The sequence below is a fragment of the Leuciscus leuciscus genome (genome assembly GCF_965113295.1).
Source record: "Leuciscus leuciscus genome assembly, chromosome: 11".
Classification (NCBI taxonomy): domain Eukaryota; kingdom Metazoa; phylum Chordata; class Actinopteri; order Cypriniformes; family Leuciscidae; genus Leuciscus; species Leuciscus leuciscus.
Genome location: NC_138735.1, coordinates 28,352,884 through 28,641,241, shown reverse-complemented (window position 1 = coordinate 28,641,241; position 288,358 = coordinate 28,352,884). Strand labels below are relative to the sequence as shown.

Here is a 288,358-nt window from a genome sequence, read left to right as displayed (position 1 = left end):
CAAAATATAATTTATTTAAAAATATATATACAAGAAAACTATACTATTAAAAGATAGTAAAATGCTCAAGGTCAGTATGATTTAAAGTAAAGTGCAGATAATAGAAATATAATTGTTTGATGGATGGTAGAATGTTAGCTGTTTACTTACAGTATAAGGCAATATTTCTGATTAATATATTAATGAATTATTATTATTTCAATATTAATTATATATTAATTTCAGATTCTAAATAAACAGTCCGGTGTAGCAATGTCTTCCAGTGGTCAGGCTGGGCCATGTCACATTGGAGAAAGTGTCAGATTTCTTTTAACAGCAATCAAACTTGGGTCATGGAATGCTTTTTTGTTTGTTGCTCACTACACCTCAAAATACTTGTGCATTAAATGTTGATTTTATTTTAACTGAAATTTCAGATGGAGCCAAACAGATTCAAATACATCTTTGGGGTCATTAACGAGAATCAGCACTGGACTCTGACGGTACTGTTTATATGTTTTATAAGCGGTCTTAATTATCTTTTAAGTGGTTGGATACAATATTTTTTTTAGCGTTTTGTAATCATTTGCAATTTCTTTATTAAGATTATGATTCCACAAGAGAAGAGGGCTCTGTTCTTTGATCCTCTTGGAGAGACCACAACAAACATCCAAAGGTGTCAGAATGTGACAAGGTAAATCAACATTTTAAACAAGATCTTCTGAAACTCTAAAGGTGTTTCGTAATATTCTATTTAATTCAATAAATTCCAAATTCAAGATTCTTATTATCATATGTACCTATGTACAATGAAATTCTTATTTTGTTTTTACCCCATAATCATAAATATTTCAGGTCCTTAATGATACAGAAGGGCTACAACGTGCCCAAATGGGCATGTGACACGTTGCCACATTCATGCCAACAGGATGGCAGTTCCTGTGGGCCTTTTTGTCTTGAAAGTAAGTTAAATGGATCATTATGCCATATATGACTTTCTTTCCTTAGTGTAACACCAGAGGTAAATATTAATGGAGATGGTCATCCTGGATGGTAAATGGATATCAATGATAAATATTGAAATTAATGGTGACTTCCATTGAAAAACAACACAAGGAGATTTTAGTGTTACTGTTGACAATAGAAGTTAAGGGGGACTTTATTGTAGTTATCATTCTAGTAGTGACATCATTCTTTAGAATTCCCTCACTTCTATTTTATTAAAGAAAGACAGTCTTGCAGCCCTAAACTATCATCAAGGAAAAAATAAAAAGATAACATCATTCGCAATTACATAATCACTTTTCTTTTTTAGTTTGCAGAATGTTTCTTAAACAATCAGTCGCTTCACTTTTCCACATCTGGGGAAAGTGTGGCTGCCCTGAGAATGAATATTGCTGCTTATGTCTTGCAGAACACTGGTAAGTTTCAAATTTCCAATATTCATTAATTCTTTGGTACCCTAACCATTTAACAGTGTTGGTAAAAATGTGATTATTCATTTGCTTGTAAAAACTTGTGATGTTTTAAGAACTTGTTTTATGATAACACTTTTTATTCTGCCTTGGCATGATCCTCAACTAGCTAACCTTAAGGACCTGTGCCATCTATGTGGGGACAAAAACAGTGGTAAAAAAAGTGACTAACTGGGTAAGCATTCCAAGAAAGAATTTTGTCCTTTATCAAACCTTTATTGAATTTGCCATATGAATTGAAGGTGATATAATAATGTTCATGTAAGTATTGTTTGATATGGATAACAAAAATACATATGCTTGACTTCAAATTTTGTTTGTCAACATGTTTAGATTGGCTGTGATGTGTGCCCACGTTGGTTTCACTGTAACTGTGTTCAACGTTCAAGGAAACACAAAAACTACATCTGCCCAGTTTGTCAACCTTGAGGATTATACTCACAAAGATTTATTGTGACCATTCATTTTATTTAATGTAAGGTTTGAGTTAATTTTCTTTTTTTTTCTGAAAACTACATTGTACATTTCTTTACCTATACAATTTGTTTGCCAGGTTTTTTAAAGATCTTTATTGCAAATCGACAAAATTTATGTAAATAGTAAATAAAAACCCAAATCAGAAATGGATGTTCCAATGTAAACTGTAAATAAAAACATTTAATGATTTTCCCATCACATGTTATTCACAATAGATCAGTGAAATTATAAAAATATGATATAAAAGTGGTACTAAAAGTAAACTGATTAGTAAAACTAGCAACTGATCAGTAACATGACATGATTTAGGGTTGTGCATGTCTGCGAAGGACAGTATCATTGTTAGTGGCAATGAAAATAGTGTTTGCCTGAAATCAGTTCTAAATAGTTACATAATTATATACATTTACCTAAAGGCACAGGGTAATCAGGACACTGCAGTCTATTTTGACTATTTTAATTTTGGCAGTACTGCTTAATTCATACTTTAGACCCATAAAACTCATTCTGGAGACACATCTCATCCTGTAGAGTACCTGCAAAGAAGCACAAGTGTTCATATTCAATAATAAGTATTTTACATAAGGGAGTATGATTTTGGCAGCGCTGCCGAATTCACATCCCCAGGCCCGGACTGGCCATCGGGAGCACCGGGAGAAATCCCGGTGGCCTGGCGACTAATTTATTTTTTTTTGGTTTGTTTTTTATTAAAGGTATAGCGGAGGATTTTTTACTTCCGGGTGGATCACCTATACTATTGGTCCTCCTAATTGTCAATCATTCTGGTGAATCAATCAAACTTATTCAAAAAGTGGAGAGGGCGGGTCTTATCTAAAATTCGGAAAGATCCTCCACTATACCTTTAAAACATTTTTTATACTACTACATTTACCAGTGATCATTTTCGAATTTGTCATTCAATAAAATTATTATTATAAAATAAAATCATGAATCTGTTAGTCTTGACTGGCAAGGCTACGATTCGACTTTAAGCCTCAGCTAAACGATTAAACAGAAAATGCGAGCAGCACCCGATGATGGAGAGAACGGCCAGGTGGAGCAGAGAGGGAAAGGACAACGAAAAAGAAAGCACCCGAACAAGCTGCAAAATGAATGACCTGTTCAGGGCTTCCAGTGCAGGTCAGTTTCATCTGTAAATACTGTAATACTTTTTTCTTCGTTAACTTAGTATTGAAATGCTAGCAAATGTAAGCGGTATAGCGCCCCATTACTATCGTCACTCAAAATACTGTAAGCTAAAGGAGATTAATATTATTTTAGTGTAAAGTTACATCAGTAATTTAGCAGACAAATATTAACATGTATTTGGTACTGGGAGCAGGGAGACAGGAGTGATAGTACAGACATCAACAAAAAATAATGCAGTAACATTTTATTAGACAATTTAGAAAATTATGTCTGCCCATTTGTGATCTACAATTTGCACGAGCTCACCAGAATTGGGCAGTTGAAGACTGGAAAAATGTTGCCTGGTCTGATGAGTCTCGATTTCTGTTGAAACATTCAGATGGTAGAGTCAGAATTTGGCGTAAACAGAATGAGAACATGGATCCATCATGCCTTGTTACCACTGTGCAGGCTGGTGGTGGTGGTGTAATGGTGTGGGGGATGTTTTCTTGGCACACTTTAGGCCCCTTAGTGCCAATTGGGCATCGTTTAAATGCCACGGCCTACCTGAGCATTGTTTCTGACCATGTCCATCCCTTTATGACCACCATGTACCCATCCTCTGATGGCTACTTCCAGCAGGATAATCCACCATGTCACAAAGCTCGAATCATTTCAAATTGGTTTCTTGAACATGACAATGAGTTCACTGTACTAAAATGGCCCCCACAGTCACCAGATCTCAACCCAATAGAGCATCTTTGGGATGTGGTGGAACGGGAGCTTCGTGCCCTGGATGTGCATCCCACAAATCTCCATCAACTGCAAGATGCTATCCTATCAATATGGGCCAACATTTCTAAAGAATGCTTTCAGCACCTTGTTGAATCAATGCCACGCAGAGTTAAGGCAGTTCTGAAGGCGAAAGGGGGTCAAACACAGTATTAGTATGGTGTTCCTAATAATCCTTAAGGTGAGAATATATATATATATATATATATATATAAAAATTTTTTTTAACATAATGTATGAAATATAGTGTTGCTAAATGTTGGATATTTAAGTAATTTTAAGATAAAAACAACATTTTGTCATAAATATAATACTTTGATTTTTTTTACTAAAATAAATGTAGATTCTGGGCAAACAAATTACAATAAGGTGGTTGTTTTACACCAAGGTGGAGACAGCAGCAGCACCAGCACCACTAGCAGCACCAGCACCAGCACCAGCACCAGCACGAAGGCGGCTAGACAGAGGATGAGTTTTTGGACTTGATCAGAGAAGACATGCAACTGAGAGGGAGGCAGAGGCGAGGAGAGCACAGGCAAGAAGGGAGAGGATGGACAGGCTGTTTTCTCTTCTTGAGAGAATGATTGAAAAATATATATTTTTTCTACTGTTTAACTTTTTTAAACTTTTATTTTTCAAAAGGAAAGAAATTCTGTACATTATTTTTATGCAACTTTAAATGTGTAAATAAGAGAATGAATTGTTCTGGACATTGTTTATTTTTGTAATGACAGTCATAATTTCTACATGAAACATTCTTCTATACCTTTAAAAAAAAAATTGGTAAATGAAAATCATTTGTTCTATAGGCTACATTAAAGTACTTTTTCCAACTATTTACAACATACATTAAACATTAAATCAACATAAACATTTAAATTTACAGTACATAAAATAAGAAAAAAAAAGTAGACTTTTATTGAGCTGAGCAGGGAGACCCTGGTGGAGCTGCTGGACCGGGATGGGCTGCCCCTGGTAATGCCTTCTGCTGGTGGGACATCATCTGGGATGGTCTCCAGAGTGTTTAAGTGCATATTTCCACTATCCACTAAGTTGTCCACCAACAGGTTTGCAGGGCTGATTCAATCGATGGCTTTCTGAAAAAAACAAAAAACAACAACAACTAAAAAGCACTGTAATTTGCTCTGGCCCCCTTCCTGTTCGCAGGAGTGATGAGATAGTTAGTAGATTGTATTCACTTAATGGCTGGCTGTCGAGATGGTGTCCGCTTAATAATATAGAATTCATAGACAATTGGAAAAGTTTTTGGGGCAGACCTGTGCCTGGTTGCATAAAACGCCTTAAGTGGAATTTTCCCTTAAGATCGCCCTTAGGTTTCCCTTAGTGTTTAAGTGCATATTTCCACTATCCACTAAGTTGTCCACCAACAGGTTTGCAGGGCTGATTCAATCGATGGCTTTCTGAAAAAAACAAAAAACAACAACAACTAAAAAGCACTGTAATTTGCTCTGGCCCCCTTCCTGTTCGCAGGAGTGATGAGATAGTTAGTAGATTGTATTCACTTAATGGCTGGCTGTCGAGATGGTGTCCGCTTAATAATATAGAATTCATAGACAATTGGAAAAGTTTTTGGGGCAGACCTGTGCCTGGTTGCATAAAACGCCTTAAGTGGAATTTTCCCTTAAGATCGCCCTTAGGTTTCCCTTAAACTTAAGGGTGTTTCAGAAAATAACCCTTAAGTGTTACTTAAGTTTTTTTTTTTACTGAAACGTCATACACCCTTAGAATTACCCTTAAGTAATCTTTCACTTAAGTAATCCCTTAAAAACCGTTAAGTGTTGCATAAAGCCCCTTAACTGTCATTTTCCTAAGTACAGTTTAAGGTTAGAAAAACTTTACCTTAAAAGAGTTTATGAACACAAATGAGAAAACATGGCTGAGGTTATGGATCCTGTTCAAGATATAGATGTGCCAAGGTGAATTTTTCGCGATAGGGAGAACCCTCTGGACCATCTTAGCGATGAAAAACTGCTTCGAGAATATCGATTTGATCGCGCGGAATTTATGAAATTGCTAACAAACTGGAAGGCGACCTTGACCATACCCAGCGCAACCACTCACTACCCTCTGTGTTACAGTTGCTTATAGCACTTCGGTTCTTTGCAACTGGGAGTTTCCGGTCTGTAGTGGGAGATGTTTTCCACGTTCATAAGTCGTCCGTCAGTAGAGTTATTCACCGAGTTGCAGGGGCCCTTTGCCGTCATTTAAGCCAAACTGTGACGTTTCCATCTCGCGCCTGCGTTGTTCCTTTTAACATGTCCAAAACGTATTCTGCCTTCGAAGAGGAAGATGATCTCGAAGAAGAGGGTCATGAAGCAGAAGAGGCTCATGAAGCAAATCTTCTGCAACAAGATTTCCAACAGGCTGGATTTGTTGTCAGAGATGCCATCGTAAATGCATTCTTTAATTAGTTGGCCTATAGAATGGCCAATAGTTGTAGTAGTAGGCTAATATTAAAAATAAAATGTATTAGCACCAGTAGTAATATTAATAGTACAATTTATTATTAGCCTATTAGTATTAATTAATATAAATGATAAAATGTATATGCCTAGGCTAGCAGTTGCAATTTAAAGTAATGTAATTCATAGTGCTATTTAGTAGCCTACTAATATTATATATGAATGTATTAGCTATATTGTATTTTCTATTATTATTATTATTTGTATTTTGTTAATATATTTGTTCTTGTAATTACATAAATAAATGCAAAACTTTTCAGATCTGTCATAAAATGTATTTATTCGTCAATTGATGTGATTGTTATTTTCCCTTCACTTTGTAGCTGCAGAAGTTTGTTATTAAGAATGATGTTGTAAAGGTCTTGATTTTCCTTCTTCTTTTTAAGTTTTTCGATCTCTAATTGCAGTTTTGTCTTTTGTAGCTGTAGGACGTCTCTCTGCAGTTCCAGCACTTCTTCTCTTGTAGCGGCTGGAGAGGGTATTTGCGTCTTTTCTGCAATTCACAAGTGTTTTGGAGGAATTATGAAATATAATAAATAATATTGGGGCTGTTCTAAGTCAAATGAACAAAACTAAAATAATTGTTAAAGCAGCAATAACTCACTCTGCTGCCTGGTTTGGCGTACTGCTGGCGCTATGTCTGTGTTGAAGCTGCTTTGATTGCTGGAAAGGTCTAACACGTGAAACAAAGAAATACCAATCAAAATTGGTATTTATATAAAAAAATTAATAAAAATTCATTACGCCTGGCGTGACCTTCATATCGTTTATCCTCAGCAGTGATACGTTTTATTTGATTTAAGACAATAATGTTCTCTCACTCCGTGTTATATTCCTCTGGTTGAATCTCAGCTTCACTCTGTAAACCGCCAGGGATGCCAGCCAGGACAGGTGAGTCCGCCCCAATGATGTCCTGGACCAGTTTATATTCATTTCCTTTTCTCTGGGCCTCGAGTTTTTTCACGTAGTGTAACTGCGTAGCACGTCACACACATGATGTTGAGGCTATCCTATAAGCCTCGGCATAGATGGCATGGTGTTCTCAACGCGTAGCAGAAATTCTGAGTCCAAACATTAACTCTCTTTGGGTGGTGTTCCCGTTTATTATGAAGGTAAAAAAGGGATAATTTACATAAAATGAGACTTCACCCAGTGGTGAATATTAAAGTGCTGTCGTGCTGTTGGTAACCTGAGTGCTCACGGCTACGGTAAGAACCGTGTGTTCCTCGCCATCCACACCCTTTCCTAACTGATTGCAACACCTGTAAATATATCTACCTCGCAGTGACGTGTCACACATAGTGCAACACTCCCACCCAGTGGCTAGAATAATAATAGCAATATTAACCTATCCAGAGAAGGTGAATATATAAATGGCTCCTACACCCCGGCCCCATAATTGTGAATGTTTACTTTAACCACAATTACCCAAATTACCAATTTTAACTAAAGGAGCCATTTGTGCAATGCTAATCTTAAGTATAATCTTCTTCTCTTGAGCTTAGGACATCTGTAGTCAGATCCTCTAGTCAGGACCTCATCTGTGACACTTCGACTTCCATCAATAGGCAGATCTTTGTTACTGGCCGTTCCAGCTGACCCGTTTTTGTTTTCAGCAGCACTGAGCGAACGAAACCTTTCTTGTCAGGGTATGTCTGCGTAATTTTTCCCATCAGCCAGGACCCTCGTGGAGCGACAGGATCCATTATGACCACAATGTCTCCAACAGAAAAGCTTCTTTTTGGTCTCATCCACTTCTGTCTCTCCTGGAGTAGTGGTAAGTATTCCCTCACCCAGCGTTTCCAAAATAGATCAGATAGGAACTGCACCTGCCTCCATCTTCTCTTCAGATACAGGTCATCCTTACAAAAGAGCCCAAGAGGGAGGTGCGGCTTTGACTTTAAGAGCAGGATGTGGTTGGGTGTAAGTGCTTCGAGGTCATTCGCATCATCAGAAGCCTTTGTAATGGGACGACTATTGAGAATGGCTTCGACTTCACAAAGAATGGTATGAAACCCTTCATCATCCAGTGTTTGGAGTCTGAGCGTGGAAGAAAGGACCTTTTTCACAAGAAGAATAAGACGCTCCCAAACCCCTCCATGGTGAGACCCAGCTGGAGGGTTAAAGGACCATGTCAGACCTTTCTGCAGTAAGACATGCTGAATCTTCTGTTGGTCTAACTCAGCAATGGCTTCCCTTAACTCCCGCTCAGCTCCTATGAAGTTGGTGCCATTGTCTGATGTCAGGTGTGTCACCTGACCTCTGCGACACATGAAACGGCGAATGGCATTTATGCATGAGTCAGTGTCTAAAGCATAAGCAACTTCGAGATGAACTGCCCTGCTCGCCATGCAGGTAAAGAGAACGCCGTAGCGCTTTGCTCTGCCCCGGCCCTTCTTCACCTCAATTGGCCCAAAGTAGTCGACTCCCACATTTGTGAAAGCAGGTAAGTCTGGCACAATCCTCTCTACTGGTAGGTCAGCCATTTTTTGTTCCCCCGTCTTTCCTTGGAGGCGGCGACAAACTACACACTCAGAGATGACCTTCCTGCAAGCAGAATTGGCATGAGTAATCCAGTATTGCTTCCTGAGAGAAGAGAGCATGTGATTTCTACCTGCGTGACCCAGCCTTTGATGGATATACTTTAAGATGAGTTTGGACACATGCTGCTCTTTAGAAAGAATGACAGGATGTTTTTCAATTTCTGGCATGGAAGCCCTACTAAGCCTTCCTCCCACACGCAGCAATCCATCCTCCAACACTGGGTCCAATTTGTAGAGGTCACTGTTTCTTTTGACAGATCCTCCGTTTTTCAAAACTGCAATCTCATCGGAATACCTTTCTTGCTGGGAAAAATAGATGATGGCACTTTCTGCCCTCTCAAGGTCACCTGTAGTCAGTGGCTGTCCACGAAGTGCCAATTTTTCCCTTTGCATTTCGGCATAAAGGTAGTCGCTTCTTCGGCCTCCATTATCGTGGCCAATGCCTTTGGAGGCTTCAAGAACCTTTCTCTTTTTGGACAGGGTTAGAAGCACATCTCTGAATCTGCACATCCATGCCACAGACATTCTCAGCTTCTTAAAATCTGAGAAGTAGCTTAAAAACACCTTTGTTGCATTCAGTGGACGATGGGATACAAAGGCATTCACCAGTAGATCTTTCTTCACCTCCGGGTCACCCAAAGGGATTAGAGGTTGTTCCATGATGGTCTTAGGCCATTCCACCTCCCCCCTCAAGAGAAAGTCTGGTCCCTTCAGCCACCGCCCACATGCAAGAAATTCTTCAGCACTTAGACCCCTGGAGGCCTCATCTGCTGGATTAAGTTTTGTGCCAATGTGTCTCCACTGTGCAACATCCGTTTCATTTCTAATCACAGCCACCCTATTAGCCACAAATGTATGAAACCTCCTGATCTCGTTTCCAATATACTTTAAAACAGTTGTACTGTCTGTCCAGAATACTGATGGATATAAATCCAGCTGCAACTCCCTCTTCAGCATGTTGTCCACCCGGACAGCCAGGACAGCAGCAGTCAGCTCAAGGCGAGGAATTGTTATTTGCTTTAAAGGAGCAACCCTGGCCTTGCCCAAGATAAAAGCAATACTGACATGATTTCTCTCATTCTCCATCCTGAGATATGACGCAGTTCCGTAGCCATACTCACTGGCATCGGAGAAGTGATGCAACTGCAGGTGAGTAGGTGTTCCAAAATCCTTCGGCTTGATACACCGGTCCACAGTGAGATCAGTGATGTAATGGAGATCAGCCAGCCATTTAGACCACTGCTCGGAGAAGACATGAGGTATGTTGGCATCCCAGCCGATGTTCAGCCTACACATCTCCTGCAGCATCCTTTTAACAGGTAAAGTAAATGGTGCAAGAAAACCCAAAGGGTCATAGATAGACGACACCACAGACAATATGCCACGTCTTGTATGTGGGCGCTCTTCGATGGCTATCCTAAAGGTCAGCATGTCTGTATCTATGCACCAATGAAGACCAAGAGCTGTTTCGACAGGACTTGCCTTTTGATCCAGGTTAAGCCCCCTGGTGGTCTTGGAGCGCTGTGGCTGAGGAATACTAGCCAAGACCTCACTGCTGTTGCTTGTCCACTTCAACAGGAGGAATCCTCTCTTCGCACAGGCTTCAGTCAATTCATGCGCCATTTTTATGGCTTTAGCCTCTGATGACACAGATTTTAAACAATCATCCATGTAGAAATTTTGGAGTATTGTGTTCAGAACACTAGGTTCAAAGTTTTCTTTGTGGTCTTGCACAATTCTCCGCAGTGCATAATTCGCACAACTGGGCGAAGACACGGCCCCAAAGAGATGAACTCTCATCCTGTATTGCATGGAAGCTTGTCTTGTATCGCCATCAGGATACCACAAGAAGCGTAAAAAGTCTGTGTGCTCCGGAGTCACCCTCACCTGATGGAACATGGCTTGGATGTCTGCCATCAGTGCTACTCGTTCTTGTCTAAACCTAGTAAGTACGCCAAGTAAGGTGCTTGTGAGGTGAGGCCCCTGCAACAGCTGAGAATTCAATGAAATTCCTTTAAAAACAGCAGCACAGTCAAAGACAACTCGAAGGGTTTTCTTTTTTGGATGGTATACCCCATGATGGGGAATATACCACACCTTGCCGTCATCTCGCTTCAACTGCTGATGTGGTACAAGCTCAGCATACCCCTTTTCAATGACTTCAGAAAGGAAAGCTGTGTACTCTTGATGATAATCTTTGTTCCTCTTGAACTTCCTGCCAAGACTTAAGAGACGCTGCTTTGCGATGCTATAATTATTTGGCAAGATGACATCTTTAACCTTAAATGGCAAGTCAAAGCAATAGTGTCCTTCGTCAAGCTGAATTGAAGACTCCATTATTTGCATAAATCTTTGATCCTCTCTAGAAAGGCAAACATCGTCTGATTTTTCATTGAAATCCTGATTGTATTGGGAAACCAATAAGTCTTGTAGCTTGGCGACTGAGATCCTATTGACAGTGACTTCAGGAAGGCCTATCTTGCCTTTACGCGGCTCACCACCTCTCAGCGGGCCATTCACGACCCACCCCAGTAGAGTCCTGACAGCATAAGGTCCTTTGCCTTGGCTATTTATTATTTCCCATGGTTCCATGAGCTTCGGTGCATTGGTGCCAATCAGCAATTCCACCTCTGCCTCAAGACTGGGAACTGTAATGCCTTTGAGGTATTTCCATCCCTCTAGATCCTGTTGAGTGAGAATGTTATTTCTGCTCACAGGCATGGTCTTCTGGGTATAAACTTCAGGTAAGTCAAGGAAGTTTTCTTCATTTAAGCCAGACACCTCAAGACCACTAAGCAAGAATGTGTCTACAGACCTCTCTTGGCCAAGAGTACGAAGAAGAATGCTAGTCTTGACTCCTGAAAGATTCAGTTTTCTCATGAGATGTTGAGTACAGAAAGAAGCTGAACTCCCAGGGTCTAGAAAGGCATAGGTGTTCATAATCGTGCTCCCGGACTTGGCCTTCACCTGTACAGGCACAATGGAGAGAACACATTCATCACTTCCGGCCCCAGTATGGCCACATGTCTCCAATGACACAGATGCATTATTGACTGACACTTCATGTGTTTTAAGTTTAATGTGTAGGACAGTTGGATGTTTGTGTTTACATATATCACAAGTCAAAGGCTTATCACAGTCCCTGCTCATATGACCTCTCCTCAGACAGCTGAAACACACTCTGCCCACCTTCAAAACCTCCAATTTCTCCCTGTGTGACATCTCATCAAGCTGTGAACACTTCTCCACTGGATGCTGACTCTTACAAACACAGCATAACTCTTCGTCATTCCTTTGTGAAGCTGGCCCTCTGTGCTGTTGGTACCAAGCTGCTGATGTGGTTGATCCTAAGGCAGTATTGATGGCAGCAACAGTAGCTTGACCTCTTCCGGTATGTCTACTCTTTTGTTTAGAAGAAGAGTCTGATGGCGTACCCTGTAGGTCACCGAAGAGAGGATCAGACAGAATCTTTACCTGACGCTCAATGAAGGCCACAAAGTCTGGGAACATAGCTCTGTAGCCACGGCGCTCCTGTAGCTCCCAAGCGACAGACCTCCATTTTTCCCTCAGTTTATATGGCAACTTCATCATTATCAGGCGAAGATTGGATGGCACGTTCAACTCCTCCATATGCTGTAAATCTTCCATAACATTACAACAGTCCCTTAAAAAGATTGAAAAGGACTGCAGAGCATTAATGTCATCAACCCTCATCGTAGGCCACGTCATAGCCTTCTCCATATAAGCTACAGCAATTTTTATTTCATTTCCGAAGAATTCTTTCAATAGATTCTTTGCTCTCTCATAGCCATGCCCAGGAGCCATGTTATAGCAACTCCGAACCAGTTCTCTGGGCTGCCCTCTGGTATGTTGTTCAAGATAATAAAGACATTCTTGTTTATCTGTAGTTTTCCTTTCAATTGCTTGCTCGAAAGCTCTAATGAAGGCAGCATACTTAAGTGGATCACCATCAAACTCTGGGATAGCTCGTGGCGGAAGAGAGGCTAAGGCTTGGTTCTGTACCAGCTGACCGATTATGTTAGTTTGCTGTTGCATAAGGTCATACAAAGTAGGGTGTTGAACATTGTCAACAGAGGAATGATGGTGCGACTGTGATTGCATACGTGTACTCCCTTGTGAGGTCAGTGGTTGAAATCCTGCTGTTGAAGCGTTGGTGAGTCTGGATCTGTCAGAAGACTGGGCTTGTGGAATATGCAGCCTTTCCTTAGGCCGTACAGCCAATGGCCGAGAATGGTCCCGTTGGAAAGAGACAGATTTAGGAAGTTGCAAGACAGGAACTGTGTTCGCATAACTTGATGTTTGTGATTTCAAATGAGCATGAAGATAGGCATTCATGGCATCCTCTCCATTATCCTCTTCATACTCATCCACATCTTCACCACCACGCACATTTTCAAACACAGACAATCTAGCCGTAGCAACAGCCAATTTGGCCTCAACCTCTAGCTGTTCCTTTTTCCTTTTCAGCTTTGCCTTTTCCATTTGAAGGGCTGCTTCTTCAGCGTCAATGTCATGCTTTTTTCTCAAAGCAGCTGCAGACTGTAAAAGTGCAGCCCTTTCAGCCTTTGCCTTTAAACGCACAGAACTAATACTGGAAGCCTTTGAATGGACAGAAGAGTGATCTTTATGTTTTGACCCTTTACTTGAAACATTGGAAATACTATCTTCAGGCCTTATATCAACATTTGTTATAGACAGCACATCAAGATTCTCGTCATAATTTTTTGCAGCAGCATCGGCCAACCACCTCTTCACGTCATCCTCAAATGTATTAAATTCCACTGTTTTATGTGCAAGCCAATGTTGTTGTTTGTCGTATTCAGAATCTGGCATAGGCATTTCCAGCAACGTAGTTTGGGTTTCTAAAGCCTCATTGCACAACGTGGTATATTTGTTTAGACATTTCTTCACATCAAACGCAGTTTGAGATGTTCTTTTTCCAGAAAGAACCTCATTAATCCTCTGCTTAATTTTATTAGCTTGCATAAGTTGGGATTTCCGATTTTTTTTGCAGATTTTCGAACAACATTGTAAATCCCTTAGCTGTTAATTTTCTTATGCGTTTCCCCGAGTCATCAACAGCAACACTAGACTTATCAGAAATATAATTTTCATCTGTAGCCACAGAAGCAATTTTGGCTCTATCGAGCTCAGTTTCTTCCTCTGCAATCATCTTTATACATTAAGCGCATCCAGTTCAAAGCACTCAATGATAACAGCACAATTAATCTTGCTCATGCAGAGGCAACCAACAGCACACACAACATAGCACTTTCAAGTTTACGAAGCAACAACACTGAAACAGTCTTTCATTTCAACTTCGAGAGTCCACCTTTTTCCAATTCCATACATCAGCAGAAATATATCAAAGTGTACCCACCAGCTTTCCGTGATTGCGGTCTGTGTGAAGACTTACAGATGTTTCAATTATAACTTCCAGGCTCCGTGACAGGTAAGCAATCCAATGAGATGGACAATCCTTTCAATATCCAAGCGATCAGGCCACTCCTGTCCAGTTCAGAAGCATCTCCCAACGAAAAGGAATAGGTTCTTACTGTGTTGAGGCTATCCTATAAGCCTCGGCATAGATGGCATGGTGTTCTCAACGCGTAGCAGAAATTCTGAGTCCAAACATTAACTCTCTTTGGGTGGTGTTCCCGTTTATTATGAAGGTAAAAAAGGGATAATTTACATAAAATGAGACTTCACCCAGTGGTGAATATTAAAGTGCTGTCGTGCTGTTGGTAACCTGAGTGCTCACGGCTACGGTAAGAACCGTGTGTTCCTCGCCATCCACACCCTTTCCTAACTGATTGCAACACCTGTAAATATATCTACCTCGCAGTGACGTGTCACACATAGTGCAACACTCCCACCCAGTGGCTAGAATAATAATAGCAATATTAACCTATCCAGAGAAGGTGAATATATAAATGGCTCCTACACATGACCAGCGTCGGCCAATAGTGAGCCTACGTGTGACGTACAACACAGACGCGCTGCGCTAAAACACTATGTGAACTAACTCGAGGCCCAGAGAGAAGGAAATGAATAGTGGAATAAAGTCGTTATTTTTGTTTGTTTTTTGCGCACAAAAAGTATTCTCGTCGCTTTATAAACTTAAGATTGAGCCACTGTAGTCACTTGGACTATATTAACGATCTCTTTAATGCATTTTCTGGGCCAGCAAGTTATAGTGTCTTAGAAGCCTATGGAGGAGTGAGACAGCTCTCAGATTTAATCAAAAAATATCTTAATTTGTGTTCCGAAGATGAGCGAAGGTCTTACGGGGTTGGAACAACATGAGGGTGAGTAATTGGGTGGCGTTCACATGCGCATTAAGAATTGGTTCTATAGTTATGTGCGTTTGAATATATGTGCGCAGGTTTGTAATTCCCTACAAACCAAGCCTAAACAAAGTACTGGTCTTTCCTTATATATTTTTATACAGAATTTTATTTTTATTTTGTCACTTCGGGGTAGGTACGCGAAACGAATTTCTCGAAAACGCTCTATCTGTAGAGTGGTAAAGGGATCCTCCATAGGGAGAGACTAGTTGGCACTTCAGCACTGCGTTGTCATCGGGTCCAGGCGAAGGTCCTTCGTCAGATCTGGATACGGCCTGGATCCGGCAGGCTGCGGGAAAACCTCAGGATAAACAAAGACACTAAAATTTGCGTAGATGCCATTCTACTTATGATGTAACGAGTACATCAGGATTTATGGGAAGTGTTCCCGGTTCCGGCTGACCTAATCTATGCAGCCTAAGATTGAAAAATAGAAGTCTATAATGTATTATGTGAATGCTAGGTCAAAGAGATGTGTCTTTAATCTAGCTTTGAACTAACAGAGTTTGTCTGCTTCCCGGACAATGTTAGGAAGACTGTTCCAAAGTTTTGGTGCTAAATAGGAAAAGGATCTACCGCCAGCAGTTGATTTTGATATTCTAGGTATTATTAACTGGCCGGAATTTTGAGATCGCAATAGACGTGAAGGACTATAATGCGTTAAGAGCTCGCTCAAGTACTGCGGAGCTAAACCATTTAGTGCTTTGTAAGTAATCAGCAATATTTTAACATTTATACGATGCTTAATAGGGAGCCAGTGCAGTGTTGACAGAACAGGGCTAATATGGTCATACTTCCTGGTTCTGGTAAGAACTCGAGCTGCTGCATTTTGGACCAGCTGTAATTTGTTTATTAAGCGTGCAGGGCAACCACCCAGTAGAGCATTACAATAATCTAGCCTTGAGGTCATGATCGCATGAACTAACTGTTCCGCATTTGTCAACGAGAGCATAGGGCGTAATTTTGATATATTTTTAAGATGGAAAAATGCGGTTTTATGGATACTAGACACGTGACTTTCAGATGAAAGATTGGTATCACGGTTCCTAATCGACGAAGAAGACTTGACAGAGCAGCCATCAAGTGTTAAGACAGTATTCTAGGTTATTACGTGTGGGAGTTTTTTTGTCCAATAATTAGAATCTCTGTGTTTTCAGAATTTAGAAGTAGGAAATTACTAGTCATCCAGTTTTTTATATCAGCTATGCATTCCGTTAATTTTGTGAATTGGTAAGTTTCGTTAGGTTTTGAAGAAATATACAGCTGAGTATCGTCAGCATAACAGTGAAAGCTAATTCCATGCTTCCTAATGATATCGCCCAAGGGTAGCATGTACAGAGTGAACAGCAACGGTCCTAGTACTGAGGCTTGTGGTACGCCATACTGAACTTGTGATCGACAAGACATTTCTTCATTTACTGCTACAAACTGATAACGGTCAGATAAGTATGATTTAAACCATGCTAGCGCAATTCCACAAACGCCAACATGGTTTTCTAGTCTATTTAAAAGAATGTTGTGGTCAATGGTGTCAAATGCAGCACTAAGTTCAAGTAACACCAACAGAGAGATACAGCCACGATCGGATGATAAGAGCAAATCATTTGTAACTCTGAGCGCTGTCTCAGTACTATGGTACGGTCTAAATCCTGACTGAAAATCCTTGCAGATATAATTTCTTTCAAGAAAGGAACACCGTTGTGAGGATACTGCTTTTACTAATATTTTTGACAAAAAAGGCAGATTCGAGATCGGCCTGTAATTGACTAGTTCTGTAGGATCAAGTTGCGTTTTTTTAACAAGCGTTTTAACCATAGCCAGCTTAAAGGTTTTTGGTACGTATCCTAGAGATAAAGACGAATAAATGATATTAAAAAGAGGATCTATGACCTCTGGGAGCATCTCTTTCAGTAGCTTAGTCGGTATAGGGTCTAACATACATGTTGTCGATTTAGACGAATTAACGAGTTTGCAAAATTCTTTCTCTCCTATAGCAATGAATGAATGAATCAAATTTTTCCTCAGGGAGACAACAATGCACTCCCTGATGCGATACTGTAGTAGACGGTTGCATAGTTATAATTTTGTCCCTGATATTATCTATAGCTTTGAACTGACAGAGTGTGTCTGCTTCCCGGACAATGTTAGGAAGACTGTTCCAAAGTTTTGGTGCTAAATAGGAAAAGGATCTACCGCCAGCAGTTGATTTTGATATTCTAGGTATTATTAACTGGCCGGAATTTTGAGATCGCAATAGACGTGAAGGACTATAATGCGTTAAGAGCTCGCTCAAGTACTGCGGAGCTAAACCATTTAGTGCTTTGTAAGTAATCAGCAATATTTTAACATTTATACGATGCTTAATAGGGAGCCAGTGCAGTGTTGACAGATCCAGGGCTAATATGGTCATACTTCCTGGTTCTGGTAAGAACTCGAGCTGCTGCATTTTGGACCAGCTGTAATTTGTTTATTAAGCGTGCAGGGCAACCACCCAGTAGAGCATTACAATAATCTAGCCTTGAGGTCATGAACGCATGTACTAATTGTTCCACATTTGTCAATGAGAGCATATGGCGTAATTTCGATTTTTTTTTAAGATGGAAAAATGCGGTTTTACGGATACTAGACACGTGACTTTCAAATGAAAGATTGGTATCAAAGAGCATAGTTATAATTTTGTCCCTTATATTATCAATAGACACATTAAAGGGTTAGTTCACCCAAAAATGAAAATGATGTCATTAATGACTCACCCTCATGTCGTTCCAAGCCCGTAAGACCTCCGTTCATCTTCGGAACACAGTTTAAGATATTTTAGATTTAGTCTGAGAGCTTTCTGTCCCTCCATTGAAAATGTATACGGTATACTGTCCATGTCCAGAAAGGTAATAAAGACATCATCAAAGTAGTCCATGTGACATCAGTGGGTTAGTTAGAATTTTTTGAAGCATCGAAAATACATTTTGGTCCAAAAATAACAAAAACTACGACTTTATTCAGCATTGTATTCTCTTCCGGGTCTGTTGTCAATCCGCGTTCACGACTCCGCAGTGACGCTGCTGACGTAAGACGCTGCTGACGTGTTATCTGGTGCACCCGAGCTTCGTTTACAGTCTGAGAGAGACGCATGCTGTATTCAAGCTATTCTACATTGTTTGTATTTTGGTATTGCTATATTTTTTAAAATGGTGCGTAAGTGATAACACCAGGTTAACACGTCAGCAGCGTCACTGCGGAGTCGTGAACGCGGATTGACAACAGACCCGGAAGAGAAAACAATGCTGAATAAAGTCGTAGTTTTAGTTATATTTGGACCAAAATTTATTTTCGATGCTTCAAAAAATTCTAACTAACCCACTGATGTCACATGGACTACTTTGATGATGTTTTTATTACCTTTCTGGACATGGACAGTACACCATACATACATTTTCAATGGAGGGACAGAAATCTCTCGGACTAAATCTAAAATATCTTAAACTGTGTTCCGAAGATGAACGGAGGTCTTACGGGCTTGGAACGACATGAGGGTGAGTCATTAATGACATCATTTAAATTTTGGGGTGAACTAACCCTTTAAAGACACATCTCTTTGACCTAGCATTCACATAATACATTATAGACTTCTATTTTTCAATCTTAGGCTGCATAGATTAGGTCAGCCGGAACCGGGAACACTTCCCATAAATCCTGATGTACTCGTTACATCATAAGTAGAATGGCATCTACGCAAATTTTAGTGTCTTTGTTTATCCTGAGGTTTTCCCGCAGCCTGCCGGATCCAGGCCGTATCCAGATCTGACGAAGGACCTTCGCCTGGACCCGATGACAACGCAGTGCTGAAGTGCCAACTAGTCTCTCCCTATGGAGGATCCCTTTACCACTCTACAGATAGAGCGTTTTCTAGAAATTCGTTTCGCGTACCTACCCCGAAGTGACAAAATAAAAATAAAATTCTGTATAAAAATTTATAAGGAAAGACCAGTACTTTGTTTAGGCTTGGTTTGTAGGGAATTACAAACCTGCGCACATATATTCAAGCGCACATAACTATAGAGCCAATTCTTAATGCGCATGTGAACGCCATCAGCGTTTCTCCCAGGTTCGCGTTTAAAGTCTATGTAGAGAGAATGGTGTCATCTTAGCGGCCCCTAATTTAATAACAAATGATCGTTGCGACGGAAGCGAATCAAATCAAAAGTAACTTTAGCTGGAAAATAACTTTTTAAAGAACCGCTATAAAGCCAAAACAATCTCTGTTACCTTAAATTATACGTTTATCTCTATAAAGTTGCTTTGAAACAATCTACATCGTGAGAAACGCTGATGGCGTTCACATGCGCATTAAGAATTGGTTCTATAGTTATGTGCGTTTGAATATATTTGCGCAGGTTTGTAATTCCCTACAAACCAAACCTAAACAAAGTACTGGTCTTTCCTTATAAATTTTGATACAGAATTTTATTTTATTTTGTCACTTCGGGGTAGGTACGCGAAACGAATTTCTCGAAAACGCTTTATCTGTAGAGTGGTAAAGGGATCCTCCATAGGGAGAAACTAGTTGGCACTTCAGCACTGCGTTGTCATCGGGTCCAGGCGAAGGTCCTTCGTCAGATCTGGATACGGCCTGGATCCGGCAGGCTGCGGGAAAACCTCGGGATAAACAAAGACACTAAAATTTGCGTAGATGCCATTCTACTTATGATGTAACGAGTACATCAGGATTTATGGGAAGTGTTCCCGGTTCCGGCTGACCTAATCTACGCAGCCTAACATTGAATTATAGAAGTCTATAATGTATTATGTGAATGCTAGGTCAAAGAGATGTGTCTTTAAAGGGTTAGTTCACCCAAAAATGAAAATGATGTCATTAATGACTCACCCTCATGTCGTTCCAAGCCCGTAAGATCTCCGTTCATCTTCGGAACACAGTTTAAGATATTTTAGATTTAGTCCGAGAGATTTCTGTCCCTCCATTGAAAATGTATGTATGGTATACTGTCCATGTCCAGAAAGGTAATAAAAACATCATCAAAGTAGTCCATGTGACATCAGTGGGTTAGTTAGAATTTTTTGAAGCATCGAAAATACATTTTGGTCCAAATATAACTAAAACTACGACTTTATTTAGCATTGTTTTCTCTTCCGGGTCTGTTGTCAATCCGCGTTCACGACTCCGCAGTGACGCTGCTGACGTAAGACGCTGCTGACGTGTTATCTGGTGTTACCACTTACGCACCATTTTTTTAAATATAGGAATACCAAAATACAAACAATGTAGAATAGCTTAAATACAGCATGCGTCTCTCTCAGACTGTAAACGAAGCTCGGGCGCACCAGATAACACGTCAGCAGCGTCTTACGTCAGCAACGTCACTGCGGAGTCGTGAACGCGGATTGACAACAGACCCGGAAGAGAATACAATGCTGAATAAAGTCGTAGTTTTTGTTATTTTTGGACCAAAATGTATTTACGATGCTTCAAAAAATTCTAACTAACCCACTGATGTCACATGGACTACTTTGATGATGTCTTTATTACCTTTCTGGACATGGACAGTATACCGTACATACATTTTCAATGGAGGGACAGAAAGCTCTCGGACTAAATCTAAAATATCTTAAACTGTGTTCCGAAGATGAACGGAGGTCTTACGGGCTTGGAACGACATGAGGTTGAGTCATTAATGACATCATTTTCATTTTTGGGTGAACTAACCCTTTAATGTGTCTATTGATAATATAAGGGACAAAATTATAACTATGCTCTTTGATACCAATCTTTCATTTGAAAGTCACGTATCCGTAAAACCGCATTTTTCCATCTTAAAAAAAAAATCTAAATTACGCCATATGCTCTCATTGACAAATGTGGAACAATTAGTACATGCGTTCATGACCTCAAGGCTAGATTATTGTAATGCTCTACTCGGTGGTTGCCCTGCACGCTTAATAAACAAATTACAGCTGGTCCAAAATGCAGCAGCTCGAGTTCTTACCAGAACCAGGAAGTATGACCATATTAGCCCTGTTCTGTCAACACTGCACTGGCTCCCTATTAAGCATCGTATAAATGTTAAAATATTGCTGATTACTTACAAAGCACTAAATGGTTTAGCTCCGCAGTACTTGAGCGAGCTCTTAACGCATTATAGTCCTTCACGTCTATTGCGATCTCAAAATTCCGGCCAGTTAATAATACCTAGAATATCAAAATCAACTGCTGGCGGTAGATCCTTTTCCTATTTAGCACCAAAACTTTGGAACAGTCTTCCTAACATTGTCCGGGAAGCAGACACACTCTGTCAGTTCAAAGCTATTGATAATATCAGGGACAAAATTATAACTATGCAACCGTCTACTACAGTATCGCATCAGGGAGTGCATTGTTTCATTCATTGCTATAGGAGAGAAAGAATTTTGCAAACTCGTTAATTCGTCTAAATCGACAACATGCATTTAGACCCTATATCGACTAAGCTACTGAAAGAGATGCTCCCAGAGGTCACAGATCCTCTTCTTAATATCATTTATTCGTCTTTATCTCTAGGATACGTACCAAAAACCTTTAAGCTGGCTATGGTTAAAACGCTTGTTAAAAAAACGCAACTTGATCCTACAGAACTAGTCAATTACAGGCCGATCTCGAATCTGCCTTTTTTGTCAAAGATATTAGCAAAAGCAGTATCCTCACAACTGTGTTCCTTTCTTGAAAGAAATTATATCTGCGAGGATTTTCAGTCAGGATTTAGACCGTACCATAGTACTGAGACAGCGCTCAGAGTTACAAATGATTTGCTCTTATCATCCGATCGTTGCTGTATCTCTCTGTTGGTGTTACTTGATCTTAGAGCTGCATTTGACACCATTGACCACAACATTCTTTTAAATAGACTAGAAAACCATGTTGGCATTTGTGGAATTGCGCTAGCATGGTTTAAATCATACTTATCTGACCGTTATCAGTTTGAAGCAGTAAATGAAGAAATGTCTTGTCGATCACAAGTTCAGTATGGCGTACCACAAGGCTCAGTACTAGGACCGTTGCTGTTCACTCTGTGCATGCTACCCTTGGGCGATATCATTAGGAAACATGGAATTAGCTTTCACTGTTATGCTGACGATACTCAGCTGTATATTTCTTCAAAACCTAACAAAACTTACCAATTCACAAAATTAACGGAATGCATAGCTGATATAAAAAAACTGGATGGCTAGTAATTTCCTACTTCTAAATTCTGAAAAAACATAGATTCTAATTATTGGACAAAAAAACTCCCACACGTAATAACCTAGAATACTGTCTAACACTTGATGGCTGCTCTGTCAAGTCTTCTTCGTCGGTTAGGAACCTGGGTGTGCTCTTTGATACCAATCTTTCATTTGAAAGTCACGTGTATCCGTAAAACCGCATTTTTCCATCTTAAAAATATATCTAAATTACGCCCTATGCTTTCATTGACAAATGCGGAACAATTAGTTCATGCGTTCATGACCTCAAGGCTAGATTATTGTAATGCTCTACTGGGTGGTTACCCTGCACGCTTAATAAACAAATTACAGCTGGTCCAAAACGCAGCAGCTCGAGTTCTTACCAGAACCAGGAAGTATGACCATATTAGCCCTGTTCTGTCAACACTGCACTGGCTTCCTATTAAACATCGTATAAATGTTAAAATATTGCTGATTACTTACAAAGCACTAAATGGTTTAGTTCCGCAGTACTTGAGCGAGCTCTTAACGCATTATAGTCCTTCACGTCTATTGCGATCTCAAAATCTGGCCAGTTAATAATACCTAGAATATCAAAATCAACTGCAGGCGGTAGATCCTTTTCCTATTTAGCACCAGAACTTTGGAACAGTCTTCCTAACATTGTCTGGGAAGCAGACACACTCTGTTAGTTCAAAGCTAGATTAAAGACACATCTCTTTGACCTAGCATTCACATAATACATTATAGACTTCTATTTTTCAATGTTAGGCTGCATAGATTAGGTCAGCCGGAACCGGGAACAATTCCCATAAATTCTGATGTACTCGTTACATCATAAGTAGAATGGCATCTACGCAAATTTTAGTGTCTTTGTTTATCCCAAGGTTTTCCCGCAGCCTGCCGGATCCAGGCCGTATCCAGATCTGACGAAGGACTTTCGCCTGGACCCGATGACAACACAGTGCTGAAGTGCCAACTAGTCTTTCCCTATGGAGGATCCCTTTACCACTCTACAGATAAAGCGTTGTCAGGAAAATTTGTTTCGCGTACTTGCCCCGAAGTGATAAAATAAAATAAAATTCTGTATAAAAATGTACAAGGAAAGACCAGTGCTTTGTTTAGGCTTGGTTTGTAGGGAATTACAAACCTGCGCACATACACTGCTCAAAAAAATGAAGGGAACACTTAAACAACACAATGTAACTCCAAGTCAATCACACTTCTGTGAAATCAAACTGTCCACTTAGGAAGCAACACTGATTGGCAATTAATTTCACATGCTGTTGTGCAAATGGAATAGACAACAGGTGGAAATTATAGGCAATTAGCAAGACACCCCCAATAAAGGAGTGGTTCTGCAGGTGGTAACCACAGACCACTTCTCAGTTCCTATGCGTCCTGGCTGATGTTTTGGTCTTTCTTAAATATCCAGTTCTGCTGTTGTTTCAGTGTACTATTTAAGTCAAGGTAAGGCTATTTTCGATTCTGTAATAATTTTGAATTTTTATCTTCACATAAATCTGTATTTTATGTATACGCGTTCGCACTTTAAATAACAGCCGTGTCTGGAAAGAATTACAGTTAGAATTTTATTACACTTAAGTCCAACGGTAGTTTCGATTCCTTCCATTTGCGAATTATTTGCTTTTGCTGTGCTAATTGCTGGACCGAGACAGCAACTGTGAATTAAGGGTTATAAACCAGGTTAGACCGAGGCCAGAGCCAGGACAAGCGGTCAGTCTGTGAGACTGTCAGAGCGTGCTGGTGGTCTTTCTTAAATATCCAGTTCTGCTGTTGTTTCAGTGTACCATTTAAGTCAAGGTAAGGCTATTTTCGATTCTGTAATAATTTTGAATTTTTATCTTCAAGTCAAGTCATCTTCATTTATAATAGCGCTTTTAACAATGTAGATTGTTTCAAAGCAGCTTTACAGAGATAAACGTATAATTTAAGGTAACAGAGATTGTTTTGGCTTTACAGCGGTTCTTTAAAAAGTAATTTTTCAGCTAAAGTTAGTTTTGATTTGATTCGCTTCCGTCGCAACGATCATTTGTTATTAAATTAGGGGCCGCTAAGACGACACCATTCTCTCTACACAGACTTTAAACGCGAACCTGTGAGAAACGCTGATGGTGTTCACATGCGCATTAAGAATTGGTTCTATAGTTATGTGCGTTTGAATATACACTGCTCAAAAAAATAAAGGGAACACTTAAACAACACAATGTAACTCCAAGTCAATCACACTTCTGTGAAATCAAACTGTCCACTTAGGAAGCAACACTGATTGGCAATCAATTTCACATGCTGTTGTGCAAATGGAATAGACAACAGGTGGAAATTATAGGCAATTAGCAAGACACCCCCAATAAAGGAGTGGTTCTGCAGGTGGCGACCACAGACCACTTCTCAGTTCCTATGCGTCCTGGCTGATGTTTTGGTCACTTTTGAATGCTGGCGGTGCTTTCACTCTAGTGGTAGCATGAGACGGAGTCTACAACCCACACAAGTGGCTCAGGTAGTGCAGCTCAGCCAGGATGGCACATCAATGCGAGCTGTGGCAAGAAGGTCTGCTGTGTCTGTCAGCGTAGTGTCCAGAGCATGGAGGCGCTACTAGGAGACAGGCCAGTACATCAGGAGACGTGGAGGAGGCCGTAGGAGGGCAACAACCCAGCAGCAGGACCGCTACCTCCGCCTTTGTGCAAGGAGGAGCAGGAGGAGCACTGCCAGAGCCCTGCAAAATGACCTCCAGCAGGCCACAAATGTGCATGTGTCTGCTCAAACGGTCAGAAACAGACTCCATGAGGGTGGTATGAGGGCCCGACGTCCACAGGTGGGGGTTGTGCTTACAGCCCAACACCGTGCAGGACATTTGGCATTTGCCGGAGAACACCAATATTGGCAAATTCGCCACTGGTGCCCTGTGCTCTTCACAGATGAAAGCAGGTTCACACTGAGCACATGTGATAGACGTGACAGAGTCTGGAGACGCTGTGGAGAACGTTCTGCTGCCTGCAACATCTGTGAAGAGCACAGGGCGCCAGTGGCGAATTTGCCAATCTTGGTGTTCTCTGGCAAATGTCAAATAGGGGTGTGACGGTTAGTATATAACCGTGAGACCAACGGTTATAGTTGAACACCGTCATTAGAACTCTATAACCGCCAAAACCGTGTTATTAAAATATTTTTTACAAACATTTTTTAGCGCAGAGAATGATTAAATACTAATTAAAAACAATTGTTAACAGTCTGTGTTATTAATGGTCTACGTCGTTTCCAACTGTATTTGATTCTTTGCCAAGTATCCCCTGACCGACCGCCAATCATTTGAGATAGAAATAAAAGCTATGACTATGATATAGTGATGTGCCATCATTATGAGGTTTATTAAACAAATGAAAACATTTGCAATAATAAACATTAGCAATAAACATTTGCAATAATAAACAACGTACCATTACCGATAACTGATCGTACAGTTTAATTACCCCTTATAATTGAATAAAGTTATCAAACAGTACTTACAATTCCCCATCGTAAGTACACATTGATGGCCTAAGACACGAAACGAGCGGTTTGTGTGAGAAAACGAACAGTATTTATATCGTTTTTACCTCTTGTACACAGCCACGTCCAAGTGATCTGAGAGCGCGGGCGGGTATAGATATATACACTAGATGTCGCCTTGGGTACGGTTTCGTTCCAATGAACTGCTGTAGCCAAGGCGACTTCTATTGTATATATCTATACCCGCCCGCGCTCTCAGATCACTTCGACATGGCTGTGTACAAGAGGTAAAAACGATATAAATACTGTTCGTTTTCTCACACAAACCGCTCGTTTCGTGTCTTAGGCCATCAATGTGTACTTACGATGGGGAATTGTTTAATTTGGACGACGGGGAATTGTTTTAATTTGGACTCTGTGCATGCTCTTTGAGGTGGTGACCATCAACCTGCATTATATGACTGACAGACAAGAACGGTTTGATCTAAAAATATCAAAATTGAAACTACTGCGGAAAAAAAGACACCTACATCTTGGATGCCCTTGAGGTAAGCTAAAACATACCAAAATTCAATTTCAAAGTGAACTATCCCTTTAATAAGGATTAGTATAATTTATAATTTATGCAGTGCAGACTGTTTGATAACTTTATTCAATTATAAGGGGTAATTAAACTGTACGATCAGTTATCGGTAATGGTACGTTGTTTATTATTGCAAATGTTTTTCATTTGTTTAATAAACCTCATAATGATGGCACATCACTATATCATAGTCATAGCTTTTATTTCTATCTCAAATGATTGGCGGTCGGTCAGGGGATACTTGGCAAAGAATCAAATACAGTTGGAAACGACGACGTAGACCATTAATAACACAGACTGTTAACAATTGTTTTTAATTAGTATTTAAACATTCTCTACGATAAATGTTTGTAAAAAATATTTTAATAACACGGTTTTGGCGGTTATAGAGTTCTAATGACGGTGTTCAACTATAACCGTCAGTCTCACGGTTATATACTAACCGTCACACCCCTATTTGGCATTTGCCAGAGAACACCAAGATTGGCAAATTCGCCACTGGCGCCCTGTGCTCTTCACAGATGTTGCAGGCAGCAGAACGTTCTCCACAGCGTCTCCAGACTCTGTCACGTCTATCACATGTGCTCAGTGTGAACCTGCTTTCATCTGTGAAGAGCACAGGGCACCAGTGGCGAATTTGCCAATATTGGTGTTCTCTGGCAAATGCCAAATGTCCTGCACGGTGTTGGGCTGTAAGCACAACCCCCACCTGTGGACGTCGGGCCCTCATACCACCCTCATGGAGTCTGTTTCTGACCGTTTGAGCAGACACATGCACATTTGTGGCCTGCTGGAGGTCATTTTGCAGGGCTCTGGCAGTGCTCCTCCTGCTCCTCCTTGCACAAAGGCGGAGGTAGCGGTCCTGCTGCTGGGTTGTTGCCCTCCTACGGCCTCCTCCACGTCTCCTGATGTACTGGCCTGTCTCCTAGTAGCGCCTCCATGCTCTGGACACTACGCTGACAGACACAGCAGACCTTCTTGCCACAACTCGCATTGATGTGCCATCCTGGATGAGCTGCACTACCTGAGCCACTTGTGTGGGTTGTAAACTCCGTCTCATGCTACCACTAGAGTGAAAGCACCGCCAGCATTCAAAAGTGACCAAAACATCAGCCAGGACGCATAGGAACTGAGAAGTGGTCTGTGGTCGCCACCTCCAGAACCACTCCTTTATTTGGGGGTGTCTTGCTAATTGCCTATAATTTCCACCTGTTGTCTATTCCATTTGCACAACAGCATGTGAAATTGATTGCCAATCAGTGTTGCTTCCTAAGTGGACAGTTTGATTTCACAGAAGTGTGATTGACTTGAGTTACATTGAGTTGTTTAAAGGGATAGTTCACCCAAAAATGAAAATTCTATCATCGTTTACTCACCCTCAAGTTGTTCCAAACCTGTATGAGTTTCTTTGTTCTGCTGAACACAAAGGAAGATATTTGGAAGAATGTTTGTAACCAAACCGATCTCGGTCCCCATTGACTACCATAGTATATCTTTTTTCCTACTATGGAAGTCAATGGGAACCGAGATCTGTTTGATTACAAACATTCTTCCAAATATCTTCCTTTGTGTTCAGCAGAACAAAGAAACTCATACAGGTTTGGAACAACTTGAGGATGAGTAAATGATGACAGAATTTTCATTTTTGGGTGAACTATCCCTTTAAGTGTTCCCTTTATTTTTTTGAGCAGTGTATATTCAAACGCACATAACTATAGAACCAATTCTTAATGCGCATGTGAACACCATCAGCGTTTCTCACAGGTTCGCGTTTAAAGTCTGTGTAGAGAGAATGGTGTCGTCTTAGCGGCCCCTAATTTAATAACAAATGATCGTTGCGACGGAAGCGAAACAAATCAAAACTAACTTTAGCTGGAAAATAACTTTTTAAAGAACCGCTATAAAGCCAAAACAATCTCTGTTACCTTAAATTATACGTTTATCTCTGTAAAGCTGCTTTGAAACAATCTACATTGTTAAAAGCGCTATTATAAATGAAGATGACTTGACGATAAAAATTCAAAATTATTACAGAATCGAAAATAGCCTTACCTTGACTTAAATGGTACACTGAAACAACAGCAGAACTGGATATTTAAGAAAGACCACCAGCACGCTCTGACAGTCTCACAGACTGACCGCTTGTCCTGGCTCTGGCCTCGGTCTAACCTGGTTTATAACCCTTAATTCACAGTTGCTGTCTCGGTCCAGCAATTAGCACAGCAAAAGCAAATAATTCGCAAATGGGAGGAATCGAAACTACCGTTGGACTTAAGTGTAATAAAATTCTAACTGTAATTCTTTCCAGACACGGCTGTTATTTTAAAGTGCGAACGCGTATACATAAAATACAGATTTATGTGAAGATAAAAATTCTAAATTATTACAGAGTCGAAAATAGCCTTACCTTGACTTAAATGGTACACTGAAACAACAGCAGAACTGGATATTTAAGAAAGACCACCAGCACGCTCTCACCGTCTCACAGACTGACCGCTTGTCCTGTTTTTGAGAATTTGTATCCAAAAAAAAAAAAAAAAAAAAAAACCGGTATGCCTTTTGCCTGCTTTGATCAAGACAGGATATAATACATTTGAACATTATGTTCCTTATGTGAAAACATACCAGTGGGTTGGGTTGGTTTTGCAACTGGAAATCTGGGGTTTCCTTCCTGGCAGGCACATATGTTTGTCCGTCCCCAGGCTCTGGTGAACTTGGTGAAACTACAAAAAACTGAAGTTTAGAATATGGTGAAGTAATGTTGATCAAAATGGTGTTTTGTATTAAAACATGGCACATTGAGGATATGTTTTGTTAGTGTTGCACGTGTATCATCAAGGCTGAGCTGGTCAATAATTCCAATAAATCAGCATGAGCTTTATTCTAATCAATAGATTAAGTTAAAGGGATACTCCACTTTAAAATGAATATACTCACCCTCATGTTGTTTCAATCCTTTATGAATTTCTTTCTTCTGCTGAACAGAAAGGAAGATATTTAGAAGAATGTCAGTAACCAGACAGTTTCTGGGTCCCATTGACTTCCATAGTATATTTTTTTCCTACTATGGAAGTCAATGGTACCAGAAACTGTGTGGTTACTGACATTCTTCTAAATATCTTCCTTTCTGTTCAGCAGAAGAAATAAATTCATACAGGTTTGAAACAACATGAGGGTGAGTATATTCATTTTAAAGTGGAGTATCCCTTTAACATGTAAACAAACGCTAATATTTAATGGTAATGGTAACGTGACGTAGTATTTGAAGTTAATGATAGCCCCTCACAAACTAGGACCACACGGTGCACAAGCTGCGTTTCTACAAATGATTAAATTAACCAATTCAACTCAAGTAGTCTCTAACATAAAAGTTAAAATCCAACTTACAGAGCAACAATTATTTATTAATCTGATAATTAATATACGAACTTACCGAGCCAAATACCGCCGCCATTACTTAAGATTCGCCCAATATTACTGAATATTTCTGTCCTTTGCAGAGTCATCCTCCTCATCCTCATCCTCCAGATCCTCTGTCTCTTCCAGGGCCTCCTTCTCCTCCAGGGCTGCTTGCAAAGCCTGCTCTTCCTCCACACTGGGGTCCTGGGTCTCGGTGATTTCGGGTCCGCTGGGGTGTTCGCTGTGGGACGGTGGAAGCACTATTGGGGTGTAGGCCTCTCCGATATAGTTCAACCCCCAACCAATGTATATGTTTCCAAACTTCTTGCCACTTTCAGAAGCATAAGCATAAGCTCCAGGCCAGAGGATGGAGCGCAGCACAGCGATGGAAAACTGAGGAATGAGGTTAGAGGAGATCATGGCGCTCCAAGGTGGGGTGTCATGAATCTTTGCATCCTCAGACAGAGGCGTCAGAAGAGGAGGCCCAATCTCAGGCTCCAGCTCATCAGGTTTTTCCTCCTCCTCGGCATCTTCGTCAAAGTCATCCGCTGACTTAGGAGTTATGTTTACCCACACACAGCGGCCCTGTGTAAGTATGTGCTGTACATGATGGACCCATAGATTCAGAGACTCATGAGCCATCTCGTGTATACGATTGCCCTCAAAGTTAGGATTCTCCTCAAAGGTGTCTCGCAGTTCTTCATCCTCTCCTTCATCCTCCCCAAACTGGTAGAATCCCGCAGGGCTGACGTGCGTGGCGGCTGAGATCCGTGCGATCTGGGCACGCAGGTAGTTTGCCTCATTGCCGGGAAAGGGAGGGAAACTTACAACAGGAGCATCAAGCCTGCCTGAGAAGAGCCTGCGGATCTGCCGCGCTGCTGTGATCTGAGCGGGGGTGACCGTCGGCAGTCTGACCCACGGCATGCCGGGCTGTTGACACACAAAATAAGAGAATTTATTAACGCCAGTTTGATTTTCTTCCTTTGGCACTGGCGCAGGTGGCATGTAAGTTGATTTAGGGAGTGGATCAGCAGCTTCATCCTTGTCCTCCTGTGACTCTTCCTCTCTCTCCTCATTTGATGGTTCTGTGCTCTCCTGCTCCTCCTCCCCGTCACCCTCTCTGAATTCCCCCTCAGCCACCAGGTAGTTGCTCTGTGTGCCGAGGATCTTGCCCCAGAATCGACAGCGCTGGAGACACTGTGTGTCCACCAGTTGTTTCAATGCCAGAAAGATTCTCTGCATCTCCTCTTTCCCCAGACCCACACCAGCTTGCTCAAAGAAGAACGCCAGTTCTGCAACATTCGGTAGAGGAGAATCCACCAGCTCTTCCTCGTGATCATCTTCCCTGCCTGCCGCACATTTGAAGAGTGTCTTCTGCTGCTCGGCCAGCAACTGAGCTGAGGATGAGGAGGATGGATTGTCACGCAAGGTGTCCTGTTTCTCCTGAAGGATACTTCCTTTCAGCTCGCGACTTATGCCCTCGATCACATCGACTGCATTCTCTGGACGCTCATCCATAACTTTTGTTAACATTTCTACAAGGTGATCAAAAAGATTGAGATTTGTTTTAGTGCTGGTCTTCATCATGTAAGCCTTGAAACAAGCTGCCGCCAGTAGTCGCTCATGGTTCAACGCTTCCTCGGTCATCGTAGTAAACTTAAAACTGCTGCCGACTGGGGATATTTTGGGGATATTTAATTTAATTTTATCAATCAATAAATTCCTCTTGAAACAAACTTTGTTGTATTATTTTAATTTAATACTGTGAAGCTGCTTTAATACAATCTGTATTGTGAAAAGCGCTATACAAATAAACTTGACTTGACTAATTAAAAACAAACAAATGTTGTTTTGAAGGTCGTATTTATACTGCCGATTGCGTCATCACCGCGTCATCACCGCGTCACCACAGCGCATCCTACGATGGGCGATTGCGTCATCGCGGCGCGACGGAGGCTAAAAGCGACACCAAATGCTCCATTCTTTCCCCGTGAAAGGAACATAGACAGTATTTAAACTATAAAGTATATAAAAATATAAAAGGAAGGATACAAAACAAAAACGGATCCTTAGTGGCCTATTCTACCCAATAAGTCATTGCGCGCCGGTGACGACAGCATTATTATTTTATTTTTTAAAGGCGGCTGAGACTAGAGTTCGGTGGTGGACAGCAAATTCACATTTAAATCTAAGTATTATGTTTTCATTTACTCAAATAGCTAGCGAAACCACAGTTAAAGTTTCTTATAAACTTCATCTTAACTCCTTCGTCACCATTGCGTGGCTTCATTTGTCAGGTAGTTTGAGGCAAAACTTGTGCTAATATTGTAATATTGCACTAGTCTATCTCACTTGTGTATTATAATAAATACCACTCACCCTATAAAGCCCACAAAAATAAGAAAAGCCTTAGAGAAGGCAATGGGGTTTCACTTTTATGTGTATTTGTAGTGCTGTCATGCAAGCTATGTGGTTTTAACCAAATTTGAGTATCCAGAAATATGATTTCTTAAGTATTTTGTATGCATGTCTTGATGTGTCATATTTTGCAGTGTTAACAATGCACTTAAGATTGCACCCCTGTGTTAAGTACCCCTTTCTGCTTTTTTAGAGCAATTCAGGAGAAAATGGGTCTGGGGAAGGTAACTGCCGTACCAAAAAAAAAAAAAAAGGGACATCTTAAAATATATATATATATATATATATATATATATATATATATAAGAAAATAAAAAGTAAAATATATAAGAAAATTAATACACACATCTTTGCTGAAATGTAGTGCTGTTGTTGTTGTTAACAAGGTTCATTTGCTCTGCCCTTAGGATTGCAAATGTCCTGGGACAGGTGAGGGTGTGTGAACTGAAACTTGGCCCTGGTTTATCCTCATGGATGAGGTGTTGGGACAGAGGCATTGCACCAACCCCCCTGTCATCATTGCCTTAATCCCTGAGGACACACCAGGGCAGAGTTCAGCAGTGGGTGCCCACGGTGAGGAGGAGCCAGGGGCAGCAGCAGCACCAGCACCAGCAGCACCAGCACCAGCACCACCAGCAGGAGCAGCACCAGCAGCACCAGCACCAGCATGAAGGCGGCGAGACAGAGGATGAGTTTTTGGACTTGATCAGAGAAGACATGCAACTAGAGAGGGAGGCAGAGGCGAGGAGAGCACAGGAAAGAAGGGAGAGGATGGACAGGCTGTTTTCTCTTCTTGAGAGAATGATTGAAAAATATATTGGTTAACTTTTTTTTCACTTTTATTTTTCAAAAGGAAAGAAATTCTGTACATTATTTTTATGCAACTTTAAATGTGTAAATAAAAGAGAATGAATTGTTCTGGACATTATTTATTTTTATAATTTCTACATGAAACAAATTCTTCTACACCTTTTAAAAAAAATAAAAATTGGTAAATGAAAATCATTTGTTCTATAGGCTACATTAAAGTACTTTTTCCAACTATTTCCAACATACGTTAAACATAAAATCAACATAAACATTTAACTTTACAGTACATAAAATAAGAAAAAAAAGTAGACTTTTATTGAGCTGAGCAGGGAGACCCTGGTGGAGCTGCTGGACCGGGATGGGCTGCCCCTGGTAATGCCTTCTGCTGGTGGGACATCATCTGGGATGGTCTCCAGTGTGTTTAAGTGCATATTTCCACTATCCACTAAGTTGTCTACCAACAGGCTTGCAGGACAAACACTTTTGTGGAATTTGCAAGGGAAAAGGAGAATTTATTTGATCGTTGGTGTACTTCCATGAAAGTTACCACTAAAGAGCAGAGAATTAGTGCTCTTAGAGGAGATTAAACATTGTGTTCCTCATGCTGTAGCTGAACATATTACTGAACACAAAGTGAATAAACTTTCTGAAGCTGCTATCATGGCTGATGAATTTGTGTTAACCCATCGGGGGTCATTCAGTTTGTTCAGCTTTAAGAATGACATGAGTAAGTCTGTGTTTTGCTCTCAAGCTAAGACAAAGTCTCCTGTGATGAGTAGGAACGTTAAATGACGTGGTCATTTATTAGTTTCAAAGCTGATTTTGGCAACACTTCATAATAACATTCATTTAAAAGTTACCAAACATGAATACATTTATATAATGCTTAAAATCATTAGTTCATGTACATTCAAGCAGCTAGAAACTATATAGTTTTATACATTTTCATATCCATATTTAAATGTTTGTTAAAGTTATTAAGTCTTGGTTAATTAAATCTTCAATTAAGACACATTTCAATTTCTAATCTGAAATGGTATTTTTTAAAACAATTTTTTTTTTTTTTTTACATCAAATGAATATGACTGATGTAGTGCAGTGTATGTTTGTAGAGTGTGTATCTGAAACTCTGCGAGTCGCTGCTCTGGTCGTGTGTTGCAGTGAATCCTGATTCTTCAGCGATCTCCTTTACTCTGTCAGCAAAACCTGACACTTGCTCTTTTGAAAGGTCCAACAGGAAGCTGAACAAGAAAAAACAGTGATAATGAGCATTCAGGGGTTTTGCTTGCAAGCTATGCATCAAAATGTTAGCATGAGCATGAATGTAAGTTTGATTTGTGTGTGTGATGATGGACTCACTTCGCTAACTCTATCACCAGAGCAGCATCAGGCGCTGCGATCTCTCTCAGAGAAGAATCGAGCTGATGAACCATACTGAGAAAACAGAGATTGTGTTATCATCAGACAGTTTATGCTGGTCACTCACACACAAACTCAAGCACTGTTTCTGTGAGCTGCGTATGAACAGGCTTCACCTGGCTGAACAGAAGATGCTGTTGAACAAGTTCCTGTATTTGTTTTTGAGGGGAAGTTTGTTGAGTGAGTCTGGAGACAGAAATGACACTTTCACTCCATTCAGGCTCAGCAAATCTGCAAAAACACAAGAACCCAAAATAAATGCTGAAAACTCTCAAAACTATTAAAGCAGCACTGTTTGATTTGTTTACAGCACTTCACTGGCAATAGATGTACATTGTTTTGACATAATAGGATGTTACCAAGCACTTGTGTCTGTTGCTCAGGTTCTGTGTGAGTTTGAGAGGAAGGGGGATCATTCTTTATCTTCTCTTCTGTTGTGAGACTGTCTGTGGATTGACAGCAGGAACTCGAAGGGTTTGGTACATCTTCATTCAGTAAAGAGCTCTCTCTAGTGGCAAGACATTCAAACAATGCCAGGACGTTCACTTCTGAAATATCCTGAGCCGTCTGAGAGAGAAAGATGGACAGAGAAAGGTCAATCATGATGGAAATGTTATTGCAATATAATATGCAGTTTATCATGCAGTGACAAGCTATAAAGATAAGTCATACATGTGGTCTTGGACAGAGAAAAGAAGTAATGCAATATGATTTTTTTTTTTTTTTCATGAGGTTTTTGTTTGTAACTTAATTTTGGGGGGTATTAGGGGTTATTAAATAGTTCCTGTCACCTTTACATGTTGATTGTTCTGTTTCTTCAGGAGGTCTTTGTTCTCGGTCTCTATGCCGAAGGACAGATATGGACCGGAGACGATGTCTCCCCAATATCCTCTAACAGCGACCCGATCTCCACGCTGGTACAAACACACACACCGTTGCATGACAGTGTATCATGGGCCACAACTATTATTGTAGACAGTCAATCTACTCACATGATTGAACACTCTGACTCTGATTGGCTGTTTGGTAAAGCCCCTCCCTCATTTCAAAGGCCACACCACTTTCCCTCCATTTCACATACTGATGTTTGCTGATGATGTCACACTAAGAGAAAAATCACAGGATTTTGTAGAACAGTAGTGAGGCAGGCTTTATATCTTTTACTAAAACCATAAAAAAAACTATTTTGTTACTTCAAATTAATTAAATTAAATCCTATCTTTATTTAAACTTATTTTATTCCAAGCTAGTTGCCAAGGCAACACTTGTCATTTTCGTTTAGTTTCACTCGCGGTACTTAAATAACTGAAATGGAAATATAAATTAATAAAAAGTATGAATACACACACACACACACACACAAAAACTACAAAATTAGTAAAACTAAATTTTTGTTTCTTTATACATGGGAACATGGAAAAAGTGTCTGCTGTGAATCGTAAATATGTAATTTAGGTGCTGTTATTCGGAAATTGCCTAAACAATCACATTTTAAATAAGATATGGGCTGAAATAAGTCTAATTGTTAAATAACTGTGTAACATCCAGTAATTTGAGTCTTATTGCACGGCTCTGATTGGCCTTCCGGAGTGCAGGTGTATAATAATGTCATGTTATTTGGTACATACGCCTCTCTGGTGCAGTTTCATGCTGAGATCCCAGTCGAAACACCCCTGTCGTGAGTCGTAGCGAGTCCCCAGGTGCTGCCGAACACGGGCGTCCCAGACCTTACGCACACTTGCTGGCACTGACGGTGGCCGTTCCCACAGTTTAAAGATCCGGACCAACTCATCTCTCTCCTTAAACTGATGATGAAACAGCAGAGGAGTGGATATCACTGAGACGAGTTTGATTATGACATGCAGTATATAAACACATATATGAATGTCTGCTGGACCTTCAGAAGGCTTGTATCAAGGCAAGGATGGGCGTGCGAGTCAGAGGACAGAGTGTTTGTGATGGAGAGAGAGAGTTGAGCCGCGGCGTGTTTTAAAGTCTCTTCCGTCTCTTTGCGAATCTCAGAATTCCCAAACACCTCCAGAAACACTTCAGTCTTTTCTAAAAAAAAATTACAACACAAATAAACTTCCTCGACTTGATCTGATCTGAGTATACAAACATGAATGCAATACGTGACATTTACAGTGTACAAAAACTAAAAACAATGTAGAAAAAAACAGAAGTACATTTGTATTTTTACACCTTTCCCTATCTTGAAACAACAGGAATTGTCCAAATGCAATATAAAATGTAAGTCTATTATGTCTCATTTGTATTATATATTTATTATAATCTTTAAAACATTTGTAATATTTTAAAATGTGTGTATACATATACTATACTGGGAATTACAGGTTATAAACTTATTACTATAACTGTCATAATATATGAAGGTACGTACTGTGTAGACTCATGTTCTCAGGGGTCTGAAGTGATATAGTTGTAATAATTGTCTGGCAACAACCTCCATATTGTTCTCAATCACCCAAACCTGCAACATGCCACATGTCTCATCATTAACACATTAACATGCACAGAACAGTTGATTTATGTTGTGGGAATAATATGCCATAAAGGCTATTATTATGCTGTATGTAACAGATTCTGAGGTCACACACACATGTAGTGTATCAGAGTCGGTCAGTCCAGTGATGGTCTTCAGGATGTGTCTGGGATCTCCACTGCCCACCAGCAGGACATTCAGCTCTCCATCTGACCTCACTGTGTTCTCTGTATAGAAAATACATCACACTAATGTATGTGAGCATTGATCCATATTTACAGTGTTTTGTCAGATCCTGTGATGGTTTATGCTTCACCTGAGTTCAGGAGGTCTCGTGCTGGTCTGAATCCCCACCAGGTCACACACCCCGCGCCCTCGACAGTCCGACCGGCGCTCATTCTTCACGAGCACTACGACTTTATAAAACAGGATAATGCCTGAATATCCTCCTTCTTAGCGGACTGTTGTGGATTTTGATTTTGGCTGAACTATTTTATTGCAGTTTAACTATTCAAAAACAAAAAAAATCCACGTAAAAGCAAAAGCAAAGGTTCAAGCAAATGACTTAACTTTTTCAGAGGAAAAAGTGAAATGGATTAAATCAGTCCCATCTTTTATCCTCTCCACAATCCTGCCACCAGCAGGCGAGAAAAGGAAGCGCAGGGTCGTAACTGTAGTTAACTCTGAGATATGAATCTGAAACTGTAATTTGTTTGAGTTTTTTAATCAAGACCAGTGCTTGTGTCCTACTCAATTTTTTTAAATGTATTATTATTATTATTATTATTATTTTTATTTTTACAGTCTATGGTCCTCCTACTCCAGACGGCGCGCGCTTCCTGTTGCTAAGCAACCGCGGTCCAAGCATTAGCTTGCGTTTACCCGGATAGAGAATCGAGAGGTGAGTTACAATTAGCTACATATTATATATGTGTTTACTACGTGGATTTTTGTTGTTTTTGTATAGTTAAACTGCATTAAAATAGTTCATATTTAGGCCAATAGGCCAATTTATACTTCTGCGTCGGGTGCGCGTAGAAGGTACGGCGTAGCATACGCATTGACGTGTACCATACGTCGTACCCTTCGCCGTACCCTGACGCGCACCTTCTCAAAAATGTAACTACGCGTCGCGGCGACGCGGACCGCAAGATCTGTGATTGGTCGGCTGGATAGCATCGCGTTTCCTCCTACGCATTTCCGGAATGATCTTCTGCACTCTGCACCGCCATTTTTAAATTCCGAAGATCAGTGAAGAGCCATGGAAATAGACCAAGTGACCGAGAGATTGCTTGAAGAAGTGCGGAAATACAGTCGCCTTCAGTCGCCATTGCTCGTAGAAACCTAAACTCAAAATAGCCGCGAGGAATGTAAACACAGTGGAACTGGAACATTAAAACCCACCCGCGCCAACTAGCGTTTCGGCGGTGTAACTGCAGAGCAACACAGACATTCGCAGAAGTATAAATGCTCACGACGGCGTCGCCTACATGCGTACACTACGGCGTACACTCGACGCAGAAGTATAAATTGGCCTTAAGAGCACTAATTCTCTGCTCTTTAGTGGTAACTTTCATGGAAGTACACCAACGATCAAATAAATTCTCCTTTTCCCTTGCAAATTCCACAAGTGTTTGTCCTGCAAGCCTGTTGGTAGACAACTTAGTGGATAGTGGAAATATGCACTTAAACACTCTGGAGACCATCCCAGACGATGTCCCACCAGCAGAAGGCATTACCAGGGGCAGCCCATCCCGGTCCAGCAGCTCCACCAGGGTCTCCCTGCTCAGCTCAATAAAAGTCTACTTTTTTTTCTTATTTTATTTACTGTAAATTTAAATGTTTATGTTGATTTTGTTATGTTTAACGTATGTTGGAAAAAGTACTTTAATGTAGCCTATAGAACAAGTTTTTTTTTTTTTTTTTATGTATAGAAGAATTTGTTTCATGTAGAAATTACAAATTACAAATTGTAACTGTCATTACAAAAATAAACAATGTCCAGAACAATTCATTCTCTTTTATTTACACATTTAAAGTTGCATAAAAATAATGTACAGAATTTCTTTCCTTCTAAAAAATAAAAGTGAAAAAAAGTTCATTCAATCATTCTGTCAAGGAGAAAACAGCCTGTCCATCCTCTCCCTTCTTTCCTGTGCTCTCCTCGCCTCTGCCTCCCTCTCAGTTGCATGTCTTCTCTGATCAAGTCCAAAAACTCATCCTCTGTCTCGCCGCCTCCATGCTGGTGCTGGTGCTGGTGCTGGTGCTGCTCCTGCTGGTGGTGCTGGTGCTGGTGCTGGTGCTGGTGCTGCTGCCCCTGGCTCCTCCTCACCGTGGGCACCCACTGCTGAACTCTGCCCTGGTGTGTCCTCAGGGTGTGACACTGTCATAAGAGACATGATTTACTGCTCTATTCAGTATAATTATTTCATGTATAATAGAGTTTTAATTGGTTTACATGTTTTCTTAGTCCATTTTATTCCTCTTAACATTTTAAGTGTGTATGTCTTTAAGAAATGTATGGTTGGCAAGTCATGTGAGGGATCACATGACAGGAAGCAGGAACTACACTTGTACAAAGAGAGCAGCATGGCAAACACAACGAATACCAATCACTTTTCTGGAGTGTGGAGTTACCACTTGCAGACTAACCTTTAAAGACACCACATCAAGCTTTTGGATTATCACTTATTTTGGATTGTATATACACTGGTGGACACTCACATTGGGACGCTTCAACACACAAGGATTCATAAGGACTGTTTTAGGGTATGGTGCAATGGACTCTATGCTTTTTAACAGCCTGAGTTTTCCTGGTTTTATTGTGTTGTTTTAAAGTCTCTTGTGAAGATTGTAAATACACAGTTCTTATACACTTTAACCTCAGTTTTGTCTCAATCTTTTAACACCCAATTCCTCAGACAGTAAAATCTGACCCCATTTTAACTTTTGTAATTTCAACATAATTAGATGAACGTTACAAGGGATTAAGGCAATGATGACAGGGGGGTTGGTGCAATGCCTCTGTCCCAACACCTCATCCATGAGGATAAACCAGGGCCAAGTTTCAGTTCACACACCCTCACCTGTCCCAGGACATTTGCAATCCTAAGGGCAGAGCAAATGAACCTTGTTAACAACAACAACAGCACTACATTTCAGCAAAGATGTGTGTATTAATTTTCTTTTTTCTTTTCTTATATTCTCATTCTCTCTCTCTCTCTCTCTCTCTATATATATATATATATATATTCATTAAGCTGTCCCATTTTTATTTATTTTTTTGCCTGTATGGCCGTTACCTTCCCCAGACCAATTTTCTCCTGAATTGCTCTAAAAAAGCAGAAAGGGGTACTTAACACAGGGTTGCAATCTTAAGTGCATTGTTAACACTGCAAAATATGACCCATCAAGACATGCATACAAAATACTTAAGAAATCATATTTCTGTATACTCAAATTTGGTTAAAACCACATAGCTTGCATGACAGCACTACAAATACACATAAAAGTGAAACCCCATTGCCTTCTCTAAGGCTTTTCTTATTTTTGTGGGCTTTATAGGGTGAGTGGTATTTATTATAATACACAAGTGAGATAGTGGTATTTCTGAGATAGACTAGTGCAATATTACAATATTAGCACAAGTTTTGCCTCAAACTACCTGACAAATGAAGCCACGCAATGGTGACGAAGGAGTTTATAAGAAACTTTAACTGTGGTTTCGCTAGCTATTTGAGTAAATGAAAACATAATACTTACATTTAAATGTGAATTTGCTGTCCACCACCGAACTCTAATCTCAGCCGCCTTTAAAAAAGAATAGTGGGTAGAATAGGCCACTAAGGATCCGTTTTTGTATCCTTCCTTTCACGGGGAAAGAACATAGACAGTATAAGAAATGGACACAGCGACCCCACAGATTTCAACGGAGAAAAGTGAAGCAAATTAGAAGCACTCACTTCCTGATGGCTGAGCGTACTGCGCAGACTCAAACTGAGCTTGACGACGTAGATGTGACTTGAGCAACCTGTCCAACAGTTGTAAGTCTTCTAGTAGCTGTGCCAAGAGAAATCTGAATCATTCCCTTCCGAAACTTGCAGAGACGGAGAGCGTGAGTAGGAGCTGTCCATGAGCTAGGAGCAGGAGCAACTTAATGACTCTCTATGGGCTTCTCCCTTGACTTTATCGGACTTTATCGTCCCCCCGATTGACTGCGAGCTTCTCCTCCTGTCTATACGGTAATTTCCAGAGAGTCGCGTGGTTATGACGCAATCGTTAGCCTATTTTTACAAAAACTGCTTCTACGGGGCCATAATGTAAGATACAAGGTAATGGAGCCTTTTATACATTGTCGTGTTTCTTTAGAAATAAACAATGGACAAATAGAGTCTTTAAACGCCTCAGATGTAATGTTATTCGCTGTCAAAGTGACACTAAAATGAAGCTGGTGGATTCTCCTCTACCGAATGTTGCAGAACTAGCGTTCTTCTTTGAGCAAGCTGGTGTGGGTCTGGGGAAAGAGGAGATGCAGAGAATCTTCCTGGCTTTGAAACAACTGGTGGACACACAGTGTCTCCAGCGCTGTCTATTCTGGGGCAAGATCCTCGGCACACAGAGCAACTACCTGGTGGCTGAGGGGGAATTCAGAGAGGGTGTTTCCCATCAATCAGGGAATTGATGCTCCTGTTGTAAGTTTCCCTCCCTTTCCTGGCAATGAGGCAAACTACCTGAACTATATCGGAGAGGCCTACACCCCAATAGTGCTTCCACCGTCCCACAGCGAATACCCCAGCGGACCCGAAATCACTGAGGCCCAGGACCCCAGTGTGGAGGAAGAGCAGGCTTTGCAAGCAGCCCTGGAGGAGACGGAGGCCCTGGAAGAGACAGAGGATCTGGAGGATGATTAAAATGGAGGTGTGACTCTGCAATGGCCAAAAATAAACCTGGACTTTGGTCAGATGTAAAAAAAAGAAAAAGAAAAAAAAAAGGATGCAGTCTTTGAATTGGGACATCCTTCGTCTCGCCGCTGTGACGTTTCGTCTAGGGATGGCGAAAACTAAAAAAATTCTTGACCGACCACCGAGCCTCATTAGCCGGTTGAAACCGGTTAAACGATTAGTTTAAAATATGCTACGCTATTTGAAATAAAAGCCATTTCGAGCCGCGCCTGCAATTTCGCAACTGTCGCATTTCTCTGCCGCTCTGCCTCCCGCTCACACACACACTTTCCACTCACGTCACTTTTTTTTAAGTCCCCTAGAGCGCGAAACATGAGTCCTGCAAACGCAGCGCCGAAGAGCTTGTATGTAATCGGAGAACAAATGGCTCCTTAGTTTCGAAATGGTTTGGGTACAAGGTGATCGCGTTGAAAATAAAGGCGTTTGTCTAGCGTTAGAAGCTCATTTGAAACATTGCCGCGGCTCATTTAAGAAAATGACAGCTCCGAAGAGACGCCGCTTTAGTTTGAGGTAGTGCTAACAATAATAAAGAAAGATGATGATCATCATCACCTCATCTGTTACCACTGAAATGTAGATGTATTTCCAAATCTAAGCCCATCTAATGCGGAATGTTGCCTAATAGACTGCAACACGATAAAACCAATGGATAAAACAGGCACCTTCAGAATGCGTAAAAGACGCACCGGCCAAGGCAGGTCTAACTCATGTTGTATAATATCAAGAAAATGCAATTACCTGCCTCCTTGTTTATTGTAGATGCCTTTATTGTTACACATATTTAGCCAATCTATTGGATATAATGCATTGCATTCAATGTTGTTGTTATTTTGTTTGTAAAAGATGGCTTATATTGTTTTGGCTTAGATGTACAGTAATTGGTTATGTATGTATATGTGACTGTGCCACCCCATGTTGAGAGGAGCAGAAAAGTGTGATTATGTGTGTGCGCTAGAGGACTCCTACAACTTTAAATGAACTCAGCCATTGTAGTTGAGTTTACTGGAGTTCAAGGACATAAAGAGGTGGACCGCTTGCATCTGCCTGGAGAAGGATCTGGGAAACTTTGGAGGAGTACCAACCTAATGCCTGTTGTAAACAACAGGAGTATAAAAGACTGATGAACTGACTGCCTTTTGGGGATACTGATAACGCCAGTGCCGCCGACGCCTAGAAGCCCAGAGCTGAGGACAAGAAACCCCAAGCAGAAGATAAGAAGCCCAGAGCTTACCTACACCTTTGATTCAAAACGTGATTATTATATTTTATACTTAAACGATGAAGTTCTATTTGCCTTTATATTTTTGTTTATTATAAAAAGAAAAGTAACCAATTAAAATAAATTTAATTGATTACAAAATTTGCCTTCTGAGATTTATGATGCTGGAAGACTTTTAATGAGAACATACCACAGAGGAGTCTTCTGACCAAATTGTAAGTACCTTTTAAATGCTAACGGTTTAGGTCAGATTTGACTTTCTTTACCTTACCTGAGAATAATAAATAAATAGGTAAAAGGTGTTAAGAGTAAAGTACACACCGTAAAACACTCACTGTGTGCCTTCTAATAACGGACAGAACAACTTTTTACTATAATTTTGTTCACTTCACACAAAAAGATCTTGGAATGAGATGGCTAACTGTAGTAGCATTTAGTCCACTGTCTATAATAGCTTAATTTAGAGATCGCTTTCTCTTTTTTTTTTACCGACTACCTACAACTTTGATCGGTTAACGTTGATACGGTCAACCATCGGTCAAACGGTCATCGGTTAACATCCCTAGTTTCGTCGCGCCGCTGTGACGCAATCGGCCTTCAAATGCGGCCGATCGGCCTTCAAATATGGCCTTCGGAGGATGCAGCCTTCACATTGGGACACAGCTAATGTAGCCACGAAGAGAAGAACGCACTATACACACACGAACGCAATTATTTACTTTTCCCTTATTTTGTAGAATGGGTTCACCTCTATAATCTGAGAAACTCCAGCTCCTATCTATGAAAAAAACACTAACTAATGCCTACCTAGTCTTCAAGGGTGTACCGGGCTCGGGGCGGCATTAAACGCTGAACTCCGTGACGATCAGTTAAACTGAAAGTCCGAAAGCGTACCCCCTACAGAGAGTTAAATCTCCACCCAGGATAACCCTTAAAAACAAAAAAGGCAAAATAATAAACAAAACAACAAACAGTGTTCCGTCGGAAGGATTGTATACACAACCCAGCTGGATACACTCTGAATAACCGGAGTTCTCATTCATAAAGGTAACCATTCACAAAAATACTCACATACTCACCAAAATTTTTGCAGATTTGCTAAATCTAAGTGGAGTGAAAGTCAAAGAGTATAGAAGTACCAAGAGGCGAAACTCAATAGAACGTTCCATTGCAACAAACGCACCCATGCGCAGAGCTGCAGCTCCGCCATCTTGGACTGAACGCAACACTGCTGTCATAGAATTGAACGATGCCGATGTTCTGTCGATTTGTGCTGCCTTGTCGAAAAATGCTACCGTAGCTCGAATCGATAGCAGAGTCTGACGATTTGTGCTGCCTTCTCAAAAAATGCTACCCGTAGCGCGAATCGATCACAGAGAATTTCGATTCATTCTACCCTATGTGTTTCCATATAATGGTGTAAATCTCACTATTTTGACAGCGTTGTTTTATTTAAAACAGGGTAAGTGTATGGGAAGCATATTTTGATATTTTAAATAAAGCAACTATCACATTTGATATAACAAGTAAAAATTATATACAAGTAAAAATTACATTATTAGGACCCAAGCCCTGAAAGGGCGAAGGCCCTATTGTTTCCGGAAGGATAATTTTTTTTCTGCCTTTTTTCCACTTTTGGGGCCCTTAAACGCCTCAGATGTAATGTTATTCGCTGTCAAAGTGACGCTAAAATGAATGGGAGTCAATGGAATGCTAACAGTAGGTGATGGCTTGTTAGCCAATGGAGGCCCCCGGGGGTGGTACGCTTTTTGGGTGATGGATTGGCCCCCTGGGAAAGAAGTGTGCATTTGGTGTCGCTTTTAGCCTTCGTCACGCCGCGATGACGCAACCGGCCTTCGAATACGGCCTTCGTAGGATGCAGTGATGCAATTGGCGGTGACGCAATCGGCCTTCAAATGCGACCTTCAAAGGATGCAGTCTTGGGAAATGCGCTGATGTTTGTGTGCATGGAGAATTGCCTTAAAATATAAGTGAATATCCGTGAAATACAGACTGTAAAAAAAAAAAAAAAAAAAAAAAAAAAAAAATATATATATATATATATACCGTTTGTTTTTAATTAGTCGGCGACAGTTTTAAGTTATACTAAAATGGAGATGACCGAGGAAGCGTTGAACAATGAGCGACTACAGGCGGCAGCTCGTTTTAAGGCTTTCACGATGAAGAACAGCACTAAAACAAACCTCAATCTCTATGATCACCTTGTACAAATGTTAACCACAGTTATGGATGAGCGTCCAGAGAATGCAGTCGATGTGATCGAGGACATACGTCGCGAGCTGAAAGGAAGTATCCTTCAGGAGAAACAGGACACCTTGCGTGACAATCCATCCTCCTCCTCAGCTCAGTTGCTGGCCGAGCAGCAGAAGACACTCTTCAAACGTGCGGCAGGCAGGGAAGGTGATCACGAGGAAGAGCTGGTGGATTCTCCTCTACCGAATGTTGCAGAACTAGCGTTCTTCTTTGAGCAAGCTGGTGTGGGTCTGGGGAAAGAGGAGATGCAGAGAATCTTTCTGGCTTTGAAACAACTGGTGGACACACAGTGTCTCCAGCGCTGTCTATTCTGGGGCAAGATCCTCGGCACACAGAGCAACTACCTGGTGGCTGAGGGGGAATTCAGAGAGGGTGTTTCCCATCAATCAGGGAATTGATGCTCCTGTTGTAAGTTTCCCTCCCTTTCCTGGCAATGAGGCAAACTACCTGAACTATATCGGAGAGGCCTACACCCCAATAGTGCTTCCACCGTCCCACAGCGGTATAATACCCCAGCGGACCCGAAATCACTGAGGCCCAGGACCCCAGTGTGGAGGAAGAGCAGGCTTTGCAAGCAGCCCTGGAGGAGACGGAGGCCCTGGAAGAGACAGAGGATCTGGAGGATGATTAAAATGGAGGTGTGACTCTGCAATGGCCAAAAATAAACCTGGACTTTGGTCAGATGTAAAAAAAAAAATAAAAAAAAGATGCAGTCTTTGAATTGGGAAATCCTTCGTCTCGCCGCTGTGACGTTTCGTCTAGGGATGGCGAAAACTAAAAAAATTCTTGACCGACCACCGAGCCTCATTAGCCGGTTGAAACCGGTTAAACGATTGGTTTAAAATATGCTACGCTATTTGAAATAAAAGCCATTTCGAGCCGCGCCTGCAATTTCGCAACTGTCGCATTTCTCTGCCGCTCTGCCTCCCGCTCACACACACACTTTCCACTCACGTCACTTTTTTTTAAGTCCCCTAGAGCGCGAAACATGAGTCCTGCAAACGCAGCACCGAAGAGCTTGTATGTAATCGGAGAACAAATGGCTCCTTAGTTTCTAAATGGTTTGGGTACAAGGTGATCGCGTTGAAAATAAAGGCGTTTGTCTAGCGTTAGAAGCTCATTTGAAACATTGCCGCGGCTCATTTAAGAAAATGACAGCTCCGAAGAGACGCCGCTTTAGTTTGAGGTAGTGCTAACAATAATAAAGAAAGATGATGATCATCATCACCTCATCTGTTACCACTGAAATGTAGATGTATTTCCAAATCTAAGCCCATCTAATGCGGAATGTTGCCTAATAGACTGCAACACGATAAAACCAATGGATAAAACAGGCACCTTCAGAATGCGTAAAAGACGCACCGGCCAAGGCAGGTCTAACTCATGTTGTATAATATCAAGAAAATGCAATTACCTGCCTCCTTGTTTATTGTAGATGCCTTTATTGTTACACATATTTAGCCAATCTATTGGATATAATGCATTGCATTCAATGTTGTTGTTATTTTGTTTGTAAAAGATGGCTTATATTGTTTTGGCATAGATGTACAGTAATTGGTTATGTATGTATATGTGACTGTGCCACCCCATGTTGAGAGGAGCAGAAAAGTGCGATTATGTGTGTGCGCTAGAGGACTCCTACAACTTTAAATGAACTCAGCCATTGTAGTTGAGTTTACTGGAGTTCAAGGACATAAAGAGGTGGACCGCTTGCATCTGCCTGGACAAGGATCTGGGAAACTTTGGAGGAGTACCAACCTAATGCCTGTTGTAAACAACAGGAGTATAAAAGACTGATGAACTGACTGCTTTTTGGGGATACTGATAACGCCAGTGCCGCCGACGCCTAGAAGCCCAGAGCTGAGGACAAGAAACCCCAAGCAGAAGATAAGAAGCCCAGAGCTTACCTACACCTTTGATTCAAAACGTGATTATTGTATTTTATACTTAAACGATGAAGTTCTATTTGCCTTTATATTTTTTTTTAATATAAAAAGTAAAGTAACCAATTAAAAGAAATTTAATTGATTACAAAATTTGCACATACCACAGAGGAGTCTTCTGACCAAATTGTAAGTACCTTTTAAATGCTTACGGTTTAGGTCAGATTTGACTTTCTTTACCATACCTGAGAATAATAAATAAATAGGTAAAAGGTGTTAAGAGTAAAGTACACACCGTAAAACATGGCGCCCAACATTTTATGGGCATTGATCCATCGACCCCTGGCCACGGTCGATTGAGCAATGCTTGCCCATTCGCTTCCGCACTCGTACGCTTGAGTATAGGAGTACGAACTTTGAAAGCTAGTAAATTACCAACTAAAAGGCAACCTGTAAGACCCCCAAAAATGTTAATAGTCTAGAAAAGATTGTTTTAAGGAACAACCCAGAAAGGGTTAAAATAAAAGACGTCTAAGAGAAACTTCTGGAAAAGATAGTATTTAAAGATACAGCCCAGAAAAGGATGTAGATAATATTTATAGATTAAACCCAGAAAGGGTAAAGATTAATATAAAAATAAAATTCCGTGAGAGTGGACAAATTAATGCTATAATGCATAGCATTTTGCCAGAAAGGGCAAATATTAATATAAAAATAAAATTCCGTGAGAGTGGACAAATTAATGCTATAATGCATAGAATTTGCCAGAAAGGGCAAAGATTAATATAAAAATAAAATTCCGTGAGAGTGGACAAATTAATGCTATAATGCATAGCATTTTGCCAGAAAGGGCAAAGATTAAAATTAAAATAAAATTCCGTGAGAGTGGAAAAATTAATGCTATAATGCATAGCATTTTGCCAGAAAGGGCAAAGATTAATGTAATAATAATAAAACCCAGAAGGGTTCAAACACAAGTCGACTAAGAGAAATTTAGCCAGAAAGTAATAATCTAGAAAAGATTATTTAAAGGAAAATCCCAGAAAGGGTTGAACAGAGATTATTTATAGACAGCCCAGAAAGGGTTGAACGCGCGTATGAGCGAGAGAGCCGTAAAGATTGAGAAAGCAGTGAAAAAGGAGAGACAGAAAGTCTCAAACGGCTAGCCTCAGACAGTAAGAGGCAGAGACTGGCTAAACGATAAGACCTGTTAGTGGAGGACGCTTCGCTTATGACAGGGCAAGCAGTAAAATCCAGCAATGTAGATATTTAACATGAGGAGATTCTCATGTATTAAAATGAAAACTAGCCTTTCAGGCAGACACAACGGTTCTAGAAAATGGAACGAGGCTTCTCAATGGCTTCTGTAATGAAAGTATAATTATTGGTCCTGGAACAGCCAGGATGATTTTGTTGTAAAATAGGTGTACCGGTTAAAGAGAGAGTCTGTGAGCATAGCTCAGACTCGAAAAGCCAACAGTGGTGCGTGTCAGATCGTCTCCCACACTGTATTACAGAGAAGAGCTCGTACTTCAGAACGCTAGAGGCTGAAAGACCTGTAAAACGATAGTTATGAAAACTTAAGGGAGGCACTGACAACAAAATAAGTCAGGAAAACTTTATTTTAATATAAAGTTAAATAATAGTTTATGATGGAGTAAAAATGGTAATTGAAGGAATATAATTACAAATAACAGACAATGAAGAAAATGGGAGATAAACTATTAACAATAAACTTGTTAAGTAACAATGCAAAGAGTAACAACTTTAGAAACGGGAAAAAATTTCCCCAAGGACTCTCTCGGCCGTCCACGCCTCCGTATGAGAGTTTTACAACAGAGTCAGGGTGAGTTAGAGGATTCAGAGAACTCCAATACCTCTGATACACAACACAGAAAGTGAAAGCAGGAAATCAAATAATATTAATGTTAAATGTAGTTAGTATATACTTTTAATATTGAATTAGTCAGAGGTTACTGTAGTAAATACAGAGGACTAAATACAAATAGTCTGATAGAGAGAAATGAAGTAAGATGCTATTAAGAGGAAAACAATAAAAATAATAATAAATTAAAGCTGCAAGCAGCATTTATCGGGGTTCAAGCATTTAAGGCCTTTAAGCACATAAGCATCAAAAGACATTAAGTTTTATTTAGCAAGCTTTTAACCACTGACATCATAGATGGAAAAGTCCATTTACAGCCAATACAGGCAATTTACCATAGGAAATAACTGGTTTTCATTGTTTTTTGACAGTAATGGTGCCACCTATGTTCCGATCTTGTTGCATGCTTTTTTACTGTTATATTACATATGCCCACTAATTTGTGAGTTTTTTGCTTAGGATTTATAGGCTTTTCTATACATTTCTGCACTGGTTTGGTTCCGATCGGGCGAAAAACCTAGGACTTCTTAGCAAAAGTAGGTTTTTGACAAAATTCAAAATGGTGGAAAATGTATCATGGCGTAAATTAATTTTTTCTCTAATTTTTAGCATTGATATTGAGAGAGCATAGATTGATGACAATAACATAGGAGCAATATTGTTAGATTTTAGCTGAGCTTTTGATGTACTGGATTATAAATTATTGCTCGATAAACTGAAATGTTACAAATTTACTTCTCATACTTTACATTGGTTTAAAAGTTAACTGTCTCATGGGACAATGTGCATTTAATGGAAGTTATTCAGATGTGAAAGAGTTGCAATGTGGTGTGCCTCAAGGAAGTTGTTTAAGACAGTCATGTATGCAGATGATAAAACATTATATTTACCTGCAACATCAATTAAGCAGTTGTCTACTGCTTTGGATGAGGAAATTTTACCTCATCCAAAGAAAACGTTTTACCACAACACTGTGTAGCATGTAGCGCGCAACGCGACATGACGTGCTACACCCAGTTATAGTATTCGGTAGGGCCTCATTAAATCAGAAGCAAAAATCATCTACTGGAGGGAGGAAATGGTGCAACAGGAGAGCAAATAGTTGACAAATGCGTTCTAATTCAAAGAGAAAATTGTACTGATAAATGATAAAGTTCTCTTCGTAGTTTGTTTCAGAAAGATGAGTGACAAATAAGAACAATAGATAGTTAGTAAATGAAAACAGATATCACTGACTCGTTTCTTTTGAATGATTCAACAGCCTAAAAGCTTCGATTAAATTAGGTGAAGTTCCGCAGTTTTCATACAATTTGTGAAAAAAATTAAATAATTGAAACCAATACTAAGTCTGTTTCTTTCACGTTGACCCAAAAAACGTACAATAATAAAACAAAATAATACATTCTATTAGGGCTGTTGCGATAACCGCAATATTGCAGTACCGCGCTTCTGACAAGCCAAGTGCAGAGGAATGCAAGTAACCGCAGCAACTGCGATATTCGCGTGTTTTCTTTTTTCATAAGGATATAACCTTCTAGTTTTGTACTTTTGTGTGTATTGAATGTTAAATAAGTTAAAGGGATAGTTCACTTTGAAATTAAATTTTGGTATGTTTTAGCTTACCTCAAGGGCATCCAAGATGTAGGTGTCTTTTTTTCCGCAGAAGTTTCAATTTTGATATTTTTAGGACAACCGTTCTTGTCTGTCAGTCATATAATGCAGGTCGATGGTCATTATCTCAAAGAGCATGCACAGAGTCCAAATTAAAACAATTCCCCATCGTCCAAATTAAACAATTCCCCATCGTAAGTACACATTGATGGCCTAAGACACGAAACGAGCGGTTTGTGTGAGAAAACGAACAGTATTTATATCGTTTTTACCTCTTGTACACAGCCACGTCCAAGTGATCTGAGAGCGCGGGCGGGTATAGATATATACAATAGAAGTCGCCTTGGCTACGGCAGTTCATTGGAACGAAAAAAATAAATCAGTGTGAGTCACGCATTGAATCAATGCCATTGGTCTCTATTACATGAAGCATCAGCTTCAGCGTTACCCATGCGACGCATTGCTGGTAGGGCTGGGTACCGAGTTCGACACTTTTTAGGTACCGACCGAATTGCCTCGATACTATCGAGTATTGAAAAATGACTTCTTGTTTGGTACCAGATTTTGATACCTAAGGGGTTAACTCGTCAACGTCAGTGCTCTGTATTGGATGAAAAACTACGATAAAACCTGTTGGAAAGCATTATTTGCCGCGATTTTCCAAGTTTCAATCTTAACCATTGTATTTCATCAGAAACGATCTGAAAACAGGGCTTTAAGTGTAAAATACCGAACTTGTCCTTTAATATGAGACGCGAGCACACACAAACTCTCCACGCACATACTCATATGAGACACGCGCGTGCACACGCAAACTCTCCACGCACATATTAATATGAGACGCGAGCACACACACACACAAACTCTCCGCGCACATACTCATGTGAGACTCGAGCACACACACAAACTCTCCGCGCACATACTCATATGAGACTCAAGCACACACACACACAATACACTAAATATGTGGAAAAGTCGATCAAAAGTCTACATTCCTCCAGGCTCGATGCCAACAGCGCGCGATGCAGTATTTGCTGTAATTGTAAAATAATTGCTGCAAAGACCGGTACCACGACAAATATGAAGAAGACCTTGATAGTGAGTTCCAGACTTTCTCAGTTGTGGGAATCAGTCTAGTACTTTTCCTAAACACAAAGCTGACTGAGTTCCAGACGAATGTTTTCTGTACAACCAACAATTCAGTGAGTTTCACTCTATTCAAAGAACCAATGCAGACCAGTAAAAATTTGTTTTCCTCTGCGCCGACAGAGAAGAAGTTAACAAACAGCTGCAGGGTTTTGTTAACTAAGTTATCCTCTAAAGTTGTCTTTTAGAGATGAAATTTATCCTCTGTTCTTGTCAGGCAGGGAAGATAAGCGTAAAGTGCTAGTTTTGTATTTGTGTTATCTTTTGCTCTGGGCAAGGAAGGTTAACAATAGTTGATCTGTGTTAACGTGTACCCTCTGTTGATCAGAGAAGTTTAGTGTTTGTTTGTGTGGTAACATAGAAATTCACAAAATGTTTAGGAAAAGTACTAGACTGATTCCCACAACTGAGAAAGCTGGACTAGCTACACCTTTAACATATAGTGAATTCAAGTCTTTGTTATCAGAGCACATGGACTCCATCGTGACTGAGCCAGTCAGATTGAATTTAACAAAGAAATTTGGCATTGATGCAGACAAAGTATGGTCAATTGAAGATTGTAAGAAGGTACTAGGAGAAAGTATTCGCAAGAACAATGTGAAAGCCATTATCTGTTGTCACAGATAATTTGGTTTAACACTAGCTACAGAACAGTCTAAGCGCAACTCAGAGCTAGAGAAACAGATCAAAGAGCTCCGTACAAGATTATCTTCTGTGACTAAGAAAGTAAACCGCAACAAAGATGCAGAAAAAACTGATGTGGAACTTCAGCCTGATAACAATTATCCTGAATTAAAAGCTTTCTTTGAAACAGATGTAGCCATCCGATCAGTAACTGATGAGCCTGTAGATTCAGTGCAGGTTTGTGGGGCTAGGAGAAGATCTCAGGGAACTTAAAGTGTTACTCCCAACTTTTCTGTTGTCCAAATACAAACTGTTGCCAAAACATTTTTAGCTCCTAAGGAAATAGACTTGTTGAAAGTTTGCCATCAGTGCAAAGACATTTTTCTGAGTTTAGGAGAGAGTTATCCAAAAAGATGCGGCTCTATGATATGACTCTAGCTGAAGTCACCCAGCTAATATCACAGATCTTGACTGAGTCAGAATTCAATGATTTTGAAAGTGCTGTAAACAATTCTGAACTGCAACAGGCCAGTAAAGATGAATTGAGAGAGGAAGTTTTGAAAGTGTTAAAGAACATTGTTGGACCAAAAGTTGACTGGTCAAAGATCACCATTTGTTTACAGAAGAAGGGTGAAACTGTTTGTGAGTACACTAGTGTTGTCACGATACCAAAATTATTGTTTCGATACCGATACCAAGTCAAGTATTGCGATTTCGATACTTTTTCGATACTTTTCCTGAAAAGGGAGAAACACTCTCAAATATCACTGCTGTGCTTTATTTTAAAACCGGGACAACATTCTAATCATATAACACACTAATAAATGAACATATGAACAGCAGATATATTAAACATTTGAACAAAATATGAAATATGAAATATAAAAAATAAATTAGAGCAATGACATTCAAGAAAAAAAAAATTAATAAATAAATTTAGCAGCATTATCTCATTTATCATAAGAAACATAAGAGCTTTATCTTGATTCTGAACTTTGAATAAAAATATGAACAGCGATTATATTAAACAATGTTTAATATTGGTAACATATGATAAGCCTCATTGGTGATATATTTGACATGTGGGGAGAGAGTTGTGGAAGGCCTATACTTCATGTTAAACATAAATATATAGCAGCAAAGACAACAATAGGCTACAGAATAATTCGTTCTGTATTGAGAGGTGCAATATTTGAAAATCGATAATATTTTTTTAAATTACATTTATATTGTATATGTCAAAACTTTCAAACATCAAAATGTCATTTATTAATATGTATTCGTGTCAAAATGACATAGAAACATCTTTTCCTATTCTATTTTGCCTGGAAACGCTTCCAACAGGCTTGCGTGTCGCGTGAAAAATAGGCGTCGGTTCTATTTATAGCATACACGCGTTTTCCGCGCGTCTCGAGCTGCGCCCAGACGCGTGTGTCACGCAGGCAGTTAACATGGGAGCCGAAATAAAAACGGACACGACACGCAGACAGTGTGTCGCCGGCCTTACAAATCTGGAACGTGGTCATTCTTAGAAGTATGATACTAATAAATTAAGGAATCGTGACGTTTTTCATTTCCTATTTACTTTTGAACTGAAGTATCGGTGCACCGTGCAACAGAGCAAGGTAGGCAACGTACTTCCATATGTCACTCCTCGCGTCATCTTTTTCTACGAGTCGTGGACCACTTGTCCTCGCACATGCAGCCATCTCGCTGTAGTGTTTTGTCACATGACACTGACAGCGGCAGGTTCTTTGCTGCGTGCGTCAGGAAAAAAACACAGACGTCCATAGGGAGGCGTTTTAAAAAAAAAAAAATGTAAGTATCGATACTGATAAATTTAGGTATCGTGACGTTTTTAATTTCCGAGTATCGCGATACTTTTGAAGTATCGGTACACCGTGCAACACTAGAGTACACAGAAAGATTTTGTCAGTCAGCTGCAGCATACAGTGGTATAGCGGACACTTCAGAGAAGGTGTTAGATGATAATGGCCCTTTAGTTCGCACATGGTCTGATGGGCTTTTGTCAGAACACAGAAAGGCGTTGCCTTTCTTAAACATCACATGGGCTACGAGAACTTTGCAAAACAACTTGGACAGTTTAGCTACTTGGGAAAGAGACTCTGATGTCAAGGCAAGAGTAAAAATTGCAGCAGCATCCTTTAAGGTCAATTCAGAGAAACAGAAACGCAAATGTCCTAGAGAAGCCAGTTGTTCTTACTGTCGCAAGCACGGACATTTTGGAAAAGAATGTAGAAAAAACAAAAATAACTTAAGACAAGTTAACAATGTTATGCAGCTTTTACTACATTTGTTTGCTACTTTGAAGCAACCCCTCCCCTCGTCATTGGACTCGTGGGTAAGCTTTTTGAGGTGTTAACCATTTGGGCTGTGATTGCTTAAAGGGATACTTCAGGATTTAGCATTAAAGCTTTGTATTAGTAGAAAACCTGTAGTATTTTCGAATTACCGTGCTTTCCACCCTCATATCCCCGTGAGAGGAGAGATTTATGTATTTTTTTGTCTGGAAAAAATCCTCCGATGACGCAAAAATTGTCATTTTGCGTCATCTGAGGATTTTCTGCCCAGAGGCTAAAGACTACAGCCAGTAGTAGGGGCTGTTCCGCATGTTTTCAACCTGCCCATAGAGGGATCTCACTCACAGAATGTACACACAGTCAGCCGTCTTTCTTTGGAAGCTAAGCTAGCAGGCTCTTGTTCCGTGGAGAAAGCTGAATAGTAGGAGAAAGCTGAGTAGTAGGGGTTACCATCCTCCTTTTCCCGGACTTGTCCGGCGGGCGAGATCGTTCAAAAATGTCCGGGATTCAGCTTTTGCTTTCTGCAGTCGCCATTCATTACACCTCTTGTTTCAATCTAACTGAATTCATTCCGATCGGTGAATCTGAATGTAGTGTTTACATGAACGCTAAACAAGTGATCGGATGATGTGCGCTTTAACATTGCTAAGAAAATTCCCGCACCTCTGTGAGAGATGCGAGACCGCGTCTCAGTAATGACGCCACCGGCCTCGCGCCGTTCTCCCGCGGCCGTCAGCCTCGTCCTGCTCGCCACAGTAAACATAATGAATGGCGACTGTAGAACGCAAAAGCCGAATCCCAGACATTTTGGGCGATCCCGAAATCCCAGGCAGACTCGTCACGGAGACTCACTGGTAGCCTAACCTTGTTGTTTTCAACTGCGCTCTCTTACCGGTAGGCGTGGCCTCCTAGGGCAGCGAAGCAATTGCATTCTGGGAGTTGTTGTCTTTCATCCACATAAGCCAAAAATACATTTTCTGGCTTTTCTCAGTCTAGAAAGCTCCAAATAAAAAAATGTCTTCACATTTCTTCTACATAAATGACCTATTTTAAATACACATTCATCTTTCCAGAGGTGAATTATCCCTTTAATCTCCCCAGTAACTTACAACAAAGATGAAAGACTTATTGACTGTCACAGCCTTTGTTTGGGGGACATTCAGTATACTCACAGCCTTAAATGTTATACTGCAGAACATTACAATCAGACACCAATCCTGTATTATATGATGTCAAGTCAAGTTTATTTGTATAGCGCTTTTCACAATACAGATTGTATCAAAGCAGCTTCACAGTATTAAATTAAAATAATACAACAAAGTTTGTTTCAAGAGGAATTTATTGATTGATAAAATTAGATTAATATCCCCAAAATATCCCCAACTGAGCAAGCCAAAGGCAACAGTGGCAAGGAACCGAAAAACTCCATCAAGTGACCTAATGGTGTCCTAAAACTCCATCAGGTGACCTAATGGAGAAAAAAAAAACCTTGGGAGAACCCAGGCTCAGTCGGGGGCCAGTTCTCCTCTGGCATTTATGAGCTAGAGGACGGATTGTAGTTTGATCTGTAGGATTATATGAATGCCTGGCTGAAGAGATGCGACTTTAATCTAGTTTTAAACTGGGAGAGCGAGTCTGAGCAACGAACAGTATCAGGAAGACTATTCCAGAGTTTTGGAGCCAAATGTGAAAATGCTCTCCCTCCTTTGGTGGTTCTGGATATCCTAGGTATGACCAAAAGCCTTGAATTTAGTGATCTTAAAGAGCGCGATGGATTATAGGGTGATAGAAGATCCGTTAAATAGACTGGAGCTAAGCCGTTTAGGGCTTTATAAGTCAGTAGCAATACCTTGTAATTAATACGGAACTTTATAGGTAACCAATGCAGTAATGATAAAATCGGTGTTATATGATCATATTTTCTTGATCTCGTAAGAACTCTAGCGGCGGCATTTTGGACTAACCGTAGCTTGTTTATTGAGGATGCAGGACAACCAGCTAATAAAGCATTACAGTAATCCAGTCTCGAGGTCATGAATGCATGAACTAACTTTTCTGCATCAGAAACTGATAGCATATTACGTAGCTTAGCAATGTTTCTAAGGTGGAAAAAGGCTGTTTTTGTAACATATGAAATATGATTTTCAAAAGACAGGTTGCAATCGAGTATAACACCCAGGTCTTTTACTGTAGAGGATAAAGTAACAGGACATCCTATGATGTTAAAGTTGTATTGTGCGAGGTTTTGTGGGCGGTTTTTTGAACCGATAAGTATTACCTCTGTCTTGTCTGGATTTAAAAAAAGAAAATTACGCGTCATCCAATCTTTTATATCTTTAACACACTCTGTCAATTTGGAAAATTTAGCGTTTTCATCCGGCCGTGATGAAATATATATTTGAGTGTCATCAGCATAACAATGGAAACTAATTCCATGTTTCCTTATAATATTTCCAAGTGGCATCATATATATGGAAAATAACAGAGGGACTAATACAGATCCCTGCGGCACTCCATAGTTTACTGGAGTTATGATCGATTTTTCTCCATTTAAATAGACAAAATGGTAGCGGTCAGATAGGTATGATTTGAACCAGCTTAGTGCTTGTCCTTGAACACCAGTATAATTTTGTAGTCGATCTAAGAGTAATGTATGATCTATAGTATCGAACGCAGCACTGAGATCAAGTAAAACTAGTATTGAGATACAGCCTTGGTCAGAAGCTAAAAGTAAATCATTTGTGATTTTAACGAGCGCAGTTTCAGTGCTATGATGCGGTCTGAATCCAGACCGCATCATAGAAATGATGTCTATTAAGACTGATGTTTCACTGGAGAATGGAAATGTGCCAATTTTCTCACACACTGTACAGTGTGCATAGCCTGGGAAAACCCAGACTACTTCCGGCGAATTTTAATTCTCTCTCCAGGATAGTCTGGAGAAGAGCCCATTCAAACTAATTTCTGTGCCGCCGAAATCGCGGCACCAATCAGAAACGTTTGGGGAGGGATTTACATGATGACAACAGCGCAGCGACGCTGAAGGAGATTTCATTACAAAGATGGATGCCGCCGTGGAACATCACTCGTTCGAATCATAGACAGTATATAAACGAATCAGTTATCGCGTCTGTTTTGAGCGATTTAAACTTACCCTTTTCGTTAAAACCAGAGCAAAGAACAACACTCGAAGCATACGTCATCTCCTTCATCGATCTGATTGGTTTTATGACTATCCAATTGCGCCCAGAGGAATTTGAGCTACGTCGGTTGGTGACGCCCCTTTGGAAATGATTTGTCTACATAGCTTCGCCAGACCCTACACTCAGTTTCAACTGAGAAGGGTCTGGTCTTAACCAGGCTACAGTGTGCACACAACAGGGACAGAATAGGACACACAGACCAGTGCGGAGCCCATGGAAGAACCGAAAGCAACAGGCTTCGGGGGTCAGCCATGTGGTGAAGATTTCCTCATAGGTTTCCCCCTCAGTAGCTTATCCCCACCTCACTGGTCCATAGGTGTCAAAACAATTAAGAAATAGGGAAAGAATGAAACAACAACAGCAGACTCTAAAAACCATACAACCCTACTGTTTGAAGAAATACTGCTCTGTTTTCTGTTTTCTTTCTTCCTCTGTACAGATACCACTTGATGGCTGTTCCGAGATCCATTTGCAACGACCGTCTCACCTGCATATGAAGCCACAACCTCAAGAAGACAACTAGACCCACTGCTGAACGAACTATCCCAAAAGAAAAAGAAAAAAATACACAACGCAGAGACTTCACGGACCCTAATTGCATGTTTTGTTTCTGTGTCAGCATGCAATTACAGATGAACAACACAGATCATGCTTGTGCCTGTAACTTTTTCAAGTTACAAGAATGAACTTTTAAGTGTCTAAATTTGTATTTTGTGAGAGTTTTTAAGAACTCTCAAAGAGGGGACTGAAGGGTTACAAATTTAAGAATCTATTTCAGATATGCTTCCTTATATAACATCACGGTGAAGAATTCTGATTTTAGCTTTTAAGGTTAAGATGTCAGCAAAGTTGCAATCTCTATTGTGTTTTAAATGAGTCAGATCACATAGATTCTCACCTTTCGGAGCCCAGACATTGAATCGTTAGGTTGATTGGATTAGCTGTAGGGGAGACTTTCACCTTTGTCTTTAATGGCTCTAGGATGGCCCTTGGAACCGGAGTTCCTGGCCAGTATCAGCATTTGAATAGGTATGCTGATTAAATTGAGACTGCCGCTCTGGGGCGGGTTCCTTAAAGGGTTAGTTCACCCAAAAATAAAAATTCTGTCAGTAATTACTCACCCTCATGTTGTTCCAACCGCGTAAGACCTTCGTTCATCTTCGGAACACAAATTAAGATATTTTTGATGAAATCTGAGAGCTGATAACTTCTCCGTAGGCTGCTAGGTGGCCCAAACTTGCTGGCCCAGAAAAGTTATTAAAGAGATTGTTAATATAGTCCAAGTGACTCCAGTGGCTCAATCTTAAGTATATCAAGCGACGAGAATACTTTTTGTGCGCAAAAACAAACAAAAATAACGACTTTATTCCACTATTCATTTCCTTCTCTCTGGGCCTCTAGTTGGTTCGCGTAGTGTTTTTGCGCTGCGCGTCACACACATGACCAGCGTCGGCCAATAGTGAGCCTACGTGGTGACGTGTAACACAGACGCGCTGCGCAAAAACACTTACGAGGCCCAGAGAGAAGGAAATGAATAGTGGAATAAAGTCGTTATTTTTGTTTGTTTTTGCGCACAAAAAGTATTCTCGTCGCTTGATATACTTAAGATTGAGCCACTGTAGTCACTTGGACTATATTAACGATCTCTTTAATAACTTTTCTGGGCCAGCAAGTTTGGGCCACCTAGCAGCCTACGGAGAAGTTATCAGCTCTCAGATTTCATCAAAAATATCTTAATTTGTGTTCCGAAGATGAACGAAGGTCTTACGCGGTTGGAACAACATGAGGGTGAGTAATTACTGACAGAATTTTCATTTTTGGGTGAACTAACCCTTTAACCTGTATACTCATTTACATGCTTTGTTTGAATTTGTCTCCACCTTCAAAAGTCCCTCCTCCTAAAATGCCTATAAGATACCATGTAAAGTTCCCTTAGTTAGATAATGTTGGAAGTACTGCAGCCACGTACAGCGGAGTACTCAATAAAGAATAACTTCTGTTGAACGCGATCCCAACTGTCTCCTGGTCTTGCGTCGAAGAAAGAAAACTTTCCAACAACTCAAAGACAATCCGTTGCTGTAACAATGTAACCGTGCAGTGAGTGACAACCTTTCAATGCACAGAGACGCTGTTTAGTTCTGGTTACATCGTTAGATAAAATGTCCTTGATTTTTGTGCATGCTGAACACATCGTAACACTTATTTATATTTATGTATTGCTATATAAATAAGTCTAAATATATAAATGGTGATAATACTGCATGTCGCGCTATTGAGCCATTCAAAATTACCACATGGGAAATTCCTTCACGCGACAGCCCTACATTGTATAACCCAAATGTACAAAAAGAAACGTAATCAGTAGTGTTGTTTTTGGCGGCCTGTTTTAATTTTAGTTTTAGTCTAGTCTTTGTGTCAAGCTGTCATTTTAGTTTTTATTAGTTTTAGTCACGTTCATACTGTTTTTAGTCTAGTCAAGTATCAGTCGACTAAAAGTCTGAGCATTTTAGTCTTAAGTCAGAATTATCCATGACTCTTTTCGTCTAGTTTTAGTTGACGAAATCTGATGACATTTAGTCTAGATTTAGTCAATGAAAATTGTATTTTAGTCTAATTTTAGTAATGCAATTCTATTTAACCCATTCAATATAGTGTACCACTATGGAAAAATAGCAAAAATAGCGAACAGAAAAGTAACACTCGTCTCATTAGTGGAGGTTGAAAAACAAGTTCTTTGTGACATCCAAGATTTATTGTATTAAAATTTAAATGCAAAAGAAAAGGCATGAGAGTTGGCTGTTTTTGTCAATTTTAAGTTTTAATTTAAAATATTTGTGATTTTAATATAACTATAAGGCTAAATATTTTACCACTTGCTAATAAATCTAGATAGAAGTAGTGCATTGAATAATACATTGTTTAAATTGTGCTTAAAAGTGAATTACGTCTATTAAAGAGTATATGTGTACAAAGAGAATCACAATGCTGACAAAACTTTTTTTTTAAATAAAAGTAGCTGATAACTTCTGGATTTGAAATAAAAATAGTGAGTATGTGTTTGTGGTACAGCCGTGCATCAGTTACGCACTGCAAACGCAGCCTATGTGAAAGCACTATAGCGCATGCTGCTCCTGCACAGCATACGCACTGCACACGGAGTGTGTGTGAAACGGCCGTTAGACTTAAGTTTGTTGTCATTTACGCTAACTCACCGCAGCTGCATCTTCTAAATAATGCCGCGAGTGGGGCTTGAGGAAGTGACATCGCCTGCGTCTGCGCAGTGACCTGATGCAGCCCCTGAAGTGAGACACGGGAAACACAAATACTGCAAAATAATAATAATAATAATAATGCGACTAAATGAGACGAAATAACGTCATAACATTTTGTCTTGTTTTGGTCAACGAAAATTTTGCTAACCACATTTAGTATCGTTTTTTTTCGTCAACAATATTAGCATTATACATTTAATTATAGTTATCACATGACCAGCATTTACGTTGCGTCTCGTTTTCGTCACGTGGTTCGTTGACGATGATATTTAGTCATCATTTTCGTTGACAAAAGAAACACTAGTAATCAGATATTGGATTTGACTCAAAACACAATGTGATTCATAATTCCTTCCAATAAACCACCTTATCTTTCTATAGTAAAATAGTATGTTCAACAATATTAATTGGAACAAGATGAATTGATTAAGTTGAACAAAGTTCATGAATCAAACGACTCAGCTGATCAGAGTTCGTGAATCAAATGATTCAGTTTAAAGAGTTGTTCAAACTTCTCTCGATCAGTTCATGTACAAAAAAACAAAGTCTCTCCATTTCAGAAGTAAAAACAATCAATCAATTTCATAAATCAAAGTCCTTTGAGTCCAAAAAAACTAAATAAAATTGTAATTATCCTACCAGTTGATGGTTTCAAATTACGGTTCACAGTGGAAACAGGTCCATGGGCACTGGTCAGCATTTGTGCATATTTAATTGCATTCAATAGGCAGGCGATTCACCTCCACAGGATTATTTATGGCACAAAACAGGATACACTTGCCGATCACGTTCACATAGGGAAAAAACAGAGAACAAGAAAACACAGCCTTGGAAAACACAAGGCAACAACCAATAATTAATTTCTGTCTCAACATTTCAGTAACAAATGATATACATGCGCAGCTCAAATGACACATTAATCCAACTTTTCGCAGTTATTTAACACATCGACACTCATAAAACACTCAGGCTGCGTCCGAAATCGCGTACTATGTGAGTAGGTACTACATTTAAATTAGAACGTACTTCGCGACCGTTAAAGGGTTAGTTCACCCAAAAATGAAAATTCTGTCAGTAATTACTCACCCTCATGTTGTTCCAACCCCGTAAGATTTTCGTTCATCTTCGGAACACAAATTAAGATATTTTTGATGAAATCTGAGAGCTGTCTCACTCCTCCACAGGCTTATGGACACTATAACTTGCTGGCCCAGAAAATGCGTTAAAGACATCGTTAATATAGTCCAAGTGACTCCAGTGGCTCAATCTTAAGTTTATAAAGCGACGAGAATACTTTTTGTGCGCAAAAACAAACAAAAATAACGACTTTATTCCACTTTTCATTTACTTCTCTCTGAGCCTCGAGTCTTTTCACGTCGTGTAATAGCCTAGCGCGTCTGTGTTAACCCGATTGCCGTTGAGAAATCAAAAATTTTATTGTAGGTTTTGCAAGTTCAACATGGGTTATAGGTCGAAAATTCAATGAAGGAGTACATATGTCCTTTCGATTTCTTACAGGCTGAGTTGTTGTTGCCCGTAACACGCTAGCATTCTGCTAATGAACGCTGATTGGTCAGTGAAGGACTGATTACGACCAGAGATACCGCTTGATGGCATCGTGGCATCCGAAGCGGGACCAGAAACAAACAAAACAAAAACTCTTCTAGCATGTGTATTTACCTGTGTCAGCTGTGTTGTCGATGCCTCAAGAGAAAAGAGTGCAGAGCACCAAAGCACCAAAGTGACTGAAGGATTGCCGTAAAGCAGTATCTCAGGTCGTACGATGTGTATGACGTCATTGACATTTTAAAAGACTTTTTAAAGCAAATAAGTGACTCTAAAAAATCTAACACCCAGCAATGTGTAATTTCTTTGCATCTCCTTTCGAATACAACATTCAAATTACTAGACAAAAAATTATATCCTGAGAAAAGTGGATTTTGATGGGTATAGCGCCATAGACCTCCATTCATTCTGCACTCGCCTGCGAGCGCCCCCGCATGGACAGAGACGTGTTAATGCAGCCAGTCCAGAAACCGGAAGCAAGCAGAGTGCCAATTCTCTTCCTATTAGACATTCTCTGATATAACGACAATAGACATGTATAGGAAGGCTAGATGGCTCAAGGCGGAGTCAGCTGTGTCGTCACTTGGCGGCCATCTTAGGTCAGGAGACTGCGCTGCTGCTCCCTGCTGCTGTGGACGGAAGGTGAGTGACATACGCCAACTAAAATGCTCGTAACTTGCTGAATTCTTGACGGATTTACAAACGGTTTGGTTTATTACAAACCTTATTAACGTGGCTATGATTTGTGCTGATGCCGTTTGTGGCTATAATTTTTCACAAGTATGCAGTTAAATAGCCGCATCCCTGACGTTTATGACACACCAAGCCGTTTGAAAATCGGTTGAAAATTGAGCAAAATATAGTTATTTCAGCACTACATGCACAATAGACTTTAACTGGACGAGCGGTCCTGTCCTAAGATGGCCGCCGTGTGACGTCGTCGGGTCCCATTGGCTCTCAGCGCCGGTAAGCTATCTAGCCTTTCTATACATGTCTATGATAACGACGACAACTCCTCCCCCGTGGCATCATGGGATAGTAAAGTGTCCACCGTATGCGCACTTCGGAATCTCGCCGGAAGTAGTAGGTCATCCGGGTACTTCTCGCCTACTGTTTTTCGAATTCTATGATTTCGGACCAGGGCTGCGTTGTAATTGTAATGCCCTTCACTTGCTAACTTTCCTCCGTCTCGTTCACTCGGATGTACGTCATTGCGAGTGCCCACTACTGGCGGAAACTGCAATGGGCTGAATTGGAACGTCCTAAGCCCTTGATCACTTGGAATCAGCTATGTAGTTGATTTATTATTTACATTTGTTTTCCCTTTAAGAATGTTTAATGCAGCATCCAAATGTATGGTTTTTGGGTTGTTTTCAATAAAAAAAATTTGAATTAATATATCATAGAGTTGTTTGTTGTGGTGGTGATTAGACGAGATCTGTGGTGACGTCACAATCGTACTGCATTGTGGGACATATAGGTGCATGAAGTGTACATATGAAGTAGACTCGCTCCCTCGGTCCAAATCGAGGGAACGAGGGTCTGTCCATCTAAACTTCCCTCGTCCACTTCACGAAGTGGAACGCACTTCAAAATGGCGGCGGGGATTCCCCCGAGGGAAAGTGCTTAGGGAAGTTCGCGAGTGCGTGTCTAAAAGTGGACTGGAACGCAGCACATGTTTCGGACATACTACTCTGCTCGCGTACTGTTTTTCGCATACTATATAGTAGGGAAGTATTCGATTTCGGACGCAGCCTCATTGTCTCAACTCATGATACAAAGATCATTATTACACGTGATAGCTTTAGCCCACGGCTAGTTCAGCTTGCGCTGTGAGTGCGGCCTACACTCAGCTCATATCAGCTCATTTCTGAAATGGACATATCTGTCATAAGATAACATATGATAAAAAAATGTCACTCACCAAAACGAGATTGCATCACATATTCAATTAAAGAAGATTATTCAATAAAGAGTATCAGTCTGGGATACACTAAATCTTTACTCCGATTTCCACTTCACCTTTCTCTCTCAACACTCACGACAACCCTCCAGGCTGATGCATCCAAAGTTTCCAAGTGCACACAATCACAGTTTCCGATAGATTATGATTATCATTTAATACAAAGAGTTTCTGGAAAAATGCTCCGTGCTGTTGTCTCATCTGATCTGCTCTCTCATCATGCTGACAGCGGCAGCGCCGGCGAGAACAGTGAACAGCCTTATGAATATGCCGCTACTGTTGGCTCTCAGGGGTGTCAGTCACTGCAGCACAATCAGTGATTGGATGAATCGCGTGTTATTGCCCAGTGTGGCAACCAGTGCATCAAGTAAAGAAAAAAAAGAAAAAAAGATGTAATGAAATATTAAATTTGTACAGAACAGAGCGACAAGACTGAATTTAAACTGTTATAGAAGAGCTAATATACTAAGAATGCACTGGTGAAGGATAATCTCTGCTTTATTTTATAAGAAATATTTTTGTGTCTAGAGTTCCTTGTCCTGTACTCTCAACTTTTGTATAGTAGTACTAGTCATAATTTTTAAACCAGGCATGCATAAAAGGGGTGTTTTTTTTTTTTTGCCTGTTTCGAAAACCACTGGAAAACAACGGACTGTAATGTAGGCCTATAGAGGAATGAAAATATGGAGTGATTTACCATTGATTACACATTTTTACAAGAAAAATTCGTTAAAAAAAATATTTAAAGGAACATTTAATGGCAAAATATATAGTAAATTGTTGATTTTGATATTTGGAATGAATGTTGGGTTAGTATGTTTCATTAACTTGACTTTTTATTGTTGTTGATTAAATGTAGTTTTGTATTTTTTACTTGTTGGGACCCCAGGAAGAGTAGCCACTGCCAAGGTAGTGGATAATGGGCATCCAAATAAACTAATAAACTTAGATCATTGATGGAAAATACCATTTATAGCCAATACAGGCAATTTACTGAGGACAATTTTTTTTGACAGTTATAGCACCACGTCTTGCCTGATCTCCACCACCTTTTATTAGGTGTCCTCAAAAGGTGCCCATACATGTCTGTCAAACTTACTAACAAATAAATGAAAATTGAGTGTGTATCATTTGATTCCTTTATTATTTTTTGCAATTATTTCTAACAGCTGAAGAAATCTTTCCTCTCTCTCTTTTGTCTCCCTTTCTCTCTCTCTCACTTCTCGGTCTCTTCGTTCATCTCTTTCTCTGGCCTCCTGTTCTAGTCTCTTCTCATGCTCTCGTCGCTCTATTTCTTTTCTTTCCTCCTTTTCCTCCATCTCTCTCCATCGCCTCTCCTGCCTTTAAATGGCATCTCTTTCTCTTTCAGCTTCCCTCTCCTCCATCTCTCGAATCAGCTCCTCAAAATCTTTTCTTTTCCTCCCTACTCTGTCACGTTCTGACCTCACTGAGGATGGAGAGGTAACAGCAACATCCGGGCCAGATGAGGCAATAAGGGTGGGTGGTGTGATGGAGGGTCTGCCCCCTATTGCCTCATCCATGGCAGAATACCATTTCCAGGATGCTGCTGTAACCCTCCCATCCTCAGTGCTCACCCCAGTTTGTGGACATTTCAGATCCTACACATATTTGAAAACAGAATATCAAGACAGTCAATTATATTGTAAAACATATGATTCGTTAAATGATCGCATTACAGGGCCAAACATGAGCATGATTCAATCATGACAGAATTATAATTTTAGAGTGAACTACAATAATAATAAAAAAAAATCTTACTTTATACTTCTGTTTAAGGTTCTCCCATTTTTTATTATTTTTTTTGTATCTGAAGAGCAGACATTTTGCCCTCCAGCCTCTGCTCTGTGATAAAAACGCTGCAATAAATGCACAGAAATCAAGCATAAAAGGAATGCAGTAAGAGCTTGAGTAGAAATGTTTACATCTACAACTAACTTACCATTGAATATACACTTGAATAAATTAACATATTACATTTGTCTTAAAATACTTATTTTTCCAGTGAAGAGGGCTTCATTAGCCACTCTCCACTCAATGAGAACACGTGTGTGTTCATCAGCCCCTGCAAAATCAACACAGATTTTAATGTGATTTACCATGGTCAATCTATTAATGTTACATGGACAAGCTGAGGTAACGTTAACGTACACTTGTTAACAGTAGCTTGCTATGTAACCAACAAATATTTCATAATATCAACACTGTTAAAGGAGAAATAAAATCGTTTTAGTTTACTGTAGTTTTGTAACCATCTCATTAAACTGCTAAACAACGAACGTCTTTGTTTAAAGAAAACAGTGTTAGCTAGCTGATTTACATTAGCTCGGACTATTCCGTAATAATAATGATAAAACTATATTTTTTTCTGAATTGGCTGGAAAAGGACACCCTCAATTTACATTATTTAAACTTTTAACAAGTCAATCGCTTACTTATATGATGTTAAACAAATACAATTTAACCACAAAGAAACAAAATTTGTTTTATAAAGTACTTACACTTGAATCCAGCCGCGTCTCCGCTTTCCGCCATTTTCAAATATAACGACGACAACTCCTCCCCCGTGGCATCATGGGATAGTAAAGTGTCCATCGTATGAGGTTGGGTGTGTTTATAGCCATTTTCATGACTTTTTTCCATGTTGTAGCGCCACCACTTGGCCAATCTTCGAGATTTTTTTCAAGTAACCTCAGATTGAGTTCATGAACATGTGTCCCAAGTTTTGTGAAAATATCTCTTTCCATTCACAAGTTATAATTGTTTTAGTAAAAGTGGCCCTGGTGCCATCAAACATTTTGGTTTCCCTTAGCGAACGTGAATTTAAATTAAGAATTTTTTTGATGATTATTGATAGTCACTGTCCAGAGAATATTTCTGCACTGGTTTGGTTCCGATTGGGCCAAAAACCCAGGAGTAGCCTAGTTCGCAAAAGTAGGTTTTTCAAAAACCTCAATTTACTCGAAATTGGCGCCTGAAGGGCATGCATCTTGTCCGCCTCGAGCCAAGGATTCCAGCGATATAAGACACTTGAGCCTACGGGTCCGTGTACTTGGCGGCCAACGGATTTTCGTTTTGAAAGGAAAAAAACAAAAACGAAAAACGGCCGCTTTCCCAATTACCATTAGTAAATAGGAAAACGAAAAACGGAAAACAACCCATTATTCGTTTTTTGTTTTGATATTAAAAAACGAAAAACAATCTTGTTATCCGATTGTCCTTGATGTGTTTATAGATGGAAATCGGAAATCAAAATAAGTCGTAATCCTTAATTCTGCATTGGTATTTTTTCGTGACCCGGAAGCGATCTTAAGTAGTAAGCAGTTGTCATAGATACACCTATGAGCGGTTGTATGCTAGATGTCGCCTTGGCTACGTCAGTTCATTGGAAGGAATGCATATTATATAATATATATATATATATATATATATATATATATATATATATATATATATATATATATATAAATGAGAAAAACTTGGCCACTAAATATTTAATATTCAATTATTTTAATGATCACAATTAAAGTTTTAATTTTATTAAATTGAACAAGTAAACGTTGCATTCATATTCTGGGCTCATCTGATTTTTTTTTTACATAGCATAGCCTACTTTGTTGATTAATATGATTAATAATGATTAATAAATGCACGCACAATTATCCGTGAACTTGATTTGAACAAATGCCTTTCAACTTGTGTGTGCAAAATTCAGAATTAAATGAATGTGCAGCAATTTGTACAAATAGATATTCTGTAGGCCTATTATACTGTTGTAGCCATTAAATAAGCGCATTTAGTTTCATATTTGTTCAAATATTATAATGTTATTTTTTTCCATTTATGCTTGCAGTGAACAGCACGAGTAAGATGCGCAATATATCGAGAGACATGGAGCGGGTCAGACATGATTTTGACCACTTCATTAAGTTTTGTTTTGTAGAAAGCCTTTCTTTAAAGTGTATTTCGTTTTGTATAAATTGTATCTTAATTTTAATCAATTTTTCATCAACATAATTGCCTGGATTGAATAAATAAGAAGGAAATATAACAGCCAATATAATCATGGAGGCGCTCGCGCGGTCACTTGCATTGCACGTTAACTGGAGCTCATCTCATCCTAACTTAACGAAACTCAGTGTATGCCTCACAGAGACATGAGAAATACATCAAATACACAAAGCTTGAAATGTGTTAAAAACGAAATAATTCAAAACGAAAAGAAAAAGGCTACTCTCTGATTATGTAATCCATGATGTGCATTTCTCTCTATATGCACGTTCATCTTTGCAGACACTGTCAGAAAACACTAGTTTATTAATAAAAATCAATGCATGCGTCACCGGATTTACAAATGCACATCTTGCTTGTTGCACGCACACATATTATGTCGAAATAACGAGATATTATGTTGAAATAACATTATTAATAATACATCTTTTAGAATATTTGATTGAATGCTGAATGTTGCGCTTGTTCAATTTAATAAAATTAAAACTTTAATTGTGATCATTAAAATATACGCATTCGTTCCAATGAACGGCCGTAGCCAAGGCGACATCTAGCATACAACCGCTCATAGGTGTATCTATGACAGCTGCTTACTACTTAGGATCGCTTCCGGTCACGAAAAAATACCAATGCAGAATTAAGGATTACGACTTTATACATAGGCCTACGTATTTTGATTTCCGATTTCCATCTATAAACACATCAAGGACAATCGGATAACGAGATTGTTTTTCGTTTTCCGTTTTTTAATATAAAAACAAAAAACGAATAATGGGTTGTTTTCCGTTTTTCGTTTTCCTATTTACTAATGGTAATTGGGAAACCGGCCGTTTTTGTTTTTTTCCTTTCAAAACGAAAATCCGTTGGCCGCCAAGTACACGGACCCGTACGCCTCACGGTTGATGAGTTATGAGCCGTTTCATACTTTTGACCGCTGTAGCGCCCCCGTCAGGCCGATCGGGGCGGGCCTTGGTGACGCTGTAGGCCAGGCATTCTCAACCCTGGCCCTGGAGGGCCACTGTCCTGCAGAGTTTAGGTCAAACCTTGATCAAACACACCTGCCTATATACCTTTCCAGTAATCCTGAAAGGCTTAATTAGCTTAATTAGCTGGCTCAGGTGTGTTTGATCAAGGTTGGACCTAAACTCTGCAGGACAGTGGTCCTCCAGGACCAGGGTTGAGAATGCCTGCTGTAGGCGGTGTGAGTACTATCAGCCCCCAAAGTTTCAAGTCTCTACGACTTACGGTTTGGTCTGCCCGATCAGTTTTATGTCTGAATGTTGCATCATGGGAAAATTAACAATAACAATAGGGTTTCAGCACTTAGTGCTTGAACCATAGACTGTAAAAAGGCTTGAACCCCTAATAAGTGCCTAAAAAAGGGCCACAAAAAGGCCTTAAAAAAAAAAACTATAGAGTCTAGGCACTTGCCGCATACGCTGCTGCGTTCCAAAAACTTTATCAAGCCTTTTAACATGTGCCTTGGAGAGGAAAAAGTACGTTTTCTGCCCTTTTAGGTCATTTATCATGGAAATGTGGTGATTTTTTTTTTTATTACCTTTTAAATGTGTAAATAAGAGAATGAATTGTTCTGGACATTGTTTATTTTTGTAATGACAGTCATAATTTCTACATGAAACATTCTTCTATACCTTTAAAAAAAAAAAAATTGGTAAATGAAAATCATTTGTTCTATAGGCTACATTAAAGTACTTTTTCCAACTATTTACAACATACATTAAACATTAAATCAACATAAACATTTAAATTTACAGTACATAAAATAAGAAAAAAAAAGTAGACTTTTATTGAGCTGAGCAGGGAGACCCTGCGGAGCTGCTGGACCGGGATGGGCTGCCCCTGGTAATGCCTTCTGCTGGTGGGAGTGGGACATCATCTGGGATGGTCTCCAGAGTGTTTAAGTGCATATTTCTACTATCCACTAAGTTGTCCACCAACAGGTTTGCAGGGCTGATTCAATTGATGGCTTTCTGAAAAAAACAACAAGAAAAAACTAATAAGCACTGTAATTTGCTCTGGCCCCCTTCCTGTTCGCAGGAGTGATGAGATAGTTAGTAGATTGTATTCACTTAATGGCTGGCTGTCGAGATGGTGTCCGCTTAATAATATAGAATTCATAGACAATTGGAAAAGTTTTTGGGGCAGACCTGTGCCTGGTTGCATAAAACGCCATAAGTGGAATTTTCCCTTAAGATCGCCCTTAGGTTTCCCTTAAACTTAAGGGTGTTTCAGAAAATAACCCTTTTAAGTGTTACTTAAGTTTTTTTTTTTACTGAAACATCATACACCCTTAGAATTACCCTTAAGACCAAATGCAGATCTAATCATCATTACGCATCATATTTTCTCCCAACAATTAACGCCCATACTTAATCCTGTTGTATTTGTTATTTCCCCAGTTGTAACCTAAAAGTTAGTTTCATTGCTGTGATATCTGAGAGGAATTGGATTTAATAGGACTGCTTAGCTAATCAAATGATCGATCTCCTAACTGGCACTGTATTGTGTGTTGTAACGTAACGTCGGCGTAACGGCGACCATCAGTAAACGTTATGGATACAAACAATATTTTATATTTTTTATTAAGCTGTTCTTGTCTTTACTAAAATAAAAATGAGGCTAATCAAAGGGAAGAGTGCTCTTACAAATCACGAGGGAGCGATTTGACCGCTGATTTTGGCTAACGTAATAATAGACTCGCTGTTTTTGCTGATGCTGAATCGTCTTTAGCATACAATACATTCATTACAAATGTAACTTTAAGTTAAACGTGTATTTAAACTACACCTGGGAAAACTCACTTCACCTTCAGAGGCTCTGGGGCAGCTCAGTCTCTCCAGTCGGGTTGCAAGACACTGCGTAACGTTACCAGGGCTGCCAACTTTTGAGTTTAGCTTGGAGTGAGATTTTTGTTTTGGGGGGAGGGGGGGGTATGTAAAAACAAATATTGCATCACAATTGATTGTCAAAACATTTGGTAACTAAATAGAATTTTATGAAGTTTAGTGACAACATGTTACAATGTTTACATTGTACAATGACTGGTAGGATACAGTTTTTATTATTGCTTGACAAAAATGTCAAGATTTCAATTCCATTCTTGTGATTTGATTCCGATTTTTATTCAGTATTGACTACTTTGGATACATGTTTATTTTAAATTTTATTTAAAAAAATAATCTCACCTAATGCTGTAAACATAGAGGGCCCAATCTGCTGGTATTATTAAAGGTTAAAAATAACAAATGAAATTAAATATAATTCAGTTTTTGTTATAATAACAATTATTTAATGACATAAGTAAAAATATAATAAATATGTAATATAGTGCTCAGCAAAATCTCCTCTCTAGCTATTTTTTCTATTCAATTAACATGCTATGGTCATTAAATGGCTTTCCTGAGGTAAATGTAACGTTATGTGACATAATTGTTCTCCTGCTATTATATATTGACCTCTTTCCGTGGTTGAAAAACACTAATTGGTCGATATTATGTATACTTTCGGTAAGTTGTACTGCATCTTTAAATAAAAAAGTAACAGCTGATCGGTTCACGTGCACTTGAACTGAGGCGCTCAGCGATCTGTCACGTCACATTTACAAACGCCAAACGTATTTTTTGTCTGAATTTCGTAATAAAATTGACGGAATCTAAGAGCTGATAATTAGTTTAATATTAAAAGTACCTCTTTGCTCCGCAATTTTTCTGTGCGTGAGAAAATGGATGTGTGGCGTGAGAGCGTGTGAAAAGTGTCAATTGCGTGAGTCTCACGCTCAATGCGTGAGAGTTGGCAGCCCTGCCGTTACTGCAGACAGATGCACTCTGTGCTGCCTGACCAGGCTGCTCTGCTACCACTGGTGAAATTTCATTTTCGCGGGGGTCGCTGCCGTGCTAGTGATGGGTGAAACCATTGTGAGGGGGAGGGGTTCTGGAGGCGATTTCTGTTTGAGAGGAGTTTGTTGCGGGTCTCCTTGGCCTTCAACGTGTAGGCTATGAACATAAAATATACTTAAAAAATATGATCTGATTTATAAATGGGGTGGCAACAGGGGTGGCAAGACTGTATCCCAGGGGTGGCAGCTGCCACCCTTTGCCACCCCGTAGATCCGCCACTGCGGTCTGGGGTAGGGTTAGGGTTTAGACCGCTAGGAGGCGCCTTCTGGCCCATATCTATCTGCGTCTCATATTGACGCTAAAGGGTGCCATGTGCGTTCGATGTAGACGAAATGTCAAAAGCGTCAGTATATGACGCCTTGGGATGAGCACTACATAAGTTACATCTATGTTAATCACATTGATATTGCAGTTTGCAAAAAGTTGTGTACTAACCTTGACCTTTGCTTTTTTATGTTTCCATATGTCACTCATTTCATATGAATCAATGCACACAGCCTTTTTTGTTGAATCCTTGTTGTACTTTTGTACCAAAAGGTACATATAAGCATTCATGATCTGACAGGAATAAATGAAGACATATTAGTTTCCAATAAGAAAAAAATATTCACAGAGGTGATCTGTTTAATGTTTCCTTTAGATGGACGCTTTCATTTTGAACTTTGGATAGTTTTTCTTTGGACATTATGTGTTTGTAAAACATTATTTTAGCAAAATAATGAAATGTTGAAACAGTTTGATATGAAGTGGCTTCATTCACAAACCGTTGGATTTCATTAACACACTTAGGCCTATATATAAGATGTCTTCTTAGGTATAAAAATCTGTACAGTGTGGAAACCAATAAGAAAACACAAACCATTTCAGAAAAATAAAAAAACACATTTACTTATTTTGCCAACATAACATGTTGTACAAACACATTATTATAATGGCTAGATAAAAAAAATAACCTCAAGAGACAAGAGGCCAATTTAAAATAAATACTAAACAACATAATGGTGGATTCAATCTGAACTCAGATAAACATAAACAAAGCTAAACCACTGTTAATTCTCAATACTACTAACTTTTGAACATTTACATTTACATTTATTCATTTAGCTGACGCTTTTATCCAGAGCGACTTACAATTGCTATATATGTCAGAGGTCGCACGCCTCAGGAGCAACTAGGGGTTAAGTGTCTTGCTCAGGGACACATTGGTGTCTCACAGTGGATTCGAACCCGGGTCTCTCACACCAAAGGCATGTGTCTTATCCACTGCGCCACCACCACCCCTGAACATGTTTGACATTTTATTTTAAAAGTTTGCTTTTAAATATTAATTGTGTATATTGTCACAATTATGTTCTGTCTAGTTGGCACCTGTTCTTGTTAGTCCCTATAATTAGTTTATCTTCCTCCACCTCAGTTTGGTCCCTTAATGTAACAAGCAGGACAGTTATCTCCTTTGGAAATATACCTTCATCTGCCAAGCTGTGACATATATATTACTTATGTATTTAGTTATGAAAGATATAACTGGATAGGCATATAAATCACACAAAATTAGTTTCATGGAAAATATTTCATATATTAGAAATTAGAACTCAGCAAGATAACAATTTCCTAGTGAGTTGGTGCTTGTCTGATGAATGTCAGAGTAAAACAATTTGAAAGGCCTACAATTTGAGATCAGCACATACAAGCCTTTTCCTTCCCAGGCTTCTCTGACACCTGTAAAATGTCAAAAACAAGCAAAACAATGCAAAGTTCTGACCAGACAGAATATGAAACTCTGAAGAAAATCACAATTGAGGTTACATGTCTATCTTAAATTATGCAATGGTGTTACAACTGGTGAATCCATGTGTTACTACTGTAATATGTAGTATTATTACTATTATAACTGTCTAAATTGTTGTTTAAGTACATACGTGATTCTATTTCTGAAGAGCTGGACCCTGATAAAATCACAACTCCTGAGGATGATGTGGCATGAACTGGTGGTGGAGATGCCGGTGAGGAGAGACCTGAAGATACCACATGAATTGGTGATGGAGATTGTGGTGATGGCACTGATGGTGGAGATACTGGTGAGGAGAGGGCTGACAAGACCACATGGACTGGGGGTGGAGAATGTGGTGATGGCACTGGTGGTGGAGATTGTGGTGAGGAGAGGGCTGACAAGACCACATGGACTGGTGGTGGAGATTGTGGTGATGGCACTGGTGGTGGAGATGCCGGTGAGGAGAGACCTGAAGATACCACATGGACTGGGGGTGGAGAATGTGGTGATGGCACTGGTGGTGGAGATACTGGTGAGGAGAGGGCTGACGAGACCACATGGATTGGTGGACATGGATGGATTGGATAATAATAAATAAATGTGTGATGGAAAGGAATACCACAATTGGAATGATTTCATTTTGCTCCTTAACTGATGACCTGCTGGCCTGACATGGTACACACTGTGCCACCTGTGACCAAAACAGTATAATGTTGGAAATCATTAGCATTTTATAATATTGCAAAAGTATTAATTCTGTACATGTTATTACCCAGGTGTCAATGTCCTGCGTTTCGTGTTTTCTTTTGTCCTGTGTGAGCTCCGAGGCTGCTTGCGTGAAACTCCTCAAAAAGTTTGTTTGCCTCTTTCTGCCCCACACACAACTTTTAGTCTACTCTGTTGTTTTTTTCCTTTGTTCCTAAGGTAATACAATTCACCATCTATGAAAAGAAAAAATAGACAAAAGAGACAAATTAATCGCCAACATGGATCTGGGAATCTGAAGGATCTGGAGAGATTCTGTATGGAGGAATGGTCTCTGATCTCTGGTCAGTTGTTCTCCAAACTCATCAGGTATTATAGGAGAAGACTCAGAGCTGTTATCTTAGGGAAAGGAGGCTGAAAAAAGAATTTAATAAAAGGGGAACAATATTTTTTCCCAACGTGTTTTAGAGAAAAACATTTATTTCATTATAACCATGTAACTATAGTTTTAATATCGTAAATATGTTTGTTTTTTTTAGTTTTTTTTACTGTAGTAATAAAAGTTTAATTTTTGTGATTACGAATGTCAGCTTTAAAATGCATGCAGTGCTGTATAGTGACACCTAGTGGCATAAAGTTAGGCATCTAAAAACTCGACTAATTTATACTGCTAGCGAATATAAATGGCATAAATGGTAAATTACAAAAGAGTGGGTGATTACCTCAAAATTTCTAGCCCATATTTTACTATTTATGCTAATTATATATATATATTTTAGATACAACTAAAATTTATTTGGATTTTTATTTATGCCGATTCAACTTTGCAGCGTTCATAATTTTTTAACGTGTGCATTGTTTAATCATGCATGTCCTCACGTTGAATAGCCTACGTTGCAGGCAACTAATAAAGTAGTATATTCTGTACTTTTTTTAACCTAAAAGTACGAACGCAAAAAGCATGTTGCACGTGCAACTTGCCTCACCTTTAGCATATGAGATACAAATTTAAGATTAAACTTTAGACCATTTTTACAAAGAGCACTGATAACATAATTTAAAAAATTTGTAAATATTAAACATTTTATGGCTCTTACCTTGGAGGTCAAAAGCGTTGGCCTTTTTTCTAAAATTTGATTTCTCCGTTTTGGAATACCCATCAGGGTATGAACCATTTGTTTTATAATTGAATAATTTTTTTGTATATGTCAGGATCCATGTTAATCACCAAATTCAACAAGATAACCCAGTCAAGAAACGTCAGCAAACTGGTGGGGGTGGGGTGAGTGAGTGGGTTTATGTCGAGACCGCAGGAAATAACTTTAACAAATATAAAATTATTCAAAATAATTATACAATAAGAAAAATCATTTCAATTAGTGGGAGGAAATCCCTTGGTTCTGGGCAACTTCCTGTATAACCAACACAAAAGACAGTTGTAAAAAAAAAGATTTTATTAACAAAAGATACTACAATACTACTAATACAAATACAATACAATACAATGAAACGGCTAAAGAGTACTTAAATGCACAAGGATGGTAAATATGGAGTATTGAAAGTACTGAAAATACAAGTGAACTATGTATGGTAAAATGTTATCTGATATGTAATAAGGTGTAAAATATCTGATGTCTAATTTAAACAACAACTGAATAACAATTTGTAAAAAGAAATCTGAAAAACTGATATGTTAAATCATAGACAGTTCACATGAACATACACACTATACACTAAAAAGAGTTTTGGTTAGTCAATAGTCAAGTTCCATGCAGTCTCATGAGTAATCTGGTGATGGCAACATCATGACTGGTAATAGGTGTGCGTGTCAATGCTCATGCATGACCAGTCAGTCACATGCCACAACTGTATGCCCTTGTGAGTTTTATAGTTGCTCTGGCCTGAACCACAGAATGAGAGTAGATCTGATACTGAGGTCTCACTTCCTGCCCTGGAAAATCTACTTTACACTGATCCAACAAATGGAGTTTTATTTGGAGTATTATTATTGTCTGGCATTTGTCCTAGTATTTATTTATTTAATTATTTATTTTAGGTTAGCAAAAAATAAAAATTTATTAAATTCAATAATAAGTATTTTACATAAGGGAGTGATTTTGGCAGCACTGCTGAATTCAGTAGAATTCAGAACTAAGGTTCTAGTAGTTTTTCCCCAATGCATTATTAGTTGTTATTAAAAGTACTTTTTTTTTTTCAGAAAGCCATCGATTGAATCAGCCCTGCTAACCTGTTGGTAAACAACTTAGTGGATAGTGGAAATATGCACTTAAACACTCTGGAGACCATCCCAGATGATGTCCCACCAGCAGAAGGCATTACCAGGGGCAGCCCATCCCGGTCCAGCAGCTCCACCAGGGTCTCCCTGCTCAGCTCAATAAAAGTCGACTTTTTTTTCTTATTTTATGTACTGTAAAGTTAAATGTTTATGTTGATTTTATGTTTAACGTATGTTGTAAATAGTTGGAAAAAGTACTTTAATGTAGCCTATAGAACAAATGATTTTCATTTACCAATTTTTTTTTTTTTTTTAAAGGTGTAGAAGAATTTGTTTCATGTAGAAATTATAAAAAGAAACAATGTCCAGAACAATTCATTCTCTTTTATTTACACATTTAAAGTTGCATAAAAATAATGTACAGAATTTCTTTCCTTTTGAAAAATAAAAGTTAAAAAAGTTAAACAAGAATATGTAGAAAAAATATATATTTTTCAATCATTTTCTCAAGAAGAGAAAACAGCCTGTCCATCCTGTTGGAAACTTTATTCCGTCATCGAAGCAAAGACCTGGGGCCCGTTCTTCGTACGTCGCTAACTCAGTTAGCTGGATTTGATTGTTGACGATTTGGCATGATCTTGGATAGTTTGGTTCTTCGAAGCTCATCCTGGACTTGCTGTCATAGCAACAGGTGCGCAATCTTAAACCTGCTCGGGAACAGGCTTATTTCATGTAAACAGGATTAGACTGCGGCTTCATAAGCGGAGTTGATACGGGAAGTCCAGCACAGCGCGATAGTGCACTTTCTGAGATGTATTTTTTTTCTCGTGACTCGTGAGATTGTCGTTTACATTATTAAATTGTTGGAAACGCACATTTATTTTCGACTTGTCGGAGTCTGGCTTTAACTACAGCACAAACTGTTTGCATTGCCCTGAGATTATTTGCGAGTGGCTCTTTCCTTTACACTATTGGAGATGCGGAGAACTTGATGGAAAGTTCTGTCTGTCGTGTCATTCGGACTTTACCTGGCACTTTTAGGTTTAAAAAACAGTTTTAGGTTTTTTTGTGGCATTTCCAAGCCACTGAAGACCCAATGTTGTAAAGCAGTTTTTTTTCCGTTTTTTTTGGGCTATCATAATTTTTTATGAAGATCATGCAATCATTACCATGCCGATTACAGTGTCACTCAGGCTTCACTAACGTGATTGGTACCATAGACTATAGGCTAGACCATAGACTGCCATCAAGGCCTCAATGAAGGGGATTATGAACATAAAGGGGGTTCACAATGTAAATGTGCAGCCCAGTTACTACTGGGATTCTTAATATTCAATAAATTATATCAAATTAAAAAAAGGCAGTTGACTAAAATCTTCCAAATGTGAAAGCAAAATGGCCAGGATCTGTGCATGACTTAAGAATTTTCAGAAATTCACATTTATGCACATTATTTGAAAGTGGTAAGGACAGTTCCACAATTAAATATCAAGCTCACTGTATTACATACACTTATGCTGATCCTAACAGGACTGCATTTCTTCATAGGTGATTATGACATGTTCCTGCCAGCAGACAGGTGTTTTATGACCCCATTCCCTGACCCAAACCAGTTACAATGCAGCTCTAGCCAGGACAAGGGCACACAATGAAATGAACTTTGGCTAAAGGTAAGATTTCAGTGTCTGAAAAGTCTGAGGGTTGCACACCTGACAGGGCCTGTGACATTGTTGCATGTGCCATATTACACAACATGGCCAAAAAACCCCCACTTTTCATTAAATGTTTAATAAAAAAGACAAATATGCTTAGTTCCTTGAGTTTTATTTCAATTGTTCTTTGTAAAGAAAAGCCAGTGGTCAAGTGCCTGCAACAAGAGATATTAGACATGCCTCATGCAACAAATAAAAGGAAAAGTTGGCTATACACTGCCCACCTGTAGGCCTATGTCTCCTCTGTCTGTGCAGACTCTTCTGTAGGCCTTTCTGTAGATGTGGAATCCTGCAACTTATATTGCAACCATAAAGCATACAAGTATATATTAAGTAAAGTTATTTATGCACTTGCAGGTAGGCTAGTTCCTCCATATGACAGTTGTCTGAGAGGGTTTATTCACTGTCCAGTGCAATGGAAACAAATGGACTTCACAAAGTCTTATACTTTCTTTCCTTTGGAAAGTTAGAAAATGTCCACTTACTGCACATACTGTATTTCATGTTGGTGTATTATGTAAAAGTGCACAAAAGAGGAAAACACAATGTCATTACAATGAACTACACTCGGGAAAAATGTGATCAATAACTCATGGCAAAATATTTTACATTAACATAAGTTTATCAGTTTTCACTTTCACAAGTCAAAGCAATTCATCATTACTCAAGATTTAACAGTTGAAATGACTATACGGCCTTAATTTAATGCAGCAAAAATAATTTTACAGTGTAGGCTACTAAGATCTTTTCTTTTCTTTTTTTTCAGCCTTTTTCTTGGTGGCTTTTATAAACAGACAACCATTTATTTAACAGTGCCTTTTATAAAAGAGACTATAATATAACAAAAAATTACCATTATGTAGAATATTTTTGTACTTCACTTTTATTTGTTCCCATGTTCTAGTGTGGTGACTCTGACATTACAATGAATAAAGTAATTATGCAATTATTAAAATACAAAAATATAGGCTAATAAGTGATAAAAACATCTAACATGGCCACTTCTAACGGATTTAAATTGTCAGCTACTTTTTGCCAGCCCTCTCTCCTGGCTTTTGCAGACTTTGAGGTGTTCCCTGGCGTTTTGATTAAACATTAAAATTCCTAATTAACTTCGACTATTAGTTCTTGCTCTGCTGAGGAGAAAAACTGAGCGCGCTCTTTGGCCACGCTGAACAGCCAATAGCAGCGTTGCTGATCAATGTTTCCACTATCGATACATATCCCCTTTTAACCCAGCGCATGAACGCGCAATTATCTCAGATAACTCAATCCAGCTATACTAATCATATCCGGCAAGTGTGTTCGAAGAACCGAGTTAGCCAGATCATGATTAGCACGATGATATCATCTTGGATGTGTCATTTGATCTCGGATGTAATAAGCAATGTACGAAGAACGACCCCCCAGGAGACGTTGGGATCGCGTTCAAACAGAAGTTATTCTTTATTGAGCGTGGCTGCGGTTCGTCCAACAATCTAAATCTAATACAGTATGCATTCTTAATGCGCATGTGAACGCCATCAGCGTTTCTCCCAGGTTCGCGTTTAAAGTCTATGTAGAGAGAATGGTGTCATCTTAGCGGCCCCTAATTGAATAACAAATGATCGTTGCGACGGAAGCGAATCAAATCAAAACTAACTTTAGCCGGAAAATAACTTTTTAAAGAACCGCAATAAAGCCAAAACAATCTCTGTTGCCTTAAATTATACGTTTATCTCTGTAAAGCTGCTTTGAAACAATCTACATTGTGAGAAACGCTGATGGCGTTCACATGCGCATTAAGAATTGGTTCTATAGTTATGTGCGTTTGAATATATGTGCGCAGGTTTGTAATTCCCTACAAACCAAGCCTAAACAAAGTACTGGTCTTTCCTTATACATTTTTATACAGAATTTTATTTTTATTTTGTCACTTCGGGGTAGGTACGCGAAACGAATTTCTCGAAAATGCTTTATCTGTAGAGTGGTAAAGGGATCCTCCATAGGGAGAGACTAGTTGGCACTTCAGCACTGCGTTGTCATCGGGTCCAGGCGAAGGTCCTTCGTCAGATCTGGATACGGCCTGGATCCGGCAGGCTGTGGGAAAACCTCGGGATAAACAAAGACACAAAAATTTGCGTAGATACCATTCTACTTATGATGTAACGAGTACATCAGGATTTATGGGAAGTGTTCCCGGTTCCGGCTGACCTAATCTATGCAGCCTAAGATTGAAAAATAGAAGTCTATAATGTATTATGTGAATGCTAGGTCAAAGAGATTTTTTTATTCTAGCTTTGAACTGACAGAGTTTGTCTGCTTCCCGGACAATGTTAGGAAGACTGTTCCAAAGTTTTGGTGCTAAATAGGAAAAGGATTTTGATATTCTAGGTATTATTAACTGGCCGGAATTTTGAGATCGCAATAGACGTGAAGGACTATAATGCGTTAAGAGCTCGCTCAAGTACTGCGGAACTAAACCATTTAGTGCTTTGTAAGTAATCAGCAATATTTTAACATTTATACGATGTTTAATAGGGAGGCAGTGCAGTGTTGACAGAACAGGGCTAATATGGTCATACTTCCTGGTTCTGGTAAGAACTCGAGCTGCTGCATTTTGGACCAGCTGTAATTTGTTTATTAAGCGTGCAGGGCAACCACACAGGAGAGCATTACAATAATCTAGCCTTGAGGTCATGAACGCATGAACTAATTGTTCCGCATTTGTCAATGAGAGCATAGGGCGTAATTTAGATATATTTTTAAGATGGAAAAATGCGGTTTTACGGATACTAGACACGTGACTTTCAGATGAAAGATTGGTATCAAAGAGCACGCCCAGGTTCCTAACCGACGAAGAAGACTTGACAGAGCAGCCATCAAGTGTTAGACAGTATTCTAGGTTATTACGTGTGGGAGTTGTTTTGTCCAATAATTCGAATCTCTGTGTTTTCAGAATTTAGAAGTAGGAAATTACTAGTCATCCAGTTTTTTATATCAGCTATGCATTCAGTACATTTTTGTGAATTGGTAAGTTTCGTTAGGTTTTGAAGAAATATACAGCTGAGTATCGTCAGCATAACAGTGAAAGCTAATTCCATGCTTCCTAATGATATCGCCCAAGGGTAGCATGTACAGAGTGAACAGCAACGGTCCTAGTACTGAGCCTTGTGGTACGCCATACTGAACTTGTGATCAACAAGACATTTCTTCATTTACTGCTACAAACTGATAACGGTCAGATAAGTATGATTTAAACCATGCTAGCGCAATTCCACAAATGCCAACATGGTTTTCTAGTTTATTTAAAAGAATGTTGTGGTCAATGGTGTCAAATGCAGCACTAAGATCAAGTAACACCAACAGAGAGATACAGCCACGATCAGATGATAAGAGCAAATCATTTGTGACTCTAATGAGCGCTGTCTCAGTACTATGGTACGGTCTAAATCCAGACTGAAAATCCTCGCAGATATAATTTCTTTCAAGAAAGGAACACAGTTGTGAGGATACTGCTTTTGCTAATATCTTTGACAAAAAAGGCAGATTCGAGATCGGCCTGTAATTGGCTAGTTCCCTAGGATCAAGTTGCGTTTTTTTAACAAGCGGTTTAACCATAGCCAGCTTAAAGGTTTTTGGTACGTATCCTAGAGATAAAGACGAATAAATGATATTAAAAAGAGGATCTATGACCTCTGGGAGCATCTCTTTCAGTAGTTTAGTCGGTATAGGGTCTAACATACATGTTGTCGATTTAGACGAATTAACGAGTTTGCAAAATTCTTTCTCTCCTATAGCAATGAATGAATGAATCAAATTTTTCCTCAGGGAGACAACAATGCACTCCCTGATCCGATACTGTAGTAGACGGTTGCATAGTTATAATTTTGTCCCTGATATTATCAATAGTTTTGAACTGACAGAGTGTGTCTGCTTCCCGGACAATGTTAGGAAGACTGTTCCAAAGTATTGGTGCTAAATAGGAAAAGGATCTACCGCCAGCAGTTGATTTTGATATTCTAGGTATTATTAACTGGCCGGAATTTTGAGATCGCAATAGACGTGAAGGACTATAATGCGTTAAGAGCTCGCTCAAGTACTGCGGAGCTAAACCATTTAGTGCTTTGTAAGTAATCAGCAATATTTTAACATTTATACGATGCTTAATAGGGAGCCAGTGCAGTGTTGACAGAACAGGGCTAATATGGTCATACTTCCTGGTTCTGGTAAGAACTCGAGCTGCTGCATTTTGGACCAGCTGTAATTTGTTTATTAAGCGTGCAGGGCAACCACCCAGTAGAGCATTACAATAATCTAGACTTGAGGTCATGAACGCATGTACTAATTGTTCCACATTTGTCAATGAGAGCATATGGCGTAATTTAGATTTTTTTTTAAGATGGAAAAATGCGGTTTTACGGATACTAGACACGTGACTTTCAAATGAAAGATTGGTATCAAAGAGCATAGTTATAATTTTGTCCCTTATATTATCAATAGACACATTAAAGGGTTAGTTCACCCAAAAATGAAAATGATGTCATTAATGACTCACCCTCATGTCGTTCCAAGCCCGTAAGACCTCCGTTCATCTTTGGAACACAGTTTAAGATATTTTAGATTTAGTCCGAGAGCTTTCTGTCCCTCCATTGAAAATGTATGTACGGTATACTGTCCATGTCCAGAAAGGTAATAAAGACATCATCAAAGTAGTCCATGTGACATCAGTGAGTTAGTTAGAATTTTTTGAAGCATCGAAAATACATTTTGGTCCAAAAATAACAAAAACTACGACTTTATTCTTACTGCGTCTTACGTCAGCAGCGTCACTGCGGAGTCATGAACGGGGATTGACAACAGACCCGGAAGAGAATACAATGCTGAATAAAGTCGTAGTTTTTGTTATTTTTGGACCAAAATGTATTTTCGATGCTTCAAAAAATTCTAACTAACCCACTGATGTCACATGGACTACTTTGATGATGTCTTTATTACCTTTCTGGACATGGACAGTATACCGTACATACATTTTCAAGTCCAAAACGCAGCAGCTCGAGTTCTTACCAGAACCAGGAAGTATGACCATATTAGCCCTGTTCTGTCAACACTGCACTGCCTCCCTATTAAGCATCGTATAAATGTTAAAATATTGCTGATTACTTACAAAGCACTAAATGGTTTAGCTCCGCAGTACTTGAGCGAGCTCTTAACGCATTATAGTCCTTCACGTCTATTGCGATCTCAAAATTCCGGCCAGTTAATAATACCTAGAATATCAAAATCAACTGCTGGCGGTAGATCCTTTTCCTATTTAGCACCAAAACTTTGGAACGGTCTTCCTAACATTGTCCGGGAAGCAGACACACTCTGTCAGTTCAAAGCTATTGATAATATCAGGGACAAAATTATAACTATGCAACCGTCTACTACAGTATCGCATCAGGGAGTGCATTGTTTCATTCAATGCTATAGGAGAGAAAGAATTTTGCAAACTCGTTAATTCGTCTAAATCGACAACATGCATGTTAGACCCTATACCGACTAAGCTACTGAAAGAGATGCTCCCAGAGGTCACAGATCCTCTTCTTAATATAATTTATTCGTCTTTATCTCTAGGATGCGTACCAAAAACCTTTAAGCTGGCTATGGTTAAACCGCTTGTTAAAAAAACGCAACTTGATCCTAGGGAAATAGTCAATTACAGGCCGATCTCGAATCTGCCCTTTTTGTCAAAGATATTAGCAAAAGCAGTATCCTCACAACTGTGTTCCTTTCTTGAAAGAAATGATATCTGCGAGGATTTTCAGTCAGGATTTAGACCGTACCATAGTACTGAGACAGCGCTCAGAGTTACAAATGATTTGCTCTTATCATCCGATCGTTGCTGTATCTCTCGGTTGGTGTTACTTGATCTTAGTGCTGCATTTGACACCACTGACCACAACATTCTTTTAAATAGACTAGAAAACCATGTTGGCATTTGTGGAATTGCGCTAGCATGGTTTAAATCATACTTATCTGACCGTTATCAGTTTGTAGCAGTAAATGAAGAAATGTCTTGTCGATCACAAGTTCAGTATGGCGTACCACAAGGCTCAGTACTAGGACCGTTGCTGTTCACTCTGTGCATGCTACCCTTGGGCGATATCATTAGGAAGCATGGAATTAGCTTTCACTGTTATGCTGACGATACTCAGCTGTATATTTCTTCAAAACCTAACAAAACTTACCAATTCACAAAATTAACGGAATGCATAGCTGATATAAAAAAAACTGGATGGCTAGTAATTTCCTACTTCTAAATTCTGAAAAAACAGAGATTCTAATTATTGGACAAAAAAACTCCCACACGTAATAACCTAGAATACTGTCTAACACTTGATGGCTGCTCTGTCAAATCTTCTTCGCCGGTTAGGAACCTGGGTGTGCTCTTTGATACCAATCTTTCATTTGAAAGTCACGTGTCTAGTATCCGTAAAACCGCATTTTTCCATCTTAAAAATATATCTAAATTACGCCCTATGCTTTCATTGACAAATGCGGAACAATTAGTTCATGCGTTCATGACCTCAAGGCTAGATTATTGTAATGCTCTCCTGGGTGGTTGCCCTGCACGCTTAATAAACAAATTACAGCTGGTCCAAAACGCAGCAGCTCGAGTAGCAGCTTACCAGAACCAGGAAGTATGACCATATTAGCCCTGTTCTGTCAACACTGCACTGGCTTCCTATTAAACATTGTATACATTTTAAAATATTGCTGATTACTTACAAAGCACTAAATGGTTTAGCTCCGCAGTACTTGAGCGAGCTCTTAACGCATTATAGTTCTTCACGTCTATTGCGATCTCAAAATCTGGCCAGTTAATAATACCTAGAATATCAAAATCAACTGCAGGCGGTAGATCCTTTTCCTATTTAGCACCAAAACTTTGGAACAGTCTTCCTAACATTGTCTGGGAAGCAGACACACTCTGTTAGTTCAAAGCTAGATTAAAGACACATCTCTTTGACCTAGCATTCACATAATACATTATAGACTTCTATTTTTCAATCTTAGGCTGCATAGATTAGGTCAGCCGGAACCGGGAACAATTCCCATAAATCCTGATGTACTCGTTACATCATAAGTAGAATGGCATCTACGCTAATTTTAGTGTCTTTGTTTATCCCAAGGTTTTCCCGCAGCCTGCCGGATCCAGGCCGTATCCAGATCTGACGAAGGACTTTCGCCTGGACCCGATGACAACACAGTGCTGAAGTGCCAACTAGTCTTTCCCTATGGAGGATCCCTTTACCACTCTACAGATAAAGCGTTGTCAGGAAAATTTGTTTCGCGTACTTGCCCCGAAGTGATAAAATAAAATTAAATTCTGTATAAAAATGTATAAGGAAAGACCAGTGCTTTGTTTAGGCTTGGTTTGTAGGGAATTACAAACCTGCGCACATACACTGCTCAAAAAAATGAAGGGAACACTTAAACAACACAATGTAACTCCAAGTCAATCACACTTCTGTGAAATCAAACTGTCCACTTAGGAAGCAACACTGATTGGCAATTAATTTCACATGCTGTTGTGCAAATGGAATAGACAACAGGTGGAAATTATAGGCAATTAGCAAGACACCCCCAATAAAGGAGTGGTTCTGCAGATGGTAACCACAGACCACTTCTCAGTTCCTATGCGTCCTGGCTGATGTTTTGGTCTTTCTTAAATATCCAGTTCTGCTGTTGTTTCAGTGTACTATTTAAGTCAAGGTAAGGCTATTTTCGATTCTGTAATAATTTTGAATTTTTATCTTCACATAAATCTGTATTTTATGTATACGCGTTCGCACTTTAAATAACAGCCGTGTCTGGAAAGAATTACAGTTAGAATTTTATTACACTTAAGTCCAACGGTAGTTTCGATTCCTTCCATTTGCGAATTATTTGCTTTTGCTGTGCTAATTGCTGGACCGAGACAGCAACTGTGAATTAAGGGTTATAAACCAGGTTAGACCGAGGCCAGAGCCAGGACAAGCGGTCAGTCTGTGAGACTGTCAGAGCGTGCTGGTGGTCTTTCTATAATATCCAGTTCTGCTGTTGTTTCAGTGTACCATTTAAGTCAAGGTAAGGCTTTTTTCGATTCTGTAATAATTGTGAATTTTTATCTTCAAGTCAAGTCATCTTCATTTATATAGCGCTTTTAACAATGTAGATTGTTTCAAAGCAGCTTTACAGAGATAAACGTATAATTTAAGGTAACAGAGATTGTTTTGGCTTTATAGCGGTTCTTTAAAAAGTTATTTTTCAGCTAAAGTTAGTTTTGATTTGATTCGCTTCCGTCGCAACGATCATTTGTTATTAAATTAGGGGCCGCTAAGACGACACCATTCTCTCTACACAGACTTTAAACGCGAACCTGGGAGAAACGCTGATGGTGTTCACATGCGCATTAAGAATTGGTTCTATAGTTATGTGCGTTTGAATATACACTGCTCAAAAAAATTAAGGGAACACTTAAACAACACAATGTAACTAAGTCAATCACACTTCTGTGAAATCAAACTGTCCACTTAGGAAACAACACTGATTGGCAATCAATTTCACATGCTGTTGTGCAAATGGAATAGACAACAGGTGGAAATTATAGGCAATTAGCAAGACACCCCCAATAAAGGAGTGGTTCTGCAGGTGGCGACCACAGACCACTTCTCAGTTCCTATGCGTCCTGGCTGATGTTTTGGTCACTTTTGAATGCTGGCGGTGCTTTCACTCTAGTGGTAGCATGAGACGGAGTCTACAACCCACACAAGTGGCTCAGGTAGTGCAGCTCATCCAGGATGGCACATCAATGCGAGTTGTGGCAAGAAGGTTTGCTGTGTCTGTCAGCGTAGTGTCCAGAGCATGGAGGCGCTACTAGGAGACAGGCCAGTACATCAGGAGACGTGGAGGAGGCCGTAGGAGGGCAACCACCCAGCAGCAGGACCGCTACCTCCGCCTTTGTGCAAGGAGGAGCAGGAGGAGCACTGCCAGAGCCCTGCAAAATGACCTCCAGCAGGCCACAAATGTGCATGTGTCTGCTCAAACGGTCAGAAACAGACTCCATGAGGGTGGTATGAGGGCTCGACGTCCACAGGTGGGGGTTGTGCTTACAGCCCAACACCGTGCAGGACATTTGGCATTTGCCAGAGAACACCAATATTGGCAAATTCGCCACTGGTGCCCTGTGCTCTTCACAGATGAAAGCAGGTTCACACTGAGCACATGTGATAGACGTGACAGATTCTGGAGACGCTGTGGAGAACGTTCTGCTGCCTGCAACATCTGTGAAGAGCACAGGGCGCCAGTGGCGAATTTGCCAATCTTGGTGTTCTCTGGCAAATGCCAAATAGGGGTGTGACGGTTAGTATATAACCGTGAGACCAACGGTTATAGTTGAACACCGTCATTAGAACTCTATAACCGCCAAAACCGTGTTATTAAAAAATTTTTTACAAACATTTTTTAGCGCAGAGAATGATTAAATACTAATTAAAAACAATTGTTAACAGTCTGTGTTATTAATGGTCTACGTCGTTTCCAACTGTATTTGATTCTTTGCCAAGTATCCCCTGACCGACCGCCAATCATTTGAGATAGAAATAAAAGCTATGACTATGATATAGTGATGTGCTATCATTATGAGGTTTATTAAACAAATGAAAACATTTGCAATAATAAACATTAGCAATAAACATTTGCAATAATAAACAACGTACCATTACCGATAACTGATCGTACAGTTTAATTACCCCTTATAATTGAATAAAGTTATCAAACAGTCTGCACTGCATAAATGATAAATTATACTAATCCTTATTAAAGGGATAGTTCACTTTGAAATTAAATTTTGATATGTTTTAGCTTACCTCAAGGGAATCCAAGATGTAGGTGTCTTTTTTTCCGCAGTAGTTTCAATTTTGATATTTTGATAGGTCAAACCGTTCTTGTCTGTCAGTCATATAATGCAGGTCGATGGTCACCACCTCAAAGAGCATGCACAGAGTCCAAATTAAAACAATTCCCCATCGTCCAAATTAAACAATTCCCTATCGTAAGTACACATTGATGGCCTAAGACACGAAACGAGCGGTTTGTGTGAGAAAACGAACAGTATTTATATCGTTTTTACCTCTTGTACACAGCCATGTCGAAGTGATCTGAGAGCGCGGGCGGGTATAGATATATACACTAGATGTCGCCTTGGCTACGGTTTCGTTCCAATGAACTGCCGTAGCCAAGGCGACTTCTATTGTATATATCTATACCCGCCCGCGCTCTCAGATCACTTCGACATGGCTGTGTACAAGAGGTAAAAACGATATAAATACTGTTCGTTTTCTCACACAAACCGCTCGTTTCGTGTCTTAGGCCATCAATGTGTACTTACGATGGGGAATTGTTTAATTTGGACGACAGGGAATTGTTTTAATTTGGACTCTGTGCATGCTCTTTGAGGTGGTGACCATCGACCTGCATTATATGACTGACAGACAAGAACGGTTTGACCTATCAAAATATCAAAATTGAAACTACTGCGGAAAAAAAGACACCTACATCTTGGATGCCCTTGAGGTAAGCTAAAACATATCAAAATTTAATTTCAAAGTGAACTATCCCTTTAATAAGGATTAGTATAATTTATAATTTATGCAGTGCAGACTGTTTGATAACTTTATTCAATTATAAGGGGTAATTAAACTGTACGATCAGTTATCGGTAATGGTACGTTGTTTATTATTGCAAATGTTTTTCATTTGTTTAATAAACCTCATAATGATGGCACATCACTATATCATAGTCATAGCTTTTATTTCTATCTCAAATGATTGGCGGTCGGTCAGGGGATACTTGGCAAAGAATCAAATACAGTTGGAAACGACGACGTAGACCATTAATAACACAGACTGTTATCAATTGTTTTTAATTAGTATTTAAACATTCTCTACGATAAATGTTTGTAAAAAATATTTTAATAACACGGTTTTGGCGGTTATAGAGTTCTAATGACGGTGTTCAACTATAACCGTCAGTCTCACGGTTATATACTAACCGTCACACCCCTATTTGGAATTTGCCAGAGAACACCAAGATTGGCAAATTCGCCACTGGCGCCCTGTGCTCTTCACAGATGTTGCAGGCAGCAGAACGTTCTCCACAGCGTCTCCAGACTCTGTCACGTCTGTCACATGTGCTCAGTGTGAACCTGCTTTCATCTGTGAAGAGCACAGGGCGCCAGTGGCGAATTTGCTAATCTTGGTGTTCTCTGGCAAATGCCAAATGTCCTGCACGGTGTTGGGCTGTAAGCACAACCCCCACCTGTGGACGTCGGGCCCTCATACCACCCTCATGGAGTCTGTTTCTGACCGTTTGAGCAGACACATGCACATTTGTGGCCTGCTGGAGGTCATTTTGCAGGGCTCTGGCAGTGCTCCTCCTGCTCCTCCTTGCACAAAGGCGGAGGTAGCGGTCCTGCTGCTGGGTTGTTGCCCTCCTACGGCCTCCTCCACGTCTCCTGATGTACTGGCCTGTCTCCTAGTAGCGCCTCCATGCTCTGGACACTACGCTGACAGACACAGCAAACCTTCTTGCCACAACTCGCATTGATGTGCCATCCTGGATGAGCTGCACTACCTGAGCCACTTGTGTGGGTTGTAGACTCCGTCTCATGCTACCACTAGAGTGAAAGCACCGCCAGCATTCAAAAGTGACCAAAACATCAGCCAGGACGCATAGGAACTGAGAAGTGGTCTGTGGTCGCCACCTGCAGAACCACTCCTTTATTGGGAGTGTCTTGCTAATTGCCTATAATTTCCACCTGTTGTCTATTCCATTTGCACAACAGCATGTGAAATTGATTGCCAATCAGTGTTGCTTCCTAAGTGGACAGTTTGATTTCACAGAAGTGTGATTGACTTGGAGTTACATTGAGTTGTTTAAAGGGATAGTTCACCCAAAAATGAAAATTCTATCATCGTTTACTCACCCTCAAGTTGTTCCAAACCTGTATGAGTTTCTTTGTTCTGCTGAACACAAAGGAAGATATTTGGAAGAATGTTTGTAACCAAACCGATCTCGGTCCCCATTGACTACCATGGTATATCTTTTTTCCTACTATGGAAGTCAATGGGGACCGAGATCTGTTTGATTACAAACATTCTTCCAAATATCTTCCTTTGTGTTCAGCAGAACAAAGAAACCCATACAGGTTTGGAACAACTTGAGGATGAGTAAATGATGACAGAATTTTCATTTTTGGGTGAACTATCCCTTTAAGTGTTCCCTTTATTTTTTTGAGCAGTGTATATTCAAACGCACATAACTATAGAACCAATTCTTAATGCGCATGTGAACACCATCAGCGTTTCTCCCAGGTTCGCGTTTAAAGTCTGTGTAGAGAGAATGGTTTCGTCTTAGCGGCCCCTAATTTAATAACAAATGATCGTTGCGACGGAAGCGAAACAAATCAAAACTAACTTTAGCTGGAAAATAACTTTTTAAAGAACCGCTATAAAGCCAAAACAATCTCTGTTACCTTAAATTATACGTTTATCTCTGTAAAGCTGCTTTGAAACAATCTACATTGTTAAAAGCGCTATTATAAATGAAGATGACTTGACGATAAAAATTCAAAATTATTACAGAATCGAAAATAGCCTTACCTTGACTTAAATGGTACACTGAAACAACAGCAGAACTGGATATTTAAGAAAGACCACCAGCACGCTCTGACAGTCTCACAGACTGACCGCTTGTCCTGGCTCTGGCCTCGGTCTAACCTGGTTTATAACCCTTAATTCACAGTTGCTGTCTCGGTCCAGCAATTAGCACAGCAAAAGCAAATAATTCGCAAACGGGAGGAATCGACACTACCGTTGGACTTAAGTGTAATAAAATTCTAACTGCAATTCTTTCCAGACGCGGCTGTTATTTAAAGTGCGAACGCATACATAAAATACAGATTTATGTGAAGATAAAAATTCTAAATTATTACAGAGTCGAAAATAGCCTTACCTTGACTTAAATGGTACACTGAAACAACAGCAGAACTGGATATTTAAGAAAGACCACCAGCGCGCTCTGACCGTCTCACAGACTGACCGCTTGTCCTGTTTTTGAGAATTTGTATCCAAAAAAAACAGTATGCCTTTTGCCTGCTTTGATCAAGACAGGATAGAATACATTTGAACATTATGTTCCTTATGTGAAAACATACCAGTGGGTTGGGTTGGTTTTGCAACTGGAAATCTGGGGTTTCCTTCCTGGCAGGCACGTATGTTTGTCCGTCCCCAGGCTCTGGTGAACTTGGTGAAACTACAAAAAACTGAAGTTTAGAATATGGTGAAGTAATGTTGATCAAAATGGTGTTTTGTATTAAAACATGGCACATTTGGGATATGTTTTGTTAGTGTTGCACGTGTATCATCAAGGCTGAGCTGGTCAATAATTCCAATAAATCAGCATGAGCTTTATTCTAATCAATAGATTAAGTTAAAGGGATACTCCACTTTAAAATGAATATACTCACCCTCATGTTGTTTCAATCCTTTATGAATTTCTTTCTTCTGCTGAACAGAAAGGAAGATATAAGAATGTCAGTAACCAGACAGTTTCTGGGTCCCATTGACTTCCATAGTATATTTTTTTCCTACTATGGAAGTCAATGAGACCAGAAACTGTGTGGTTACTGACATTCTTCTAAATATCTTCCTTTCTGTTCAGCAGAAGAAATAAATTCATACAGGTTTGAAACAACATGAGGGTGAGTATATGATGACAGAATTTTCATTTTAAAGTGGAGTATCCCTTTAACATGTAAACAAACGCTAATATTTAATGGTAATGGTAACGTGACGCAGTATTTGAAGTTAATGATAGCCCCTCACAAACTAGGACCACACGGTGCACAAGCTGCGTTTCTACAAATTATTAAATTAACCAATTCAACTCAAGTAGTCACAGATACACTGCCTCTAACATAAAAGTTAAAATCCAACTTACAGAGCAACAATTATTTATTAATCTGATAATTAATATACGAACTTACCGAGCCAAATACCGCCGCCATTACTGAAGATTCGCCCAATATTACTGAATATTTCTGTCCTTTGCAGAGTCATCCTCCTCATCCTCATGATCCTCTGTCTCTTCCAGGGCCTCCTTCTCCTCCAGGGCTGCTTGCAAAGCCTGCTCTTCCTCCACACTGGGGTCCTGGGTCTCGGTGATTTCGGGTCCGCTGGGGTGTTCGCTGTGGGACGGTGGAAGCACTATTGGGGTGTAGGCCTCTCCGATATAGTTCAACCCCCAACCAATGTATATGTTTCCAAACTTCTTGCCACTTTCAGAAGCATAAGCATAAGCTCCAGGCCAGAGGATGGAGCGCAGCACAGCGATGGAAAACTGAGGAATGAGGTTAGAGGAGATCATGGCGCTCCAAGGTGGGGTGTCATGAATCTTTGCATCCTCAGACAGAGGCGTCAGAAGAGGAGGCCCAATCTCAGGCTCCAGCTCATCAGGTTTTTCCTCCTCCTCGGCATCTTCGTCAAAGTCATCCGCTGACTTAGGAGTTATGTTTACCCACACACAGCGGCCCTGTGTAAGTATGTGCTGTACATGATGGACCCATAGATTCAGAGACTCATGAGCCATCTCGTGTATACGATTGCCCTCAAAGTTAGGATTCTCCTCAAAGGTGTCTCGCAGTTCTTCATCCTCTCCTTCATCCTCCCCAAACTGGTAGAATCCCGCAGGGCTGACGTGCGTGGCGGCTGAGATCCGTGCGATCTGGGCACGCAGGTAGTTTGCCTCATTGCCGGGAAAGGGAGGGAAACTTACAACAGGAGCATCAAGCCTGCCTGAGAAGAGCCTGCGGATCTGCCGCGCTGCTGTGATCTGAGCGGGGGTGACCGTCGGCAGTCTGACCCACGGCATGCCGGGCTGTTGACACACAAAATAAGAGAATTTATTAACGCCAGTTTGATTTTCTTCCTTTGGCACTGGCGCAGGTGGCATGTAAGTTGATTTAGGGAGTGGATCAGCAGCTTCTACATGCTCTGCTTCATCCTTGTCCTCCTGTGACTCTTCCTCTCTCTCCTCATTTGATGGTTCTGTGTTCTCCTGCTCCTCCTCCCCGTCACCCTCTCTGAATTCCCCCTCAGCCACCAGGTAGTTGCTCTGTGTGCCGAGGATCTTGCCCCAGAATCGACAGCGCTGGAGACACTGTGTGTCCACCAGTTGTTTCAATGCCAGAAAGATTCTCTGCATCTCCTCTTTCCCCAGACCCACACCAGCTTGCTCAAAGAAGAACGCCAGTTCTGCAACATTCGGTAGAGGAGAATCCACCAGCTCTTCCTCGTGATCATCTTCCCTGCCTGCCGCACGTTTGAAGAGTGTCTTCTGCTGCTCGGCCAGCAACTGAGCTGAGGATGAGGAGGATGGATTGTCACGCAAGGTGTCCTGTTTCTCCTGAAGGATACTTCCTTTCAGCTCGCGACTTATGTCCTCGATCACATCGACTGCATTCTCTGGACGCTCATCCATAACTTTTGTTAACATTTCTACAAGGTGATCAAAAAGATTGAGATTTGTTTTAGTGCTGGTCTTCATCATGTAAGCCTTGAAACAAGCTGCCGCCAGTAGTCGCTCATGGTTCAACGCTTCCTCGGTCATCGTAGTAAACTTAAAACTGCTGCCGACTGGGGATATTTTGGGGATATTTAATTTAATTTTATCAATCAATAAATTCCTCTTGAAACAAACTTTGTTGTATTATTTTAATTTAATACTGTGAAGCTGCTTTAATACAATCTGTATTGTGAAAAGCGCTATACAAATAAACTTGACTTGACTAATTAAAAACAAACAAATGTTGTTTTGAAGGTCGTATTTATACTGCCGATTGCGTCATCACCGCGTCACCACAGCGCATCCTACGATGGGCGATTGCGTCATCGCGGCGCGACGGAGGCTAAAAGCGACACCAAATGCTCCATTATTTCCCCGTGAAAGGAACATAGACAGTATTTAAACTATAAAGTATATAAAAATATAAAAGGAAGGATACAAAACAAAAACGGATCCTTAGTGGCCTATTCTACCCAATAAGTCATTGCGCGCCGGTGACGACAGCATTATTATTTTATTTTTTAAAGGCGGCTGAGATTAGAGTTCGGTGGTGGACAGCAAATTCACATTTAAATCTAAGTATTATGTTTTCCTTTACTCAAATAGCTAGCGAAACCACAGTTAAAGTTTCTTATAAACTTCATCTTAACTCCTTCGTCACCATTGCGTGGCTTCATTTGTCAGGTAGTTTGAGGCAAAACTTGTGCTAATATTGTAATATTGCACTAGTCTATCTCACTTGTGTATTATAATAAATACCACTCACCCTATAAAGCCCACAAAAATAAGAAAAGCCTTAGATAAGGCAATGGGGTTTCACTTTTATGTGTATTTGTAGTGCTGTCATGCAAGCTATGTGGTTTTAACCAAATTTGAGTATCCAGAAATATGATTTCTTAAGTATTTTGTATGCATGTCTTGATGTGTCATATTTTGCAGTGTTAACAATGCACTTAAGATTGCACCCCTGTGTTAAGTACCCCTTTCTGCTTTTTTAGAGCAATTCAGGAGAAAATGGGTCTGGGGAAGGTAACTGCCGTACCAAAAAAAAAAAAAAAAAGGGACATCTTAATATATATATATATATATATATATATATATATATATATATATATAAGAAAATAAAAAGTAAAATATATAAGAAAATTAATACACACATCTTTGCTGAAATGTAGTGCTGTTGTTGTTGTTAACAAGGTTCATTTGCTCTGCCCTTAGGATTGCAAATGTCCTGGGACAGGTGAGGGTGTGTGAACTGAAACTTGGCCCTGGTTTATCCTCATGGATGAGGTGTTGGGACAGAGGCATTGCACCAACCCCCCTGTCATCATTGCCTTAATCCCTGAGGACACACCAGGGCAGAGTTCAGCAGTGGGTGCCCACGGTGAGGAGGAGCCAGGGGCAGCAGCAGCACCAGCACCAGCAGCACCAGCACCAGCACCACCAGCAGGAGCAGCACCAGCATGAAGGCGGCGAGACAGAGGATGAGTTTTTGGACTTGATCAGAGAAGACATGCAACTAGAGAGGGAGGCAGAGGCGAGGAGAGCACAGGAAAGAAGGGAGAGGATGGACAGGCTGTTTTCTCTTCTTGAGAGAATGATTGAAAAATATATTGGTTAACTTTTTTTTCACTTTTATTTTTCAAAAGGAAAGAAATTCTGTACATTATTTTTATGCAACTTTAAATGTGTAAATAAAAGAGAATGAATTGTTCTGGACATTATTTATTTTTATAATTTCTACATGAAACAAATTCTTCTACACCTTTAAAAAAAAAAAAAAATTGGTAAATGAAAATCATTTGTTCTATAGGCTACATTAAAGTACTTTTTCCAACTATTTACAACATACGTTAAACATAAAATCAACATAAACATTTAACTTTACAGTAAATAAAATAAGAAAAAAAAGTAGACTTTTATTGAGCTGAGCAGGGAGACCCTGGTGGAGCTGCTGGACCGGGATGGGCTGCCCCTGGTAATGCCTTCTGCTGGTGGGACATCATCTGGGATGGTCTCCAGAGTGTTTAAGTGCATATTTCCACTATCCACTAAGTTGTCTACCAACAGGCTTGCAGGACAAACACTTTTGTGGAATTTGCAAGGGAAAAGGAGAATTTATTTGATCGTTGGTGTACTTCCATGAAAGTTACCACTAAAGAGCAGAGAATTAGTGCTCTTAGAGGAGATTAAACATTGTGTTCCTCATGCTGTAGCTGAACATATTACTGAACACAAAGTGAATAAACTTTCTGAAGCTGCTATCATGGCTGATGAATTTGTGTTAACCCATCGGGGGTCATTCAGTTTGTTCAGCTTTAAGAATGACATGAGTAAGTCTGCGTTTTGCTCTCAAGCTAAGACAAAGTCTCCAGTGATGAGTAGGAACGTTAAATGACGTGGTCATTTATTAGTTTCAAAGCTGATTTTGGCAACACTTCATAATAACATTCATTTAAAAGTTACCAAACATGAATACATTTATATAATGCTTAAAATCATTAGTTCATGTACATTCAAGCAGCTAGAAACTATATAATTTTATACATTTTCATATACATATTTAAATGTTTGTTAAAGTTATTAAGTCTTGGTTAATTAAATCTCCAAATAAGACACATTTAAAAAAAAAATTTTTTTAAATGTAAAAATGTTTACATCAAATGAATATGACTGATGAAGTGCAGTGTATGTTTGTAGAGTGTGTATCTGAAACTCTGCGAGTCGCTGCTCTGGTCGTGTGTTGCAGTGAATCCTGATTCTTCAGCGATCTCCTTTACTCTGTCAGCAAAACCTGACACTTGCTCTTTTGAAAGGTCCAACAGGAAGCTGAACAAGAAAAAACAGTGATAATGAGCATTCAGGGGTTTTGCTTGCAAGCTATGCATCAAAATGTTAGCATGAGCATGAATGTAAGTTTGATTTGTGTGTGTGATGATGGACTCACTTCGCTAACTCTATCACCAGAGCAGCATCAGGCGCTGCGATCTCTCTCAGAGAAGAATCGAGCTGATGAACCATACTGAGAAAACAGAGATTGTGTTATCATCAGACAGTTTATGCTGGTCACTCACACACAAACTCAAGCACTGTTTCTGTGAGCTGCGTATGAACAGGCTTCACCTGGCTGAACAGAAGATGCTGTTGAACAAGTTCCTGTATTTGTTTTTGAGGGGAAGTTTGTTGAGTGAGTCTGGAGACAGAAATGACACTTTCACTCCATTCAGGCTCAGCAAATCTGCAAAAACACAAGAACCCAAAATAAATGCTGAAAACTCTCAAAACTATTTAAAGCAGCACTGTTTGATTTGTTTACAGAACTTCACTGGCAATAGATGTACATTGTTTTGACATAATAGGATGTTACCAAGCACTTGTGTCTGTTGCTCAGGTTCTGTGTGAGTTTGAGAGGAAGGGGGATCATTCTGCATCTTCTCTTCTGTTGTGAGACTGTCTGCGGATTGACAGCAGGAACTCGAAGGGTTTGGTACATCTTCATTCAGTAAAGAGCTCTCTCTAGTGGCAAGACATTCAAACAACGCCAGGACGTTCACTTCTGAAATATCCTGAGCCGTCTGAGAGAGAAAGATGGACAGAGAAAGGTCAATCATGATGGAAATGTTATTGCAATATAATATGCAGTTTATCATGCAGTGACAAGCTATAAAGATAAGTCAAACATGTGGTCTTGGACAGAGAAAAGAAGTAATGCAATATGATTTTTTTTTTTTTTTCATGAGGTTTTTGTTTGTAACTTAATTTTGGGGGGTATTAGGGGTTATTAAATAGTTCCTGTCACATTTACATGTTGATTGTTCTGTTTCTTCAGGAGGTCTTTGTTCTCGGTCTCTATGCCGAAGGATAGATATGGACCGGAGACGATGTCTCCCCAATATCCTCTAACAGCGACCCGATCTCCACGCTGGTACAAACACACACACCGTTGCATGACAGTGTATCATGGCTCACAACTATTATTGTAGACAGTCAATCTACTCACATGATTGAACACTCTGACTCTGATTGGCTGTTTGGTAAAGCCCCTCCCTCATTTCAAAGGCCACACCACTTTCCCTCCATTTCACATACTGATGTTTGCTGATGATGTCACACTAAGAGAAAAATCACAGGATTTTGTAGAACAGTAGTGAGGCAGGCTTAATATCTTTTACTAAAACCATAAAAAAAACTATTTTGTTACTTCAAATTAATTAAATTAAATCCTATCTTTATTTAAACTTATTTTATTCCAAGCTAGTTGCCAAGGCAACACTTGTCATTTTCGTTTAGTTTCACTCGCGGTACTAAAATAACTGAAATGGAAATATAAATTAATAAAAAGTATGAATACACACACACACACAAAAACTACAAAATTAGTCAAACTAAATTTTTGTTTCTTTATACATGGGAACATGGAAAAAGTGTCTGCTGTGAATCGTAAATATGTAATTTAGGTGCTGTTATTCGGAAATTGCCTAAACAATCACATTTTAAATAAGATATGGGCTGAAATAAGTCTAATTGTTAAATAACTGTGTAACATCCAGTAATTTGAGTCTTATTGCACGGCTCTGATTGGCCTTCCGGAGTGCAGGTGTATAATAATGTCATGTTATTTGGTACATACGCCTCTCTGGTGCAGTTTCATGCTGAGATCCCAGTCGAAACACCCCTGTCGTGAGTCGTAGCGAGTCCCCAGGTGCTGCCGAACACGGGCGTCCCAGACCTTACGCACACTTGCTGGCACTGACGGTGGCCGTTCCCACAGTTTAAAGATCCGGACCAACTCATCTCTCTCCTTAAACTGATGATGAAACAGCAGAGGAGTGGATATCACTGAGATGAGTTTGATTATGACATGCAGTATATAAACACATATATGAATGTCTGCTGGACCTTCAGAAGGCTTGTATCAAGGCAAGGATGGGCGTGCGAGTCAGAGGACAGAGTTTTTGTGATGGAGAGAGAGAGTTGAGCCGCGGCGTGTTTTAAAGTCTCTTCCGTCTCTTTGCGAATCTCAGAATTCCCAAACACCTCCAGAAACACTTCAGTCTTTTCTAAAAAAAAATTACAACACAAATAAACTTCCTCGACTTGATCTGATCTGAGTATACAAACATGAATGCAATATGTGACATTTACAGTGTACAAAAACTAAAAACAATGTAGAAAAAAACAGAAGTACATTTGTATTTTTACACCTTTCCCTAACTTGAAACAACAGGAATTGTCCAAATGTAATATAACATGTAAGTCTATTATGTCTCATTTGTATTATATATTTATTATAATCTTTAAAACATTTGTAATATTTTAAAATGTGTGTATACATATACTATGCTGGGAATTACAGGTTATAAACTTATTACTATAACTGTCTGTCATAATATATGAAGGTACGTACTGTGTAGACTCATGTTCTCAGGGGTCTGAAGTGATAAATATAGTAGTAATAATTGTCTGGCAACAACCTCCATATTGTTCTCAATCACCCAAACCTGCAACATGCCACATGTCTCATCATTAACACATTAACATACACAGAACAGAACAGTTGATTTATGTTGTGGGAATAATATGCCATAAAGGCTATTATTATGCTGTATGTAACAGATTCTGAGGTCACACACACATGTAGTGTATCAGAGTCGGTCAGTCCAGTGATGGTCTTCAGGATGTGTCTGGGATCTCCACTGCCCACCAGCAGGACATTCAGCTCTCCATCTGACCTCACTGTGTTCTCTGTATAGAAAATACATCACACTCATGTATGTGAGCATTGATCCATATTTACAGTGTTTTGTCAGATCCTGTGATGGTTTATGCTTCACCTGAGTTCAGGAGGTCTCGTGCTGGTCCGAATCCCCACCAGGTCACACACCCCGCGCCCTCGACAGTCCGACCGGCGCTCATTCTTCACGAGCACTACGACTTTATAAAACAGGATAATGCCTGAATATCCTCCTTCTTAGCGGACTGTTGTGGATTTTGATTTTGGCTGAACTATTTTATTGCAGTTTAACTATACAAAAACAAAAAAAATCCACGTAAAAGCAAAAGCAAAGGTTCAAGCAAATGACTTCACTTTTTCAGAGGAAAAAGTGAAATGGATTAAATCATTCCCATCTTTTATCCTCTCCACAATCCTGCCACCAGCAGGCGAGAAAAGGAAGCGCAGGGTCGTAACTGTAGTTAACTCTGAGATATGAATCTGAAACTGTAATTTGTTTGAGTTTTTTTAATCAAGACCAGTGCTTGTGTCCTACTCAATTTTTTTAAATGTATTATTATTATTATTATTATTTTTACAGTCTATGGTCCTCCTACTCCAGACGGCGCGCGCTTCCTGTTGCTAAGCAACCGCGGTCCAAGCATTAGCTTGCGTTTACCCGGATAGAGAATCGAGAGGTGAGTTACAATTAGCTACATATTATATATGTGTTTACTACGTGGATTTTTGTTGTTTTTGTATAGTTAAACTGCATTAAAATAGTTCATATTTAGGCCAATAGGCCAATTTATACTTCTGCGTCGGGTGCGCGTAGAAGGTACGGCGTAGCATACGCATTGACGTGTACCATACGTCGTACCCTTCGCCGTACCCTGACGCGCACCTTCTCAAAAATGTAACTACGCGTCGCGGCGACGCGGACCGCATGATCTGTGATTGGTCGGCTGGATAGCATCGCGTTTCCTCCTACGCATTTCCGGAATAATCTTCTGCACTCTGCACCGCCCGCCCGCCATTTTTAAATTCCGAAGATCAGTGAAGAGCCATGGAAATAGACCAACTGACCGAGAGATTGCTTGAAGAAGTGCGGAAATACAGCCATCTGTATGACTCCTTCAGTCGCCATTGCTCGTTGAAACCTAAACTCAAAATAGCCGCGAGGAATGTAAACACAGTGGAACTGGAACATTAAAACCCACCCGCGCCAAACTAGCGTTTCGGCGGTGTAACTGCAGAGCAACACAGACATTCGCAGAAGTATAAATGCTCACGACGGCGTCGCCTACATGCGTAGCCTACGACGTACACTACGGCGTACACTCGACGCAGAAGTATAAATTGGCCTAAAGAGCACTAATTCTCTGCTCTTTAGTGGTAACTTTCATGGAAGTACACCAACGATCAAATAAATTCTCCTTTTCCCTTGCAAATTCCACAAAAGTGTTTGTCCTGCAAGACTGTTGGTAGACAACTTAGTGGATAGTGGAAATATGCACTTAAACACTCTGGAGACCATCCCAGATGATGTCCCACCAGCAGAAGGCATTACCAGGGGCAGCCCATCCCGGTCCAGCAGCTCCACCAGGGTCTCCCTGCTCAGCTCAATAAAAATCTACATTTTTTTTCTTATTTTATGTACTGTAAATTTAAATGTTTATGTTGATTTTGTTATGTTTAACGTATGTTGGAAAAAGTACTTTAATGTAGCCTATAGAACAAGTTTTTTTTTTTTTTTTTAATGTATAGAAGAATTTGTTTCATGTAGAAATTATGACTGTCATTACAAAAATAAACAATGTCCAGAACAATTCATTCTCTTTTATTTACACATTTAAAGTTGTATAAAAATAATGTACAGAATTTCTTTCCTTTTAAAAAATAAAAGTGAAAAAAAGTTAAACAAGAATATGCAGAAAAAATATATATTTTTCAATCATTCTGTCAAGGAGAAAACAGCCTGTCCATCCTCTCCCTTCTTTCCTGTGCTCTCCTCGCCTCTGCCTCCCTCTCAGTTGCATGTCTTCTCTGATCAAGTCCAAAAACTCATCCTCTGTCTCGCCGCCTCCATGCTGGTGCTGCTCCTGCTGGTGCTGGTGCTGGTGCTGCTGGTGCTGGTGCTGGTGCTGGTGCTGCTGCCCCTGGCTCCTCCTCACCGTGGGCACCCACTGCTGAACTCTGCCCTGGTGTGTCCTCAGGGTGTGACACTGTCATAAGAGACATGATTTACTGCTCTATTCAGTATAATTATTTCATGTATAATAGAGTTTTAATTGGTTTACATGTTTTCTTAGTCCATTTTATTCCTCTTAACATTTTAAGTGTGTATGTCTTTAAGAAATGTATGGTTGGCATGTCATGTGAGGGATCACATGACAGGAAGCAGGAACTACACTTGTACAAAGAGAGCAGCATGGCAAACACAACGAATACCAATCACTTTTCTGGAGTGTGGAGTTACCACTTGCAGACTAACCTTTAAAGACACCACATCAAGCTTTTGGATTATCACTTATTTTGGATTGTATATACACTGGTGGACACTCACATTGGGACGCTTCAACACACAAGGATTCATAAGGACTGTTTTAGGGTATGGTGCAATGGACTCTATGCTTTTTAACAGCCTGAGTTTTCCTGGTTTTATTGTGTTGTTTTAAAGTCTCTTGTGAAGATTGTAAATACACAGTTCTTATCCACTTTAACCTCAGTTTTGTCTCAATCTTTTAACACCCAATTCCTCAGACAGTAAAATCTGACCCCATTTTAACTTTTGTAATTTCAACGTAATTAGCTGAACGTTACAAGGGATTAAGGCAATGATGACAGGGGGGTTGGTGCAATGCCTCTGTCCCAACACCTCATCCATGAGGATAAACCAGGGCCAAGTTTCAGTTCACACACCCTCACCTGTCCCAGGACATTTGCAATCCTAAGGGCAGAGCAAATGAACCTTGTTAACAACAACAACAGCACTACATTTCAGCAAAGATGTGTGTATTAATTTTCTTTTTTCTTTTCTTATATTCTCATTCTCTCTCTCTCTCTCTCTCTCTCTCTCTCTCTCTCTCTCTCTCTCTCTCTCTCTCTCTCTCTCTCTCTCTCTCTCTCTCTCTATATATATATATATATATATATATATATATATATATATATATATATATTCATTAAGCTGTCCCATTTTTATTTATTTTTTTGCCTGTATGGCCGTTACCTTCCCCAGACCAATTTTCTCCTGAATTGCTCTAAAAAAGCAGAAAGGGGTACTTAACACAGGGTTGCAATCTTAAGTGCATTGTTAACACTGCAAAATATGACCCATCAAGACATGCATACAAAATACTTAAGAAATCATATTTCTGTATACTCAAATTTGGTTAAAACCACATAGCTTGCATGACAGCACTACAAATACACATAAAAGTGAAACCCCATTGCCTTCTCTAAGGCTTTTCTTATTTTTGTGGGCTTTATAGGGTGAGTGGTATTTATTATAATACACAAGTGAGATAGTGGTATTTCTGAGATAGACTAGTGCAATATTACAATATTAGCACAAGTTTTGCCTCAAACTACCTGACAAATGAAGCCACGCAATGGTGACGAAGGAGTTTATAAGAAACTTTAACTGTGGTTTCGCTAGCTATTTGAGTAAATGAAAACATAATACTTACATTTAAATGTGAATTTGCTGTCCACCACCGAACTCTAATCTCAGCCGCCTTTAAAAAAGAATAGTGGGTAGAATAGGCCACTAAGGATCCGTTTTTGTATCCTTCCTTTCACGGGGAAAGAACATAGACAGTATAAGAAATGGACACAGCGACCCCACAGATTTCAACGGAGAAAAGTGAAGCAAATTAGAAGCACTCACTTCCTGATGGCTGAGCGTACTGCGCAGACTCAAACTGAGCTTGACGACGTAGATGTGACTTGAGCAACCTGTCCAACAGTTGTAAGTCTTCTAGTAGCTGTGCCAAGAGAAATCTGAATCATTCCCTTCCGAAACTTGCAGAGACGGAGAGCGTGAGTAGGAGCTGTCCATGAGCTAGGAGCAGGAGCAACTTAATGACTCTCTATGGGCTTCTCCCTTGACTTTATCGGACTTTATCGTCCCCCCGATTGACTGCGAGCTTCTCCTCCTGTCTATACGGTAATTTCCAGAGAGTCGCGTGGTTATGACGCAATCGTTAGCCTATTTTTACAAAAACTGCTTCTACGGGGCCATAATGTAAGATACAAGGTAATGGAGCCTTTTATACATTGTCGTGTTTCTTTAGAAATAAACAATGGACAAATAGAGTCTTTAAACGCCTCAGATGTAATGTTATTCGCTGTCAAAGTGACACTAAAATGAATGGGAGTCAATGGAATGCTAACAGTAGGTGATGGCTTGTTAGCCAATGGAGGCCCCCGGGGGTGGTACGCTTTTTGGGTGATGGATTGGCCCCCTGGGAAAGAAGTGTGCATTTGGTGTCGCTTTTAGCCTTCGTCGCGCCGCGATGACGCAACCGGCCTTCGAATACGGCCTTCATAGGATGCAGTGATGCAATTGGCGGTGACGCAATCGGCCTTCAAATGCGACCTTCAAAAGATGCAGTCTTGGGAAATGCGCTGATGTTTGTGTGCATGGAGAATTGCCTTAAAATATAAGTGAATATCCGTGAAATACAGACTGTAAAAAAAAAAAAAGAAAAAAAAAAAAGATATATATATATATATACCGTTTGTTTTTAATTAGTCAGCGACAGTTTTAAGTTATACTAAAATGGAGATGACCGAGGAAGCGTTGAACAATGAGCGACTACAGGCGGCAGCTCGTTTTAAGGCTTTCACGATGAAGAACAGCACTAAAACAAACCTCAATCTCTATGATCACCTTGTACAAATGTTAACCACAGTTATGGATGAGCGTCCAGAGAATGCAGTCGATGTGATCGAGGACATAAGTCGCGAGCTGAAAGGAAGTATCCTTCAGGAGAAACAGGACACCTTGCGTGACAATCCATCCTTCTCATCCTCAGCTCAGTTGCTGGCCGAGCAGCAGAAGACACTCTTCAAACGTGCGGCAGGCAGGGAAGATGATCACGAGGAAGAGCTGGTGGATTCTCCTCTACCGAATGTTGCAGGACTAGCGTTCTTCTTTGAGCAAGCTGGTGTGGGTCTGGGGAAAGAGGAGATGCAGAGAATCTTCCTGGCTTTGAAACAACTGGTGGACACACAGTGTCTCCAGCGCTGTCTATTCTGGGGCAAGATCCTCGGCACACAGAGCAACTACCTGGTGGCTGAGGGGGAATTCAGAGAGGGTGTTTCCCATCAATCAGGGAATTGATGCTCCTGTTGTAAGTTTCCCTCCCTTTCCTGGCAATGAGGCAAACTACCTGAACTATATCGGAGAGGCCTACACCCCAATTGTGCTTCCACCGTCCCACAGCGAATACCCCAGCGGACCCGAAATCACTGAGGCCCAGGACCCCAGTGTGGAGGAAGAGCAGGCTTTGCAAGCAGCCCTGGAGGAGACGGAGGCCCTGGAAGAGACAGAGGATCTGGAGGATGATTAAAATGGAGGTGTGACTCTGCAATGGCCAAAAATAAACCTGGACTTTGGTCAGATGTAAAAAAAAAAAAAAAAAAAAAAGAAAAAAAAAAAAGGATGCAGTCTTTGAATTGGGAAATCCTTCGTCTCGCCGCTGTGACGTTTCGTCTAGGGATGGCGAAAACTAAAAAAATTCTTGACCGACCACCGAGCCTCATTAGCCGGTTGAAACCGGTTAAACGATTGGTTTAAAATATGCTACGCTATTTGAAATAAAAGCCATTTCGAGCCGCGCCTGCAATTTCGCAACTGTCGCATTTCTCTGCCGCTCTGCCTCCCGCTCACACACACACTTTCCACTCACGTCACTTTTTTTTAAGTCCCCTAGAGCGCGAAACATGAGTCCTGCAAACGCAGCACCGAAGAGCTTGTATGTAATCGGAGAACAAATGGCTCCTTAGTTTCTAAATGGTTTGGGTACAAGGTGATCGCGTTGAAAATAAAGGCGTTTGTCTAGCGTTAGAAGCTCATTTGAAACATTGCCGCGGCTCATTTAAGAAAATGACAGCTCCGAAGAGACGCCGCTTTAGTTTGAGGTAGTGCTAACAATAATAAAGAAAGATGATGATCATCATCACCTCATCTGTTACCACTGAAATGTAGATGTATTTCCAAATCTAAGCCCATCTAATGCGGAATGTTGCCTAATAGACTGCAACACGATAAAACCAATGGATAAAACAGGCACCTTCAGAATGCGTAAAAGACGCACCGGCCAAGGCAGGTCTAACTCATGTTGTATAATATCAAGAAAATGCAATTACCTGCCTCCTTGTTTATTGTAGATGCCTTTATTGTTACACATATTTAGCCAATCTATTGGATATAATGCATTGCATTCAATGTTGTTATTTATTTTGTTTGTAAAAGATGGCTTATATTGTTTTGGCATAGATGTACAGTAATTGGTTATGTATGTATGTGTGACTGTGCCACCCCATGTTGAGAGGAGCAGAAAAGTGCGATTGTGTGTGCGCTAGAGGACTCCTACAACTTTAAATGAACTCAGCCATTGTAGTTGAGTTTACTGGAGTTCAAGGACATAAAGAGGTGGACCGCTTGCATCTGCCTGGAGAAGGATCTGGGAAACTTTGGAGGAGTACCAACCTAATGCCTGTTGTAAACAACAGGAGTATAAAAGACTGATGAACTGACTGCCTTTTGGGGATACTGATAACGCCAGTGCCGCCGACGCCTAGAAGCCCAGAGCTGAGGACAAGAAACCCCAAGCAGAAGATAAGAAGCCCAGATCTTACTACACCTTTGATTCAAAACGTGATTATTGTATTTTATACTTAAACGATGAAGTTCTATTTGCCTTTATATTTTTGTTTAATATAAAAAGTAAAGTAACCAATTAAAAGAAATTTAATTGATTACAAAATTTGCACATACCACAGAGGAGTCTTCTGACCAAATTGTAAGTACCTTTTAAATGCTTACGGTTTAGGTCAGATTTGACTTTCTTTACCATACCTGAGAATAATAAATAAATAGGTAAAAGGTGTTAAGAGTAAAGTACACACCGTAAAACATGGCGCCCAACGTTTTATGGGCATTGATCCATCGACCCCTGGCCACGGTCGATTGAGCAATGCTTGCCCATTCGCTTCCGCACTCGTACGCTTGAGTATAGGAGTACGAACTTTGAAAGCTAGTAAATTACCAACTAAAAGGCAACCTGTAAGACCCCCAAAAATGTTAATAGTCTAGAAAAGATTGTTTAAAGGAACAACCCAGAAAGGGTTAAAATAAAAGACGTCTAAGAGAAACTTCAGGAAAAGATAGTATTTAAAGATACAGCCCAGAAAAGGATATGTAGATAATATTTATAGATTAAACCCAGAAAGGGTAAAGATTAATATAAAAATAAAATTCCGAGAGAGTGGAAAGATTAATGCTATAATGCATAGCATTTTGCCAGAAAGGGCAAAGATTAATATAAAAATAAAATTCCGAGAGAGTGGAAAGATTAATGCTATAATGCATAGCATTTTGCCAGAAAGGGCAAAGATTAATATAAAAATAAAATTCCGTGAGAGTGGACAAATTAATGCTATAATGCATAGCATTTTGCCAGAAAGGGAAAAGATTCAAATTAAAATAAAATTCCGTGAGAGTGGAAAAATTAATGCTATAATGCATAGCATTTTGCCAGAAAGGGCAAAGATTAATGTAATAATAATAAAACCCAGAAGGGTTCAAACACAAGTCGACTAAGAGAAATTTAGCCAGAAAGTAATAATCTAGAAAAGATTATTTAAAGGAAAATCCCAGAAAGGGTTGAACAGAGATTATTTATAGACAGCCCAGAAAGGGTTGAACGCGCGTAGAACAAATAACTTCATGAGCGAGAGAGCCGTAAAGATTGAGAAAGCCGTGAAAAAGGACAGAAAGTCTCAAACGGCTAGCCTCAGACAGTAAGAGGCAGAGACTGGCTAAACGATAAGACCTGTTAGTGGAGGACGCTTCGCTTATGACAGGGCAAGCAGTAAAATCCAGCAATGTAGATATTTAACATGAGGAGATTCTCATGTATTAAAATGAAAACTAGCCTTTCAGGCAGACACAACGGTTCTAGAAAATGGAACGAGGCTTCTCAATGGCTTCTGTAATGAAAGTATAATTATTGGTCCTGGAACAGCCAGGATGATTTTATTGTAAAATAGGTGTACCGGTTAAAGAGACAGAGTCTGTGAGCATAGCTCAGACTCGAAAAGCCAACAGTGGTGCGTGCCAGATCGTCTCCCACACTGTATTACAGAGAAGAGCTCGTACTTCAGAACGCTAGAGGCTGAAAGACCTGTAAAACGATAGTTATGAAAACTTAAGGGAGGCACTGACAACAAAATAAGTCAGGAAAACTTTATTTTAATATAAAGTTAAATAATAGTTTATGATGGAGTAAAAATGGTAATTGAAGGAATATAATTACAAATAACAGACAATGAAGAAAATGGGAGATAAACTATTAACAATAAACTTGTTAAGTAACAATGCAAAGAGTAACAACTTTAGAAACGGGAAAAAATGTCCCCAAGGACTCTCTCGGCCGTCCACGCCTCCGTATGAGAGTTTTACAACAGAGTCAGGGTGAGTTAGAGGATTCAGAGAACTCCAATACCTCTGATACACAACACAGAAAGTGAAAGCAGGAAATCAAATAATATTAATGTTAAATGTAGCTAGTATATACTTTTAATATTGAATTAGTCAGAGGTGACTGTAGTAAATACAGAGGACTAAATACAAATAGTCTGATAGAGAGAAATGAAGTAAGATGCTATTAAGAGGAAAACAATAAAAATAATAATAAATTAAAGCTGCAAGCAGCATTTATCGGGGTTCAAGCATTTAAGGCCTTTAAGCACATAAGCATCAAAAGACATTAAGTTTTATTTAGCAAGCTTTTAACCACTGACATCATAGATGGAAAAGTCCATTTACAGCCAATACAGGCAATTTACCATAGGAAATAACTGGTTTTCATTGTTTTTTGACAGTAATGGTGCCACCTATGTTCCGATCTTCATAAAAATGTTGCATGCTTGCATGCTTTTTTACTGTTATATTACATATGCCCACTAATTTTTGAGTTTTTTGCTTAGGATTTATAGGCTTTTCTATACATTTCTGCACTGGTTTGGTTCCGATCGGGCGAAAAACCTAGGACTTCTTAGCAAAAGTAGGTTTTTGACAAAATTCTAAATTGTGGAAAATTTATCATGGCGTAAATACATTTTTTCTCAAATTTTTAGCATTGATATTGAGAGAGCATAGATTGATGACAATAACATAGGAGCAATATTGTTAGATTTTAGCTGAGCTTTTGATGTACTGGATTATAAATTATTGCTCGATAAACTGAAATGTTACAAATTTACTTCTCATACTCTACATTGGTTTAAAAGTTAACTGTCTCATGGGACAATGTGCATTTAATGGAAGTTATTCAGATGTGAAAGAGTTGCAATGTGGTGTGCCTCAAGGAAGTTGTTGAAGACAGTCATGTATGCAGATGATAAAACATTATATTTACCTGCAACATCAATTAAGCAGTTGTCTACTGCTTTGGATGAGGAAATTTTACCTCATCCAAAGAAAACGTTTTACCACAACACTGTGTAGCATGTAGCGCGCAACGCGACATGACGTGCTACACCCAGTTATAGTATTCGGTAGGGCCTCATTAAATCAGAAGCAAGGATCATCTACTGGAGGGAGGAAATGGTGCAACAGGAGAGCAAATAGTTGACAAATGCGTTCTAATTCAAAGAGAAAATTGTACTGATAAATGATAAAGTTCTCTTCGTAGTTTGTTTCAGAAAGATGAGTGACAAATAAGAACAATAGATAGTTAGTAAATGAAAACAGATATCACTGACTCGTTTCTTTTGAATGATTCAACAGCCTAAAAGCTTCGATTAAATTAGGTGAAGTTCCGCAGTTTTCATACAATTTGTGAAAAAAATAAAATAATTGAAACCAATACTAAGTCTGTTTCTTTCACGTTGACCCAAAAAACGTACAATAATAAAACAAAATAATACATTCTATTAGGGCTGTTGCGATAACCGCAATATTGCAGTACCGCGCTTCTGACAAGCCAAGTGCAGAGGAATGCAAGTAACCGCAGCAACTGCGATATTCGCGTGTTTTCTTTTTTCATAAGGATATAACCTTCTAGTTTTGTACTTTTGTGTGTATTGAATGTTAAATAAGTTAAAGGGATAGTTCACTTTGAAATTAAATTTTGGTATGTTTTAGCTTACCTCAAGGGCATCCAAGATGTAGGTGTCTTTTTTTCCGCAGAAGTTTCAATTTTGATATTTTTAGGACAACCGTTCTTGTCTGTCAGTCATATAATGAAGGTCGATGGTCACCACCTCAAAGAGCATGCACAGAGTCCAAATTAAAACAATTCCCCATCGTCCAAATTAAACAATTCCCCATCATAAGTACACATTGATGGCCTAAGACACGAAACGAGCGGGTTGTGTGAGAAAACGAACAGTATTTATATCGTTTTTACCTCTTGTACACAGCCACGTCCAAGTGATCTGAGAGCACGGGCGGGTATAGATATATACAATAGAAGTCGCCTTGGCTACGGCAGTTCATTGGAACGAAAAAAATAAATCAGTGTGAGTCACGCATTGAATCAATGCCATTGGTCTCTATTACATGAAGCATCAGCTTCAGCGTTACCCATGCGACACATTGCTGGTAGGGCTGGGTACCGAGTTCGACACTTTTTAGGTACCGACCGAATTGCCTCGATACTATCGAGTATTGAAAAATGACTTCTTGTTTGGTACCAGATTTTGATACCTAAGGGGTTAACTCGTCAACGTCAGTGCTCTGTATTGGATGAAAAACTACGATAAAACCTGTTGGAAAGCATCATTTGCAGCGATTTTCCAAATTTCAATCTTAACCATTGTATTTCATCAGAAACGATCTGAAAACAGGGCTTTAAGTGTAAAATACCGAACTTGTCCTTTAATATGAAACGCGAGCACACACACACAAACTCTCCACGCACATACACATATGAGACACGCGCGTGCACACGCAAACTCTCCACGCACATATTAATATGAGACGCGAGCACACACACACACAAACTGTCCGCGCACATACTCATATGAGACTCGAGCACACACAAAAACTCTCCGCGCACATACTCATATGAGACTCAAGCACACACACACAATACACTAAATATGTGGAAAAGTCGATCAAAAGTCTACATTCCTCCAGGCTCGATGCCAACAGCGCGCGATGCAGTATTTGCTGTAATTGTAAAATAATTGCTGCAAAGACCGGTACCACGACAAATATGAAGAAGACCTTGATAGTGAGTTCCAGACTTTCTCAGTTGTGGGAATCAGTCTAGTACTTTTCCTAAACACAAAGCTGACTGAGTTCCAGACGAATGTTTTCTGTACAACCAACAATTCAGTGAGTTTCACTCTATTCAAAGAACCAATGCAGACCAGTAAAAATTAGTTTTCCTCTGCGCCGACAGAGAAGAAGTTAACAAACAGCTGCAGGGTTTTGTTAACTAAGTTATCCTCTAAAGTTGTCTTTTAGAGATGAAATTTATCCTCTGTTCTTGTCAGGCAGGGAAGATTAGCGTAAAGTGCTAGTTTTGTATTTGTGTTATCTTTTGCTCTGGGCAAGGAAGGTTAACAATAGTTGATCTGTGTTAACGTGTACCCTCTGTTGATCAGAGAAGTTTAGTGTTTGTTTGTGTGGTAACATAGAAATTCACAAAATGTTTAGGAAAAGTACTAGACTGATTCCCACAACTGAGAAAGCTGGACTAGCTACACCTTTAACATATAGTGAATTCAAGTCTTTGTTATCAGAGCACATGGACTCCATCGTGACTGAGCCAGTCAGATTGAATTTAACAAAGAAATTTGGCATTGATGCAGACAAAGTATGGTCAATTGAAGATTGTAAGAAGGTACTAGGAGAAAGTATTCGCAAGAACAATGTGAAACCCATTATCTGTTGTCACAGATAATTTGGTTTAACACTAGCTACAGAACAGTCTAAGCGCAACTCAGAGCTAGAGAAACAGATCAAAGAGCTCCGTACTAGATTATCTTCTGTGAAGAAAGTAAACCGCAACAAAGATGCAGAAAAAACTGATGTGGAACTTCAGCCTGATAACAATTATCCTGAATTAAAAGCTTTCTTTGAAACAGATGTAGCCATCCGATCAGTAACTGATGAGCCTGTAGATTCAGTGCAGGTTTGTGGGGCTAGGAGAAGATCTCAGGGAACTTAAAGTGTTACTCCCAACTTTTCTGTTGTCCAAATACAAACTGTTGCCAAAACATCTTTAGCTCCTAAGGAAATAGACTTGTTGAAAGTTTGCCATCAGTGCAAAGACATTTTTCTGAGTTTAGGAGAGAGTTATCCAAAAAGATGCGGCTCTATGATATGACTCTAGCTGAAGTCACCCAGCTAATATCACAGATCTTGACTGAGTCAGAATTCAATGATTTTGAAAGTGCTGTAAACAATTCTGAACTGCAACAGGCCAGTAAAGATGAATTGAGAGAGGAAGTTTTGAAAGTGTTAAAGAACATTGTTGGACCAAAAGTTGACTGGTCAAAGATCACCATTTGTTTACAGAAGAAGGGTGAAACTGTTTGTGAGTACACAGAAAGATTTTGTCAGTCAGCTGCAGCATACAGTGGTATAGCGGACACTTCAGAGAAGGTGTTAGATGATAATGGCCCTTTAGTTCGCACATGGTCTGATGGGCTTTTGTCAGAACACAGAAAGGCGTTGCCTTTCTTAAACATCACATGGGCTACGAGAACTTTGCAAAACAACTTGGACAGTTTAGCTACTTGGGAAAGAGACTCTGATGTCAAGGCAAGAGTAAAAATTGCAGCAGCATCCTTTAAGGTCAATTCAGAGAAACAGAAACGCAAATGTCCTAGAGAAGCCAGTTGTTCTTACTGTCGCAAGCACGGACATTTTGGAAAAGAATGTAGAAAAAACAAAAATAACTTAAGACAAGTTAACAATGTTATGCAGCTTTTACTACATTTGTTTGCTACTTTGAAGCAACCCCTCCCCTCGTCATTGGACTCGTGGGTAAGCTTTTTGAGGTGTTAACCATTTGGGCTGTGATTGCTTAAAGGGATACTTCAGGATTTAGCATTAAGCTTTGTATTAGTAGAAAACCTGTAGTATTTTCGAATTACCGTGCTTTCCACCCTCATATCCCCGTGAGAGGAGAGATTTATGTATTTTTTTGTCTGGAAAAAATCCTCCGATGACGCAAAAATTGTCATTTTGCGTCATCTGAGGATTTTCTGCCCAGAGGCTAAAGACTACAGCCAGTAGTAGGGGCTGTTCCGCATGTTTTCAACCTGCCCATAGAGGGATCTCACTCACAGAATGTACACACAGTCAGCCGTCTTTCTTTGGAAGCTAAGCTAGCAGGCTCTTGTTCCGTGGAGAAAGCTGAATAGTAGGAGAAAGCTGAGTAGTAGGGGTTACCATCCTCCTTTTCCCGGACTTGTCCGGCGGGCGAGATCGTTCAAAAATGTCCGGGATTCAGCTTTTGCTTTCTGCAGTCGCCATTCATTACACCTCTTGTTTCAATCTAACTGAATTCATTCCGATCGGTGAATCTGAATGTAGTGTTTACATGAACGCTAAACAAGTGATCGGTTGATGTGCGTTTTAACATTGCTAAGAAAATTCCCGCACCTCCGTGAGAGATGCGAGACCGCGTCTCAGTAATGACGCCACCGGCCTCGCGCCGTTCTCCCGCGGCCGTCAGCCTCGTCCTGCTCGCCACAGTAAACATAATGAATGGCGACTGTAGAACGCAAAAGCCGAATCCCAGACATTTTGGGCGATCCCGAAATCCCAGGCAGACTCGTCACGGAGACTCACTGGTAGCCTAACCTTGTTGTTTTCAACTGCGCTCTCTTACCGGTAGGCGTGGCCTCCTAGGGCAGCGAAGCAAGTGCATTCTGGGAGTTGTTGTCTTTCATCCACATAAGCCAAAAACACATTTTCTGGCTTTTCTCAGTCTAGAAAGCTCCAAATAAAAAAATGTCTTCACATTTCTTCTACATAAATGACCTATTTTAAATACACATTCATCTTTCCAGAGGTGAATTATCCCTTAATCTCCCCAGTAACTTACAACAAAGATGAAAGACTTATTGACTGTCACAGCCTTTGTTTGGGGGACATTCAGTATACTCACAGCCTTAAATGTTATACTGCAGAACATTACAATCAGACACCAATCCTGTATTATATGATGTCAAGTCAAGTTTATTTGTATAGCGCTTTTCACAATACAGATTGTATCAAAGCAGCTTCACAGTATTAAATTAAAATAATACAACAAAGTTTGTTTCAAGAGGAATTTATTGATTGATAAAATTAGATTAATATCCCCAAAATATCCCCAACTGAGCAAGCCAAAGGCAACAGTGGCAAGGAACCGAAAAACTCCATCAAGTGACCTAATGGTGTCCTAAAACTCCATCAGGTGACCTAATGGAGAAAAAAAAAACCTTGGGAGAACCCAGGCTCAGTCGGGGGCCAGTTCTCCTCTGGCATTTATGAGCTAGAGGACGGATTGTAGTTTGATCTGTAGGATTATATGAATGCCTGGCTGAAGAGATGCGACTTTAATCTAGTTTTAAACTGGGAGAGCGAGTCTGAGCAACAAACAGTATCAGGAAGACTATTCCAGAGTTTTGGAGCCAAATGAGAAAATGCTCTCCCTCCTTTGGTGGTTCTGGATATCCTAGGTATGACCAAAAGCCTTGAATTTAGTGATCTTAAAGAGCGCGATGGATTATAGGGTGATAGAAGATCCGTTAAATAGACTGGAGCTAAGCCGTTTAGGGCTTTATAAGTCAGTAGCAATACCTTGTAATTAATACGGAACTTTATAGGTAACCAATGCAGTAATGATAAAATCGGTGTTATATGATCATATTTTCTTGATCTCGTAAGAACTCTAGCGGCGGCATTTTGGACTAACTGTAGCTTGTTTATTGAGGATGCAGGACAACCAGCTAATAAAGCATTACAGTAATCCAGTCTCGAGGTCATGAATGCATGAACTAACTTTTCTGCATCAGAAACTGATAGCATATTACGTAGCTTAGCAATGTTTCTAAGGTGGAAAAAGGCTGTTTTTGTAACATATGAAATATGATTTTCAAAAGACAGGTTGCAATCGAGTATAACACCCAGGTCTTTTACTGTAGAGGATAAAGTAACAGGACATCCTATGATGTTAAAGTTGTATTGTGCAAGGTTTTGTGGGCGGTTTTTTGAACCGATAAGTATTACCTCTGTCTTGTCTGGATTTAATAAAAGAAAATTACGCGTCATCCAATCTTTTATATCTTTAACACACTCTGTCAATTTGGAAAATTTAGCGTTTTCATCCGGCCGTGATGAAATATATATTTGAGTGTCATCAGCATAACAATGGAAACTAATTCCATGTTTCCTTATAATATTTCCAAGTGGCATCATATATATGGAAAATAACAGAGGGCCTAATACAGATCCCTGCGGCACTCCATAGTTTACTGGAGTTATGATCGATTTTTCTCCATTTAAATAGACAAAATGGTAGCGGTCAGATAGGTATGATTTCAACCAGCTTAGTGCTTGTCCTTGAACACCAGTATCATTTTGTAGTCGATCTAAGAGTAATGTATGATCTATAGTATCGAACGCAGCACTAAGATCAAGTAAAACTAGTATTGAGATACAGCCTTGGTCAGAAGCTAAAAGTAAATCATTTGTGATTTTAACGAGCGCAGTTTCAGTGCTATGATGCGGTCTGAATCCAGACCGCATCATAGAAATGATGTCTATTAAGACTGATGTTTCACTGGAGAATGGAAATGTGCCAATTTTCTCACACACTGTACAGTGTGCATAGCCTGGGAAAACCCAGACTACTTCCGGCGAATTTTAATTCTCTCTCCAGGATAGTCTGGAGAAGAGCCCATTCAAATCGCAAAATCGCGGCACCAATTAGAAACGTTTGGGGAGGGATTTACATAATGACGACAGCGCAGCGACGCTGAAGGAGATTTCATTACAAAGATGGATGCCGCCGTGGAACATCACTCGTTCGAATCATAGACAGTATATAAACGAATCAGTTATCGCGTCTGTTTTGAGCGATTTAAACGTACCCTTTTCGTTAAAACCAGAGCAAAGAACAACACTCGAAGCATACGTCATCTCCTTCATCGATCTGATTGGTTTTATGACTATCCAATTGCGCCCAGAGGAATTTGAGCTACGTCGGTTGGTGACGCCCCTTTGGAAATGATTTGTCTACATAGCGTCGCCAGACCCTACACTCCGTTTCAACTGAGAAGGGTCTGGTTTTAACCAGGCTACAGTGTGCACACAACAGGGACAGAATAGGACACACAGACCAGTGCGGAGCCCATGGAAGAACCGAAAGCAACAGGCTTCGGGGGTCAGCCATGTGGTGAAGATTTCCTCATAGGTTTCCCCCTCAGTAGCTTATCCCCACCTCACTGGTCCATAGGTGTCAAAACAATTAAGAAATAGGGAAAGAATGAAACAACAACAGCAGACTCTAAAAACCATACAACCCTACTGTTTGAAGAAATACTGCTGTGTTTTCTGTTTTCTTTCTTCCTCTGTACAGATACCACTTGATGGCTGTTCCGAGATCCATATGCAACGACCGTCTCACCTGCATATGAAGCCACAACCTCAAGAAGACAACTAGACCCACTGCTGAACGAACTATCCCAAAAGAAAAAGAAAAAAATACACAACGCAGAGACTTCACGGACCCTAATTGCATGTTTTGTTTCTGTGTCAGCATGCAATTACAGATGAACAACACAGATCATGCTTGTGCCTGTAACTTTTTCAAGTTACAAGAATGAACTTTTAAGTGTCTAAATTTGTATTTTGTAAGAGTTTTTAAGAACTCTCAAAGAGGGGACTGAAGGGTTACAAATTTAAGAATCTATTTCAGATATGCTTCCTTATATAACATCACGGTGAAGAATACTGATTTTAGCTTTTAAGGTTAAGATGTCAGCAAAGTTGCAATCTCTATTGTGTTTTAAATGAGTCAGATCACTGAGATTCTCACCTTTCGGAGCCCAAACATTGAATCGTTAGGTTGATTGGATTAGCTGTAGGGGAGACTTTCACCTTTGTCTTTAATGGCTCTAGGATGGCCCTTGGAACCGGAGTTCCTGGCCAGTATCAGCATTTGAATAGGTATGCTGATTAAATTGAGACTGCCGCTCTGGGGCGGGTTCCTTAAAGGGTTAGTTCACCCAAAAATGAAAATTCTGTCAGTAATTACTCACCCTCATGTTGTTCCAACCGCGTAAGACCTTCGTTCATCTTCGGAACACAAATTAAGATATTTTTGATGAAATCTGAGAGCTGATAACTTCTCCGTAGGCTGCTAGGTGGCCCAAACTTGCTGGCCCAGAAAAGTTATTAAAGAGATTGTTAATATAGTCCAAGTGACTACAGTGGCTCAATCTTAAGTATATCAAGCGACGAGAATACTTTTTGTGCGCAAAAACAAACAAAAATAACGACTTTATTCCACTATTCATTTCCTTCTCTCTGGGCCTCTAGTTGGTTCGCATAGTGTTTTTGCGCTGCGCTTCACACACATGACCAGCGTCGGCCAATAGTGAGCCTACGTGGTGACGTGTAACACAGACGCGCTGCGCAAAAACACTTACGAGGCCCAGAGAGAAGGAAATGAATAGTGGAATAAAGTCGTTATTTTTGTTTGTTTTTGCGCACAAAAAGTATTCTCGTCGCTTGATATACTTAAGATTGAGCCACTGTAGTCACTTGGAATATATTAACGATCTCTTTAATAACTTTTCTGGGCCAGCAAGTTTGGGCCACCTAGCAGCCTACGGAGAAGTTATCAGCTCTCAGATTTCATCAAAAATATCTTAATTTGTGTTCCGAAGATGAACGAAGGTCTTACGCGGTTGGAACAACATGAGGGTGAGTAATTACTGACAGAATTTTCATTTTTGGGTGAACTAACCCTTTAACCTGTATACTCATTTACATGCTTTGTTTGAATTTGTCTCCACCTTCAAAAGTCCCTCCTCCTAAAATGCCTATAAGATACCATGTAAAGTTCCCTTAGTTAGATAATGTTGGAAGTACTGCAGCCACGTACAGCGGAGTTCTCAATAAAGAATAACTTCTGTTGAACGCGATCCCAACTGTCTCCTGGTCTTGCGTCGAAGAAAGAAAACTTTCCAACAACTCAAAGACAATCCGTTGCTGTAACAATGTAACCGTGCAGTGAGTGACAACCTTTCAATGCGCAGAGACGCTGTTTAGTTCTGGTTACATCGTTAGATAAAATGTCCTTGATTTTTGTGCATGCTGAACACATCGTAACACTTATTTATATTTATGTATTGCTATATAAATAAGTCTAAATATATAAATGGTGATAATACGGCATGTCGCGCTATTGAGCCATTCAAAATTACCACATGGGAAATTCCTTCACGCGACAGCCCTACATTGTATAACCCAAATGTACAAAAAGAAACGTAATCAGTAGTGTTGTTTTTGGCGGCCTGTTTTAATTTTAGTTTTAGTCTAGTCTTTGTGTCAAGCTGTCATTTTAGTTTTTATTAGTTTTAGTCACGTTCATACTGTTTTTAGTCTAGTCAAGTATCAGTCGACTAAAAGTCTGAGCATTTTAGTCTTAAGTCAGAATTATCCATGACTCTTTTCGTCTAGTTTTAGTTGACAAAATCTGATGACATTTAGTCTAGATTTAGTCAATGAAAATTGTATTTTAGTCTAATTTTAGTAATGCAATTCTATTTAACCCAGTCAATATAGTGTACCACTATGGAAAAATAGCAAAAATAGCGAACAGAAAAGTAACACTCGTCTCATTAGTGGAGGTTGAAAAACAAGTTCTTTGTGACATCCAAGATTTATTGTATTAAAATTTAAATGCAAAAGAAAAGGCATGAGAGTTGGCTGTTTTTGTCAATTTTAAGTTTTAATTTAAAATATTTGTGATTTTAATATAACTATAAGGCTAAATATATTAGAAGTAGTGCATTGAATAATACATTGTTTAAATTGTGCTTAAAAGTGAATTACGTCTATTAAAGAGTATATGTGTACAAAGAGAATCACAATGCTGACAAAACTTTTTTTTTAAATAAAAGTAGCTGATAACTTCTGGATTTGAAATAAAAATAGTGAGTATGTGTTTGTGGTACAGCCGTGCATCAGTTACGCACTGCAAACGCAGCCTATGTGAAAGCACTATAGCGCATGCTGCTCCTGCACAGCATACGCACTGCCCACGGAGTGTGTGTGAAACGGCCGTTAGACTTAAGTTTGTTGTCATTTACGCTAACTCACCGCAGCTGCATCTTCTAAATAATGCCGCGAGTGGGGCTTGAGGAAGTGACATCGCCTGCGTCTGCGCAGTGACCTGATGCAGCCCCTGAAGTGAGACACGGGAGACACAAATACTGCAAAATAATGATAATAATAATAATGCGACTAAATGAGACGAAATAACGTCATAACATTTTGTCTCGTCTTGTTTTGGTCAACGAAAATTTTGCTAACCACATTTAGTATCGTTTTTTTTCTAGGGCTGTACTGTCCCAGTCGATTAGTCGATTAATTGGTCGATACGTTCTGGTTCGACCAAAATTCTGATTAGTCGATTTTTTGCCGCGTTTATTTCATCAGTTTTGCCGCGCTGAGGCGCGCTCATTTCATCAGGTGGAAAGCACTAACTGCTAATGGGGGTGTTTTCAGAGTACCCTTGTTTCACTGTAACAGTCTGTCTTCAGAACACCCCCCTTGTTTTCACCTTTTTTGGATTAGCCCAACCCAAGAGAGAGCGATAACTATAGAAGGTTTGATGCTGAATATTATTTATTTAATTGTGAGAGCGTTTAATAGTCAGTCCTCTTCTAACATGTCAACAACAAAGAAATCGACAGTGTGGCAGCATTTTGTTAAAACTGATAACAGGAAAAAGGTCGAATGCAAAGTTTGCAAGCAACAGTTTTCCCCAGCTCGACGACAAACATGACATATCATCTAAAAGTGGTAAGCTCACTTGTCTGCGTTGGCTTGCCCTGTCTGTTTTGAGTAGGCTATATGAACATCAGAATTTGCATATTTCAATGTTTTAGTGTGATAACCTAACTTTTTAATTTTTTATTTGGAGCCTAATGCGCAATTGCGCTGTGCTGTTGGTTGTGTTAGTTTTGAGCCTAGGATGCTTTATTTTTCAGCTATGCACTTTATTTCGTTTCTGCTCTTGATCTGGTTTGTTTAATAAATATTCTTTTTTTATTAAAGTGGACGTGCCTTTTGTGTTTATTAAGAGTAAAAGCTTTAAGTTAATAGTGTATTCGTGTCTCAGCTGCGAAGCTGAGCTCATGTTCAGCCTCGCTCGGTGCGAGGACATCAATGGTGAAATGATAGTGTCTGACAGTTATAACTTATTATTATAACATATGACAAAAATAATTGTCTAAATTATGTTGCATATTCCTCAACAGTTCTTGTGATGATATCACTAGTTGACAACATTTTCGGAAATCATAAGCTATGATATTGCGCAGGTGCACTTGATGCAACGCTGTCAGAGCCGACAGACTCGAGTGTCAGACTCATTTCAGTGCAAAATAATTAGGTCAAAAACTATTTAATATACTGCAAATAGCCTACTAGTTGTTTGTTTATTTATAATTCATTTAGGCGGACAACAAGGCTACCAAGTACTGCGCACAGTGCGCATCTAATTAATTTAACGTTTTTTTTTTTTTTTACGTCATTTTTAGTCGATTTTTAGTCGAAAATTTCAGGACTTCAGTCGACCAAGATTTTCTTTGGTTGAGTACAGCCCTATTTTTTTCGTCAACAATATTAGCATTATACATTTAATTATAGTTATCACATGACCAGCATTTACGTTGCGTCTCGTTTTCGTCACGTGGTTCGTTGACGATGATATTTAGTCATCATTTTCGTTGACAAAAGAAACACTAGTAATCAGATATTGGATTTGACTCAAAACACAATGTGATTCATAATTCCTTCCAATAAACCACCTTATCTTTCTATAGTAAAATAGTATGTTCAACAATATTAATTGGAACAAGATGAATTGATTAAGTTGAACAAAGTTCATGAATCAAACGACTCAGCTGATCAGAGTTTGTGAATCAAATGATTCAGTTTAAAGAGTTGTTCAAACTTCTCTCGATCAGTTCATGTACAAAAAAACAAAGTCTCTCCATTTCAGAAGTAAAAACAATCAATCAATTTCATAAATCAAAGTCCTTTGAGTCCAAAAAAACTAAATAAAATTGTAATTATCCTACCAGTTGATGGTTTCAAATTACGGTTCACAGTGGAAACAGGTCCATGGGCACTGGTCAGCATTTGTGCATATTTAATTGCATTCAATAGGCAGGCGATTCACCTCCACAGGATTATTTATGGCACAAAACAGGATACACTTGCCGATCACGTTCACATAGGGAAAAAACAGAGAACAAGAAAACACAGCCTTGGAAAACACAAGGCAACAACCAATCATTAATTTCTGTCTCAACATTTCAGTAACAAATGATATACATGCGCAGCTCAAATGACACATTAATCCAACTTTTCGCAGTTATTTAACACATCGACACTCATAAAACACTCATGCTGCGTCCGAAATCGCGTACTATGTGAGTAGGTACTACATTTAAATTAGAACGTACTTCGCGACCGTTAAAGGGTTAGTTCACCCAAAAATGAAAATTCTGTCAGTAATTACTCACCCTCATGTTGTTCCAACCCCGTAAGATTTTCGTTCATCTTCGGAACACAAATTAAGATATTTTTGATGAAATCTGAGAGCTGTCTCACTCCTCCACAGGCTTATGGACACTATAACTTGCTGGCCCAGAAAATGCGTTAAAGACATCGTTAATATAGTCCAAGTGACTCCAGTGGCTCAATCTTAAGTTTATAAAGCGACGAGAATACTTTTTGTGCGCAAAAACAAACAAAAATAACGACTTTATTCCACTTTTCATTTACTTCTCTCTGAGCCTCGAGTCTTTTCATGTAGTGTAATAGCGTAGCGCGTCTGTGTTAACCCGATTGCCGTTGAGAAACCTAAAATTTTATTGTAGGTTTTGCAAGTTCAACATGGGTTATAGGTCGAAAATTGAATGAAGGAGTACTTATGTCCTTTCGATTTCTTACAGGCTGAGTTGTTGTTGCCCGTAACACGCTAGCATTCTGCTAATGAACGCTGATTGGTCAGTGAAGGACTGATTACGACCAGAGATACCGCTTGATGGCATTGTGGCATCCGAAGCGGGACCAGAAACAAACAAAACAAAAACTCTTCTAGCATGTGTATTTACCTGTGTCAGCTGTGTTGTCGATGCCTCGAGAGAAAAGAGAGTGCAGAGCACGAAAGCACCAAAGTGACTGAAGGATTGCCGTAAAGCAGTATCTCAGGTCGTACGATGTGTATGACGTCATTGACATTTTAAAAGACTTTTTAAAGCAAATAAGTGACTCTAAAAAATCTAACACCCAGCAATGTGTAATTTCTTTGCATCTCCTTTCGAATACAACATTCAAATTACTAGACAAAAAATGATATCCTGAGAAAAGTGGATTTTGATGGGTATAGCGCCATAGACCTCCATTCATTCTGCACTCGCCTGCGAGCGCCCCCGCATGGACAGAGACGTGTTAATGCAGCCAGTCCAGAAACCGGAAGTAAGCAGAGAGTGCCAATTCTCTTCCTATTAGACATTCTCTGATATAACGACGACAACTCCTCCCCCGTGGCATCATGGGATAGTAAAGTGTCCACCGTATGCGCACTTCGGAATCTCGCCGGAAGTAGTAGGTCATCCGGGTACTTCTCGCCTACTGTTTTTCGAATTCTATGATTTCGGACCAGGGCTGCGTTCCAGTCCAAAATTGTAATGCCCTTCACTTGCTAACTTTCCTCCGTCTCGTTCACTCGGATGTACGTCATTGCGAGTGCCCACTACTGGCGGAAACTGAAATGGGCTGAATTGGAACGTCCTAAGCCCTTGATCACTTGGAATCAGCTATGTAGTTGATTTATTATTTACATTTGTTTTCCCTTTAAGAATGTTTAATGCAGCATCCAAATGTATGGTTTTTGGGTTGTTTTCAATAAAAAAAATTAGAATTAATATATCATAGAGTTGTTTGTTGTGGTGGTGATTAGACGAGATCTGTGTGGTGACGTCACAATCGTACTGCATTGTGGGACATATAGGTGCCTGAAGTGTACATATGAAGTAGACTCACTCCCTCGGTCCAAATCGAGGGAACGAGGGTCTGTCCATCTAAACTTCCCTCGTCCACTTCACGAAGTGGAACGCACTTCAAAATGGCGGCGGGGATTCCCCCGAGGGAAAGTGCTTAGGGAAGTTCGCGAGTGCGTGTCTAAAAGTGGACTGGAACGCAGCACATGTTTCGGACATACTACTCTGCTCGCGTACTGTTTTTCGCATACTATATAGTAGGGAAGTATTCGATTTCGGACGCAGCCTCATTGTCTCAACTCATAATACAAAGATCATTATTACACGTGATAGCTTTAGCCCACGGCTAGTTCAGCTTGCGCTGTGAGTGCGGCCTACACTCAGCTCATATCAGCTCATTTCTGAAATGGACATATCTGTCATAAGATAACATATGATAAAAAAAATGTCACTCACCAAAACGAGATTGCATCACATATTCAATAAAAGAAGATTATTCAATAAAGAGTATCACTCTGGGATACACTAAATCTTTACTCCGATTTCCACTTCACCTTTCTCTCTCAACACTCACGACAACCCTCCAGGCTGATGCATCCAAAGTTTCCAAGTGCACACAATCACAGTTTCCGATAGATTATGATTATCATTTAATACAAAGAGTTTCTGGAAAAATGCTCCGTGCTGTTGTCTCATCTGATCTGCTCTCTCATCATGCTGACAGCGGCAGCGCCGGCGAGAACAGTGAACAGCCTTATGAATATGCCGCTACTGTTGGCTCTCAGGGGTGTCAGTCACTGCAGCACAATCAGTGATTGGATGAATCGCGTGTTATTGCCCAGTGTGGCAACCAGTGCATCAAGTAAAGAAAAAAAGAAAAAAGATGTAATGAAATATTAAATTTGTACAGAACAGAGCGACAAGACTGAATTTAAACTGTTATAGAAGAGCTAATATACTAAGAATGCACTGGTGAAGGATAGTCTCTCTGCTTTATTTTATAAGAAATATTTTTGTGTCTAGAGTTCCTTGTCCTGTACTCTCAACTTTTGTATAGTAGTACTAGTCATAATTTTTAAACCAGGCATGCATAAAAGGGGTGTTTTTTTTTTTTTGCCTGTTTCGAAAACCACTGGAAAACAACGGACTGTAATGTAGTAGGCCTATAGAGGAATGAAAATATGGAGTGATTTACCATTGATTACACATTTTTACAAGAAAAATTCGTTAAAAAAAATATTTAAAGGAACATTTAATGGCAAAATATATAGTAAATTGTTGATTTTGATATTTGGAATGAGTGTTGGGTTAGTATGTTTCATTAACTTGACTTTTTATTGTTGTTGATTAAATGTAGTTTTGTATTTTTTACTTGTTGGGACCCCAGGAAGTAGCCACTGCCAAGGTAGTGGATAATGGGCATCCAAATAAACTAATAAACTTAGATCATTGATGGAAAATACCATTTATAGCCAATACAGGCAATTTACTGAGGACAATTTTTTTTGACAGTTATAGCACCACGTCTTGCCTGATCTCCACCACCTTTTATTAGGTGTCCTCAAAAGGTGCCCATACATGTCTGTCAAACTTACTAACAAATAAATGAAAATTGAGTGTGTATCATTTGATTCCTTTATTATTTTTTGCAATTATTTCTAACAGCTGAAGAAATATTTCCTCTCTCTCTTTTGTCTCCCTTTCTCTCTCTCTCACTTCTCGGTCTCTTCGTTCATCTCTTTCTCTGGCCTCCTGTTCTAGTCTCTTCTCATGCTCTCGTCACTCTATTTCTTTTCTTTCCTCCTTTTCCTCCATCTCTCTCCATCGCCTCTCCTGCCTCGGAGAGGAAAAAGTAAGTTTTCTGCCCTTTTAGGTCATTTATCATGGAAATGTGGTGATTTTTTTTTTATTACCTTTTAATATGTGTAAATAAGAGAATGAATTGTTCTGGACATTGTTTATTTTTGTAATGACAGTCATAATTTCTACATGAAACATTCTTCTATACCTTTAAAAAAAATAAAAAAAATAAATGAAAATCATTTGTTCTATAGGCTACATTAAAGTACTTTTTCCAACTATTTACAACATACATTAAACATTAAATCAACATAAACATTTAAATTTACAGTACATAAAATAAGAAAAAAAAAGTAGACTTTTATTGAGCTGAGCAGGGAGACCCTGGTGGAGCTGCTGGACCGGGATGGGCTGCCCCTGGTAATGCCTTCTGCTGGTGGGACATCATCTGGGATGGTCTCCAGAGTGTTTAAGTGCATATTTCCACTATCCACTAAGTTGTCTACCAACAGGTTTGCAGGGCTGATTCAATCGATGGCTTTCTGAAAAAAAAAAAACTAAAAAAAACTAATAAGCACTGTAATTTGCTCTGGCCCCCTTCCTGTTCGCAGGAGTGATGAGATAGTTAGTAGATTGTATTCACTTAATGGCTGGCTGTCGAGATGGTGTCCGCTTAATAATATAGAATTCATAGACAATTGGAAAAGTTTTTGGGGCAGACCTCGCCCTGGTTGCATAAAACGCCATAAGTGGAATTTTCCCTTAAGATCGCCCTTAGGTTTCCCTTAAACTTAAGGGTGTTTCAGAAAATAACCCTTTTAAGTGTTACTTAAGTTTTTTTTTTTACTGAAACATCATACACCCTTAGAATTACCCTTAAGACCAAATGCAGATCTAATCATTATTACGCATATTTTCTCCCAACAATTAACGCCCATACTTAATCCTATTGTATTTGTTATTTCCCCAGTTGTAACCTAAAAGTTAGTTTCATTGCTGTGATATCTGAGAGGAATTGGATTTAATAGGACTGCTTAGCTAATCAAATGATCGATCTCCTAACTGGCACTGTATTGTGTGTTGTAACGTAACGTCGGCGTAACGGCGACCATCAGTAAACGTTATGGATACAAACAATATTTTATATTTTTTATTAAGCTGTTCTTGTCTTTACTAAAATAAAAATTAGGCTAATCAAAGGGAAGAGTGCTCTTACAAATCACGAGGGAGCGATTTGACCGCTGATTTTGGTTAACGTAATAATAGACTCGCTGTTTTTGCTGATGCTGAATCGTCTTTAGCATACAATACATTCATTACAAATGTAACTTTAAGTTAAACGTGTATTTAAACTACACCTGGGAAAACTCACTTCACCTTCAGAGGCTCTGGGGCAGCTCAGTCTCTCCAGTCGGGTTGCAAGACACTGCGTACTGCAGACAGATGCACTCTGTGCTGCCTGCCCAGGCTGCTCTGCTGCCACTGGTGAAATTTCATTTTCGCGGGGGTCGCTGCCGTGCTAGTGATGGGTGAAACCATTGTGAGGGGGAGGGGATTCAAAATCGGCGATTTCTGTTTGAGAGGAGTTTGTTGCGGGTCTCCTTGGCCTTCAACGTGTAGGCTATGAACATAAAATATACTTAAAAAATATTATCTGATTTATAAATGGGGTGGCAACAGGGGTGGCAAGACTGTATCCCAGGGGTGGCAGCTGCCACCCTTTGCCACCCCGTAGATCCGCCACTGCGGTCTGGGGTAGGGTTAGGGTTAAAGGCCAATTTATACTTCTGCGTCGAGTGTACGCCGTAGTGTACGTCGTAGGCTACGCACGTAGGCGACGCCGTCGTGAGCATTTATACTTCTGCGAATGTCTGTGTTGCTCTGCAGTTACACCGCCGAAACGCTAGTTGGCGCGGGTGGGTTTTAATGTTCCACTGTGTTTACATTCCTCGCGGCTGTTTTGAGTTTAGGTTTCTACGAGCAATGGCGACTGAAGGAGTCATACAGATGGCTGTATTTCCGCACTTCTTCAAGCAATCTCTCGGTCCCTTGGTCTATTTCCATGGCTCTTCACTGATCTTCGGAATTTAAAAATGGTGGGCGGGCGGTGCAGAAGATCATTCCGGAAATGCGTAGGAGGAAACGCGATGCTATCCAGCCGACCAATCACAGATCTTGCGGTCCGCGTCGCCGCGACGCGTAGTTACATTTTTGAGGAGGTGCGCGTCAGGGTACGGCGAAGGGTACGACGTATGGTACACGTCAATGCGTATGCTACGCCGTACCTTCTACGCGCACCCGACGCAGAAGTATAAATTGGCCTTTAGACCATAGACATGTATAGAAAGGCTAGATGGCTCAAGGCGGAGTCAGCTGTGTCGTCACTTGGCGGCCATCTTAGGTCAGGAGACTGCGCTGCTGCTCCCTGCTGCTGTGGACGGAAGGTGAGTGACATACGCCAACTAAAATGTTCGTAACTTGCTGAATTCTTGACGGATTTACAAACGGTTTGGTTTATTACAAACCTTATTAACGTGGCTATGATTTGTGCTGATGCCGTTTGTGGCTATAATTTTTCACAAGTATGCAGTTAAATAGCCGCATCCCTGACGTTTATGACACACCAAGCTGTTTGAAAATCGGTTGAAAATTGAGCAAAATATAGTTATTTCAGCACTACATGCACAATAGACTTTAATGTTATAACTGGACGAGCGGTCCTGTCCTAAGATGGCCGCCGTGTGACGTCGTCGGGTCCTATTGGCTCTCAGCGCCGGTAAGCTATCTAGCCTTTCTATACATGTCTATGGTTTAGACCGCTAGGAGGCGCCTTCTGGCCCATATCTATCTGCGTCTCATATTGACGCTAAAGGGTGCCATGAGCGTTCGATGTAGACGAAATGTCAAAAGCGTCAGTATATGACGCCTTGGGATGAGCACTACATAAGTTACATCTATGTTAATCACATTGATATTGCAGTTTGCAAAAAGTTGTGTACTAACCTTGACCTTTGCTTTTTTATGTTTCCATATGTCACTCATTTCATATGAATCAATGCACACAGCCTTTTTTGTTGAATCCTTGTTGTACTTTTGTACCAAAAGGTAAATAAGCATTCATGATCTGACAGGAATAAATGAAGACATATTAGTTTCCAATAAGAAAAAAATATTCACAGAGGTGATCTGTTTAATGATGTTTAATGTTTCCTTTAGATGGACACGTTCATTTTGAACTTTGGATAGTTTTTCTTTGGACATTATGTGTTTGTAAAACATTATTTTAGCAAAATAATGAAATGTTGAAACAGTTTGATATGAAGTGGCTTCATTCACAAACCGTTGGATTTCATTAACACACTTATATATAAGATGTCTTCTTAGGTATAAAAATCTGTACAGTGTGGAAACCAATAAGAAAACACAAACCATTTCAGAAAAATAAAAAAAACACATTTACTTATTTTGCCAACATAACATGTTGTACAAACACATTATTATAATGGCTAGATAAAAAAAATAACAACCTCAAGAGACAAGAGGCCAATTTAAAATAAATACTAAACAACATAATGGTGGATTCAATCTGAACTCAGATAAACATAAACAAAGCTAAACCACTGTTAATTCTCAATACTACTGTAATGTTTCCTGTCCTGTGTTTCCCTTGTCTTGTGTGCACTTTTGTTATTTCCTGTTCTGTGTCATGTTTTGTAGTCCTTTGTAGTTTTTCTTGCTTATTAGTTCTCCCAGGTGTTTCTAATTAGCCACACCCCCTTGTTATCTTGTTTAGCTTGTTTGTCTGTGTATTTAAACCTCTGTGCTTCAGTTGTTGGTTGTCGGTCGTTGTTTAATGTACTGTTACCTGTTCTTGTCCAGAGTTCCGTGTTCCGCCTGGATTACCTGTTTGTTTCATTAAATGTATGCTTGCACTTGGATTCTCTCTCTGCTTCATCCTTGCCGCAGCGTGACAGAACGACCGACCAAACGATGAATCCAGCAGCATTAAATGAGTCTCTTCGCGTCATGCCTGCAAAGCCTGAGTCTCTTCACATCATGCCTGCAAAGCCTGAGTCTCTTCGCGTCATGCCTGATTTTCACAGCCTGACCCGGGAGTTTGCTGGACAGATCGCGGCCTTGGCCCTGGATAGCCTCGATCTGTTCCAGTACACCTGGGGATTTGTTCCTCTAGCTGCCTCTTGCTCTCTGGGTGACGAGGCAATTAAGGTGTGTTACCGGCTGGGGGCTAGGGAGGTTGACCCGAGGGAGCTCCCCGATCTCTCCGGTCTGGATTGGAGAGAGGCACTCTCCAGATGTCTGGAGAGCTTCCTCCCGTGGCACGCAAGGTCAACACCTGATCTTCACGTCCCGTCCAGTTCAGCCGCATCTTCGCCGCCGCTGGTCCCGTCAAGCTCAGAGCGCACTTCTGCCGATCCAGAGACTGTTCACGTCGCTTCTACCGATCCAGAGACTGTTCACGTCGCTTCTGCCGATCCAGAGACTGTTCACGTCGCTTCTGCCGATCCAGAGACTGTTCACGTCGCTTCTGCCGATCCAGAGACTGTTCACGTCGCTTCTGCTGATCCAGAGACTGTTCACGTCGCTTCTGCTGATCCAGAGACTGTTCACGTCGCTTCTGCTGATCCAGAGCTTCACGCCAGTCCAGGCAAGCCTGCACTTCACGCCAGCCCAGAGTCTCCTTCGCCGCTGGTCCCGCCTAGCTCAGAGCCCTCTTCATCGCTGGTTCCGCCCAGCTCAGAGCTCTCTTCGCCGCTGGTTCCGCCCAGCTCAGAGCTCTCTTCGCCGCTGGATCTGCCCAGCACAGAGCCCTCACCGCTGGATCTGCCCAGCACAGAGCCCTCACCGCTGGATCTGCCCAGCACAGAGCCCTCACCGCTGGATCTGCCCAGCACAGAGCCCTCACCGCTGGATCTGCCCAGCACAGAGCCCTCACCGCTGGATCTGCCCAGCACAGAGCCCTCACCGCTGGATCTGCCCAGCACAGAGCTCTCATCGCTGCCCAGCTCAAAACCTTCTTCACCGCTGGTCCTGCCCAGCTCAAAGCCCTCTTCGCCGCTGGTCCTGCCCAGCTCAAAGCCCTCTTCATCGCTGGTCCATGACTCTTTACCGGGGAGCCTCCCCAAGAAAATTTTGGGGGGGGGCAATACACCTCCGGACCAGCCCGATCCGCCCTGGCCGCCTGAAGGTTCGTGGCCGCCCGAAGGGTCTTCTCCGCCGTGGCCGCCCAAAGGGTCTTCTCCGCCGTGGCCACCCGAAGGGTCTTCTCCGCCGTGGCCACCCGAAGGGTCTTCTCCGCCGTGGCCACCCGAAGGGTCTTCTCCGCCGTGGCCACCCGAAGGGTCTTCTCCGCCGTGGCCGCCCGAGGGGTCTTCTCCGCCGTGGCCGCCCGAGTGGTCTTCACCGCCGTGGTCGCCCGAGTGGTCTTCACCGCCGTGGTCGCCCGAGGGGTCTTCACCGCCGTGGTCGCCCGAGGGGTCTTCACCGCCGTGGTCGCCCGAGGGGTCTTCACCGCCGTGGCCACCCGAAGGGTCTTCTCCGCCGTGGCCGCCCGAAGGGTCTTCACCGCCGTGGTCGCCCAAGGGGTCTTCACCGCCGTGGTCGCCCAAGGGGTCTTCACCGCCGTGGTCGCCCAAGGGGTCTTCACCGCCGTGGTCGCCCAAGGGGTCTTCACCGCCGTGGCCGCCCGAAGGTTCTTCACCGCCGTGGCCGCCCGAGGGGTCTTCGGACAAGATGGCCGACTCCACGCCTGTGTCTTCGGACAAGATGGCCGACTCCACGCCTTTGTCTTCGGACAAGATGGCCGACTCCACGCCTGTGTCTTCGGACATGATGGCCGACTCCACGCCTGTGTCTTCGGACAAGATGGCCGAAACCACGCCTGTGTCTTCGGACAAGATGGCCGAAACCACGCCTGTGTCTTCGGACAAGATGGTCTCCTCTGAGCCGGTGTCTGTTCCTGTGCCATGGTCGCCTGAAGGGTCGTCTCCTCCCTGGCCGCCTGCACAGCCTGCTCCGCCCTGGTCGCCTGCACAGCCTGCTCCGCCCTGGTCGCCTGCACAGCCTGCTCCGCCCTGGTCGCCTGCACAGCCTGCTCCGCCCTGGTCGCCTGCACAGCCTGCTCCGCCCTGGTCGCCTGCACAGCCTGCTCCGCCCTGGTCACCTGCACAGCCTGCTCCGCCCTGGCCTTCTGCCCTGCCGGAGTCTTCAGGCCCTCTTCCGCTCCACGGGCCTGGCCCCCCGTCCCGCCCCCGGACCCACCTCAGACCCACCACCCTCCTGGACTTTTATTTTCTGAGGAGTGTCTGGAATCCACTCCTTAGGTGGGGGGCTATGTAATGTTTCCTGTCCTGTGTTTCCCTTGTCTTGTGTGCACTTTTGTTATTTCCTGTTCTGTGTCATGTTTTGTAGTCCTTTGTAGTTTTTCTTGCTTATTAGTTCTCCCAGGTGTTTCTAATTAGCCACACCCCCTTGTTATCTTGTTTAGCTTGTTTGTCTGTGTATTTAAACCTCTGTGCTTCAGTTGTTGGTTGTCGGTCGTTGTTTAATGTACTGTTACCTGTTCTTGTCCTGAGTTCCGTGTTCCGCCTGGATTACCTGTTTGTTTCATTAAATGTATGCTTGCACTTGGATTCTCTCTCTGCTTCATCCTTGCCGCAGCGTGACAACTACTAACTTTTGAACATGTTTGACATTTTATTTTAAAAGTTTGCTTTTAAATATTAATTGTGTATATTGTCACAATTATGTTCTGTCTAGTTGGCACCTGTTCTTGTTAGTCCCTATAATTAGTTTATCTTCCTCCACCTCAGTTTGGTCCCTTAATGTAACAAGCAGGACAGTTATCTCCTTTGGAAATATACCTTCATCTGCCAAGCTGTGACATATATATTACTTATGTATTTAGTTATGAAAGATATAACTGGATAGGCATATAAATCACACAAAATTAGTTTCATGGAAAATATTTCATATATTAGAAATTAGAACTCAGCAAGATAACAATTTCCTAGTGAGTTGGTGCTTGTCTGATGAATGTCAGAGTAAAACAATTTGAAAGGCCCTATTTTTGAGATCAGCACATACAAGCCTTTTCCTTCCCAGGCTTCTCTGACACCTGTAAAATGTCAAAAACAAGCAAAACAATGCAAAGTTCTGACCAGACAGAATATGAAACTCTGAAGAAAATCACAATTGAGGTTACATGTCTATCTTAAATTATGCAATGGTGTTACAACTGGTGAATCCATGTGTTACTACTGTAATATGTATTATTATTACTATTATAACTGTCTAAATTGTTGTTTAAGTACATACGTGATTCTATTTCTGAAGAGCTGGACCCTGATAAAATCACAACTCCTGAGGATGATGTGGCATGAACTGGTGGTGGAGATGCCACATGAATTGGTGATGGAGATTGTGGTGATGGCACTGATGGTGGAGATACTGGTGAGGAGAGGGCTGACAAGACCACATGGACTGGGGGTGGAGAATGTGGTGATGGCACTGGTGGTGGAGATTGTGGTGATGGCACTGGTGGTGGAGATACTGGTGAGGAGAGGGCTGACAAGACCACATGGACTGGGGGTGGAGAATGTGGTGATGGCACTGGTGGTGGAGATTGTGGTGATGGCACTGGTGGTGGTGGAGATTGTGGTGATGGCACTGGTGGTGGAGAATGTGGTGATGGCACTGGTGGTGGAGATACTGGTGAGGAGAGGGCTGACAAGACCACATGGACTGGTGGTGGAGATTGTGGTGATGGCACTGGTGGTGGAGATTGTGGTGGTGACGAGACCACATGGATTGGTGGACATGGATTGGATAATAATAAATAAATGTGTGATGCTGGCCTGACATGGTACACACTGTGCCACCTGTGACCAAAACAGTATAATGTTGGAAATCATTAGCATTTTATAATATTGCAAAAGTATTCATTCTGTACATGTTATTACCCAGGTGTCAATGTCCTGTGACATGCCAGGCCAGTAAAATCGTATAGATATTGCGTTTCGTGTTTTCTTTTGTCCTGTGTGAGCTCCGAGGCTGCTTGCGTGAAACTCCTCAAAAAGTTTGTTTGCCTCTTTCTGCCCCACACACAACCTTTAGTCTACTCTGTTGTTTTTTTCCTTTGTTCCTAAGGTAATACAATTCACCATCTATGAAAAGAAAAAATAGACAAAAGAGACAAATTAATCGCCAATATGGATCTGGGAATCTGAAGGATCTGGAGAGATTCTGTATGGAGGAATGGTCTCTGATCTCTGGTCAGGTGTTCTCCAAACTCATCAGGTATTATAGGAGAAGACTCAGAGCTGTTATCTTAGGGAAAGGAGGCTGAAAAAAGAATTTAATAAAAGGGGAACAATATTTTTTCCCAACGTGTTTTAGAGAAAAACATTTATTTCATTATAACCATGTAACTATAGTTTTAATATCGTAAATGTTTTTGTTTTTTTACTGTAGTAATAAAAGTTAAATTTTTGTGATTACGAATGTCAGCTTTAAAATGCATGCAGTACTGTATAGTGACACCTAGTGGCATAAAGTTAGGCATCTAAAAACTCGACTAATTTATACTGCTAGCGAATATAAATGGCATAAATGGTAAATTACAAAAGAGTGGGTGATTACCTCAAAATTTCTAGCCCATATTTTACTATTTATGCTAATTATATATATATTTTTAGATACAACTAAAAATTATTTGGATTTTTATTTATGGCGATTCAACTTTGCAGCGTTCATAATTTTTTAACGTGTGCATTGTTTAATCATGCATGTCCTCACGTTGAATAGCCTACGTTGCAGGCAACTATAAGTAGTATATTCTGTACTTTTTTTAACCTAAAAGTACGAACGCAAAAAGCATGTTGCACGTGCAACTTGCCTCACCTTTAGCATATGAGATACAAATTTAAGATTAAACTTTAGACCATTTTTACAAAGAGCACTGATAACAATTTAAAAAATTTGTAAATATTAAACATTTTATGGCTCTTACCTTGGAGGTCAAAAGTGTTGGCCTTTTTTCTAAAATTTGATTTCTCCGTTTTGGAATACCCATCAGGGTATGAACCATTTGTTTTATAATTGAATATTTTTTTGTATATGTCAGGATCCATGTTAATCACCAAATTCAACAAGATAACCCAGTCAAGAAACGTCAGCAAACTGGTGGGTGTGGGGTGAGTGAGTGGGTTTACGTCGAGACCGCAGGAAATAACTTTAACAAATATAAAATTATTCAAAATAATTATACAATAAGAAAAATCATTTCAATTAGTGGGAGGAAATCCCTTGGTTCTGGGCAACTTTCTGTATAACCAACACAAAAGACAGTTGTAAAAAAAAAGATTTTATTAACAAAAGATACTACAATACTACTAATACAAATACAATACAATACAATGAAACTGTCACGAACTGCTCCAAGACACGAGAGTAGAGGATCCAAATGCAGCTTTTAATATGGAAGGTCGTACAGGCGGGGTCAAACAGGGCAGACAGAGCAATGTAGATTAAACAGCAAGGGTAATCCAGATAACAGGCAGAATTCAGGGCAGGCAGCAATAATCAAAAGTCCAAGAACAGTCCAAGTCAGGCCAGGCGGATAACAATCATACAAACGAGGAAACAGTCCAAGATCAAAAACCAGATAAACTAAACACAGGATAAACGCTCAGAAATGCAGTGTGACACAAACAAGACTTCGCAGGGAATGAATGAACTTACAAGGTATAAATAGGCTGAGACTAACAGGGTAATAAGATACAGGTGAATGCAATCAATGATAATGAGTCCGGGCAGTGAGTTCTGGGAAATGTAGTGTGAGTGAAATATGATAGTCTGGTGTGGAGTGCCCTCTGGTGGCACTCAAGGGCACTCCAGCTGGTGACCGTTACAGAAACTGCTAAAGAGTACTTAAATGCACAAGGATGGTAAATATGGAGTATTGAAAGTACTGAAAATACAAGTGAACTATGTATGGTAGAATGTTATCTGATATGTAATAAGGTGTAAAATATCTGATGTCTAATTTAAACAACAACTGAATAACAATTTGTAAAAAGAAATCTGAAAAGCTGAAATATGTTAAATCATAGACAGTTCACATGAACATACACACTATACACTAAAAAGAGTTTTGGTTAGTCAATAGTCAAGTTCCATGCAGTCACATGAGTAATCTGGTGATGGCAACATCATGACTGGTAATAGGTGTGCGTGTCAATGCTCATGCATGACCAGTCAGTCACATGCCACAACTGTATGCCCTTGTGAGTTTTATAGTTGCTCTGGCCTGAACCACAGAATGAGAGTAGATCTGATACTGAGGTCTCACTTCCTGCCCTGGAAAATCTACTTTACACTGATCCAACAAATGGAGTTTTATTTGGAGTTTTATTATTGTCTGGCATTTGTCCTAGTATTTATTTATTTAATTATTTATTTTAGGTTAGCAAAAAATAAAAATGGATTCATTTAAATTCAATAATAAGTATTTTACATAAGGGAGTATGATTTTGGCAGCACTGCTGAATTCAGTAGAATTCAGAACTATGGTTCTAGTAGTTTTTCCCCAATGCATTATTAGTTGTTATTAAAAGTACTTTTTTTTTTTCAGAAAGCCATCGATTGAATCATCCCTTCAAACCTGTTGGTAAACAACTTAGTGGATAGTGGAAATATGCACTTAAACACTCTGGAGACCATCCCAGATGATGTCCCACCAGCAGAAGGCATTACCAGGGGCAGCCCATCCCGGTCCAGCAGCTCCACCAGGGTCTCCCTGCTCAGCTCAATAAAAGTCTACTTTTTTTTCTTATTTTATGTACTGTAAAGTTAAATGTTTATGTTGATTTTATGTTTAACGTATGTTGGAAATAGTTGGAAAAAGTACTTTAATGTAGCCTATAGAACAAATGATTTTCATTTACCAATTTAATTTTTTTTTAAAAGGTGTAGAAGAATGTTTCATGTAGAAATTATACAAAATAAACAATGTCCAGAACAATTCATTCTCTTTTATTTACACATTTAAAGTTGCATAAAAATAATGTACAGAATTTCTTTCCTTTTGAAAAATAAAAGTTAAAAAAGTTAAACAAGAATATGTAGAAAAAATATATATTTTTCAATCATTTTCTCAAGAAGAGAAAACAGCCTGTCCATCCTGTTGGAAACTTTATTCCGTCATCGAAGCAAAGACCTGGGGGCCGTTCTTCGTACGTCGCTAACTCAGTTAGCTGGATTTGATTGTTGACGATTTGGCATGATCTTGGATAGTTTGGTTCTTCGAAGCTCATCCTGGACTTGCTGTCATAGCAACAGGTGCGCAATCTTAAACCTGCTCGGGAACAGGCTTATTTCATGTAAACAGGATTAGATTGCGGCTTCATAAGCGGAGCTGATACGGGAAGTCCAGCGCAGCGCGATAGTGCACTTTCTGAGATGTATATTTTTTCTCGTGACTCGTGAGATTGTCGTTTACATTATTAAATTGTTGGAAACGCACATTTATTTTCGACTTGTCGGAGTCTGGCTTTAACTACAGCACAAACTGTTTGCATTGCCCTAAGATTATTTGCGAGTGGCTCTTTCCTTTACACTATTGGAGATGCGGAGAACTTGATGGAAAGTTCTGTCTGTCGTGTCATTCGGACTTTACCTGGCACTTTTAGGTTTAAAAAACTGTTTTAGGTTTTTTTGTGGCATTTCCAAGCCACTTAAGACCCAATGTTGTAAAGCAGTTTTTTTTTTGTTTTTTTTTGGCTATCATAATTTTTTATGAAGATCATGCAATCATTACCATGCCGATTACAGTGTCACTCAGGCTTCACTAACGTGATTGGTACCATAGACTATAGGCTAGACCATAGACTGCCATCAAGGCCTCAATGAAGGGGATTATGAACATAAAGGGGGTTCACAATGTACCCCCTTTATGCAGTGCAGCCCAGTTACTATTGGGATTCTTAATATTCAATAAATTATATCAAATTAAAAAAAGGCAGCTGACTAAAATCTTCCATATCACAAATGTGAAAGCAAAATGGCCAGGATCTGTGCATGACTTAAGAATTTTCAGAAATTCACATTTATGCACATTATTTGAAAGTGGTAAGGACAGTTCCACAATTAAATATCAAGCTCACTGTATTACATACACTTATGCTGATCCTAACAGAACTGCATTATTTCATAGGTGATTATGACATGTTCCTGCCTGCAGACAGGTGTTTATGACCCCATTCCCTGACCCAAACCAGTTACAATGCAGCAGCCAGGACAAGGGCACACAATGAAATGAACTTTGGCTAAAGGGAAGATTTCAGTGTCTGATAAGTCTGAGGGTTGCACACCTGACAGGGCCTGTGACATTGTTGCATGTGCCATATTACACAACATGGCCAAAAAAACCCCACTTTTCATTAAATGTTTAATAAAAGACAAATATGCTTAGTTCCTTGAGTTTTATTTCAATTGTTCTTTGTAAAGAAAAGCCAGTGGTCAAGTGCCTGCAACAAGAGATATTAGACACATGCCTCATGCAACAAATAAAAGGAAAAGTTGGCTATACACTGCCCACCTGTAGGCCTATGTCTCCTCTGTCTGTGCAGACTCTTCTGTAGGCCTTTCTGTAGATGTGGAATCCTGCAACTTATATTGCAGCCATAAAGCATACAAGTATATATTAAGTAAAGTTATTTATGCACTTGCAGGTAGGCTAGTTCCTCCATATGACAGTTGTCTGAGAGGGTTTATTCACTGTCCAGTGCAATGGAAACAAATGGACTTTACAAAGTCTTATACTTTCTTTCCTTTGGAAAGTTAGAAAATGTCCACTTACTGCACATACTGTATTTCATGTTGGTGTATTATGTAAAAGTGCACAAAAGAGGAAAACACAATGTCATTACAATGAACTACACTCGAGAAAAATGTGATCAATAACTCATGGCAAAATATTTTACATTAACATAAGTTTATCAGTTTTCACTTTCACAAGTCAAAGCAATTCATCATTACTCAAGATTTAACAGTTGAAATGACTATACGGCCTTAATTTAATGCAGCAAAAATAATTGTACAGTGTAGGCTACTAAGATCTTTTCTTTTCTTTTTTTTCAGCCTTTTTCTTGGTGGCTTTTATAAACAGACAACCATTTATTTAACAGTGCCTTTTATAAAAGAGACTATAATATAACAAAAAATTACCATTATGTAGAATATTTTTGTACTTCACTTTTATTTGTTCCCATGTTCTAGTGTGGTGACTCTGACATTACAATGAATAAAGTAATTATGCAATTATTAAAATACAAAAATATAGGCTAATAAGTGATAAAAACATCTAACATGGCCACTTCTAACGGATTTAAATTGTCTGCTACTTTTTGCCAGCCCTCTCTCCTGGCTTTTGCAGACTTTGAGGTGTTCCCTGGCGTTTTGATTAAACATTAAAATTCCGAATTAACTTCGACTATTAGTTCTTGCTCTGCTGAGGAGAAAAACTGAGCGCGCTCTTTGGCCACGCTGAACAGCCAATAGCAGCGTTGCTGATCAATGTCTCTACTATCGATACATATCCCCTTTTAACCCAGCGCATGAACGTGCAATTATCTCAGATAACTCAATCCAGCTATACTAATCATATCCGGCAAGTGTGTTCGAAGAACCGAGTTAGCCAGATCATGATTAGCACGATGATATCATCTTGGATGTGTCATTTGATCTCGGATGTAATAAGCAATGTACGAAGAACGACCCCCCAGGAGACGTTGGGATCGCGTTCAAACAGAAGTTATTCTTTATTGAGCGTGGCTGCGGTTCGTCCAACAATCTAAATCTAATACAGTATGCATTCTTAATGCGCATGTGAACGCCATCAGCGTTTCTCCCAGGTTCGCGTTTAAAGTCTATGTAGAGAGAATGGTGTCGTCTTAGCGGCCCCTAATTTAATAACAAATGATCGTTGCGACGGAAGCGAATCAAATCAAAACTAACTTTAGCCGGAAAATAACTTTTTAAAGAACCGCTATAAAGCCAAAACAATCTCTGTTACCTTAAATTATACGTTTATCTCTATAAAGCTGCTTTGAAACAATCTACATTGTGAGAAACGCTGATGGCGTTCACATGCGCATTAAGAATTGGTTCTATAGTTATGTGCGTTTGAATATATGTGCGCAGGTTTGTAATTCCCTACAAACCAAGCCTAAACAAAGTACTGGTCTTTCCTTATACATTTTTATACAGAATTTTATTTTTATTTTGTCACTTCGGGGTAGGTACGCGAAACGAATTTCTCGAAAACGCTCTATCTGTAGAGTGGTAAAGGGATCCTCCATAGGGAGAGACTAGTTGGCACTTCAGCACTGCGTTGTCATCGGGTCCAGGCGAAGGTCCTTCGTCAGATCTGGATACGGCCTGGATCCGGCAGGCTGCGGGAAAACCTCGGGATAAACAAAGACACAAAAATTTGCGTAGATGCCATTCTACTTATGATGTAACGAGTACATCAGGATTTATGGGAAGTGTTCCCGGTTCCGGCTGACCTAATCTATGCAGCCTAAGATTGAAAAATAGAAGTCTATAATGTATTATGTGAATGCTAGGTCAAAGAGATTTTTTTATTCTAGCTTTGAACTGACAGAGTTTGTCTGCTTCCCGGACAATGTTAGGAAGACTGTTCCAAAGTTTTGGTGCTAAATAGGAAAAGGATTTTGATATTCTAGGTATTATTAACTGGCCGGAATTTTGAGATCGCAATAGATGTGAAGGACTATAATGCGTTAAGAGCTCGCTCAAGTACTGCGGAACTAAACCATTTAGTGCTTTGTAAGTAATCAGCAATATTTTAACATTTATACGATGTTTAATAGGGAGGCAGTGCAGTGTTGACAGAACAGGGCTAATATGGTCATACTTCCTGGTTCTGGTAAGAACTCGAGCTGCTGCATTTTGGACCAGCTGTAATTTGTTTATTAAGCGTGCAGGGCAACCACCCAGGAGAGCATTACAATAATCTAGCCTTGAGGTCATGAACGCATGAACTAATTGTTCCGCATTTGTCAATGAGAGCATAGGGCGTAATTTAGATATATTTTTAAGATGGAAAAATGCGGTTTTACGGATACTAGACACGTGACTTTCAGATGAAAGATTGGTATCAAAGAGCACGCCCAGGTTCCTAACCGACGAAGAAGACTTGACAGAGCAGCCATCAAGTGTTAGACAGTATTCTAGGTTATTACGTGTGGGAGTTGTTTTGTCCAATAATTCGAATCTCTGTGTTTTCAGAATTTAGAAGTAGGAAATTACTAGTCATCCAGTTTTTTATATCAGCTATGCATTCCGTACATTTTTGTGAATTGGTAAGTTTCGTTGGGTTTTGAAGAAATATACAGCTGAGTATCGTCAGCATAACAGTGAAAGCTAATTCCATGCTTCCTAATGATATCGCCCAAGGGTAGCATGTACAGAGTGAACAGCAACGGTCCTAGTACTGAGCCTTGTGGTACGCCATACTGAACTTGTGATCAACAAGACATTTCTTCATTTACTGCTACAAACTGATAACGGTCAGATAAGTATGATTTAAACCATGCTAGCGCAATTCCACAAATGCCAACATGGTTTTCTAGTTTATTTAAAAGAATGTTGTGGTCAATGGTGTCAAATGCAGCACTAAGATCAAGTAACACCAACAGAGAGATACAGCCACGATCAGATGATAAGAGCAAATCATTTGTGACTCTAATGAGCGCTGTCTCAGTACTATGGTACGGTCTAAATCCAGACTGAAAATCCTCGCAGATATAATTTCTTTCAAGAAAGGAACACAGTTGTGAGGATACTGCTTTTGCTAATATCTTTGACAAAAAAGGCAGATTCGAGATCGGCCTGTAATTGACTAGTTCCCTAGGATCAAGTTGCGTTTTTTTAACAAGCGGTTTAACCATAGCCAGCTTAAAGGTTTTTGGTACGTATCCTAGAGATAAAGACGAATAAATGATATTAAAAAGAGGATCTATGACCTCTGGGAGCATCTCTTTCAGTAGTTTAGTCGGTATAGGGTCTAACATACATGTTGTCGATTTAGACGAATTAACGAGTTTGCAAAATTCTTTCTCTCCTATAGCAATGAATGAATGAATAAAATTTTTCCTCAGGGAGACAACAATGCACTCCCTGATGCGATACTGTAGTAGACGGTTGCATAGTTATAATTTTGTCCCTGATATTATCAATAGTTTTGAACTGACAGAGTGTGTCTGCTTCCCGGACAATGTTAGGAAGACTGTTCCAAAGTTTTGGTGCTAAATAGGAAAAGGATCTACCGCCAGCAGTTGATTTTGATATTCTAGGTATTATTAACTGGCCGGAATTTTGAGATCGCAATAGACGTGAAGGACTATAATGCGTTAAGAGCTCGCTCAAGTACTGCGGAGCTAAACCATTTAGTGCTTTGTAAGTAATCAGCAATATTTTAACATTTATACGATGCTTAATAGGGAGCCAGTGCAGTGTTGACAGAACAGGGCTAATATGGTCATACTTCCTGGTTCTGGTAAGAACTCGAGCTGCTGCATTTTGGACCAGCTGTAATTTGTTTATTAAGCGTGCAGGGCAACCACCCAGTAGAGCATTACAATAATCTAGCCTTGAGGTCATGAACGCATGTACTAATTGTTCCACATTTGTCAATGAGAGCATATGGCGTAATTTAGATTTTTTTTTAAGATGGAAAAATGCGGTTTTACGGATTCTAGACACGTGACTTTCAAATGAAAGATTGGTATCAAAGAGCATAGTTATAATTTTGTCCCTTATATTATCAATAGACACATTAAAGGGTTAGTTCACCCAAAAATGAAAATGATGTCATTAATGACTCACCCTCATGTCGTTCCAAGCCCGTAAGACCTCCGTTCATCTTTGGAACACAGTTTAAGATATTTTAGATTTAGTCCGAGAGCTTTCTGTCCCTCCATTGAAAATGTATGTACGGTATACTGTCCATGTCCAGAAAGGTAATAAAGACATCATCAAAGTAGTCCATGTGACATCAGTGAGTTAGTTAGAATTTTTTGAAGCATCGAAAATACATTTTGGTCCAAAAATAACAAAAACTACGACTTTATTCTTACTGCGTCTTACGTCAGCAGCGTCACTGCGGAGTCATGAACGCGGATTGACAACAGACCCGGAAGAGAATACAATGCTGAATAAAGTCGTAGTTTTTGTTATTTTTGGACCAAAATGTATTTTCGATGCTTCAAAAAATTCTAACTAACCCACTGATGTCACATGGACTACTTTGATGATGTCTTTATTACCTTTCTGGACATGGACAGTATACCGTGCATACATTTTCAATGGAGGGACAGAAAGCTCTCGGACTAAATCTAAAATATCTTAAACTGTGTTCCGAAGATGAACGGAGGTCTTACGGGCTTGGAACGACATGAGGGTGAATCATTAATGACATCATTTTCATTTTTGGGTGAACTAACCCTTTAATGTGTCTATTGATAATATAAGGGACAAAATTATAACTATGCTCTTTGATACCAATCTTTCATTTGAAAGTCACGTGTCTAGTATCCGTAAAACCGCATTTTTCCATCTTAAAAAAAAATCTAAATTACGCCATATGCTCTCATTGACAAATGTGGAACAATTAGTACATGCGTTCATGACCTCAAGGCTAGATTATTGTAATGCTCTACTGGGTGGTTGCCCTGCACGCTTAATAAACAAATTACAGCTGGTCCAAAACGCAGCAGCTCGAGTTCTTACCAGAACCAGGAAGTATGACCATATTAGCCCTGTTCTGTCAACACTGCACTGCCTCCCTATTAAGCATCGTATAAATGTTAAAATATTGCTGATTACTTACAAAGCACTAAATGGTTTAGCTCCGCAGTACTTGAGCGAGCTCTTAACGCATTATAGTCCTTCACGTCTATTGCGATCTCAAAATTCCGGCCAGTTAATAATACCTAGAATATCAAAATACACTGCTGGCGGTAGATCCTTTTCCTATTTAGCACCAAAACTTTGGAACAGTCTTCCTAACATTGTCCGGGAAGCAGACACACTCTGTCAGTTCAAAGCTATTGATAATATCAGGGACAAAATTATAACTATGCAACCGTCTACTACAGTATCGCATCAGGGAGTGCATTGTTTCATTCATTGCTATAGGAGAGAAAGAATTTTGCAAACTCGTTAATTCGTCTAAATCGACAACATGCATGTTAGACCCTATACCGACTAAGCTACTGAAAGAGATGCTCCCAGAGGTCACAGATCCTCTTCTTAATATAATTTATTCGTCTTTATCTCTAGGATACGTACCAAAAACCTTTAAGCTGGCTATGGTTAAACCGCTTGTTAAAAAAACTAGAGGTCGACCGATAGTGGATTTTACCGATAACGATAGCTAGGTTGGGCCATACTTGCCGATAACCGATTAATCAACCGATAGTTTTTAAAATTGATACTGGATAAAAACAACATAACACTCCAAGTAAAACAGTGCTGAACTTTATTATAAAAATAATAAAACTGTATTGAACCATGAAAACATGCTTAATGAAATAAATATATAATATGAATAAATATTGAAGTCAATAAAAGACATTAATTCAAACTGAAACAAAAAGTAATACTCTAAATAACAAATAAAACCAGTTACATTCAAATATCTACAATGCCAGTAGTCATGTTTGAAGTCATTGAAATGACATAAATATTAAATGTATAGTCTCACACTTTTGCTTCTATTTTATAAACACTTGATGATTATCTAATCAAAATAACAAAACATGTATTAAAGTGATGACGAAAAAATAACCGAAATCGAATGCTTTTCTGATTTGTTTGTGTTTCTGTCGGCTGTATGAACATATGAGTTTGCTATCTTACATCTCTAGCTTTAAATATGCAACTTCTCTGCATATTAAATGCATACAAGTGACCAGCTGGATATAAACTAATGCAAATAGAGGTAACAATTGTGACATTAAACATTCGGGTCGGGCTTACGTTTATTTTTGTCAGTGTTTTAACCGCTTGAGGTACTACTAATGTTAGCGTCCTCTCAGCCTCGAAGGCAAACAAACATACTGTTGTGCTGTTCTTTCTCTACTAATGCAGCATTTAGTCAACAAATTAATCACTTTCAATTAATCACAAAAATGCAGTGTATACATAGGCTACCTTTTAGCTGTCGGTGCTTTAAACGCGCATCTGATGTCAGCGCTCTCCACGCAGCGTGTGCTCTCAGTGCAGCACGCAGAATCACGTGTCGAAATAAACAACACGAGGCATCAGGATAGTTTTTATTACACCTCTAGAGGCCGCTCTTGTACTGCATGATGCCAGCAGACCCTTCTCAGCTCTCTCTTACTGTGTAATGAATGACAGCGCGCGCTTCTCAGCCGCTCCAGCAACGGACGCAAACAGGAAAAACTATCGGTATGTATTTTTGCCGATAACGATAGTTCCACCAATCAACTATCGGTGCCGATTAATCGGCAAAACCGATGAATCGGTCGACCTCTAAAAAAAACGCAACTTGATCCTAGGGAAATAGTCAATTACAGGCCGATCTCGAATCTGCCCTTTTTGTCAAAGATATTAGCAAAAGCAGTATCCTCACAACTGTGTTCCTTTCTTGAAAGAAATGATATCTGCGAGGATTTTCAGTCAGGATTTAGACCGTACCATAGTACTGAGACAGCGCTCAGAGTTACAAATGATTTGCTCTTATCATCCAATCGTTGCTGTATCTCTCTGTTGGTGTTACTTGATCTTAGTGCTGCATTTGACACCATTGACCACAACATTCTTTTAAATAGACTAGAAAACCATGTTGGCATTTGTGGAATTGCGCTAGCATGGTTTAAATCATACTTATCTGACCGTTATCAGTTTGTAGCAGTAAATGAAGAAATGTCTTGTCGATCACAAGTTTATTATGGCGTACCACAAGGCTCAGTACTAGGACCGTTGCTGTTCACTCTGTGCATGCTACCCTTGGGCGATATCATTAGGAAACATGGAATTAGCTTTCACTGTTATGCTGACGATACTCAGCTGTATATTTCTTCAAAACCTAACAAAACTTACCAATTCACAAAATTAACGGAATGCATAGCTGATATAAAAAAACTGGATGGCTAGTAATTTCCTACTTCTAAATTCTGAAAAAACAGAGATTCTAATTATTGGACAAAAAAACTCCCACACGTAATAACCTAGAATACTGTCTAACACTTGATGGCTGCTCTGTCAAATCTTCTTCGCCGGTTAGGAACCTGGGTGTGCTCTTTGATACCAATCTTTCATTTGAAAGTCACGTGTCTAGTATCCGTAAAACCGCATTTTTCCATCTTAAAAATATATCTAAATTACGCCCTATGCTTTCATTGACAAATGCGGAACAATTAGTTCATGCGTTCATGACCTCAAGGCTAGATTATTGTAATGCTCTACTCGGTGGTTGCCCTGCACGCTTAATAAACAAATTACAGCTGGTCCAAAACGCAGCAGCTCGAGTAGCAGCTTACCAGAACCAGGAAGTATGACCATATTAGCCCTGTTCTGTCAACACTGCACTGGCTTCCTATTAAACATTGTATACATTTTAAAATATTGCTGATTACTTACAAAGCACTAAATGGTTTAGCTCCGCAGTACTTGAGCGAGCTCTTAACGCATTATAGTTCTTCACGTCTATTGCGATCTCAAAATCTGGCCAGTTAATAATACCTAGAATATCAAAATCAACTGCAGGCGGTAGATCCTTTTCCTATTTAGCACCAAAACTTTGGAACAGTCTTCCTAACATTGTCTGGGAAGCAGACACACTCTGTTAGTTCAAAGCTAGATTAAAGACACATCTCTTTGACCTAGCATTCACATAATACATTATAGACTTCTATTTTTCAATCTTAGGCTGCATAGATTAGGTCAGCCGGAACCGGGAACAATTCCCATAAATCCTGATGTACTCGTTACATCATAAGTAGAATGGCATCTACGCTAATTTTAGTGTCTTTGTTTATCCCAAGGTTTTCCCGCAGCCTGCCGGATCCAGGCCGTATCCAGATCTGACGAAGGACTTTCGCCTGGACCCGATGACAACACAGTGCTGAAGTGCCAACTAGTCTTTCCCTATGGAGGATCCCTTTACCACTCTACAGATAAAGCGTTGTCAGGAAAATTTGTTTCGCGTACTTGCCCCAGAGTGATAAAATAAAATTTAATTCTGTATAAAAATGTATAAGGAAAGACCAGTGCTTTGTTTAGGCTTGGTTTGTAGGGAATTACAAACCTGCGCACATACACTGCTCAAAAAAATGAAGGGAACACTTAAACAACACAATGTAACTCCAAGTCAATCACACTTCTGTGAAATCAAACTGTCCACTTAGGAAGCAACACTGATTGGCAATTAATTTCACATGCTGTTGTGCAAATGGAATAGACAACAGGTGGAAATTATAGGCAATTAGCAAGACACCCCCAATAAAGGAGTGGTTCTGCAGGTGGTAACCACAGACCACTTCTCAGTTCCTATGCGTCCTGGCTGATGTTTTGGTCTTTCTTAAATATTCAGTTCTGCTGTTGTTTCAGTGTACTATTTAAGTCAAGGTAAGGCTATTTTCGATTCTATAATAATTTTGAATTTTTATCTTCACATAAATCTGCATTTTATGTATACGCGTTCGCACTTTAAATAACAGCCGTGTCTGGAAAGAATTACAGTTAGAATTTTATTACACTTAAGTCCAACGGTAGTTTCGATTCCTTCCATTTGCGAATTATTTGCTTTTGCTGTGCTAATTGCTGGACCGAGACAGCAACTGTGAATTAAGGGTTATAAACCAGGTTAGACCGAGGCCAGAGCCAGGACAAGCGGTCAGTCTGTGAGACTGTCAGAGCGTGCTGGTGGTCTTTCTTAAATATCCAGTTCTGCTGTTGTTTCAGTGTACCATTTAAGTCAAGGTAAGGCTATTTTCGATTCTGTAATAATTGTGAATTTTTATCTTCAAGTCAAGTCATCTTCATTTATATAGCGCTTTTAACAATGTAGATTGTTTCAAAGCAGCTTTACAGAGATAAACGTATAATTTAAGGTAACAGAGATTGTTTTGGCTTTATAGCGGTTCTTTAAAAAGTTATTTTTCAGCTAAAGTTAGTTTTGATTTGATTCGCTTCCGTCGCAACGATCATTTGTTATTAAATTAGGGGCCGCTAAGACGACACCATTCTCTCTACACAGACTTTAAATGCGAACCTGTGAGAAACGCTGATGGTGTTCACATGCGCATTAAGAATTGGTTCTATAGTTATGTGCGTTTGAATATACACTGCTCAAAAAAATTAAGGGAACACTTAAACAACACAATGTAACTCCAAGTCAATCACACTTCTGTGAAATCAAACTGTCCACTTAGGAAACAACACTGATTGGCAATCAATTTCACATGCTGTTGTGCAAATGGAATAGACAACAGGTGGAAATTATAGGCAATTAGCAAGACACCCCCAATAAAGGAGTGGTTCTGCAGGTGGCGACCACAGACCACTTCTCAGTTCCTATGCGTCCTGGCTGATGTTTTGGTCACTTTTGAATGCTGGCGGTGCTTTCACTCTAGTGGTAGCATGAGACGGAGTCTACAACCCACACAAGTGGCTCAGGTAGTGCAGCTCATCCAGGATGGCACATCAATGCGAGTTGTGGCAAGAAGGTCTGCTGTGTCTGTCAGCGTAGTGTCCAGAGCATGGAGGCGCTACTAGGAGACAGGCCAGTACATCAGGAGACGTGGAGGAGGCCGTAGGAGGGCAACCACCCAGCAGCAGGACCGCTACCTCCGCCTTTGTGCAAGGAGGAGCAGGAGGAGCACTGCCAGAGCCCTGCAAAATGACCTCCAGCAGGCCACAAATGTTTATGTGTCTGCTCAAACGGTCAGAAACAGACTCCATGAGGGTGGTATGAGGGCCCGACGTCCACAGGTGGGGGTTGTGCTTACAGCCCAACACCGTGCAGGACATTTGGCATTTGCCAGAGAACACCAAGATTGGCAAATTCGCCACTGGTGCCCTGTGCTCTTCACAGATGAAAGCAGGTTCACACTGAGCACATGTGATAGACGTGACAGATTCTGGAGACGCTGTGGAGAACGTTCTGCTGCCTGCAACATCTGTGAAGAGCACAGGGCGCCAGTGGCGAATTTGCCAATCTTGGTGTTCTCTGGCAAATGCCAAATAGGGGTGTGACGGTTAGTATATAACCGTGAGACCAACGGTTATAGTTGAACACCGTCATTAGAACTCTATAACCGCCAAAACCGTGTTATTAAAATATTTTTTACAAACATTTTTTAGCGCAGAGAATGATTAAATACTAATTAAAAACAATTGTTAACAGTCTGTGTTATTAATGGTCTACGTCGTTTCCAACTGTATTTGATTCTTTGCCAAGTATCCCCTGACCGACCACCAATCATTTGAGATAGAAATAAAAGCTATGACTATGATATAGTGATGTGCCATCATTATGAGGTTTATTAAACAAATGAAAACATTTGCAATAATAAACATTAGCAATAAACATTTGCAATAATAAACAACGTACCATTACCGATAACTGATCGTACAGTTTAATTACCCCTTATAATTGAATAAAGTTATCAAACAGTCTGCACTGCATAAATGATAAATTATACTAATCCTTATTAAAGGGATAGTTCACTTTGAAATTAAATTTTGATATGTTTTAGCTTACCTCAAGGGCATCCAAGATGTAGGTGTCTTTTTTTCCGCAGTAGTTTCAATTTTGATATTTTGATAGGTCAAACCGTTCTTGTCTGTCAGTCATATAATGCAGGTCGATGGTCACCACCTCAAAGAGCATGCACAGAGTCCAAATTAAAACAATTCCCCATCGTCCAAATTAAACAATTCCCCATCGTAAGTACACATTGATGGCCTAAGACACGAAACGAGCGGTTTGTGTGAGAAAACGAACAGTATTTATATCGTTTTTACCTCTTGTACACAGCCATGTCGAAGTGATCTGAGAGCGCGGGCGGGTATAGATATATACACTAGATGTCGCCTTGGCTACGGTTTCGTTCCAATGAACTGCTGTAGCCAAGGCGACTTCTATTGTATATATCTATACCCGCCCGCGCTCTAAGATCACTTCGACATGGCTGTGTACAAGAGGTAAAAACGATATAAATACTGTTCGTTTTCTCACACAAACCGCTCGTTTCGTGTCTTAGGCCATCAATGTGTACTTACGATGGGGAATTGTTTAATTTGGACGACGGGGAATTGTTTTAATTTGGACTCTGTGCATGCTCTTTGAGGTGGTGACCATCGACCTGCATTATATGACTGACAGACAAGAACTGTTTGACCTAAAAATATCAAAATTGAAACTACTGCGGAAAAAAAGACACCTACATCTTGGATTCCCTTGAGGTAAGCTAAAACATATCAAAATTTAATTTCAAAGTGAACTATCCCTTTAATAAGGATTAGTATAATTGATCATTTATGCAGTCCAGACTGTTTGATAACTTTATTCAATTATAAGGGGTAATTAAACTGTACGATCAGTTATCGGTAATGGTACGTTGTTTATTATTGCAAATGTTTTTCATTTGTTTAATAAACCTCATAATGATGGCACATCACTATATCATAGTCATAGCTTTTATTTCTATCTCAAATGATTGGCGGTCGGTCAGGGGATACTTGGCAAAGAATCAAATACAGTTAGAAACGACGACGTAGACCATTAATAACACAGACTGTTACCAATTGTTTTTAATTAGTATTTAAACATTCTCTACGATAAATGTTTGTAAAAAATATTTTAATAACACGGTTTTGGCGGTTATAGAGTTCTAATGACGGTGTTCAACTATAACCGTCAGTCTCACGGTTATATACTAACCGTCACACCCCTATTTGGCATTTGCCAGAGAACACCAAGATTGGCAAATTCGCCACTGGCGCCCTGTGCTCTTCACAGATGTTGCAGGCAGCAGAACGTTCTCCACAGCGTCTCCAGACTCTGTCACGTCTGTCACATGTGCTCAGTGTGAACCTGCTTTCATCTGTGAAGAGCACAGGGCGCCAGTGGCGAATTTGCCAATCTTGGTGTTCTCTGGCAAATGCCAAATGTCCTGCACGGTGTTGGGCTGTAAGCACAACCCCCACCTGTGGACGTCGGGCCCTCATACCACCCTCATGGAGTCTGTTTCTGACCGTTTGAGCAGACACATGCACATTTGTGGCCTGCTGGAGGTCATTTTGCAGGGCTCTGGCAGTGCTCCTCCTGCTCCTCCTTGCACAAAGGCGGAGGTAGCGGTCCTGCTGCTGGGTTGTTGCCCTCCTACGGCCTCCTCCACGTCTCCTGATGTACTGGCCTGTCTCCTAGTAGCGCCTCCATGCTCTGGACACTACGCTGACAGACACAGCAAACCTTCTTGCCACAACTCGCATTGATGTGCCATCCTGGATGAGCTGCACTACCTGAGCCACTTGTGTGGGTTGTAGACTCCGTCTCATGCTACCACTAGAGTGAAAGCACCGCCAGCATTCAAAAGTGACCAAAACATCAGCCAGAACGCATAGGAACTGAGAAGTGGTCTGTGGTCGCCACCTGCAGAATCACTCCTTTATTGGGGGTGTCTTGCTAATTGCCTATAATTTCCACCTGTTGTCTATTCCATTTGCACAACAGCATGTGAAATTGATTGCCAATCAGTGTTGCTTCCTAAGTGGACAGTTTGATTTCACAGAAGTGTGATTGACTTGGAGTTACATTGAGTTGTTTAAAGGGATAGTTCACCCAAAAATGAAAATTCTATCATCGTTTACTCACCCTCAAGTTGTTCCAAACCTGTATGAGTTTCTTTGTTCTGCTGAACACAAAGGAAGATATTTGGAAGAATGTTTGTAACCAAACCGATCTCGGTCCCCATTGACTACCATGGTATATCTTTTTTCCTACTATGGAAGTCAATGGGGACCGAGATCTGTTTGATTACAAACATTCTTCCAAATATCTTCCTTTGTGTTCAGCAGAACAAAGAAACTCATACAGGTTTGGAACAACTTGAGGATGAGTAAATGATGACAGAATTTTCATTTTTGGGTGAACTATCCCTTTAAGTGTTCCCTTTATTTTTTTGAGCAGTGTATATTCAAACGCACATAACTATAGAACCAATTCTTAATGCGCATGTTAACACCATCAGCGTTTCTCACAGGTTCGCGTTTAAAGTCTGTGTAGAGAGAATGGTGTCGTCTTAGCGGCCCCTAATTTAATAACAAATGATCGTTGCGACGGAAGCGAAACAAATCAAAACTAACTTTAGCTGGAAAATAACTTTTTAAAGAACCGCTATAAAGCCAAAACAATCTCTGTTACCTTAAATTATACGTTTATCTCTGTAAAGCTGCTTTGAAACAATCTACATTGTTAAAAGCGCTATTATAAATGAAGATGACTTGACGATAAAAATTCAAAATTATTACAGAATCGAAAAAAAGCCTTACCTTGACTTAAATGGTACACTGAAACAACAGCAGAACTGGATATTTAAGAAAGACCACCAGCGCGCTCTGACAGTCTCACAGACTGACCGCTTGTCCTGGCTCTGGCCTCGGTCTAACCTGGTTTATAACCCTTAATTCACAGTTGCTGTCTCGGTCCAGCAATTAGCACAGCAAAAGCAAATAATTCGCAAACGGGAGGAATCGAAACTACCGTTGGACTTAAGTGTAATAAAATTCTAACTGCAATTCTTTCCAGACGCGGCTGTTATTTAAAGTGCGAACGCATACATAAAATACAGATTTATGTGAAGATAAAAATTCTAAATTATTACAGAGTCGAAAATAGCCTTACCTTGACTTAAATGGTACACTGAAACAACAGCAGAACTGGATATTTAAGAAAGACCACCAGCACGCTCTGACAGTCTCACAGACTGACCGCTTGTCCTGTTTTTGAGAATTTGTATCCAAAAAAAACAAACAACAAAAAAAAAAACAGTATGCCTTTTGCCTGCTTTGACCAAGACAGGATATAATACATTTGAACATTATGTTCCTTATGTGAAAACATACCAGTGGGTTGGGTTGGTTTTGCAACTGGAAATCTGGGGTTTCCTTCCTGGCAGGCACGTATGTTTGTCCGTCCCCAGGCTCTGGTGAACTTGGTGAAACTACAAAAAGCTGAAGTTTAGAATATGGTGAAGTAATGTTGATTAAAATGGTGTTTTGTATTAAAACATGGCACATTTGGGATATGTTTTGTTAGTGTTGCATGTGTATCATCAAGGCTGAGCTTGTCAATAATTCCAATAAATCAGCATGAGCTTTATTCTAATCAATAGATTAAGTTAAAGGGATACTCCACTTTAAAATGAATATACTCACCCTCATGTTGTTTCAATCCTTTATGAATTTCTTTCTTCTGCTGAACAGAAAGGAAGATATAAGAAAGTCAGTAACCAGACAGTTTCTGGGTCCCATTGACTTCCATAGTATATTTTTTTCCTACTATGGAAGTCAATGAGACCAGAAACTGTGTGGTTACTGACATTCTTCTAAATATCTTCCTTTCTGTTCAGCAGAAGAAATAAATTCATACAGGTTTGAAACAACATGAGGGTGAGTATATGATGACAGAATTTTCATTTTAAAGTGGAGTATCCCTTTAACATGTAAACAAACGCTAATATTTAATGGTAATGGTAACGTGACGCAGTATTTGAAGTTAATGAATAGCCCCTCACAAACTAGGACCACACGGTGCACAAGCTGCGTTTCTACAAATGATTAAATTAACCAATTCAACTTAAGTAGTCACAGATACACTGTCTCTAACATAAAAGTTAAAATCCAACTTACAGAGCAACAATTATTTATTAATCTGATAATTAATATACGAACTTACCGAGCCAAATACCGCCGCCATTACTGAAGATTCGCCCAATATTACTGAATATTTCTGTCCTTTGCAGAGTCATCCTCCTCATCCTCATCCTCATGATCCTCTGTCTCTTCCAGGGCCTCCTTCTCCTCCAGGGCTGCTTGCAAAGCCTGCTCTTCCTCCACACTGGGGTCCTGGGTCTCGGTGATTTCGGGTCCGCTGGGGTGTTCGCTGTGGGACGGTGGAAGCACTATTGGGGTGTAGGCCTCTCCGATATACTTCAACCCCCAACCAATGTATATGTTTCCAAACTTCTTGCCACTTTCAGAAGCATAAGCATAAGCTCCAGGCCAGAGGATGGAGCGCAGCACAGCGATGGAAAACTGAGGAATGAGGTTAGAGGAGATCATGGCGCTCCAAGGTGGGGTGTCATGAATCTTTGCATCCTCAGACAGAGGCGTCAGAAGAGGAGGCCCAATCTCAGGCTCCAGCTCATCAGGTTTTTCCTCCTCCTCGGCATCTTCGTCAAAGTCATCCGCTGACTTCGGAGTTATGTTTACCCACACACAGCGGCCCTGTGTAAGTATGTGCTGTACATGATGGACCCATAGATTCAGAGACTCATGAGCCATCTCGTGTATAAGATTGCCCTCAAAGTTAGGATTCTCCTCAAAGGTGTCTCGCAGTTCTTCATCCTCTCCTTCATCCTCTCCTTCATCCTCCCCAAACTGGTAGAATCCCGCAGGGCTGACGTGCGTGGCGGCTGAGATCCGTGCGATCTGGGCACGCAGGTAGTTTGCCTCATTGCCGGGAAAGGGAGGGAAACTTATAACAGGAGCATCAAGCCTGCCTGAGAAGAGCCTGCGGATCTGCCGCGCTGCTGTGATCTGAGCGGGGGTGACCGTCGGCAGTCTGACCCACGGCATGCCGGGCTGTTGACACACAAAATAAGAGAATTTATTAACGCCAGTTTGATTTTCTTCCTTTGGCACTGGCGCAGGTGGCATGTAAGTTGATTTAGGGAGTGGATCAGCAGCTTCATCCTTGTCCTCCTGTGACTCTTCCTCTCTCTCCTCATTTGATGGTTCTGTGTTCTCCTGCTCCTCCTCCCCGTCACCCTCTCTGAATTCCCCCTCAGCCACCAGGTAGTTGCTCTGTGTGCCGAGGATCTTGCCCCAGAATCGACAGCGCTGGAGACACTGTGTGTCCACCAGTTGTTTCAATGCCAGAAAGATTCTCTGCATCTCCTCTTTCCCCAGACCCACACCAGCTTGCTCAAAGAAGAACGCCAGTTCTGCAACATTCGGTAGAGGAGAATCCACCAGCTCTTCCTCGTGATCATCTTCCCTGCCTGCCGCACATTTGAAGAGTGTCTTCTGCTGCTCGGCCAGCAACTGAGCTGAGGATGAGGAGGATGGATTGTCACGCAAGGTGTCCTGTTTCTCCTGAAGGATACTTCCTTTCAGCTCGCGACTTATGTCCTCGATCACATCGACTGCATTCTCTGGACGCTCATCCATAACTTTTGTTAACATTTCTACAAGGTGATCAAAAAGATTGAGATTTGTTTTAGTGCTGGTCTTCATCATGTAAGCCTTGAAACAAGCTGCCGCCAGTAGTCGCTCATGGTTCAACGCTTCCTCGGTCATCGTAGTAAACTTAAAACTGCTGCCGACTGGGGATATTTTGGGGATATTTAATTTAATTTTATCAATCAATAAATTCCTCTTGAAACAAACTTTGTTGTATTATTTTAATTTAATACTGTGAAGCTGCTTTAATACAATCTGTATTGTGAAAAGCGCTATACAAATAAACTTGACTTGACTAATTAAAAACAAACAAATGTTGTTTTGAAGGTCGTATTTATACTGCCGATTGCGTCATCACCGCGTCATCACCGCGTCACCACAGCGCATCCTACGATGGGCGATTGCGTCATCGCGGCGCGACGGAGGCTAAAAGCGACACCAAATGCTCCATTCTTTCCCCGTGAAAGGAACATAGACAGTATTTAAACTATAAAGTATATAAAAATATAAAAGGAAGGATACAAAACAAAAACGGATCCTTAGTGGCCTATTCTACCCAATAAGTCATTGCGCGCCGGTGACGACAGCATTATTATTTTATTTTTTAAAGGCGGCTGAGACTAGAGTTCGGTGGTGGACAGCAAATTCACATTTAAATCTAAGTATTATGTTTTCATTTACTCAAATAGCTAGCGAAACCACAGTTAAAGTTTCTTATAAACTTCATCTTAACTCCTTCGTCACCATTGCGTGGCTTCATTTGTCAGGTAGTTTGAGGCAAAACTTGTGCTAATATTGTAATATTGCACTAGTCTATCTCACTTGTGTATTATAATAAATACCACTCACCCTATAAAGCCCACAAAAATAAGAAAAGCCTTAGATAAGGCAATGGGGTTTCACTTTTATGTGTATTTGTAGTGCTGTCATGCAAGCTATGTGGTTTTAACCAAATTTGAGTATCCAGAAATATGATTTCTTAAGTATTTTGTATGCATGTCTTGATGTGTCATATTTTGCAGTGTTAACAATGCACTTAAGATTGCACCCCTGTGTTAAGTACCCCTTTCTGCTTTTTTAGAGCAATTCAGGAGAAAATGGGTCTGGGGAAGGTAACTGCCGTACCAAAAAAAAAAAAAAAAAAGGGACATCTTAATATATATATATATATATAAGAAAATAAAAAGTAAAATATATAAGAAAATTAATACACACATCTTTGCTGAAATGTAGTGCTGTTGTTGTTGTTAACAAGGTTCATTTGCTCTGCCCTTAGGATTGCAAATGTCCTGGGACAGGTGAGGGTGTGTGAACTGAAACTTGGCCCTGGTTTATCCTCATGGATGAGGTGTTGGGACAGAGGCATTGCACCAACCCCCCTGTCATCATTGCCTTAATCCCTGAGGACACACCAGGGCAGAGTTCAGCAGTGGGTGCCCACGGTGAGGAGGAGCCAGGTGCACCAGCAGCACCAGCACCAGCACCACCAGCAGCACCAGCACCAGCACCAGCACCAGCACGAAGGCGGCGAGACAGAGGATGAGTTTTTGGACTTGATCAGAGAAGACATGCAACTAGAGAGGGAGGCAGAGGCGAGGAGAGCACAGGAAAGAAGGGAGAGGATGGACAGGCTGTTTTCTCTTCTTGAGAGAATGATTGAAAAATATATTGGTTAACTTTTTTTTCACTTTTATTTTTCAAAAGGAAAGAAATTCTGTACATTATTTTTATGCAACTTTAAATGTGTAGATAAAAGACAATGAATTGTTCTGGACATTGTTTCTTTTTGTAATGACAGTCATCATTTCTTCATGAAACAAATTCTTCTATACCTTTTTAAAAACAACAACAACATTTGTTCTATAGGCTACATTAAAGAACTTTTCCCAACATATGTTAAACATAACAAAATCAACATAAACATTTACAGTAAATAAAATAAGAAAAAAAAGTAGACTTTTATTGAGCTGAGCAGGGAGACCCTGGTGGAGCTGCTGGACCGGGATGGGCTGCCCCTGGTAATGCCTTCTGCTGGTGGGACATCATCTGGGATGGTCTCCAGAGTGTTTAAGTGCATATTTCCACTATCCACTAAGTTGTCTACCAACAGGCTTGCAGGACAAACACTTTTGTGGAATTTGCAAGGGAAAAGGAGAATTTATTTGATCGTTGGTGTACTTCCATGAAAGTTACCACTAAAGAGCAGAGAATTAGTGCTCTTAGAGGAGATTAAACATTGTGTTCCTCATGCTGTAGCTGAACATATTACTGAACACAAAGTGAATAAACTTTCTGAAGCTGCTATCATGGCTGATGAATTTGTGTTAACCCATCGGGGGTCATTCAGTTTGTTCAGCTTTAAGAATGACATGAGTAAGTCTGTGTTTTGCTCTCAAGCTAAGACAAAGTCTCCTGTGATGAGTAGGAACGTTAAATGACGTGGTCATTTATTAGTTTCAAAGCTGATTTTGGCAAAACTTCATGATAACAATTCATTTAAAAGTTACCAAACATGAATACATTTATATAATGCTTAAAATCATTAGTTCATGTACATTCAAGCAGCTAGAAACAATATAATTTTATACATTTTCATATCCATATTTAAATGTTTGTTAAAGTTATTAAGTCTTGGTTAATTAAATCTCCAATTAAGACACATTTAAATTTCTAATCTGAAATGGTCTTTTTTAAAACAAAATTTTTAATTTTTTACATCAAATGAATATGACTGATGTAGTGCAGTGTATGTTTGTAGAGTGTGTATCTGAAACTCTGCGAGTCGCTGCTCTGGTCGTGTGTTGCAGTGAATCCTGATTCTTCAGCGATCTCCTTTACTCTGTCAGCAAAACCTGACACTTGCTCTTTTGAAAGGTCCAACAGGAAGCTGAACAAGAAAAAACTGTGATAATGAGCATTCAGGGGTTTTGCTTGCAAGCTATGCATCAAAATGTTAGCATGAGCATGAATGTAAGTTTGATTTGTGTGTGTGATGATGGACTCACTTCGCTAACTCTATCACCAGAGCAGCATCAGGCGCTGCGATCTCTCTCAGAGAAGAATCGAGCTGATGAACCATACTGAGAAAACAGAGATTGTGTTATCATCAGACAGTTTATGCTGGTCACTCACACACAAACTCAAGCACTGTTTCTGTGAGCTGCGTATGAACAGGCTTCACCTGGCTGAACAGAAGATGCTGTTGAACAAGTTCCTGTATTTGTTTTTGAGGGGAAGTTTGTTGAGTGAGTCTGGAGACAGAAATGACACTTTCACTCCATTCAGGCTCAGCAAATCTGCAAAAACACAAGAACCCAAAATAAATGCTGAAAACTCTCAAAACTATTTAAAGCAGCACTGTTTGATTTGTTTACAGCACTTCACTGGCAATAGATGTACATTGTTTTGACATAATAGGATGTTACCAAGCACTTGTGTCTGTTGCTCAGGTTCTGTGTGAGTTTGAGAGGAAGGGGGATCATTCTGCATCTTCTCTTCTGTTGTGAGACTGTCTGTGGATTGACAGCAGGAACTCGAAGGGTTTGGTACATCTTCATTCAGTAAAGAGCTCTCTCTAGTGGCAAGACATTCAAACAACGCCAGGACGTTCACTTCTGAAATATCCTGAGCCGTCTGAGAGAGAAAGATGGACAGAGAAAGGTAAATCATGATGGAAATGTTATTGCAATATAATATACAGTATATCGTGCAGTGACAAGCTATAAAGATAAGTCAAACATGTGGTCTTGGACAGAGAAAATAAGTAATGCAATATGATTTTTTTTTTTCATGAGGTTTTTGTTTGTAACTTAATTTTGGGGGGTATTAGGGGTTATTAAATAGTTCCTGTCACCTTTACATGTTGATTGTTCTGTTTCTTCAGGAGGTCTTTGTTCTCGGTCTCTATGCCGAAGGACAGATATGGACCGGAGACGATGTCCCCCCAATATCCTCTAACAGCGACCCAATCTCCACGCTGGTACAAACACACACACCGTTGCATGACAGTGTATCATGGCTCACAACTATTATTGTAGACAGTCAATCTACTCACATGATTGAACACTCTGACTCTGATTGGCTGTTTGGTAAAGCCCCTCCCTCATTTCAAAGGCCACACCACTTACCCTCCATTTCACATACTGATGTTTGCTGATGATGTCACACTAAGAGAAAAATCACAGGATTTTGTAGATCAGTAGTGAGGCAGGCTTAATATCCTCAGTAAAACCATTAAAAAAAACTATTTTGTTACTTCAAATAAATTAAATTAAATCCTATCTTTATTTAAACTTATTTTATTCCAAGCTAGTTGCCAAGGCAACACTTGTCATTTTCGTTTAGTTTCACTCGCGGTACTAAAATAACTGAAATGGAAATATAAATTAATAAAAAGTATGAATACACACACACACACACACACACACAAAAACTACAAAATTAGTAAAACTAAAAAATTTTTCTTTATACATGGGAACATGGAAAAAGTGTCTGCTGTGAATTGTAAATATGTAATTTAGGTGCTGTTATTCGGAAATTGCCTAAACAATCACATTTTAAATAAGATATGGGCTGAAATAAGTCTATTTGGCAAATAACGGTGTAACATCCAGTAATTTGAGTCTTATTGCACGGCTCTGATTGGCCTTCCGGAGTGCAGGTGTATAATAATGTCATGTTATTTGGTACATACGCCTCTCTGGTGCAGTTTCATGCTGAGATCCCAGTCGAAACACCCCTGTCGTGAGTCGTAGCGAGTCCCCAGGTGCTGCCGAACACGGGCGTCCCAGACCTTACGCACACTTGCTGGCACTGACGGTGGCCGTTCCCACAGTTTAAAGATCCGGACCAACTCATCTCTCTCCTTAAACTGATGATGAAACAGCAGAGGAGTGGATATCACTGAGATGAGTTTGATTATGACATGCAGTATATAAACACATATATGAATGTCTGCTGGACCTTCAGAAGGCTTGTATCAAGGCAAGGATGGGCGTGCGAGTCAGAGGACAGAGTGTTTGTGATGGAGAGAGAGAGTTGAGCCGCGGCGTGTTTTAAAGTCTCTTCCGTCTCTTTGCGAATCTCAGAATTCCCAAACACCTCCAGAAACACTTCAGTCTTTTCTAAAAAAAAATTACAACACAAATAAACTTCCTCGACTTGATCTGATCTGAGTATACAAACATGAATGCAATATGTGACATTTACAGTGTACAAAAACTAAAAACAATGTAGAAAAAAACAGAAGTACATTTGTATTTTTACACCTTTCCCTAACTTGAAACAACAGGAATTGTCCAAATGTAATATAAAATGTAAGTCTATTATGTCTCATTTGTATTATATATTTATTATAATCTTTAAAACATTTGTAATATTTTAAAATGTGTGTATACATATACTATGCTGGGAATTACAGGTTATAAACTTATTACTATAACTGTCTGTCATAATATATGAAGGTACGTACTGTGTAGACTCATGTTCTCAGGGGTCTGAAGTGATAAATATAGTAGTAATAATTGTCTGGCAACAACCTCCATATTGTTCTCAATCACCCAAACCTGCAACATGCCACATGTCTCATCATTAACACATTAACATACACAGAACAGAACAGTTGATTTATGTTGTGGGAATAATATGCCATAAAGGCTATTATTATGCTGTATGTAACAGATTCTGAGGTCACACACACATGTAGTGTATCAGAGTCGGTCAGTCCAGTGATGGTCTTCAGGATGTGTCTGGGATCTCCACTGCCCACCAGCAGGACATTCAGCTCTCCATCTGACCTCACTGTGTTCTCTGTATAGAAAATACATCACACTCATGTATGTGAGCATTGATCCATATTTACAGTGTTTTGTCAGATCCTGTGATGGTTTATGCTTCACCTGAGTTCAGGAGGTCTCGTGCTGGTCCGAATCCCCACCAGGTCACACACCCCGCGCCCTCGACAGTCCGACCGGCGCTCATTCTTCACGAGCACTACGACTTTATAAAACAGGATAATGCCTGAATATCCTCCTTCTTAGCGGACTGTTGTGGATTTTGATTTTGGCTGAACTATTTTATTGCAGTTTAACTATACAAAAACAAAAAAAATCCACGTAAAAGCAAAAGCAAAGGTTCAAGCAAATGACTTCACTTTTTCAGAGGAAAAAGTGAAATGGATTAAATCATTCCCATCTTTTATCCTCTCCACAATCCTGCCACCAGCAGGCGAGAAAAGGAAGCGCAGGGTCGTAACTGTAGTTAACTCTGAGATATGAATCTGAAACTGTAATTTGTTTGAGTTTTTTTAATCAAGACCAGTGCTTGTGTCCTACTCAATTTTTTTAAATGTATTATTATTATTATTATTATTTTTACAGTCTATGGTCCTCCTACTCCAGACGGCGCGCGCTTCCTGTTGCTAAGCAACCGCGGTCCAAGCATTAGCTTGCGTTTACCCGGATAGAGAATCGAGAGGTGAGTTACAATTAGCTACATATTATATATGTGTTTACTACGTGGATTTTTGTTGTTTTTGTATAGTTAAACTGCATTAAAATAGTTCATATTTAGGCCAATAGGCCAATTTATACTTCTGCGTCGGGTGCGCGTAGAAGGTACGGCGTAGCATACGCATTGACGTGTACCATACGTCGTACCCTTCGCCGTACCCTGACGCGCACCTTCTCAAAAATGTAACTACGCGTCGCGGCGACGCGGACCGCATGATCTGTGATTGGTCGGCTGGATAGCATCGCGTTTCCTCCTACGCATTTCCGGAATAATCTTCTGCACTCTGCACCGCCCGCCCGCCATTTTTAAATTCCGAAGATCAGTGAAGAGCCATGGAAATAGACCAACTGACCGAGAGATTGCTTGAAGAAGTGCGGAAATACAGCCATCTGTATGACTCCTTCAGTCGCCATTGCTCGTTGAAACCTAAACTCAAAATAGCCGCGAGGAATGTAAACACAGTGGAACTGGAACATTAAAACCCACCCGCGCCAAACTAGCGTTTCGGCGGTGTAACTGCAGAGCAACACAGACATTCGCAGAAGTATAAATGCTCACGACGGCGTCGCCTACATGCGTAGCCTACGACGTACACTACGGCGTACACTCGACGCAGAAGTATAAATTGGCCTAAAGAGCACTAATTCTCTGCTCTTTAGTGGTAACTTTCATGGAAGTACACCAACGATCAAATAAATTCTCCTTTTCCCTTGCAAATTCCACAAAAGTGTTTGTCCTGCAAGACTGTTGGTAGACAACTTAGTGGATAGTGGAAATATGCACTTAAACACTCTGGAGACCATCCCAGATGATGTCCCACCAGCAGAAGGCATTACCAGGGGCAGCCCATCCCGGTCCAGCAGCTCCACCAGGGTCTCCCTGCTCAGCTCAATAAAAATCTACATTTTTTTTCTTATTTTATGTACTGTAAATTTAAATGTTTATGTTGATTTTGTTATGTTTAACGTATGTTGGAAAAAGTACTTTAATGTAGCCTATAGAACAAGTTTTTTTTTTTTTTTTTAATGTATAGAAGAATTTGTTTCATGTAGAAATTATGACTGTCATTACAAAAATAAACAATGTCCAGAACAATTCATTCTCTTTTATTTACACATTTAAAGTTGTATAAAAATAATGTACAGAATTTCTTTCCTTTTAAAAAATAAAAGTGAAAAAAAGTTAAACAAGAATATGCAGAAAAAATATATATTTTTCAATCATTCTGTCAAGGAGAAAACAGCCTGTCCATCCTCTCCCTTCTTTCCTGTGCTCTCCTCGCCTCTGCCTCCCTCTCAGTTGCATGTCTTCTCTGATCAAGTCCAAAAACTCATCCTCTGTCTCGCCGCCTCCATGCTGGTGCTGCTCCTGCTGGTGCTGGTGCTGGTGCTGCTGGTGCTGGTGCTGGTGCTGGTGCTGCTGCCCCTGGCTCCTCCTCACCGTGGGCACCCACTGCTGAACTCTGCCCTGGTGTGTCCTCAGGGTGTGACACTGTCATAAGAGACATGATTTACTGCTCTATTCAGTATAATTATTTCATGTATAATAGAGTTTTAATTGGTTTACATGTTTTCTTAGTCCATTTTATTCCTCTTAACATTTTAAGTGTGTATGTCTTTAAGAAATGTATGGTTGGCATGTCATGTGAGGGATCACATGACAGGAAGCAGGAACTACACTTGTACAAAGAGAGCAGCATGGCAAACACAACGAATACCAATCACTTTTCTGGAGTGTGGAGTTACCACTTGCAGACTAACCTTTAAAGACACCACATCAAGCTTTTGGATTATCACTTATTTTGGATTGTATATACACTGGTGGACACTCACATTGGGACGCTTCAACACACAAGGATTCATAAGGACTGTTTTAGGGTATGGTGCAATGGACTCTATGCTTTTTAACAGCCTGAGTTTTCCTGGTTTTATTGTGTTGTTTTAAAGTCTCTTGTGAAGATTGTAAATACACAGTTCTTATCCACTTTAACCTCAGTTTTGTCTCAATCTTTTAACACCCAATTCCTCAGACAGTAAAATCTGACCCCATTTTAACTTTTGTAATTTCAACGTAATTAGCTGAACGTTACAAGGGATTAAGGCAATGATGACAGGGGGGTTGGTGCAATGCCTCTGTCCCAACACCTCATCCATGAGGATAAACCAGGGCCAAGTTTCAGTTCACACACCCTCACCTGTCCCAGGACATTTGCAATCCTAAGGGCAGAGCAAATGAACCTTGTTAACAACAACAACAGCACTACATTTCAGCAAAGATGTGTGTATTAATTTTCTTTTTTCTTTTCTTTTCTTATATTCTCATTCTCTCTCTCTCTCTCTCTCTCTCTCTCTCTCTATATATATATATATATATATATATATATATATATATATATATATATATATATATATATATATATATATTCATTAAGCTGTCCCATTTTTATTTATTTTTTTGCCTGTATGGCCGTTACCTTCCCCAGACCAATTTTCTCCTGAATTGCTCTAAAAAAGCAGAAAGGGGTACTTAACACAGGGTTGCAATCTTAAGTGCATTGTTAACACTGCAAAATATGACCCATCAAGACATGCATACAAAATACTTAAGAAATCATATTTCTGTATACTCAAATTTGGTTAAAACCACATAGCTTGCATGACAGCACTACAAATACACATAAAAGTGAAACCCCATTGCCTTCTCTAAGGCTTTTCTTATTTTTGTGGGCTTTATAGGGTGAGTGGTATTTATTATAATACACAAGTGAGATAGTGGTATTTCTGAGATAGACTAGTGCAATATTACAATATTAGCACAAGTTTTGCCTCAAACTACCTGACAAATGAAGCCACGCAATGGTGACGAAGGAGTTTATAAGAAACTTTAACTGTGGTTTCGCTAGCTATTTGAGTAAATGAAAACATAATACTTACATTTAAATGTGAATTTGCTGTCCACCACCGAACTCTAATCTCAGCCGCCTTTAAAAAAGAATAGTGGGTAGAATAGGCCACTAAGGATCCGTTTTTGTATCCTTCCTTTCACGGGGAAAGAACATAGACAGTATAAGAAATGGACACAGCGACCCCACAGATTTCAACGGAGAAAAGTGAAGCAAATTAGAAGCACTCACTTCCTGATGGCTGAGCGTACTGCGCAGACTCAAACTGAGCTTGACGACGTAGATGTGACTTGAGCAACCTGTCCAACAGTTGTAAGTCTTCTAGTAGCTGTGCCAAGAGAAATCTGAATCATTCCCTTCCGAAACTTGCAGAGACGGAGAGCGTGAGTAGGAGCTGTCCATGAGCTAGGAGCAGGAGCAACTTAATGACTCTCTATGGGCTTCTCCCTTGACTTTATCGGACTTTATCGTCCCCCCGATTGACTGCGAGCTTCTCCTCCTGTCTATACGGTAATTTCCAGAGAGTCGCGTGGTTATGACGCAATCGTTAGCCTATTTTTACAAAAACTGCTTCTACGGGGCCATAATGTAAGATACAAGGTAATGGAGCCTTTTATACATTGTCGTGTTTCTTTAGAAATAAACAATGGACAAATAGAGTCTTTAAACGCCTCAGATGTAATGTTATTCGCTGTCAAAGTGACACTAAAATGAAGCTGGTGGATTCTCCTCTACCGAATGTTGCAGAACTAGCGTTCTTCTTTGAGCAAGCTGGTGTGGGTCTGGGGAAAGAGGAGATGCAGAGAATCTTCCTGGCTTTGAAACAACTGGTGGACACACAGTGTCTCCAGCGCTGTCTATTCTGGGGCAAGATCCTCGGCACACAGAGCAACTACCTGGTGGCTGAGGGGGAATTCAGAGAGGGTGTTTCCCATCAATCAGGGAATTGATGCTCCTGTTGTAAGTTTCCCTCCCTTTCCTGGCAATGAGGCAAACTACCTGAACTATATCGGAGAGGCCTACACCCCAATAGTGCTTCCACCGTCCCACAGCGAATACCCCAGCGGACCCGAAATCACTGAGGCCCAGGACCCCAGTGTGGAGGAAGAGCAGGCTTTGCAAGCAGCCCTGGAGGAGACGGAGGCCCTGGAAGAGACAGAGGATCTGGAGGATGATTAAAATGGAGGTGTGACTCTGCAATGGCCAAAAATAAACCTGGACTTTGGTCAGATGTAAAAAAAAGAAAAAGAAAAAAAAAAGGATGCAGTCTTTGAATTGGGACATCCTTCGTCTCGCCGCTGTGACGTTTCGTCTAGGGATGGCGAAAACTAAAAAAATTCTTGACCGACCACCGAGCCTCATTAGCCGGTTGAAACCGGTTAAACGATTAGTTTAAAATATGCTACGCTATTTGAAATAAAAGCCATTTCGAGCCGCGCCTGCAATTTCGCAACTGTCGCATTTCTCTGCCGCTCTGCCTCCCGCTCACACACACACTTTCCACTCACGTCACTTTTTTTTAAGTCCCCTAGAGCGCGAAACATGAGTCCTGCAAACGCAGCGCCGAAGAGCTTGTATGTAATCGGAGAACAAATGGCTCCTTAGTTTCGAAATGGTTTGGGTACAAGGTGATCGCGTTGAAAATAAAGGCGTTTGTCTAGCGTTAGAAGCTCATTTGAAACATTGCCGCGGCTCATTTAAGAAAATGACAGCTCCGAAGAGACGCCGCTTTAGTTTGAGGTAGTGCTAACAATAATAAAGAAAGATGATGATCATCATCACCTCATCTGTTACCACTGAAATGTAGATGTATTTCCAAATCTAAGCCCATCTAATGCGGAATGTTGCCTAATAGACTGCAACACGATAAAACCAATGGATAAAACAGGCACCTTCAGAATGCGTAAAAGACGCACCGGCCAAGGCAGGTCTAACTCATGTTGTATAATATCAAGAAAATGCAATTACCTGCCTCCTTGTTTATTGTAGATGCCTTTATTGTTACACATATTTAGCCAATCTATTGGATATAATGCATTGCATTCAATGTTGTTGTTATTTTGTTTGTAAAAGATGGCTTATATTGTTTTGGCTTAGATGTACAGTAATTGGTTATGTATGTATATGTGACTGTGCCACCCCATGTTGAGAGGAGCAGAAAAGTGTGATTATGTGTGTGCGCTAGAGGACTCCTACAACTTTAAATGAACTCAGCCATTGTAGTTGAGTTTACTGGAGTTCAAGGACATAAAGAGGTGGACCGCTTGCATCTGCCTGGAGAAGGATCTGGGAAACTTTGGAGGAGTACCAACCTAATGCCTGTTGTAAACAACAGGAGTATAAAAGACTGATGAACTGACTGCCTTTTGGGGATACTGATAACGCCAGTGCCGCCGACGCCTAGAAGCCCAGAGCTGAGGACAAGAAACCCCAAGCAGAAGATAAGAAGCCCAGAGCTTACCTACACCTTTGATTCAAAACGTGATTATTATATTTTATACTTAAACGATGAAGTTCTATTTGCCTTTATATTTTTGTTTATTATAAAAAGAAAAGTAACCAATTAAAATAAATTTAATTGATTACAAAATTTGCCTTCTGAGATTTATGATGCTGGAAGACTTTTAATGAGAACATACCACAGAGGAGTCTTCTGACCAAATTGTAAGTACCTTTTAAATGCTAACGGTTTAGGTCAGATTTGACTTTCTTTACCTTACCTGAGAATAATAAATAAATAGGTAAAAGGTGTTAAGAGTAAAGTACACACCGTAAAACACTCACTGTGTGCCTTCTAATAACGGACAGAACAACTTTTTACTATAATTTTGTTCACTTCACACAAAAAGATCTTGGAATGAGATGGCTAACTGTAGTAGCATTTAGTCCACTGTCTATAATAGCTTAATTTAGAGATCGCTTTCTCTTTTTTTTTTACCGACTACCTACAACTTTGATCGGTTAACGTTGATACGGTCAACCATCGGTCAAAGGTTAACATCCCTAGTTTCGTCGCGCCGCTGTGACGCAATCGGCCTTCAAATGCGGCCGATCGGCCTTCAAATATGGCCTTCGGAGGATGCAGCCTTCACATTGGGACACAGCTAATGTAGCCACGAAGAGAAGAACGCACTATACACACACGAACGCAATTATTTACTTTTCCCTTATTTTGTAGAATGGGTTCACCTCTATAATCTGAGAAACTCCAGCTCCTATCTATGAAAAAAACACTAACTAATGCCTACCTAGTCTTCAAGGGTGTACCGGGCTCGGGGCGGCATTAAACGCTGAACTCCGTGACGATCAGTTAAACTGAAAGTCCGAAAGCGTACCCCCTACAGAGAGTTAAATCTCCACCCAGGATAACCCTTAAAAACAAAAAAGGCAAAATAATAAACAAAACAACAAACAGTGTTCCGTCGGAAGGATTGTATACACAACCCAGCTGGATACACTCTGAATAACCGGAGTTCTCATTCATAAAGGTAACCATTCACAAAAATACTCACATACTCACCAAAATTTTTGCAGATTTGCTAAATCTAAGTGGAGTGAAAGTCAAAGAGTATAGAAGTACCAAGAGGCGAAACTCAATAGAACGTTCCATTGCAACAAACGCACCCATGCGCAGAGCTGCAGCTCCGCCATCTTGGACTGAACGCAACACTGCTGTCATAGAATTGAACGATGCCGATGTTCTGTCGATTTGTGCTGCCTTGTCGAAAAATGCTACCGTAGCTCGAATCGATAGCAGAGTCTGACGATTTGTGCTGCCTTCTCAAAAAATGCTACCCGTAGCGCGAATCGATCACAGAGAATTTCGATTCATTCTACCCTATGTGTTTCCATATAATGGTGTAAATCTCACTATTTTGACAGCGTTGTTTTATTTAAAACAGGGTAAGTGTATGGGAAGCATATTTTGATATTTTAAATAAAGCAACTATCACATTTGATATAACAAGTAAAAATTATATACAAGTAAAAATTACATTATTAGGACCCAAGCCCTGAAAGGGCGAAGGCCCTATTGTTTCCGGAAGGATAATTTTTTTTCTGCCTTTTTTCCACTTTTGGGGCCCTTAAACGCCTCAGATGTAATGTTATTCGCTGTCAAAGTGACGCTAAAATGAATGGGAGTCAATGGAATGCTAACAGTAGGTGATGGCTTGTTAGCCAATGGAGGCCCCCGGGGGTGGTACGCTTTTTGGGTGATGGATTGGCCCCCTGGGAAAGAAGTGTGCATTTGGTGTCGCTTTTAGCCTTCGTCACGCCGCGATGACGCAACCGGCCTTCGTAGGATGCAGTGATGCAATTGGCGGTGACGCAATCGGCCTTCAAATGCGACCTTCAAAGGATGCAGTCTTGGGAAATGCGCTGATGTTTGTGTGCATGGAGTGTTAAGTTAAAAATGTGTTCATGCACATTATATCTTTATGCTGAATATTGTTTAATATTTCACATGACCGTTTACCGAAACTAAAAAGGGGACTTTTATTATGAAGTCCCCGGAAGGGGGTTGTTTTTTTTTGGAACACGAGGGGTGTTGAAGTGTGTCTGTGGAGAAATAAAACGGATAACGTTAATCTATACTGAAGTGTATTTTTTTTGTGTAACATTGGTAGCAGAGGATGGTTAGCAACTATAGAGTACCGCCAACCTTTGATGAAGGAAAACCATATGAAAGTTGGAAGAATGAAGTCGCGATTTGGACCAGAGTTACAGAACTCGAAAAGAAAAAACAGGCGCTTGCTGTGGCTTTGGCGCTGTCGGGAAGAGCGAGAGAAACGGCGATGGAAATACCGGTAGACGATCTGAATAATGACACTGGCATGAACACTTTACTTACGAAACTCGATGACTTGTTTCTCAAAGAAGAAAAGGACCAAGTTTACGAGGCGTACTCGAGCTTTGACCGGATTATGAAAGATAGCAGTGTTTCCATGACAGACTATATAATTGATTTTGAACAGCGGTACTCGCGGATGCGTAAATATAAGATGGAGCTTCCCGATGCAGTATTAGCATTCAAACTGCTGGACACTGCGTGCTTAGAAGTGAAAGATCGACAGTTAGCGCTGACAGCATGTACAGATTTGGATTTTGCGTCAATGAAGTCAGCACTGAAGAGGATTTTCGGAGGAAAGTCTGCTTCTACAGTAGGGATTAATCAGGAAACAGCATATGTAACAGAACAAAGGCGACAAAGGAGCAAGCCATGGTCGCAAAATGTTCAGCAAAAGACACCACTGCCTGGCACTAACCCTCTGGACAGGTATGGACGCAGATCAAAATGTGCTGTTTGTCAAAGCACATTCCACTGGGCCAAAGACTGTCCACACAGAGGTGAGCAAGTCAAACTAACTGAAGATTGTAGAACAGATGATATAGAGGAGTGCAACATTACTCTGTATACAAAAGAGTCGCCCACTGAAGCAGAAATATTTATGACAGAGTGTTTCGGCTCAGCAATAATAGACACTGCATGCACACGGACTGTGTGTGGACAGGAATGGATAAATAGCTACATCACTGAACTAAGCCAAAACGAGATAAAAGACCTGAGGAAGACAGAAACTCACAGTCACAGACCCTTTAAGTTTGGTGATGGAAAAGTGGTCTATTCCAACAGAAAGTTGAAAATTCCTGCAAAGATTGGACAAACTAGGTGTCATATTGAAACTGAAGTCGTGCCAGCGAACATTCCACTACTCTTGAGCAAGGCATCCATGAAAAAAGCAGGGACAGTGCTAGATATGGAAAATGACAGTGCGGTGATGTTCAGTCAACCTGTAAAACTTGACTTTACAAGCTCTGGCCATTACTGTGTAAACATTATGGACAATGAAAAGAAAAACATTCAAAGTGATGACTGTGTCTTGGTAGCTGTTGAAGATGTCACTCTTACAGAACAAAAGAATGCGGATGTACAAAGTCAGTGTGACGAGGAAATACTGACAATTTCAGACAAAATGAGCTCAGCAGAAAAACACAAAATCCTGATGAAGCTTCACAGACAATTTGGTCATGCTTCTGCTGACAGACTGCAGAGACTTCTTACTAGCTCAGGAAGTAAAGATGCAGAATGTAGTGTCATTCTGGAAAAAATTGTGAGTGAATGTGAAACGTGTCAAAGATATAGTAAGACCAAACCAAAGCCTGCTGTTGGCCTACCACTGGCATCTCAGTACAATGAAACTGTTGCAGTAGATCTACATGAACTTGAACCAGGTGTGTGGTATCTCCACATTATTGACCAGTTCACAAGGTTTAGTGCAGGCAGCATACTGACCACTAAGAAGTCCTCTGAAATAGTGAAACACTTTGTCCATGTCTGGATAAGTGTCCATGGTCCACCTCAGAAACTGTTTAGCGACAATGGGGGAGAATTTAATAATGATGAGGTTAGAGACATGGCAGAAAACTTCAATATAGAAATAAAGACAACAGCAGCATACAGCCCGTGGAGCAATGGACTTACAGAGCGACACAACCAAACACTTACAGAGATCATAATGAAAGTGAAGTCAAGTAACGGCTGTGACTGGGACACTGCATTGGACTGGGCTCTTATGGCAAAGAACACCATGCAAAATGTCCATGGCTACAGTCCTCATCAGTTGGTGTTTGGACAGAATCCCAACCTGCCCTCTGTGTTAACCGACAAGCCCCCAGCTTTAGAGGGCACGACGAAAAGTGAGTGGGTGGCAAAACACATCTCTGCTTTACATGCATCAAGAAAGGCGTTCACAGAAGCAGAATGTTCCGAAAGAATACGGAGAGCACTACGTAAACAACTACGTCAGACAGATGAGAAATATGAAATGGGTGACAAAGTGTACTACAAGAGAGTTGACTGTCAAGAGTGGAAAGGACCAGGAGTTGTCATTGGCCAGGATGGTGCAGTGGTGTTTGTCAGACATGGAGGAACCTGCATTAGGGTACACTACCTCAGACTAAGAAAAGTAAACAAAGACAGCGGAGATCAACATGTCATTAGGGATGATGCTGAAATTGACACAAACAATATGCAAAGACAGGAGATGACAGGAGCTGCTGTCAACAACACGGAGGGAACAGAAACTGTAACTGAAATACAGCAGAGTTCAGTGCAAACTGAGGATACAGGGGCATCCACTATGGGGCAGAATGTAGCAGCACAACACACTAGTGACGACATAGTGACACAAAGTGATACAGAGCAGGGAACTGATATCCGTTTAAAAACAGGGCAAGTTCTAAAATACAGAGACAGAGACAGTGGGGCTTTGCATACAGCAAAAGTACTAGGGCGTGCAGGCAAAGCTACTGGCAAATACAAAAACTGGTACAACCTTCTGCTCATTGAACCAACTAATGTTGCAGGCAGTAAAGATTCAGTTGACGTATCATGTTTAGACTGTCTTCAAATGGAACCCGCTGTTACTGATGTTAGTGCCACAAATGTCAGTGAGGATGTATTGGTAACAAAAGATCTATCCTTTGACCTAGCCAAACAAGAAGAGATGAAGAGTTGGAGAGATAACAGTGTGTTTGAGGAAGTTCAGGATGAGGGACAAAAGTGCATCTCTACCAGATGGGTGTGCACTCTCAAGGAAACACTAACTGGACTAGTACCGAAAGCACGATTGGTGGCCAGAGGTTTTGAGGAGTTAAATGTGTTAGAGCTACAAAAAGATTCTCCCACATGTGCTTCTGAGTCTCTTCGACTACTGGTGGCAGTTATTTGTCAAAAACAGTGGACACTTCATTCCATGGATATAAAATCTGCATTTCTGCAGGGAATAGAACTGTCACGTGACATCTACATCAGGCCTCCCCCTGAGGCTATCTGTGAGGGAACATTATGGAAGCTCAAAAAGTGTGTATATGGTCTGGCAGACGCTTCATTGTACTGGTACAATAGAGTAAAAGACATAGTGCTGAAAGCAGGAGGAAAAATGTCCAAGGTCGATCCAGCTGTTTTTTATTGGCTAGATCAGGACTGCACTGTAACTGGGGTGCTTGCCTGTCATGTGGATGACTTCATATGGGGGGGCACACAAAGTTTCTCCACAACCGTAATACCACATCTAAGATCTGTTTTCCAAGTTGGACGTGAGGAACATGATCATTTCTGTTATGTGGGAATAGATTTTGTGACTGTTGACAGAAAAGTACAAATACACCAGGAAAACTACATTCAACACATGCAACACATTCATATGGATCCTTCACGAGCTGTGGAACAAGACTCACCTCTCTGTGAGGAGGAAAAGGATCAGCTCAGGTCCAAAATAGGCCAAATTCTCTGGGTGGCAAGGCAGAGCAGGCCAGATGTCATATTTGATGCTAGCAATTTGACATCCAACATAAAAAATGCAACTGTGCAGACAATCCATGAAGCAAACCGGATAGTGTGCAAACTTAAGTCCAAGAAGGTAATTCTAAACTTCCAACACTTGGGCAGAGACAGTGCTCTTAAGATGGTCGTGTTCAGCGATGCTTCGTTTGGAAATCTTTCAGATGGAGGCACCCAAGGAGGGCACCTGATTCTTTTAATGGGAGAAAATGGAAAATTCTCACCTCTTTCTTGGCAATCAAAGAGAGTCAAGAGGATTGTGCGGAGCACACTTGCTGGTGAAACATTGGCAATGTCTGATGGAATTGACAATTCTATTTTTCTGTCCACACTGTTCTCAGAACTAACTACTGGTGATGCTGAACATGCTCCACCAATAATCTGTGTCACTGACAATCATTCGCTTGCTGATGCAATTAAGTCCACAAAGTCAGTCTCTGAGAAAAGACTCCGCCTGGAGATAAGTAGTATCAAAGAACTTGTCCAAACACAGAGAGTTGAGCGAGTACTGTGGTACAACACAAAAGAACAACTTGCAGACTGCCTTACCAAAAAGGGGGCATCAACTTGTCAGTTACTCAAGGCACTGAGTGAAGGACAATGGAAACTGAATTAAAACAAATAAAAGTCTGTCTTTGAGTTATACTCGAGAGCTTGTTGAAATATACTAGGTTGTATTTTTGTTCAAGGATGTTGTTGTTCAGTATGGCCTGTTAGTATGTTAAATTGAAAGTTATTTATTATAATTTTTTTTTTTTTTTTTTAAGAGTGGGAGTTTGTTAAGTTAAAAATGTGTTCATGCACATTATATCTTTATGCTGAATATTGTTTAATATTTCACATGACCGTTTACCGAAACTAAAAAGGGGACTTTTATTATGAAGTCCCCGGAAGGGGGTTGTTTTTTTTTGGAACACGAGGGGTGTTGAAGTGTGTCTGTGGAGAAATAAAACGGATAACGTTAATCTATACTGAAGTGTATTTTTTTTGTGTAACAGGAGAATTGCCTTAAAATATAAGTGAATATCCGTGAAATACAGACTGTAAAAAAAAAAATAAAATAAAAAAAAATATATATATATATATATATATATACCGTTTGTTTTTAATTAGTCGGCGACAGTTTTAAGTTATACTAAAATGGAGATGACCGAGGAAGCGTTGAACAATGAGCGACTACAGGCGGCAGCTCGTTTTAAGGCTTTCACGATGAAGAACAGCACTAAAACAAACCTCAATCTCTATGATAACCTTGTACAAATGTTAACCACAGTTATGGATGAGCGTCCAGAGAATGCAGTCGATGTGATCGAGGACATACGTCGCGAGCTGAAAGGAAGTATCCTTCAGGAGAAACAGGACACCTTGCGTGACAATCCATCCTCCTCATCCTCAGCTCAGTTGCTGGCCGAGCAGCAGAAGACACTCTTCAAACGTGCGGCAGGCAGGGAAGGTGATCACGAGGAAGAGCTGGTGGATTCTCCTCTACCGAATGTTGCAGAACTAGCGTTCTTCTTTGAGCAAGCTGGTGTGGGTCTGGGGAAAGAGGAGATGCAGAGAATCTTTCTGGCTTTGAAACAACTGGTGGACACACAGTGTCTCCAGCGCTGTCTATTCTGGGGCAAGATCCTCGGCACACAGAGCAACTACCTGGTGGCTGAGGGGGAATTCAGAGAGGGTGTTTCCCATCAATCAGGGAATTGATGCTCCTGTTGTAAGTTTCCCTCCCTTTCCTGGCAATGAGGCAAACTACCTGAACTATATCGGAGAGGCCTACACCCCAATAGTGCTTCCACCGTCCCACAGCGGTATAATACCCCAGCGGACCCGAAATCACTGAGGCCCAGGACCCCAGTGTGGAGGAAGAGCAGGCTTTGCAAGCAGCCCTGGAGGAGACGGAGGCCCTGGAAGAGACAGAGGATCTGGAGGATGATTAAAATGGAGGTGTGACTCTGCAATGGCCAAAAATAAACCTGGACTTTGGTCAGATGTAAAAAAAAAAAAAAAAAAAAAAAAAAGGATGCAGTCTTTGAATTGGGAAATCCTTCGTCTCGCCGCTGTGACGTTTCGTCTAGGGATGGCGAAAACTAAAAAAATTCTTGACCGACCACCGAGCCTCATTAGCCGGTTGAAACCGGTTAAACGATTGGTTTAAAATATGCTACGCTATTTGAAATAAAAGCCATTTCGAGCCGCGCCTGCAATTTCGCAACTGTCGCATTTCTCTGCCGCTCTGCCTCCCGCTCACACACACACTTTCCACTCACGTCACTTTTTTTTAAGTCCCCTAGAGCGCGAAACATGAGTCCTGCAAACGCAGCACCGAAGAGCTTGTATGTAATCGGAGAACAAATGGCTCCTTAGTTTCTAAATGGTTTGGGTACAAGGAGATCGCGTTGAAAATAAAGGCGTTTGTCTAGCGTTAGAAGCTCATTTGAAACATTGCCGCGGCTCATTTAAGAAAATGACAGCTCCGAAGAGACGCCGCTTTAGTTTGAGGTAGTGCTAACAATAATAAAGAAAGATGATGATCATCATCACCTCATCTGTTACCACTGAAATGTAGATGTATTTCCAAATCTAAGCCCATCTAATGCGGAATGTTGCCTAATAGACTGCAACACGATAAAACCAATGGATAAAACAGGCACCTTCAGAATGCGTAAAAGACGCACCGGCCAAGGCAGGTCTAACTCATGTTGTATAATATCAAGAAAATGCAATTACCTGCCTCCTTGTTTATTGTAGATGCCTTTATTGTTACACATATTTAGCCAATCTATTGGATATAATGCATTGCATTCAATGTTGTTGTTATTTTGTTTGTAAAAGATGGCTTATATTGTTTTGGCATAGATGTACAGTAATTGGTTATGTATGTATATGTGACTGTGCCACCCCATGTTGAGAGGAGCAGAAAAGTGCGATTATGTGTGTGCGCTAGAGGACTCCTACAACTTTAAATGAACTCAGCCATTGTAGTTGAGTTTACTGGAGTTCAAGGACATAAAGAGGTGGACCGCTTGCATCTGCCTGGACAAGGATCTGGGAAACTTTGGAGGAGTACCAACCTAATGCCTGTTGTAAACAACAGGAGTATAAAAGACTGATGAACTGACTGCTTTTTGGGGATACTGATAACGCCAGTGCCGCCGACGCCTAGAAGCCCAGAGCTGAGGACAAGAAACCCCAAGCAGAAGATAAGAAGCCCAGAGCTTACCTACACCTTTGATTCAAAACGTGATTATTGTATTTTATACTTAAACGATGAAGTTCTATTTGCCTTTATATTTTTGTTTAATATAAAAAGTAAAGTAACCAATTAAAAGAAATTTAATTGATTACAAAATTTGCACATACCACAGAGGAGTCTTCTGACCAAATTGTAAGTACCTTTTAAATGCTTACGGTTTAGGTCAGATTTGACTTTCTTTACCATACCTGAGAATAATAAATAAATAGGTAAAAGGTGTTAAGAGTAAAGTACACACCGTAAAACATGGCGCCCAACATTTTATGGGCATTGATCCATCGACCCCTGGCCACGGTCGATTGAGCAATGCTTGCCCATTCGCTTCCGCACTCGTACGCTTGAGTATAGGAGTACGAACTTTGAAAGCTAGTAAATTACCAACTAAAAGGCAACCTGTAAGACCCCCAAAAATGTTAATAGTCTAGAAAAGATTGTTTTAAGGAACAACCCAGAAAGGGTTAAAATAAAAGACGTCTAAGAGAAACTTCTGGAAAAGATAGTATTTAAAGATACAGCCCAGAAAAGGATGTAGATAATATTTATAGATTAAACCCAGAAAGGGTAAAGATTAATATAAAAATAAAATTCCGTGAGAGTGGACAAATTAATGCTATAATGCATAGCATTTTGCCAGAAAGGGCAAATATTAATATAAAAATAAAATTCCGTGAGAGTGGACAAATTAATGCTATAATGCATAGAATTTGCCAGAAAGGGCAAAGATTAATATAAAAATAAAATTCCGTGAGAGTGGACAAATTAATGCTATAATGCATAGCATTTTGCCAGAAAGGGCAAAGATTAAAATTAAAATAAAATTCCGTGAGAGTGGAAAAATTAATGCTATAATGCATAGCATTTTGCCAGAAAGGGCAAAGATTAATGTAATAATAATAAAACCCAGAAGGGTTCAAACACAAGTCGACTAAGAGAAATTTAGCCAGAAAGTAATAATCTAGAAAAGATTATTTAAAGGAAAATCCCAGAAAGGGTTGAACAGAGATTATTTATAGACAGCCCAGAAAGGGTTGAACGCGCGTATGAGCGAGAGAGCCGTAAAGATTGAGAAAGCAGTGAAAAAGGAGAGACAGAAAGTCTCAAACGGCTAGCCTCAGACAGTAAGAGGCAGAGACTGGCTAAACGATAAGACCTGTTAGTGGAGGACGCTTCGCTTATGACAGGGCAAGCAGTAAAATCCAGCAATGTAGATATTTAACATGAGGAGATTCTCATGTATTAAAATGAAAACTAGCCTTTCAGGCAGACACAACGGTTCTAGAAAATGGAACGAGGCTTCTCAATGGCTTCTGTAATGAAAGTATAATTATTGGTCCTGGAACAGCCAGGATGATTTTGTTGTAAAATAGGTGTACCGGTTAAAGAGAGAGTCTGTGAGCATAGCTCAGACTCGAAAAGCCAACAGTGGTGCGTGTCAGATCGTCTCCCACACTGTATTACAGAGAAGAGCTCGTACTTCAGAACGCTAGAGGCTGAAAGACCTGTAAAACGATAGTTATGAAAACTTAAGGGAGGCACTGACAACAAAATAAGTCAGGAAAACTTTATTTTAATATAAAGTTAAATAATAGTTTATGATGGAGTAAAAATGGTAATTGAAGGAATATAATTACAAATAACAGACAATGAAGAAAATGGGAGATAAACTATTAACAATAAACTTGTTAAGTAACAATGCAAAGAGTAACAACTTTAGAAACGGGAAAAAATTTCCCCAAGGACTCTCTCGGCCGTCCACGCCTCCGTATGAGAGTTTTACAACAGAGTCAGGGTGAGTTAGAGGATTCAGAGAACTCCAATACCTCTGATACACAACACAGAAAGTGAAAGCAGGAAATCAAATAATATTAATGTTAAATGTAGTTAGTATATACTTTTAATATTGAATTAGTCAGAGGTTACTGTAGTAAATACAGAGGACTAAATACAAATAGTCTGATAGAGAGAAATGAAGTAAGATGCTATTAAGAGGAAAACAATAAAAATAATAATAAATTAAAGCTGCAAGCAGCATTTATCGGGGTTCAAGCATTTAAGGCCTTTAAGCACATAAGCATCAAAAGACATTAAGTTTTATTTAGCAAGCTTTTAACCACTGACATCATAGATGGAAAAGTCCATTTACAGCCAATACAGGCAATTTACCATAGGAAATAACTGGTTTTCATTGTTTTTTGACAGTAATGGTGCCACCTATGTTCCGATCTTGTTGCATGCTTTTTTACTGTTATATTACATATGCCCACTAATTTGTGAGTTTTTTGCTTAGGATTTATAGGCTTTTCTATACATTTCTGCACTGGTTTGGTTCCGATCGGGCGAAAAACCTAGGACTTCTTAGCAAAAGTAGGTTTTTGACAAAATTCAAAATGGTGGAAAATGTATCATGGCGTAAATTAATTTTTTCTCTAATTTTTAGCATTGATATTGAGAGAGCATAGATTGATGACAATAACATAGGAGCAATATTGTTAGATTTTAGCTGAGCTTTTGATGTACTGGATTATAAATTATTGCTCGATAAACTGAAATGTTACAAATTTACTTCTCATACTCTACATTGGTTTAAAAGTTAACTGTCTCATGGGACAATGTGCATTTAATGGAAGTTATTCAGATGTGAAAGAGTTGCAATGTGGTGTGCCTCAAGGAAGTTGTTTAAGACAGTCATGTATGCAGATGATAAAACATTATATTTACCTGCAACATCAATTAAGCAGTTGTCTACTGCTTTGGATGAGGAAATTTTACCTCATCCAAAGAAAACGTTTTACCACAACACTGTGTAGCATGTAGCGCGCAACGCGACATGACGTGCTACACCCAGTTATAGTATTCGGTAGGGCCTCATTAAATCAGAAGAAAAAATCATCTACTGGAGGGAGGAAATGGTGCAACAGGAGAGCAAATAGTTGACAAATGCGTTCTAATTCAAAGAGAAAATTGTACTGATAAATGATAAAGTTCTCTTCGTAGTTTGTTTCAGAAAGATGAGTGACAAATAAGAACAATAGATAGTTAGTAAATGAAAACAGATATCACTGACTCGTTTCTTTTGAATGATTCAACAGCCTAAAAGCTTCGATTAAATTAGGTGAAGTTCCGCAGTTTTCATACAATTTGTGAAAAAAATAAAATAATTGAAACCAATACTAAGTCTGTTTCTTTCACGTTGACCCAAAAAACGTACAATAATAAAACAAAATAATACATTCTATTAGGGCTGTTGCGATAACCGCAATATTGCAGGACCGCGCTTCTGACAAGCCAAGTGCAGAGGAATGCAAGTAACCGCAGCAACTGCGATATTCGCGTGTTTTCTTTTTTCATAAGGATATAACCTTCTAGTTTTGTACTTTTGTGTGTATTGAATTTTAAATAAGTTAAAGGGATAGTTCACTTTGAAATTAAATTTTGGTATGTTTTAGCTTACCTCAAGGGCATCCAAGATGTAGGTGTCTTTTTTTTCCGCAGAAGTTTCAATTTTGATATTTTTAGGACAACCGTTCTTGTCTGTCAGTCATATAATGCAGGTCGATGGTCATTATCTCAAAGAGCATGCACAGAGTCCAAATTAAAACAATTCCCCATCGTCCAAATTAAACAATTCCCCATCGTAAGTACACATTGATGGCCTAAGACACGAAACGAGCGGTTTGTGTGAGAAAACGAACAGTATTTATATCGTTTTTACCTCTTGTACACAGCCACGTCCAAGTGATCTGAGAGCGCGGGCGGGTATAGATATATACAATAGAAGTCGCCTTGGCTACGGCAGTTCATTGGAACGAAAAAAATAAATCAGTGTGAGTCACGCATTGAATCAATGCCATTGGTCTCTATTACATGAAGCATCAGCTTCAGCGTTACCCATGCGACACATTGCTGGTAGGGCTGGGTACCGAGTTCGACACTTTTTAGGTACCGACCGAATTGCCTCGATACTATCGAGTATTGAAAAATGACTTCTTGTTTGGTACCAGATTTTGATACCTAAGGGGTTAACTCGTCAACGTCAGTGCTCTGTATTGGATGAAAAACTACGATAAAACCTGTTGGAAAGCATTATTTGCAGCGATTTTCCAAGTTTCAATCTTAACCATTGTATTTCATCAGAAACGATCTGAAAACAGGGCTTTAAGTGTAAAATACCGAACTTGTCCTTTAATATGAGACGCGAGCACACACAAACTCTCCACGCACATACTCATATGAGACACGCGCGTGCACACGCAAACTCTCCACGCACATATTAATATGAGACGCGAGCACACACACACACAAACTCTCCGCGCACATACTCATGTGAGACTCGAGCACACACACAAACTCTCCGCGCACATACTCATATGAGACTCAAGCACACACACACACAATACACTAAATATGTGGAAAAGTCGATCAAAAGTCTACATTCCTCCAGGCTCGATGCCAACAGCGCGCGATGCAGTATTTGCTGTAATTGTAAAATAATTGCTGCAAAGACCGGTACCACGACAAATATGAAGAAGACCTTGATAGTGAGTTCCAGACTTTCTCAGTTGTGGGAATCAGTCTAGTACTTTTCCTAAACACAAAGCTGACTGAGTTCCAGACGAATGTTTTCTGTACAACCAACAATTCAGTGAGTTTCACTCTATTCAAAGAACCAATGCAGACCAGTAAAAATTTGTTTTCCTCTGCGCCGACAGAGAAGAAGTTAACAAACAGCTGCAGGGTTTTGTTAACTAAGTTATCCTCTAAAGTTGTCTTTTAGAGATGAAATTTATCCTCTGTTCTTGTCAGGCAGGGAAGATTAGCGTAAAGTGCTAGTTTTGTATTTGTGTTATCTTTTGCTCTGGGCAAGGAAGGTTAACAATAGTTGATCTGTGTTAACGTGTACCCTCTGTTGATCAGAGAAGTTTAGTGTTTGTTTGTGTGGTAACATAGAAATTCACAAAATGTTTAGGAAAAGTACTAGACTGATTCCCACAACTGAGAAAGCTGGACTAGCTACACCTTTAACATATAGTGAATTCAAGTCTTTGTTATCAGAGCACATGGACTCCATCGTGACTGAGCCAGTCAGATTGAATTTAACAAAGAAATTTGGCATTGATGCAGACAAAGTATGGTCAATTGAAGATTGTAAGAAGGTACTAGGAGAAAGTATTCGCAAGAACAATGTGAAAGCCATTATCTGTTGTCACAGATAATTTGGTTTAACACTAGCTACAGAACAGTCTAAGCGCAACTCAGAGCTAGAGAAACAGATCAAAGAGCTCCGTACAAGATTATCTTCTGTGACTAAGAAAGTAAACCGCAACAAAGATGCAGAAAAAACTGATGTGGAACTTCAGCCTGATAACAATTATCCTGAATTAAAAGCTTTCTTTGAAACAGATGTAGCCATCCGATCAGTAACTGATGAGCCTGTAGATTCAGTGCAGGTTTGTGGGGCTAGGAGAAGATCTCAGGGAACTTAAAGTGTTACTCCCAACTTTTCTGTTGTCCAAATACAAACTGTTGCCAAAACATTTTTAGCTCCTAAGGAAATAGACTTGTTGAAAGTTTGCCATCAGTGCAAAGACATTTTTCTGAGTTTAGGAGAGAGTTATCCAAAAAGATGCGGCTCTATGATATGACTCTAGCTGAAGTCACCCAGCTAATATCACAGATCTTGACTGAGTCAGAATTCAATGATTTTGAAAGTGCTGTAAACAATTCTGAACTGCAACAGGCCAGTAAAGATGAATTGAGAGAGGAAGTTTTGAAAGTGTTAAAGAACATTGTTGGACCAAAAGTTGACTGGTCAAAGATCACCATTTGTTTACAGAAGAAGGGTGAAACTGTTTGTGAGTACACTAGTGTTGTCACGATACCAAAATTATTGTTTCGATACCGATACCAAGTCAAGTATTGCGATTTCGATACTTTTTCGATACTTTTCCTGAAAAGGGAGAAACACTCTCAAATATCACTGCTGTGCTTTATTTTAAAACCGGGACAACATTCTAATCATATAACACACTAATAAATGAACATATGAAGAGCAGATATATTAAACATTTGAACACAATATGAAATATGAAATATAAAAAATAAATTAGAGCAATGACATTCAAGAAAAAAAAAAAAGATAAATTTAGCAGCATTATCTCATTTATCATAAGAAACATAAGAGCTTTATCTTGATTCTGAACTTTGAATAAAAATATGAACAGCGATTATATTAAACAATGTTTAATATTGGTAACATATGATAAGCCTCATTGGTGATATATTTGACATGTGGGGAGAGAGTTGTGGAAGGCCTATACTTCATGTTAAACATAAATATATAGCAGCAAAGACAACAATAGGCTACAGAATAATTCGTTCTGTATTGAGAGGTGCAATATTTGAAAATCGATAATATTTTTTTAAATTACATTTATATTGTATATGTCAAAACTTTCAAACATCAAAATGTCATTTATTAATATGTATTCGTGTCAAAATGACATAGAAACATCTTTTCCTATTCTATTTTGCCTGGAAACGCTTCCAACAGGCTTGCGTGTCGCGTGAAAAATAGGCGTCGGTTCTATTTATAGCATACACGCGTTTTCCGCGCGTCTCGAGCTGCGCCCAGACGCGTGTGTCACGCAGGCAGTTAACATGGGAGCCGAAATAAAAACGGACACGACACGCAGACAGTGTGTCGCCGGCCTTACAAATCTGGAACGTGGTCATTCTTAGAAGTATGATACTAATAAATTAAGGAATCGTGACGTTTTTCATTTCCTATTTACTTTTGAACTGAAGTATCGGTGCACCGTGCAACGTACTTCCATATGTCACTCCTCGCGTCATCTTTTTCTACGAGTCGTGGACCACTTGTCCTCGCACATGCAGCCATCTCGCTGTAGTGTTTTGTCACATGACACTGACAGCGGCAGGTTCTTTGCTGCGTGCGTCAGGAAAAAAACACAGACGTCCATAGGGAGGCGTTTAAAAAAAAAAAAAATGTAAGTATCGATACTGATAAATTTAGGTATCGTGACGTTTTTAATTTCCGAGTATCGCGATACTTTTGAAGTATCGGTACACCGTGCAACACTAGAGTACACAGAAAGATTTTGTCAGTCAGCTGCAGCATACAGTGGTATAGCGGACACTTCAGAGAAGGTGTTAGATGATAATGGCCCTTTAGTTCGCACATGGTCTGATGGGCTTTTGTCAGAACACAGAAAGGCGTTGCCTTTCTTAAACATCACATGGGCTACGAGAACTTTGCAAAACAACTTGGACAGTTTAGCTACTTGGGAAAGAGACTCTGATGTCAAGGCAAGAGTAAAAATTGCAGCAGCATCCTTTAAGGTCAATTCAGAGAAACAGAAACGCAAATGTCCTAGAGAAGCCAGTTGTTCTTACTGTCGCAAGCACGGACATTTTGGAAAAGAATGTAGAAAAAACAAAAATAACTTAAGACAAGTTAACAATGTTATGCAGCTTTTACTACATTTGTTTGCTACTTTGAAGCAACCCCTCCCCTCGTCATTGGACTCGTGGGTAAGCTTTTTGAGGTGTTAACCATTTGGGCTGTGATTGCTTAAAGGGATACTTCAGGATTTAGCATTAAGCTTTGTATTAGTAGAAAACCTGTAGTATTTTCGAATTACCGTGCTTTCCACCCTCATATCCCCGTGAGAGGAGAGATTTATGTATTTTTTTGTCTGGAAAAAATCCTCCGATGACGCAAAAATTGTCATTTTGCGTCATCTGAGGATTTTCTGCCCAGAGGCTAAAGACTACAGCCAGTAGTAGGGGCTGTTCCGCATGTTTTCAACCTGCCCATAGAGGGATCTCACTCACAGAATGTACACACAGTCAGCCGTCTTTCTTTGGAAGCTAAGCTAGCAGGCTCTTGTTCCGTGGAGAAAGCTGAATAGTAGGAGAAAGCTGAGTAGTAGGGGTTACCATCCTCCTTTTCCCGGACTTGTCCGGCGGGCGAGATCGTTCAAAAATGTCCGGGATTCAGCTTTTGCTTTCTGCAGTCGCCATTCATTACACCTCTTGTTTCAATCTAACTGAATTCATTCCGATCGGTGAATCTGAATGTAGTGTTTACATGAACGCTAAACAAGTGATCGGTTGATGTGCGCTTTAACATTGCTAAGAAAATTCCCGCACCTCCGTGAGAGATGCGAGACCGCGTCTCAGTAATGACGCCACCGGCCTCGCGCCGTTCTCCCGCGGCCGTCAGCCTCGTCCTGCTCGCCACAGTAAACATAATGAATGGCGACTGTAGAACGCAAAAGCCGAATCCCAGACATTTTGGGCGATCCCGAAATCCCAGGCAGACTCGTCACGGAGACTCACTGGTAGCCTAACCTTGTTGTTTTCAACTGCGCTCTCTTACCGGTAGGCGTGGCCTCCTAGGGCAGCGAAGCAATTGCATTCTGGGAGTTGTTGTCTTTCATCCACATAAGCCAAAAATACATTTTCTGGCTTTTCTCAGTCTAGAAAGCTCCAAATAAAAAAATGTCTTCACATTTCTTCTACATAAATGACCTATTTTAAATACACATTCATCTTTCCAGAGGTGAATTATCCCTTTAATCTCCCCAGTAACTTACAACAAAGATGAAAGACTTATTGACTGTCACAGCCTTTGTTTGGGGGACATTCAGTATACTCACAGCCTTAAATGTTATACTGCAGAACATTACAATCAGACACCAATCCTGTATTATATGATGTCAAGTCAAGTTTATTTGTATAGCGCTTTTCACAATACAGATTGTATCAAAGCAGCTTCACAGTATTAAATTAAAATAATACAACAAAGTTTGTTTCAAGAGGAATTTATTGATTGATAAAATTAGATTAATATCCCCAAAATATCCCCAACTGAGCAAGCCAAAGGCAACAGTGGCAAGGAACCGAAAAACTCCATCAAGTGACCTAATGGTGTCCTAAAACTCCATCAGGTGACCTAATGGAGAAAAAAAAAACCTTGGGAGAACCCAGGCTCAGTCGGGGGCCAGTTCTCCTCTGGCATTTATGAGCTAGAGGACGGATTGTAGTTTGATCTGTAGGATTATATGAATGCCTGGCTGAAGAGATGCGACTTTAATCTAGTTTTAAACTGGGAGAGCGAGTCTGAGCAACGAACAGTATCAGGAAGACTATTCCAGAGTTTTGGAGCCAAATGAGAAAATGCTCTCCCTCCTTTGGTGGTTCTGGATATCCTAGGTATGACCAAAAGCCTTGAATTTAGTGATCTTAAAGAGCGCGATGGATTATAGGGTGATAGAAGATCCGTTAAATAGACTGGAGCTAAGCCGTTTAGGGCTTTATAAGTCAGTAGCAATACCTTGTAATTAATACGGAACTTTATAGGTAACCAATGCAGTAATGATAAAATCGGTGTTATATGATCATATTTTCTTGATCTCGTAAGAACTCTAGCGGCGGCATTTTGGACTAACTGTAGCTTGTTTATTGAGGATGCAGGACAACCAGCTAATAAAGCATTACAGTAATCCAGTCTCGAGGTCATGAATGCATGAACTAACTTTTCTGCATCAGAAACTGATAGCATATTACGTAGCTTAGCAATGTTTCTAAGGTGGAAAAAGGCTGTTTTTGTAACATATGAAATATGATTTTCAAAAGACAGGTTGCAATCGAGTATAACACCCAGGTCTTTTACTGTAGAGGATAAAGTAACAGGACATCCTATGATGTTAAAGTTGTATATTGCGAGGTTTTGTGGGCGGTTTTTTGAACCGATAAGTATTACCTCTGTCTTGTCTGGATTTAATAAAAGAAAATTACGCGTCATCCAATCTTTTATATCTTTAACACACTCTGTCAATTTGGAAAATTTAGCGTTTTCATCCGGCCGTGATGAAATATATATTTGAGTGTCATCAGCATAACAATGGAAACTAATTCCATGTTTCCTTATAATATTTCCAAGTGGCATCATATATATGGAAAATAACAGCGGGCCTAATACAGATCCCTGCGGCACTCCATAGTTTACTGGAGTTATGATCGATTTTTCTCCATTTAAATAGACAAAATGGTAGCGGTCAGATAGGTATGATTTGAACCAGCTTAGTGCTTGTCCTTGAACACCAATATAATTTTGTAGTCGATCTAAGAGTAATGTATGATCTATAGTATCGAACGCAGCACTAAGATCAAGTAAAACTAGTATTGAGATACAGCCTTGGTCAGAAGCTAAAAGTAAATCATTTGTGATTTTAACGAGCGCAGTTTCAGTGCTATGATGCGGTCTCCAGACCGCATCATAGAAATGATGTCTATTAAGACTGATGTTTCACTGGAGAATGGAAATGTGCCAATTTTCTCACACACTGTACAGTGTGCATAGCCTGGGAAAACCCAGACTACTTCCGGCGAATTTTAATTCTCTCTCCAGGATAGTCTGGAGAAGAGCCCATTCAAATCGCGAAATCGCGGCACCAATCAGAAACGTTTGGGGAGGGATTTACATGATGACGACAGCGCAGCGACGCTGAAGGAGATTTCATTACAAAGATGGATGCCGCCGTGGAACATCACTCGTTCGAATCCTAGACAGTATATAAACGAATCAGTTATCGCGTCTGTTTTGAGCGATTTAAACTTACCCTTTTCGTTAAAACCAGAGCAAAGAACAACACTCGAAGCATACGTCATCTCCTTCATCGATCTGATTGGTTTTATGACTATCCAATTGCGCCCAGAGGAATTTGAGCTACGTCGGTTGGTGACGCCCCTTTGGAAATGATTTGTCTACATAGCTTCGCCAGACCCTACACTCAGTTTCAACTGAGAAGGGTCTGGTTTTAACCAGGCTACAGTGTGCACACAACAGGGACAGAATAGGACACACAGACCAGTGCGGAGCCCATGGAAGAACCGAAAGCAACAGGCTTCAGGGGTCAGCCATGTGGTGAAGATTTCCTCATAGGTTTCCCCCTCAGTAGCTTATCCCCACCTCACTGGTCCATAGGTGTCAAAACAATTAAGAAATAGGGAAAGAATGAAACAACAACAGCAGACTCTAAAAACCATACAACCCTACTGTTTGAAGAAATACTGCTCTGTTTTCTGTTTTCTTTCTTCCTCTGTACAGATACCACTTGATGGATGTTCCGAGATCCATATGCAACGACCGTCTCACCTGCATATGAAGCCACAACCTCAAGAAGACAACTAGACCCACTGCTGAACGAACTATCCCAAAAGAAAAAGAAAAAAAATACACAACGCAGAGACTTCACGGACCCTAATTGCATGTTTTGTTTCTGTGTCAGCATGCAATTACAGATGAACAACACAGATCATGCTTGTGCCTGTAACTTTTTCAAGTTACAAGAATGAACTTTTAAGTGTCTAAATTTGTATTTTGTAAGAGTTTTTAAGAACTCTCAAAGAGGGGACTGAAGGGTTACAAATTTAAGAATCTATTTCAGATATGCTTCCTTATATAACATCACGGTGAAGAATACTGATTTTAGCTTTTAAGGTTAAGATGTCAGCAAAGTTGCAATCTCTATTGTGTTTTAAATTAGTCAGATCACTGAGATTCTCACCTTTCGGAGCCCAGACATTGAATCGTTAGGTTGATTGGATTAGCTGTAGGGGAGACTTTCACCTTTGTCTTTAATGGCTCTAGGATGGCCCTTGGAACCGGAGTTCCTGGCCAGTATCAGCATTTGAATAGGTATGCTGATTAAATTGAGACTGCCGCTCTGGGGCGGGTTCCTTAAAGGGTTAGTTCACCCAAAAATGAAAATTCTGTCAGTAATTACTCACCCTCATGTTGTTCCAACCGCGTAAGACCTTCGTTCATCTTCGGAACACAAATTAAGATATTTTTGATGAAATCTGAGAGCTGATAACTTCTCCGTAGGCTGCTAGGTGGCCCAAACTTGCTGGCCCAGAAAAGTTATTAAAGAGATTGTTAATATAGTCCAAGTGACTACAGTGGCTCAATCTTAAGTATATCAAGCGACGAGAATACTTTTTGTGCGCAAAAACAAACAAAAATAACGACTTTATTCCACTATTCATTTCCTTCTCTCTGGGCCTCTAGTTGGTTCGCGTAGTGTTTTTGCGCTGCGCGTCACACACATGACCAGCGTCGGCCAATAGTGAGCCTACGTGGTGACGTGTAACACAGACGCGCTGCGCAAAAACACTTACGAGGCCCAGAGAGAAGGAAATGAATAGTGGAATAAAGTCGTTATTTTTGTTTGTTTTTGCGCACAAAAAGTATTCTCGTCGCTTGATATACTTAAGATTGAGCCACTGTAGTCACTTGGACTATATTAACGATCTCTTTAATAACTTTTCTGGGCCAGCAAGTTTGGGCCACCTAGCAGCCTACGGAGAAGTTATCAGCTCTCAGATTTCATCAAAAATATCTTAATTTGTGTTCCGAAGATGAACGAAGGTCTTACGCGGTTGGAACAACATGAGGGTGAGTAATTACTGACAGAATTTTCATTTTTGGGTGAACTAACCCTTTAACCTGTATACTCATTTACATGCTTTGTTTGAATTTGTCTCCACCTTCAAAAGTCCCTCCTCCTAAAATGCCTATAAGATACCATGTAAAGTTCCCTTAGTTAGATAATGTTGGAAGTACTGCAGCCACGTACAGCGGAGTTCTCAATAAAGAATAACTTCTGTTGAACGCGATCCCAACTGTCTCCTGGTCTTGCGTCGAAGAAAGAAAACTTTCCAACAACTCAAAGACAATCCGTTGCTGTAACAATGTAACCGTGCAGTGAGTGACAACCTTTCAATGCGCAGAGACGCTGTTTAGTTCTGGTTACATCGTTAGATAAAATGTCCTTGATTTTTGTGCATGCTGAACACATCGTAACACTTATTTATATTTATGTATTGCTATTAGGGCTGGGAATCGATTAAAAAAAATTTACTAATTAATTGCACAATTTCTGTAATTAATTGCAATTAATTGCGCTTCCCCCAAGCTTGTAATCATCAATATTTAAACTTAGAATCACCTAATTAAACAACACAGGAAAAAAAGGGAACAGAAAATAGCCCTATATTAAAATATTAAACATCAATATATCAATATATTATTCTTTTTCAATAATCAATCAACATAATCAATTTAACAGATTATTATTATTATTTTATTAATTATTAAAACAAAATATAGTCCTACAAAGCTATTATTACCAGAGCATGTGATCAGAGCAGGTCATTTTACCATTGTTGCCCAGCATGGCTATACCAGCTCAGCAAACAGAAGTCAACAGAGAAATTTCACGTTACTTGAGTGGACTTTACTTTTCCAGTGCTTAGTACATGATTGAAGCCTTTGGGCCGTTAACGACAGAGCCGCCGACACACACACACACACACACACACACACGGAACGGAGAGCTCGCCGCTGCTGGGCCATTAACGACAGAGCGAGCCGACACACACACTAGGGATGGGCATGATTAATCGACGATCGATAATTGATCGTTAAGAATTTCGTCGATCACGTTTATTTGTTATCGATTAAACTAATGCAGGTTGCGTTGCGTAGTGTGTCTTGAAGCAATGGAATTAATTTTAGCGCGGAGGTACCTGTGCATCCCGGCAACGTCAGTCCCCGGCTGTCCCGGCTTGACAGTCTCACCCCAAAACGTCATATACTGACGCGTCTTGACCATGCGTCAACATACGACGAAAAGGGTACCCCCATAACGTCCATGTGTGACGATTCGGGTTATGGGTAGGTTTAGGTATGCGTTAGGGTACCGCTAGGAGGCGCTGCTGGTGCGCTTCTGTCTGCGTCTCATATTGACGTTAAAGGGGTACCCTTTTCGTCGTATGTTGACGCATGGTCAAGACGCGTCAGTATATGACGTTTTGGGGTGAGACCGGGCTGCTCAGAGCGGGTGTTTTCGGCGGCTGGACTGGCTGTCACCAGGTTGCGGTCGCGTCTGATCCCAGATCATGTCAACATGCTTATCTTTCTCAACAGAAATCAGTAGACTGGTGCAGAAGTTCTATGGGAACTTCATGCGTTTTCTCAGATCGGATAGCTATCTGATTTATCAGAACGATTCCATTTACACCTGGTCACATAAATGTGTTTTTTGCAAAACGGATATAAATCCGATCTTGAATTCCCGCGCTATATGCATATTTAAATTGTTGCACGTCATCGAATGCAACTGATATGAGCTGCATTTTATTGATCATCAGCGAAAATTTCTAAATCAAAGACCGCAACAAGATATTGCGGCAACAGCCCTGGTAAGATCATTTCGGTTCTTTACTTTTAATGAAGATGATTGTGTGTTGATGAATGACTTTCACTTTGATTTGCGATAGTTTGCACGTTAGCTTGATGAATAGATGCTCATCTGTGGTGATGCGTGTTGAAGTAGCGTCGTCATATCTGGATATAACATGACATATAGCCTATAACACGCTCTCACACGTTTATTTCTTATCATTTTTGGGATAAGTCAAATTTACATATGTGGTTTCAACAACCAGATGCATTTACTCTTGTCCAGTTTCGTCTGGAATGCGTCTCAGATATAAAGTATAAAGTGGTTTGAGCGATCGGATTTAAATCCGTCTCGAATGCGTTTCGGAGGGCATTTAGATTTGGTCTTTTCACGACCGGATAGCTATCCGATCACAGAAAACGGATGAAGTGGCCATGGGTGCTCGCAGTTCCGCTGGTTTAGAGCACCGCAGGAATCTTCAAGTCTACCGAACGTCCAGTTTCACTGCCACAAGTTGATCTTCTTGTAATAAAGATCTCATCGAGGACAAACAAACTGTATTTTTGTATTTTCATTGCATTTTTAATTTATAAAAAGTTAAAGAAATAATAAATTTCAATATAAAAATATTAATGATTAATCGATAGTCGATCGTTAATTCTCCCGACGATCGACTAATAAAATTTAATCGAATGCCCATCCCTAACACACACACACACGCGCGCGCGCGGAGCACAGAGCGCGCCGACCGACCGACACACACACTCACGCGCGCGTGGAGCACAGAGCGCGACGCACATACCGAGCGGAAAACACCCGCTCATGAAAGCTGCCCGAGAATGAAACCTGACCGCCGAACATGGAGGGGCGGGACGGCATATTTCGGCCTTTTTAATAGCAGACGCAACAGGAAATCATTAAAACGAGGCAAAAAAAAAAAGTGCTACGTCAATTGCGTTATTTTTTTTTTACGCGTTAAACATTTCAAATTAATCGCAAAGATTAACGCGTTAATTCCCCCAGCCCTAATTGCTATATAAATAAGTCTAAATATATAAATGGTGATAATACTGCATGTCGCGCTATTGAGCCATTCAAAATTACATGGGAAATTCCTTCACGCGACAGCCCTACATTGTATAACCCAAATGTACAAAAAGAAACGTAATCAGTAGTGTTGTTTTTGGCGGCCTGTTTTAATTTTAGTTTTAGTCTAGTCTTTGTGTCAAGCTGTCATTTTAGTTTTTATTAGTTTTAGTCACGTTCATACTGTTTTTAGTCTAGTCAAGTATCAGTCGACTAAAAGTCTGAGCATTTTAGTCTTAAGTCAGAATAGGGCTGGACGATTTTGGAAAATAATCTAATTGCGATTTTTTTTACCAATATTGCGATTGCGATTTAATATGCGATTATTTTTTAAGCTCTTTATCTTTTCTATTTTTCAACAAAAACAAGCAATAAATCATTGTAAAATAGGGAAGGGAATCTTTAGGCACCTCATGAGCCGATACATTTTTTTTCTTTAATTGATCTTATTAATAAAACTTAAAATATTTAATTACATAATTATAATTAGGCCTACTTATAATAATTACACATTAAAAAACTAAATTAATGCAATTACATGTTAATAATTTGAACAAATATAGCTTCAAAACAAATAACAAAGAGGGAAAAAAATATTACAAGCAATAAACAAAGAGTGCTTTCAGTATTTAAGAGTAGGCTGTCTGAACGTGTTCATCTCTTTTGAAATTATAAGATGTGGTTTGTCCTGTTTGTTTAATAACTGACTGTGTCACATTACCGGTAAATTCGCGTCATAAAAGCATTTTGAGATGTAAACGTACATTTAACCACGTAGACTCGCTCACAGCCGCATGCTCAAATGCTCTTCGCAAAACGCACGTGAGTATTTGAAATTGAAAGCAGCTTCTGTCGGTGATTTTCATATTTTTAATATATAAGCCAACTGCATTCCAAGACATATGATGCCTTCGTAGAACATTTGTTAGTAAAATACCGGCGGGCGAGACCGCGCACTAACTTACTGAAGTAACATCACGCAGACCGCGCGTATCTCATATCTTGCGCAATGAAGCCTGAATGTCCTTGTAACTCGCTTCAACTTTTCCGAACTTTATTAAAGATTATTTCTCGTAAGGTTCGAGTGGTGTCGTGTGTGTGTGTGTGAGAGACAGAGGAATTAGAAGCAAGCAGAATACGGTTGTTTATAAAGCATGCGCGTCGTACACGTCTGTGTTTATAACTAAGCTCAGACATATACAATACAGAATCGTTGGAGAGAATCTATAACACAATATAACATAAATTAAACATAAACTGTTATTTCCTGTAGCCAGGTCTATATGTGTCCATAGACTGTAAAAACTAGTATATGTCGCGTGCCAAGTTGATGCTTCATCTGTAAATCAGACTGGTTTACTCTCGCGTGTCACGTGACCAGACTATAATCGCAGCTTTGCGGTTTAAAAAATCGCATTTCATCATATCACGATATTATCGCAAATGCAATTAATCGTTCAGCCCTAGTCAGAATTATCCATGACTCTTTTCGTCTAGTTTTAGTTGACGAAATCTGATGACATTTAGTCTAGATTTGGTCAATGAAAATTGTATTTTAGTCTAATTTTAGTAATGCAATTCTATTTAACCCAGTCAATATAGTGTACCACTATGGAAAAATAGCAAAAATAGCGAACAGAAAAGTAACACTCGTCTCATTAGTGGAGGTTGAAAAACAAGTTCTTTGTGACATCCAAGATTTATTGTATTAAAATTTAAATGCAAAAGAAAAGGCATGAGAGTTGGCTGTTTTTGTCAATTTTAAGTTTTAATTTAAAATATTTGTGATTTTAATATAACTATAAGGCTAAATATTTTACCACTTGCTAATAAATCTAGATAGAAGTAGTGCATTGAATAATACATTGTTTAAATTGTGCTTAAAAGTGAATTACGTCTATTAAAGAGTATATGTGTACAAAGAGAATCACAATGCTGACAAAACTTTTTTTTTAAACAAAAGTAGCTGATAACTTCTGGATTTGAAATAAAAATAGTGAGTATGTGTTTGTGGTACAGCCGTGCATCAGTTACGCACTGCAAACGCAGCCTATGTGAAAGCACTATAGCGCATGCTGCTCCTGCACAGCATACGCACTGCACACGGAGTGTGTGTGAAACGGCCGTTAGACTTAAGTTTGTTGTCATTTACGCTAACTCACCGCAGCTGCATCTTCTAAATAATGCCGCGAGTGGGGCTTGAGGAAGTGACATCGCCTGCGTCTGCGCAGTGACCTGATGCAGCCCCTGAAGTGAGACACGGGAAACACAAATACTGCAAAATAATAATAATAATAATAATAATAATAATGCGACTAAATGAGACGAAATAACGTCATAACATTTTGTCTCGTCTTGTTTTGGTCAACGAAAATTTTGCTAACCACATTTAGGCTCGTTTTTTTTCGTCAACAATATTAGCATTATACATTTAATTATAGTTATCACATGACCAGCATTTACGTTGCGTCTCGTTTTCGTCACGTGGTTCGTTGACGATGATATTTAGTCATCATTTTCGTTGACGAAAGAAACACTAGTAATCAGATATTGGATTTGACTCAAAACACAATGTGATTCATAATTCCTTCCAATAAACCACCTTATCTTTCTATAGTAAAATAGTATGTTCAACAATATTAATTGGAACAAGATGAATTGATTAAGTTGAACAAAGTTCATGAATCAAACGACTCAGCTGATCAGAGTTCGTGAATCAAATGATTCAGTTTAAAGAGTTGTTCAAACTTCTCTCGATCAGTTCATGTACAAAAAAACAAAGTCTCTCCATTTCAGAAGTAAAAACAATCAATCAATTTCATAAATCAAAGTCCTTTGAGTCCAAAAAAACTAAATAAAATTGTAATTATCCTACCAGTTGATGGTTTCAAATTACGGTTCACAGTGGAAACAGGTCCATGGGCACTGGTCAGCATTTGTGCATATTTAATTGCATTCAATAGGCAGGCGATTCACCTCCACAGGATTATTTATGGCACAAAACAGGATACACTTGCCGATCACGTTCACATAGGGAAAAAACAGAGAACAAGAAAACACAGCCTTGGAAAACACAAGGCAACAACCAATAATTAATTTCTGTCTCAACATTTCAGTAACAAATGATATACATGCGCAGCTCAAATGACACATTAATCCAACTTTTCGCAGTTATTTAACACATCGACACTCATAAAACACTCAGGCTGCGTCCGAAATCGCGTACTATGTGAGTAGGTACTACATTTAAATTAGAACGTACTTCGCGACCGTTAAAGGGTTAGTTCACCCAAAAATGAAAATTCTGTCAGTAATTACTCACCCTCATGTTGTTCCAACCCCGTAAGATTTTCGTTCATCTTCGGAACACAAATTAAGATATTTTTGATGAAATCTGAGAGCTGTCTCACTCCTCCACAGGCTTATGGACACTATAACTTGCTGGCCCAGAAAATGCGTTAAAGACATCGTTAATATAGTCCAAGTGACTCCAGTGGCTCAATCTTAAGTTTATAAAGCGACGAGAATACTTTTTGTGCGCAAAAACAAACAAAAATAACGACTTTATTCCACTTTTCATTTACTTCTCTCTGAGCCTCGAGTCTTTTCACGTAGTGTAATAGCGTAGCGCGTCTGTGTTAACCCGATTGCCGTTGAGAAATCAAAAATTTTATTGTAGGTTTTGCAAGTTCAACATGGGTTATAGGTCGAAAATTCAATGAAGGAGTACTTATGTCCTTTCGATTTCTTACAGGCTGAGTTGTTGTTGCCCGTAACACGCTAGCATTCTGCTAATGAACGCTGATTGGTCAGTGAAGGACTGATTACGACCAGAGATACCGCTTGATGGCATCGTGGCATCCGAAGCGGGACCAGAAACAAACAAAACAAAAACTCTTCTAGCATGTGTATTTACCTGTGTCAGCTGTGTTGTCGATGCCTCAAGAGAAAAGAGAGTAAAGCACCAAAGTGACTGAAGGATTGCCGTAAAGCAGTATCTCAGGTCGTACGATGTGTATGACGTCATTGACATTTTAAAAGACTTTTTAAAGCAAATAAGTGACTCTAAAAAATCTAACACCCAGCAATGTGTAATTTCTTTGCATCTCCTTTCGAATACAACATTCAAATTACTAGACAAAAAATTATATCCTGAGAAAAGTGGATTTTGATGGGTATAGCGCCATAGACCTCCATTCATTCTGCACTCGCCTGCGAGCGCCCCCGCATGGACAGAGACGTGTTAATGCAGCCAGTCCAGAAACCGGAAGCAAGCAGAGTGCCAATTCTCTTCCTATTAGACATTCTCTGATATAACGACGACAACTCCTCCCCCGTGGCATCATGGGATAGTAAAGTGTCCACCGTATGCGCACTTCGGAATCTCGCCGGAAGTAGTAGGTCATCCGGGTACTTCTCGCCTACTGTTTTTCGAATTCTATGATTTCGGACCAGGGCTGCGTTGTAATTGTAATGCCCTTCACTTGCTAACTTTCCTCCGTCTCGTTCACTCGGATGTACGTCATTGCGAGTGCCCACTACTGGCGGAAACTGCAATGGGCTGAATTGGAACGTCCTAAGCCCTTGATCACTTGGAATCAGCTATGTAGTTGATTTATTATTTACATTTGTTTTCCCTTTAAGAATGTTTAATGCAGCATCCAAATGTATGGTTTTTGGGTTGTTTTCAATAAAAAAAATTAGAATTAATATATCATAGAGTTGTTTGTTGTGGTGGTGATTAGACGAGATCTGTGGTGACGTCACAATCGTACTGCATTGTGGGACATATAGGTGCCTGAAGTGTACATATGAAGTAGACTCGCTCCCTCGGTCCAAATCGAGGGAACGAGGGTCTGTCCATCTAAACTTCCCTCGTCCACTTCACGAAGTGGAACGCACTTCAAAATGGCGGCGGGGATTCCCCCGAGGGAAAGTGCTTAGGGAAGTTCGCGAGTGCGTGTCTAAAAGTGGACTGGAACGCAGCACATGTTTCGGACATACTACTCTGCTCGCGTACTGTTTTTCGCATACTATATAGTAGGGAAGTATTCGATTTCGGACGCAGCCTCATTGTCTCAACTCATGATACAAAGATCATTATTACACGTGATAGCTTTAGCCCACGGCTAGTTCAGCTTGCGCTGTGAGTGCGGCCTACACTCAGCTCATATCAGCTCATTTCTGAAATGGACATATCTGTCATAAGATAACATATGATAAAAAAATGTCACTCACCAAAACGAGATTGCATCACATATTCAATTAAAGAAGAATATTCAATAAAGAGTATCACTCTGGGATACACTAAATCTTTACTCCGATTTCCACTTCACCTTTCTCTCTCAACACTCACGACAACCCTCCAGGCTGATGCATCCAAAGTTTCCAAGTGGACACAATCACAGTTTCCGATAGATTATGATTATCATTTAATACAAAGAGTTTCTGGAAAAATGCTCCGTGCTGTTGTCTCATCTGATCTGCTCTCTCATCATGCTGACAGCGGCAGCGCCGGCGAGAACAGTGAACAGCCTTATGAATATGCCGCTACTGTTGGCTCTCAGGGGTGTCAGTCACTGCAGCGCAATCAGTGATTGGATGAATCGCTTGTTATTGCCCAGTGTGGCAACCAGTGCATCAAGTAAAGAAAAAAAAAAAAAAGATGTAATGAAATATTAAATTTGTACAGAACAGAGCGACAAGACTGAATTTAAACTGTTATAGAAGAGCTAATATACTAAGAATGCACTGGTGAAGGATAGTCTCTCTGCTTTATTTTATAAGAAATATTTTTGTGTCTAGAGTTCCTTGTCCTGTACTCATAATTTTTAAACCAGGCATGCATAAAAGGGGTGTTTTTTTTTTTTGCCTGTTTCGAAAACCACTGGAAAACAACGGACTGTAATGTAGGCCTATAGAGGAATGAAAATATGGAGTGATTTACCATTGATTACACATTTTTACAAGAAAAATTCGTTAAAAAAAATATTTAAAGGAACATTTAATGGCAAAATATATAGTAAATTGTTGATTTTGATATTTGGAATGAATGTTGGGTTAGTATGTTTCATTAACTTGACTTTTTATTGTTGTTGATTAAATGTAGTTTTGTATTTTTTACTTGTTGGGACCCCAGGAAGAGTAGCCACTGCCAAGGTAGTGGATAATGGGCATCCAAATAAACTAATAAACTTAGATCATTGATGGAAAATACCATTTATAGCCAATACAGGCAATTTACTGAGGAAAATTTTTTTTGACAGTTATAGCACCACGTCTTGCCTGATCTCCACCACCTTTTATTAGGTGTCCTCAAAAGGTGCCCATACATGTCTGTCAAACTTACTAACAAATAAATGAAAATTGAGTGTGTATCATTTGATTCCTTTATTATTTTTTGCAATTATTTCTAACAGCTGAAGAAATCTTTCCTCTCTCTCTTTTGTCTCCCTTTCTCTCTCTCTCACTTCTCGGTCTCTTCGTTCATCTCTTTCTCTGGCCTCCTGTTCTAGTCTCTTCTCATGCTCTCGTCGCTCTATTTCTTTTCTTTCCTCCTTTTCCTCCATCGCCTCTCCTGCCTCGGAGAGGAAAAAGTAAGTTTTCTGCCCTTTTAGGTCATTTATCATGGAAATGTGGTGATTTTTTTTTTATTACCTTTTAAATGTGTAAATAAGAGAATGAATTGTTCTGGACATTGTTTATTTTTGTAATGACAGTCATAATTTCTACATGAAACATTCTTCTATACCTTTAAAAAAAATAAAATAAATAAATGAAAATCATTTGTTCTATAGGCTATATTAAAGTACTTTTTCCAACTATTTACAACAAACATTAAACATTAAATCAACATAAACATTTAAATTTACAGTACATAAAATAAGAAAAAAAAAGTAGACTTTTATTGAGCTGAGCAGGGAGACCCTGGTGGAGCTGCTGGACCGGGATGGGCTGCCCCTGGTAATGCCTTCTGCTGGTGGGACATCATCTGGGATGGTCTCCAGAGTGTTTAAGTGCATATTTCCACTATCCACTAAGTTGTCCACCAACAGGTTTGCAGGGCTGATTCAATCGATGGCTTTCTGAAAAAAAAAAAACTAAAAAAACTAATAAGCACTGTAATTTGCTCTGGCCCCCTTCCTGTTCGCAGGAGTGATGAGATAGTTAGTAGATTGTATTCACTTAATGGCTGGCTGTCGAGATTGTGTCCGCAGTCCGCTTAATAATATAGAATTCATAGACAATTGGAAAAGTTTTTGGGGCAGACCTCGCCCTGGTTGCATAAAACGCCATAAGTGGAATTTTCCCTTAAGATCGCCCTTAGGTTTCCCTTAAACTTAAGGGTGTTTCAGAAAATAACCCTTTTAAGTGTTACTTAAGTTTTTTTTTTTACTGAAACATCATACACCCTTAGAATTACCCTTAAGACCAAATGCAGATCTAATCATTATTACGCATATTTTCTCCCAACAATTAACGCCCATACTTAATCCTGTTGTATTTGTTATTTCCCCAGTTGTAACCTAAGTTAGTTTCATTGCTGTGATATCTGAGAGGAATTGGATTTAATAGGACTGCTTAGCTAATCAAATGATCGATCTCCTAACTGGCACTGTATTGTGTGTTGTAACGTAACGTCGGCGTAACGGCGACCATCAGTAAACGTTATGGATACAAACAATATTTTATATTTTTTATTAAGCTGTTCTTGTCTTTACTAAAATAAAAATTAGGCTAATCAAAGGGAAGAGTGCTCTTACAAATCACGAGGGAGCGATTTGACCGCTGATTTTGGTTAACGTAATAATAGACTCGCTGTTTTTGCTGATGCTGAATCGTCTTTAGCATACAATACATTCATTACAAATGTAACTTTAAGTTAAACGTGTATTTAAACTACACCTGGGAAAACTCACTTCACCTTCAGAGGCTCTGGGGCAGCTCAGTCTCTCCAGTCGGGTTGCAAGACACTGCGTACTGCAGACAGATGCACTCTGTGCTGCCTGCCCAGGCTGCTCTGCTGCCACTGGTGAAATTTCATTTTCGCGGGGGTCGCTGCCGTGCTAGTGATGGGTGAAACCATTGTGAGGGGGAGGGGTTCTGGAGGCGATTTCTGTTTGAGAGGAGTTTGTTGCGGGTCTCCTTGGCCTTCAACGTGTAGGCTATGAACATAAAATATACTTAAAAAATATTATCTGATTTATAAATGGGGTGGCAACAGGGGTGGCAAGACTGTATCCCAGGGGTGGCAGCTGCCACCCTTTGCCACCCCGTAGATCCGCCACTGGGTCTGGGGTAGGGTTAGGGTTAGACCGCTAGGAGGCGCCTTCTGGCCCATATCTATCTGCGTCTCATATTGACGCTAAAGGGTGCCATGTGCGTTCGATGTAGACGAAATGTCAAAAGCGTCAGTATATGACGCCTTGGGATGAGCACTACATAAGTTACATCTATGTTAATCACATTGATATTGCAGTTTGCAAAAAGTTGTGTACTAACCTTGACCTTTGCTTTTTTATGTTTCCATATGTCACTCATTTCATATGAATCAATGCACACAGCCTTTTTTGTTGAATCCTTGTTGTACTTTTGTACCAAAAGGTACATATAAGCATTCATGATCTGACAGGAATAAATGAAGACATATTAGTTTCCAATAAGAAAAAAATATTCACAGAGGTGATCTGTTTAATGATGTTTAATGTTTCCTTTAGATGGACGCTTTCATTTTGAACTTTCGATAGTTTTTCTTTGGACATTATGTGTTTGTAAAACATTATTTTAGCAAAATAATGAAATGTTGAAACAGTTTGATATGAAGTGGCTTCATTCACAAACCGTTGGATTTCATTAACACACTTATATATAAGATGTCTTCTTAGTATTAAAATCTGTACAGTGTGGAAACCAATAAGAAAGCACAAACCATTTAAAAAAAAACAAAAAAAAAACACATTTACTTATTTTGCCAACATAACATGTTGTACAAACACATTATTATAATGGCTAGATAAAAAAAATAACAACCTCAAGAGACAAGAGGCCAATTTAAAATAAATACTAAACAACATAATGGTGGATTCAATCTGAACTCAGATAAACATAAACAAAGCTAAACCACTGTTAATTCTCAATACTAACTTTTGAACATGTTTGACTTTTTTTTCTTTTTTTTTTTTTAGTTTGCTTTTAAATATTAATTGTGTATATTGTCACAATTATGTTCTGTCTAGTTGGCACCTGTTCTTGTTAGTCCCTATAGTTAGTTTATCTTCCTCCACCTCAGTTTGGTCCCTTAATGTAACAAGCAGGACAGTTATCTCCTTTGGAAATATACCTTCATCTGCCAAGCTGTGACATATATATTACTTATGTATTTAGTTATGAAAGATATAACTGGATAGGCATATAAATCACACAAAATTAGTTTCATGGAAAATATTTCATATATTAGAAATTAGAACTCAGCAAGATAACAATTTCCTAGTGAGTTGGTGCTTGTCTGATGAATGTCAGAGTAAAACTATTTGAAAGGCCCTATTTTTGAGATCAGCACATACAAGCCTTTTCCTTCCCAGGCTTCTCTGACACCTGTAAAATGTCAAAAACAAGCAAAACAATGCAAAGTCCTGACCAGACAGAATATGAAACTCTGAAGAAAATCACAATTGAGGTTACATGTCTATCTTAAATTATGCAATGGTGTTACAACTGGTGAATCCATGTGTTACTACTGTAATATGTATTATTATTATTATTATTATTATTATAACTGTCTAGATTGTTGTTTAAGTACATACGTGATTCTATTTCTGAAGAGCTGGACCCTGATAAAATCACAACTCCTGAGGATGATGTGGCATGAACTGGTGGTGGAGATGCCGGTGAGGAGAGACCTTAAGATACCACATGGACTGGGGGTGGAGAATGTGGTGATGGCACTGGGGGTGGAGATTGTGGTGATGGCACTGGTGGTGGAGATTGTGGTGATGGCACTGGTGGTTGAGATTGTGGTGAGGAGAGGGCTGACAAGACCACATGGCACTGGTGGTGGAGATTGTGGTGATGGCACTGGTGGTGGAGAATGTGGTGATGGCACTGGTGGTGGAGATTGTGGTGAGGAGAGGGCTGACAAGACCACATGGCACTGGTGGTGGAGATTGTGGTGATGGCACTGGTGGTGGAGATTGTGGTGATGGCACTGGTGGTGGAGAATGTGGTGATGGCACTGGTGGTGGAGATGCCGGTGAGGAGAGACCTGAAGATACCACATGGACTGGGGGTGGAGAATGTGGTGATGGCACTGGTGGTGGAGATTGTGGTGATGGCACTGGTGGTGGAGATTGTGGTGGTGACGAGACCACATGGATTGGTGGACATGGATTGGATAATAATAAATAAATGTGTGATGGAAAGGAATACCACAATTGGAATGATTTCATTTTGCTCCTTAACTGATGACCTGCCGGCCTGACATGGTACACACTGTGCCACCTGTGACCAAAACAGTATAATGTTGGAAATCATTAGCATTTTATAATATTGCAAAAGTATTCATTCTGTACATGTTATTACCCAGGTGTCAATGTCCTGTGACATGCCAGGCCAGTAAAATCGTATAGATATTGCGTTTCGTGTTTTCTTTTGTCCTGTGTGAGCTCCGAGGCTGCTTGCGTGAAACTCCTCAAAAAGTTTGTTTGCCTCTTTCTGCCCCACACACAACTTTTAGTCTACTCTGTTGTTTTTTTCCTTTGTTCCTAAGGTAATACAATTCACCATCTATGAAAAGAAAAAATAGACAAAAGAGACAAATTAATTAAAAATAGACAAAGTGTATACTGTGCTGGTCAGAATGATTTTCCCCTTTCATCAAAAATTTTAAAAAAATGATCAAAATATATCTGCATTGTTAATCCTTTTGATATTTTACCAAAAAATTAGCAAAAATCGAATTCATTATGAAATAAATGTTTTTTTTCCCCTTTTTATTAAATACTTTTTTCAACCTCCTTTTCCCAAGATAACAGCTCTGAGTCTTCTCCTATAATGCCTGATGAGTTTGGAGAACACCTGACCAGAGATCAGAGACCATTCCTCCATACAGAATCTCTCCAGATCCTTAAGATTCCCAGATCAATGTGAATCAAAAGCGATTCAACTTTGCAGCGTTCATAATTTTTTAACGTGTGCATTGTTTAATCATGCATGTCCTCACGTTGAATAGCCTACGTTGCAGGCAACTAATGAAGTAGTATATTCTGTACTTTTTTTAACCTAAAAGTACGAACGCAAAAAGCATGGCTAACTTGCCTCACCTTTAACATATGAGATACAAATTTAAGATCAAACTTTAGACCACTTTAAACTTTTTTACAAAGAGAACTGATAACATAATTTAAAAAATTGTAAATATAAAAATTTGTATGGCTCTTACCTTGGAGGTCAAAAGTGTTGGCTTTTTTTCTAAAATTTGATTTCTCCGTTTTGGAATACTCATCAGGGTATGAACCATTTGTTTTATAATTGAATATTTTTTTGTATATGTCAGGATCCATGTTAATCACCAAATTCAACAAGATAACCCAGTCAAGAAACATCAGCAAACTGGTGGGGGTGGGGTGAGTGAGTGGGTTTACGTCGAGACCGCAGGAAATAACTTTAACAAATATAAAATTATTCCAAATAATTCTACAATAAGAAAAATCATTTCAATTAGTGGGAGGAAATCCCTTGGTTCTGGGCAACTTCCTGTATAACCAACACAAAAGACAGTTGTAAAAAAAAAGATTTTATTAACAAAAGATACTACAATACTACTAATACAAATACAATACAATACAATGAAACGGCTAAAGAGTACTTAAATGCACAAGGATGGTAAATATGGAGTATTGAAAGTACTGAAAATACAAGTGAACTATGTATGGTAGAATGTTATCTGATATGTAATAAGTAATAATATAATAATTTTTTGAAGCATCGAAAATACATTTTGGTCCAAAAATAACAAAAACTACGACTTTATTCTTACTGCGTCTTACGTCAGCAGCGTCACTGCGGAGTCATGAACGGGGATTGACAACAGACCCGGAAGAGAATACAATGCTGAATAAAGTCGTAGTTTTTGTTATTTTTGGACCAAAATGTATTTTCGATGCTTCAAAAAATTCTAACTAACCCACTGATGTCACATGGACTACTTTGATGATGTCTTTATTACCTTTCTGGACATGGACAGTATACCGTACATACATTTTCAATGGAGGGACAGAAAGCTCTCGGACTAAATCTAAAATATCTTAAACTGTGTTCCGAAGATGAACGGAGGTCTTACGGGCTTGGAACGACATGAGGGTGAATCATTAATGACATCATTTTCATTTTTGGGTGAACTAACCCTTTAATGTGTCTATTGATAATATAAGGGACAAAATTATAACTATGCTCTTTGATACCAATCTTTCATTTGAAAGTCACGTGTCTAGTATCCGTAAAACCGCATTTTTCCATCTTAAAAAAAAATCTAAATTACGCTATATGCTCTCATTGACAAATGTGGAACAATTAGTACATGCGTTCATGACCTCAAGGCTAGATTATTGTAATGCTCTACTGGGTGGTTGCCCTGCACGCTTAATAAACAAATTACAGCTGGTCCAAAACGCAGCAGCTCGAGTTCTTACCAGAACCAGGAAGTATGACCATATTAGCCCTGTTCTGTCAACACTGCACTGCCTCCCTATTAAGCATCGTATAAATGTTAAAATATTGCTGATTACTTACAAAGCACTAAATGGTTTAGCTCCGCAGTACTTGAGCGAGCTCTTAACGCATTATAGTCCTTCACGTCTATTGCGATCTCAAAATTCCGGCCAGTTAATAATACCTAGAATATCAAAATCAACTGCTGGCGGTAGATCCTTTTCCTATTTAGCACCAAAACTTTGGAACGGTCTTCCTAACATTGTCCGGGAAGCAGACACACTCTGTCAGTTCAAAGCTATTGATAATATCAGGGACAAAATTATAACTATGCAACCGTCTACTACAGTATCGCATCAGGGAGTGCATTGTTTCATTCATTGCTATAGGAGAGAAAGAATTTTGCAAACTCGTTAATTCGTCTAAATCGACAACATGCATGTTAGACCCTATACCGACTAAGCTACTGAAAGAGATGCTCCCAGAGGTCACAGATCCTCTTCTTAATATAATTTATTCGTCTTTATCTCTAGGATGCGTACCAAAAACCTTTAAGCTGGCTATGGTTAAACCGCTTGTTAAAAAAACGCAACTTGATCCTAGGGAAATAGTCAATTACAGGCCGATCTCGAATCTGCCCTTTTTGTCAAAGATATTAGCAAAAGCAGTATCCTCACAACTGTGTTCCTTTCTTGAAAGAAATGATATCTGCGAGGATTTTCAGTCAGGATTTAGACCGTACCATAGTACTGAGACAGCGCTCAGAGTTACAAATGATTTGCTCTTATCATCCGATCGTTGCTGTATCTCTCTGTTGGTGTTACTTGATCTTAGTGCTGCATTTGACACCACTGACCACAACATTCTTTTAAATAGACTAGAAAACCATGTTGGCATTTGTGGAATTGCGCTAGCATGGTTTAAATCATACTTATCTGACCGTTATCAGTTTGTAGCAGTAAATGAAGAAATGTCTTGTCGATCACAAGTTCAGTATGGCGTACCACAAGGCTCAGTACTAGGACCGTTGCTGTTCACTCTGTGCATGCTACCCTTGGGCGATATCATTAGGAAGCATGGAATTAGCTTTCACTGTTATGCTGACGATACTCAGCTGTATATTTCTTCAAAACCTAACAAAACTTACCAATTCACAAAATTAACGGAATGCATAGCTGATATAAAAAAACTGGATGGCTAGTAATTTCCTACTTCTAAATTCTGAAAAAACAGAGATTCTAATTATTGGACAAAAAAACTCCCACACGTAATAACCTAGAATACTGTCTAACACTTGATGGCTGCTCTGTCAAATCTTCTTCGCCGGTTAGGAACCTGGGTGTGCTCTTTGATACCAATCTTTCATTTGAAAGTCACGTGTCTAGTATCCGTAAAACCACATTTTTCCATCTTAAAAATATATCTAAATTACGCCCTATGCTTTCATTGACAAATGCGGAACAATTAGTTCATGCGTTCATGACCTCAAGGCTAGATTATTGTAATGCTCTCCTGGGTGGTTGCCCTGCACGCTTAATAAACAAATTACAGCTGGTCCAAAACGCAGCAGCTCGAGTAGCAGCTTACCAGAACCAGGAAGTATGACCATATTAGCCCTGTTCTGTCAACACTGCACTGGCTTCCTATTAAACATTGTATACATTTTAAAATATTGCTGATTACTTACAAAGCACTAAATGGTTTAGCTCCGCAGTACTTGAGCGAGCTCTTAACGCATTATAGTTCTTCACGTCTATTGCGATCTCAAAATCTGGCCAGTTAATAATACCTAGAATATCAAAATCAACTGCAGGCGGTAGATCCTTTTCCTATTTAGCACCAAAACTTTGGAACAGTCTTCCTAACATTGTCTGGGAAGCAGACACACTCTGTTAGTTCAAAGCTAGATTAAAGACACATCTCTTTGACCTAGCATTCACATAATACATTATAGACTTCTATTTTTCAATCTTAGGCTGCATAGATTAGGTCAGCCGGAACCGGGAACAATTCCCATAAATCCTGATGTACTCGTTACATCATAAGTAGAATGGCATCTACGCTAATTTTAGTGTCTTTGTTTATCCCAAGGTTTTCCCGCAGCCTGCCGGATCCAGGCCGTATCCAGATCTGACGAAGGACTTTCGCCTGGACCCGATGACAACACAGTGCTGAAGTGCCAACTAGTCTTTCCCTATGGAGGATCCCTTTACCACTCTACAGATAAAGCGTTGTCAGGAAAATTTGTTTCGCGTACTTGCCCCAGAGTGATAAAATTAAATTAAATTCTGTATAAAAATGTATAAGGAAAGACCAGTGCTTTGTTTAGGCTTGGTTTGTAGGGAATTACAAACCTGCGCACATACACTGCTCAAAAAAATGAAGGGAACACTTAAACAACACAATGTAACTCCAAGTCAATCACACTTCTGTGAAATCAAACTGTCCACTTAGGAAGCAACACTGATTGGCAATTAATTTCACATGCTGTTGTGCAAATGGAATAGACAACAGGTGGAAATTATAGGCAATTAGCAAGACACCCCCAATAAAGGAGTGGTTCTGCAGGTGGTAACCACAGACCACTTCTCAGTTCCTATGCGTCCTGGCTGATGTTTTGGTCTTTCTTAAATATCCAGTTCTGCTGTTGTTTCAGTGTACTATTTAAGTCAAGGTAAGGCTATTTTCGATTCTGTAATAATTTTGAATTTTTATCTTCACATAAATCTGTATTTTATGTATACGCGTTCGCACTTTAAATAACAGCCGTGTCTGGAAAGAATTACAGTTAGAATTTTATTACACTTAAGTCCAACGGTAGTTTCGATTCCTTCCATTTGCGAATTATTTGCTTTTGCTGTGCTAATTGCTGGACCGAGACAGCAACTGTGAATTAAGGGTTATAAACCAGGTTAGACCGAGGCCAGAGCCAGGACAAGCGGTCAGTCTGTGAGACTGTCAGAGCGTGCTGGTGGTCTTTCTATAATATCCAGTTCTGCTGTTGTTTCAGTGTACCATTTAAGTCAAGGTAAGGCTTTTTTCGATTCTGTAATAATTGTGAATTTTTATCTTCAAGTCAAGTCATCTTCATTTATATAGCGCTTTTAACAATGTAGATTGTTTCAAAGCAGCTTTACAGAGATAAACGTATAATTTAAGGTAACAGAGATTGTTTTGGCTTTATAGCGGTTCTTTAAAAAGTTATTTTTCAGCTAAAGTTAGTTTTGATTTGATTCGCTTCCGTCGCAACGATCATTTGTTATTAAATTAGGGGCCGCTAAGACGACACCATTCTCTCTACACAGACTTTAAATGCGAACCTGTGAGAAACGCTGATGGTGTTCACATGCGCATTAAGAATTGGTTCTATAGTTATGTGCGTTTGAATATACACTGCTCAAAAAAATTAAGGGAACACTTAAACAACACAATGTAACTAAGTCAATCACACTTCTGTGAAATCAAACTGTCCACTTAGGAAACAACACTGATTGGCAATCAATTTCACATGCTGTTGTGCAAATGGAATAGACAACAGGTGGAAATTATAGGCAATTAGCAAGACACCCCCAATAAAGGAGTGGTTCTGCAGGTGGCGACCACAGACCACTTCTCAGTTCCTATGCGTCCTGGCTGATGTTTTGGTCACTTTTGAATGCTGGCGGTGCTTTCACTCTAGTGGTAGCATGAGACGGAGTCTACAACCCACACAAGTGGCTCAGGTAGTGCAGCTCATCCAGGATGGCACATCAATGCGAGTTGTGGCAAGAAGGTCTGCTGTGTCTGTCAGCGTAGTGTCCAGAGCATGGAGGCGCTACTAGGAGACAGGCCAGTACATCAGGAGACGTGGAGGAGGCCGTAGGAGGGCAACCACCCAGCAGCAGGACCGCTACCTCCGCCTTTGTGCAAAGAGGAGCAGGAGGAGCACTGCCAGAGCCCTGCAAAATGACCTCCAGCAGGCCACAAATGTGCATGTGTCTGCTCAAACGGTCAGAAACAGACTCCATGAGGGTGGTATGAGGGCTCGACGTCCACAGGTGGGGGTTGTGCTTACAGCCCAACACCGTGCAGGACATTTGGCATTTGCCAGAGAACACCAATATTGGCAAATTCGCCACTGGTGCCCTGTGCTCTTCACAGATGAAAGCAGGTTCACACTGAGCACATGTGACAGACGTGACAGAGTCTGGAGACGCTGTGGAGAACGTTCTGCTGCCTGCAACATCTGTGAAGAGCACAGGGCGCCAGTGGCGAATTTGCCAATCTTGGTGTTCTCTGGCAAATGCCAAATAGGGGTGTGACGGTTAGTATATAACCGTGAGACCAACGGTTATAGTTGAACACCGTCATTAGAACTCTATAACCGCCAAAACCGTGTTATTAAAAAAATTTTTACAAACATTTTTTAGCGCAGAGAATGATTAAATACTAATTAAAAACAATTGTTAACAGTCTGTGTTATTAATGGTCTACGTCGTTTCCAACTGTATTTGATTCTTTGCCAAGTATCCCCTGACCGACCGCCAATCATTTGAGATAGAAATAAAAGCTATGACTATGATATAGTGATGTGCTATCATTATGAGGTTTATTAAACAAATGAAAACATTTGCAATAATAAACATTAGCAATAAACATTTGCAATAATAAACAACGTACCATTACCGATAACTGATCGTACAGTTTAATTACCCCTTATAATTGAATAAAGTTATCAAACAGTCTGCACTGCATAAATGATAAATTATACTAATCCTTATTAAAGGGATAGTTCACTTTGAAATTAAATTTTGATATGTTTTAGCTTACCTCAAGGGCATCCAAGATGTAGGTGTCTTTTTTTCCGCAGTAGTTTCAATTTTGATATTTTTAGGTCAAACCGTTCTTGTCTGTCAGTCATATAATGATATAGATATATACACTAGATGTCGCCTTGGCTACGGTTTCGTTCCAATGAACTGCCGTAGCCAAGGCGACTTCTATTGTATATATCTATATCCGCCCGCGCTCTCAGATCACTTCGACATGGCTGTGTACAAGAGGTAAAAACGATATAAATACTGTTCGTTTTCTCACACAAACCGCTCGTTTCGTGTCTTAGGCCATCAATGTGTACTTACGATGGGGAATTGTTTAATTTGGACGATGGGGAATTGTTTTAATTTGGACTCTGTGCATGCTCATTGTTAAGACACCTACATCTTGGATGCCCTTGAGGTAAGCTAAAACATACCAAAATTTAATTTCAAAGTGAACTATCCCTTTAATAAGGATTAGTATAATTTATAATTTATGCAGTGCAGACTGTTTGATAACTTTATTCAATTATAAGGGGTAATTAAACTGTACGATCAGTTATCGGTAATGGTACGTTGTTTATTATTGCAAATGTTTTTCATTTGTTTAATAAACCTCATAATGATGGCACATCACTATATCATAGTCATAGCTTTTATTTCTATCTCAAATGATTGGCGGTCGGTCAGGGGATACTTGGCAAAGAATCAAATACAGTTGGAAACGACGACGTAGACCATTAATAACACAGACTGTTATCAATTGTTTTTAATTAGTATTTAAACATTCTCTACGATAAATGTTTGTAAAAAATATTTTAATAACACGGTTTTGGCGGTTATAGAGTTCTAATGACGGTGTTCAACTATAACCGTCAGTCTCACGGTTATATACTAACCGTCACACCCCTATTTGGAATTTGCCAGAGAACACCAAGATTGGCAAATTCGCCACTGGCGCCCTGTGCTCTTCACAGATGTTGCAGGCAGCAGAACGTTCTCCACAGCGTCTCCAGACTCTGTCACGTCTGTCACATGTGCTCAGTGTGAACCTGCTTTCATCTGTGAAGAGCACAGGGCGCCAGTGGCGAATTTGCTAATCTTGGTGTTCTCTGGCAAATGCCAAATGTCCTGCACGGTGTTGGGCTGTAAGCACAACCCCCACCTGTGGACGTCGAGCCCTCATACCACCCTCATGGAGTCTGTTTCTGACCGTTTGAGCAGACACATGCACATTTGTGGCCTGCTGGAGGTCATTTTGCAGGGCTCTGGCAGTGCTCCTCCTGCTCCTCCTTGCACAAAGGCGGAGGTAGCGGTCCTGCTGCTGGGTTGTTGCCCTCCTACGGCCTCCTCCACGTCTCCTGATGTACTGGCCTGTCTCCTAGTAGCGCCTCCATGCTCTGGACACTACGCTGACAGACACAGCAAACCTTCTTGCCACAACTCGCATTGATGTGCCATCCTGGATGAGCTGCACTACCTGAGCCACTTGTGTGGGTTGTAGACTCCATCTCATGCTACCACTAGAGTGAAAGCACCGCCAGCATTCAAAAGTGACCAAAACATCAGCCAGGACGCATAGGAACTGAGAAGTGGTCTGTGGTCGCCACCTGCAGAACCACTCCTTTATTGGGGGTGTCTTGCTAATTGCCTATAATTTCCACCTGTTGTCTATTCCATTTGCACAACAGCATGTGAAATTGATTGCCAATCAGTGTTGCTTCCGAAGTGGACAGTTTGATTTCACAGAAGTGTGATTGACTTGGAGTTACATTGAGTTGTTTAAAGGGATAGTTCACCCAAAAATGAAAATTCTATCATCGTTTACTCACCCTCAAGTTGTTCCAAACCTGTATGAGTTTCTTTGTTCTGCTGAACACAAAGGAAGATATTTGGAAGAATGTTTGTAACCAAACCGATCTCGGTCCCCATTGACTACCATGGTATATCTTTTTTCCTACTATGGAAGTCAATGGGGACCGAGATCTGTTTGATTACAAACATTCTTCCAAATATCTTCCTTTGTGTTCAGCAGAACAAAGAAACTCATACAGGTTTGGAACAACTTGAGGATGAGTAAATGATGACAGAATTTTCATTTTTGGGTGAACTATCCCTTTAAGTGTTCCCTTTATTTTTTTGAGCAGTGTATATTCAAACGCACATAACTATAGAACCAATTCTTAATGCGCATGTGAACACCATCAGCGTTTCTCCCAGGTTCGCGTTTAAAGTCTGTGTAGAGAGAATGGTTTCGTCTTAGCGGCCCCTAATTTAATAACAAATGATCGTTGCGACGGAAGCGAAACAAATCAAAACTAACTTTAGCTGGAAAATAACTTTTTAAAGAACCGCTATAAAGCCAAAACAATCTCTGTTACCTTAAATTATACGTTTATCTCTGTAAAGCTGCTTTGAAACAATCTACATTGTTAAAAGCGCTATTATAAATGAAGATGACTTGACGATAAAAATTCAAAATTATTACAGAATCGAAAATAGCCTTACCTTGACTTAAATGGTACACTGAAACAACAGCAGAATTGGATATTTAAGAAAGACCACCAGCGCGCACCACCAGTCTCACAGACTGACCGCTTGTCCTGGCTCTGGCCTCGGTCTAACCTGGTTTATAACCCTTAATTCACAGTTGCTGTCTCGGTCCAGCAATTAGCACAGCAAAAGCAAATAATTCGCAAACGGGAGGAATCGACACTACCGTTGGACTTAAGTGTAATAAAATTCTAACTGCAATTCTTTCCAGACGCGGCTGTTATTTAAAGTGCGAACGCATACATAAAATACAGATTTATGTGAAGATAAAAATTCTAAATTATTACAGAGTCGAAAATAGCCTTACCTTGACTTAAATGGTACACTGAAACAACAGCAGAACTGGATATTTAAGAAAGACCACCAGCGCGCTCTGACTGTCTCACAGACTGACCGCTTGTCCTGTTTTTGAGAATTTGTATCCAAAAAAAACAGTATGCCTTTTGCCTGCTTTGATCAAGACAGGATAGAATACATTTGAACATTATGTTCCTTATGTGAAAACATACCAGTGGGTTGGGTTGGTTTTGCAACTGGAAATCTGGGGTTTCCTTCCTGGCAGGCACGTATGTTTGTCCGTCCCCAGGCTCTGGTGAACTTGGTGAAACTACAAAAAACTGAAGTTTAGAATATGGTGAAGTAATGTTGATCAAAATGGTGTTTTGTATTAAAACATGGCACATTGAGGATATGTTTTGTTAGTGTTGCACGTGTATCATCAAGGCTGAGCTGGTCGATAATTCCAATAAATCAGCATGAGCTTTATTCTAATCAATAGATTAAGTTAAAGGGATACTCCACTTTAAAATGAAAATTCTGTCATCATATACTCACCCTCATGTTGTTTCAATCCTTTATGAATTTCTTTCTTCTGCTGAACAGAAAGGAAGATATTTAGAAGAATGTCAGTAACCAGACAGTTTCTGGGTCCCATTGACTTCCATAGTATATTTTTTTCGTACTATGGAAGTCAATGAGACCACTGACATTCTTCTAAATATCTTCCTTTCTGTTCAGCAGAAGAAATAAATTCATACAGGTTTGAAACAACATGAGGGTGAGTATATGATGACAGAATTTTCATTTTAAAGTGGAGTATCCCTTTAACATGTAAACAAACGCTAATATTTAATGGTAATGGTAACGTGACGCAGTATTTGAAGTTAATGATAGCCCCTCACAAACTAGGACCACACGGTGCACAAGCTGCGTTTCTACAAATTATTAAATTAACCAATTCAACTTAAGTAGTCACAGATACACTGCCTCTAACATAAAAGTTAAAATCCAACTTACAGAGCAACAATTATTTATTAATCTGATAATTAATATACGAACTTACCGAGCCAAATACCGCCGCCATTACTGAAGATTCGCCCAATATTACTGAATATTTCTGTCCTTTGCAGAGTCATCCTCCTCATCCTCATCCTCATGATCCTCTGTCTCTTCCAGGGCCTCCTTCTCCTCCAGGGCTGCTTGCAAAGCCTGCTCTTCCTCCACACTGGGGTCCTGGGTCTCGGTGATTTCGGGTCCGCTGGGGTGTTCGCTGTGGGACGGTGGAAGCACTATTGGGGTGTAGGCCTCTCCGATATAGTTCAACCCCCAACCAATGTATATGTTTCCAAACTTCTTGCCACTTTCAGAAGCATAAGCATAAGCTCCAGGCCAGAGGATGGAGCGCAGCACAGCGATGGAAAACTGAGGAATGAGGTTAGAGGAGATCATGGAGCTCCAAGGTGGGGTGTCATGAATCTTTGCATCCTCAGACAGAGGCGTCAGAAGAGGAGGCCCAATCTCAGGCTCCAGCTCATCAGGTTTTTCCTCCTCCTCGGCATCTTCGTCAAAGTCATCCGCTGACTTAGGAGTTATGTTTACCCACACACAGCGGCCCTGTGTAAGTATGTGCTGTACATGATGGACCCATAGATTCAGAGACTCATGAGCCATCTCGTGTATACGATTGCCCTCAAAGTTAGGATTCTCCTCAAAGGTGTCTCGCAGTTCTTCATCCTCTCCTTCATCCTCCCCAAACTGGTAGAATCCCGCAGGGCTGACGTGCGTGGCGGCTGAGATCCGTGCGATCTGGGCACGCAGGTAGTTTGCCTCATTGCCGGGAAAGGGAGGGAAACTTACAACAGGAGCATCAAGCCTGCCTGAGAAGAGCCTGCGGATCTGCCGCGCTGCTGTGATCTGAGCGGGGGTGACCGTCGGCAGTCTGACCCACGGCATGCCGGGCTGTTGACACACAAAATAAGAGAATTTATTAACGCCAGTTTGATTTTCTTCCTTTGGCACTGGCGCAGGTGGCATGTAAGTTGATTTAGGGAGTGGATCAGCAGCTTCATCCTTGTCCTCCTGTGACTCTTCCTCTCTCTCCTCATTTGATGGTTCTGTGCTCTCCTGCTCCTCCTCCCCGTCACCCTCTCTGAATTCCCCCTCAGCCACCAGGTAGTTGCTCTGTGTGCCGAGGATCTTGCCCCAGAATCGACAGCGCTGGAGACACTGTGTGTCCACCAGTTGTTTCAATGCCAGAAAGATTCTCTGCATCTCCTCTTTCCCCAGACCCACACCAGCTTGCTCAAAGAAGAACGCCAGTTCTGCAACATTCGGTAGAGGAGAATCCACCAGCTCTTCCTCGTGATCATCTTCCCTGCCTGCCGCACATTTGAAGAGTGTCTTCTGCTGCTCGGCCAGCAACTGAGCTGAGGATGAGGAGGATGGATTGTCACGCAAGGTGTCCTGTTTCTCCTGAAGGATACTTCCTTTCAGCTCGCGACTTATGTCCTCGATCACATCGACTGCATTCTCTGGACGCTCATCCATAACTTTTGTTAACATTTCTACAAGGTGATCAAAAAGATTGAGATTTGTTTTAGTGCTGTTCTTCATCATGTAAGCCTTAAAACAAGCTGCCGCCAGTAGTCGCTCATGGTTCAACGCTTCCTCGGTCATCGTAGTAAACTTAAAACTGCTGCCGACTGGGGATATTTTGGGGATATTTAATTTAATTTTATCAATCAATAAATTCCTCTTGAAACAAACTTTGTTGTATTATTTTAATTGAATACTGTGAAGCTGCTTTGATACAATCTGTATTGTGAAAAGCGCTATACAAATAAACTTGACTTGACTAATTAAAAACAAACAAATGTTGTTTTGAAGGTCGTATTTATACTGCCGATTGCGTCACCACCGCGTCATCACCGCGTCACCACAGCGCATCTTACGATGGCCGATTGCGTCATCGCTGCGCGACGGAGGCTAAAAGCGACACCGGCGACACCAAATGCACCCTTCTTTCCCCGTGAAAGGAACATAGACAGTATTTAAACTATAAAGTATATAAAAATATAAAAGGAAGGATACAAAACAAAAACGGATCCTTAGTGGCCTATTCTACCCAATAAGTCATTGCGCGCCGGTGACGACAGCATTATTATTTTATTTTTTAAAGGCGGCTGAGACTAGAGTTCGGTGGTGGACAGCAAATTCACATTTAAATCTAAGTATTATGTTTTCATTTACTCAAATAGCTAGCGAAACCACAGTTAAAGTTTCTTATAAACTTCATCTTAACTCCGTCACCATTGCGTGGCTTTATTTGTCAGGTAGTATGAGGCAAAACTTTTGCTAATATTGTAATATTGCACTAGTCTATCTCACTTGTGTATTATAATAAATACCACTCACCCTATAAAGCCCACAACAATAAGAAAAGCCTTAGATAAGGCAATGGGGTTTCACTTTTATGTGTATTTGTAGTGCTGTCATGCAAGCTATGTGGTTTTAACCAAATTTGAGTATCCAGAAATATGATTTCTTAAGTATTTTGTATGCATGTCTTGATGCGTCATATTTTGCAGTGTTAACAATGCACTTAAGATTGCACCCCTGTGTTAAGTACCCCTTTCTGCTTTTTTAGAGCAATTCAGGAGAAAATGGGTCTGGGGAAGGTAACTGCCGTACCAAAAAAAAAAAAGGGACATCTTAATATATATATTATATATATATATATATAAGAAAATAAAAAGTAAAATATATAAGAAAATTAATACACACATCTTTGCTGAAATGTAGTGCTGTTGTTGTTGTTAACAAGGTTCATTTGCTCTGCCCTTAGGATTGCAAATGTCCTGGGACAGGTGAGGGTGTGTGAACTGAAACTTGGCCCTGGTTTATCCTCATGGATGAGGTGTTGGGACAGAGGCATTGCACCAACCCCCATGTCATCATTGCCTTAATCCCTGAGGACACACCAGGGCAGAGTTCAGCAGTGGGTGCCCACGGTGAGGAGGAGCCAGGTGCACCAGCAGCACCAGCACCAGCACCAGCAGCACCAGCACCAGCACCAGCATGAAGGCGGCGAGACAGAGGATGAGTTTTTGGACTTGATCAGAGAAGACATGCAACTAGAGAGGAAGGCAGAGGCGAGGAGAGCACAGGAAAGAAGGGAGAGGATGGACAGGCTGTTTTCTCTTCTTGAGAGAATGATTGAAAAATATATTGGTTAACTTTTTTTTCACTTTTATTTTTCAAAAGGAAAGAAATTCTGTACATTATTTTTATGCAACTTTAAATGTGTAAATAAAAGAGAATGAATTGTTCTGGAAATTGTTTCTTTTTGTAATGACAGTCATAATTTCTACATGAAACAAGTTCTTCTATACCTTTTTTTTCCAAATAAAATTGGTAAATGAAAATCATTTGTTCTATAGGCTACATTAAAGAACTTTTTCCAACATACGTTAAACATAACAAAATCAACATAAACATTTAAATTTACAGTAAATAAAATAAGAAAAAAAAGTAGACTTTTATTGAGCTGAGCAGGGAGACCCTGGTGGAGCTGCTGGACCGGGATGGGCTGCCCCTGGTAATGCCTTCTGCTGGTGGGACATCGTCTGGGATGGTCTCCAGAGTGTTTAAGTGCATATTTGCATATTTCCACTATCCACTAAGTTGTCTACCAACAGGCTTGCAGGACAAACACTTTTGTGGAATTTGCAAGGGAAAAGGAGAATTTATTTGATCGTTGGTGTACTTCCATGAAAGTTACCACTAAAGAGCAGAGAATTAGTGCTCTTAGAGGAGATTAAACATTGTGTTCCTCATGCTGTAGCTGAACATATTACTGAACACAAAGTGAATAAACTTTCTGAAGCTGCTATCATGGCTGATGAATTTGTGTTAACCCATCGGGGGTCATTCAGTTTGTTCAGCTTTAAGAATGACATGAGTAAGTCTGCGTTTTGCTCTCAAGCTAAGACAAAGTCTCCTGTGATGAGTAGGAACGTTAAATGACGTGGTCATTTATTAGTTTCAAAGCTGATTTTGGCAACACTTCATAATAACATTCATTTAAAAGTTACCAAACATGAATACATTTATATAATGCTTAAAATCATTAGTTCATGTACATTCAAGCAGCTAGAAACTATATAATTTTATACATTTTCATATCCATATTTAAATGTTTGTTAAAGTTATTCCTCCAGTTTCACAGACAAGGCTTAAGTCTAGTCCCAGACTAAAATTAAACCAGTTTGAGCTGGTTTAACTGAAAACAACTTGCACCGACATATCTTTTGTCTTAAGATGCACAACAGTAATGTTTTTCTCTAAGGCATGTTTATTAAAGCTACTTAAATGTCCCAATTGAACTAAGAACTAATCCTGGCTTAATCTAAGCCCTGTCTCTGAAACCAGGCCATTAAGTCTTGGTTAATTAAATCTCCAATTAAGACACATTTAAATTTCTAATCTGAAATGGTCTTTTTAAAAAATATATATATATTTTTTTTACATCAAATGAATATGACTGATGTAGTGCAGTGTATGTTTGTAGAGTGTGTATCTGAAACTCTGGTCGTGTGTTGGAGTGAATCCTGATTCTTCAGCGATCTCCTTTACTCTGTCAGCAAAACCTGACACTTGCTCTTTTGAAAGGTCCAACAGGAAGCTGAACAAGAAAAAACAGTGATAATGAGCATTCAGGGGTTTTGCTTGCAAGCTATGCATCAAAATGTTAGCATGAGCATGAATGTAAGTTTGATTTGTGTGTGTGATGATGGACTCACTTCGCTAACTCTATCACCAGAGCAGCATCAGGCGCTGCGATCTCTCTCAGAGAAGAATCGAGCTGATGAACCATACTGAGAAAACAGAGATTGTGTTATCATCAGACAGTTTATGCTGGTCACTCACACACAAACTCAAGCACTGTTTCTGTGAGCTGCGTATGAACAGGCTTCACCTGGCTGAACAGAAGATGCTGTTGAACAAGTTCCTGTATTTGTTTTTGAGGGGAAGTTTGTTGAGTGAGTCTGGAGACAGAAATGACACTTTCACTCCATTCAGGCTCAGCAAATCTGCAAAAACACAAGAACCCAAAATAAATGCTGAAAACTCTCAAAACTATTTAAAGCAGCACTGTTTGATTTGTTTACAGCACTTCACTGGCAATAGATGTACATTGTTTTGACATAATAGGATGTTACCAAGCACTTGTGTCTGTTGCTCAGGTTCTGTGTGAGTTTGAGAGGAAGGTGGATCATTCTTTATCTTCTCTTCTGTTGTGAGACTGTCTGTGGATTGACAGCAGGAACTCGAAGGGTTTGGTACATCTCCATTCAGTAAAGAGCTCTCTCTAGTGGCAAGACATTCAAACAACGCCAGGACGTTCACTTCTGAAATATCCTGAGCCGTCTGAGAGAGAAAGATGGACAGAGAAAGGTAAATCATGATGGAAATGTTATTGCAATATAATATACAGTATATCATGCAGTGACAAGCTATAAAGATAAGTCATACATGTGGTCTTGGACAGAGAAAAGAAGTAATGCAATATGATTTTTTTTTTTCATGAGGTTTTTGTTTGTAACTTAATTTTGGGGGGTATTAGGGGTTATTAAATAGTTCCTGTCACCTTTACATGTTGATTGTTCAGTTTCTTCAGGAGGTCTTTGTTCTCGGTCTCTATGCCGAAGGACAGTTACGGACCGGAGACGATGTCCCCCCAATATCCTCTAACAGCGACCCAATCTCCACGCTGGTACAAACACACACACCGTTGCATGACAGTGTATCATGGCTCACAACTATTATTGTAGACAGTCATTCTACTCACATGATTGAACACTCTGACTCTGATTGGCTGTTTGGTAAAGCCCCTCCCTCATTTCAAAGGCCACACCACTTACCCTCCATTTCACATACTGATGTTTGCTGATGATGTCACACTAAGAGAAAAATCACAGGATTTTGTAGAACAGTAGTGAGGCAGGCTTAATATCTTTTACTAAAACCATAAAAAAAACTATTTTGTTACTTCAAATAAATGAAATAAAATAGTATCTTTATTTAAACTTATTTTATTCCAAGCTAGTTGCCAAGGCAACATTTTAGTTTCACTTGCGGTACTAAAATAACTGAAATGGAAATATAAATTAATAAAAAGTATTAATACACACACACAAACTACATTTTTGTTTCTTTATACATGGAAACATGGAAAAAGTGTCTGCTGTGAATCATAAATATGTAATTTAGGTGCTGTAATTCAGAAATTGCCTAAACAATCACATTTGTAATAAAATATGGGCTGAAATAAGTCTAATTGTTAAATATCTGTGTAACATCCAGTAATTTGAGTCTTATTGCACGGCTCTGATTGGCCTTCCGGAGTGCAGGTGTATAATAATGTCATGTTATTTGGTACATACGCCTCTCTGGTGCAGTTTCATGCTGAGATCCCAGTCGAAACACCCCTGTCGTGAGTCGTAGCGAGTCCCCAGGTGCAGCCGAACACGGGCGTCCCAGACCTTACGCACACTTGCTGGCACTGACGGTGGCCGTTCCCACAGTTTAAAGATCCGGACCAACTCATCTCTCTCCTTAAACTGATGATGAAACAGCAGAGGAGTGGATATCACTGAGATGAGTTTGATGATTATGACATGCAGTATATAAACACATATATGAATGTCTGCTGGACCTTCAGAAGGCTTGTATCAAGGCAAGGATGGGCGTGCGAGTCAGAGGACAGAGTGTTTGTGATGGAGAGAGAGAGTTGAGCCGTGGCGTGTTTTAAAGTCTCTTCCGTCTCTTGGCGAATCTCAGAATTCCCAAACACCTCCAGAAACACTTCAGTCTTTTCTAAAAAAAAATTACAACACAAATAAACTTCCTCGACTTGATCTGATCTGAGTATACAAACATGAATGCAATACGTGACATTTACAGTGTACAAAAACTAAAAACAATGTAGAAAAAAACAGAAGTAGGCCTACATTTGTATTTTTACACCTTTCCCTAACTTGAAACAACAGGAATTGTCCAAATGTAATATAAAATGTAAGTCTATTATGTCTCATTTGTATTATATATTTATTATAATCTTTAAAACATTTGTAATATTTTAAAATGTGTGTATACATATACTATGCTGGGAATTACAGGTTATAAACTTATTACTATAACTTTCATAATATATGAAGGTACGTACTGTGTAGACTCATGTTCTCAGGGGTCTGAAGTGATAAATATAGTAGTAATAATTGTCTGGCAACAACCTCCATATTGTTCTCAATCACCCAAACCTGCAACATGCCACATGTCTCATCATTAACACATTAACATGTACAGGACAGAACAGTTGATTTATGTTGTGGGAATAATATGCCATAAAGGCTATTATCATGCTGTATGTAACACATTCTGAGGTCACACACATGTAGTGTATCAGAGTCGGTCAGTCCAGTGATGGTCTTCAGGATGTGTCTGGGATCTCCACTGCCCACCAGCAGGACATTCAGCTCTCCATCTGACCTCACTGTGTTCTCTGTATAGAAAATACATCACACTAATGTATGTGAGCATTGATCCATATTTACAGTGTTTTGTCAGATCCTGTGATGGTTTATGCTTCACCTGAGTTCAGGAGGTCTCGTGCTGGTCCGAATCCCCACCAGGTCACACACCCCGCGCCCTCGACAGTCCGACCGGCGCTCATTCTTCACGAGCACTACGACTTTATAAAACAGGATAATGCCTGAATATCCTCCTTCTTAGCGGACTGTTGTGGATTTTGATTTTGGCTGAACTATTTTATTGCAGTTTAACTATACAACAACAAAAAAAAATCCACGTAAAAGCAAAAGCAAAGGTTCAAGCAAATGACTTCACTTTTTCAGAGGAAAAAGTGAAATGGATTAAATCAGTCCCATCTTTTATCCTCTCCACAATCCTGCCACCAGCAGGCGAGAAAAGGAAGCGCAGGGTCGTAACTGTAGTTAACTCTGAGATATGAATCTGAAACTGTAATTTGTTTGAGTTTTTTTAATCAAGACCAGTGCTTGTGTCCTACTCAATTTTTTTAAATGTATTATTATTATTATTATTTTTACAGTCTATGGTCCTCCTACTCCAGACGGCGCGCGCTTCCTGTTGCTAAGCAACCGCGGTCCAAGCATTAGCTTGCGTTTACCCGGATAGACAATTGAGAGGTGAGTTACAATTAGCTACATATTATATATGTGTTTACTACGTGGATTTTTGTTGTTTTTGTATAGTTAAACTGCATTAAAATAGTTCAGCCAGCTGCTAGCTAACCAAAATCCACAACAGTCCGCTAAGAAGGAGGATATTCAGGCATTATCCTGGTTTATAAAGTCGTAGTGCTCGTGAAGAATGAGCGCCGGTCGGACTGTCGAGGGCGCGGGGTGTGTGACCTGGTGGGGATTCGGACCGGCACGAGACCTCCTGAACTCAGGTGAAGCATAAACCATCACAGGATCTGACAAAACACTGTAAATATGGATCAATGCTCACATACATTTGTGTGATGTATTTTCTATACAGAGAACACAGTGAGGTCAGATGGAGAGCTGAATGTCCTGCTGGTGGGCAGTGGAGATCCCAGACACATCCTGAAGACCATCACTGGACTGACTGACTCTGATACACTACATGTGTGTGTGACCTCAGAATCTGTTACATACAGCATGATAATAGCCTTTATGGCATATTATTCCCACAACATAAATCAACTGTTCTGTTCTGTGCATGTTAATGTGTTAATGATGAGACATGTGGCATGTTGCAGGTTTGGGTGATTGAGAACAATATGGAGGTTGTTGCCAGACAATTATTACTACTATATTTATCACTTCAGACCCCTGAGAACATGAGTCTACACAGTACGTACCTTCATATATTATGACAGACAGTTATAGTAATAAGTTTATAACCTGTAATTCCCAGCATAGTATATGTATACACACATTTTAAAATATTACAAATGTTTTAAAGATTATAATAAATATATAATACAAATGAGACATAATAGACTTACATTTTATATATATACATTTGGACAATTCCTGTTGTTTCAAGTTAGGGAAAGGTGTAAAAATACAAATGTACTTCTGTTTTTTTCTACATTGTTTTTAGTTTTTGTACACTGTAAATGTCACATATTGCATTCATGTTTGTATACTCAGATCAGATCAAGTCGAGGAAGTTTATTTGTGTTTTTTTTTTAGAAAAGACTGAAGTGTTTCTGGAGGTGTTTGGGAATTCTGAGATTCGCAAAGAGACGGAAGAGACTTTAAAACACGCCACGGCTCAACTCTCTCTCTCCATCACAAACACTCTGTCCTCTGACTCGCACGCCCATCCTTGCCTTGATACAAGCCTTCTGAAGGTCCAGCAGACATTCATATATGTGTTTATATACTGCATGTCATAATCAAACTCATCTCAGTGATATCCACTCCTCTGCTGTTTCATCATCAGTTTAAGGAGAAAGATGAGTTGGTCCGGATCTTTAAACTGTGGGAACGGCCACCGTCAGTGCCAGCAAGTGTGCGTAAGGTCTGGGACGCCCGTGTTCGGCTGCACCTGGGGACTCGCTACGACTCACGACAGGGGTGTTTCGACTGGGATCTCAGCATGAAACTGCACCAGAGAGGCGTATGTACCAAATAACATGACATTATTATACACCTGCACTCCGGAAGGCCAATCAGAGCCGTGCAATAAGACTCAAATTACTGGATGTTACACAGATATTTAACAATTAGACTTATTTCAGCCCATATTTTATTACAAATGTGATTGTTTAGGCAATTTCTGAATTACAGCACCTAAATTACATATTTATGATTCACAGCAGACACTTTTTCCATGTTTCCATGTATAAAGAAACAAAAATGTAGTTTGTGTGTGTGTATTAATACTTTTTATTAATTTATATTTCCATTTCAGTTATTTTAGTACCGCAAGTGAAACTAAAATGTTGCCTTGGCAACTAGCTTGGAATAAAATAAGTTTAAATAAAGATACTATTTTATTTCATTTATTTGAAGTAACAAAATAGTTTTTTTTATGGTTTTAGTAAAAGATATGAAGCCTGCCTCACTACTGTTCTACAAAATCCTGTGATTTTTCTCTTAGTGTGACATCATCAGCAAACATCAGTATGTGAAATGGAGGGAAAGTGGTGTGGCCTTTGAAATGAGGGAGGGGCTTTACCAAACAGCCAATCAGAGTCTGCTTTCCACACGAGTGTTCAATCATGTGAGTAGATTGACCGTCTACAATAATAGTTGTGAGCCATGATACACTGTCATGCAACGGTGTGTGTGTTTGTACCAGCGTGGAGATTGGGTCGCTGTTAGAGGATATTGGGGGGACATCGTCTCCGGTCCATATCTGTCCTTCGGCATAGAGACCGAGAACAAAGACCTCCTGAAGAAACTGAACAATCAACATGTAAAGGTGACAGGAACTATTTAATAACCCTAATACCCCCCAAAATTAAGTTACAAACAAAAACCTCATGAAAAAAAAAGTCATTATATATTGCATTATATTCTTTTCTCTGTCCAAGACCACATGTATGACTTATCTTTATAGCTTGTCATTTATACTGCATGATATATATTATATTGCAATAACATTTCCATCATGATTGACCTTTCTCTGTCCATCTTTCTCTCAGACGGCTCAGGATATTTCAGAAGTGAACGTCCTGGCGTTGTTTGAATGTCTTGCCACTAGAGAGAGCTCTTTACTGAATGAAGATGTACCAAACCCTTCGAGTTCCTGCTGTCAATCCACAGACAGTCTCACAACAGAAGAGAAGATGCAGAATGATCCCCCTTCCTCTCAAACTCACACAGAACCTGAGCAACAGACACAAGTGCTTGGTAACATCCTATTATGTCAAAACAATGTACATCTATTGCCAGTGAAGTGCTGTAAACAAATCAAACAGTGCTGCTTTAAATAGTTTTGAGAGTTTTCAGCATTTATTTTGGGTTCTTGTGTTTTTGCAGATTTGCTGAGCCTGAATGGAGTGAAAGTGTCATTTCTGTCTCCAGACTCACTCAACAAACTTCCCCTCAAAAACAAATACAGGAACTTGTTCAACAGCATCTTCTGTTCAGCCAGGTGAAGCCTGTTCATACGCAGCTCACAGAAACAGTGCTTGAGTTTGTGTGTGAGTGACCAGCATAAACTGTCTGATGATAACACAATCTCTGTTTTCTCAGTATGGTTCATCAGCTCGATTCTTCTCTGAGAGAGATCGCAGCGCCTGATGCTGCTCTGGTGATAGAGTTAGCGAAGTGAGTTCGTCATATTTCTCTCTCTCTCTCACACACACACAAATCCAAAACATTGCCACTAAATGACTTACATTTGTGCTCATGATCTGTTCTTCTCGTTCAGCTTCCTGTTGGACCTTTCAAAAGAGCAAGTGTCAGGTTTTGCTGACAGAGTAAAGGAGATCGCTGAAGAATCAGGATTCACTGCAACACACGACCAGAGCAGCGACGTATATGCAGCATTCACACGGAAAAAAGACTGAAGGACTCGCAGAGTTTCATATACACACCTTACAAACTCTGCACTACTTCAGCTAAACAAATAAAATCTACCATTTCAGCTTTGAAAACATTTGTCTTAATGGGAGATTTGATTAAACAAACGCTAACACTTCATAACTGTTACAAACATCATTAACAAATATTTCAATATGAATATATATGAAAATGTCTCAAATTATTTTCTAGCTACTTGAATGTACATGAACTAATGAATTTAATAAATGTATTCATGTTGATTAATAACTTAATGAAAATGAACAAACAATGCAACAAAAACAAATCAAATGTGGAAATGATTGCCAAAAAAAAAGGAAATAAAACTAAACACAACAAATAACAGTTGATCAACCCTGAGAGAACGTTTGGTCTTTATGTTGATCCAGCAAAACACAAACATCATGCCATTATAATAAAACCACAAACACGTCAAGCAGGGAGAGAATACAGTACTGGCCCGGGACAGAGGGATCGCTGATGATTCAACATTCATAAGACAGATGAGGTAAAACACTGCCGCTCCACATCAATATCAGCACTACACAAACACTTACATTGTTTTCAGTTTCATTTATTATAGTGACAATATAACAACTACAACAACAATAAATAAATAAATCAGTAAGGTTTAAACTTAAGATGAACAGAGTTAGCAGTACAGAAAAAAGATAACAGACTTGCAAAATACACTGGGTGCATAGGTATAAAGTTACTTTTTTATCTTAATCTTCATTTTGTGTAAAAAAGTACTTTAAAAAAAAAACAATGATGGATTAGATGTTCTAACAACATTCTAAAATTAAATGTTATGTTGCATTCAGTGGAAACAGAAATGTAAAGGTGCTGTAAGTAACCCATTCTTCAGAATAAAAGATCTCTGACAAAAATGACAGCTTTAGCATAAGTTCTGCCAGGAAGACTCAATCGTTACGTCACTTATTACCTTCACATTTAACCAATCATATTCTAATACTTGCAGTATAAAAGACCGGTACTTAGTACACACATGTCTGAGTTCGCATATGCTGACGCAAACAATTACCTCCATCCTCCCCACCACCACCAAGGATGGTCCCTTCCAATACCTCCCGGGGGGTCGGCTGTACCCCTGCCCTCGTCCTCAGGCAGGAAATGCAGAAAAGTAGTAATTAGTAGTAAATCTCCTACTTGTTGTTTTTTTTTTTTTTTTTTTTTTTTTTTTTTTTTTTTTTTTTTTTGCTGTACTTCATCTCCTCTTTCTTCTGTCCTCTCTGGTGTCTGCTGGATCTCCTGGTAGTGTTGAGACTGATTGTGATCTTTCTCTTTCTTGTATACCTGTGACTGTATATCTGTGGATTCACTCTCTTGTCTCCTTTCCTGATCCATTTGCATTGTTGCTCCAGGGTTCTCTTGTGCATGTTCACTTTCTCTTTCCACTGCAATATTGAGACACAAGCAAAGAAACAGGACATGCATAGTTTAACTTGAACTAAATCAAAAAACAAATTTAACTGTAATGGTACTGTGAGTCACCTCTTCACCTAAAACAAACAGATAGGCCTACACCAAGGTACTATGTATTAATTGCCTTTACTGTGGACCATGAGACTAAGACAGATTTCAATATATTTTCTGTATTTATAGAAAATTACAATATTTATTTATATTATAACTACATTACAACAATTGCATGCATCTTAAACACCCACTTGTGTCTTTGGTCTCTCTCTCTTCTTTTGTTTCAGGCGTCTCTGGTGTGCCATCGTCACTCACTGTAGACAATCACAAGACATTAAAACATTTTATTAAGCATGACATTCTCCTGCAAATCTGCATATAACATGTACATAATTCCCATTGCATTACTGTTACAGTAAAACAATCAAGAATCTTATTGTAACGATGTATGCAGGGAAGCTGAAGACAGAAGACTCAGGTTCTCAAAAAACATTAATAAGTTTAATGCTGCTAACTCAAAAAGCAAGCAAACAGTCAGTGCAAACACATCTCAACATAACAGAGACTGGACCCAGAGTGAAGGCAAGGGTGAGGCTTACAAGATAATAAATGACACACAGCTGAAACAAATGAACTAATGATGGTAACCATGGAAACTGAACAAAGGAACATGTGAAGGTTGCAAGTCGCCAATAAGAAGAAGAAGAAGAAGAAGAAGAAGAAGAAGAAGGAACGTGAAACTCAGACATGAACAAAACAGGGAAACAGATCAAAAACCAAACATAATTCTGACACGTATGAGCATGTGAATTGCTATCTTACTGCGTGGGGGATTTCCAACAAGACTATTTCTGCGTCTAGGTGTAGGACCTAAAATTGAAAAGGAGTAAACAAAATTAATCAGAAGAGATCTCGAAACTTGGGGTTTTCAAATATGTCTCAAGTTTAGCTCCAACCTTGATCAAACTCACCTGCCTAAAACCTTCTGGTTATTCTGAAGACCTTGATCAGCTTGTTCAGGCATGTTTGATAAGGGTTGGAGCTAAACTCTGTTAGAAACGGGACCTCAAGGGCCAGAGTTGAGAACCCCTGCTATAAACTTTCCCTTGTAGTTTTAGACCTTCCCAGTTTACTTTTTTATTTATAGCATAGATTTATAATAACCTGGAAGATGCTTTCAAAACCATTTTTGCTGATCTATCATTACCATGTAATGGAAGTTCCTCTATTTGTCTCTCCAGTTCCTTTATCTGTCTCTCCAGTTCCAGTTCCTCTATCTGTTTCTCCTGTTCCTGTTCCCGTTCCTTTATCTGTTTCTCCAGTTCCTGTTCCCGTTCCTTTATCTGTTTCTCCAGTTCCAGTTTCATTATCTGTTTCTCCAGTTCCTGTATCTGTATCTGTTTCTCCAGTTTCAGTTTCATTATCTGTTTCTCCAGTTTCAGTTTCTCTATCTGTTTCTCCAGTTCCAGTTTCATTATCTGTCCCTCCAGTTCCAGATTCTCTTTCTGTCTCTGCTGTTCCATTATCTCTCTCTGCAGCTGTCTTTCCCCTGCAGGAAATCACAAGATAACAAGAGAATTGTGTAATTTAACTTGTTAATCACTTGAAAAGAAGAAAGAAAATTAAAGAATTTAAAATAATTATTCTAATCATCGAAAAATTATTATAATTTCATTGCAGTTACAGTAAGATACAGTAGTATGATTCTCTGATCTTCCCTTATTCACTTTCAGATCAAATTTTACCTCACACACACAAATACACTCTAAAAAATCCTGGGTTATTTCTTCAACCCATTTTCTGGGTTATTTGTGTTGGGTTAAAATTATGGGTTATTTTTTCAGAGAGTAACCATTTTCTGGGTTATAAGGCTAATATTTTGACCCAATTTATGGGTTGTTTGGGTTTCTGGGTTATTTTTCAAAGAGTAACCCATGTTCTGGGTTATAGGGTTGGCTTTCTCTCTCTCTCTCTCTCGCAGTTGTTCTGGAATTTTCTCACAACAGTCGTTTGAAATAACCGTCGCTTCGCGCTCGATCCGTTTTGGCCTGTGCTTCATCGGTGCAACTTCATCTATATTCAAGGTAAGAGAGTATTTTCAGTGTTGATGTAATGTTAACTTTTCTGTGTCCATGTCCCTGTTGCTAGTTTAGCACCATTTGCTAAAAAAAAATACGTTGCTACGTTGAGACTAGCGTTAGCCGTGGTAATTCTGTGGTTGGCATGTATGCGGCTATCACGACAACATCTAGGTCTAGGACAACTCGAGGTAACGTTATCGCACACCGGACGCGATTTTGAACACGGTCCTGAGCCGTTGCTGGGTGCCGCGGACAGACCGCCGGTGTGTGTGTGTGTGTGTGTGTGTGTGTGTGTGTGTGTGTGTCCGTTACACTCATAGAGAATAATGTGTTCGAATTTTAAAGACGCGGCGCTGCGCTTCGCGTCCGGTGTGCGAGCCCCTTGAGAGAGTGCACGTCCGGTGAGCGATACCTCGAGTTGTCCTAGACGCGACGCGGCGCTTCTGTCCGGTGTGCGAGCCCCATAGCCGCGGCTACAGAGCGACGAGGCAACACAATAGTTGAGTTATGTTTACCAGCTGTGCCGTGCTTATCATATTATACAGTGCTCTACTGGCTGAAGTAGTGAGAGTTAAAGAAGCGGGTCAAGTCTTCAAATTGTTGCTAACCTCTATATTGCTATGTTTTCTCCAGGTCATTTTGAATGGACAGTTTTGTCGCTGATAAGCTAACTGAGTGGCAGCTGTCTGAGCTGACAGAGAATTTTAGAGGTGAGCATTTTACTCTTATTGCCCTTATATCATCTCTCTATACCTACTTTTTTTTTTTTTTTATAAGACTTAAATGTGTCAGTGCAAGATTTTGTGAAAGTCACAACTTCTTCGACAGTGGGGAATGTACAACCCTAAAATATGATTGTGCCTTGTCTTTAAGCTGTTATGCATAAGAATGGGCTGTCATTACACTTTTTAAAGAAAGAAAATATGTCATTCACACAAAATGGGTAATGTTAATGCTGCAAAAGAACCACATTAGTTAACTAGCAATTTGGGCCATGTAAAAAAAAAAAAAAAAAAGCCACTGCATTACCTTAAAAGTGATTATTTGTTAGCTTGATAATGAAAGAGTGTCTGGTGAGTGGTTCACAATTGTCTCGACTTATTAACAATACTCATGTTGTCTTGTTTTCTGTCTTTCAGATAGATGAGGAGGCATTTCTTCTCTTTGATGAGGACACTATCAAAAATCTTGTCCCCAAAGTTGGCTTAAATTCCTGAGGCTCTTCTGAGAATTGTTGTTTATTTTTCTATTTTTTATTTCTAATATTGTTATTACAGTGTGACCTAAAATAAATATGAAAATAAACATGTCCAAGTGTGTGTTTTTTCTTATAGATTTTTATTTAATGCAATAAAAATGTAAAAGTGCTTGAAGTGTGTAATATAATGTAAAACAAAGTTTTATTTTCTGAAATAAGGCATACTGGGATAGTGACCCAAGTTAGGTTATTTTTGACCCAACTCCTGGGTTAAAAAATGATCAACTAATTTTTGGGTTATTTCTACCCAGATGTTGGGTTTTTTAAACCCAACATTTGGGTCAGGTATTTAACCCATAATTTGGGTCAAAAAGCATAACCCAATTTTCTGAGTTGAAATAACCCATAAATTAGTTGGTCCCTTTTTAACCCAAGAGTTGGGTCAAAAATAACCCATTATGGGTTATTTTTGACCCAGGAGTTTTTAGAGTGTATTTGTTTTGCCATAATGATGGGGACTAGACTCACACCTAACCTTATGTCGACTGTTTTTATACTGAAATAATGATAATTTCTCTCCTCTAATCTTAATCCATACACAAACTTTTCAGCATTTTTAGATTTCCATCAAGACATTATATAGTATTTTTATGCCGTTTTCTTCTTGGTTGACTGATGGCAGCTCCCAAAAATAGATAATAGGTTCAAATCTGTGTAAATGGTTCTACAGATTGACTGCATCAAATTCATTATAGATTCATATAATTGAATTCCTTATATAATCTATGTCTAATCAGTTTGCAAAGAAATCTGTGATCTCTGAATTACCTTTAATTTTACAAATCCTAATGATCCTGAAAACATATTTGTCAAGTTGCCCGACATGACTGAATGTATTGCGGCCCAATTAAAATAAACAGACAATATTATTTGTCTATTGTAATTTAATACGCCTAAATAATACCATTGTCTTCACGAGTTGTCAGTGCTTAGACTCCGACAATCACTGTTTGCGGCTATATTAGATTTGTTTGTTGTCGTAAAAAGTCATCAGTCTGAGCCTGCATTTGTCTCAGCATCAGGTAGATGCCTACATTTCCATGTATTCTTTTCTGGAGCTCTAAAATGAACCTAATATCAGTGTGAACCCATTACCACTTCATTGCAGCCATATCTGAAAAGCAAATAAAAAAATTGAATATTTTCTAAACGCATGTTTAATATGCCAACTTGAAAAGAGAGTGACATGAAGACATAAAAGTAGCACCAGTATGTTGCAATACACAACACTCAAATATATATTTAATCAAACTCAATGAGGCAACTGATCAGTCAGTGAACTACAGAAATAAGAAGTTGCAGAGGCAGTTTTATTATTTTACCTCTCACTTGTAGGTGAACTGCTCTCTCCTGACATTCATCATGATAGACATGGCACACATAGTCTCCTGAATCTGACTCCTGGACATTTCTCAAAGTCAGAGAAAGATTTCCTCTCTCCAGCTCCTGGATAGACAGACTCAGTCGGTGCTCATAGTCACTATTTGAACTCTCCAGCCCGTTCTTATACTGATAAATGAGCTCTGTCCCTCTACACCAGCTGATGTTCTTGGACACAGCACTGGTTTCAGGTGAGAGATGAACAGGTAAGATGACGTCTTCTCCAGGGTCAGCAGAAACCACAAAACGGAAGTCTTCAGATGGACAGAGAAATGTATTGTCAAAGGCATAAATGGTACCCATCAAAGCCAAAAAACTACTGAGTCTTTAAACAACCATTATCTTTGTCAGTTTATCAAACTTACTTGCATTTATATTTCTGTTAAAGCAAGCTAAAAAGTGATAAAATGTGATGTATCTTTACTAGTGTAAGACATAAAACCTGAAGGGTCTCCAGGTTCAGAAAATTCAATGTCAGACTGGCAAGAGACAACAATTAAATATCATTCCTGTCATTTTTGTAATGTAAGATCATTTTTTACTTGCCTTTGCTTTGATTAGTTTCTGAAACTTCTCCACCTTCAGCCATTTTTAATATTTCTGGAACTCTGAGGCCGATAATCCACTATAAGACTAGAAAACAATTACAATGAATGTCTCCTCACATCTTATTGTTTATCTACCCTGAGGTGAGCGGTAAATTCAATAGCAATAAACTTAACTGTTCAGAATGGATAAAACACATGTAAGGGAAAAATCTAAATGTGAGATTTTCTAAACAAACAAAAAATCTAAACAAACAAAAGAAAACTTGGTTACTTCAAGCTAGATGGGGTACCTTCCATGGAACATTTTTTTCTATTATATCTTCTATATTAATCTTGAAAATCTGTTCATTTCATTTCCAGAAAGCAGGTCAGTTAATGAAACAATGCTTATTTATTCACTCATTTATTCATATTTGCATACTTAATGATTTCTTTTGAAAGTTTTCTCATTGTTCTGTGAGAACTATTTGAAAAATAATGAATCCAAACATTAAGTTCAAAATAAACAAGTGAAAGTTTAACAAAAGCAATCCAAATAAAAAGTTTAGCATAATAAATGTGAACAAAACAACTGGTCATGGTGGTATGTAAAAATCATCATAAATTCACATTCTTGTATTTTAAATGATAGATTAGCCTGCAATGTCAAACATTAATACATTTGAAAAGGTTGCTGTCACCTTCTTAGTTTAAAACATCCCAAAGCATTACACCACAGATACTCAATACCACTTCATGTTAACACATGCTTCAGTAATGTGGCCATAGCCTTCCTGTTGATTTCTCTCATTTAAATGTTATGTCTAAGAGTGTAAAAAATGAATGCTATAAACAGCAAGATACTAAACACAAGCACAAGCAGAATTTATAATAATAATAATAATATACATCTATATAGCACTTTTCTCAGCACTCAAAGCACCTTACATTTGAAGGGGGAATCTCCTCAACCACAAAAAAAGTAATAATATAGGCTAAGGAATAAAGCATTAATTACAACATCTGATGATTATTTAAACATAAATTAAACATTTTATTTATAATAAAGTAACTTATAAAGTCACATATTTCGCACAAATGCATAAACCTAAATATAGGTTAAATGATCGTTCCTGCCCCCTACTGGGAGAAAAGATAGACAACAGCAGGCAAACACTCTGGCCTAGTAGTAACACTTATGAAGCGCCAAAACGCTCACTCGGTCCTAATACGTAATCGTGTTACTGATGTTTAAACGAAATCCATAGAATCATCGCCGTTGCCTTTTGAACTGATAAGAAAAACAGACGAGAAGATTCTATAGCCTACGTGTTTTTTCTCTTGTTTTACTTTCACTTCCAGACAGTGACTTTTCAAAAATAACCTCGGTCCTCGTAAATGCTACATTGTTAAAACTCCTCAATGAATCCTTATGGATTTGGTACATTTAGCCTATTAGGCTACACCGAATATTCAATTTCAATATAACCCAAGTAAGTTAAGAAAGATTTGGGAGTAGATAAGTCAGGAAGAGTCACCGTCACCCAGCATTAAAACTCAAAGCAATAGGCAGAGATCTAAAGACAGCAAAAGAGGGAGAAGTGTTTATTTTAGACTGTAGCTCACCTTGGCTTTTATTGTCCTATCACCCAGAATGATCTTAGACTAGTTGTTGGAGCAACGTACGGTTGTACTGAATCTTAATCGAAAGTTAAATGCACCTTTTCCGTCAATAAAACAGGTTTTTCAGGTTTTGCATTTACCATGAAATGCGTTTAGTTTAACCCAGTAGGTCTACATCCTTGGAATGCAGTTGTTTGCCTTGTTACTTATGTAGCCTACAGAATGTCTTGCCACTAGAGAGAGCTCTTTACTGAATGAAGATGTACCAAACCCTTCGAGTTCCTGCTGTCAATCCGCAGACAGTCCTCACAACAGAAGAGAAGATGCAGAATGATCCACCTTCCTCTCAAACTCACACAGAACCTGAGCAACAGACACAAGTGCTTGGTAACATCCTATTATGTCAAAACAATGTACATCTATTGCCAGTGAAGTGCTGTAAACAAATCAAACAGTCAGACCTGCAAACTCCTCAGACTAAAAAAGGTGACGGGGGGGGGGGGGGGGGGGTAATCTACATTTCTGCAGATTAACTTTTTTTTTATACATGCCATGGGATTAATCAATGCATGCTGATGAATGATGTATAATAATAATAATAATAATAATTAATCTGCATACCCTAGTTTTACACTGATGTACAAGACTGACAGTGACACAATAAGACCTCATGTTAGCATCTTTTTACTCTTAAAAAAAATATATTAAAAAACATGTATGTTCTTTAATGTTTGATTATAATTTTACTGTCTTCACATAGGGATGGGATTTGATAAGATTTTTTCAATAATAATGCCACTGACGATTCTGATTATCGATCCAATTCTTTAACGATTCTCTTATCGATTCTTGATAGCACTGTGTGGAAAAATTTTTAAAATGCTTTTTAAAAAAAGTGGTTTTATTTATATTAAAGTTTAAGCTTGAGTTAGCAAACTGTACTTTTTATATAATGTATGTAATAAATAGAACCTTATTGTAAAGTGTTACTGATTAGTTATACACCGATTCAGACGTCTCCTGAGTTCACTGTTGGAAAGATCAGTTGTTTTAACGATTCATTAAAATGAATCGGTTCAAAGGAGTCATTATTAGTTCGCGAATTGGACGTGTCGTGCGCGTTGTGTGATTACCCCAGCAGTTAGGACATGGACATCCAAGATTTGTGTCAAGTTGTCAACATAGAAAACATTTCATCACTGTATAGTTTTATTTCGTTTAATTAAAGTGTTGTTTTATGTCAGCTGAATGTCCGGAACGCTTTTCAGAGAAGATAAGGAAACTTATTTAGCACAATTCACACCCAGCAGTATAATTCAGGAAAAAAAAAATCTCCGAATGCTCCACACGAAACTTTGGTCTTCCGACCTTTTACCATCGTGTCGATTTATTTTGATTAATATGTGCGAGGGAGAGAGAGCAACACAGCGCCTAGTTTGGAGACGGTGAAGTCGTTTACACAGAGAGTGCGCGCGCGCGACCGGCTCTCTCTCTCTCTGGTCGTTATTTTAGTTAAAACATGCGCCCTGTCACAAACGCAGCCGTTCATCTACATTACTCACCGATCAAATAAGACTTTGGCGGGCGCTAAAACAAGTTCAATGCAGGAAAATTCATGCGTGAGTTTCCATTACACTCGCACGGTAGCCAGCAAATGGCGAGTTCACCTGTTGTTGACGCTGTGTGTGTCATGGTGTGTGTGTGCTTCAAGATTATGACGCAAGTGCTAAGATTCCGATTGGCCAAGAGAAAAAGTGCTAAGATTCCGATTGGCCCAGAGAAATGTAAATTATAAGAATTATCCAATAATGTTTCGCAATTCTAACCTGCATGGCAGTTTACTGTGAGAAACAATACCCCCCCCCCCCCCCCCCCCCCCCCCCCCCCCCCCAAAAACTCTCCGGTTCTACGCGATTCACGTAAATGACCCAATTGACCAAAAAAACGTCGATTGTCGCCGAAAAGCGACAAGTTTGCAGGTATGAACAGTGCTGCTTTAAATAGTTTTGAGAGTTTTCAGCATTTATTTTGGGTTCTTGTGTTTTTGCAGATTTGCTGAGCTTGAATGGAGTGAAAGTGTCATTTCTGTCTCCAGACTCACTCAACAAACTTCCCCTCAAAAACAAATACAGGAACTTGTTCAACAGCATCTTCTGTTCAGCCAGGTGAAGCCTGTTCATACGCAGCTCACAGAAACAGTGCTTGAGTTTGTGTGTGAGTGACCTGGGGGGTATTCCAGAAAGCTTGGTTAACTTACCATTTGGTAAATCATAACCTCTGGGTTGATTTACCCCAAACCCGCATACCATGAGTATGTCGGTTCCAAAACACCTGAGAAGAGTTAGTTTAATCAACCTCCTACTGGTTACCCAGAGTTAATGCGCGCGCACGGTGAGTACATAAAGACATTTTCAATGGATGGCCGATTTCAGGAGTCACCATGGAAACCCAGGGAGAAAAAAAGCGAGCTACATACTTAGGTGAAACTGAGTTGGAGGTTTTAATGCTTGCTTATGAAGACTATAAGCCCATTATAACAACAACAACAAAAAAGCAATACTGCTGCATCAGCAAAAGAAAGAGAGTTGGCTTGGCAAAAAATAACGGACAGAGTAAATGCACGAGTTTATAAAATTATAAATGGGCTATTTTCCCCTTTCATTGTGACGCAAAAATTATTTGGGGCATGTAGTAAAAATAGACAAGTATTTACTTGTTGGCCTCCATACATTTCTTAATATTACAGTAGGCCTAGTAATGCACATAATTGGCTAGTAATATGTTGGCTTCTTGTTTTATCAGGTGTAATCCTTCTGGAGCCAGAAGAAGTGTGAGCTAAGTCAAAATGAAACAAAAACATTCTCCAACAATGTAATTTAGTATTTAATGTAGCCTAATTTAGTTTTCTATGTAGCCAATAGAAAGAAGGCTGAGGCCCATAAAACAGGTGGGGGTCCACCTTTACCTTCCCTCACCCCAGCGGAGGAGCTGGCGCTGTCCCTTAATAAAGGGCGACCTGTGGTCGATGGGATTCCAGGGGCAGTTCGTCAGACTCAGTTACCAAGACAAGTGGTTTAGTAAAATGTAGGTGTACCATATTAATACTTATGATTTATTGATGTTTTCACTGTTTTTGTCAGTGTTTTAATAAAGAAAATCATCAACACTGTCACCATTTTAAAAAGGCATTTTGAATGCATTTTACAGTCATTGATTCACTTGTGCAGTATGCATGCTGCTTTGACTGCATATGCTGTATACTGTAATCTTATTACTAGTACTCTTAGATGTTCCTAATGTCCTTCTTTATTAGTTGTATTTGTTTAATAATATACATTGAGTATTGAATATGCATGATTATCTTATTGGTTTAATTATCTTGCAGTTGCTGATGGCCACATTGTATTATTGGATCCTCCTGCAACACCACACTCTGTCACAGTTGTAAGTGATTATTGTCTTTAGGTTTCTGTTTGCTAGACCAAGCATCCTTCCTTATTTTCACTGTAGGATGACGATGAAGAGACAGAAAATGTGGGGAGGCTCATAGAGGTATGATGCATAGAATGAATTCCCCCTTTTTTGCATAAGAGAATAAATAAATTGTCATTGTCATTTTTCAGAATATGGCAGGAGATTTTAATACAGATGAGGGTCCATCTACCTCCACACAGAATCTTAGCAGTGTAAGAAATGTTCTGCAGTTCTCCTTCCTCATTTAAATATTTGGTCTGTGTTTGTATTACAGACTTTATCAGTCATGTTTAATTATTCTGTCTTTCTAGTTGCCTGCCAAAGAGCTGTATAAGGTCCACCTTCAAAAGCAAATCAGAAAAAGTGACATGGACCTTATACAGCTTCAAATGGAGGAGAAAAGGCTCAACCTAAAAAAAGGCCAGACTTGACTTGCTGGAGCACCAGCTTAAAGGGATAGTTCACCCAAAAATGAAAATTCTATCATTGTTTACTCACCCTCAAGTTGTTCCAAACCTGTATGAGTTTCTTTGTTCTGTTGAACACAAAGGAAGATATTTGGAAGAATGTTTGTAACCAAACAGATCTCGGTCCCCATTGACTACCATAGTATATTTTTTTCCTACTATGGAAGTCAATGGGGACCGAGATCTGTTGATTACAAACATTCTTCCAAATATCTTCCTTTGTGTTCAGCAGAACAAAGAAACTCATACAGGTTTGGAACAACTTGAGGGTGAGTAAATGATGACAGAATTTTCATTTTTGGGTGAACTATCCCTTTAAGGTGGGAAAAAGTATGTGAACATTAATCTGTCATTGGTTGATGAATGAAATCTAAAATTATCAGTGTGGCAATGTTGTGAAGAACAACACAAGCAGCTGTGATGTCACATGACCTTTCTGGGTTGACCCTGAGCCCACGCAGGCACTGAAACCTTGCCTTCAGGATGCCTATGGTCCATGTTCTGCTGTGGGCCAGGTTGAATTGTGCCTGTGGTCCAGGCTCAGGTTCAGGGTAGGGTGTCATCATATAGGGCAGACAGGGGTACCCTCTGTCCCCCAGCAAGTAACCATTGAAGTGTCATATAAAGGTAGTTAAAGTGTATAATTGCATAAAAAAAACTAAATAAAAAAAAACATTGTGTAAGGCAAAATTTGTGGCACAATGATGCCTCCCTAAACATTCTGGCATCATGTACAGACCCTGGCCATTTGGCTTCAACATTAGTGATGAGGTGGGTTGCATCACATATTACCTAGTTAGTGGGGACCAGTAATGAGGGTGATTTAATGGTTTAAACACCCAAAAATTTAGCACCCAAAAAATCTATTGTCACCTGCACATTGATGCTATGGATTGACTTCCTATTAACATAGTCTCCTTCATTGACTGAAGGAGCTTTAATGGGAATGTGGGTTCCATCAATGCACCCAATTACATTTGGGAACCCTGAAATTGAAAGTTATATAATTAGAAACTTTTAAAATGATTGTGATTGTGACTGTCACTGTATACAGTATGAATAGATTAAGTATAGTGCTATGTAACTAAAATGGTCTTTCATAGAATATCATAGAATGGACAAACCCGCCACTCTGTGGAATTCCTCTTTAATGACCCTCAGTGGTTTATGGCCAGGGAACTGCACAAAAGTGTGTAGGAACCGTTTGAGTGCAATGCATACTGTACGAACAGCCCTACACACAGTTGCTTTTCCCACATGTTCTGCATCACCTATTGTATACAAAAAACTCACCGTCGCAAAAAATGTTTAATAAATGGAGTTAAATATTTAACTCCATTATCTTCGTTTAATAAATTAACGATTCTTTTGAAAAACGGTAACGCTCCCGCAAATATTCATTTGGATACGAAAACACATTGATACGTGGTCGTATCACCCTCTCACGGCGGAAAAGATTTCGTATTATCTGTGCTTCCACATCCACTGGATCGTCATCAAAAGGGCACGCCATGCTCAGTAACCTTCTGAAACAAACTAACCCTGGAACATAATCTGCTACCGAGCAGGTTATCTTCAGAGAGTAAGTTCCTATGGTTACCCATACCCAGAAAGTTACCTCCGTTTTTGGAACCGAAAGTTGAGGTTATCCACTAACTTACCCTTAAACTTACCCGGGTATGTCACATAACCTGCTTTCTGGAATACCCCCCAGCATAAACTGTCTGATGATAACACAATCTCTGTTTTCTCAGTATGGTTCATCAGCTCGATTCTTCTCTGAGAGAGATCGCAGCGCCTGATGCTGCTCTGGTGATAGAGTTAGCGAAGTGAGTCCATCATCACACACACAAATCAAACTTACATTCATGCTCATGCTAACATTTTGATGCATAGCTTGCAAGCAAAACCCCTGAATGCTCATTATCACTGTTTTTTCTTGTTCAGCTTCCTGTTGGACCTTTCAAAAGAGCAAGTGTCAGGTTTTGCTGACAGAGTAAAGGAGATCGCTGAAGAATCAGGATTCACTGCAACACACGACCAGAGCAGCGACTCGCAGAGTTTCAGATACACACTCTACAAACATACACTGCACTACATCAGTCATATTCATTTGATAAATTACAACAACAACAAAGACATTATCAGATTAGAAATTGAAATGTGTCTTAATGGGAGATTTAATTAACCAAGACTTCATAACTTTAACAAACATTTAAATATGAATATGAAAATGTAAATAATTATATAGTTTCTAGCTGCTTGAATGTACATGAACTAATGATTTTAAGCATTATATAAATGTATTCATGTTTGGTAACTTTTTAATGAATGTTATTATGAAGTGTTGCCAAAATCAGCTTTGAAACTAATAAATGACCAACAAATGCACAAACAATTGTGGATGGGTTAATCAAGAAACAAATAAAATGAATAAATGCATTAATGACTATTAAATAAATGGATACATCTCTTAGGTCAAGATAACAGAACAAACTTTACAACAATGGGAGCACTTAAGTAATAGAACTAAGATAATTAAAGTAATATAGGAAAAAAACCCTACAAATAAAAATGCTAAACAAATAATAAGTCCAATGTGGCAATAATTGCAAAAAAAGGAGGACAAAAAGTGAAAATGAAACAAAACAACAAAAACCAAACCAGTTGATGAAATAAATCAACCCCGAGTAGGGATACACGACATTTCGGCCATTTTCGGTCATTTTTATTGTTACCGTTGCCCAATATATCAAGGCCGTCGATAAATAAAGCATTATTTCCTTTAGATGCGGTTCGACATGGTTTTTGCTTGTAATATTGAAGTCACTTCAAAAAGTAAAATACAGTTAAGTGCAACATGTGTAGCGCAAGTCTGTCATATAGGCAACATATAATTATAATGAGAACTTATAATTGTGTACTTGGGACATGGCTTTTAATGGTGAAACTTTAATGAATGGCACATCCCTAACCCTGAGAGAACGTTTGGTCTTCATGTTGATCCAGCAAAACACAAACATCATGTCATAATAATAAAACCAAAAACACGTGTGTTTGAACAATTTTAATAAAAAAAAGTGAACATGTCGTCTCTTCCTTTTCATTCACATACAAAATGTAAAGGAACGACAGATTTCCAGAGTAAGAGAGAAAGTGTAAAGCTCTGCGGTGTACAGATAGTCTGAGCCCAAAGGAAATCAGAGAAAGAGTCAAGCAGAGAGAGAGAATACAGTACTGGCCCGGGACAGAGGAGAGATCGATCGCTGATGATTCAACATTCATAAGACAGATGAGGTAAAACACTGCCGCTCCACATTAATATCAGCACTACACAAACACTTGCATTGCTACTGTTTTCAGTTTCAAGTTAATTATTAGAATAGTGACAATAATAATATAACAACAACAATTCTAAATTCCTTCAGTAAGGTTTAAATTCTAGTGAGATATACAAGTGTAAGCAGTGTTAGAGAGAACAGAAGAAAGATCACGGACCTTTTTGAACTATATCAATATTTGCAAAATGACAATATCTAGGAGTTGTGCAAACGAGATCTCGCGCACTCAAAAGGCAACTTTATATCTGCCGAGTATGAGGGTGTAACAGAGATAATAAAAAGTACAGCTGCCGACAGACTGCAAAGAGAAAACCGAAAACTGAAAACTACGTTTACAAGCCCTTGCTCTCAGACCGGCTAAGTGTAGCAAAGGGCTTACAGCAACAACATATAGTGAAATACAGCATTAACGCAGCCTGTATATTGATTGTAAATGTTTGATGTTGATAATCATATCTCATTCCTTTTACCTGTGAAACCAGTCACCACCTTCATATCCTTTGCAAAAACAGTTTTTGGTGTTGTATGTTCAAACGCAACAATTGTCTACTCTAATCATATGAGTTATAGTGGTATGATTATAGTAATATGTCCTGCATCACATTCAAACTCTAGTCTGTCTATTAGTGCATATTATAATAACAGATTCAATCAATTTCTGTTTTGTTTTTCCCATCACTTTTCAGTTTTTTACTTTTTTGAAAATAAAAGTTACATTGGAATGTTTTTATTATTATTAAATACATATTAAATCAAGACCACATTTAGCTTTGAAAGCATTTTTGCAATTGAGTTAGTTCATTAGAATATGGTTAACTATATAAATGGATTCCAAGTACATAATTTAAAATTAAAATCAAATCAGATTTTGCACTATATACTTAGCATCTAGTTCTCATAAGAGTTAAAGGGATAGTTCACCCAAAAATAACAATTCTGTCATCATTTACTCACCCTTTTTCATTCCAATAATACTTTGAGTCATCTTCAGAACACAAATGAAGATCTTTTTGATGAAATCTGAGATCTTTCCATCCCTCCATTGACAGTCTACGCAACTACCACTTTGACGCTTCAAAAAGTTCATAAAGAGATCGTAAAACTAATCCATATGAATTGAATGGTTTAGTGCAAATTTTCTGAAGAGACTCGATCACTTTATAAGATGCACAGATTTAATTTAGGCTTTTATTCACATTTTAACATTCATTAACTCACACATCAGTTGTGGTAAATGGAAAGCATGTTCGTTTGACGTGTGAGAACCAATGAGGTTCATTCTCGATCTCAATCTGTTCTCAAGTCTTACAGGTTTTGGAACGACATCAGGGTGAGTGATTAATGACCGAATTTTTGGGTGAACTATCCTTTTAAGGAAGCAGGAAGTAAACAGGAACTAACTACAATTAACTGGCCGTGATTAATCTTTTAAGTTTAATTGTGCATTCGAAACACCTGAGATATTAACAGAAATTTGTCGTGGCATAAACGTTTTCTCCTCTGGCATCGCAGTTAAAAAACAGTTAAAATTAATAGACTTAATAGTGAGATGAACATATAAATGTATCTGGACAATCATATTAAAACTGCAGTCACATGTAATATTCTGAGTCATTAGTCACTGAAACTGTAAATATAAATCTGCTCTGCGGATTCAAGTAAAACGTCACTGGATTTTGGTCCATGATCAAGTTATTCTGAGTCTTAAACCTTAACATAACCTGTTCAGATGGAGAGTTTCTATTAGATGTGATTTACTGTCCTGTAAGAGCAGCGAAGTGCCTTCATCAGAAGGTACAGAGGTGATGCATTACCGTTCACATGTCATCCTAACGTGTTATGAACATACACTCATACTAACTGGTCAGATCATTAACCATTAGATTCCCATCATCTGGCGATAATGTACACTAATAATTTTTGATTCTTCATTACAATTAAAAGTGAGGACCTCCTTTAAATCTAAACGTTGGAAACTGTTCTACTGGAAAACACGAAGGTTTTCCGCTACCACACTACCTTTCGCCTTTAGTCCTCTTTCATAAATGTTATTTAGTACTAATACGTTTTTCTGAAGAAGCAGCTTCCACCATTTTTACATTATTATGTTATTCATGGCTTCATGGCATCGATTACAACAAGCATGGAATGTATGAATGCATATTTGTAGGTTATAACAAACGTGCTTTCAAACGAACACGCACACACTCACACACACATGTGGCCTCATGTCTTCTTTTGACCGTCATAGGCAATCTGTTCTACCTCTACAGGTCTTTTTTGCTCTGAGGGTTCTTCGAGTGGTTCTGCTCAGCTTTGGACAGGTCGGGCTTCTCCGGTGACAACAACTCCAGGAGATCCACCAAGGCCTTCTTGATATAAGCTCCAAACTTGTGAGAATCCTGCAAACCAAACATAAAATAGCATCACATGTGATTGTCATCAAACACTGTCATAATCAGGTGTAGCACCATAAAGAAAGCCATAAATGTTAGCTATATTTGCCATGTTAATCTGAGTTTTTGTCCTACCAACTTTAGCAAGACTTTAACTATGTTTCCATCCAAAGTTGCAAATTTAAAGGTATAGTGGAGGATCTTTCCGAATTTTAGATAAGACCCGCCCTCTCCACTTTTTGAATAAGTTTGATTGATTCACCAGAATGATTGACAATTAGGAGGACCAATAGTATAGGTGATCCACCCGGAAGTAAAAAATCCTTCGCTATACCTTTAATTAATGCGAAAAGTTGGAATATCACATAAAACATTTGTGAATAAAGCACCGTTTCCATCCCATGTGTTCAAGAGAACAAAAGCATCACTTCCTGGGAAATTGGCACAAAATATCTCTAATAACAATGGAAGTTGCTGCAGTCCGGGAAGCCACTGTGTCTAAAATGCAATAAATGCTGTCATGTTATCTTGAGTTTGGATGCTGGTGTTTGGGAACGCAATCATGAGAGACACTTCTGGGTTAGTCCAGTTATCCAATCACATCCTCTGTTGAGGCGAAACCACGTTTTTTGTTGTGCATTGAGGGATTCATTCAGTAAATGTTTCCATCTTAGTTTTTGTGCATGTCTTCTTATCAGATAATAAATGATTGCACCTCAATTGAGGGCATATGTTTTTTTTATACACTTTATTATTTTTTTTGTGCATCTTGGCATTGCCATCCAGTGTTTTAATGCGATATCCCAAATTTAGCATAAAAATAGATTGGTGGAAACATAGCTAGCTTGTCAAATCGTTTGCTAGTCTCTATTTCTTCTTTTCCTTTGATTTCAGGGAATTGGTAGAAGAAGCATATATTAGTGTACTAACAGTCTGAGGGCAGGAGTGTTTGCTGGAAATATGGAAGTTGATCATGTTTTCTCCGATGATGATGTAAGACACGCCATAACCATCATCTGCAACCTGTCAAGAGCACACAGACGAACGTTTATAAAAACGCACAGACAATTGAGTAAAAAAGTTACTAAAAAAAGTTATTAAAAGTGAATATGCATGAATATTTCTGACCGGGCCAAATCCTCCACCGCAGGTCGTGTAGTCTGGGTGGTTCACGAAATCAAACAGCTCCACCTGCTGGAGTGGAGTCTGACTGGTGGACAGACGCCACGTTTCTGAAAGCACCTGAAGAGAAAACGCACACCAAATTTTTTTTTATATCAAATAAGAATACAAATATTTTTAAATAATAAGATATTTACAAAATGAAAGTACTACATATTTCATAATATAATACTGCATTTAAAAATGTATGTAGTTAGATGGGTGAATCTCACAAACATGTAAACAAAATCGAAATAAAAGATAGTTAGTTAAATAAAATAAAGACTAATTTTAGACTATTATGAATTATTATTATTGAATTTTTTTTTGCATCGTGACATTATTTTCATGAGTACATTTCCCCGGAATTTTCATTACTATATAATTTGTGGAAATTTTATTTTAGGGGATTTGTTTTGTTTTCTCATTATCCTCAAAAGTAAGTCACGCTATAACATTTATTAATTCATCATAAATTAAAGGCTGTACATTTTACCATGATGTATTAACACTTCATAATTTGAATAATAACTTTTTAAACCCACTTTTAGGAAAACATTTTTGGTAACGCTTTACAATAAGGTCCCATTAGTTAACATATTTAATGTTATGTTATTGTTAACATATTAGTTAATTAATGCCTTACCTAAAATTAACTAACAACGAGCAATACATTTGTTACAGTGTGTATTAATATTTATTAACGATAGTTCATTGTTACCGGTAGTTAGCTCAGGTCATTAAATAATATAAAAAGATCAATTTTCTTAAAAATAATGTATAAGTAAATGTTGAAAACTAAGATTAATACGGTAAATTATTTAGAAGTATTTATCATTGTTAGTTCATGTTATGAAACCTCATTGTAATGTGTATTTTTTGCACTACAGTAATGAGAATTTGTCATGAATCACGATACAAAAAAAAAAAAAAGTCCTAAAATGAGCTTGATTTTTTGTTCTTGACAGGTTTATCGTGCATTTTCCAGTTCGGACACACATGAAAAAGCATTTGCAAGGAATCAAAATCAGTTAAACTAATCTAGTTCCAACTTCCTTGCTAATCAGATAACATTCCCAGAGTCACGCACCTCTTTGAGGAAGGGTGACTCCTCTCCCAGGTATTTGGACACAATGTAGAGGCAGAACAGGTGTCGGTCTATTCCTCCTCCGGTCATAGCCATCCTGTAGAGATGCTGGTGTTTCTCAGACGCCGTACGGAAGAGACGCCGGCACACCTCCTTACTCTACAGACACAGAGAGAGGTTTAAATATGCACTGTGAGTGCTTTAAGGGTGTGTTTTAAAAGATTTGTAAACTAATTACTCTTAAACTATTGAAAGTAATCAACTGTCAAATAAAAATACTTAAATTATTGTATTAAATTGTAAAAAAGTGCAGGACATTTACATGCATTAAGCAATTAAATTTAACAGCATTTAACAAAATATTTCTGTCACTACAAAAATATAACATGCACAGCGTGTGTGTAATGTGTGTATGTGTCCAGCTGTTCATTAATATGTTTACGTGCATGTTTGTTACCTCTCCACCCTCTAGTGCTTTGACGAAAGCGCAGCTCTCACTGGTGCAGGGACGCACCGTCTCAGTCCGGCCCTCGCGGAATAAACGGGTCATAGACGCCTCGTAGGTCAGAGAGAACGTGCCTCGATTCTGGATTTGGGGAAGGAACGAGAAAGGAAGAATGTCATTATTTAAACCTTGACAGTTACATCAATTGTTTAATGTTTCTTAAACAATTTCAGTGAACAGTAAAGTTGCTAAAACATCAGAGATGTGTGAAATATACACACTAAATAAGTTTATACAATAAAATAATGTATACTTAAATAATGAATATATGTCATGAATGTATGTAATATGTCAAGATAACTACCTGAGTAGTTGCATCAATGCAACCTGTTCCTGGTCATAACATTTCCTACATAGTCATACATGTACAAAGCAATTTCAGTGTTCAGTAAAGTTACTTAAAGTGCCCCTATTATGCCTTTTCAGATATTATCTCTCATTTAGTGTGTGATAACGTCTACAAAGATCAAAGTGCAGATAAATGAAATTATTGTTTTCTAAAGAAATAATAGATTCTGAACTGCCTGAAACGAGTCTTCAGTAATTTCCAGTCTTACTTCATGCGCAAAACCTAAGTTGGTTTGTAACAAATTTGCATAATGCCCAACTATGATCTTCATTGGCTGCTCGCGAACCACATCTACTTTGACCCTCAAACATCAAATAAGCGCTGAGGAAGCCTCCGGAGCTGAAATTCAGATATGGCAATATACGTTTTATTTCCGTAAGCGATCGACCAATCACAACAGACTGGGCCATCCGACCAATCAGAGCAGAGCAGAGCAGGCTCTCGGAAAAGAGGGGTTTAGGGAGACTGAATCCTTTATCAAACTGTTTCAAACACTGAAAAAAATTCAAGTGTTTTTTGACCTTGGATGCATGTAAACCTGTTGTAGGAGCCTTTAAAAGAGCATAATAGGGGCACTTTAAGATAGACAATGGACATGTGTGAAATATATACACTTTATTAGTGTATAATATATATATATATATATATATATAATATATTTTATATACAGTAAGTCACACTTAAAAATATTTGAATGTCACTGCATTAGATAACGAAATATGAAACCAAGTACATTTTCAAACATTCAACAAAAAAAGGTTATGTTATTATTAATAAAACAACAGATCTAGTGTTGAAAGAAATGAAAACCCAAAGTATTGTGCCACTTTGTGCTTGTGTTAGTGGAACATATTCATAGTTAATGTGATTCTTGACACCTGTGGCTCCTCTGTTAGTGTGAGCTTGAGGTGAACGGACTTCAGCACACTACGCTGGGTTTTGTGTCTTACCCTATAATAGGCCAACTGAAGCGCAATCTGAATGAAGGCATCTGGACTGATTTTACACTTTTTGATGGCACCCTTGCCAAACTCTTGTATTGGGAACACGTGAAAGTCGATGTCGTCGGCGAGGGCCTGTGCCACAGCGAGAGACTGATCCACACGCTCCTGACACTGAAAACACATACAGGAAGATCAATTATTCAGTGTCACTGTTCACTGCATGACTGTAACATGAGAAGGTGTTACCGTGTGTTTGTACCTGTACAGGTATGTCCCAGGTTAGTCTAGAAGGTTGAGGCAGGGAGGAGGACACGTCTCCTTTACAGTGACCTTCTTCATTATAACCCAACTGGAAACAATCCGTAGTCATCACATACTGAGAGAGAAAGAGACAATGGTATTAGAAAATAGCTAATAACAAAAACTGCTAACATACTAGCAATAACTAATAGATTTGCATTTACTGGAAGAAAAATAACAACGCTTGCAAGTTAGCAAAAATTAGGCACTGATAAGTTGAATGGAATAACTATCTTTATTTGTCCACATTCATGTTTGAAACAACATGAGAATGAATTTCAATTTTTCAGTTAATTATTTCCTTAAAAAAAAAATGCAATAATGCAAAGACTATGTAAAATATGCAATAAAAAAACTTAACAAATAGATTTGCATTTACTGGAAGAAAAATAACAATGCTTGCAAGTTGCAAAAATGCAAAGACCAAACCACAGTTCAAGCAAAAATATTGCAAATGAAAAGCAAGAGAAAAAAGCAACTTTATATGCAGATATTACAATGACATCATCACTGACAGTCTGACATAAATATGCATTTTTCATAATGTACATTATAACACTGTAATACCTAAATTCACTTGTAACATTTAAAATGATTGATTTAAAAAATGTATTTACTCACATAAACATTTATAGAATTTTAGCAGCCATTAGATGTAAATAAGCATCAACTAGAATTTTACCATCCCTACTATTTAAAAATATTTTTAGTCAAGCAAGAACTATTTACAACATGTTGTTTAAGACAAGATATCTTCCTACTGTATCAACTCATTTAGTTAATCTGATCTCTAATTCATTCGTTCGTTGTCTAAACACGGTCTCTTTTTCACTCGTTCTCTCTCTCACCTCCCACACATGAGCCATTATAGGTGCGTCCGCCCAGGAGTGCTCAGCGTTGAGGCCGTTCTTTCCGTTTTTATACACCACCACCGTGAACGACTTATCAAACCATCTAAGACAAAAAGAGCAAAACACTTTCTTAATAAAAGACATAAATGTATATGCATATATTTTTGGCAGCATAAGAGTAAATATATTCAAATAATTTTAGTGTTGTCAATAAGTTTATCGTATTTGTAACGTAACTGATGGACAGTTTTGGACGGATGAACATCTCACCTGTCGTAGCACTTGCCGTGCAGCAGAGACTTGGCGTACCGATCCAGATTGCCAGCAGGATCATCTCCCATCATGCCTTGCTCATCGTCGTCCAGGGCAACGAAGAACGCAGCTTTCTCAATGCAGTCCAGAGATCTCTTATTCACCCCTGAGCTGAAGAACTCCTTCCTGGCCTGGGCCCAAGGGATTCTGGGAAAGAAAGTTAAAAACATTCGAACATTCATAGAAAAGCCTTAAAGAAAGAATCAAGGGATGGTTAACATTTAAATAATCATCCCTTGTACAATGTTACATTTTTATATCAGTGAAATGGAAGGATTCTTAATAATAAAAATGCATTAAAAGTACTCAAATCTGGGTTATTATAGTTAACCGAAACCATAAAAAAGTGTTGCTTGAAATAAAATAAAATGTAAAAACGTGTATATACACTTATTTCATGTTGCCAAAGCAACATTTCTCATTTTCATTTAACTGATGTACAAAAATAACTAAAATGGAAATACACAGTTTTAAAAACTAGAGACATAAAAAAAAACAATAACAAAGACAAAAACACAACAAACTTAATATAACTTTTACATTTAAAATTTTTTACATTAAAATAAAAACAGAAAATACAAAAATAAAATCTAATATAAAAAATATAATACTATCTCAATTATACTAAAATATTACTAATTATTTGCTAAAATTTTAATTAAAAAGGTGAATTTTTTTTTTTTAACCAATCGTTTGATACACATTCACTGGACCTTTGCCAACTTTCATTAAAATGTAGCATTTTACATTCATTTACAAAGAGAAATCTGAGCACATGCATGTTTGTTTTGTGGTAAATGAACCCTGTATCGTGCGTCAGAGCGTGTGTGTGTGTGTGTTTGTTTGTGTGTGTGTGTACCTGTCCCCTGCCGTCAGGGCTGCCAGTTTGGCCTCTCCGGGCGCCGGGGCTGATGGGTCATCAAGGATACGCTGAACCTGGTGCTCAATCTCTCTGGGAGACAGCATACGGCCAGCATGATACAACCACAGGCGGTAATAACGACCTCGGTGGAAGACCGCAACATACTCGCTGTCCTGCCAGTGGGTCAGAGAATCTAAACACACACAGAAAAACATTCAATGCAAATTCTCACTGCTTGCATTCATGCTTTGGGTAATATGAGCTTTTGAAGCATCAGAAATTAAGCATCTGAAAATGGTGCCAAAAAATGATCAGAAGCTGATAACTAGAGAAGAGGACAAATCTGAGTGTGTTTGTGTTATCAGTCAGTCAGTGTGTACAACACAACACAAACCAGGCCAGACCAGGGTGTGCGTGTGGGTGTGTGTGTGTGGGTGGGTGTAAGTTTATTCAGTAAGTTGGTTTGTACTTGTGACCCTTCCAGGAAATTGATTAATGTAAAAAATTCTATCATCCTAGAAAGAATGAGGAAATAAAAAATAAAAAAAAATAAAAAAAAGAAGAACTTAAGAGAGTTTATTGAAGAGCAGAAGAAAAACAGAAATAGAGATGCACAAACAGACAGAAACAGTCTCTCTATTTCTCTAATGAATTTAGAGCTTTTAATTCTAGTAGTCTGTAAATGTTCAAACTTTTTTTTTTTTAAGCAATACTTTTATTTAGCAAAGATGCTTTAAATTGATCAAAAGTAATAGTAAATGCACTCATAATGTTACAAAAGCTTTTTATTTCATGTTTCAAATGCTGTTCTTTCTCTTCATTAAAGAATTCTGAAAAAAAAGTATCACAGTTTCCACAAAAATATGAAGCAGCACAACATTGATAATAATCAGAAATGTGTCTTGAACAACAAATCATCATATTAGAATGATTTCTGAAGGATCATGTGACACTGAAGACTGGAGTAATGATGCTGAAAATTCAGCTTTGATCACAGGAATAAATTATATTTTAAAATATTTTAAAATAGAAAGGAGTCATTTTAAATTGTAATAACATTTCGCAATATTATCGTTTTTACTGTATTTATTAATCGAATAAATTCAGCCTTGGTGAACATAAGGGACTTCTTTCAAAAACATTTAAATGATTTAGCGTTACCTGTCTCTTCTCCTGGAATGCGTGTGGTGTTGAAAATCCTCTCACACTGAGCGGCACACAAAGGAATATTTAAACCTGGAACACGACCCTAAAACACAGAGTTATAATGTTAGTCAAGGTAACTTAACCATTTTCCACTCTCCGACTGACAATTATAGGGACAGGCCACACAAAACTGAAAATTCTCATTATAATTAGTGGACTATCTCTTTAAGAAAGCTGTAACTGCTACTGTTACTATCAGTAAATATGTAAATGATTTGTTATGGTTATCTAATCTCTGCATACTAACATGGTTCAAATGATCTTTCACCAAATGTTGCTAATACATTGTTAATATATAAATGTGGGCGGTTATATGCTATTCTGCTTTATACTGTAAATTGGAGTGAAGTTTTGCTGATATAAATGAACAGTTTGAAATAATTAGGACGTTTTGAAGAGTACGATACGGTATATGTTACGTACATATAACGGGAATATGTTTTTGTTTTTGCGTACTATTTTCTCTTTAAAGCGTAACTCTCGCCAAAATGCAATCTAGGGTCTTTTTGTGGCATTTTGTCAGTCAAAAATAGTCGATCTCCGAATGCGAATGAACTGACTCTTTATATATTGATATATTGAACGAAACCCCTTGTTTATTATTATTATTTGAATAGATATGGCCATGAGCTAAGTGGCTAAGTTATCATGCTTTTCATTGAAATTACAACTTCATGACATTTCCTCCTATGGAGTCAAATTCATTCACATTCGGAGATCGACTATTTTTGACTGACAAAATGCCAGCGGCCGGAACAACAACAGTGTAGCTGTTGTTGTTTCTGGCCGCTGGCATTATGTCGAGCCTTCTTAGTGTTTTAAAAATAGCGATTTTGATGCTATCACAGTCGTGCCCCAAGCACTCCCATTCAAAAGGCAATTTGACCGAAAACACTGTAAATCTTAAAAGTGGCATTTACATTCTAATCGTGCTTTTAAACGAAAGTTTGCCTCGGGTAGATTCACAAAAATACACTAGTTAACATCTTGGCGAGAGTTATGCTTTAATGCAAGTATGCAAAAAACTGACTCAGTAGACACAAACAATGATTGTGGCTCTTCCCTATTCACACACACACACAGGGCCGGATTAACCATTAGGGCAACTGGGCACTTGCCCAGGGGCCCATGACATCTAGGGGGCCCTGACAGGTAGGAAATACAGGTATCAAACTCTTTACAGTCTTCACTGCATAAACTGCATCTACGCGGGTTCACGCAGACTTTCCTCCCGCTGAACGCCAGCGATTACTAATTCGTGAAATGCACTCCCGCTGGTTGAGCGCGGTAAAGTTCATTTCAGGTTCGATATTAGCCGGACAATTGTTCTATAGGGTCGGTAGTCTAACAAAGATATCAATAGCAAGATTAGTTTTAACATTATGTGACCATTGTATGTCGACATGATTAAAATATTCATTCAAAATCATTCGTGCATTAATGCTGCATAATTATACCTGAAAATGCTTTGACGCGTTCCACAGCGCGCGATGCTTAAGGGAACGTCTGCCAATTCCACCAACTGCGGTAAACGTAGTCTATAATTTGTATTATTTAAAATTACTTTTAACATTTAAAAACAGACGTTTTCAAATCCCAAAGCTTGCAGAAGGTTCCTAATGGCAATACTGACTTAGGCTACAGCTTTCCTGGTAGCCTTGAGTAAATTAACATTTAACATTAAAATTAACAAGAAAATGATTCATAAAACGTATAAATATCAGTTGAGCCTATGTTTATTTTCGTCACTGACACAGACGAAAATGAAAAGACTATCAGTCAAAGTTCAGCTTTAGGAGAGGTAGAATAGGCCAGGATAAGAATACTGAGAGAATAAGAAATATGAAGATGAGGAGAGAGCAGGTATCGACAAATAATCTAATGACAAGGTTTTTAAGCTAGCCTATTTCTTATAATTTTTTGGCCTTCAAAGGTCCTAAATTGCACATATGTAGGTCAGAGAAATCCAAATTTTCTCGGGGGAGCATGCCCCCGAACCCCCCTAACTACGGGGGGCCTTGAGTCTTGTTGCCCAGGGCCCAGGAAATTGTTAATCCGGCCCTGCACACACACACACACACACACTATTAACCAATCCATATAATTCAAAGCCTAACAAAGTTCAATGCACAGCTAAAAACAGCTCTGTGATCAATCTCTGTCCTGGCTCGGGGCGACGAGAGCTTTCACCCTCCTCTTAACACCATCTGTCAGTGCTGCAATGTGGACTCACAGGTTTGATTTCCTCTCTGTTGAGTTTCCTGCGGTACAAGAGGCATGCATGAAGCGTGTTTCCTGCTCTCGCCGCTTGAATCGGTGTCGGTGTCACGTACAGGAAGTCCTGAGAATGAAAGAGAACGACTTAAATCCACACAAAACCACTAGAACTTCCTGCTTGTTTATATGAGTGTTTTCACAGTGAGTCGTACCATTCCATAGTAGTTGCTGTTGACCATGATTGGGCCACGCCCCCTCAGGTAGATGTACTCCTCCCACCAATCACTGACCTTGAAGATGCAGACAAGAAAAATTGGTTACACTTTATTTTAAGATGTCCGTGTTGCAGTGTAAATATACATTTAAATAATATGTAATATTAATTAACTACATGTACTTACTATAGGGTTAGTGTTAAGATTGGGGTTTGGTTTATGATTAGTTGCATGTAATTATGCATAATTTATAGTTATTACCACAGTAACTACATTTAACTTGTGTAACAAAGACACTATAAAATTAAGTGTTACCGAAAAATTAATTCAGTCTAGGGCTGGGTGATGCATCAAATATTATTGAAATTATTGTGATATCTTTGTTGACAATGTAAAATTAGGGAATATTGTGCACATTGCGATAATGATGAAAAGTTTAGCTTATATAGTAAGCAGCTGTTCACCAAGCTTGTGATTAAATTTCATATTTGAAATCATCAATGAAATCTGGCAACAATAATCTCATATATTTCGTTTCTAAACACTCAAATCATGACCAAAAAACTGTGAATTGGTTTGTACAGCCTGAAAAATGCAATGTCGTGTAAAAGTACCCTAAATTTCTCAAGAGTAAATGCAGAAATATCGATATATATTTTGAATATCATCTATATTTGGAAAAATATTGAGAAGTACATGTTTAGCTATAATCGCCCAGCCTCAATTCAATCTCAAAGTAAAAGTCAGGAAATATTTGAACAATCCTTCGGCACAATCCCACTAGCACAAGATGATTTTCAGGTCAACGTGAAATCATGAAAAAAAAAGCGTGAAAAATGTGCCTTCTTATTAAATAAATATTGAAATTTAACTCTTTTAAATTCGAGTTGTTAAAATCTCTGTTAAAATTGTCTCTGCTAATCAGCACACTATTTATTCTAAATAAAATATAATTGATTGTTTTCATAATCTTTCATTAAAACGTAACAAAAATGCAATTGTTCCTACTCTGAACAACTTCACAAATCCTTATTTCTAACCACTTTCCTCAAATCACCTATAATTTGGTGTGTAATCCACACTTTTTATGAACCAATCAAATCCCGATAACTAAAATTCAATTCCGTCCTACATTTTCTTAATTAAACATTCAGTTTCGCTCTGAGATATTTCAGACCAGGGAAGTAAAACAGGTTGCAAACAGCATTTTTCAGGTTGCATGTTAAGCTCATGTGGATGGTTTGCTGGTTGTTCTCACATAGTTGGAGGCCCACATGGCTTTCAGTTTGAGGTACCACTGCAGGCGGTTCCCCAGACTGCTCTCGAACTCCTGGGCCAGAGTCGTGATCCTCTCGTATTCGGAGTCGCTCATCAACGGACGCGCAGATTCTAGGTACTAGAGCAGAAGAGAGACAGCTTGGAATGTTAATAAATCATCATTTTTGCCATATAAAGTGTATTTAGTGATGCATTTTGCTGCTGCTGATGACGATGATGATGATCTCACCCTATTAACAGTGTCCTTGACTGTTGGAACAGGCAGGTTGGGCAGAGAGCCCTGATAGCTGTACAACAGAGGCTGTCTGCCTGAGAAGATCCGGACCATGGCCTGAAAACACACACATTTATAAGGTAAAGGGTTTTTACTTGTGATTTTCAAATACTTTCTCCTATCCAGTTTAATATGCATAGACAACTATGTACAGTATAAATAAAATATTTGTAGGTTGATTCCAGGGTTATTACGGTTAACTAAAAAAAAACTTGAAATTACTTGAATTAATTACTTGAAATTAAATAAACGTTAACTGAAACTGTTATATAGCATTTAAAAATACTTCTTTTATTTCAGCTAGTTGCCAAGGCAAAAATTTTTATTATGATTTAGTTTAGCTTGATGTACTAAAATAACTTAAAGTAATAAAAAATTATATTAAAATGACAAAAACACAACAAAATTACTACAAATTTAACTTAAATGAAAATGTAAAATATAAAATATTACTCAATATTACTGATTTGCAACACTCAAATCAAGCGATTATGCTATATAGCAAATATCAACTGACTGATTTATTTAATTGCAAAATGTAATATATTGTCATCCAGCTTTTTTGTTTAAAGTTGGATACCTGTCCTACTTTATCCACATACACACATTATTCTCATGTATAGGGCGATATATACTAGGCTATATAGCATATCTCAACTGTGTTATTGCTTGACTATTTTATTGCGCAGCTCTATTCTGCTAAATATAAGACATGAAGATATTAAAAATATTAATATCATGATTTTCTGTTAAGCTGCTTTGATATGTGTAATGTGAAAAGTGCTATGCAAATAAAATTGTACTGACTTACTCCAATGCAGCAAATTTGTTTGCCAACCAATAGCGGATGGCATTATTTGTGTTTGGTGATACTGGAGTCACAGGACTTCAGGACACACTTCACCTTTATTTACAGTTGCATGTTGGGTGGTTGTGGTTGTAGGTTAGGTGTGTCTGATAGCATGACTGTACTCACCGCCCAGATTTTGGTGGTGTTGGACACCTTCCCGTGCTGTTCAAACATCCAGCCATGATAGGACAGTAACTGCTTCAGGCAAAGCCTCATGGTGAAGATCAGGGAGAACCAGAGCAGAGTGCTGAACAACACGGCGGACACCACCGTCCGACACTGAATGCTCAGAGAATCACTGCAAACAAACACAGACAGCATTACACTACTGTATCCAATACTTCAGAACGTTTATAGTTTTTGGGACACTATGAAGCAGGTGCACTTTGATAAGGTGAATGCAAGTCATTTTTTAAGGATTGTAAATATCCTATCAGACCTATTTTTGTGTGTTTGTTTACTGTGTGGTTTTCATGTTCTTCTTTGTATTTTTATGTGAATTTTCTTTCTTCTGCTGCACATCTTGACCAGGACTTCCTGGTAGAAGAGATACTGTATCTCAGTAAGACCTTCCCTTTAATAAATACATAAATAAATAAAACAATGATTTAAAAAAAAAAGTATTTAAATGTTGCATGTAGGGCTGGGCGATATGGCTGAAAACTGTATCACGATATAAGTGTTTCATATCGGTCGATATCGATAATTATTGAATTTTTTTATAACATATTTAAAATAAGGACCAGTCCAGGAGACAAATATATTACATTTAAAGATTTTTTATTTTAAACTTAACCTACCTCTGATTATAATCCCATCAGTTAAAAAGGCAGAAATGTCAACACGACCATGGAAAACTCAAAAGTCTAAAATCACAATGAACACTTAACAATTATCTCTTAACATTAAGGTGCAAAATTAAAGAATACGTAAGAAATGCTTTATAAAGGGGTGGGCGATATGGCAAAAATATAATATTACGATTTCTTTCTATAAATTATATAAATCTATTTCTTTCTATTTTCTATAAATTATACATTGATACTTATTAAAGCTATTAATAAAGTTATTAGTCAAGAGCAGTGAGTGATTTTCTCTTTACATTTTGTTGTTTTATTAACATTAAAGGGATAGTTCTCCTAAAAATTCTAATTTTCATAATTTACTCTCTCACGTTGTTTTAAACTCGAATAAGTTTCTTTCTTCTGTTGAAAATAAAAGTTATTTGGAAGAATGTGGGTAACCAAACAGTTGATGTACCCCAGTGACTTCCATAGTATATTTTTCCTCCTATGGAAGTCAATGGGGACCAGCTACTGTTTGGATACCCACATTCTTCAAAATATTAATATTAGAAAATATTAGAAGGCAATTAATACAGGTTTGGAACAACATTAGAGTGCGTAAATAATGAGATAATTTTTATTTTTGGGTGAACTATCCCTTTAAGGACAAGCGGCAGCGTGTTTACTATTACTACAGCTGCGCGCGACGCGTCTATTATACACGCATTTGACAAGCAGATTTTCTCTCAATTTTCTCAAGTTTGCTTTCACTTTAGACATATCCGACTAGTTTATGTAAACCTTGTGTGTATAACAGTATTAGCAAAATAAGACTCGAAAGATAACTTAGTATTCAGGCGCTGGTAGACAGGCTTTTAGTGCATGTGAGCTTCACATGTATGCGCTGAGAAACTAGCTAGAACAGCGCATAAGCACGCGAATAACAGAAAAACGTACTCGGTTACTAACGTAACCTCGGTTCTCTCTAGAGAGGAAACGAGTACTGCGTAAATCTTACGCTAGGGGAAAATCTCTTTTCCGCGAGATACTGAAGCCAAAAAATTATCCTTAATTTTGAAATAATGTAAAACGCGTTGCGGCAGCATGCAGACACAGGCGAGACGGCTTGTGCGCCTATTGGCTGCCCTGCGGCAACTGCAGCAGCCTATCGATAAGGCCCACTCGTGACGTCAGCTCCAATGGGGGCGCTTCGCGCCCAATACGTCACGTCCCGCCAGAATGGGCGTGGTCTAGGGCTATAAACATAGCTTCGAGAGGCTAGCTCACTGGTTTTTCATCGCCGAAGCGAACCAGAGCGTGTGCAGGCACGGCAAGATACGCAGTACTCGTTTCCTCTCTAGAGAGAACCGAGGTTACGTTAGTAACCGAGTACGTTCTCTTACGAGAGGTACTCTCGTACTGCGTAAATCTTACGCTAGGGGAAACAGTGTAAAACGCCGTGCATGCTAAGATCCAGCACCAAAGTCCCAAGGGCAAGTGCCCGGGCTCATATAGTACATGATCATAATGGACTCACAGAGAGCCCAGGAAAGAGTGGCTAGAATAGCATCATTCCTGTAATAATATAACATCTTATAAGGAGCAGTTATACTGATGATGTGTCGTACAGTCAGGGCGACCCCCGGCCTGGACTGACGAATATAGTGGGTCTTACACACTGCCCATAGAGCTGCGCGATCCAACAGCGAGCATTTGCTCAAGCAGTTTCAGTATTCTGGCCCGAACACATCAGGGCAGACAGTACCGATTTTAGACCGAAAGCAGCTTAGCCTGCAAGGCGGGAACCTCTAGGTTATAAAACCATATAAATGTAGACGGGGAGGCCCAGCCTGCCGCCATACAGATATCTTGCAAGGCAATCCCACTAGACCAAGCCCACGACGAGGCCACGCCTCTCGTGGAGTGTGCTCTGACTCCAAATGGGCACTGTAAGCCCTTAGAGGTATAAGCCAGCGCTATAGCATCAACTATCCAACTGGATAGGCTCTGTTTCGACACGGCAAGTCCCTTAGAACGTCCGTAGAGTGAAAACAAAGAGCTGCTCTGTCTGTCTGAAAACAGACGTGCGAGACACATAAGCTCTTAATGCTCTGACTGGGCAAAGGAAGCTTGCGTCTCCTTCCTCGTCAGAGACCGGTAAGGCTGACAGGGAATGACCTGCGCCCTAAACGGTGTGTTGAGGGATTTTGGAACATAACCGTGCTTAGGTTTGAGTATAACTCTTGAGTCATTAGGCCCAAACTCCATACACGTCGCGCTTACTGAGAGCGCGTGTAAGTCCCCTGTGCGCTTCACTGAAGCGAGAGCCAGAAGAAACACTGTCTTGAAAGACAGGTGTTTAAGATCAATCGTCTGTAAAGGCTCGAATGGGTCACCTTTCATGGCTTCCAGCACTGTAGAAAGGTTCCATACAGGGACTGAGGGAGGCCTGGGAGGATTCAGTCTCTTAGCTCCTCTAAGGAAGACGATGACTAAATCGTTCCTTCCTACTGACTGACCCAGCGTTGTTTTTGAGAACGCTGCTATGGCCGCCACATACACTTTGAGCGTGGAAGGGGTCCTGCCCTTGTCCAACAGCTCTTGTAGGAAGGAGAGAACCTCCGTCACCCCACAGTCTAGGGGCGACACGCCACAAGCTGTGCATCAGCTGGAGAACACTGACCATTTCGAGGAATAGAGACGTCGCATAGACGGAGCTCTAGCCTGCGTGATCGTGTTTAACACTCCGCTTGGGGAGGTCAGCGGGTACCCGTTGATGGCCCAAACATGAAGGGACCACAGCTCTGGGCGCGGATGCCAAAACGAGCCCTTGGCCTGAGAGAGGAGGTCCCTCCTCACTGGCACTGGCCATGGGGCAGTGCTTGCTAGCTGCATCAGAACTGGGAACCAGGGTTGGTTTTTCCAGAACGGCGCTACGAGTAGCACTGAGCATCCTTCTCTGATCCGTTCTATCACCTGAGGCAGGAGAAAGACGGGAGGAAAGGCATAGAGCGGGCGGCGGGGCCATACGTGAGCCAGCGCGTCCCTGCTCTTGGAGAAAAATTCCAGACAGTGAGCGTTTTCTTGAGACGCGAACAGGTCTACTTCCGCTCTGCCGAATTTCTTCCACAGCAGCTGGACTGTCTGTGGGTGTAGAGGCCATTCGCCTGTCGGAACATTGTTTCTGGACAGTCTGTCCGGTCCTACGTTCAGGAGCCCTGGCACATGCGCTGCTCTCGGCGAGAGCAGGTTGCGCTGAGCCCACACCAGGAGGCGTTCTGTCAGCCTGTGCAGGTTTCGGGACCTGAGGCCGCCCTGGCGATTTATGTAGGACACCACTGACATGTTGTCCGAGCGGACCAGGACGTGGTGTCCTCGTATTTAGGGACAAAAACGCGTCAGTGTGTTGTCTACTGCCAACATTTCGAGGCAGTTTATGTGTAGAAGCTTCTCCCGTTCTGACCATTGGCCGAAGAACGGTCTGCCCTTGAGCAGTGCTCCCCATCCCAAGGTGGAGGCGTCCGTAGACACTACCTTCACACTCGAGGAAGTCCCCAGGCTAACACCTGATTGGTACAAGTCGTTTGCTTTCCCAGGTTTCAGAGCTGCGATGCATTTCTGATTGACCTTGAGACGAAGCAGACCGGAAGCCCACGCTCGGCGCGGTACTCGCGCTTTCAGCCAGAACTGTAGCGGGCGCATGCGAAGCAAGCCCAACTGAAGTACTGATGATGCTGAGGCCATGAGACCTAGCATCCTCTGAAATTTCTTGAGCGGGACAGATGCGCCGCAGCGGAAAGAGCTCGCTGCGTGCTGAATGTCTAGTACGCGCTCTGGTGACAGTCGCGCTATCATAGACAGCGAGTCCAGTTCTGTGCCCAGAAAAGATATTATCTGTCTGGGAGACAGAGAACTCTTCGCCCAATTGACCCAGATTCTCGAGGTGATCGAGCAAAATGGTCCTGTGCTCTATGAGCACCGAGTGAGATTGAGCTAGAATCAGCCAATCGTCCAAGTAGTTCAATACTCGCATGCCCTGTAGTCTGAGGGGTGCGAGCGGCTAGAGACAAGCCGAACGGTAGGACTGAGCACTGATATGCCTGGCCCTCGAAGGCGAATCTCAAACGTCGCCTGTGACGTGACGCTATTTGTATTTGAAAATATGCGTCTTTCAGATCTATTGACACAAACCAATCTCCTCGGCGAATGTGCGTGAGGGTTTTTCTGGTCGTGAGCATTCCGAACTGTTGCTTCGCAAGCACTCTGTTCAGTTGCCTTAGATCTAGTATGGGTCTGAGACCCCCGTCTTTTTTCAGTACCAGGAAGTATCTGCTGTATAGCCCTCCTTCACTCTGAGCTTGAGATAAAGGCTCTATGGCCCCTTTGCTCAACAGTTTCAAAATTTCGGCTCGAAGTAGGTGGTGCTACTTCTGTTTTTACCGTAGCTTCGACGCGCATCACATAGCGACGAGGGCGTCGGCGAAACTGTAGCGAATAGCCTCTTTCTATAATGTCTAGCACCCACTTCAAAACCCCCGGGTAGCCTTGCCCATGCATCTGCACGAATGGCTAGGGGCTGAATGCGGAGCGCGCTCTGGTCGCTCAGCGACAGAGGGGCTTCGGTGTGCTGTAACATAAGCGTCGCGCTTCGAGGCAGGGGGCGCGCTGATAACGGCGGGCAGATTGCCCGCGCTCGACTCCTTTGCGGTGGTCAACCGAGAGGGGAGGGCTGGGCGAGTCCCGTAGGACCTGTCATGTCTATGTGTGAATGTGGGCGCGGGATAGCGGGCACATTTACAACACTGAGAGCATTGTTCGCCTGAGCAGAGCGAATGCACGTTGGTTTTGTTTTTACAGAAACCTTGAGATATGCGGAACGTAGTGTTTGTGGGCACTGGGCAGTGGGCACATTTACCACGTTTAATGCGCAATCGACCTGGGTCGATTTCATGTGCGCGAGCCCTGTGTGACGGGCTGTGTTTCTGTGTAGGAATTTCGTCTACATTCGTAACACCATCGGCCGTGGCCGGGACACCAGAAAATACACTCTTATGGGATTTATCTGGGTAGCCGTAAAAGCGGCGTTTGTGTGCAGGCAAGCGGGCTATTTCGCCGACTTGTTTACTGCAGAATACACTGGAACAGTCGCATTTACTGGAACTGAACGAGCGAGAAGTTGCCATAGAAACAGAAAGCGTCAACATGCTGGCGTTTGTTTGCAGGCGTGCGTGTATTACAGCAGGCTTGTTCACTGCAATATTGACATTTCCAGTCGTCTGAACTTCAGAGGCGGAAACCATAGAAACAGAGTTTGGGTGCAGGCGAACGGGTTGTACCACGCGCTCGTTGGCTGCAAAATACACATCTGCAGTCGCCTTTTCAGGGAACTGCCAGAGCGAGAATTGACGGCAAAAAGTGTGTTTTGCCGGTAGACCCGGGATTCGATCGCGGGTCTCTCGCGTGAAAATCTGACGATCTACCACTGGACCACAGAGGAAGACACATAGATATTCAGTAGCGCGAGTATTATCAAAGAGCGTCAACATGCTGGCGTTTGTTTGCAGGCGTGCGTGCAAAACAACAGGCTCGCTCACTGCAATATTGACATTTCCAGTCACCTGAACTTAAAGGAGAAGTTCACTTTTGAAAAAACTTTTGCTGATAATTTACTCACCCCCATGTCATCCAAGATGTCCATGTCTTTCTTTCTTCAGTCGAAAAGAAATTAAGGTTTTTGATGAAAACATTCCAGGATTTTTCCACATATTATGGATTCCATTGGGACCCAAACGGTTCAAGGTCCAAATGACAGTTTCATTGCCGCTTCAAAGGGCTTTAAACGATACCAGACGATGAATAAGGGTCTTATCTAGCGAAACGATCGGTCATTTCAAAAATAAAATAAAAAGTTGACGTTTTATAAGCACAAATGTTCGCCTTGCTCTGTTCTGTGATGCGCGTTCGTGACGTCACGTAATACGCAATTACGTTGAAAAGGTCAAGTTTGATGTGTTTACAAATGTGCGGAAGGAGGACCATATAAACATTTTCAAATGTATTTGTGTCAGTTTATCGTTTAAAATGCCCATTTCGTGTGCGCATCCTGAGTGTTTTAATATTAAAAAGCCAAAAAGAACATTTTCTTCAATTTTTCAAGCGTGACCTTTTCAACGTAATTGCGTATTACGTGACGTCACGAACGCGCATCACAGAACAGAGCAAGCCGAACATTTGTGCTTATAAAACGTCAACTTTTTATTTTATTTTTGAAATGACCGATCGTTTCGCTAGATAAGACCCTTATTCATCGTCTGGTATCGTTTAAAGCCCTTTGAAGCGGCAATGAAACTGTCATTTGGACCTTGAACCGTTTGGGTCCCAATGGAATCCATAATATGTGAAAAAATCCTGGAATGTTTTCATCAAAAACCTTAATTTCTTTTCGACTGAAGAAAGAAAGACATGGACATCTTGGATGACATGGGGGTGAGTAAATTATCAGCAAAAGTTTTTTTAAAAGTGAACTTCTCCTTTAAGAGGGGAATGAGAAATGTGTCAGGAGTGGAGGTCGGCCCGGCCGCAGCGGGGCTAAAAAACACCCTTTTCTCCTTTCGCCAGTGACGCACGGGAACCATAGAAACGGTGTTTGGGTGCAGGCGAGCGGGTTGTACAGCGCGCTCGTTGGCTGCAAAATGCACATCTGAGGTCGCCTTTCAGGGAACTGACAGAGCGAAGCATTGGCGGCATAAAATATCTGCCGTTAGACCGGGATTCGAACCCCGGTCCCTCGTGTGAAAAACCTAAGATTCCGCCACTGAGCCACAGGGGGGGAACACAAAGGTGTATAGATGCATGAGCATATAAAAGAGCGTCAACATGTTTTCTTCGGCGTTTGCTTGCAAGCGTGCGTGTTACAACAGGCTCGTTTGCTGCAATATTGATATTTCCAGTCGCCTAATCAGGGAACTGAGTTGTCTTTTCGCCGGTGAGTGACGCATGAATGGGGCGCAAGGGCAGGGTAGCTTTCTTGTAACGTAAAGAAAAACTAACCCCGATCGTCCGCTTCCAGCCTCCCTTGTGAACGGCGCAGTTTGCGCGGCTCGAACAGAGGGAGAGAGAAAGCTAGCCCCGCGACCGTCCGCTCCTGACATCCCCTGTGAACGGCGCGGTTTGCGCGGCTCGAACAGAGGGAGAGCAGGTATCATCCCCCAAGCAGGCAAGGCAAGCGGGCGCACCGGCGAGCTTTGCGGGTTGGGGGGGGCGGAGGAGCAGTCTCGGAGAAGGATGCCAGGTGAGTCCTCAGAGTCACCAGGCAGTAACTGGCTCGCAGTGAGGGCGGTCGCCGTCAGCGAGCGCGAGCGCGAGAGCTGCGTGATCCTCAGGAAAGGGGCGTCTTGAAAAAGACGCCCGGCTCTTTTAGTGCAATGAGAGTGTGTGTCGCGGCGGCGAGCACACACACATACACAAAACACAGTAGCAGAGAAAGGATATAACGCCGGATAGCGCAGCAGGAAGGCGACTGAAGGCGGCGCGGCCAGCGGCTTCAGAGTGTCGACTCGTCCCGCTGAAAGGCTTTTTCAGACGGCGCGGCTTCTCTCCGGGTCCAGCGATGCGAGAGCTTCGCTGAAGAGATGAAAAATCTGTGAGCTAGCCTCTCGAAGCTATGTTTATAGCCCTAGACCACGCCCATTCTGGCAGGACGTGACGTATTGGGCGCGAAGCGCCCCCATTGGAGCTGACGTCACGAGTGGGCCTTATCGATAGGCTGCTGCAGTTGCCGCAGGGCAGCCAATAGGCGCACAAGCCGTCTCGCCTGTGTCTGCATGCTGCCGCAACGCGTTTTACATTATTTCAAAATTAAGGATAATTTTTTGGCTTCAGTATCTCGCGGAAAAGAGATTTTCCCCTAGCGTAAGATTTACGCAGTACGAGAGTACCTCTCGTAAGAGAACTGACGACGGTCTTGCATAATCTGCAGACGACATTGGTCTGACTACGGTCAGACTTTAAGTCAGGCGAGCTGACTTTTTCTGTTTTATCTAGTTACTAGAGAGTGAGTGCCTTTGTTCATGCAATCAAACTTGCTTTGCTGGTTTCTTCCAACGAAAAAAATAAATAAATAATTATCGAACGTTTTATCGAACGCATTTTTTATTGATATTGATTACGTGTCTATCGCGATACATATCGTTATCGTTTTATCGCCCAGCCCTAGTTGCATGATGAGGAAATTTTCAAATATTACTTATTTACTAGTCATAATAATACTGGTAACAGCCATGGTTGACGTTAAGATTATCAACTACTTACAAACAAGCGTGTTTGTTTGTTTTTACATTAAATAATTAATTACCTCAAAAAGAGAAAATATGATAGGCTTGATGCATAACCTGAGGACACAACCTCCAGTCTTTTTAATAACACCTTATATTTACTAAAATCTAAAAATGCATACACTACCACTCAAAAGTTTATACGATTTTGTAATGTTTTTGAAAGAAGTATTTTCTGCTCACTAAGGCTGCATTTATTTGATCAAACATTCAGTAAAATCAGTAATATTGTAAAATATTATTTCAAATTAAAATAATAATTTTAATTTCCTATTTTCATGCATTTTTAAAAGGCAATGTGATCAAAGCTGAATATTCAGCATCATTAGTCCAGTCTTCAGTGTCACATGATCCTTCAGAAATCATTCTAATATGATGATTCGCTGCTCAAGAAACATTTCTGATTATTATCAATGTTGAACTGCAATGTTGTGCTGCTTAATATTTTGTGGAAACCGTGATAAAAAAAAATTTCTGGACTCTTTGAGGAGTAGAATGTTCAAAAGAACAGCATTTACAGTATTTGAAATATAAATATTTTGTAACATTATTATGTCTTTACTGTCACGTTTGATCAATGCATCCTTGCTGAATTAAACTGTTCATTTCTTTTTTTTTTTATCTTACAGGCCCCAAACTTTTGGAAGGAAGTATTAAATAATAACACTGAAATGCTATTCCCAAATATTTCAGAAATTCTAATAGAGGGAAAAAACTTGGAAACACAAGGGGTCCTTGAAGAACGTAAAGAAAACATAAGAATGGATTAAAATGACAATAATTTTTTTTATATTAATTGCATAAAGTTGGCACCAGCTATTCATTATTAAACACATTTATTTGGGACACAAAATAGCATCCGTGTTGTAAAATAACTCCTTTGCTTTTGTGTGAAACAAACTCATTCAAGGTGTGTGAAGGTACACACACCCTCTGCAGGCATGCTCATGTTTTCATAGGTGGGAACCAATATCCTTTGGAAAAGGATTGCAAAGTGAGTTACATAAGAGGATGACAAATGTTTCATGTGTATCTTTGAGTTCACAATGCAGATAATTCATTTGTTTTCTGAACTGGGATCAAATTCAATTAGTCTGAGGCAACATTGTGAGCTCTTTTACCTGACAGGCAGATGTTCCTGGATTTTAGCGATGAGGCCCATGGAAGGGTCCGAGCGCGTGTACATGGTGGCCAGGATCGCAATGACAACAAACAGCCATGAGGACGGGCTAGCGGGATACACGCCGGTGATCACATTGTTCTGTACGAGAGGAGCAATGAACAAACACAAGAAAAATGAGGAAAGACGGCCAGAATAAACAGAAGACACTACGAAATGCAGCTGGGGAATGTGTGAGAATTATCAGCGTTAAACATGCACAAAAATAACCCGGACAGATTTAATAATCAATCAAATATCAAAATCTACTATCAAAGTAAGCTTTCCAAACGACAGCTTCTGTAATAACTTTAAATTCACCTCTGTCTATAGTGCCCTCAGTCAGTCAAACACTCTTTTCCTTTGCCCATATCCAGACAGTCGATGTTTTGACGGAACTGCAAAATCTTGTCCCATTCAAAACGGCTGGGCTGGATAATTTAGATCCCGTATTTTTAAAATTGGCTGCTCCTATTATTGCCACACCTATCACTGCCATTTTTAATCTTTCTCTTGACACCTCATATATTCCGAAAGACTGGAAAGTCGCTGCGGTAATCCCTATTTTCAAAGGGGGAGATAATTTAGACCCTAACTGCTACAGACCAATTTCTATTCTGCCCTGTCTCTCTAAGGTTTTTGAACGCTTCGTCAGCAAACAGATTACTAACTATCTTGAATTAAATCACAGCCTCACGGATATGCAATCGGGCTTTCGAGCTGGCCGAGGGTGCACCTCAGCCACACTGAAAGTCATAAACGATATCATTTCTGCTACTGACCGCAAACATTACTGTGCAGCAGTTTTTATAGACTTGGCCAAGGCTTTCGACTCTGTCAACCATACCATCCTTATTGATAGGCTAAAGAGTCTGGGTCTCTCGAATCACTGCCTCGCCTGGTTCACTAATTATTTCTCAGATAGATTTCAGCATGTCAAATCAGAGGGCTTGCTATCTAGCCCACAGGCTGTATCTACGGGGGTGCCACAAGGTTCAATTCTTGGCCCGATACTATTCTCGGTCTATATTAATGATGTGGCCACGGCCGCAGGTGACTCTCTGATACATCTATACGCAGATGATACTATTCTCTACACCTTCGGCCCAACTATGAATAATGTGTTAGACAACCTCCAAGTGAGCTTCAATAGCATACAACATTCATTGCGTGGTCTCCAACTAACTTTAAACTCTAGTAAAACCAAGTGTATGATCTTCAATCGATCCCTCTCTGCACCTTCCTATACAAAAAATATTTTCACTTTGGATGGTTCTGTATTGGAAATTGTCGACACCTATAAATACTTAGGAATTTGGTTAGATTCTTCACTCTCCTTCCACACCCACATTAACAAACTTCAATCTAAAATAAAATCCAGGATCGGTTTTCTTTTTCGTAATAGGGCCTCTTTCACCATCTCTGCCAAACATGCACTTGTGAATATGACCATCCTTCCCATCTTAGACTTTGGTGATGTGGTCTACAGATCTGCCTCTAACACTCTTCTTAAAAAGTTAGATGCATTATATCATAGTGCTATACGCTTCGCTACCAACGCCCCATTTAGCACTCATCATTGTAATCTTTACACACTCATTGGTTGGCCTTCTCTCCACATCCGACGACAAAGACACTGGTTTTACTTCATTTATAAAATTATACTAGGTAAAGGCCCTACCTACTTGAGAAATCTAATTTCAGTAGCTTCTCCCTCTCGTAACCTGCGATCAAGTAGGTTTATCTTACTAACTACTACTAATGTTCGTACTTCCTTTGGCCGTTTTTCTTTTCAGTTTTCTGCCGCTAACGACTGGAACGAACTGCAAAAATCTTTAAGGCTCGTATCAACTGTATCGTTATCCGTTTTCAAACAATTGATATCTAACCTACTGTCACACCATTGTGCATGTTAGCGCTACCATCTTCTCCCTTGTGCAAATTAGTGCAATTATTTTGTTGTCTGCTACTTTTGTATTATAATTTAATACTGCATATTGCACTTTATTTTATACATAGTTTTATACATCGCTTAACTTATTAAGTATGCTCTTATTATTTATTAACTAGGAATACGTCCTAGTTATTGAATTTTGATGTATTTTTGCACAATGCACTTTGACTGAACTGAATAACTGTCTGTAATTTATATTACACTGTCTTGTCTTTATGTGTAACTTTATGTTGTCTGCATCATGACGCTTTATCTTGGCCAGGTCGCCGTTTTTAATGAGAATGAGTCCTCTATGTGCCTACCTGGTTAAATAAAGGTAATAAAGTAGATGTTGTTTGCGGGCAGCCAATGAAGATCATAGACTGGCATTATGCAAATTGGTTACAAACCTACTTAGGATTACGCAGGAATTAAGACTAGAATTACTGACGACTTGTTTCAGGCAGTTCAGAATCTGTTCGTTCTTTCTTTCTTTTATGAGACAATAACTTCATTTATCTGCACTTTGATCTTTGAAACTTCACAAAAACTCATATCACAGATTACATGAAAGGTAATATCCGAAAAAGCATAGTAGGGGCACTTTAACTAATAATATCATAGCCTAACATCCACAATCCAATCAAATCAAGTTGTATTTAAACCAAATTCCAACCCAAACATTATTCACCACTAAAGATTCAGATTCATCACATAAAGAATCGTCTGACGTTTACCTTCAGCCGTGTGACGCGTTTCTTCCAGGAGCGGAGGCCTGACAGATAGACCTGTCTCAGGGCCTGATGGGACAGCTGCAGGTCGATCCCCTCAGGAGTGATGGTGAACTGAAACGCCACGGCCTGATGGGCTTCTGCCATTTCTAAAGAGAGCGTGAGACAAAGACAGAGGCTTTTAAAACAGCAGCTCAAATTTCACTGCAGCAAATGCATGCGAGTGCATGATTGCAGCGCTCCCGTTATCTCACTTATACTTGATCACCATCCATTATGAATCAACAAGTTTGACATTTTGAGTTATGATCCATTAAGGCAAGAGCAGCGCTGATAGAGACATTTCAGTTAAGGGTTTGTTTTATGCTTATGAAATACATGAGAAGCTCTTTCCGGTCTGTGCAACGAAGGGAAACTTCCTTTAAAACTCATTCTTTTTCATTTCTCAGTCAGACAGACCAGACACTTAATATATAACTAAAACTTATAAATAAATAAAACAACTCCCACATCTACATCCAGACGAGATGTATCTATGGCAACAGTGTTGTTATGGCAACCAAGAGCAAAGGGTTCCCTCGTGACTAGCAGTCTGTTGCTCAAGCGAAACACTGATACAGTATTCATCAGGATTCATCCATTAAATCTTCATATGTACAGTGACTTACACAGGCTTGGTAAAAGAAGCTTTACACTGTCAAAGCATTATTAAAGTCATTTACATGCCTATGCATTTGCACATGCATATAAACAATTAATTTATGCCGATGACAAATAAGCGTTGTTAGTGTTAACTAAAATATAAATAGAATATATAAATTCCATTATATTTCTATTTTATAATTATAGAAATAGACATAGAAAACAACTACTAAAAAAGTCAAAATTACAACAAAATGACTAAATGAAAACTGCAAATATAATAAAACGAATTTAAAATATTAATAAATACTATAATACTAGTATATAAATAATAAAGTAACAGAAAGGTGGTAAAAAGAACACATATTACACAATCTGATTTTTTTTTTATGTCATGAGTTCTAAACCATGTGACCTGAACAAAACATACTTTTTCATTAAAAGTTTTGTTCCTAAAAATTCTGATATTTTTTAAATAAAATATGCTCCACTGTTTATTTTTCCCAACAACCAGGCTAGTATTTGTTAAATAATATATATATATATATATATATACACACACATATTAAAAATATTTTTATGTCAAAATTAGAATAAAAATAAGTTCAATAAAAGATCTGGTAAGAAAGAAAGTAAAAACAAAACAAAACAATTTAATAATGCAAATACACAATCCCACGTCATCACCTGGGGCGCTGCTTTCTGGGACTAAATTACACTGCAGGAAACATGCAAATGAGGCATTTGCAACTGTGACCAGAAGAGGGCGCTGCACAGGGATGAATCGAATGAACTTTAACCCAATTAAAAATAACGAGTGAATTATTTCAGTTATGTTGCACTAAAACACTAGAGTATGATCTTTTGGAATAAGGAAACATAATAATATTCAAATAATACAAAAAAAATAATAATAGTCAAAACGATATAAGACCGTAATGGACAGGTGCCAGACTTTATCAGGGCTTATCATTTAAATGGAAATATAGTCCTCCCACAATACACCAACTGTCTGAATTATAAAACAGGTTTATTGCATACAAATAGTAAGTTAATTAGTAACTACCCATATTCATCTATTAAAAAAATAAAATAAAACCTAGCGGGCGAAACAAACACAGAGCCAGAAAACACATTAATCCATTATAAACTACCATTAGACGCTTGATCAGCAGGTGAGGAGGTTTATAAGGTCGAAATGACAGCATGCATCTGAACTGGGAGTCTACTGTCATTAAATAGCGATGGATTTGTATTGCAAGTATTACCAAGGCCAATAACGGATTGTTAGCATACCAGCTATAAAAACCGTCAATCAGTACAGAATACCCCACACATCTCCATCATCCATCGTCTCCAACACACTACAGATCATCATCCATCCGATGTATATTATAGAGTCAGAAAGCATCATCCCTACCTGCTGTTTACTGATGTTACTGGTGACGGAAACAAAGTGACGGGCTCCTTTCCTCCCTTCTGCTTTTGAGGAACATAAACATAAAAAAATATCTACTGATAATCTCGTAATAAAACCCCAGTATAGATGCTGATGGCTCAATGGTGTGTAGCGTAACTGGATACAAAGTACCTTTGATACTTAGTGCGAAAGAATGTAAAAGATACAGCGAAGAGGGCGGGAAACAAGCGGCTCGGAAGTGAGCTGTGATTGGTCAGGAGACGATGACGTCTCCGTGGAACAGCTTGACGCGCGCGCTGGCAAATAAGCGAATAGAATGCCGCGTAACGCGCGGGGAACTTCGCTGTGATTGGACGTCTCGGCTGTCAATCAAAGATTAAGGACAGGCAGCACTTTACATGGCTCACAGTTTAAGCATGTGTGCGGACGCCGAGCAGGGAGTATAAAAAACAAATATTTTGGTGTTACTATCAAACAAAGGTCAATATTCGTGCAGAATCATTTCCTCTACGTCTTACGCAACATCTATGATTATGTGGGCAATTTAGTTAATATATTATCTTATTTTAAGTTTATTATCTCTTTACAACTGTGGGTCAATGACAAGAAGGTCTTGGGGAAATGTAAAGGAGAATCTTTACAAAAAAACATAGTGCCATCCATGGCCATGGAAATTTCATAAAATGTTAAAGTATTATTGTCAGTTTCGAACATATAATAATAGATGCATACATACCAAAGGAGATATTTTGAAGAATATGGGTACCAAACAGTTGATGGGCTCATTGACTTCCATAGTATGGGGACCATAGTAAATCACCCATCAACTGTTTGGTTAACCATATTCTTCAAAATATCTTCCTTTGTGTTCAGCAGAATAAAGACATTTAAACAGGTTTGGAACAACTTGAGGGTGACTAAATTATGACACTATCTCTTTAAAGATTTTCCAGGATTCATTCCTTTCCATAGAAGTGGGAAAGACCAGCCCCTCGAACCCCCCTTCCCCTTGGCTTACATAAGCTGTTCAACTGACCCATTTCACAGCAGGAATACCTGTGGGTCAGCATGGGACAGGCTTTACCCCACTGTTTCATTCGTATCTTTCACCTTTCCCACAATTATTGATTCCTGAAGTCAACATGCTCTCTGTTATGTGAATCTTGACCTCGTGCTGAGTTCATTTCAGTTAGATTTGCATACATTATTTAAATAGCGCCCTCTAGGTGTTTACTGCTACAATGTTTGCAGACTTCCATGAAGAGGTGTGGATTTTATTCTGATAAACTGCATTAAAGAACTTTGCATCCATTTTAAAATACTAGTGTAATGTCAGATCTATCTATCTATCTATCTATCTATCTATCTATCTATCTATCTATCGATCGATCGATCGATCGATCGATCGATCGATAGATAGATAGAAAGATAGATAGATAGATAGATAGATAGATAGATAGATAGATAGATAGATAGATAGATAGAATTAACAATAACTTAACTCAAAACATTTTAGATACTCAAGACAGCTCAAATTTCCAATGTGAAACCCAATTGTGGGGCATGTTGTCACAATGAACAAAAATAAATAAAAAATTCAACAAAACAATTATGAAATTGTCGAATGCGTGTAAAACAAGCATTGCAACAAATACTGTATTATGGCATTGGATACATTTATACATTTAGATTATTAACATTTACAATACATGACAACTTGCCCCAACCAGACATTTGTGGTCCGGAGAACCTCTGACTAGGCAATTATTTCACAACCTTTAAAATATATACCTCAGAAAAACAGCGAGGTCCGGACAACGGTGAACTCCTAGTTTTACGAACTCCCCTTTATGCAAACAGAACATATTCCCAAAACAAACAAGATTGATGTAGTGTGTTTTTTTTAAAAGCACCGCTATATTTGACCACACGAGGCCGCTGTTTGTCCTCTTCCACTGACAATGACAGGCGGCAGCGCAGCATCCCGCATCACACAGAAGGATGCTGGCGACCATGTCTGAAAAAACACGTACACAAATGGCTGACGAGGTGGGAACAGCGATGTAGCTTTGAAAATGCCATCCTTTTTGGTCTCTCGTTTTCTTTTCTTTCTATTTTTGTCCAGTTTTAAAGGGATAGCTGGCAAATCGATCCCCGAAAGGGAAGCTCTCGGTGAGTAGAGAATAAAGGGGCGCATAGCGGGTCTGGATGAGGGAGTGGTGGGCTATTTTATTTGTAAAACATCGAGCAAACGAGCTAAATACGTATGAAAAAGCATATTATTTGTATGCATCAGTCTCTGATTGCTAAATGCAAATTCTGAAATGCAGATTTTGACGAATTTTACTCTAAATGCATCGCGTGGCTTTATAGACCAGAAACAATAAGTGCATATTATTGCAATACTGGCCTTTCCCTGTTAGAAATTCCTATTGGCTGCACGAAAAAGCATATTGAATCTAAACAGCTTTCGGTGTGCATGTCAATTATGCAAATCTAAGATTTACTGAGGCCCACTGGCAGCTCATTACAGGCGCATTATAAGTGTGCTTATTTATTACTTCAGCTGTCTATATTATTGCATGCTATTGTTCCAGAGTGAGCTGAGAATGCTGTTTGAGAGCTGCCTCATATTTTTTTTATGAGAATCATGAAGCTGTCTGTGTTCAAATCTAAGAGGTTTCTATACCCATTGGGTCTTTTAGTGCATCATATAATAGGTTAAAAGGACCATTTATTATATTTGATGTTTGACTTCTTATTTCTGAACGTAAATATGTCTGGTAATGCCATTGCCATGCATCTGGTCATGTGAACTTGTTTTATCCCTCTCAGAGGTGCAGGTGAGGGTCCAGGTGTTTGACGGCGGTGATCTTTCACCCCTGTCCAACGCTGCTATAACGGTTCATGGGAACCAGAGTGTGCTGGCACAAAGCAAAGCAGGCAGTGATGGCGTACAGGTGGTCAGCTTTCTGTACCGCACAGGAACATGGGTAATCATTACAGCATCTCAGAGAGATTACCTCACCAGCTCAGTGCCATGGCACGCCAGCCGCGTACCCTGTGAGTAAACACTAACCTAAACAGAATACATTATCTTGTAAAAATCTGTCATTGACATCTGCTAATTCTGATATACTGTAAGTGAAGTTTATATTGATGTCCATTATCATGCTGTTCAGTGTGGCATAACAGACATCTGTGCCCATTTTATTTGACTACTTTTTTAACAAATCTCTCTCTCTGTTAGTATATGCCTCTGTCAGTCTTTACCTGATGGCCCAGAAGCCTGGCACACTGATCCTATATGATGATGTCATCCAGGTCTTTCATGGCTCCCCAAGTAAGAAAACATCTGTGACCTTTAAAGCAACTTGTATATATAATACACACGATTAAAATCCTTATCACAAAATATACGATTATTATTGAGGATTGTGGGTTACGAAAAAGTGACATTGAGTCGTCGGCACATGCATGGTATGTGTCAATATATCAATATTTTCTTCTCCTTAAAGCTTTCAGCTTATGTCAACCTGACACTTCAGTTTCCTGCAGCTGTCACCATAGCAACAGCAGAAATATTCTAATGCCATTACAGAATCTTTTGGCATCTGAATCTGCTATCTAATTGCTCCAATTCCACTATAATCATAGGGCATATATTGTGGAGTAAAGACAGCCATTGTACGGTTATCTGTGACGTGCTTTGGAGAGGCTTACATTTCACAAAATATTAGAACAAAGGACGTGAATGGCCTTACTGGCAACCCAGCTATGTAGCGTACATCACATTTAGTGATTTAGCATACGCTTTTATCCAACGCAGAGATGGCCTTAGTTGTCATACACGCTCATTAGAAGACATTTCTATGCCAAAATACACTTGGTTTCCAAACTTAAGAATTCAGTCTACTATATAATCATATAATAATGTTGGTTTACACAAACTCTTTTGAAAAAGATTGTGTAAACATTCTAATCTGGTCCATTTCAGTTTTGGCCATCAATGAACATTTCTGTGTGACTTCAAAGTCTCCAAATAATGTGAAAAATAAATAACTAAATCCATCTCAAATACCATTGATTTATCAAGAAACACATTAAGGCCCAGACTTTTTAATTATGTGTCATATGAATCGCTATAATAAAAGTTATAGAGTCCTATCAGTCGGGTTTCGGAAATTGAAACTGATTTTGAATGATAACTTATAAACCTTTAAAGACAGACCTACTGTGAGCTACAAGGTTGTTAATCAATGGTATTTGCTTCTGTTGAAGCCATCATCCCACATAATTTCAACTTAGTTTTTAAATAATCGTGTTTAACAGTTGAATTTGTGGTGAAAAACTACATTTCCCATGATGCTGTACAGAAAATTCCACCAATCAGAGAGTCGAAACAAGCAACACTCTTAAGCTCAGTCCACTCCCATGAAGCACTGTGAATGATGTAATCGAGTCGATCTTTCTACGCTCTCAAAATACTTAAATGTTTGTATATTCATGGGTTTCATCAGGTCCCTTTCCACAGGTGTCAAGCACAATGCAGTCTGCATTCATAATCTAGGTGCTTGATTTTATACACCTGTCGAAAGGGACCTGATGAAACCCATGAATATATGCATATTTTGCTATAAATTAAAAATATATTGTTTATATATATAATCAACATTTGTAAATGAGTAGTTTTATGTTTCTCCATCGTTTTTAAAATTCAATTATGCTGTTCGCAATGCTTCATTGTTGTTCTTTCCCTCACTAAATACGTACAATTTTGTACCTTTGTAGTTTTGTCCCATTTTCAAAAACCTTTTTGTTTCAAATTAAAGTTTGTAGTGATTCACCTCATAGCTGATTGTCTTAAAAAATATATTTTTTAAAATCCCTATGTGACAAATGAATGGAAAAAATACTTCCGAAACCAGTGTCGCTTAAAAAGTGGGTGGGCACTAATGTACTCTATTACTGTTTAAACCTCCAGGTGGGCGGAGCCAGCCATGGCTGCAAGTTCCAAGGCGGAGCCTACAGTTTAACTCCTCCTACACAGAACTGACCGCAGTTTTAACAACAGCCAGAGAGCAGAATGAAATCAACTCATTCCCTTACCCACTCGCTCTGGAACCAAACAACACAGGTCCGAAAAACACTACGGCCTTTCTATATAAGACTAAAAATTGTGAGATAAGAGAGTCTTGCAGTATGAAAGAGATCTGTAGACAATACAGTTTATTTATGATGGTGTAACTGTGCTAAGGAGGAGAGAATGGCTGGACGGACCTGACAACGATAGCAGCGGTCAGTGCACAACTGTTTGACCGCGAGGGTCGAGCGGTTGAGGTCACCGAGCCCGTTCATATCTCCGTGCCTCTGCCTTCTGATACTCGCATACGATCTGCCACCAGCATTCCTGTATGGATGTACGACACTAAGACAGGTACGTACTATCATGCTTAAGACACCTTAAAGACATGCTCTTATTTAACAAAGCTAGCTCATCATTTTGTAAATAATGCTATGTGTTTGTTCCCTAGGACTATGGGTACGAAATGGAACAGGATTTATCACTCGAGAGGGATCACAGCTAACGTGGGACTTCACTGCCTCCCAGCTTGGCTACTGGATCGCAGCCTTCCGTTCTTCAGCAGGTAATATACTCAAATGCAACGGCATTGGTTTAATTTACCGCATTTAAAGCACACGAATGCTGAGCATGCTTTGTATTTGAACACTAGGCTCAGGTTTGTCTCACCCGGGCCTGAGGGACATCACAGCTTACCACACCTTCTTCCTGCTGTCCATACTGGGATCTCTGGCACTGCTGGTACTAGTCTTACTCTGTGTCCTACTCTACTACTGCAGGTGTGTACTAGTTTGTCTAAATCATGTGTTATTATAAGCAAAATAGGCTCATTTGAAGAACATGCCTCCTCCTAAATTTTTTTGTAAATACAAAAACGTATTTATACATACCAAGTGTGCCGCACACGTCCTGAAAAGTGAAGCCAAAGCATTTCGATCGCCCCCCTGGTGGCTGACGGCAGTATAGCTCTTAATCCCCGCCCTCTCCATGTAAGCAAATGGGATGCAAGCCAAACTAAAAAATGAAATTACATTTCAAATGATTTTTTTCCCAAAGATTGTTTTTTGTCATTTTAGGTAGTTCTCATCACGCAGATGTATGTTCAAGTGTTCGTTTTCCCAATAAGTTTTGGTATTAATTCGTTTTTTGATGCGATAAAAAGGGGGTAACATCATGATTGACAGCTGTGCTTGCGATTGAGGGCGGTACCTTAATGCTGCGGGTCCACCTCAGGATCACAACTGCGCAGACTCGGGCTCCGAACGAAGTGTTTCCCGAACTGGGATATTTTGGCTTCATTTTTCTACAGTGGACGGAAGCGGAGACGTGCTGTCCATCTTTTATCACAGTCTATGATACGTACAATTCACTGCAGTTTCCAGCTGAAATGAACAGTAGTGGCAGTAAAACACCAGCAACGTTTAATCCATTTCTCACAAATTATGATTAAAGGGGCAGATTATTGATTAATAAAGTTCCTTACACAATAGTATGTTATTATGACCTCAAAACACTTTTACCTTATATGTATGATTTGTAAAAAATACGTTTTGAAATTTGCAAACTAACATGGCGTGGTTGCTTCAGCAGATGCATTTTCATCTTACATTTGGTTAGTGTAGGTGGTACTTTAGTTTCAAACGCATTATAGCATTAATCATTTAGCACCACACATTTAAGTTCAACTGCCTCGATATGTACAACAACCAACAACATTGCCAGATTCATGTTAATCAGTTTTGAATAAAACTGAACACGCTTTTAGCACCATTTACAGGACATTTCACTTTGAAAATATCATGAAACGTGAGAAACGACATACCATAAAATCATTTTGCAGAAATGTCACCACAAGCATGTCTTCCCACTGAACCTGGGTTGATTATAAGATATATGTTACAATATTACTAAATGTCAATATTTATTTTCCAGACGAAGGTGCCTGAAGCCCCGACGGCAGCAGAAACAGATTCAAGCTCCATCTGGTTTGAACGGATCCAAGCGGGACCAAGGCACCTCCATGTCCCACTTGAACCTCATCTGTGGTGGCCATGCTGAACCCGCTGCCTCCAATGGCAACTTGGACGCCAACAAATCCGAGGGATCCCCATCCCATGCCTTCAAGAGTGCTCGGGAAGAGTTTACCAGGAACATTCCTGCCCATAAGCTTCGGCATTCCTCTAAGACCAAGCAGTCCAAAGGTGCCCAAAGAAATGCAGAGAGTTTCCCCATGAAGGTGCATCGATCCACAGATACAAGCAATCTGGACAGCAATCTTCTACATGAGGACTACAGCCTCAACTACAGCCCTGGCGAGAAGGACGACTATCGCCGAAGGCACGTTGTCAATGATAACCGCGGCTACACGTCTGATCCGCCTTCTCCACCAATTGTTGACAAGCCACCGGAGTACTCGCAGGTTTTGCAAGGGCCAGATCACCTTGCTCGTCCAACGTCACTCAACACGCAACCAGGTCAGATTATATTCTGCAGCTCATTGGATCAGATGAAGGAGAATATGTACCGTTCTATGGTACCAACTCTTGTGATCCCGGCCCACTACATGAGGCTCTCGTCAGAGTTCGGTGCCACAGATCAGGGAAAGGATGGAGCGAACCAGTCAGACAGAGACGGACAGAATTCACAGGGAACCAGCAGCGGGAATCAAGGCCAAAACCACCAAGGCCAGACCCCTGGTTCAGGTCATTCAGAAGCCCAGCAAGGTGCATCTCCAGCAGGCTCAGATGATAGTGTTTGGCCCTCAAGTGGAACACCAGGACCGGTTCACATCCCTGTTTTGTTCAACGACTCCACCATTTCGCAGATGAATGGGGAGCTACAAGCCCTCACAGAGAAGAAGCTTCTGGAGCTGGGGGTGAAGCAACACCCTCGTGCCTGGTTCATATCACTCGACGGCCGTGCCAACGCTCACGTACGCCACTCATACATAGATGTAGGTGCTGATCTCGGCCACGGAGGCATGCACAGCGGAAACCACAGCGCACAAAGCACATTGAGCGCCCCTGCCGGGAGCAGTAAGGACCGAAACGGCGATAAAAGTCTCCACGATACCCAACATGAGCGCAAATCCGCGTCCGGTCGCAAGACCAAAGAGGAACACCACGGAAGCGGGCGCAAGGGCCATGGAGGAAACAGCGGTACAAATGGTGGGAAACACTACTTTAAACCAAGCTATCATGACCCTCTGGACCTCAGTGGAGGAGTGAGCCGCATGGGGGCCAGTTCGCCACTGGAAAACCCTTTGACCCCTCTTTTGGATGACGGTCCTGAGGAACCAAGGGGGTCTTCAATGCCGAGAAGGGGTCGAAGCAGAGGGAACAGCTCACGTAGTAGCAACAGCGAAACGCAACGTGACTCTGTCACCAGCCCAGAAGATGACAACGACCTTGACGATAAAGATGAGAACAAGAAAAGTCCCTGGCAGCGTATTGAAGAGCGCCCACTTATGGTGTTTAATGCCAAGAAGTAGAATGAGAAAATCAATCCCAGCAGCTGCCTTGACCAATTAGACAAACTTAAGATGTGTTCGAATTGATAATGACTCGAATTGAAAGTTTTACAAATGTCACCCAAAAATGCTCACACACAGACTTGATTATTTGTGTCTTGATAATTTGATAGACGTTTCCAAAAAAAGAAGAAGGGCGAGTGCATTCAAATAAAGCACAACACATCAACACACAAAGATGAAGACTTTGTCTTACAGTCTACGGTCATTTCCAAACCAATTAGACTCTTACAAACTATTGGATCCAAAAGTACCTTTTCACTCTCAATGATTTGGGGATAAAGAACCTTTTGAATGGATGGATTTTAGCTTGTGTCTTTAATATGTTGGATCAAGAACTTGATGTCTCCACAACTTCATGTTAAACTTTAGAGACCTGTTTCCTTATGTTCTAATGCAGTATATTTATTGGTATCCCTTCGTTCTTCTACCTTCAATACTCATAATTTTGATGTCAATTCCTCATTCAATCTTCCATCTGAAATGTACAGTTCAGATTTCAAACATTCCAGATTTTTTACCGTTAGTCCTTAATTATCTTAAGTAGATTGAGAAAAATTATATTAAGGCTTTTTATGTTCACATTTATGTGTGATGTGATGTTATAGCAATTTCTGTAAGTTATTACATAATGCATTTTGATTTATTGTAATATGAAATCCACATTTTTCACTCACACATAGTTTAAACCTAGCACTTGAAGATTTGTTTAGGAAAAGCTGATTCCAAATTAGGTTTTTCACTGGGATCCTGTTCTCACTTACAATGAAAAAGCATTGACTGTGATACAGTAGAAATTAATGTATATTCCCCACAATTAGCATTTTTAGTCGGCCTTTCATTTGTTTAAAAGAGAGCAATTTGCATTTTGTGTATATGTATGATAGCCTATATGTGCATGAGAAAACTAGTATAGGACAACAGATTTTTTATGCCAACAAATTAAAATAGACACTATTCAAGCATGAAGGAGGATACGAGATGCATCTTATATTGATGCCTAATGGGAAGAAATTTGCCAAAATTTCAAATGCCAATTTGAAATATTCTATACCAGTTTACAGGCCAAAACTTTCCCAGCGCTGTTAATATTCACGCTGTCTGTAACTTGCATTGACTGTGACAAAAAAATCTGACTTTGCTCATTTTAAAAAGCCATTCAGATATTAAAAGCTAGCACTTCTTAATTTGTTACTTTTCTATGTACAATTTTTAACAAAACCATTATTATTTGACTCGTGTTAACCATCATCAAAACAAGCACAACACTTGTATCATTTTAAAGCAAGATTTTATGAATAATTAAGGCAGGTTTACAGGGTACCATATGGAGCATGACGGCTGAGACACTCGAGAGCTATTTGATGACTATCAAACATGATAGAAAGAGACTTTAACAAAAATAGCTCTGCTCATGCCGATCTGATGCCAGTCACATGTAGACCAGTGATTAATGCTGTCTCTTGCAATGACTGTCAACTTACAGCAAATGACAGCACTGTTGCAACATGTCTCATATGTGTGTCACTTGTTTGGCAACCCTTCCTCTCTTCCTTATAGAAACTTGACTGGAACTGAGATTAAGCTCTGGATTATTCATCACAAAGTTGGCGATTAAGCGTGAGACTTCAAATCTAGTGTAGTAGCTGTTGTTGTGGAATTCTACAGAGGATTATCTACTGTAAGTGCTGAAACCCCTAATCCTTACATAGTCTCAAAATGTATAAAAACTCACCCACAGTTTCACTGAGTTTAGAATTGCACACTCTTTTTAGCACGAGTTTTACTCAAACCAATAAGAGCTGAAATCAAAAGCCATTCACTTTCCTCCATCTGTTCAGATTTTGTTCACAACCAGGAAATCTCGATATGCCTTTGTCAATGTACATGTGGTGCTCTAAAACATATTTCCCTCTGTACTGTGTAAATATTTCTCTCTTTGACTGATTATGAATATGGCTCTGATGATATTATGATGTTGTTTCCATTGTGCACAACAGCTTTGCTTAATTGTTCTAAAATCATGTCAGATGGATCTTTTGCAATTTTATAATTTGTTCATAATATCCTATCACATGTGAAATGGACTGTTCACTTCTGATGTGTCGGAAAGTCATGTGCTATAAAATAAAGAAATTCCATTTCTTGTGGGTTTTTCCCTTCATTTCTGTTTGTATTAAATATGAAACTGAAATGTTGGTCTACAGAGCAGATCAGCTGTCTATCATCTTTTGAGTATAGACGTTTATTTTGATTAACTTTCATTGCCCGCATATAATACCAGCTAATGTAATGGATCACGACAAAAATGACGAAAAATTGCATTGATGTGATGTTTTTCAATAATATGAACAAAAGTCACAGAAAGATTTCACAATAATGACCTGTGAGACTAGATACTGATAGAAATACATTTTATTTACCCAGAATTCAAATGCATTTTTTCCCTGAAAGTCTGGTTGTCTTGATAACATATGATCTAAATCATATATATTTCCACGCCTTATCATAGGGCAAGCTTAAAAAATGCAAATACTTTTCTAGCTCTAATTAAACATGGTCAGAGCTGCTAATCAAAGTCTGCATGCTCTTGAAAAGTAGATGTTTGATCAGGACTAACTAGTAGATCCAGTTCAAGGTTGACCATCTGTGTTTGTGTTTCATCTCTAAGGCAGGGTGGTGTGAACCGTGCGGTCTATGGTTAAAAATATGGACAACACAACCTAGAGTTGTAGATTAAAAGACGACTGATCCAGCATTGACCAAGCTTACAGCAGTGGGATAATAAAACTACTAAATGTCAGAATAGAGCAAGGTTGTTTAATAAAGCCTCTTGGAAATCAGCCATTTCAACATACTTTAGGCCTACCTGCCTGTCATTGCATACATACCACCGCCAATGGTAAACCAGTTTGTTGGTTCAGGCAGGGATTAATCAACCATTATGAATGGGAGATGATGTAGAAGTTTCACTTTAAAAAGCTTTGCTAAGACTTCAGCTGTGTACTTTATATTCTCAGACTTGTCGTCGCGCTCCAGGCCGCGTGGCGGCGCCAATGTTCTGTGTTGAATGATTTACCAAGAGGAGGAAGAGAAAAACATTGCTTTCAAGCGAACAGGTCAATGTTATGCACACAAATAATGGGAATATATGTATCTAGTATTATTAAAGAGTCGTCAACCCCTTTAGAAACCTTCCATTAAGCGCGAGATTTGTGTTTTGGGGTTTCTTTGAGGTTCGTCTTTATTTTCGTTTAAATGTATATGCAGAAACGCTTTTATAATCTCTGTTTACAGCATATGAAGTAGGTCATTGCTGTTGGGTAACTGCGTTTTCTGTATATTTTTAACATTTTAAAATGTCAGTAGTGTTTATTAACATTTATAATCACATTATTGTTGTGGTTTGAGTGATTTTAAGCCAAGCAAAATTTGTCAACTGATTTAACCTGTGCTTTACCGCTCAATGTACAGATATAAACAAGTCGACAATCATAATGTTAGTTATTATTATTAGAAATGTTGTTTGAGTCTGTCATGTTTCTACTGCTCTTATAAATGCATATTAATGAGCCCAAATTTCAATTGAAATTCCAGTGGTGGCCGCTAGAGAGCGCCAATGATCAATATTCTTGAGCATCATACTGTAAATGATAATGGGTAAATGATGCTTTCTGTCTGTTTCAGCATGTTTCTGGTGGGGTTAACCGGAGGGATCGCCTCAGGGAAGAGCACAGTGTCTTCTCAACTCAAAGAGCTGGGCTGTCCTGTCATCGATGCAGATCTGGTTGCCCGAAAAGGTGTTTAGTACTGTTTTTATATATATATATGGTGTATGTGTGTGTATGTGTGCTTTATTTGTGTGATTTTTCTCTGTGCTTCAGTGGTGAAGCCCCAGAGCCCAGCGTACAGACTGATTTTGCGGCACTTTGGACAGGAAATTTTGTTAGACAATGGCGAGATTGACAGACAGAAACTGGGACAGATAATCTTCTCCAACCCAGAGAAACGAAGACTTCTGAACTCCATCACACACCCAGAAATACATAAAGAAATGTTCAAACAAATACTGCTGTACTTCATCAAAGGTACACTCACACACATGCATAAAACAAAGCAGATTATGAGTATCGAGCATGAGTCTCGTGAATAAGCGCTTGTGTTTGTCGTTCTTTAGGCTACAGGTATGTGATTTTGGATGTGCCGCTGCTTTTCGAAACTCGACGTCTCACTCGGTTCCTAACCCACACTGTTGTCGTATACTGGTATGATATACATATGCATTTTTATATCTTTTAGTTTCTCTGTTTTTCATAAATCATTGTAACGCGAGTCAGATTGGGCTGGTTACTTTAAAGTAGTTTTTTAACGCAGATAATAATGTTATTTTAGTATTATTTATATACCAATATAATATTTATTAATATTTTGAATTAGCTTTTATTTTTAGTCCATAGGTTTTCATTTTCATTTTAGTTTACTTTTTAGTAATTTAATGTTCCTTTATATTTTTTTCAATATTTCTATTTATTTATATAAATTTAGCTATAATATTAATTTAATATTTGTTTTAGTTTTAGTCATTTTAGTACTTCAACAAACTTTTTTCGGCTGCCAATTTCTAATTTTCATGAATGTTTGCGTTTACTTTTCCAGCTTTGCAATAATTTTTTTAATAGTTTTAGGTAACACTTTATGGGTAACACTTTATTTTAAGGTGATGTAGTACTTCATGTACTTACTATAGTAATAACAGTAAATTGTGCATAAATACAAGTAAATAACCCTAAACCAAACCAAAAATATTACTCGGTTCCTTATTTGATTAAGTACATTGTAACTACGTCACCTTAAAATAAAGGGTTACCTTTATTTTAAGGTGTCATTGTTACAATAATTAACTACATGTACTTACTATAGGGTTAGGGTAGGATTAGGGTTTGGTTGAGGGTTAGTTGCATGTAATTATGCATTATTTACTGTTATTACTATGGTAAGTACATGTAACAAGGACACTGTAAAATAAAGTGTTTCCAAGTGTAAGCCAATATTGAGATCTCCCCCTGACGAGTGTGTATTTTGGCAGTGATCCGGCGACGCAGCTGTCCCGACTCATGCAGAGGGATGGTCTGAGTCAGGAGGAGGCCGAAAAGAGAACCGGCGCTCAGATGCCCCTCAAAGAGAAGCGTGGACTGGCCAGTCACGTGATCGAGAACTCGGGCTCTCGCGAGGACACTCACAGACAGGTCCTGCGACTGCACACCAAGCTGGAGGACTCCATGGAGTTTCTGGTCGTCAGGGCGGTCGCCGTGGCAGCCGTCGCCGGGCTCGGCGGCCTGTTCCTGTATACAGTCAGACTGCTCGTCTCTTAGCAAACATACAGAACTCCATGGCGACACGCCTTAAAGGGATAGATCCCCCAAAACTGAACATCTGTCATCATTTACTCCTGTATGCATTCCTTGCTTTTTGAAGAATGCCAAACAACATTGGACCCCATTGACTTTCACACTAAGGCCTAATCCTGGCTTAATCTAACGCCTAACTCATACAGGTTTGGAATGATATGATGACGAGGAAATGATGACAGAATTTTAATTTCAGTCTGAAAACAATAAAGAATAGGATTTTATGTTTCAGCATTTTTAAGTTTTCTGTTAGGGTTTTATTGGATGTCTAACCTCACTTGACCTCACCATCGACAGCTAGTTTGCAGCCTGAGCTACATCTATAAAAGCTCCGTATTGACGGTTACTGTACGCAGCTGTGTTATGTGATTTCTGTGGATTGTACGGGACCTCTAGCGCCCCGTGATATGAGCGCTATCATAGCACAGTAAAGCAAAAGCACAGGCTGTGTAACTATCAACACTATAATTGTGATTAAAGGGATACTCCACTTTTTTGGGAAATAGGCTCATTTTACAACTCCCCCAGAGTTAAAGAGTTGAGTCTTACCGTTTTCGAATCCATTCAGCCGATCTCCGGGTCTGGCGGTACCACTTTTAGCATAGCTTAGCATAGATCATTGAATCGGACAGGACCATTAGCATCTCTCTCAAACAAATGACCAAAGAGTTTCGATATTTTTCTTATTTAAAACTTGACTCTTCTGTAGTTACATCGTGTACTAAGACCGACGGAAAATGTAAAGTCTCATTCCTGCGTAATAATCAAGAAACTTTGCTGCCGTACCATGAGTCCAGCAGGCGTAATGATATGACGCAGCGCCTGAAAATACTCCCCAGCTCGGTAACTTCCAACGTGACCGGGACTAAGTTTGTCTAACCTATTAGACCTATTTTCAGGCGCTGCGTTTTTGAGAGAGATGCTAATGGTCCTGTCCGATTCAATCATCTATGCTAAGCTATGCTAAAAGTGGCACCGCCAGACCCGGAGATCGGCTGAATGGATTCGAAAACGGTAAAACTCAACTGTTTAACTCTGGGGGAGTTGTAAAATGAGCATATATATTTCCAAAAAAAGTGGAATATCCCTTTAATCTTAAATGAAACATATTGTATAAAATAGAACTGACAACAATGCAAGTTTTTTTTTTTGTTACCTCAACACATTTATTTGTTAATTATGAATTCATGCTTTCATAAAATGGAACAATTATATCAGTATCTTTTGCTGCTCTTTGTGAACATCATATTTTGATCCATATCTAAATTAAACAGATACAACATCATCTGCTGTACTAAATTCACTCTTTGTGATGCTAAATAACCCATGCAGAGATTTGCATATGTAAAACGGGTAAATATTTACGTGTCAACAGGAGAATCACACTTTGACATAAGCAAAAGTCAGAGTGTTGTTCTGAATATTAATGGATATAAGTCCAGATGGGAGAATTATGCAAGTTTCTGTTGTGGTAACCTGCAGTTGTTACTTTAAAGAGCTAATTTTTTTAACCTGATTTAACCTATACAAATAGTTTTGTAGGAATAAATGATCATATTTGGGTTGGTTCAGTGATATTTCTTAAGCAGCAGGTTTAGTTGATGCAGCTACATTAGTAAGAGCGTATATGTTCCTCTCACAGTGTAAACATGAGTAATATACATGTGCATTAGATGGACACACAGACAGATGTGGCAGTTGTGAGTTCTCTCTCTGTCTTCTTCACTCACTTCGCTTCATCTTCAGGCTTGGCCCATGGTGATGTTCTCTGACTTTAATAAGCTGTTCTTATGCTAACACAGAGTGACGCGGGCCAGCGGCCCTGCACAGTAAGACCTCTGTGTGTGTGTGTCTGTGTGTGTGTGTGTGTGTGTGTGTGTGTGTGTGTGTGTGTGTGTGTGTGTGTGTGAGAGAGAGAGAGAGAGATGGTCAAGGTTTTAAGATTGTGCATCTGTCTTAATGGAATGGATGATGGTGTGTGTGTGTGTGTGTGAGAGAGAGAGAGAGAGAGAGAGAGAGAGAGCGAGCAGTCCTGTCAGAGTGCGTTAGTCTATGTTCATCTGAAACAGAATCAAGCGTCTGCATATCAAGATGTAAAGTAACTAGAGTGAAAAGTAAACTTTTTGAACACTGTCACTTTGGGAAATGTTACTTACGAGTGAAATTCACAGAAATATCAACCGCAAAAATCACAAGAAACAAAAAAATAAGAAATTATATTTTTGGCATGAAAGAAATGAAGCCTTATTATTATTATTTCTTTTTTTTTTGCATAGTGATGACATTATTTTTGATCCCAATTGAGCACATTTCCCACCAAAATTCTCAGTAATGCATCCAGAAGTCTTTTTTTCCCATTAATTACAAAGTACAGTTGCATTTTTAATACTTCAAAATGTATATATATATATTATATATATATACACACACTGTATATAGTGCTGTCAAACCGAATAATTGCGATTATTTGCATCTAACGTAAACATTTGTAAATATATAATATTTGCGTGTGTATACAAACACACATACATATATATTATGTACATACACACACATACAAACTTTTATATTAGATGCGATTGATCGCAACAGCACTAATATATATATATATAGACACACACACATTTATGTAATTAAAAATACAGGAAAAACAGCAATATTGTGAAATATTATTATTACATTATATTATATCACAAAATAAGCTGTTTTCTATTTTTTTTTCTGTGATCAAAGCTGAATTTTCTGCATCATTACTCCAGTCTTCAGTGCATGATCTTTCAGAAATCATTCTGCTATGCAGATTCTACAATTTTCTAATCATTATCAATGTTGAAAACAGATGTGCGGAAAAGAAAACAGATTCTTTGGTGAATAGAAAGTTCAAAAGAACACTTAATAGAATTGAAATATCTTGTAATTGAATAACCTTGTAATTATCTTGAGTTTGAATAATCTTTACAATCACTTTTGATCAATTTAATGCATCCTTGAAGAATTTTTTTTCGGAAAATGGTGAACTGGTGGAAAATTGAAAACTTCTTATTGGTCCTAAAAATAGTCATTTTCATCAAGTTTTTCTTCTTCTTTTGACTGTGAGGAGACCCAGAGATGTTCATGAAGGTTTTCATGAGATCCGCCCTTACACCGCTGGTTTGTGGTTTGTATGGGATGGCCGGCAACAGTGAAGCATTTGAGTCCGTTTACTGGGTTTAACTGTGTGTGTGTGTGTGTGTGTGTGTGTGTGTGTGTGTGTCCAGTAGATATGCCCCCCACTCTTTCTCTCGCCTGCGGGTGTGTCCACATCATAACACACTGTCGCTGGTCGAGTCACCCAGCCCTATCACACCAACTCAGCTGGAAAACACCCACCTAATGAGAAGTGACAGCTGCTTTGTGTGTGTTTGTCAGCGAGCGTGGATTTCGGGGTGTATGCCGGAACTTATTTGATATACTGAATTTGACTTCTTAAAATATGGTGATAAAAGTGCACATCAGGGCTTGAGTGAATAAGCGTGTTTCCATGAATTCTTGGCAACACTTGTAATCATTTTCATTAAGAAAATTAACCAACATGACCTACATACCCAGACAGCAACATAGTGTCGGCCCAGATCCGGCCCACATCTGGTGCGCGTTGAGTCCACATGTACCGGATCTGGGCCGACACTATGTTGCTGTCTGGATAATGCATGCATCTACTTGAGCTCTTAAAGGTATAGTTCACCCAAACATGACATTTCGGTCATCATTTACGCCCTCTCACGTCGTTCCAATCCTGTGTGAAACACAAAGGTTCATGCAATAAAAATCAATGGCTTACGGTTTGGATAGACATGAAGGCGAGTAAATGATGACAGGATTTTCATTTTTGGGTGAACTATCCCTTTAATGTGTCCCGAGAATATGCAATCCGTTTAATAGTAATATCAGAAACATTAATTTGCACCTCTGGAACAATCTGAAAGCATATTTCACACAATCATTGTATCTATGTAAATCTAAATTACAGCTACAGTACGTGACATTAGATCCCAGCAGCGCTTCCGTTTGTCATTTACAG

At 39.7% G+C, this 288,358-nt stretch overlaps 12 protein-coding genes, 3 long non-coding RNA genes and 4 pseudogenes across 43 annotated transcripts in view; 8 read left to right on the top strand and 11 right to left on the bottom strand.

Annotated features, from left to right (window-relative positions):
- Window positions 1-78,798, top strand: part of LOC309509429 (radial spoke head protein 4 homolog A-like) — a gene marked incomplete at its 5' end in the record, with an annotated part of 106,611 nt that extends 27,813 nt beyond the window's left edge. Inside the window, one exon of the transcript XR_014209900.1 lies at window positions 77,668-78,798. The remainder of the gene's footprint in view (window positions 1-77,667) is intronic.
- Window positions 4,109-32,591, bottom strand: LOC309509432 (radial spoke head protein 4 homolog A-like). Of its 6 annotated transcripts, none has more exons than XM_082184151.1 (4): window positions 29,984-32,591; window positions 29,176-29,283; window positions 6,939-7,007; window positions 5,208-6,827 (listed from the first exon to the last, which is right to left on the bottom strand). In XM_082184151.1, the coding sequence occupies exon 1, from the start codon at window positions 31,594-31,596 to the stop codon at window positions 30,025-30,027; it is 1,572 nt and encodes a 523-aa protein (XP_082040277.1). In that variant the 5' UTR covers window positions 31,597-32,591; the 3' UTR covers window positions 5,208-6,827; window positions 6,939-7,007; window positions 29,176-29,283; window positions 29,984-30,024. The 6 variants fall into 6 exon arrangements, 5 of the variants coding, with proteins under 5 accessions (XP_082040279.1, XP_082040277.1, XP_082040276.1 ...); XM_082184150.1 differs by having other exon boundaries at window positions 29,176-29,273; XM_082184153.1 differs by lacking the exons at window positions 5,208-6,827; window positions 6,939-7,007 and adding an exon at window positions 4,109-4,948 and having other exon boundaries at window positions 29,176-29,273.
- Window positions 33,947-37,512, bottom strand: LOC309509438 (dynein axonemal assembly factor 3-like; annotated as a pseudogene). The gene is made up of 11 exons (XR_014211652.1): window positions 37,416-37,512; window positions 37,217-37,326; window positions 36,998-37,087; window positions 36,494-36,654; window positions 36,225-36,401; window positions 35,589-35,700; window positions 35,388-35,510; window positions 34,956-35,163; window positions 34,713-34,827; window positions 34,537-34,611; window positions 33,947-34,418 (listed from the first exon to the last, which is right to left on the bottom strand). The product of XR_014211652.1 is annotated as a dynein axonemal assembly factor 3-like (transcript).
- LOC309509430 (radial spoke head protein 4 homolog A-like) lies at window positions 40,021-95,294 on the bottom strand. 6 transcript variants are annotated; one of them, XM_082184139.1, is made up of 5 exons: window positions 93,451-95,294; window positions 92,620-92,727; window positions 41,062-41,158; window positions 40,862-40,966; window positions 40,021-40,207 (listed from the first exon to the last, which is right to left on the bottom strand). In XM_082184139.1, exon 1 carries the CDS (start codon window positions 95,070-95,072, stop codon window positions 93,492-93,494), a length of 1,581 nt encoding a protein of 526 aa, XP_082040265.1. In that variant the 5' UTR covers window positions 95,073-95,294; the 3' UTR covers window positions 40,021-40,207; window positions 40,862-40,966; window positions 41,062-41,158; window positions 92,620-92,727; window positions 93,451-93,491. The 6 variants fall into 6 exon arrangements, with proteins under 6 accessions (XP_082040265.1, XP_082040266.1, XP_082040261.1 ...); XM_082184135.1 differs by lacking the exons at window positions 40,021-40,207; window positions 40,862-40,966; window positions 41,062-41,158 and adding exons at window positions 75,296-75,435; window positions 75,517-75,685; window positions 79,622-79,692; XM_082184138.1 differs by lacking the exons at window positions 40,021-40,207; window positions 40,862-40,966; window positions 41,062-41,158 and adding exons at window positions 75,296-75,435; window positions 75,517-75,685; window positions 79,622-79,692 and having other exon boundaries at window positions 92,620-92,717.
- Window positions 95,295-95,613: 319 nt separating this feature from the next.
- Window positions 95,614-96,741, top strand: LOC309509463. Its single transcript, XR_014209907.1, has 2 exons — window positions 95,614-96,056; window positions 96,246-96,741. It is a non-coding gene; the product is annotated as an uncharacterized lncRNA (long non-coding RNA).
- A 940-nt stretch (window positions 96,742-97,681) lies between these two features.
- Window positions 97,682-102,126, bottom strand: LOC309508821 (dynein axonemal assembly factor 3-like; annotated as a pseudogene). The gene is made up of 11 exons (XR_014211651.1): window positions 100,862-102,126; window positions 100,663-100,772; window positions 100,435-100,528; window positions 99,927-100,087; window positions 99,658-99,834; window positions 99,028-99,139; window positions 98,827-98,949; window positions 98,395-98,602; window positions 98,151-98,265; window positions 97,975-98,049; window positions 97,682-97,856 (listed from the first exon to the last, which is right to left on the bottom strand). The product of XR_014211651.1 is annotated as a dynein axonemal assembly factor 3-like (transcript).
- Window positions 102,127-102,564: 438 nt separating this feature from the next.
- LOC309509467 lies at window positions 102,565-104,397 on the bottom strand. The gene is made up of 2 exons (XR_014209912.1): window positions 104,335-104,397; window positions 102,565-103,690 (listed from the first exon to the last, which is right to left on the bottom strand). It is a non-coding gene; the product is annotated as an uncharacterized lncRNA (long non-coding RNA).
- Window positions 104,398-126,199: 21,802 nt separating this feature from the next.
- On the bottom strand, window positions 126,200-155,711 carry LOC309509428 (radial spoke head protein 4 homolog A-like). Of its 5 annotated transcripts, none has more exons than XR_014209898.1 (3): window positions 154,061-155,711; window positions 153,229-153,326; window positions 126,201-126,572 (listed from the first exon to the last, which is right to left on the bottom strand). XR_014209898.1 is itself a non-coding variant. In XM_082184133.1 (2 exons), the coding sequence occupies exon 1, from the start codon at window positions 155,683-155,685 to the stop codon at window positions 154,102-154,104; it is 1,584 nt and encodes a 527-aa protein (XP_082040259.1). In that variant the 5' UTR covers window positions 155,686-155,711; the 3' UTR covers window positions 126,200-126,572; window positions 154,061-154,101. The 5 variants fall into 5 exon arrangements, 3 of the variants coding, with proteins under 3 accessions (XP_082040259.1, XP_082040258.1, XP_082040257.1); XR_014209899.1 differs by lacking the exon at window positions 126,201-126,572 and adding an exon at window positions 153,037-153,102; XM_082184133.1 differs by lacking the exon at window positions 153,229-153,326 and having other exon boundaries at window positions 126,200-126,572.
- Window positions 155,712-158,266: 2,555 nt separating this feature from the next.
- LOC309509436 (dynein axonemal assembly factor 3-like) lies at window positions 158,267-161,653 on the bottom strand (annotated as a pseudogene). The gene is made up of 11 exons (XR_014211650.1): window positions 161,466-161,653; window positions 161,267-161,376; window positions 161,039-161,132; window positions 160,531-160,691; window positions 160,262-160,438; window positions 159,623-159,734; window positions 159,422-159,544; window positions 158,994-159,201; window positions 158,750-158,864; window positions 158,574-158,648; window positions 158,267-158,455 (listed from the first exon to the last, which is right to left on the bottom strand). The product of XR_014211650.1 is annotated as a dynein axonemal assembly factor 3-like (transcript).
- Window positions 161,654-161,994: 341 nt separating this feature from the next.
- LOC309509440 (dynein axonemal assembly factor 3-like) lies at window positions 161,995-225,306 on the top strand. 2 transcript variants are annotated; one of them, XM_082184161.1, is made up of 12 exons: window positions 161,995-162,042; window positions 221,663-221,762; window positions 221,852-221,961; window positions 222,096-222,189; window positions 222,535-222,695; window positions 222,788-222,964; window positions 223,448-223,570; window positions 223,649-223,771; window positions 223,995-224,202; window positions 224,332-224,446; window positions 224,548-224,622; window positions 224,726-225,306. In XM_082184161.1, exons 2-12 carry the CDS (start codon window positions 221,681-221,683, stop codon window positions 224,862-224,864), a joined length of 1,407 nt encoding a protein of 468 aa, XP_082040287.1. In that variant the 5' UTR covers window positions 161,995-162,042; window positions 221,663-221,680; the 3' UTR covers window positions 224,865-225,306. The 2 variants fall into 2 exon arrangements, with proteins under 2 accessions (XP_082040287.1, XP_082040288.1); XM_082184162.1 differs by having other exon boundaries at window positions 162,008-162,042; window positions 221,618-221,762.
- Window positions 163,169-215,946, bottom strand: LOC309509431 (radial spoke head protein 4 homolog A-like). Of its 9 annotated transcripts, XM_082184143.1 has the most exons (5): window positions 213,333-215,946; window positions 212,500-212,607; window positions 165,212-165,308; window positions 165,012-165,116; window positions 163,169-164,294 (listed from the first exon to the last, which is right to left on the bottom strand). In XM_082184143.1, the coding sequence occupies exon 1, from the start codon at window positions 214,943-214,945 to the stop codon at window positions 213,374-213,376; it is 1,572 nt and encodes a 523-aa protein (XP_082040269.1). In that variant the 5' UTR covers window positions 214,946-215,946; the 3' UTR covers window positions 163,169-164,294; window positions 165,012-165,116; window positions 165,212-165,308; window positions 212,500-212,607; window positions 213,333-213,373. The 9 variants fall into 9 exon arrangements, with proteins under 9 accessions (XP_082040269.1, XP_082040268.1, XP_082040275.1 ...); XM_082184142.1 differs by having other exon boundaries at window positions 165,012-165,308; XM_082184146.1 differs by lacking the exons at window positions 163,169-164,294; window positions 165,012-165,116; window positions 165,212-165,308 and adding exons at window positions 202,088-202,433; window positions 202,515-202,718.
- On the top strand, window positions 174,465-175,112 carry LOC309508820 (radial spoke head protein 4 homolog A-like; the record flags this gene model as incomplete). The annotated part of the gene is made up of 1 exon (XM_082183290.1): window positions 174,465-175,112. One exon carries the CDS (start codon window positions 174,465-174,467, stop codon window positions 175,026-175,028), a length of 564 nt encoding a protein of 187 aa, XP_082039416.1. The 3' UTR covers window positions 175,029-175,112.
- Window positions 217,710-221,303, bottom strand: LOC309509457 (dynein axonemal assembly factor 3-like; annotated as a pseudogene). The gene is made up of 11 exons (XR_014211649.1): window positions 220,922-221,303; window positions 220,723-220,832; window positions 220,497-220,590; window positions 219,987-220,147; window positions 219,715-219,891; window positions 219,120-219,231; window positions 218,919-219,041; window positions 218,491-218,698; window positions 218,247-218,361; window positions 218,071-218,145; window positions 217,710-217,952 (listed from the first exon to the last, which is right to left on the bottom strand). The product of XR_014211649.1 is annotated as a dynein axonemal assembly factor 3-like (transcript).
- A 129-nt stretch (window positions 225,307-225,435) lies between the features above and the next one.
- On the bottom strand, window positions 225,436-233,396 carry LOC309509444 (uncharacterized protein). Its single transcript, XM_082184168.1, has 7 exons — window positions 233,190-233,396; window positions 231,583-231,669; window positions 230,979-231,290; window positions 227,525-227,866; window positions 227,140-227,187; window positions 226,569-226,631; window positions 225,436-226,295 (listed from the first exon to the last, which is right to left on the bottom strand). Exons 2-7 carry the CDS (start codon window positions 231,623-231,625, stop codon window positions 225,919-225,921), a joined length of 1,185 nt encoding a protein of 394 aa, XP_082040294.1. The 5' UTR covers window positions 231,626-231,669; window positions 233,190-233,396; the 3' UTR covers window positions 225,436-225,918.
- LOC309509459 lies at window positions 228,184-229,707 on the top strand. Its single transcript, XR_014209903.1, has 3 exons — window positions 228,184-228,401; window positions 229,032-229,108; window positions 229,538-229,707. It is a non-coding gene; the product is annotated as an uncharacterized lncRNA (long non-coding RNA).
- Window positions 233,397-233,446: 50 nt separating the features above from the next.
- Window positions 233,447-241,396, top strand: LOC309508819 (dynein axonemal assembly factor 3-like; the record flags this gene model as incomplete). Its single annotated transcript, XM_082183289.1, has 4 exons — window positions 233,447-233,573; window positions 235,237-235,351; window positions 238,882-238,956; window positions 239,075-241,396. The coding sequence occupies 4 exons, from the start codon at window positions 233,447-233,449 to the stop codon at window positions 239,313-239,315; spliced, it is 558 nt and encodes a 185-aa protein (XP_082039415.1). The 3' UTR covers window positions 239,316-241,396.
- Window positions 240,180-270,518, bottom strand: LOC309509415 (carnitine O-palmitoyltransferase 1, liver isoform). The gene is made up of 19 exons (XM_082184095.1): window positions 270,279-270,518; window positions 268,223-268,365; window positions 265,515-265,654; window positions 255,402-255,573; window positions 254,381-254,482; window positions 254,132-254,269; window positions 252,871-252,948; window positions 252,675-252,782; window positions 250,397-250,484; window positions 249,233-249,428; window positions 248,332-248,520; window positions 248,059-248,164; window positions 247,170-247,286; window positions 246,917-247,081; window positions 245,570-245,698; window positions 245,116-245,271; window positions 243,993-244,106; window positions 243,795-243,887; window positions 240,180-242,870 (listed from the first exon to the last, which is right to left on the bottom strand). The coding sequence occupies exons 2-19, from the start codon at window positions 268,361-268,363 to the stop codon at window positions 242,736-242,738; spliced, it is 2,367 nt and encodes a 788-aa protein (XP_082040221.1). The 5' UTR covers window positions 268,364-268,365; window positions 270,279-270,518; the 3' UTR covers window positions 240,180-242,735.
- A 1,735-nt stretch (window positions 270,519-272,253) lies between these two features.
- On the top strand, window positions 272,254-281,043 carry fam171a2b (family with sequence similarity 171 member A2b). Its single transcript, XM_082184091.1, has 8 exons — window positions 272,254-272,450; window positions 273,114-273,341; window positions 273,529-273,621; window positions 275,263-275,415; window positions 275,536-275,715; window positions 275,813-275,926; window positions 276,014-276,140; window positions 277,294-281,043. The coding sequence occupies exons 1-8, from the start codon at window positions 272,354-272,356 to the stop codon at window positions 278,849-278,851; spliced, it is 2,550 nt and encodes an 849-aa protein (XP_082040217.1). The 5' UTR covers window positions 272,254-272,353; the 3' UTR covers window positions 278,852-281,043.
- An 874-nt stretch (window positions 281,044-281,917) lies between these two features.
- dcakd (dephospho-CoA kinase domain containing) lies at window positions 281,918-285,583 on the top strand. Of its 2 annotated transcripts, none has more exons than XM_082184184.1 (5): window positions 281,918-282,009; window positions 282,578-282,690; window positions 282,775-282,978; window positions 283,068-283,155; window positions 283,977-285,583. In XM_082184184.1, the coding sequence occupies exons 2-5, from the start codon at window positions 282,579-282,581 to the stop codon at window positions 284,260-284,262; spliced, it is 690 nt and encodes a 229-aa protein (XP_082040310.1). In that variant the 5' UTR covers window positions 281,918-282,009; window position 282,578; the 3' UTR covers window positions 284,263-285,583. The 2 variants fall into 2 exon arrangements, with proteins under 2 accessions (XP_082040310.1, XP_082040309.1); XM_082184183.1 differs by having other exon boundaries at window positions 281,968-282,126.
- Window positions 285,584-288,358: the final 2,775 nt, after the last annotated feature.

What these genes read in the sequence shown, in the direction of transcription:
- LOC309509432 (XM_082184153.1), bottom strand. Translation starts at nt 31,596, where the DNA reads ATGACCGAGGAAGCGTTGAACCATGAGCGACTACTGGCGGCAGCTTGT.
- LOC309509430 (XM_082184139.1), bottom strand. Translation starts at nt 95,072, where the DNA reads ATGACCGAGGAAGCGTTGAACCATGAGCGACTACTGGCGGCAGCTTGT.
- LOC309509428 (XM_082184133.1), bottom strand. Translation starts at nt 155,685, where the DNA reads ATGACCGAGGAAGCGTTGAACCATGAGCGACTACTGGCGGCAGCTTGT.
- LOC309509431 (XM_082184142.1), bottom strand. Translation starts at nt 214,945, where the DNA reads ATGACCGAGGAAGCGTTGAACCATGAGCGACTACTGGCGGCAGCTTGT.
- LOC309509440 (XM_082184161.1), top strand. Translation starts at nt 221,681, where the DNA reads ATGAGCGCCGGTCGGACTGTCGAGGGCGCGGGGTGTGTGACCTGGTGG. An exon ending in ACGAGACCTCCTGAACTCAG is followed by an intron (nt 221,763 to 221,851) that starts GTGAAGCATAAA and finishes TTTTCTATACAG; the next exon opens with AGAACACAGTGAGGTCAGAT. An exon ending in TGAAACTGCACCAGAGAGGC is followed by an intron (nt 222,965 to 223,447) that starts GTATGTACCAAA and finishes TTTTTCTCTTAG; the next exon opens with TGTGACATCATCAGCAAACA.
- LOC309509444 (XM_082184168.1), bottom strand. Translation starts at nt 231,625, where the DNA reads ATGGCTGAAGGTGGAGAAGTTTCAGAAACTAATCAAAGCAAAG. An exon ending in AGAAACTAATCAAAGCAAAG is followed by an intron (nt 231,291 to 231,582) that starts GCAAGTAAAAAA and finishes GTCCATCTGAAG; the next exon opens with ACTTCCGTTTTGTGGTTTCT. An exon ending in AGAGGAACTTCCATTACATG is followed by an intron (nt 227,188 to 227,524) that starts GTAATGATAGAT and finishes TTTCAATTTTAG; the next exon opens with GTCCTACACCTAGACGCAGA.
- LOC309509415 (XM_082184095.1), bottom strand. Translation starts at nt 268,363, where the DNA reads ATGGCAGAAGCCCATCAGGCCGTGGCGTTTCAGTTCACCATCACTCCT. An exon ending in GCGGTGGAGGATTTGGCCCG is followed by an intron (nt 243,888 to 243,992) that starts GTCAGAAATATT and finishes TGCTCTTGACAG; the next exon opens with GTTGCAGATGATGGTTATGG. An exon ending in AACACTCCTGCCCTCAGACT is followed by an intron (nt 242,871 to 243,794) that starts GTTAGTACACTA and finishes TTTGGTTTGCAG; the next exon opens with GATTCTCACAAGTTTGGAGC.
- fam171a2b (XM_082184091.1), top strand. Translation starts at nt 272,354, where the DNA reads ATGCCATCCTTTTTGGTCTCTCGTTTTCTTTTCTTTCTATTTTTGTCC. An exon ending in GCACGCCAGCCGCGTACCCT is followed by an intron (nt 273,342 to 273,528) that starts GTGAGTAAACAC and finishes TCTCTCTGTTAG; the next exon opens with TATATGCCTCTGTCAGTCTT. An exon ending in AGCCTTCCGTTCTTCAGCAG is followed by an intron (nt 275,927 to 276,013) that starts GTAATATACTCA and finishes TTTGAACACTAG; the next exon opens with GCTCAGGTTTGTCTCACCCG.
- dcakd (XM_082184184.1), top strand. Translation starts at nt 282,579, where the DNA reads ATGTTTCTGGTGGGGTTAACCGGAGGGATCGCCTCAGGGAAGAGCACA. An exon ending in ACTGCTGTACTTCATCAAAG is followed by an intron (nt 282,979 to 283,067) that starts GTACACTCACAC and finishes GTCGTTCTTTAG; the next exon opens with GCTACAGGTATGTGATTTTG. An exon ending in CACACTGTTGTCGTATACTG is followed by an intron (nt 283,156 to 283,976) that starts GTATGATATACA and finishes GTATTTTGGCAG; the next exon opens with TGATCCGGCGACGCAGCTGT.